Source organism: Diprion similis, chromosome 14 (genome assembly GCF_021155765.1).
Source record: "Diprion similis isolate iyDipSimi1 chromosome 14, iyDipSimi1.1, whole genome shotgun sequence".
Taxonomy (NCBI): domain Eukaryota; kingdom Metazoa; phylum Arthropoda; class Insecta; order Hymenoptera; family Diprionidae; genus Diprion; species Diprion similis.
In genome coordinates, this window is record NC_060118.1 from 12,767,914 (window position 1) to 13,053,312 (window position 285,399).

Here is a 285,399-nt window from a genome sequence, read left to right on the forward strand (position 1 = left end):
CCGAAAAACTGCAGATTTTCATCGTCATTTCTCCGCTGCTGGTCCTAGGCTATTTTTCATGTGTTTTCTGAGTTCCTGGGCGTCGAATTAGTCTAAAAAGCGTCATACGGATCGATTCCCAGACAAAAGATTTTTCGGCCAAAAAAAATCCAAGGCTAACCCCTTTGCATTTTTGGCGAAAATTTCGACGACTTTGAAAAGTGCTGCAATTAATTCTTTGGGGTACTATTCCGACGTGATTTTGCGAGAGGAATCGATTAATCGCAGTCCCGATACGCTGCGAGCAACACCTGCAAAGTTACAGCCGAAAAACTGCAGATTTTCATCGTCATTTCTCCGCTGCTGGTCCTAGGCTATTTTTCATGTGTTTTCTGAGTTCCTGGGCGTCGAATTAGTCTAAAAAGCGTCATACGGATCGATTCCCAGACAAAAGATTTTTCGGCCAAAAAAAATCCAAGGCTAACCCCTTTGCATTTTTGGCGAAAATTTCGACGACTTTGAAAAGTGCTGCAATTAATTCTTTGGGGTACTATTCCGACGTGATTTTGCGAGAGGAATCGATTAATCCTAGTCCCGATACGCTGCGAGCAACACCTGCAAAGTTACAGCCGAAAAACTGCAGATTTTCATCGTCATTTCTCCGCTGCTGGTCCTAGGCTATTTTTCATGTGTTTTCTGAGTTCCTGGGCGTCGAATTAGTCTGAAAAGCGTCATACGGATCGATTCCCAGACAAAAGATTTTTCGGCCAAAAAAAATCCAAGGCGAAAATTTCGACGACTTTGAAAAGTGCTGCAATTAATTCTTTGGGGTACTATTCCGACGTGATTTTGCGAGAGGAATCGATTAATCGCAGTCCCGATACGCTGCGAGCAACACCTGCAAAGTTACAGCCGAAAAACTGCAGATTTTCATCGTCATTTCTCCGCTGCTGGTCCTAGGCTATTTTTCATGTGTTTTCTGAGTTCCTGGGCGTCGAATTAGTCTAAAAAGCGTCATACGGATCGATTCCCAGACAAAAGATTTTTCGGCCAAAAAAAATCCAAGGCTAACCCCTTTGCATTTTTGGCGAAAATTTCGACGACTTTGAAAAGTGCTGCAATTAATTCTTTGGGGTACTATTCCGACGTGATTTTGCGAGAGGAATCGATTAATCGCAGTCCCGATACGCTGCGAGCAACACCTGCAAAGTTACAGCCGAAAAACTGCAGATTTTCATCGTCATTTCTCCGCTGCTGGTCCTAGGCTATTTTTCATGTGTTTTCTGAGTTCCTGGGCGTCGAATTAGTCTAAAAAGCGTCATACGGATCGATTCCCAGACAAAAGATTTTTCGGCCAAAAAAAATCCAAGGCTAACCCCTTTGCATTTTTGGCGAAAATTTCGACGACTTTGAAAAGTGCTGCAATTAATTCTTTAGGGTACTATTCCGACGTGATTTTGCGAGAGGAATCGATTGATCGCAGTCCCGATACGCTGCGAGCAACACCTGCAAAGTTACAGCCGAAAAACTGCAAATTTTGGTCGTCATTTATCTGCTGCTGGTCCTAGGCTATTTTTGATGTGTTTTCTGAGTTCCTGGGCGTCGAATTAGTCTAAAAAGCGTCATACGGATCGATTCCCAGACAAAAGATTTTTCGGCCAAAAAAAATCCAAGGCTAACCCCTTTGCATTTTTGGCGAAAATTTCGACGACTTTGAAAAGTGCTGCAATTAATTCTTTAGGGTACTATTCCGACGTGATTTTGCGAGAGGAATCGAATGATCGCAGTCCCGATACGCTGCGAGCAACACCTGCAAAGTTACAGCCGAAAAACTGCAAATTTTCGTCGTCATTTCTCTGCTGCTGGTCCTAGGCTATTTTTGATGTGTTTTCTGAGTTTCTGGGCGTCGAATTAGTCTAAAAAGCGTCATACAGATCGATTCCCAGACAAAAGATTTTTCGGCCAAAAAAAATCCAAGGCTAACCCCTTTGCATTTTTGGCGAAAATTTCGACGACTTTGAAAAGTGCTGCAATTAATTCTTTGGGGTACTATTCCGACGTGATTTTGCGAGAGGAATCGATTAATCGCAGTCCCGATACGCTGCGAGCAACACCTGCAAAGTTACAGCCGACAAACTGCAGATTTTCATCGTCATTTCTCCGCTGCTGGTCCTAGGCTATTTTTCATGTGTTTTCTGAGTTCCTGGGCGTCGAATTAGTCTGAAAAGCGTCATACGGATCGATTCCCAGACAAAAGATTTTTCGGCCAAAAAAAATCCAAGGCGAAAATTTCGACGACTTTGAAAAGTGCTGCAATTAATTCTTTGGGGTACTATTCCGACGTGATTTTGCGAGAGGAATCGAATGATCGCAGTCCCGATACGCTGCGAGCAACACCTGCAAAGTTACAGCCGAAAAACTGCAAATTTTCGTCGTCATTTCTCTGCTGCTGGTCCTAGGCTATTTTTGATGTGTTTTCTGAGTTCCTGGGCGTCAAATTAGTCTAAAAAGCGTCATACGGATCGATTCCCAGACAAAAGATTTTTCGGCCGAAAAAAAATCCAAGGCTAACCCCTTTGCATTTTTGGCGAAAATTTCGACGACTTTGAAAAGTGCTGCAATTAATTTTTCAGGGTACTATTCCGACGTGATTTTGCGAGAGGAATCGATTGATCGCAGTCTCGATACGCTGCGAGCAACACCTGCAAAGTTACAGCCAAAAAACTGCAAATTTTGGTCGTCGTTTCTCTGCTGCTGGTCCTAGGCTATTTTTGATGTGTTTTCTGAGTTCCTGGGCGTCGAATTAGTCTAAAAAGCGTCATACGGATCGATTCCCAGACAAAAGATTTTTCGGCCAAAAAAAATTCAAGGCTAACCCCTTTGCATTTTTGGCGAAAATTTCGACGACTTTGAAAAGTGCTGCAATTAATTCTTTAGGGTACTATTCCGACGTGATATTGCGAGAGGAATCGATTGATCGCAGTCCCGATACGCTGCGAGCAACACCTGCAAAGTTACAGCCGAAAAACTGCAAATTTTGGTCGTCATTTCTCTGCTGCTGGTCCTAGGCTATTTTTGATGTGTTTTCTGAGTTCCTGGGCGTCGAATTAGTCCAAAAAGCGTCATACGGATCGATTCCCAGACAAAAGATTTTTCGGCCAAAAAAAATCCAAGGCTAACCCCTTTGCATTTTTGGCGAAAATTTCGACGACTTTGAAAAGTGCTGCAATTAATTCTTTAGGGTACTATTCCGACGTGATTTTGCGAGAGGAATCGATTGATCGCAGTCCCGATACGCTGCGAGCAACACCTGCAAAGTTACAGCCGAAAAACTGCAAATTTTCGTCGGCATTTCTCTGCTGCTGGTCCTAGGCTATTTTTGATGTGTTTTCTGAGTTCCTGGGCGTCGAATTAGTCTAAAAAGCGTCATACGGATCGATTCCCAGACAAAAGATTTTTCGGCCAACAAAAATTCAAGGCTAACCCCTTTGCATTTTTGGCGAAAATTTCGACGACTTTGAAAAGTGCCGCAATTAATTCTTTAGGGTCCTATTCCGACGTGATTTTGCGAGAGGAATCGATTGATCGCAGTCCCGATACGCTGCGAGCAACACCTGCAAAGTTACAACCGAAAAACTGCAAATTTTGGTCGTCATTTATCTGCTGCTGGTCCTAGGCTATTTTTGATGTGTTTTCTGAGTTCCTGGGCGTCGAATTAGTCTAAAAAGCGTCATACGGATCGATTCCCAGACAAAAGATTTTTCGGCCAAAAAAAATTCAAGGCTAACCCCCTTGCATTTTTGGCGAAAATTTCGACGACTTTGAAAAGTGCTGCAATTAATTCTTTAGGGTACTATTTCGACGTGATTTTGCGAGAGGAATCGATTGATCGCAGTTCCGATACGCTGCGAGCAACACCTGCAAAGTTACAGCCGAAAAACTGCAAATTTTCGTCGTCATTTCTCTGCTGCTGGTCCTAGGCTATTTTTGATGTGTCTTCTGAGTTCCTGGGCGTCGAATTAGTCTAGAAAGCGTCATACGGATCGATTCCCAGACAAAAGATTTTTCGGCCAAAAAAAATCCTTGGCTAACCCCTTTGCATTTTTGGCGAAAATTTCGACGACTTTGAAAAGTGCTGCAATCAATTTTTTAGGGTACTATCCCGACGTGATTTTGCGAGAGGAATCGATTGATCGCAGTCCCGATACGCTGCGAGCAACACCTGCAAAGTTACAGCCGAAAAACTGCAAATTTTCGTCGTCATTTCTCTGCTGCTGGTCCTAGGCTATTTTTGATGTGTTTTCTGAGTTCCTGGGCGTCGAATTAGTCTAAAAAGCGTCATACGGATCGATTCCCAGACAAAAGATTTTTCGGCCAAAAAAAATTCAAGGCTAACCCCTTTGCATTTTTGGCGAAAATTTCGACGACTTTGAAAAGTGCCGCAATTAATTCTTTAGGGTACTATTCCGACGTGATTTTGCGAGAGGAATCGATTGATCGCAGTCCCGATACGCTGCGAGCAACACCTGCAAAGTTACAGCCGAAAAACTGCAAATTTTCGTCGGCAATTCTCTGCTGCTGGTCCTAGGCTATTTTTGATGTGTTTTCTGAGTTCCTGGGCGTCGAATTAGTCTAAAAAGCGTCATACGGATCGATTCCCAGACAAAAGATTTTTCGGCCAAAAAAAATCCAAGGCTAACCCCTTTGCATTTTTGGCGAAAATTTCGACGACTTTGAAAAGTGCTGCAATTAATTCTTTAGGGTACTATTCCGACGTGATTTTGCGAGAGGAATCGATTGATCGCAGTCCCGATACGCTGCGAGCAACACCTGCAAAGTTACAACCGAAAAACTGCAAATTTTGGTCGTCATTTATCTGCTGCTGGTCCTAGGCTATTTTTGATGTGTTTTCTGAGTTCCTGGGCGTCGAATTAGTCTAAAAAGCGTCATACGGATCGATTCCCAGACAAAAGATTTTTTGGCCAAAAAAAATCCAACGCTAACCCCTTTGCATTTTTGGCGAAAATTTCGACGACTTTGAAAAGTGCTGCAATTAATTTTCTAGGGTACTATTCCGACGTGATTTTGCGAGAGGAATCGAATGATCGCAGTCCCGATACGCTGCGAGCAACACCTGCAAAGTCACAGCCGAAAAACTGCAAATTTTGGTCGTCATTTCTCTGCTGCTGGTCCTAGGCTATTTTTGATGTGTTTTCTGAGTTCCTGGGCGTCGAATTAGTCTAAAAAGCGTCATACGGATCGATTCCCAGACAAAAGATTTTTCGGCCAAAAAAAATCCAAGGCTAACCCCTTTGCATTTTTGGCGAAAATTTCGACGACTTTGAAAAGTGCTGCAATTAATTCTTTGGGGTACTATTCCGACGTGATTTTGCGAGAGGAATCGATTAATCGCAGTCCCGATACGCTGCGAGCAACACCTGCAAAGTTACAGCCGAAAAACTGCAGATTTTCATCGTCATTTCTCCGCTGCTGGTCCTAGGCTATTTTTCATGTGTTTTCTGAGTTCCTGGGCGTCGAATTAGTCTAAAAAGCGTCATACAGATCGATTCCCAGACAAAAGATTTTTCGGCCAAAAAAAATCCAAGGCTAACCCCTTTGCATTTTTGGCGAAAATTTCGACGACTTTGAAAAGTGCTGCAATTAATTCTTTGGGGTACTATTCCGACGTGATTTTGCGAGAGGAATCGATTAATCGCAGTCCCGATACGCTGCGAGCAACACCTGCAAAGTTACAGCCGAAAAACTGCAGATTTTCATCGTCATTTCTCCGCTGCTGGTCCTAGGCTATTTTTCATGTGTTTTCTGAGTTCCTGGGCGTCGAATTAGTCTGAAAAGCGTCATACGGATCGATTCCCAGACAAAAGATTTTTCGGCCAAAAAAAATCCAAGGCGAAAATTTCGACGACTTTGAAAAGTGCTGCAATTAATTCTTTGGGGTACTATTCCGACGTGATTTTGCGAGAGGAATCGAATGATCGCAGTCCCGATACGCTGCGAGCAACACCTGCAAAGTTACAGCCGAAAAACTGCAAATTTTCGTCGTCATTTCTCTGCTGCTGGTCCTAGGCTATTTTTGATGTGTTTTCTGAGTTCCTGGGCGTCAAATTAGTCTAAAAAGCGTCATACGGATCGATTCCCAGACAAAAGATTTTTCGGCCGAAAAAAAATCCAAGGCTAACCCCTTTGCATTTTTGGCGAAAATTTCGACGACTTTGAAAAGTGCTGCAATTAATTTTTCAGGGTACTATTCCGACGTGATTTTGCGAGAGGAATCGATTGATCGCAGTCTCGATACGCTGCGAGCAACACCTGCAAAGTTACAGCCAAAAAACTGCAAATTTTGGTCGTCGTTTCTCTGCTGCTGGTCCTAGGCTATTTTTGATGTGTTTTCTGAGTTCCTGGGCGTCGAATTAGTCTAAAAAGCGTCATACGGATCGATTCCCAGACAAAAGATTTTTCGGCCAAAAAAAATTCAAGGCTAACCCCTTTGCATTTTTGGCGAAAATTTCGACGACTTTGAAAAGTGCTGCAATTAATTCTTTAGGGTACTATTCCGACGTGATATTGCGAGAGGAATCGATTGATCGCAGTCCCGATACGCTGCGAGCAACACCTGCAAAGTTACAGCCGAAAAACTGCAAATTTTCGTCGGCATTTCTCTGCTGCTGGTCCTAGGCTATTTTTGATGTGTTTTCTGAGTTCCTCGGCGTCGAATTAGTCTAAAAAGCGTCATACGGATCGATTCCCAGACAAAAGATTTTTCGGCCAAAAAAAATTCAAGGCTAACCCCTTTGCATTTTTGGCGAAAATTTCGACGACTTTGAAAAGTGCCGCAATTAATTCTTTAGGGTCCTATTCCGACGTGATTTTGCGAGAGGAATCGATTGATCGCAGTCCCGATACGCTGCGAGCAACACCTGCAAAGTTACAACCGAAAAACTGCAAATTTTGGTCGTCATTTATCTGCTGCTGGTCCTAGGCTATTTTTGATGTGTTTTCTGAGTTCCTGGGCGTCGAATTAGTCTAAAAAGCGTCATACGGATCGATTCCCAGACAAAAGATTTTTCGGCCAAAAAAAATTCAAGGCTAACCCCCTTGCATTTTTGGCGAAACTTTCGACGACTTTGAAAAGTGCTGCAATTAATTCTTTAGGGTACTATTTCGACGTGATTTTGCGAGAGGAATCGATTGATCGCAGTTCCGATACGCTGCGAGCAACACCTGCAAAGTTACAGCCGAAAAACTGCAAATTTTCGTCGTCATTTCTCTGCTGCTGGTCCTAGGCTATTTTTGATGTGTTTTCTGAGTTCCTGGGCGTCGAATTAGTCTAGAAAGCGTCATACGGATCGATTCCCAGACAAAAGATTTTTCGGCCAAAAAAAATCCTTGGCTAACCCCTTTGCATTTTTGGCGAAAATTTCGACGACTTTGAAAAGTGCTGCAATTAATTTTTTAGGGTACTATCCCGACGTGATTTTGCGAGAGGAATCGATTGATCGCAGTCCCGATACGCTGCGAGCAACACCTGCAAAGTTACAGCCGAAAAACTGCAAATTTTCGTCGTCATTTCTCTGCTGCTGGTCCTAGGCTATTTTTGATGTGTTTTCTGAGTTCCTGGGCGTCGAATTAGTCTAAAAAGCGTCATACGGATCGATTCCCAGACAAAAGATTTTTCGGCCAAAAAAAATTCAAGGCTAACCCCTTTGCATTTTTGGCGAAAATTTCGACGACTTTGAAAAGTGCCGCAATTAATTCTTTAGGGTACTATTCCGACGTGATTTTGCGAGAGGAATCGATTGATCGCAGTCCCGATACGCTGCGAGCAACACCTGCAAAGTTACAGCCGAAAAACTGCAAATTTTCGTCGGCATTTCTCTGCTGCTGGTCCTAGGCTATTTTTGATGTGTTTTCTGAGTTCCTGGGCGTCGAATTAGTCTAAAAAGCGTCATACGGATCGATTCCCAGACAAAAGATTTTTCGGCCAAAAAAAATCCAAGGCTAACCCCTTTGCATTTTTGGCGAAAATTTCGACGACTTTGAAAAGTGCTGCAATTAATTCTTTAGGGTACTATTCCGACGTGATTTTGCGAGAGGAATCGATTGATCGCAGTCCCGATACGCTGCGAGCAACACCTGCAAAGTTACAACCGAAAAACTGCAAATTTTGGTCGTCATTTATCTGCTGCTGGTCCTAGGCTATTTTTGATGTGTTTTCTGAGTTCCTGGGCGTCGAATTAGTCTAAAAAGCGTCATACGGATCGATTCCCAGACAAAAGATTTTTTGGCCAAAAAAAATCCAACGCTAACCCCTTTGCATTTTTGGCGAAAATTTCGACGACTTTGAAAAGTGCTGCAATTAATTTTCTAGGGTACTATTCCGACGTGATTTTGCGAGAGGAATCGAATGATCGCAGTCCCGATACGCTGCGAGCAACACCTGCAAAGTCACAGCCGAAAAACTGCAAATTTTGGTCGTCATTTCTCTGCTGCTGGTCCTAGGCTATTTTTGATGTGTTTTCTGAGTTCCTGGGCGTCGAATTAGTCTAAAAAGCGTCATACGGATCGATTCCCAGACAAAAGATTTTTCGGCCAAAAAAAATCCTTGGCTAACCCCTTTGCATTTTTGGCGAAAATTTCGACGACTTTGAAAAGTGCTGCAATTAATTCTTTAGGGTACTATTCCGACGTGATTTTGCGAGAGGAATCGAATGATCGCAGTCCCGATACGCTGCGAGCAACACCTGCAACGTTACAGCCGAAAAACTGCAAATTTTGGTCGTCATTTCTCTGCTGCTGGTCCTAGGCTATTTTTGATGTGTTTTCTGAGTTCCTGGGCGTCGAATCAGTCTAAAAAGCGTCATACAAATCGATTCCAAAACGAAAAATTTTAGGCCTCAAAAAGCGATAAAAAAGTAACGCTAACCCCTACGGATTTTTGGCGAAAATTTCGACGACCTCGAAAAGTGCTGCAATTAATTCATTGAGTCACTATTTCGACGTAATTTTGCGAGAGAAATCGATCGAACGCAGTCCTAAATGGCTGCGGGCAAGGCATGAAACGTTTCAGCGGAAAAGCTGAAGATTTTTAGTGCATCTTAGCTGCTGATCACCTTACGCTTTTCTGGTTGCGTTCTTTGCATCTGTCGTGGTAGAATTAGTCGAGAAAGGTTCATACAGATTGATTCTAGAGCAAAAGGTTTGTCGCTCAAAAAAATGAATAATAGTAATAACTTTCATCTATCGTCACAAGTTTGTTTGTACCCAGTTTAATTAGATTCGTTACTCTACTGACGTTAATAACGTACAAACGATCGACCTAATTGATAACACTGGTGCAAATTTATTTGTTATCATTGTGTACTCTAAATTTATTTCTACAAGCTCAATCATTCATTCAAATTACAACAAATCCAAGTCGTCAACTTCAATAGTACATTTGAGGCATTCTTTCGTAATTCAATCTACTAATTTTTATCTCCTTCGTCCAACATCATAAGGTACTCAGATTTTCTTGTGTATTTCTCAAATTAAAATTCATACGTTTTCAATATTTCGAAACTCAATTCTCGTTATCCTCGTTACGTCGAGTATATCGGCCCACGTCCTTTCTATCTTCATCCTCCACCTGTTGCGTCTACTTGCTTACTCTTCCATATTCCTTTGATTAAAGTCGTAGTCTCCATCTTGTCCTCTCATTTCCATCCAGCTCCAGGCCCTGAAAGATCGCGGCACTTTGTAGCACCCTAATTCATCGTCAACTACTCTGTTACTGTACCATCCTGGATTGTCGAATTTTTATTGCATTCACACCCTTCGTATCAGATTCACTTGTATTCCATCTTCCATTAAATACACTTTAAATCAACCTCTGATCAACACTACTTTCAATCCATTTCTAACAAGTCAACCCCCATTCCATCTTTCACATAAAAAACGAGCAACTTGTATTCTAGCATTCAATTCCAAATCTCAAAATATCAACATTTAAATTATTCTCCAAATATTAATTTCATCACTTATAACTAAGAACTACTTAGTCTGCACATTTTCAATAAACGAGGATACAGTGTGGGTTTAATAGTAAAAAATTTTATCAGTGACTAATCTTAATCTTTATTACATTTATGTATAGCATAGTATGTACAATTATATTGGTAAAAGAATGCATGTCCTGGTTCATTCCAGATCATTTACATATTCAATTATACATAATTGATCCTGTCGTATTATTTATTATCATAATACGATTTACGTAAGAGGTTATCAAAAACCGTAAGCTGCACGAATTCAGCTTAATTATAATTCATTCGAACTAATTGCTACGAATACGCTTGTTCAAAATTTATTTACTTTCTTGTGTTTATTGTTTTTTTGTTTCATTTTTTATCTATCTGCTTACTGGAAGACTAGATCATAGCTTTTTCATGTAAAAATTATTATTCATCCAAAAATCTCTCAGACTCGACAGAATAATAATAAAATATATCAATAATATATATTTACTAGCATTATAAGACTTCGTCAATCGTATATGTCGCTATAAGACACGGATGGTTTTACATATTATCATCAATCAAAAGCGTCTCATTTTTCAATAATCATTGTTACACGATGTGTATAATAATACTCTGATTATACACAATTACATAATATTATATACCCATGATTCATCTAATAATGCCCTCGTCATACTTCTCCGGATATTATAATTATTACTATTACTATTATTATTACTGTTATTATTATTATCAACGAATCGTGGCACCACTGGTTACAACGTGTAAAAAATGCGTGTAAATTTAATATGTATATATATATTTCTTCCCCTGTAGGTATATAAATATACCTACATATATACAGTACTCACGATACAATGAAATTTATTGTCGCTGATTTAGACACCGTTAGAAAACTTTTTTTTCCTTCTATGGTTCCTCTCGATAAGTCGCCTGCAGAGGCGGAGGGATTCGACGAAAGCGCGCTTCTTTCCAGAAGTTTAGGGAGAGGTAAAAATCGACCCAATGATCGTGTTTGCGAAAGATCATGATGAAAAAAAATAAAATCTTGATAAATTACTGCAGCCGTCGAGTCGGCTCGGTGTCGCCTCAAACACCGTGGTCGAATTCGTGGTACCCCTCGGCACCCGTGAAAACGACATCCACCCAAACTCGCATCGCCTCTGGACTCGGTGCCATCAAGTGATAAAGTCGGGCCGACGTCTTGACGATGAAGGTGAGCGAGGGCTGCGGCGATCTGACGCTGTTCAAGTGGTCGACGTAGACTTCCTCGATGGACTGCGAATGGGGATGGAATTCGTGAATTACAACACTCGAGAGATATCTTGATTCGTTAGTGGAAAGGTTCAGACTCGAAGTTATGGGGGTGGGGTTGAAATTTGGAATTTCAAAAGTTTCGAAAGCACCGAATTCCGAATTTTTTGCTTGAGAAACTTAAAGTGAAGAAATGACACTTTGACGAAGCATCAAAGTTTCGAATAGTCCGCAACCTGACGCTCAAAGTTCCGAAAGTGCAAAAATTAAGAATCTGAAGCAGGAAATCCCGAATGATGGAAGATTCTTAGTTCTGTGAATTCCTGGCTTGGTGACATTTTACCACTTTTGATCTTTCTTTGTTTTGGATTTTCGATATTTTTGCATTCGGAATTGTGGTGATTCTGATTTTCGCTTTTTCTCATTTTTTACACCCACTTGTTGAGTAAACTACGCTTTGTGAGTATATTTTAATTTTCGGAATTTTATTTTATCGAAACTTCATTTTTCGGAACTTTACCGTAACTTGAATTTTCGTAATCTTGATAAGAATCTTCGAAACAGTTTTCTTATCTCTCGTTCTCGTAACGATTTTCGATTCTGACGAAACCTTCCGGTCAATTTAAATTCTCAATATTCATACCTGGAAGTAGACAAGGCCGCGAGCCTTTTTCGCCGAGCTGTCGCTGTAGTAGGATAGGGTTTTCCGTTTCCGGTCAAAGACGAACCACCGTTTGTTCCAGTGGTGAAATTTCTTGCTCATCTTTGAGAGATAACCACAGCATGTCGTCGTGTCGACGGAGACGTCGTGGATAAGTTGAAGCTGGTGTCCGGCCGTCTCGATATGGTGTCTCAGGTCGAGGGACTCCGATTTTATAGGTAAATATCGAGTCAACGGTCGCTGCTGTAATGGAATTACATGAAAACTCAAATTTAACTCCCGCGTGAATAAAACAAGGCAAATGTCTGTCTGTCTGTCTTCCTGTTTTATCGACAAAGCCAACGAATCGTATTTTTCCGTTCCTTTATCTCTTGTATAAAGAAATTTATTCAAACTTCAGGAGATTATTACGTTTGTATGCGATAATTACGTGTTTGAAAAATTGAAGGACAAATTGTGAATTATCCACTTGAAAGATGATTTTCACTAGCTTTTGAGGTTATAACGCAGGACTCTTTCCACGCGTAGAGCTAAATTCCTTGTTTTCTAGGGTTTTTTTTTATCGGTTTTCGTAACGATTCCAAGTGAGCAGACAATCACTATCATCAACGTTATCATTTCTAAAAATTCGAGGCGATTCCGTCGCTTACATGAGAAAAAAATCTTGAAATACGACTCGGTCGGTAAGACTTGAAGGTTTAGCTTCTTAGGTTATAATGCACGGTTACTTTCTACGTGTAGATCTAAATTCCTTGTTTTCTAGAAATTTTCTTAATCGATTTTGGTAACGTTTCCAAGTGAGAAGACAATCACTATCATCAGTGTTATCATTTCTGAACATTCGAGGTGATTCCCTCGCTTAGAAAAGGAAAAAATCTTGAAATACGACTCGGTCGGTAAGACTTGAAGGTCTGACGTCACGCTGCATACGAGAACTCAAAATCACATTCTTTGTCGATCCAAAGTCACCCTCACCTGCAGTAATTTCGGCTTTTCCCGATGTTTAACCGGTTGCAGCGGCCGCAGCGGTCCGAGAGTGTCGAGTTCGCTGGACGTTTGGGAATGAGGACGACTTCCGGTTCCGTCAGGCATCCCGCCACTGTTGCTGCTGGTCCTTTCGCCCTCGGATGAGATCCGTTTTTCGTCTCTCGTCTGCAAATCGAAGAAGAAAAAAATAAGAAAACATGATTGATTACTGATATTTAGGTCATCTTTTGTTTTTTTACGTAGGTATGCGCAGTGATCTGCAGAAGAGTGACGGCTCGGGAAACTATAAATTATTTTCTTTTCTTTTTCTTTATTCATGTTTACACGTTTATATACGCTGCGTGCTGCTGCCGGGCCGCGAGCTATTTTTATAAAATTCATTTTACAATGGAATAGGACGCTATGTGCATCCATCCACGCCTCGTTCTATGTATACTTAAACATATATGTATACCTAGGTGTTCATCCCGTTGACACGGCTGCAGCTGACGATCTTGACGAGCTAGTTAAAATGTTTTTTCAAGCGCTATATATTTTCCGCCACTTCCGCAATGCTTTCTATAACCACACACAAGTCTTTTAGCTCCGTTATATGGTTTATTTTTCTTAACCGCAAATTAGTATTATTCCAATAAGGAGAATAACAAGATGTAAAAAAAGAATTTTGTATAAAAAAAAATTATAAAAAATAGTCAGAATCTATATAAAAAAAAAGAATGTATCATAAAATCCTGTATGTGTATATATATACACAGACTTTGGATACCTGGATACCCAGGCTCAAAACTCTGCGACGAATATTTTTAGCGAAGAAAATAAGAAAAAATAAAAATATTTTTATCTAAATACATATGTCTACCTACACATTCCTAAATTGATCCTAGACTATGCTGCTGACGAAACCAGTTTAGAATTTTGTACAGGCTTTAGTAGAGAATTATTAAACTAATACAACGAACAGATTACAATGCGTGCAAAGTGCTCACATTAAAGTTGGAGGATTAAGCCGCGGTTGCGAAACTTGAGATGGTTAAGCCCGGTTTTCATTCGTTCATATTTTTTAGTTCACAGAGTCACTATACACCTGATATGAAGAGTTAAATAAAGTTCGTGAAGAAATGTTTCGTATGCATACACATTCTACGAACGTTTTGTACAACTCTGCAATTTCAAGGAATTTATGTACGTATTTTTACTGAGTAAGAACAATCCCTGCTTACTGCTTTCTGCATAGTTTCGTCGAAGCCTTTTCTAAGGCGGAATATTTCCGAAGAAGAAGCTAACGAAGAACGAGAGAAGGGATTGGTTTTATTCGATTGGATAATCGACATTTCAGATTAAAAATTTTTAATTACGAACATGAATAAGGGATGATTTCAGTCAACTTTTCAGTCAAGATAAACGAATTCAATCGAAAAATTAAACTTGAAAAAAATATTCATATCAATCATATATAGATATTTTTTCCTTTGAAATACATGTATGCTTGTTTTTGTAAACTTCTGACGGTAAAAATGAATTTTGAAATTTATAATATAATGTCTTTGCACTTTGTTACTTAACGATATTTATCCGCTGTAGACTACAAACGATTCTCAACTATAATTCGAGAATAATGTTTTTCTATCTGTGTCACAGAGATAAATTAACACGATTAAAATAAAGAAAAAAATAAATAAATAAAAATCAACCCATGCACTCGATTATAAAAAAACTCACGTGCTTTTTCTTCACATGATTTTTCTTCCTTCCATACTTGAGTGAGTTAATCCATATTAGGGACATAACGGTGTCGACGAATCTCGCGGAAATAAAATTTTTCAAAAAAAAACGCTGATTAATTCACCCTCGAAAAAAATATTTGAAAAAAATTTACGATAACAGTGAAAAAATTATATAGTTATATATACACACATGTACGTGTATATATATATATATATACATATATATCAGAGGTGCGACCGGCAAGCACAACAAGGTATTTCACAACGAACAGGTATGCAGTTGTGCAAGAAACTGGCACTTATAATAATCGTGAGGATTGCTCGTTCCTTGGTAAATCAGTGCGAGCGAACGTCAACGCGTTGCTTAAGGCACTGACGATGAGAGGATCGGGGCCGTTTGATTCCCGCGTCGACGTCGATGCGTCGCGACGCCCCTCCACCCCCGAAGACGCCGCCGCCGGGTTACGCATACCCGAGGCATCCGAGTAGGTACCTACCTACCTACCTACCTACCTACGTGTGTAATTATGTATTCACGACAATTCATTCGCGATTCGAACGGCGAAACAATCGCGTCTTATTATTCGGTATAATCGCGTCGTTCGCAGATTCCGAGAGTTGGAATTGTGCTAAAACAATACAGGGGATAAGACAACGAGACGTAGAGAGGGAAAGAATTCAGAGAATTTCAATAAGCGATATCGTAATTATGACGGTATCGATAATCCCAACTTTTTTATATTCTAAAGCCTACAGTAGCGAGAAGAAGTAAATCTGCCGATCAAAATTTGCGAAAGATGCGAAATAACCACGTGACAATAAAGGAATGAGTCATGATGGTCTAAAATTTCATTGAAATCGTGCCATATTTTTTTGATAAACAAAGGAAAGAGAAAAGCCTTCAGGATTCGTCGTTCCACCATCGTGAATCTATATATAAATCTCGTTCAACGAGGTTAATTTGATTGAAAATCAAGTCCTCGCACAACGTGCGTTGTACACCGAAATCTAGGACAGGTTGGATGGATGTTTAGTTAGAATCAGCTGCCAGCGACCTCGACTCGGTATTTTCATTGAAACGCGTAAATGGATTCTTCACGCACGCCTGGCAGTATTTCAAAGTTTTCATCTAAAAAGCGTTGACAACGTGAGGACATGCACGTCCACTTACATAGCTAAACCCCGTTATGCAATGATCTTGAGGACCGACACGTGAAAACTTTCTACACTTCATGCTATAATACACGAAAGATAGATTACAATTTTTTTTCACATCCTCTTACTCTTGCGTTTTTTCTCTTCTTTTTTTTCCCCGGCAATTATAAGTCCGAAAACTACGATTCGAGTTATGCAATAATTTTATTTAACGCTTGTAAATATAATGTTTAAAGTTGAGTAACATTTTTATTCGCGTCTTGTATATCCGTCTACAAGTGTGCATTAAATCTGAAATGTGTCCGAGAGACGATGGATGGAAAAAAAGATGTCGAAAACATAAAAAATAAAAATTTTAAAAGAAACAAGAAATACATACGTAAATGCGAAAATACGTATGTTTTATTCTCTATTTTACATTTTTTCTCCTTTTCATCGTTCATAGACAGCTGCTGACAGTTTATAAACGACCCCACCCACGATGAAACATAAAATTTATACACGGACAATACACCGTCTATTATTACCTCGTTGAAATTCAGTCCAATATAAGTGGTTGGCTATAAATTATGATGCATTATTGAGAGAAAATACGCAAGAGACTGCGAGGATTTCGTTATAATTTTTGCATACCACATAGCTTACCGGTTATTATACCGATGCTGCATGAAAGTGTCGTCGCCACTACGTCGTTTCCGGGTCGTATATGCCTGCAATAATTAACACTGCACGATGCCGAGTTCAAAGAGCCTCGGGTCTTATTTAAGTACCCCGGGAGGTGTTAGACGGGAAAACATGGAATTTGCGACGCGCGATCCTCGAGTCGCAGATTTTATAACGCACCTGACTGATGCAGGATGATTCAGTATTTACTCTGCAAAATTTCTTGGCGATTTTGGCAACGCTTGAAGAAGATTTATATATGTATATAGATATGCAGATGTACGTTTCTTCTTCTTCTTCTTCTTGTTTTTCAAATTTTTTTGATTTATTCAAAAACACGTGTTCTATTTATTCCACGTGATTTATATCGAGAAATCTCGCCGATTGGTTCGAGCAGGTGCTCCGTGCACCGAAACGACGAGTAGATACTCTTCATCCGAGAAAATCTTCCCGATATAACGCACCTATTCCAGAAATAGGCTTTAGACGCCCTCCCATGCTCAAATGCCCTCCCGGAAATCCTCCACTATTATCTCGAGAATAGATCGGTGGGAGAAGACGAGAAGAGGACAAGGAGACAGGAGAATGGCAGAATAAATACCAAGTTCGGCACAGCAACAGGAAGAGACCGAAAGTTATGATTTTTCATTAATTAGTTTATTAGTAGTAGTAATAAAGCCGATTTCGAATTTTCTTTTCTACATTCACCGCTTCTGATAAAATTCACGATATTATAGATATCTAGATACGTTGCCTGCGTCAAAAATGGCACATGTTCTAAATTTCAAAAGTGTAATAAAGAACCGAGCGAAAACAAACAATAATTTTAGTTTTCATCACCGATGCCAAAAATATGTAAGACTATTATCACTGTCCGTGACTTGGAGCGTCATCCGACCAAGAGTAATCCGTTTCGCAATCGAAGCTTGATTTGAAAATTTAGCCAAAATATGAAAGAGAACGGGAGATTCGATTTAGATTTTTCGAAGCCAGGAGTGAAGCGGAATTTTACACGGCGGACAGATTTTCTTTTAAAATAATATTCAAATTGCTTTTGTAATTGTGAATGACTTTGACAAATCCTAGCCGGTATAACATTAAAGGCTTGTCTACGTAGATTTGGGCTAAAATTAAAATTATTCTAGCACAAAATAAAAAATAAAAAAAAAAATCCAGACTCACATTGCCGCGCTGAAGCAGAGCGTAACTTCCGTTGGATGGTCCAGCTCCTCCGTTTCCGGAACCAGGACCAGGACTCGGTCCAGGACTCGATTTCCCGGGTGAAAGTTTCTCGCTGGTTCCTCCATCGGCCCCGTCGCTGCTTCCGCTTCCGCTGAAAAAAAAAAACGAAACAAACCTGCGGTTTTGTATTCAAATTCAGGGCAATGTTCAGATCAAACGAGTCTGCACCTACTGATTAAACTTCAAAGGATAACCCGCTCTTTGAGAAAAGAGAAGAAAAGAAAAGAAGAGAGAGAAAAACGACGTTATACTCAGACTTACGAAATTCGAGAGTAAACGCGGATCGTGAATCCTCGCGCCGGTTTGTAACAGTTCTCTAAAAGCCAGTCTTTCGCACCAAGATACCACCTGTGACTCGTTATGTATGTTACTACGCTGCACCCGGTGGACCTTGCTTCGGTCAGAAGGACGTCGCCTGTTTGACGGAGGTTCATATCGTCCTAGTCGCACATTTTCATCGTCAAGTAGGTATCAATCAGTCCCGTTGAATTCCCAGAATTCTCAATCAAACATGCACGTACGAACATCCAAACTGTCTGTGATCTTTCGAGGGAATATTTTTCTACCACCAAAACTGATCTGCACTCGCGAATTCGCGGTGCTTTGAGTCGTTGGACTTGAGTGTCGGATAAAGAGTAGCATCGCTTTGAAGAGTCACTTAAAACACTAAACTTTAATCATTTTTAGAGACAAAAGTTAACCGGAGCTCTGTGCCTTGGCCTAATTCACCGACTCACCGGTACTTTCCGATTTTCTAACTTTTATCGCGGAGTTACACTGTCGGCTTTGGGGGCAGACGGTCATCATCCGCTACCTCGTAACGCGCTAATACCCATCACAACGACACACTCAGATATAATAGCCTATGGACACGGGACGAAAGCGAGAGGTAGCCGATATCGTATCGCCGCCGATAACACGCCCCACCGTTTCTCTTCGATCACTCCGCATAAGCCACTCTCTAGCCTGAATTCGCTTTCTACATATAATATTCCTCTATGACGTACAGTTATCTGCGTGTTTTTTATTCCTTCTCTCTCTCTCTCTCTCTCTCTCTCTTGCAAAATCATCATCGGCTCTGGCAACGTGAGTCAACACTCCGATAACTTGCGATAATTTCCACAAATGTGGTGCTTGACATGCCACAGAGAAGTGTTACGCTACATCAAACGTTTATGCATTTTGCACTCGCGCCAATTTCTTCATCATCGATCAGATGCTATCTCGCCTCGGGACTCGATCTATTTCCTACGCTAGTATCTATGACTATCTTACAAGTTATGCGCTGATCTACCGATAAAGTTTAACAGTCACAAGCCTCTGATTCAAGCTGAGAAATAGAAGCGGTGTACTTAAAATAATAACTATGTCTTTCAACGGGAATTCAATCCAATTTCCATGTCTCACCAATCTAAGTTCAAAACTTTTCGCTTCAATCGGTAACGAAAACTTTCGGGGCTTCTAAGGATTAGGAGATCCGATAGAGAAGAAAGGTTCATTAGACTTTTCGATCGAACCCATGAGAGGAAGAGTCAATCCATGATCGTTAAACTGGATCGTAAAAATAAGAGAGTGAAGTACAACTTACCTCTCCGTCGGACCGCCAGTAGAGTAGCTTGATGACTCTTCTCCAGATTCGACGCTGTTGAAAGAAGCGCAGTTCATTTTCCGCTCCTCCCACTGCGTCCGGACCTCGTCCTGAACCCGCCTTTTAAGTTCCTCGACCCTCCGCCTCTCCTCGGATATCACTTGACTTCCTGTGAATCAGTCGTAATCTCATTGTCAGTACCTACAGCTCGGATTAACGACATTTTGCGGTATTTACCCTGTTTGGCAAGATGCAGTTGCCTGTTTCGCTCAATCTCCTTGAGCGACTCGATCGTTTTTCTTCCAAGACTGCCTTGGCCGGTTGTTTGGACGATCGGTGAGTCCGTAGTGACTCTAGATATCCTGTCGAAATCCTCTCGGCTCGGCGATCGTTTTTCATCCGAATTCTCAGCCTCGTTACGTGAGAGGCTTTCGAGTTCGTCGTCGATTGCCCGGAGCCTGTTTCGACCCTGAAAGAATTCACCGCGATATAACGCCATGTTGGAAAAATCTCTAGAACGCTTATGGAAGATGTAGAATAATTCGAGATAAGAGAAAAAGCAAAAAACAATCATCAGCAGCAGAGCTTATCTCGGTGCAAAGGAAATAGAACCTCGATTACCTCCTCGAGGCGACGAACGTGTCCCAACTTCTGCCTCTCAAGACTCCTTGTGTCTCTGATGGCAGTATTCTTTGCGGCGGTTCGCTGAGACTCGAGATTGTTGAGTTGAGCCTTTTTGGCTTCTATTCTGGTCGATAAATCACTCAGGTACCTAAAACAGTGGAGGAATTACGGATCGAGATATCGAAAGTGACAAGAACGAAGGCTTTCGAAACGTGCCCACTCGACGAGAAAGGGATTTCAGAAGACAAATGAGGACCAAATATCTAACCTTTGCAGTTCTTCCCTGGTGGCAAGTTTGCTGGCTTCTTCCTCTAGGTGGTGAAATTCAAGATCCTCGAAAGCCTTTCTTTCGGACTCGAGGAGGTCCTGCTGTACGGAGAGTTTCTCATGAAGATCCTGCCGCCTTCTTTCGTCAGCCTCATAATCAGCTTGCCGAATCTCTTCCTCGATTCGGAAGCAGGCCTGCTGAGCACTTTGAACCCTCTGTTTGGCCTCAGTCTGAAGATTAGCCTGAGTGACGGTGTCGTCGGCCATTTCCCTCTCGAGCTCGTTGATCCGCATTTGGGTTCGTATTTTCTCCCCCTCATCCTGCGAGAGCTTTAAAGATTCAGCCTCGTACTCGGCCGACAGAAGCGCCTTCTCAAGTTCCAGCTGAAATTTTACGTGTCTGTGTTAACGACATCGAAAACGCAAAATCCAAAGGCAATTCACTATTCTTCGAATGTATATTGAATTTAACTTCTCGCGCACTTTTCTTTCTCTTAACCCACTGCATCCTGCGTCACTTTTACTACGGCGTAAAAAAAACCTAGAAAATTTTTTCGCGACTCTAGTAGGCATTTTTTCAGTGCTGTACTACAGACTAGCTTGAGTTCAACTAATTGTAAGAAAACTAGAAGTGACGCTCGAAGGAGGTATGACACAAAGCCGTATGCGATCGCATGTGTCACCACACGCGAGATAAGAAGTTGCGTAGATATGGTGGAGGGGAAGCATTCGGACTATCTCGCCATAAATGCAAAAAGTTTAACAAATATTGACCTGGTCGCGTTTGCCGCGCCTCTTCGAATCGCAGATAGCATTTAAGTGACGTAATACGCCAACACTTTGTTCGTAAAACGGGTTTAGCCAAGAGTTTTTGGAACTCGGATTGCGACTCTAGTTATTACCTAACGATGCTAATTATAATAATGATAGTTGGTCGCCTCCGCGATCCGACCACAATTCATTGAGAAAAGAAAGTGTGACAGTTGAAATTGAGGGTTCTCATTCTTAGGTTGGATTGTAGCTTTGCTTCGAATGGCGATAGTTTCGAAGGATTTAAGAGCAGTTCTGAATTTTGCAAATTTTAAAGAGATAAAGTTCACACTAAAGGTGCCCTCCAAAGAATCGTTCTATTGGATGGTGAAATGTTGAGTTTGGAGTTTGTTTCGTAGTAAAAAAAATTACTCAATCATCTCACCTCTCTGCCGATTTCCTCTTCCTGCGTCTCGATGTCAGCGATGCTCCTCTTGAGCACGTCCATGTTACCGTGTATGTGAACCTTTTCGTTCTGTAAGAACTCAACGTACTTCCTTCTGTCCTCAACCTCTAGTTCCTCTCTGGCCTTGTCGGCCTTGGCTTCGTTCGACTTGGCGTTATCCCTTTCGGTGTTGTTTCTCTTCGGAGTGGCGAACGCGTCCTTGGACTTCGATATCATCGACAGTTGTTCAATAGCCTCGAGGAGGTCGTCGTTCGATATGGCAAGTTTGTTCTCGATAACTTCACAGCTGTTTTGAAGCTGTCCGTTCTTTCTGTTACCCTGACACTGCTGCTGCTGCTGTTGTTGGTTATTGCTAAAGCTTCTGAAGCTTCTCGCCTGCTGGTAAGACGGTGCGTTATTGTTCGTCACGACCGGATTATGTTCCTCGACTTGCGAGGGCCGAAGGTTGCCATTCATGGGTGAAAAGTTCTCGTAGTTCTGAGCCGGTAAACTCCTGGAGTTCACCTGGATTTTTCCGTATCCCGAAGAGGCTTCGTTTATTCTAACGTTCTCGTAGTTCACAGCGACGGTCTCGCCGTTCCCCCCTTCGGTTTCACCCCCCAAAACGACTTCAGTCCGGCCGTTCCTGGCTCCCTGGACGAGGTTGACATTCTCGTAGGAAACGCCTGGCCTCGAGGATTCGGAAAATGAAAAATTACTCTGCTGACTCCCACTGGAGGATGGACTCCTGATCGGACTGTCAAACGGGGAATTGTAGCCGGGCCGCTTATCCCGAGGAAGTGAACCGTTCGTCTTTATCCTGAAAAATGGAATACACATAATAAGACAGTGTGAGAAATAACGGGAAGCGAAGAATTCCTTGAAGACATTCTGACACCCTTTAATTCTTACCTGTTCGGCTGCCTGGGTCTCTGATCAACGGTGCTCTGCCTCTCGTACTCGGCGCACATGGCCAGGATCTCTTCGAGTCTGAGTTTCTCTTGTCGTTCGACTTCCTGCTCCCTCATCCTCTCTTCCTGGGCCTGCCTACGCCTGGACTCAGCCTCCTTCCTCTTGTTCTCGGCGTCGATCTGCCTTTCTCTGAGCTCCTCAATCGAGCATCCGCTTCCGCCGCTGGGTGTGGGGCTTTTGACTCTGGCATAGTTCGCGTAGGTTCTCCTCGGCTGGTCGCTGTACTTTGGGTTCCGGTTGAAGGCTGGACTTGGGGGGTGGATCCTCCTGGCATTGGGGTTAGAGCCGCCATTCATGAGGCCCGAACCGCCGTTTTCATGGTCTCGCAGATTCGGATTCGAGCCGAATTGATCGACCTGAAAATACTCGGTGGTTGTCTTGGCCACGATCAGGCTCTGGCTCATGTCGAACTCCCTTCCGAAGTTGTCGTACTCCGAGGATCGCTGACAGACCAGACTCTGCGACATACCAACGCGTAAATTCTCCTCGTTCCTGTTATTCTCGTTGTTGTTCTCATGGTACATCTGCTTGTAGATCGGTTTCCCGAAACCCTCCTGGCTCCCGAAGACCTGGATGTTGTTATAGTTGGGAACTGACGTGCCTGAGACTCCGTTTCCGGCTGGAGATCTGTTCATTTCACGCCGTTGGAGCCGGTTATCGTCGTGTGCGATTATCGTCGGGGTGTTGGACCTGCTCACGTCAAAGTTGGTCAGGTTCTGAAGGGGTGCGATGTTGTTATTGTTGTTGTTCGCCTTTGAGAGAGACGCGAGGCTTGGCGACCTCGAATACCCCAGGATCTGATCCGCCGGAACATTCGCCGTTCCACTTCCGGCGGGGAAAACCTTCGGTGAGACGCAAACTGCGTTCCTACCCTGCCTGGCGAGCATCTCGAACTTGGTAAGCTTGCCGAGGAAACCTTCGTCCTCGGAGTACGAATTCCGGGGCGATTTACGCGGTGCTACAGGCGGCTTGCGTTCCAGATGATTCACCAAGTTGTCACCGAGCGAAAATGAAATCGGCGCCATCGATATCCTCGAGTTTGGTAAAACCGATTTCAACTGCTTCGCTTCGGCTGGGTGGTTGAACCTCATGTAGCTCGATCGGCCGAAGGACAGCATGCACCCTGGTCAAATAAAACAAGACGAAGACGTTAGAAATGTCCGTCGATTAGTCACCTACTTGTATCTGATTCTCATACCTTGAGCAAGTCGAACCGGACTGTTGACAAGAACTCCATCGATGGCCGTTTTCCCACTGATAGGATACAGGGTAACAACATTGTTCTCGTTCTCGATGGCGCAGTGAATCGGTTCAACCCCCGTTCCCGACACCGATATATCGGCCTCCCTGCCTGAGCCGAGAGTCACTCGTCCTGTGTGTGAAACAAGCGAGGTAAAAGGTTCGTCAGAATCATCGTGGTGTGGAGACTGCGTTTCGTAGATATTAAAAACAATAACAGCGAATGAAAGGGGTGTGCGGCGCAGCAACCGAGTAAACGGCGCGGTCGAGCAATTGTCCAATTAATTACCCTCTTGCGATTGGGTTAATTGAACGACGGGGAAAATTAGTCGCTTCTAATCGGAGTCTCTCTGCATTGTGCCATCGCAATGGCGTTGTGCAGAAATGTAATTCATTCGTTAAGGATGAGCTTGGAAAGCAGGATGAAGGGATGTCCGGGTTGAAGGAGCAGGTGTAAGCTGTTCCCACCGTTCATGACGGGGCTGTAAAACAGTCTGGTGTATTTTTGACGCCCCATGAAGTTAAAGAAAGCATGGTGCGTGGTCCTGGTTTACGATTATGGGGTGGGTTGGTGCAGGCAGGCGTTATGCAAGTTCGAAGAGGGCTGCTGTTGCTGGTTAATACTAACGTAGCCGTAGGTCTAGAGGGCTCGATGAGTACAAAGGACGGTGATTTATATATAGTTTTGGCGCAGCCCAGGCAGCACGACGTTGTCGATGGCATTTCAGTCGTTTTGGGAATACTGGCTCCACTGCACCGGCTCCGAACGCTGTTCGTCCGCGTAAGTCGCGGGGAGTTCCAAGTCCCCAAAATACCAAATGACCAGAATAAGCACGCGCAGTCGGTTACAAGAGTAGACACGGAGTGCAGCTAAGTCTCTTTCCAGAATTCTCTGCCGAGTGAGGTAGATTAGGATGGTGGTCAAGTCGAATTAAGACCGATCGGAGTCAACAAGAATTTGGAAAGTAGTGTTTACTCATGGTCTCGACTTAAACATGCCCCGATGACTAGACACACCGGTGTTACGAAATATTCTATGTAACAAATGATGCAATTCAATTGATAGAAATTCATTTCTCTACACTCGGAACTATATTAAAAAAATTAAAAAATTTATCCCTAAGGTTACTTCTTGTCAGTAAAATTTTACAGTAAAACATAATAATTCTGGATGCTCTTCCAGTCAAGAACGATGATGACCAGCTAGACGCAAAGTAGCACTTGGAGCCGGTGCAGCAGGCGTTGGCGGATGATTCCGGGGAATAATTTCCAGCGACTATATTCGTACACGAATCCCGGGTTGTCGCTTTCGGCGTGAACCTTAGTGTCTGAAACCTCCAGCGACCATCTCCACATGCATCGCAGACTATGTTCGATGTCACTAGAAATTAGGAACATTGATAGAAGGAGGCATCCTCACCTTCGGGTAACGGGTGCAAAGTCACGGCGACTGAGAGGCGTCCACTTCCGGTTGAGACCAGGTGAGGCGTCTCCGTCTGAACCCGGAGGACTCGTCCAGTCTCTCGCACCTCGAGTCCAGTGTTCGCCATCTCGCCTGGAAGAGTGAATAAAACGCGTTAGTCTACGGGTAGTTTTTTTTCTGCTGGTATTTTTTTGTTTTTTTGCTCTTGCTCTTGGGCCCAACGGCCGTTGACCGGTTTTGCATATTCCGGGGACGGTATCGTTAATTCCTTCCTTCGCGCGTCTAAATACCTATACTCGTAAGTTTAATCTCGGAGAATCGGGTTACATCGGCTACGAGCTAGCTATATAATGAAATACGAAGCGTAACTCTAGCAGCCAAGGGACGGGGGATAGGCACATCAATGTTCGCACGGTGATATTGATTTCTCGATAAGCACCCACTCGCTTGGATAAGATAGTCTCTTTTGAACGTGGACTTAGATCGGTAGATGCACGAACGTCCCCAAGTTGTACCGCGATGATGAATCACTCGGACTAGAAATAATTTTTCCTTCCTTTTTTTTTCGTCGACGTTGCCATCTAAAGTCGACCCGGGAATTTCTCTTTTGGGGCAGCAGTGGGGAGAACGAGTAAAGGGATGTTTATTACTGTATAAAAAGTCGGAGAGATTCTTTAATACCTAGCAATAAAGTACATGGCAAAGGAGGGGTAAATAGGCTTGCGCTAACAGCTAATGCAGCTCGTAATTAAACTTATTTCAACTCGTTACCGAGTCATTCGCATGGGTTGAACAACCTCGTGGTCAGCATAGTCGACGTTGGAGGCGAAGGAAATTGTTGGAGCTGACGGTGTTTCCTCTTCTGAAAAATATTTTCTGCCATAATTTCTGTTCTCTGTTGGTGTTTAAGTGAAATTGTCGTGACAACTCCGGGGAAGAAAATTCATTGAGTCGATTAATCGATGCATCGCGATGCTCCCTGCAGGCGACGCGACTCTATCAACTGCATCAGGAGGAAATGGGTCAAGTCAACAAACTCTTGGACTGCGATGGTATAGCGACTTGGGAGTGAGAGAAGAGGGGCGTTTGTTAAACTACCAAAGAAAACAATCAATCCTCCTTGAGGGAAGAATAAACCACGACCACTACCAGCAGATGCTTGCCCCCGTACGAAGTGGTTAAGCCCATTGAAACGCGGAGTGAAAAGAAGAATAGAACCGGGAGCACACGAACGAGGAATCCAGAGGAGATGAGAGAAAGGAGGAGGGGCAAGAGTGTTTGCGGGAATTAACATCAGACCACGACAAGTGGAGCTACGGTATTAAATCTAAAATGCTTTTACTATGGGAACGAGGCTCTATGTCTTCTCGCATTAATTGGTTACACCAGCCAACGACACTGTGTGCAGTAAGCACAAGAAGAAGAAGCACTGTTCAAGTGCTTGGAGTCGATGCTCAAGTTGAAATTTTAAGATTGTTTTCTGATTTTCATCATGAGCCATAAGTTAGTAACGTTAACGTAACGAAACATCATGGATGAAACCATTATTGTATAATTTTTAAATAATAACTTTCAAAGAGTTGGTGTTTTGCAAGATGAGAGTATATTTTATTTATCATGGTGTACTAAATTTCTTCTAAACAATCGCAAAAAACAACTAAAAACAGTTGAAATTTGCACTTGTAATGCACTTCACATGACCTCTATCAAAGTCGCGAAGCTACATTTGAAGTGGTTATGAGCTCCCACTAGTGGCAGTTGAAGAGCCTGGGTATGCACTTGGTCTGGGTCATTGAGGAAGAGAATTTGCTCACTCTCCCGAGCAGCGACCAGCCATTTGATAGTATATTGTTGGTACACGCGACGGATGGAGAACTCGTTTAATTAGTCCCTGCACGGGCGTGGGCAGGGAATAGAAAAATAGAGAAAGAGAGCTGGAGAGAGGGAGAGAGAGAGAGGGAGAGAGAGGGACGCTTTTAGATTTCAAAGGCAGTGAAGAAAACGGCGTAGTGCCTCGAAAGGAGCCAGTTGCCGGCCAGATGCCTGCCGGCACTTCTTCTTATACAATTTTCTCACTCTCCCTCTCAGTTCCTGCACGTATAATAAGTATATACCTCAGTTCTCGACTGTCATTCAGCTCATCTTTCAGCGAGTAGAAGCGAAGAAGGCGAGATGAGAGGGCGAACGATAAGAAACGGTGAGAGCCGAGATGAAAGACTGCTGGCCTTGCGCCTTGGGGCTCATCACCTTATTCTCCGTATCATAAACCAATCCGAGCACATTTCGCCTGCCTTCTCAGGCACAGTTCAAGGTACCCCCACGGACGTTACACTGTAGTCAAGATCATGATTATCCACACCTCTGCCTCAGGATGGGGGGACGCCGTGCAGCGGATGCCCCGTCAAAGAAGTCGTCGAGCATGGAGCGGATGTTCTATATGCGGCTACCGGACGTGCGCGAGCGCTAACACGTCTACGTATGTAGGAACTGCGCGCGTCCAGAGTACGAAAGCACTTCGAAAATTGTCATAGAATTTTGGTTGAGGTATTATAGCTACTCGGGATTTTTGAAAAATCGATTTTTTGCGTCTTAAATAAAATCGCTTCTCTTTGGTCTCGTGAAGAGATTAACCCTTTAATTAAGCCAGATTCCAGGTACCGAAGAAACGGATTCGAAGTGGTTCTTATTCAATCGTCCGTTGACGGGTTTGTTTTCCTTTATTTTCGCACAGTGTGGGGCAGCTTATCTGCAAGCGGAGAATGATATCTCCCGAACACAGTCCGTATCGTCGACGGCGCCTCTTCTCCGTTTTATCTAATTTAACTGTGTAAACGTTGCGGTGTTCTTGCAACAGTTTTCGCTCCTCAGGTGAAGATTATACGATGTACACCTTGTATATCGTAAATGCCGTGACGCACTTGGAATACAATATTGTGGCGGTAATTTACAGGTGGATAAATGTTTGAACAAACTCGTAGGTAGGTACATCGCGTTGTGCCAGGGAATAGCTGTAGGTGTAATATCAGGTATAGAAGATCATGCCGGTTGTGAAATAATTTCCGAGGAACAAAACCTCTGGAAAATAATAAAAAGAGTTGGGAAAAACGAGTCGAAAAAAGATAACATAAAGGAATATAAAAAAAAAAAAGAAAGAAAAAAAAAAACCACCCACCAGCTACAATCGCGATTCATGTTTACACAAGCCGATTCAACAACCGTGTTCCCTGGCTGCGGAGGCGCTCCGATGAGCAAGAGTGAAAGAGCAAACGAGGAAAGAGGGAGACGGAGAAACGAATAGTCTAAACAGACTCACGTAGCATTCTCTATGAAGTCACTGACAGTTCTAGCGAGTGCTCGGAATAGCATGTGACAATCTTCGCGTCACGTGCTGCTTGGTGCACTTGGAGCTTTTAATGGTTTGGGTATATGAAGTTCCGTGAATTTTATGAGGAACATGCGGATAAAATAGGCCGAAGACTAGCCAGATGAAAAATGAAACGCAACGAGACATGAGAAGTGGCATCGCAACCCCATAAACGGGATCGAAACCACTTGTGAAACGTGCGGACCTGCTGCAATCGATGTTCATGCACTCTAGTAGCGAGCCTTTAGTAGAGAAATATATATATGCAAATATATATATATATGAAGAGCATGCTGCAGTTAAGTGGTAGGTAAGCTGCTGCAAGAGTAACAGAAAATGAGTTAACGCCTCGGTGTATAAAACCCGCTACTCATGTATGCACATATGCATCAAGCTACCATCTGCAGCAAGCTGCGAGAGTGCTTCGGACGACAGACGATCGAGCCTCTATGAATTCTATAAAAAGTCACGTCAGACGAAACTTGAGAGCGATTTTCTACCCGGTGTAGTAATTGCACCAAAGAACGACGAGGGGATTCGAACACCGGTTACATCCGTCCTCATGACGTCAGAGCCTGGTAGTCGGCGCCATTTTACGACCACATAACCTAAGTTTTTCATTTTAATGGAGGCAAATCGTAATTCTTGGCCTCTTAAATTACTCATGTCACATAAATCAATTAAATGTAATCGATAATACACCTGTTTTATCATCCACAAGCGGACAAACACGGTCAAAGGTCACCTGTCAGCCTGATTGTATTAATTTGATTTTTCCCCACCAGATGACGCGTTGCAAAGTGAAAATCCCGATAATTCAAGCGCCTTAATTTCTCCACATTGGAGATCACTTCGAAAGTTTGCATTTGTTTCAACGATGCATTTTTGGGAAAATCGTTGCTAAAAGAAAGCATGTTTATATTTTGAAAAGTCAACTCCGTGAAAGTCGTTCTAAAATTGTACAACGATTTATTCCATGACGTTTCGATCGTTACGTAAGTGTTACCAGCTTGAACACAACGCGCAGTTTGATTTCCTCCAATCGTCTGAAAATCGAATAGTTTTTCCATCGAGTCGTGCAAGGCGTGCGTTAATTTGGTATATTAGTACATATTTAACAACCGGCTTACGCTTCTTTCTTTTTTGAGGAACAATTAACGACGGCGATGACATCATCGTGGCAAGAGCCGCTGCTGGGTGCGTTGTTGTTCATTTTTATCTTTTTCTACGGCAGTGAACGGGCATCAAAGAAAGCACGAACCTCATTTATTGTTACAATTCTTCACCGACTGACGCCGCATAATCGCGGTTCTAGACCCACGTAATTCCAGAATTAGAAGCTCTAGTGACTACTTTTTTTAATTTCGTTTCTAAAGTAACGTGCATTCGTTCCTACAGTGTCACGATGCCATTAGGGATTAGCCATTACCCATTAGGAATTCGGACCACGGACTTGCGTAGTAGAAGCGACCGTCGGTATTTCGAAAGGTTTTCTAATGGTGGGAGTGCATCGGTAGTCCTAGGTATACCCACGTGGCCTGCCTACTATGGGTTGTTAGCTAATTCTTAGTTTACCGTCCCCGCGAGTCCAATAAACTCGTCGCAGTCTTCGGACAAAAAATTCCACAACCGTAGGTTAGAAATTGAATTTTAAAAAATGCTGGAAAATCCCTGACAGGAATAATATCGTGCAAGAGATCTGAAAAAATGCCAAATATTCCAACAAAATTTCAGTCTTAAATTATAACTTTTTTTTTCTTCTTCTCATATATTTATCAAAAATAAACAAAAGTCGTCAAATTTCTCGCACATTAACTGAACAAATATTCTATTCTGTGTTCATTTGTGTTTAAAGTCTGATTCAAATGCTGGGTCAATCACGTGTCACGGTGATGTATACACATATATACATCCAAAGATCTGTTTTCTCTCTTCTCTCTCTCTCTCTCTCTTTTTCTCTCAGTTCTCTCTACAGGTTCCGTGAATATCCGGAGGCGTCCGCCTGTCTGTTCTACCGTAAACCTGCATGGCGGAAACTAATATATGTATATATATATGTATGTGCATAGGCGAGGGCGATAGCTTGGTACCGTTTTTGTAAATCAGACGAGAATAATAATGATACGTAGGTGGTCCCCGAGGCAGAGCTACACCTTCGTGTCATAGAGGTTCCTGTGTGTGTGTGTGTGCGTGTGTGTCGATTTAACCACATATCCGCTCTTTTATTCTTCTTTTTTTTTTCAATTTTTATTTCTCACTTTGTTTCCTACCATTTATACACACCCACACACACACACACACACGGATGATCTGTGACGAGGTTATTCCTACGCCGGAAAATCATCGGCACCACGCTTATATATTTATTTGAAAATAAAACAATCGTTCGGTTCGCACTCCCCTTTATACAAATGCGATGAGCAGCTCGATGCGTCACTGTGCATGGTAAAATACTTTGTGTACCTACGCAGAGAATGTGTGCTGGGTATACATGTAAATACATGTAAGCCTGCATTCATACGCCCTCCGATTGCTAACGAGGAAATCCCGGGCCCTTACACGTCATCGGATATACACTTGACCTCCCGTTAGACTCTAGCAGCTTTCTATTACGTACCTAAAAGAGTCTTTACTTAAAATTTTCCTCGACGATAACAAAGCGTAAGTAAAACGATATTGAAATCAGAATCTGAACAATATTTTTTTCAGGCTTAGTTTTTACAGGGACAAGTCGTGGTTGGAAAGTGAACTGAAAAATATCGCGATCCTGATACCAAAAGGACGTATAATTTATTTATTTTATTTGATCTTCATTTACAATCGTATTCATATAGACATATTTTCAAGTTGAATATTAAAAAAAAGTTTGAAAAATGCCAATTTGCCATTAACAATGTCATTTTTATTTCGATTCACTATCCGAAACTAAAAATTTCGTTCTGTTTTCAATATCGCGCGCGAACTTCGTGAGGCACAACTCGAATGCCAGTGTTACACGCTGCTGGATATTGTAAACGAACGGTTTACAGAACGGGTACTCGATGCAGATCGCATCACGTAGGTTTAACCATTGGACAGGTTCACCGCAAAGGTGCATATGTGTTAACCTGAGCAGGTGTGCCAGGTGCTGGGTACGAGTATTCTGACCATTTCGACCCTGTCCACGCATCGCAACAGTCGATGGATAGCTTGTACGAGTAAGAATTGCCAACGCGTTTCTGGCTATTGTTTTGCACTTTACGTATGTGCATATAATATTCATTTTTTTTTTTTAGGACTAGAGTAGTTGGTGGATGATTTTCTAAGAGTTGAGATAAGCCGCGTCGATGTGTTGCTGGATAGAGACGAGGGCACTCTGAAGAAGTGTTTTATAACTGATACAGCCACTCAACTACACTGTTACTTAGCTAACCATAAACTATTACAGAAAGTACAAAAAAATAATGAAATAATTCTGCAGGATCCTCGTGTGCCAAAAAATTGATAAAAAAAAACAAAAAAACAACAATATGCCAAGTAATAAATTTCAAAAGAAAACTGAATGAATTCAATGAACTTGAACATATATCCAACACGTGTATCGCATTCTGTAGTACTGTAGGCCGGTAATATAAAATTGCGTCAGTATAATGCTGATACAGCTAAGCTTTGGATGGGGTTTGACTGCAGATAAGCTGGCATGTTTGTTTTAATTCGAGCCATATAGGTACATACATGCATGCATAGGTATATGTATACCCTAAGCGAGATAAAGAGTCGGAGTTGGAAATTAGAGTCGTTCGTGTTTGTCACACAAGCTCCCCGATATTCGTGTGTCTCTTTTTTTCGCGCTGAAAGTTTACATCAAAAGTTACGTCCCTGATGACTGTTTTACACAAGAGACCAGAGCGTGTAATCGTCCTGGTATTTTGCGGAAAATACTTAATACAAAAGGCAGAATTAGGCATACAAGTTGCACATAGTTGGAACTCGAGTTGGCGTGTATAGTAATCGTGTTTGTACAGGTATAATATAAACACGCACGTTGGTGTGTAAAATGTCGTAACCGAGTCATCCGGGAATGGAATGAACGCCGATCACGCGAGTGCGAATAGCTGGAAACTGGAAGCTGGAAGCTGGAAGCTTGAAGGATCGCGAGAGAGTGAAAAGGAAGGCAGGCGGTCGCGTAGCGGCTGCTTGATATGTTTGTGTGCACGTATGTCTGAACAAAAACAAGAAGAACAAATAGGAAAACAAACGTTACGTATACACACGTTGCAGTGCAATGCGTGTAGCAGGGCGGTTCGTTTTTTTTATAACTTTTCTCGTTTTTTGTTAAAGTTATCACTCGAAAAATTTGTGACAAATCCTGGAAAAAAAATTATCGTAAAACGTGTAAAAAGTAGGAAAATATTTAGAGCTCGCTATCAATTATTGTAATATTTTTTATTTATTGTTATGTGTATACCTTATGTTAATGAATATTTTCCTACTTGCTTCAGGTTTTACGAAAAATTTTTTCCCTAGTTTGCAGATCTTCCGTCCGGAATGCGATTAACGTTGTTGTTCCCGTTTAATATATAGTTTTGGAATACTCATTATGAAATCGCTAAATATCTTGACCTACCGCAAAATCCTGTAGGTATAACGTAGTGTAAGTAGTGAAGGTGGATAAGTAAGGTACGCGGGAATAGGCGATGACGAATCGACGTGAATAGATCGATAGACGGATAAGATACGACGAGTAGATTCAGGTGTAAATTACGCAACCCAGTTAAGATCGTCACAACGAGTTGGTCAGGAATGCGGTTCCTCCGCACGTTCGTCATTGTATATTAGGTATTCGGTTAAAGCTGTTCCTTATCTGTTTCTGCATAGACCTAAATTCACCATATTTGTAGGTCTAATGGTTTCGACGACCAACTCCAAAGAAAGCTCCATACTGCTGATTGTAGCATAAATTCTTTACAATTTCCGCCTAGATTACATACATAGTCGAAATGGAAACCGCAAACAGTTATGTATACCATCGAGAGCAATTTGAGCCATTACGCAATGTGAAATCAATCGGATGAACGGTCCCAAAGAGATTAATAGCAAACAATCGTTACGTATATACACATTAGCAAAACGCTCCAAAATATAAATAATCTATCCTTTTATAATAAAATTTTTTGCACGGATGTCCAGTGTTACAATACGTGTCCTCGTCCTCTACCCCATTGCATTTTCCTGGAGTCATTCACCAGCGGTTATCGATCACACGACTACTAAGCAATTCCATGCACATAACGATCAAGATTTATTATTCACGGATGGGAAAAGACAATGTGCCGTAGGTAGGTAGGTATAACAGTTTAAAACGAAAGTAAAGACGCTCTCAGAGGCTGCAGGTTCATCGGCGTGTAAGGAATGCCGCAGTCATTCCACTCTCCTCCTCCTCCTCCTCCTCCTCTTTACCCTTCGGTTCTTGACGGGGCTGCCCCGTCTACTATTGCCCACCGTTTACACCAGCACCAGAGACCAGACCAGAAGTGGTTCCAATATGATCCTCCTGCCTCATTCCCAGGGCTGCAGGTAGTCCCTGGTCTTCTCAGGTCGTTAGCTGGGTAGGTAGGTAGGTAGGTAGGTACCTATAGGTAGGCCAGCAGGTATAACCAGGCTGGACTTATGAGTAATGGAGGTCAGAAAAGACTTGCAGAATGAAATTTTCACTCGAGGGACTTCTTCACGGGGGTTGGATGATTTGCAGCATTCATGGTCTGCTGCATGGCTTGTCAAGTGACTGGTGTAGCTTCCAGAGCTCTTCCAGTAAAGAGGGAACATGGCGGCGATCAGTGAAGACCGAATATCATTGGATAATGGCGGTCTTTCCTACGGCACGACTACACATCAACGGTGTGTTTCTATCTCTCTGTCTTTCTCGCATTCACTCTTACGTAACCATTCGAGACGACCTTGCGGTGATGGCCTTTCGGAACAGCTACGTGCACCGGGTGACAAAAGAACCAGTCGTCGTCGTTCAACGAGTGTTGTTGTATGCCGGCTCGAGAACTACTGATTGTATTTTTTACATTTCATTATTGTATCGTGCACAGGCTGCTTTACAAACTGGCTTTACACGGACCCTTCGTCGTCGTCGTTGCTTATGTGCGGAAGAATTACGAGGCTGAAGTTAGTAAGGTTAACGTAACGAAACCCCTCAGAGGAAAGAATCTTTACCGTGAAATTTCTGAATGACTTTCGAGAAGTTTACTTTTCTCTAGTTTTTTTTTTTATCACGGTTTACTAAATTTCAAACAATCTTAGAGGTAACGATTCTTCCTAAACACGCATCGTTAAAGTAACGTTATACTAAGTTCATACTCGTAAAGAATTGAGATCATGCGATTAGACGTTTCGTACAGGTTTGTGCCGATGTGTTTCGTTGACCTGCGGTTGAATTTCAGAGGGAATTCACTGAACGCGCTGTCAATCGAAACGGTAGTAAAAAACGGTTTGAAAATTTTCATTCAAACTTTGTCGAGTGGTTATCGCCAGCAATAAAAATTCCTCAATATCATTAGAACTCTCCTAATCAAATCACGCTATTTCGCTTTTCCAGTAAAAAGAAATAATAATCAAGCCTAGTGCGGTAATTAAGTTTTTCTAGTTTTTTTCTGACAAATTTATAACACGCATGTAATGATATACAGCCGTTCTTCAGGTGACTATGTTCTAGAGATGCAAAAACGAGCGCATGAGATTGTACAAACAAAGGCTAATATATACGTACGTCTGCCTTGTGGTGTCACTTGTAATTCATGTAACAAGTACTCTCTAGGTGTAAATTTTGCAACGTTTTAAAAATGCGGGCATTCCACGGAACGCGATGCGTATGCACATCGACTATGTTATACCTACGCAAGGTTCTTGTACCACCACTCGAAGAAGCTTGTGTATTTGTGACACGATTACGCGGGCTAGAAGTCTCTTGATTATTTGCCCCGCGATAGGGCGTCGTAGTGTGTATGCGTTATTCTATACCTGTGCAGATAGTGCACGTGTAGACGTCCAGTGAAAACTGGTATGAATGAAAAGTATTCGGCATATTGCTGAATTTCAGAGTTTTGGGGATTTCGACCCTCAGGAACTCGAGTCTGAACCGGCGTATGGAGAAATCAGCAAAATTTGACGTTTTTTGTGTTTTCCTTAAAAACTGCTGTCGATAGGTGAAAAATGATTCGATCATAGTGAAGAACGGAAAATTCTACATCGAATTATGTTCTGATATGTCGGAAACAGAGTTGGATTAACAAATTGAGAAAAAAGAAATTTTACTTATAGACGGTATCTGGGGAATTTTAGTGAAATAATTTCTTCTTTCTTAATTTGTTAATCCGAATCCGTTTCCGACATATGAGGATATAAGTCGATGTAAAATTTTCCAGTTTACACGATGGTAAAGTCATTTTTCATCTGTCGATAGCAGTTTTTGAGGAAAACTCAAAAAACGTTAAATTTCGCGATTTTCCCAAAAGCTCCGGTTATGCAGATCAAAAATGATTTCAAATCTGAGTTCCTGAGGGTCGGAATTCCCGGTACATAAAAAAAAAAAATAAAATACAGCCACATTCCGACAATTTTTCATTCAGATTCTATTCTATTTTGACCAAACGCTGGTACAACTTTACAACAGTGTTTTATATGTATAAATTATTCAACATATTGAAATTAATATTCGCACGATAAAACCAGTCTTACAATTGCAACGTAAGTTATTAAACTACAGTTGGAACGTATTTATCATTGACACTGCAGTATCAGCGTGATTTGCTCGATCCGTCAAATGCTCGCCGATCATTGATTTCGATTGACGCAAATCGCGAACGATCGCATCTACGTCACGTCCATCGCCGGTGCAGCGTTGCGATTTTTCCTAATTTTATCAGACCGTTATTTCTGAGCTCCTGAGGCTGCTGCAGGAGGCGATCGTGGGCGTCATGGTACACATTGGGCAGTTTTTCACACGGTTTATTTCACGCTGTATGATAGTGTGTGGGCCTCTGCAGGCTCGTCACACACTTCGTGTCCATCAGCGTACAATATCAGGAGGAGGAGGGCGGGAGAGATGTTTCAAGATGACGTAACGAATGCCCGTATAAAGACAATGAAAATAAATTATTTTAAATTGCCGTACACACACACACATATCGCATTGCGACACGTCTTGCTTTTTAACAACGCGTCCGTAGGTATATATTCCTTGGTATATGTGCAGACGTCGGCGAGCTCGACGATCTATCAGTCGCCGGGCGATAATTTGCGCGCAAAAAACTTGATCGACCGTCAATCATGTAATTGCGATTTATGCCCTGGATGCGAATGAGTAATACGTGGGACCGTGCAGAGTTCAAGGAAAAATATGAAACATGGAAGACTGCAGTCCCGACCACGTGGTGCGCAACTAGCCGGCTATCAATGAACTGTGCCAAAAGCGATAACGCTCGAAAACGTCGCGGCTTATGGAAGCCAGGCGCGCACTTGTGTTTATTATACATATCTACACGTCTGTTATATGTATACACGTTTAACTACGATCAAGCTTATCATCGCGGTTCGGGTCACGGGGGCCTTTAAAGTACACGATGTACGAATTTAAGATGAAGAAGAGAATTTTTATCTTTCGCGTGTCGTTGCGGAGCCGAAGTTAAGACTCGTAATGCCTGCGTAAACAGAGATTAAGATACGAGGATGAAAAATAAATCGAGCAAAGAGAGAGAGAGAGAGAGAGAGAAAATAAAAAAGTTGAATAATAAAAATTTTCTCATTACTCTCTGTTTGAATTTCGCAAGCAAAAATCATGCGATGGTGATAAAAATCTTTGTATACTATATATACATGTATAATAGTTATATTATACATTTTGGCTATGTTCTGTTAAAAATCACGCCTAGGAACCTATCGCCTAATAATACGTTTGTATATATTACACTCGGGGTTCGAGAGGCACCTTATGCCGTTCAATCGCTATTTATGCCTTAGCTATTTTTACAATAATTTTCACCCGGTGACTAAGACGCGGTGTATATTCTGGTTATAAAGTTTATAGTTTCCCAACTATTTTCAGTCTTAACACAACACAACGTAGCAAAGTTCAGGGTAGCCGTAAGAAACGACATTTGGAATTCCCTGATTTTTTTGTTGCATTGCAGGTTCTTTGCACATTTTTCAATGAAAAAAATCAGTGTCCATCACTAATGAATTATTTCTTGCGAACATGCTTCCATTGGTGCGTGCTGAGAAGCTGTATTTGCAGAATAATTCATTCGACAGACATTTCGAAAATTTTATCACAGTTTCCCCGACTTTCTCTATCTGATTTCCAGCTCTGCAGAAGGTCGGCGTTAGATTTTATCTCTATCCATTGAGACCCTCTCTTCGCGTTTAGTGAATCGTGAATGATTCCGCGTTTCATTTTTCATCGTTAACGATTTCGCCAGTCATGCAGCGATGCAGACTGACCATAGTGTAACAATCCGGGTAAACAAACACAAACGAGCCTGAATGAGTAATGATCGATGATTTCCACGTCTCTAAAACTTAATTTCAATCTCAAACGGAGCAGAACGATTCACCACAATAAATCGTTGTTCGAGCAGAATGGGAAAAGATCATAAAGGTATTAACGATATGCCCAGAAGTTCATCAATCTTTGGATTTCCTCGACTTTATTCTTACTTGTGGAAGTAACGTGCAAAAAATTTGTCTCAAGCTTACCGATACTTGTATAAAAATGTAGATAAACGAACCAAATATCGGGTCAACAGATCTGTTTTTAAATAACCAAATTGCGAAATATTTTTCCTTATAAACTATTTTTCTTCCTCTAAAAATGCGTAGAGTAAAATGACCCTGCGTGAAAATCGGCGCAGAAATCGATCCTCGGACTCGCGAGACACGCAGAGCGAGCAACTCGACTGCCCTTTACTGACCGGTACGCGTGCTGACAATAACGGACAATGTAAGCCGCAGATGCAGGAAGGGCCGTAAGCACGCAGAACGGACAGGAACGTGAGAGGAGTCGACGGTGCATTGTCCTTCCTCTCCCGGCGCCCCTCGCAGCTGTTCCAAAATAGAAAATCCGTCCCCGCTCCACAGGCTCCGAAGGGCAGGAAATTTGAACGAGCGAATAGAACGTGTCTCGCCAGATTTCGCGAGTCGAGAGTAGATTTTGGTCGGTGGGACCAGCGAGGCGCGAGCCTCGAATGACGCCGTTTTTCTTCGCCTTCTTTGCCTCCTTCGCGAATTCTCGTCTCAATTTTCTCCTCCTGCGATTCAAGTAACCAATCTTCAACTCACCAAAAGAGCCGGAGAGAGGCGGCAACGAGTATCCAGAGTCCACAGGCACTCGCGTCGCGGATATTAAAACACGCGAGCTTTCAGGCGGCGGTAAAAAAGCTTGCGGAGTGCTCGGGGCGGCCGTTTACAGCCTTGCGTTCCATGCTACCGTCCGGAGATGCTTTAATCCGCAGCTCGGAACTTTATGCGAACTTAACACTTCCTGCGGCGTGCTCGATGCTCTGAAAGCCTGTCGAGCGATTCTATAGTCTGCGTTTACCCGACGCCGGGCGACGACTGAGTGCTCAACGAAGTGGGGCGGGAGGCGGATCGGCTCGACTTCGTCGATTGACGAGCTTTGCCGAACGGAGCTCGCCGCCAGAGGCGCGCGGTATCGGAACTTTACCGGTCGGTAATGAAGAGATTGACGATTAACGAGAAGCGAGTTTATTGAGGCTCTAACCTGGTGTGAGTGTATGTAGTCCATACATGGTGTGCCTAGGCTCCTACGACACGCCCCTTTTTTCGAGGTTAAAGTATTTAAGTAAGATGTGTACCAACTGCCCAAAAAAATCCCTATATTGTTAGGGAATTATTTTTTCTGGTGAACGCTACTTGGCTCGGTAATGCCATCGTGTACAGTTGTGGTTTGAGTTATTTTTACCCCCACACAGATTCAACCTCACAACAATTGATCACCACCGATCTAGGGTATTTTGGCGCCGTTGGTACACGACTTACTTAAGTTCAGTCCAGCGCTGCAGTCCTAGGCACACCATATCACCACGCTTTCTAACATTATCACAGATCATGTTTCGTCCTTCGATCGGCTAAAAACCCCATTTTCCGAAATTCGTGTCCGTTATCGAGTCCGACGTTATTGGCCACAGCGATGGCGGCAGATTGGGGAAGCTCTGAAGGTCTACGGGGTAGTTCCATCGGGGTACGAAGCTCCTTTGGACCTGGTCTCCAGCCTCCGTTGCGCCCTCGAGAAGATCCTCGATCGCCTCGGAGTCCAGCGGCGGTAAATCCGCGCCCTGCAGGCTCTGCCGTTCCCTTGCGAGTACTGAAAAGAGCGGATGACGTTGAATCTTGGTCGATCGTCGATCGATTTCATCCCTTACCGTGCTGCTCCAGCTCCCACATCATGTGCGGTGTGTAGTGGGAGAATCTGCACCCGCTTCCAAAGGCGCAGTCACCCTGAGTCATGAAGCGTTTGCAGAGTGTTTTCGCCGATTCTTCCTTCAGGATTACGGCTGCGTCTGAAAATCGATGAGTTTGTAATTAGAATGAATGAATTATTGAAGCTTGAAAGAGGATAATTTACGGCTGAAGTCATGATTCGTCGTACCTTTGAACCGGTCGTAATGCTCGGCGCGATTTCTCGAATGCTGGAGACTCGACAAGTGTTTTTTTCTCGCTTCCGGGTCGTCCTTGAAGGATCGATCGCAGTAGTCGCAGTAATATCGTTTACCCATTTCAGTTATTTACCGAGATTTGACGACGAGGATCGTCTCTTTTTTATCCTCTTTTTCCCCTCTGCGGCGTTATGCAAATTCTCGTTTTATTACCCGCCACTGACTATATTACCATGTAAAGTATATCTGCGCCAAACGACCGTGCGTCAACCAACCTCGAACGCGTAACTGTAAATAAACAGTGAAGGAGACAAACACGACGTGGATTAGGGAACCGACACAGAACGCCACTCGCGTTTATCGATCCTCCGCCCCACGTGACCAGCCGCCATCTTGCGGCTCGTTACTCGAAACTCAGAACCGCGCGGGTTTGAATTTAAAATTAAATTATGGAAGGGCTGGGGAACCGAGATTTGCCTAAAAAATTACTCACTCAAATTTCACCCTATATTAAAACTTGTTATTTGAGAATAAGATGAAACATACGAGCTTAATTCTGTGTGGCACATCTTTTTTGCACGAGAAAAAGCAAACATGTATTATACAGCTAAATTAAAATTGAACATATTTAGTTACTGTGGGGGAGAAAACTTTCTTTTTTTTCATCGCTCTTCCTATACCAAAGGGAATTTGTGTGTTCGTATTTTTTTTAAGAAATTCTTTCATTTATACACGTTTTGACGTAGGCATTTATTTTAAATAAATAGGGTACATATGCATATGTAGTACTGCTCAATTAAATCATATATTGTATGTAGAATAGATATAGGCATAATATCTGAATGTACATCACCACGTGTATTGTTGTTGTTTTTGTTTTTGTTGAACGGAGAAAACCGTAATAAATATTCTTCAATTCTTATCAATGCGTTTATTGTAGGTAATAATTAATCGTGTAATATAATATAAATGAAAGCAATTATACTTATGCATGTATGCATATGTATATATATATATATATATATATATATATATATATATATATATATATATATGTATATATATATATGTATTATATATAGGTCACATACATAAAATTATATTACAAGATCGATCCTGAATATCAATTTTCTACTTTAATTGCAATATATAGTTCACCTCGCCGTTTATGTATTCATATATTAATTTGATATATATGTATATATATATATATATATATATATCAAATATATATATATAATATATTTGTTCATGTTTAAGTACAATTCGAAATCACCTATGTATTATCACTTCCGCTACAAGCACATAGTTTATATCATTGTTTTTGAAAATTATTGTGTACTTTTACACACGTTGGTATAATCGTGTAACAAATAAGTAATGGAAAATTTAACGAGAGAGAAAGAGAGAAAGAGAGAAAGAGAGACAGAGAAAGAAAGAAAAAAAATATACACGGGAGAGGTAAATTCGTTTTGGAATTTTTGTCTTTTGCCGTTCTCGCGTCGAATTCAAGAAACCATCGAATGATTCTCTCGCAATATTCTTACACCTACTTACTTTGACTGAAACGTCTGGCTAAATCGATAGATTCGGTGTTACGAAATTTCTCTCCCCAAACAGCGCATAAATTATGCATCATGTAGGCATCTGTCTATGTACCTACGCCGCTTACATAGTCATGGACCCCACACCGTGTATAATACACTTCACTTTCATATCCGCGACGAACGTATAATGTATACCTGTATCTGAATTTTAAATTCGACGTGATCAATCTAGCCTAACGCGAAACGTCCTTCCTCTCGTGACGTGTGTCACTGGAGGGTATAGTGCAAAGCCTTGTTTCAATTTACTCATCTCTAACCTGTAGAAAAAAAAAAAAATGCGATGGGTTGCAGGCTGCAAATGCAATGCAATGTCCTGCTGGGAAGTTAATTTTTATTTTTTATTAAATTAAAGTTAATTTTAATTAACCAAAGATTATTTTTTCGAGGTAAAAATCATTTCTAACGTATTTTCTTTTTCTTCTTCTTCTTCTTCTTCTTCTTCTTCTTCTTCTTCTCCATTCATTTACTGTGTATATATATATATTCGTTTATAATATTGTAATTCTTGATTACTCGTTGAATTAAAACAGAAAATCTTTCTTTTTTTTACTTATCATTTGCATCAGGATGTATTACAGTTTCCACGTAAAATCGATCCTTGTTGTTTCCTTTTTTTTTTCGTTCTCGTTTTATAGAGATATATAAAATTGAAGTGATACGTTGATACATTGATTGTAAAAATTTTCAGAATTAAAGTAAAAAACGATAAAGTCAAAATTCACAGTGATTGAAAAATTATTTTACTCAAGATTTTCCTCGATCACAATAATCGGCGTGTAGAATTACAGATAATTATATTGATCGCGTGTATCAAATAAATGCCATGCTTCATATTTTGACCACCGCTTTTAAATGATTCTCCTAATTCATTTCTCTTTAATCTTTTCTTCCATTCTCACTTTCTTTTCTCATATTTTTAAAAGCATCCCACCTAACGCTCGCGATGTTAAATTTTTACTACCAGTGAGGATCCGAATGAATTTCTTTGACAGTAACTTTCTTCTAATATTACACAATAATTAATAATGAGTGTAATTTAATGACTAAAAAAGCTCAAATTCCAGCAATTCGTTAAACACGTTTATATGTTTTCTTTAAGTGAGTCGTTTCTGCTAGTAAAAATACCAGCTTAATTACAAAACCTTCAACGCGACGGAAAAATTAATTCACGAAATAGATAAAAAAATTTCCTCTCCACGATAATCGGCCAATTTTTCTACGTCAGCGTGACTAATTACACGATATATTTATATATATATATATATAATTTATTTGTTAGTGCAAATAGCGCCTGGAGTTTGTTTTTGAATTTATATAGAAAATCGTTACGCGTTATTAACCGCAACAAGTCATATACGTATATATATATGTATATGTATATATAAATATTTAATACGTAGGCATGCGTGTGTGTGTGTGTGTGTATGTATAATACGTAGAATATTGTGAGTTCTTAGGCCCGCTAAAAACAACATCGACATAACATTGTAAGAATTAATAAGGGTGCGACAGGTGCCGCAGGTATGGCACATAATATATAATAATTTACGTATGTACAATAATTATACATACAACAAAGTTTCAACAAAGCGAACGTGGCAATAATTTAATAATTTAAACAAATACAAACTAAGTTTTACCTAACACGGTGAAGCAGAAAATTTTGCAACTGTATAGAAGATCAATACGACGAGAAATAAATTATTAGTTAAACAATTTTTTTTCCCACTATTTTTTTACCGATTAACTAACCTAGTTAATCACAGAAAAAGTATCGGTTTTATTTCCTCACTTTTTTTTCCCCAATAATTGTTTAACAAATAAAAATGCATGTAAACTAAGGTAGAATTTTTAACAAACGTCACTGATGTTAAGTCGTAATAGCAATGCAACGTTGAGCTAGAAAAATTCTATCCACAAGTCATTAATCGCTAATGAATTATTACGATACTGTTTCTCTCGTTAGCTTATTTTTCACCTAGATAAGATATATCAATTTTAGTTTCTATTATCAGCTGTTTTCTCGCCTTATTAGTGTAAATTGGAAAAAATCGAGGTTACGGTGTACAATAATATAGGTAAAATGTAAATACTTATATAGGCTGCATTTCATACAGGTATATGTATATATATATATAATAATTGGTAGATGTAGGTATAATAGACTAGTTATGTATATCAAGTGTATAGATAATTATACAATATATATATATATAAATATATATATATGTATAAATAAAATTGCGTATAAAGGAAATTAATAATTCACGTATTATAGGAGTATGCATTGTATATATATGTGTGCCTAATTATCTGACGGGTCAAAAACGATTATTAGTACAACTTTCAATCAGTGATTATCAAATGTTAACGGTATCCTGGATCAGGGTTGGATCTCGATTAAAAAAAAAAAATTATTGGATTCATTTTTCATTCCTCGTATTATCAGTAATCTCAGTATTATTTTTCATTCATTTTATATATTTCACATTTTTCCTCAGCTTGCGGATCAAACGAATAAATAATGCTGGCATGAAAACCGTCTTTTTTCTTTAAATTAAAAAATAAAAATAAATAATTAATAATAATAATGATAATAACAACAACAGTAATGATAATAATAACGGACACAGAGTAAGAGAGGCGCGTGGATTATAAAATGTAATATTTTTCAATTTTCTCATCTCGCTAATTTTTCCTCCCTGCATGACGTACCTACCATATTATTATTATTATCGTTGTTGTTATTGTTGTTTTTATTCCCGCTCACGAACTTCTCTTTATTACATATTTTCCGTATTCCTATATCGTCTCGGAAAGAAATAACGAAGCCCCTAATTGATTTGAGTATCGAATTGACGGTAAATTTTTAATTTTTATCACTATTTTTTCCACCTCGTTATAATAATTTTCTTCTTCTTCTTCTTCTTCTTCTTCTTCTCGTTTACAAAACGTTTTATTTATTCGTAAACGAGTTTTCTTTCGTTTTCCAATACGCATGTATAGGCAATGCTCTTTGAAATTTCCTTCCCTGTAGCGTGTAGAATAATATAATTACTGTAATTATAACTTCTACGTATTTATAATATTCTTGCGTATATAATATATCATACCTATAGTATAATGCGTGGGTAACTATATTACAAAATAAATTGTAGGTACGCAAAAGTCATTCTACATCATCCAGTCACTTCTCCTTCGATCCCCGTTTACTATAATGTTGTTACAAATAAATCCTGTACCTTTGTTAGGTAACGATTTTTCATTGTAAACAAACTAAATTCGAAGCAATTTTCAACTCACCAGCAGACTTCAATTAAATACAATTCGAGGAAAATTTTTCTCCAAAATTTTCTTCACCTCAAATTGAAAATTATAATAAATTAATGCATTTTCTATTTTCTATCATGTCACGTGTATAGTATATATATAGTATACCTCCGCATCTAAAATCCACACACATATTTCACGGTTTTTATACCGCGTATAATAATATATAAGTTAGATAGTTATTATGTAAAATATGCACTTCTACATCGTTGTTACGCTCCACGTATATAATTTACGTATTAAAAATAATAATAATAATAATAATAATAAACAACGTAGTGTGGCTTGCAGCTGAATTAGTGATCAGAAGTGAATTGATAAATTGTAACGAGAACCAAATCAAAAAAAGCAAATAAATAAAATATAGAAATAGGAATCGTATATATGTAACTGAATTTTATAATCCATCTGCAGTCTGCAGTGTTCGCATGGCTGTTCCTTTTTCCGTTCCTCCCAACGCCAATCAAATCCCAGTCATATACCGTTGTATTTACATTAGACGCACGAACGCATGTCTTGCAGTTTTTATTTTAAGTTTTTTTTTTTTTTTTTTTTTTTTTTTCTCCTGGGAAGGAGGGCGAGGGCGAAGGGGAGGGGGAGGGGGAACAATGGATCTTTTCTCTCTTTCTTCCACACCGAGTTACCTTCCGGGATTTTTTTTTCGTGGTTTGGAAAAAGGATACATTTTTCTTTTGTCAATGTTGTCTTTTTTTTTTTTTGTTTTAATTTTTTTTTCTTCCTGTTTTTACGGTTTATTCTGCTTTTTGGTTTTTTAAATTCTTTTTGGTTTTTCTTCTAGCCTGTCTACTCCGGCACTTTCGCCTACTTGCTCGGCTCTGTTCCTCCGACTGCTGGCCCATCCTGGCGCACTTTGTGACCCCGGAAACTCGCCTGGATCTTTGTTGCTGCCTTGTGCAAGTCAGGATCTGTCAAGTCGATGCTCTCGAGTTCGTTCAGGGCATCGTTTACCTGAAAAATGGAAAAACGACGTTCCTTGTATTCGATCTGGAGATATAATTCTCTCGGCGAGACAAGTTTTGTGATCGAACGAAAAGCCGATTCAACGAAGGATCGTTAATCTTGAGTAACAAAAAAATGTCTGTACAAAATTTTGATTTTATCTTATTCGCGATTTTACTTTCAAGAAAAGATGCGACCTATATCGAACCGTGTATAAACGTTGCGGGAAAGTTTTACTTGGCAGAGAAAATGGTGCAGGGTTTCCACATTCCGGGAATAATATGGTCCACACACGCCGTCGTACGTATGCCAACATCCAACTTCCGGAAAGTTGGCGAGATAATATTCAAACGAATCGAAACGGGAGGGGGTGAGGAACTTTTCAATTTATATTATTCCATGTTTCGCACCGACGCGACGAAGACATCGCGGTGGGTGATACGATATATGTATACCTACGTAATAACGTAGCGTCGTCTGCTCATTTTGCAAGCGTATAGGCGTGCGATGTGTACGTGCATACATTACTTCCCTTACCAGACCGGGATGCAGGCTGCTTTCCAGCCACGTCTGGGCTTTAAATTAATTAGGCAACCGAATGAAGTGGGCATAATTAGCGGCGTGCACCTGATGCGAAATTGAGTCAAGCGAAGATGAAAGCAGCGACGAATTCGTCGCTGCACATGCGGACCATGTGGAGGTATAATCCCGTCGTCGTGTGAAGATCAGAAATTATTCCGAGGGTCAAAAATGTATTCATGATCCTGCATCGGGGCGTGGTGTGAGTAGGTATATAGGGTGTGCCTAGGAGTGTAATTTCTTTCTACAAAAAAGTTTCTCTCTCGCGTTGGAATAGACTTAAGGTGCTTATAAAGACCCGTTGTACACCTCGAAAACGTGGGGATGCAAAACTCCTATACCGCTCAAGCGACCAGAGTGAAACTTGGGCAATTAATGCCTTTTTTCGGCAAAAAGTGGAGCGACTTTTTACTTTTTTTAAATTTTGAAAAAATTTTTTACAGATTGGTTACCACTCACAGAAATTGGTCAAACTTTCACAGTTGCACGGAATGGATCGAACTATCCGGTATGATGCCACTCGGCGGTGATGAAACGCACATTTTGAGCCCAGTCCCATGAGATTTGATGGTGAAATGACGAAATAGCAGCTGATCTGATTTTCGATTACGAAGTACACCGAAATCTCATTTTGGCGACATTTGTTACCGACATTACGCGCATGCCGGTAATGTATGTGTGTAATGTCGGTAAAAAATTACCGGCAGGCATGAAAGGTCGGTAACAAGTAACTCCCTTTATATAAATATAAGAATATAAAAATAATTCCCTAACAATGTAGGGATTTTTTTGGACAGTTAGTACGAATCTCACTTAAAGGCTTTGACCTCGGAGAAAGGGGCGTGTCGTAGGAGTTCCAGGTATACCGTGTATACTCACACCACGATCAGGGGTTGCTTTTATCCGAGCAAGGTGCGATATCACTCTGATTTGAACCCGAATCATCCCTTATGCAGACGTTCCAGGGGATGATGAAAGTCGTGTGCACGGAAGCGTGAATTTTCACCCTAATTTGCAGAGTCCGCCTGTTTTGCCGTTTCGTTTGCCTTTTTTCTCTCTCTCTCTCTCTCTCTCTTTTTTCATTTTCACGAACCGCGCAAAGATCGAAGCCAGCGAAATTCCTGGGCGCGTCTCGTCGCGTCGCCCGGATTCTGCGAAGAATAATAAGAAATCTGGTCACGTCTCGGACACGTGACTTTCCACAAATCGATCCTACAGCTCGGAATTCGCGAAATCCGTCAACCCTCTCATCCCCTAGCTTCACGGATTGTTACACTGCTGAAACGATCCGACTTAATCACTTTCTCCCCTCGTTACACGTTTGCTGTTTACAGAGTCTAGCGGCGACCAATTGAAGCTGAAAATAATCGACGCATCGATTAATCTAGTCCGAAAAAATAATCGAACACGACTCGATTGAATTAGTAAAAATTAATCGAATCAGTGCATGTGAAACTAAAATTTCGTATATTTCAGTACGTAGTTGTCATATAGCGAAAAAGTTTTTTCAATTTCAAATGAAAGTATTCATTAATCTTTCACTTGTTTTTTTAAATTGATCCTTAATGAGTAAGACGCTGACAATAATTCATTCTGCAATCACATATTTCGATATCGAATCGTGTCCTTCTTGAGAGTAAAAAACGAAAACCAATTTTAAGGATAAATAATCGATTATACTCTATCAACCGTGAAAAACTGATCGATTATTTTTGCTCATTCTTTGTTCGTAAACTGACTGCAATGCTTGACTAATTATCACGATTATCACCCGGGAATTACGAGCTGCGCTAAACAGCGTGTCGTATTTACGAGGGGATATGAATTCTAACCGGGGCACTGGGTCTCATATCATTGAATAAACACGAGACGCACGCCTTGCTGCTTGTCGATCCCGAGGGTACAAGGAGTTTCGGACGAGGGAAACAGGAGCCGCAGAAAATGCCTGCATTATTCGCCAAATATCAAATCATCCTAACCGCGAATCCACATTTTATACCCAAGGTCTGGGTCTAGGTAGCAACATTTCGTAGGAATGTTGAACCAGCGTTGTGGGCATGATTCTTATACCTAATGCAAAATGGCCGTCGAAATTTATTGTTATTATTACAGGTAATTATTATCTACGTGGATTAGAATTCAAGGTATATTCTCTAACTAATTTTTTTTCTTTTGTTTTTCATTAGTTATAGACTCATTAGTTCTCCTGCGACTCCCTTATCTTTCGTTTTTTTCCCTTCTTCTTCGTCTTGTTAACGCGTTTAAATATCAACGAGTCAGGTTTCTTCCGTGAATTTTTTTATCTTCAGCTTATGTATAGCCAGCAACGGTGTAGCAGATTATCGGTAATTAAATAATTTCCCTGCCTTCTAGGCTTTCCTTCCGGCCTCGTCGTATATAACTGCACTGCACTATATATATATATATATATATATATATATATATATATATATATATATATATGTATATATAAGGGAGGATCGCAAGAAAGAAGGTGAATTTCCGTTCTTCGTTCGTAGGAATGGAAATTTCATCGGAGCGTGACTTCCACCTCGGCATTGAATGCAAATTGCGTGAATTCGCGATAGAAAAACGAGCCACAATTGCTGACTGCACTACACTATAAACGAGTTTGCATAGATATAACATATAAGGCACATTAGGCATGCATATATATACACATACATATATATAAATAAATATATACATCCATCACACGTGTGAGCGTAATGTCAAAGTTGCTAATAATAGCCGGCGTTGTGCTGAAATTATCGATCCCACCCCAGCGGAGCGGAGAGAGCGCTCACCTCACCCCTTTTCACCCCCTTTCACCCCGTTTCACCCCTTGAGCGTCCGGCCCGTGCAGCATTAATTAAGCAGGTACACACAGTGTGAGGCGAAAGGCACATCAGCAGGCAGGGCAGGTGTGCATGTGCGAGTCGGCGGGTTTCCGGTTTCGCGTATCGGCCGGGATGATCCCCCAAGAATCGAAACCCGTGTTTTATAATTATCCAAATTTTTTTGACGCTGTTCTACACGCGCCCCTTTTCCTTTTTGCAAGGTGGAAACTGCTGTAGAAAAACGCTCCGCGGAGGGCGGGAAAAAAAGCAAAAAATCAAAATAAAAAAAATCGACGAGTAATCAACCCTTGCGAGCTGCACGAAGGCCGACTCGAAGCAACTGTATATCGAAGGATCGTGACTGATAACGATCGACAAGCTTCTGTTATACCGCGGCAGGTTTTATTCACCATTTGTTATTATTGCCCCGCAAGGCCGCTAAAATAACATCAAAAAATACTAGATTTTTTTCTTATCATTTTGTCATCTCATGTCATTTTTAGGGGTGAGTAATTTTTCGCTAACGATTCGATCGCCAGGGTGGCCGCATACCTGGGGATCCTGAAAAACGTGGAATTGTCTGGGAATTTGTAATTTTCTATCATGGAAACTAGAGACGAGTTTTTAAGGTAACAAGTTTACTTTTTTTCATTGAGAAAACAAAACGGTTCAAACCGATTTTTTGTATATTACATTTTTCCTCAGTTCGAATGAGTTTCAACCGAATACAGAGTTAAAACGCCGAACGATTTAGGGCTTAGTAACTTACTAGAACTGGGAAAATTTCAGGGAAAGTTAGGTTTTAAGCCCTGGAAAACTTGGAAAGTTTTTTTCACAAAAATTTGTGGCCACCCTTGATCGCATCTTCTTATAATTATTGACAAATGAAATTTGAACATCGCGACCCTGAATTATCCCGCTGCGATGATGCCTCAAGACGCGACAAATTTCGCACCCCCCGCTGATTCTGATCCACCCTGCAGAACAAACATCCCGCACCCTCTCGAGCGATTTATAACACTCGGCCCCGACTTGAGCTGCGACGAGGTTGCAGCCAGGGAGAAACCGGAATGTATCGATCAGGCGATACGTTGAGAGGGCTTCTTATAAGTACTGATTCGTTTGCAAAATATTTCTGCACCCCGTGAGGCGCTCGCAATTCCTGTTTCGCACGTTAGTCAGGGGTGTGAATACAATATCCAAAGCCGAGGAAATGGATTTGCCAGGATCTCGGATCCAAATGAATAACGACCGCCGATTTCATAAATTTTAATCACTCATTTCCGCCATCGTCGAATGAGCTTAATTTCGGGGTAGGTGGCGTCTCATCATCCCGCGGTGCTAAATAAATCCTCACACGGTTTGGCTGCTTCTGATTGACGCGCCGCTTGATACGTGTTTAAAACAATGGACGAGGGACTTTGGAGCTTTGTTTGAGTCTCTGGGAACAATGGAGTGACGTTAAAATCAATAAAACCCTTGCAAGCTCTCGGCTCGCGGGACCCCGAGGGCGGATTGATGTTTTACTCATTGTCGCAGTGCTGCACTAGTCAGTCTTATTTGCCACGGTGTGAAGGTTATGCTGAAGAAAATTCCCTGCGGCGTGCAATTCCCGGTGAATTATTAACCCTGCGAATAGAGCTTTTAATTGATTCACGCTTCGAGACCGCGAAGAGGAGAGGAATTTGTTGAGAATAAAAATTGCTTCTCTCTTCTTTCTCCGCTGATTTTTCTTCGAGAAATATTATTAACGTTAACGGAATTTTATTTCACACGGCAAACGATCCTCCCTCTTTTCTCTGGATTTCGTCCTTAGAGCGAGCGGCTCGAGTTCGAGATTTTGAAGAGCTAGAAAGCTGACTCCGCTGATTGGAGTGGCTGGCCGGATTTCGCGCGGCGTACTGCACACGGATGAACGGATATTTTTTTTTCTTTCTCTCTCTCTCTATTTTTCCGAGTGAGCCAAAACCGGGAAGGAGGCAGTGAATTTCGCGAATATATTTTTCCCGACATTGATCTCCGACACCTTATGCCGGCTGCCAAGAGAGTCGTTCAAACGCGCCGCCGGAAGCGGATGCTGGAAAATTATTCCCTTCGCAATCTCTTTGTGAGAATGGCTGCTTGCCATCCCCGGACCTGGAAAACTTTCCTGCGCCGCTTCGCCGGCCTAACAATGGCCACAAAAGGACTCGCAAGCTGAACGCCGAGTGAGAATCTCGAACGTTTCGGTGCAATTTCAAAGACTCGAACTTTGTTGGTATCCACGTGTCGGTGTAATCAATTTTCAACACTTTAGTCAAGACGTGCATAGAATTTTTTACCCTCAAAAAATTTTGCCCTTTTCATCCCTCCGTTGATTCGCATCCGCGTTTTCTTCGACTACCGTAACGTTGCAAGCGACCCGATCGTAGATTGTGTCGATTGTTTGTCGAACTTCGTCAAACACTCCGGTAAGACGACGGCACGAGACTTAACTACCAATTTGCGCTAGAGAAGGAATCTGATCGCGTTGAACAAACAGGGGTAACTCTACACCCGCGACGTTGAAGGAATAACTACCGGACAGTTTGCTCTGTCAACCGCCAGGCGAAGGGGAGGCAAACTCGAAGGGAAGTTGTATTTTTTCGAGCCCGCGCTGCGGGATCGATGAAACCCGGATCCCGCCCAGAAATTCGCGGAAGTTTCGCATCGGCGGTAATTCAGGCGCTAGGCGTGAACGTCGATATGTGAGAGGAAGGAATGGTGATAAAATAAAATAATAATAATAATAAAGAACGAGGGTGAAAATCATTGGAAATGTTCACGCCTACCGGTCCTCAAATAGGGTTTTGTTCGTTCGTATGCAAGGAGGCTAATCGGTACCAATCGATCATCTGATGCTCACTGACTCGGCAATCAAACGCACATGCATAAGGGTTCGTTGAGAAGAGACGGAGCCTCGGTTGGATGCTGTTTGCACGAGGATATGTTCCGCTGAGTTTTACCCTCGCAGAAAATCGCGTACGTCAGTTTTCGGGGTTACGGTTATTCTCTCTAATCTAAGGGATGAAATTTGGTCCATCATTGTTTGTTTTTCTTTACCGTGGAATATTGTTTGTTGAATTTATGTTCGGAGCCTGAAAGCACAAACCTTGTACTTTACTAGGGTGGTTCACACACCGAATGAAAAAGAAAAAAAAATTACGTGGGAAGGAATTCGCGGTAATTTGTGTGTTCTAATCACGCCGCGTTCTTAGGGACGGTATCAAAAGATCCCTGAAATGAGTTATAGGTCGAGTATTCGGTCTGAGAAAAAATCCGTCTGCCCCTGAATCAGCAGCACCCTGAACTCATTCCGACAGCTGGGGAAAACATGCAATATATTTTTCTTATTTTGAGCAAAGAAAAGTGCTTAAGCGCCGAAAATCCTCCCACTTGAAAAGTTTCAATCGATGCCATTTTCAATCGCGACGATGAAAATTTGTGAAAAAATTCAGAAGCTCAGAGACCGATAGCAAGAAAGGGTGTACCGAGTTTGGCAATGATTGACTGATATTTGCTGAATTTATCAGCGTTTCAAATCGTCAAACGGACGCCATATTGGAACCTGGGAAAGAATAATGTCGGCTACACGGTACACGCATGAATATTACAACAGCACCGCGGGAAAGGGATGGCTGTGTAGATCCGAGCACGGCGCGTTGATACCGTCAGACGTATCTCGACTGATCAACTAATCCAGATAATCTATGCATTCCGTGAGCGGAAGCTGGTATCCAAGGAAACTGTAGGGTACAAGGCTAATGGGGGATTATTCCGTGGTTTATACGTCGCCTCCGGCAGTCCTTATCGAAGACGAGGTTGCAGAGCCTGGAATATTTGCAGAGCGATTGTTCTACGTGAACGCCTTGCACTCACCTTCTGGTCGATTTTGTCAGCCGTTTTTTCCACGAACTGTTCGATCGGCTTGATCGCTGCCGAGGCGGCCGTTACGACCTGCTGCTCCTTCCTCGACATGTGGCCTCGGAACGACGCCTGAATCTTGGTAGCAGCGTTGCAGAGTTCTGGAAAAGTAAGCTCATTTCTTACGCCTATGAAAGTACGGGGAGTGAGTACCGCAACGAATAATGGAGAAACAAAAAGGATAACAAGGAACCAAAGATAATCGGGAAACACCGAAAACCCTCTCACCCTTGTCGTCCGCCCTGAACTCCTCGAGTAGCTGCTCCTGCGTTGGTTCCGCGTCGTTCTGGCTCTGCGGCTGCCTCGTTCCGCTCTCCGGTTCCTTCATGCTCTTCCTCGCGTGGTGGCCTCGGAACGCGGCTTGTATCCTGGTGGCCGCCTCGTCCTTGTCCTTCTCACTCTCGTCCTGATTCGCCGCCTCCTTAGTGGCCTCGGCCGATTTGCTGTTCGCTTCTTCTACCGCGGTAGTCTCGTCGGTCCCCGTCTCTGTCGTCGACTGTTTGATATCTGTGGAAGGAGAAAAGCAAGCTTCAGCGTCGTCTTCAAGTCTGACCTTTTTCCCAGAGTTCTAATTCGTATTTATGAACCGGCCCTGGGCTTTTCAACCCAAATTTTTCTCGTCGAGATCCGAGCGCCAGGTAGTGAAGTCCTCTCGGGACTTTCCCATCCTCATCCCCATCCCCACTAGCTGCCGAGCCGAATATACAGCCTCGATGAACATGTTCCAGAGGAATATAGACCCGAGAGGAAGATCGTAAATATATTTATCGCGATCCGCGATTCAATCTTGTTATCTCGATCACGGTACCTGTAATCCGTTGGTCTGTCGAATTACCGCACTGGAGATGGAAGAGGCCTGAACACGGTGCGAAGCCGAGGAATGAAAAATTCAACTCCTCGAAATTAAACTTCTTTATCACCTCGTTCCGACCATTTTTTTCCGACGTGTTTTCCAGGAAAGGAAAAAACCGAGGAGGAAGTGAAAGAAAACCGAGAGATTATCTCACGTCCGTACCGCCGGGAAAACTGGGTCTCAGTATCAGCTGCCGGCGCCCGGAGCTACCGCGAGTGCCGTGGTGTGTGTGTTTTTGTTTGTTAGCATCCGCTCTTTGTGTTGCTATTGTTGTTTTCCTGGTACGGAAAGTCGAATCCCGAGTTTTCCAGGTCACGCACCAACTGCCGCGATCGCGTGTTTTCCGTAAATGAGTTCGTACCGCGTTCACGAGTACAGAGTCAGTGCTCCACAGCCACAACGATCAAGAAACGAATAATTAAATTACTGCATATTTATCACTTGTGTATTTCGGAATCCTTAATCGGTTGATTCTATCGCCAATTGCCCAGTACAAAAAACACGAGCATACGTTGTGAGTTTCTAGATCGTTTTTTTTTCTCTTCTGGATGTTGAACCAGCTGACACGCTACACTTCAGATTTTTAAAGGATCATAATTTTGAATTTCGTGGATAAAAAACTCTGAAAAAATTTCAAACTATGCACTGAGATGGCAAGAGTTCAACCGTAAAGAATCAAGCCAAAATTCACCTACAATTATCAGAATCATCAATATTTCATGATTCCAATAGGGCGCCATTTTGCAACGGAAAATGTCCGCGGGTAAAAAAGTTTCGTAGTTATTATACCTGAGTCTGAGACGCCAAGTCTTGCGATAAAAACGATTACCTGAGATAAGGCAAATCTTCGGAGAGTAATAATAATGAAGTTGAATATCGCCGGGGGTGAAAGTATCTTTCTACCGCGGTTTAGTCTAAGCGTTGCAAAACCGTTCGAGTATCGGTGAATCAGTAGTTATCGTCAGATCGAAGTTCACGAGAAGCGATCGGGAACAGTTTACGTGGAGCGGAGGTGGCAATTAATCCGAGGTCTTTCCGCGGCTTGGTAGGTATAGTCGCATGGTGGTCGTGGAGGTCAGCGAGTTGCGAGGTACCTACGTGTTCTTTGGATCGATCGAGGGACGTGGAAGAAGTCGGAGCTTTCCAAGTCGGAGCTTGAAGTCATCCATGCCCGGAAAGTTGTCGGGTATTAGGGGCAAGGGAGACGAAGAGTTTGTCGTGAATCGAGGATTTGAAAAACGGCTTCCAGTTTTTCGGCCGCTTCTCGTCGAGTTGACGGCTTTTTGATATATATTTTTCGGCTCGATATTAGCGCCCGGGCAGCGCGCGGGGCGAGGTGGGTCGTTAATCTTATCCAGAAAGAGGGGGGCGGTCCCCGAAGAGGCAGAGGAAGGTAAACAGCGATATAGCCTGCTTCCCTCCATAATGCTCCATAGCAGCTGGATGTTTGCTGCCCGCACACATGCCGGTTAAATTCGGCGTATGCCAGTGTTCGCGGACTGAAATACCGCACCGATTCTATAAACCTGAATTTGAATGGTAGCTCAAATTAATGACCTGTTTCTCAGTGTTTTTTCAGGCCTCCCTTTCAGCTTCTACGGGTGAACTCGACGGCACTTAGCGCCATTGATGTTGCTTCTAGGCGAGCAGCTATAATAAGGGGAGCGAACGGTTACAGACTCCGGAAAATAAACTAGATAAGTAACGCTTGAGGGGAGGGGGGGAGCTTGTCACAAATGCGATAACAGAGATTACGAATCAGGAAAAACTGCAAATTCTTTCTCATAATAACGACCAGAATGTGAATCAAGCTCGTTAAACTGCCAGTTTAAAACCGGAAGTAGAGATCATCGTCTCTCCTAAGGAAATCTGGAATAGCAATGAAACCATCTATTTGAACCTCGAACTTCGTCTTTTAGGGGGATTGAAAAATAAACCTACTCCCTGAGATAATCGTTGGCAGATTATAGAGTTCTCGGAGTTCCGAGTTCTCATCGTAGGTAATCCGGAAGGTGGATAACTTGGTTCATTATAATCCCAGCTCGATTCCTCATACCTAGCAAAGGCATATTCATGTCGAGAGTTTCTTACTCAGGAAAGTTCTGATCTCAACGCGATACTACGAATGTACGGGTTCACCTGCACCATCGCTTGGGGACAATTTTGCATACAAATTTGACGAGGTTTCAGACGCGGACGTGTGGATGTGAACAATCAAACACGCCGAGCTTATTGTCCCAGGTTTGTACCTTGCTTCATGACGTCGCTTTGTCTAATCAGGAACCGATATATGCCTCGCATTCGGTGCGTGTAAACAGAGTGAAAACTACCCCTTCTACATCTGAGCTCCCTGTCTCCATCCGGGGCTAAATGGGTCGTTGCAATTTAATCAGATCGAATAAGACACAGTGGGATTCCAATTTTGATACTCCAGGCATGTTTCTCAGGCGCATCCTTACACTTCTCACGTAGCGTTGGATACGTCAAAGCCCTGAGTCTGTACCTGAGAGGACCACCCTTACCCCCTTCGTTTCTTCAAACCCGCAAAAACGTATTAAATTCTGTAACGTTGTTCAATTGCATCGGTTCGATGTTTGAGAGAAGAATGCTTCGAAAAAATAAAAAGGAAAAAAAATTAGGCAAAAGCAATACAAGGGTGGAATATTTCTCGGCGTGTTATAGGTATCAGATCAAGGATCATTCAGGATTACCTGCACCGTTGTGACGCTATTAACGATAAACTGACCAGACGGCAATCCCATTATCTTCAAGGTAGGGCTTGCGAACTCGAATGGTTTTATATATAAGGTACACGAAGATAAAACCTGATATTAGTGCGCATAAAAGCATGGCGAATTTCATGGGAGGCGGTACATAGAATCGCGGCGTGCCAAAACCATGCGATGGGGTCTTTAATTTCGCGAACAATTATATAACCCAACAATTAACAGGTATAATGAGAATTTTTCCCAACAACTATATTCACTCTCCCCCCGTCCTCAAAAATATTTTCCCATTAACTTTTCCGTGTTTGCAGTTTAGCTCCTATAAAGCAAAAGCGGGACGCCTGGCTGCCCGGGCTTGGGAATTCGATAATTACAAGCCTGGAGCGTCGGGAATTCTGTTACAACGTTACGCCGAGGACTGAAATTCTTCAGGGTGAAATAAAGGGACAAAGGGATGTTCGGGCGCGACGTTGGACCTCATCGACTGGGCTACGGACGGACGTTGACGAAAACTCAAGGATGAGATTAGTCACGATCACTCCTCGAGTTCGACGTTAAAAGGGTCTTACCCCCAAGCATCTCGCCCCCATAAGTTACTCGTCAGGTTTTCACGCTCGCGTCGAGGAAAAGAGGGAATGATTGATGCGCCCTGTGATCTATTCGGTCAGAAATATACCCAAAATCAAGTCTCGATCATCCCCGTGGCAACCGGCAACTCCCCTATTTTTACCCGGAAGATCCCACACGAGAAAGATCCTAGATTTAAAACAAGACTCCTTTTCCCTCTTTTTTTACCCCCATCTATAATGAAAGTGCGACAGGAATAAATGAAGAGTTGAATATTTATAATTTCTCTGAAGTGTATTTAAAAAAAAACGAAAAAAAATAGTAGGACGTTACAAATTGGCGAAAATAAAGAGAAATGTCAAAATGGAATTTCTAAGTAAAGAAACATGAGGTAGTAGAAAATTTCCGAGTTTCTTCTACCTCCTTCTGGTTTTCCTTTTTTATTTGCTAACCACGTCATCCCTCCTCGTGAAAAACTCACCTGACGATGCTCGCTGCACCCGGTGTAGGATCCCCTGCACGACTGACTCTCCGGCGTCGCGACGCCCCCTTTTATACGACCCCCCCCTCCTCCTCCCCCGCCCCCCAGGGTCGTCCCGCGGGCCGCGAGGTGCGCGCAACCGAGGACTACACTCCAGCCCCTGCGAACCGAGAAGGGTGTCTCCGGGTGGCCGGTGACGAGCTAGTTTTTTGCCTTTGCCAAGCAAATTTCTAACCTTTTACCGAGGGCGACATGTTCACGTCGATCGCGCAGAAAGAGAAGCGCGACAAGTGTAGGTAGGTATAAGAAAATCAAGATGGTTGTCGGAAAAAAAAGTGTCTTCGAGATGGCTGTATGATATAGAGGACAAAGAAAAATGCCATCACTTTTTCCACGACGCGTGACGTTAAGGTTGGGGAATTTGGTCTCTCATTTATGTTAAGGATTGGTTCTTGTTAACTGCACGGGTATAGTTAAGGGTGGTTCATTCTTTAACTTTCTTTTTTTATAACGTAACCTGGAGGAAGTAGGATAATATGCGGAGGTCGTTACCGATTGATGTAATATTTTTTATTTATTTTTATGTATACATTTAATCATAAAAATCAGTAGTGAAAACGAAATGGGAACATTAAGGTGATGTGATACACCTATTTCGGTAAGAAAAACTGCTATCCAAATTTCTCCGAGACGATTAATCTTTCGAATAAAAGACGCGAGTAGCCAACTGCGGGATTGTTAAGCACAGTTTTCTGTTGATTGGTGAACGATTAATTGGACCATGACACGAAAATATTAAACTAATATAAAAATGACATAAAAAATATTTCAATAATTGATAGCGACCTCTAAATATTTTTTTACTGCTTCCAGGTTTTACGACAGTATTTGTTTATTATTTGTCAGAAATTTTTCGAAATAAAATGTTGAAAAATAGAGCCAGGTACATGAGATACACTGAACTAGATTGTAGATCCAAGTCATTTTGGTTAATCGAGATTCCGCCCGTACTGATTGGTATAATCCACGATTTTTGCGGACGAGTAGCAGCAAAAACACCGACCATCCATGTAACTCGCGCAGCTGTGTAATTGGAAGTTGGAGGAGGCGGACAATACGGGGAAGGCACGTGGCTGACGGATCGAGTCTGCGTTCATTCCTGACAGGCTCGTCGAGGAAGCCGTCCTATCTGCACATTTTCCACTCCGAAACTTCTCGGCCTTCATTTCTTGGCCGGAATGACAGTCCCTCAAGACGTATAGCACGCAAAAAAGTTTGACACTTTTATTTCCCGACTTCCACTTCCACTTCCATGTCACCAGCTAGGAAATACTCGGCCTTTTTCAATCCACCTGTCATCCTACAGAGTTCGCACCGAAATTGCTTGCGAGTAAGTCTCGTAAACTTTTGTAAATTTTTTTTGTACGTAGGATATGCAGTTAATTCGGGGGAATTCGATAGCATGAACTGTCTTCTTCGACGACGAAACAAATTTCGAACCACTGAGACACTTACAACTGAAACAATAATCTTACCGACCAACTTTGTTTTTCTTGGCTTGGTGTAAAACTTCCGCCAGCGTTTCAGCACCGATTAATCGTTGAGGTGGATTTGACCGGCCGTGAGTAAGGCAGAAACACTAGGTGAAGGATGAGCGCGTTTCCTGCATTATCGGCCTGCGATGCGAGCTTTTACCCACGAAAGCTCGCAAGCTCTGCACCGATAAAGCTCCGAGCAAGTACTACTCAGGGGTTGTATCTAAATTGAAAGTTTAACAGCAATTTCCGAGTGATGGGATTGCTCTTATCGTGAGAGCGATTTCGGCAAATTTGATCGACGCTGACCTCCGTCGTCGATAAAACAGGGTTGCACGTCAGTCGGTAAGGCAGATCGAAACGGAAGAGCTTGCGAGAAGGAGGAAGGACGGGAAACGTTGCACGTGTGTTTTATCCTCATCTCGGGAACGACGAACCACCGTGGAGAGTCCGCAGGGGAGATCAATAAATAAGGGAATAACCGGAGAGGTTTCGGCCTCGAGGTCCTGGACGAGGATCTGCGCTCTCCGATTCGAATTGGGCTTTTCTCGGGCGTCGTAAACCGGCCGGGTAATTGTAAGGAAGGACACCACGCCAGCAGGATCCTCGCAACCCTCTGGCGATGGGGACACGCACCCTCTCCCGACTCCCGACAGGAAGCTCGGATTTCGAAGGGATCTACTCTCGAAATTGAAAGAGCGCCGGACGGTATCGGGATGAAAATTATGGGACCTGGGGAAAACATGAGACAATTTTTCGCGAAACTTTTTTCATTTCTCACCACGTCTTTTCCTCCCCCTCAGCACGAAGAGAGGGAGGATCAAGGTTTACAAGCTTTTTGCATCAAATCATCAGAGCGACGTTGATGTAACGAGTTCCAGGTTCTAATCCGGCTTTAATTCCGTTTTATCAGATTCGAGCAGTCAACAGAAAAGGATTGTGGCTAGTGGAGTGAGCTGTTGGGGGGTGACTCGAAGGTCGGCAATAATCTGTCGGATTTTACTGCAGCCTGCAGGTGCATTATGATTACGGTTTGGAGAAGTTTAATTGGATAGCTCGTCTCTCAATTTCCCGACGTCCCTTTATTCCCTGCACGCGAGGCTCGTGTGTGAGTTTCGTTTGAAATTATCCATCGCAATCAGCCGGAATCGGCAAGTGGCTGAGTCGTTAAAGAGGCAGGCAGGGCTTTATCTCACGGCTGCATTACCAACGACCAGTACGAACAAACACAGCGTTGTCCTGTTACTAGACTTGCGTTTCTCGATTTCATACGCGCTCGACACCGACCTACGGAAAATCGATACATCCGTTTCGTCATCCTTGCATGCAATGTGTGGGTGGATACACTCACGTATACCGGTTCGCAGGTTCCATGCACACACTCGCACATTCGCACTTCGGTTAATCGTGTGATTCTGCCTCTGGCCAGTGGCTTACAGGAGCTTCCATGGCTCGTTGACTATCGATTTTTCACCGGCTATCGCCAGCAGCGCCGAACACCCTTGCTTTCCAGTCCCATTGTCAGAGTGATTTCCATGGATCGCGAATCCCTCGTAACACGGGATTGAGGGAATGAATAATTGTCGGCTTGAAGAAAAGGGGACCGAGTCGACTTGCACCCCTTTGTTCGACTATTTTCATCCAAATTCCCTTCCTCTCGTATTTCTTTATCTCGTATTCGATCACCGAGCCCACAATTGCGGATGTAAGGCATGAATATACATCCGCGGAATCGCATTACCGGCAACGAGGATGCCTCGCCATCTTTCTCTTCAACCCTTTTGCTCCAATTGTCACGATTCCCAAGTGGCTCGTGTATGCCATAGACAGAAGTCGCGGCCCGCAGACACCACAATGGTAGCCGTAGCAACGGTACTCGCGAATATATACCTGCGTCAGATACACATATTCGCAAGTTCCTTTTACTAGATACGTACGAATTTAGACCACACCTATAAGTGTGGTTGTACATCCGTGTCCAACACGCGTAATGACATTCCGACTTGGTCTCATACTCGTAAACCTGCACACCTCGCCACTGAGTAACATCTACCTAGTATCGCTATGCAAAATTTATGTATGCAGGAGCTATAACTGGCGCAAAAACGCGGATCAGTCTTATATTGCTGTGAATCGTCGAAGGAGGTCGAGTCGGCACGCGACTCCGCCAATTCGCAGGTCTGTACAGGGTGGTTCACGTTCAGCAGACTGGATGGCTCGTGAAAATCCGGAACGAAAGTTCCTTTGAAGTAACTTCGAGGGATGAACGGCTTACGAGTTACGAAACCTAGAAGTTAGGCCAATCAGAGCGGCGCCTCTGCGTCGTCTGCTCGGCCGTGCAGCTCCGCGATTGGTCAACTTTGAAGCTCTGTATCTCGGAAACTATCGGTAGCTCGAAATTCGCGTAAAGGAACTTTCGCTCTAATTTTAAGAGACGCATCAGATCTGAAGTACCCTGTACCCATCCGATACAAAAGTAATGACGCTAATTTCATATGAACATTAAAGTATAATTTTGATTCGTCGTGTATTTATGTTATACTATCCTACAGGCTGTAGTAAAACGCGATACTATCGGTAACAAACTGGCTGTACATCTATATTCTGTGTTATACACTCTCCTCGCGAATAGAATCGCCCTATCGCGAAATTATCGCGACTCGACGTTAGCCGGTAACTTTTTTTTTTTACGAAGCTTTAACGGCTGTTTTACGACGGAGAAAAGCCACTCGCATACATCGAGGGAAGCTATTGTAGATATTTAGTGTACAAGTTGGACGTCTCGACACGCGTCTACCACTGGATACCTATAGGAAGGCGTTATTCGAGGATGGCGTAGGTTCGCCGACCTGTTCGCGGGGAATCGATCGCGTTATCAGAAGCCTGTCTCCTCTTGAAATCGCGGCCGCTCCCCGCTTCCCATCTCCTGAAATACCGTATCGTTCTTCTTCCGAAACGTGAAGGGGGGGATGATCACCCTCATCTTCCCCTCCGCGAATAATAATCGTACACGCGATCTAATCCAAGGAGGGAAAAATCAGTTTCAAGAATGCTCTCAGCCACCCTCGAGAGTGACGAAGAAAAAAAAAAAAAAAAAAAAATACACACAGACAGAGAACAAAGGCAAAGAAAAACCAGCCGAACGAATCGGTGCGCCGGCAATTACTCCCATTTGAATCGATCGATTCCTCAACAGAGGCGCGCAACAGCTCGCGTTTCGCCTGTAGCGTGGACTAACGGCTCGCATTCACGTAACCCGATCGCTTAAAAACACACCCAGTTTTTTCCCCGTCCGAATGACGCCGAATTACGCTTTTTTCTTTCCCCTCGGTTTTGTCTTTTGTTTGATTATTTAGATTTTTTTTTTCACGCCAGAATGTCGACCTCGCCAACCCCCTTCAATCAAACATCTCGTTTCATTTTTCTTCCGAAAATATTTGCGCTGCTCATCAACCCCGCAATCCCTTCGGGCGTAGGTATAAATTCAGCAACAGGGCTCGAAAGCGAGAGGATTAATTATGACCGATTTGTTTTTCCTCCAGTTTAGATAACATTTTCTGTCTATGTGTAACGTATTAATACTACAGTGCGATTTAGCCTTAGATAAGAGTCAATGTGTGCCCAGGAGAACCAGATATTGCGAAATTGCAATTCTAGTCCTTGCGTGACCTTACACTCAACCTTTGACGTCCCGAACACGCGAGGTAGGCAAGGCTTGGCAGCTTAGAACAACCCTTATTTCATCCCCCCGTCGGAAAGAAGACGGTAATTAACGAATAACAGAAAGAAAATAGGAAAACAATAAGGAATGATGGGGTGAAAAACAACATGCAGACGAAAAAGTAGTAGGGAAGGAAATCAATCGCATCTTGTCGAGGGGTGGATATACGAAGTCGCAATATTTACTCACCCCCGTTCTTCGAGTCCTCTTTAGCCTCCTCGGCTGTTGGCTGAACGCTTTCCTTGCTCGTGTTACATCCCATCTTGCACGTCTCTGATCTTCTGTTTCCTCTTACTCCTCGAGATTACCTACTTGCAATGGTATCGCTGCGCAGACTTTTCACACACTTTTATTTACCTTATTATTACTTTTTCTCTTCTCGCTTTTCTTGATCTGTCTATTTTACAATAAAAATTACGAACTCAGTTTCAAGCCAATGTTATTTCACTGCTCCGTATGTATGTATATATAAGAATCTCGTTTATTATACGGTTCAAATATTCTGCGTCGCTATTATTCTACATCAGTCGAGAATGTGAATTAATTTGTCGCGTCGTCGTGACAATATCGATACCTCGTAAAAATATGTATGTGTACGTATAGGTATCTAGATATATACCTCAATGCATATATTATAATTTATAAAAATATTACAGTGGATAATTAATCCTGTATATAATATTCTGAGGGTTGTAATTAATGGTTATTATTATACCTGAGACGGACGTGTTCTGTGTTTTACCACTTGGTCTATTAACCCGTGCGGTAGGTACGCGTTACTCGAAAATCTATCCGTAGACAGTTTCGTTTGCTGGATTATACTTTCTTGGCCGTGTGTTTGTTTATCGTTCGAGAAACGCGAACTGGTCAAGAATTATCTATAATCACCTGTACCTAATTAATTCCACGATAATAACAGCGACAGTGATGATTCAAACTTTCACAGCTTTCGCTCTATTCAGTATAGATAAAGAAGAAAAAACAAAATTGGTCTCTTCTTCCTCTCTTTATACTTTCCGTTTTTAATTCGTGTCTGTTTAAAAAATATTAATTTCTCTACGAAGGTTATTGCGTTACTTATGGTTATTAATACGACGTTGATTACAATCCATAGATTATTAGTTAGTTACAGGCGAGGGCCGACTCACATTCTTTTTGCGTAATAGGTATAAGCTGCGTCCTTAATTTTTGAGAATTTCTCTTTTTCAATAACTTTTGCGTTATACTATGTAATACGAGGTTTTAATTTTCTAGTATCAAATTCCGTCGCGTCGGTTCGTCTTTTATACTAAGAAATTGGACGATTACTCGATTTCACTCTTGCTGTCTCGGGACTATCGGCTAATCTAAGCTACACCTTCGGGATCGACATTTGAGAGATGGTTCCCGTCGGTGGCACGGGGCGTACTGACGACCCTGCCCTTGCGTCGCGACGCTATACGCCGCTGGTTGGTGGGATCTCCGTTGAGCTGGCACCACGACGACGGAGAATCAAAATATTAACCGTATCCCCTTTTATTCAGGCTCATTTCATCCCGTCTGAATCCCACAATCCGGAAATACGCGTTTCCGAAGAAGCCCGACGAAAAAGTAAACTATCGACGATCCTGGCGTCCTTTTATTTATTCACAAATAAACGTTGACTTGTCTTGAAAAATCCTGGAACAAATTTTTATCAAATTCTTATAATCGAATGGTCTACGACGTTGAAACCTGCAACTTTTAATTGCTTCGGATTTTAGTCGCAAAATAATTGTTCCAGTGAGAAAAAAATTTTTCACTGTCACAAATCGCATTGCTCTTACATTCTGTTTGTGAGGGAAAATTTTTTAAAACTTTTGTTCGAGGTTTGACTCGAATAAACGGATCGAAATCGAAAGCCTCTGTTTTTGGAATCTTTAAACATGAAACGCGGCGACGCCGACGCCCTGCACGCCCACCACCTCTTTTTTATCAACGGATGTCGTACACGTCATTAATGAATAACTAATTTCATCTAAGGTTCGACTTTCCATCAGACGTATAATTTTTACTAGCTTGGGTTTATTTTCCTGAATCGCTATGCGATAGAGTTTTGAATTTTACTTTGCAAATATCTCATCATTCGATTACCTGTTATCTGAAAAATAACATTTTTTCTCTGAAGTTTGTATTATTTTGGATAAAATATTTTAAATTCAATACCATTGCGATATAGGTTTTGCTTATTGGAATATTTTTATTTCCCAACTTCTTTTTTAAAATATTTTAATTTGACCACCTCGATTTATAATAATACCAGATTTTCCCCTTGTGCAATATAATCGTTAATAAAATTTTATGTTATTCGACCAACAGTTCAAGGTTATTATCTAACAAAAAAAGAATTACTCTGTGATTTTACGAGTAAAAATATTTCGGCAGTGAAATGCAGGTAACTTTCTATTTTCAACAGAGAAAGTCTCTACTTCAGTTCCCTGAATTCGTCGACGGTGGGTAAAAGCGATTCGGAAAGTGAGTTTGGTGGAAGGAAGACTGCTGGCGCCATCAGTGTCAGACTTAGGAACCAGCTGACTGGCGTAGTTGCGTAGGTTCGAAAATTGAAAAATATACCAAAAATTTTTGGTCGAACTAAAACACGAAACTTTCACGTTGATTAAAAAGAAATTCGCGATCATTTGTTGTCACGATTGAACAGATTCAAAATGATCGCAAAAATTCCAGGCACAGATGGGAAGAAGATCCGTAACTTTGTTTGGGTAAAAAACCTTTCAGAATCGCGTAACAGACGCCTACGTAACATCGTCAAGCATTCCGGTCCAGGATTGGTCGGCACGTTCAGGTAGCCGTTCGGATTTGGCTACGATTGGTGAACGGTTACGGGAATGCAAGGCGGTGGGAGACGATTGTAAGGAGCGAAAGTGAACCGGGCACCAATAATGGTAAGGAAGAAGCAAGGTCGCGGGTGTGTTGCAGCTGGTTCCGAGCACCAGAATCGCTGCGACGAGATCGAGGTTGAGGCCTGAAGAATCGGAGTGAAGATCGGTGACATCAACGCCGCGATAATCGAGCAAACTACGCGATCATGTGCCAAAGGAGTTCCAAGTTGATTGGAAAAATCGAGGGCTTCAAGGGTCCCTGAGGCTTATTCTCCGTCGAACGTACCTCGATTGACGTAATTTTGAAAAAAGGAAAAGGAAGATATATCTCTGTGTGCGGAGAGACGTGAAAAGACAATTGCGAGTCGCGGTTCTAACGATCAGTGAAATTTTTACTAGTACTGTACGAGAGCCTGTCTCTGACTTTCGAATAATATAAATAAGAACTCGTTTGTGTGTGTTATGTACATATCCATCTATAGTGTATACACGTAATCGCGTTGCAGCGCTGCTGACGTCCGAATGAGGAGGACGTCACACCTGTTGCTGGACACGGCTGAAGACCATTAAAATTCAGGCGTATAAGAAACAAAATTCGGAATTATGACGCGGAAATTGAGCAAATTTCTTATACTCTTTGACAATACTAATCTCCTATATTTTCCTGGGCATTTTTTATCGGGCAGAGTACTCATTGAACTTGATGACGAGGCCTAGTGAGTTTACCGTTTCTCTATTCATCGATCGAAAGTGAGAGCTGATAACACTGGTCAAGAAAAATTCATCGTCGTAAATATTTTGATTCGATCGGATCTAGTTTTTGTGTTACAGCTACTATACCAGTAAAATTGAATGTTTATTGTCTTGATTCAGGGTGTTTTGTCATTTATTGTAACTAACTGTTATTTACAGTAAATAAGAAAACACCCTGAATCAAAAACGGTAAGTCAAAACGACAAACATTCAATTTTACTGGTATAGTAACTGTAACACAAAAGCTAGACCCGATGGAATCAAAATAAAGATGGTTTTACAACGAGGGTGGTATTTGAAAATTAGTAAGCACCTTTCTTGTTACAAAATTTTGTCGAGCAGTGTACTGTAACACTATATACAACCTGATTTTTGGTCATAAGAACTGCATTTTTGAAAAAACTAAAAAAATCATATCACAATAAAATTGTTCGTATCAAAAATATTCTAATATCAATTATATCATACTAAACCTTGTTCCTAACATAATCAGTTAAAATTTTTCATCTTATATACAAAAAGTGAATTTTTGTTGACCAGTGTATCTAATTGGCCACGAACTAAGTTTACGGAGAAAAGAATTTTTCCCGAAAGCAATCGCTTCTCTATTTCCACAGCGTTTCCGGGCTGCATTTTCACGTCGTTGGCGAGGGAGTCGTCAGGGTTCGAAGTCAGCGCGCCGAGCGGGTCTACGACAAGGAAAACTACATCGATTTCCGCATGAGACTTTTGGGGGAGCCAGGCAAGCACCATTCGGGATGTTACGTCCCTCGAATTTCCGTTAGATTCCAAGGATGCATTAATACTGAGTTCATATTCCAGACGAAGGTCCGTCGCTCCTATCCCCGGGGATCCACAGCTTCCCCTTCAAGCTCGGACTTCCCCTTGGACTGCCCTCGACCTTCCTCGGGAAGCACGGATGGGTCCAGTACTACTGCAAGGCGGCCCTACGCGAGCCAGGGGGCCTGACGCACAAGAACCAGCAGGTCTTCATCGTGATGAACCCGATCGATCTGAACCTGGAGCCACCGATACTGGCGGTAATGATAAACATAGATCGAAATTGATCCGCGCGAGAACGACCCTTGACCTTAACCACGACTCATTTGGCCTTTCGATCTCCTCCCCTCCCCGAAGCTTGATCAAAGATCTTCTCCAATGCAGCAGCCCGCCAAGCTCGAGGTCGAGCACCGAGTCGGCGTCTCCTGCCTCTCGGGGGGCCCCGTTTTCTGCAGGGTCAGCCTCGACCGCGGTGGCTACGTCCCTGGGGAGACAATCGGCATTTCCGCCACGGTCAGCAACCGCAGCAAGGTGAGCGGTGATCGGCGTTTGGAAGGGGAACGAGAAGATCATTGGTGTTCACCGAATCGTATCTTCTTTTTCTTCTTATTCTCAGGTCACCATGAAGTCCACAAAGGCCTCGCTGACCGAGACGATCCAGTACTTGTGCAGAGGAAAGGTCCTGGCCAGCGAGACTCGAGAGCTCGCCAGTGTTTCGAGGGGGAAAATCCGACCTGGGGAGGGCGAGGAGTGGCTCAATGAGCAAATGTACGTCCCTCCGCTGCCGCCGACGAACCTGCGAGGGTGTCACCTGATAAACATACTCTACCACGTATACGTGAGAAATTATTTTCCTCTATTTGCGAGGGTCCGTTCTCCGCGCGAGTCTAACGCTTCGTTATTCTCTTCTCCTGCAGTTCGTCATCACTCCGAAGAGCCTTGACAAGGAGATCAAGCTGCAGATACCGATCGTCCTCGCCACTTATCCCCTCAGACCGGAAGGAGCGCCGGCCGGAACCGCGCCCTCGAAAAGGGGGGCCCATTACCCGTCTACTTTGCCGATATTCAGGCCCTGGCTGGACGACAAGGCGTTTGATGTACAGGAGTAGATTATCGTCGATTAGTAATCGATGCACAGCTCTGTGCGATTGGATATTTTTTTAACACCGTCTAAAGCGCCATATTAATTTTATAACAGTATCCTAATTTTTTTTAAGCCACGCGCACTGGAATCTAATAACGAAACTATGAGAGTTATACCATGTTTTAGACGTCAGTTCCGCGCGTATTTACAACGACGGTTAATTATAATGATTGTATTTAATATATGTAATTTAATGTAGTTTATATACATACTGATATAAATATATTTGCGTATGTGTGCATGACTTGTATGCTTTTATGTTTGTGTACCAGTGTGCTTGTTGTTTCATCTCGCCATTTAACAGAGATCGTTGATAATCCTAAAAATTGTATGTTAAAACGAATTTTTACCCGAAATACATACGTACAACTAACCGAAGTCAACCGCTCGTCCGCATTTCCTCTCGAAGCTTTTCTAGAACCTTTTCCACAGTTTGATTAGACACGATTACGGTCTTCTGACGACTTTTCGAACCCTGCGGATTGAGTCGATGTCAAGAAATGGATTTTTTGTCAATTGAGTGTGCATAAACCGATAAGTATTTCCTAATCAGGGTCTCATTTGATTTCAGAAATCTTTCTTGTTAACGTTACTCGAAAAAACTGTATCATTCATTTTTTCTTCTTTTTTCTTTTTAACGAATATTTAAATTGCTCGAATCTTATCATACACACCCTGTCCAAAGACACGTCCGACTTCCTCACTCCCAATACTGATGTCAAATATTTCACCAGCTCTGTATTTGCTTCGCCATCGACTGGAGGTGCGGATATCGCGACTCCGACACTATCTTCAGAAATGTCTGTAGAGAAAACAAACAGAAAAATGAAATTTTAGCAAACCAGAGTGAAGGAAAACGCCGAAAACAGCGATCATACCTGTTACATTGTTGTGCTTGGCTCCCGGCTTGGCTTGAATTTTGATCAACACGTTGCCGCTTTTGTCCAAAGTAACTGGACAGGAAAGGCGAGGCTGAAAGACGTGCAGAAAAACTAAAATTAAACAAATGGTCATCTTAGTATGGAAAATTGGATGTTTGTATTAATTTTTAATCACTAATTCGACATAATCTTCGCATCTGATACATTGTAGGTTAGATGTAACCGATTGTTCGAATTTCTTATCCCTTTTTGTCGGTCCTTTTTTGAACCACGTATTACCATCTTCATCGACTAAATATATCTATACGGTGACTCTGGTATTCCATAGTAAATTTTCGCCCAGCGGTTGCCTAGTCTGTGTTCAGCATTGTTATCGAACGGCTGAAGCGAGCAGCTGAGCAACACCAGAGCCACGCGCTCTGCTCCGAAATGTTGTATTCGTTCGACAGATGATCGTGTAAAGAGAGGAAATCGGTAGAAGACGGAAGGAGGATCTTTCGAGGAAGGGAGAAAATTTTTACCGCTTTTCAAAGATACTCAGGTGAGTAAGGAATACTTGCCTCGATACTTTCGCCCGCTTTCACCTTCCCACTAGCCTTCTTCGACGACCCTTTCTTCGACATTTTTCGCGACGAGATGCTGCTCGTTTTTTTCACTGCGCCTAATTTTACCTCACACAATTTTATCACCACGTGTCTCAACATCGGCGGCTTCTCTCATCTTTTTTTTAATCGCATCTCTGTACCATGGACTGATTTTAGCCCGTTCTGTCAGACTCTCTAGCCCTAGCCTATATGCTCAATTATCGACTGAGCTGCTCTGCACAGTGTGCTACGTTTCGGGCAGAGGGGTGAAGGGAGTGAGCTCAGGAATGCCAACGTAGAAAGTTAGAAATTCCCACAAGCCCAACGATTTGAAATGGAAAAAAGGAGATTTTATGGCAATTTTGAATTTTTATTCAAGTCCTATCAAAATTTTATCGTAGGTCTGTTTGTTCCTGAAACGGTGATCAAGATGCCGAAAAAGTTCGTCGGGGAGAACAGCAAGGCTGTGGCAGCTAGGGCGCGAAAAGCGGCAGTAAAGGAAGCCGAGACCTCGAAGAAGGTCCAGGAGGCCGAAGACAAGGCGTGGCAGGACGACGATAAGCAGTTACAAAAGAAGAAGCAGAAACAGGTTGAGAAATATAATAGATCAAGGAGAATAACTTAATAAGATAAACAAGAAATTGAAGTATGAGGTGGTATCAGAATCGAAATTTATAGCAAACTGAATTATACGTTTTGCAGGAAGAAATGGAAAAGAAGCGACTGCAGCAGTTGGAGAAAAAAGCCGAGGCGAAGGCGCTCCTCGAAAAGGAAATGTCCAGTATTAAGGTGGGCGGAAAACAGCCGGCGGCGAAGTTGACGCGGGCGGAAATTCAGGCGGAAACTGAGAGGCGGAATCAGGTCGCCCAGAAGAAGAAGACGGAAGATGAGGAGAGACCGATAGAGGAAAACATCAACCGAATCGTTCTCGAGGGCGAAACGGCCCACGGAATAGACGAGGCGCTATCGGTTCTCAGGTAAGAATTACGCGACATTAGGATAGGTCATTTTATAAAAAAAATTTTTTAACGTGCCACTCGAAACATTTGTGACAAATATTTCAAAAAATTGTCGTAAAGAAACCTGGAGGAGGAAAAATTTTCCGAGTATCACATTAAAAAAGAAAATAGTTAACAAATAAAACACCCTAAGACGACATATTTATACCTGCAATTTGATCATGTTCATGACTGGTTTACAGCACGAAAGAATCCGAGGTCGATCGGCACCCTGAGAAACGGCTGAAGGCTGCCTACACTGCGTTCGAGGAGCGAATGATGCCGCTGATCAAAGAGCAGAATCCGACGCTACGGCTCAGTCAGCTCAAGCAAATATTGAGAAAGGAATGGATGAAGTCCCCGGACAACCCGCTCAACCAGAGACTCCATAATCGCTGAGTCGAAAGTATTGTAGCTGGTAACATGGATTGGCGAGGTGTCACGTTTGACCTCATATGGCGCGATGTACCTGCACGTCGATATGCACAATTGTCGCTAATAAATGAGAAATGTGTGAAACAAACAACAGAAGCAGAGAGACGTTCTTGTTGTGTGAATCGAGTAATAAATTATGCTTTTTGGAAAAAAAAATATCATCGAATTATACTACAGTTACAAAATACACTTGAATTACATATTATACACGTATATAACATATCGTAGAAATGATCTTTGGTACATGACTCGTTACATAGTGCAGTAGCAGGTATAGCCTCTGATAAAGCAATTTTTATCAACAATATACTATATAACAACGAAAACGACAATAACAATAACGCTTGAAAGACGTTTTTCGACCTTCTACACCGATCGTCAAGTCACTTTTTCTTTACAATTAAATTTACTCAGGTATATATTCGCCTAGCTTTGGTTCGCCAGAGGCTGGACGCAGACTTTACGGTTTCACTATCATACACTTGGTTCTCGTAAAAAAAATAACTCCCAAATACTTGTCTCTACCACTTCTTGTTCTTCCACAAGTCTATGAAACAGTGTATCATGTGGTTCAGCTGTTCAGGACAATCCGTCATCGGGTTGTGACCGGCTGATGGAAGGGCTTCCAAAAACGCTTTCACCATCGTCTGAAACCAAAGAATTTGTTTAAATCATTCTCCAACTCTGAATGAGATTGCTGCCATATTGCACGCTCTTTAGAGTCTTAATTCACAGCCATTATACTTTTAAGGAATTCTGTAGCATAAGGAACCTTGTCCCAAATCCAATGGGATTTGGTCCCCATTTGTACAATATTCTAATACATACTAATGGGTAGTGTATGAAGTGTATATTAATAATATAAGGGTTCCCAACTCTTGCAGTGTACGCATGGAACCTTAATATGAAACTTGTAGTCACACTGCAACATATTATACCTGGCCAGTACCATACATTGCTGTATAAACCATTTGTGTACATAAGGGTCTCATTTTGGGACAAGGTTCTTTCGCATTTCAACTCACCCTTTCCATCTGACACTCCTGAACAAGTGACACCTCGTTGTCCCTAAGTCCATGAACGAGTAGAGTCGGAGTGCAAATCCTTCTGTAGAGCGTGTACTCGCCTTCAGGCCAGACCATGCCGTCGAGGACGTATTTCATGTGGGAAGGTCGCTGTTCCGGGGGTTCGGAACCACAGTAGGGGTGTTGGCGTCCTCTGGGTGAGTACATGACTTCTCGGCGAAGACCGCAGACCAGAAGAGGAGCCACCATTGCTCTTAAGCAGCAGTGAGCAGCTCCCTCAGCACTGGGTCGTGCCAGGGGCGTCGGACCACCGCCGGATATCAGGACCAGCTGATGAATATTGCTTTCAAACTTGCAGGCCAACGCGGCGGCGAAACTACACCTGAAAATTGGAACGATGCAAGAGTTGATAAACTTTTTAAAACTTATTGTTAGATGGAAATACGAGGAGAGAACCACTCACCCGTAGTTGTGTGCCACTATGACGCACTTCTGTCCAGGCCTGAAAGCATAATGATGAAGAAGAACGACGAGGTCCTTCAGGAGCTTTTCGAAGTGGTAATCGCTGGCGCGATCAGGGGCGGAACTGAGTCCATGGCCGAGCATATCGGGGGCGATGCAGGGGTAGCCGAGACTAGAGAAGTACTCGAGTTGGAGTTCGAAGACGTCGGCGCTGGAGCCGAAGCCATGGAGGAAGACGATCGTGGGTTTCCTGTTCTTGCGGAAGAGCACGATGTCGCGGGGGCTCTCCGGGATCACGGAACAGGAGTCGTCCAGCTCAGACCCGTTCGATTCCTTGTCCTCCTGCAGCCTCCCGAACGAGTCAGCGCGTTCTCTGGTCTGGGCGACCAGCGACGACCTGATCGAGTCAGCCCTTCGTCGAAGCTGAACTTCCTCGTTAATTGGTTTCTTGCTGAACTCCAAGCGCAGCTTTTCGAAGCTTGGATCAGTTTGAACCTCGTCGAGAGGCTCGGGGGGATCAGAATCGCTGGTATTCGTATCAGGAGGTGATTCGACTTCCCTTTTAGGCTCCGTTGCTTTCTCGGTTGGCTCGTCGTCACCCGTGCTCTTTGCCTCCGGAACCTGAAAGTCCTCCCAGCTTTTGCGAAGGTGCGTTCGACCGAGTTTTGCGTCTATGATCTCCATCAACGATTCCTCCAGGCTGGGCTCCTGGTCGGGCTGAAACTCGACCGTCTCGACGCTGTTTATTCCGGAGTCGACGCAGTCCAGCTGCTCCAGGGTACAGCGGGCCAAGTTCTTGCCCACTGGTCTGTTGAGGTAAAACTCAAGCGCGTCAGGATCGCTCGAGGAGCCCAAGAACGCGGGATTCTCGTATCCAGTAGGCGTCGTCTCCTCCTTTCCAACGCTCCCGTTTCGTTCCAATAACTTCTCGTCGGCGTGAAAAGCGAAATTTAAATTACCGAACGGCTCGGCACCGTTATCGTCGGATTTGCGTTCATCGGGGCCGACGGACACGCTTTCATCGACGCCTCCTTCCCGGCATCCAAGTTTCTCAACGTCCGCGGCGAACTTGACCGAGTCGGTGAGTATTTCTTGTAGAAGATCGTTTATGTACCTTTCCAGGTCCTGGATGATCTTTGTCTTGACAATCTTCTCCTCCGCAATAGTCGCCCGTTTCGTTGGTTGGCTGGTAACGGGGATCAGCCCGTCAAGGTTGATCGCTACGCTCCTTTCGATCTCCGCGATGTCCTGCCCGGTCTTCTCAGCCTCGCAAAGACTCGTCCGAATCCTATTAATCTCCTTCGAAATGATCTCTTCTTCCGTCGAGCTCAGCCTGGCCGACTGCCGGAAGGAGCACCTGCAGTTCCCGGATGGATGAGGCCGCCTCGACCACCGCGAGAAGAAGTTGTCATTTACGGATTCAGGCCGGTCATTGTTGGCCTCGTAGAACCACCGGCCCTTCAGCGCGGGTCTTAGGACCCTTAGAGTCCGGCGCTGTCCGACGATGAAGAAGTCACAGTGCGGCAGTTCAACCTTGGCTGGATCAACGCGACTGTGATTCCTGACGCAGGCCAGACACCTTCGGTACCAAGCTGGGCCATCGGACCCAGGAGAAGAGGTCGCGGCTTCCTGCATGACGGGATCTCTCTCTACGGTGTGCCTACGACTTTCTGTCCACCGTTGCTGACCGAGGCATGCTCCCAAGGAGCGCGACGCGATCGCGAAACGAGTTGGGCGGAGGCTCGGAGCGAATTGGTGATCGTTTACGTCCCGATCGGCACCACCACGCGGCGAGTAAAGATTGTGAGGAGAGTTGCGTGCAGCCAGCTGGGTACACAGCGATCAGTTATAAGTTTGCCAGCGCGCAGCTGGAGGTGACGCAAACCCGCTGCTTGGCTGCTGGGCGGCGTCGCGGCGTCGTTGCTTGAGCGAGTCGACTTTCTTGGTAGTAGGTGTACCCGAGACAGACAATCGCGGTGTTTTCCTCAATCCTCGCGCGAGGAGTCTAAGCTGGCCGCGGTTGTCCCGGTGGCGATCCTCGCCCGACTGCGTGGCTCGCTGTCTTCACCGCGTTTCGTCAGGGCGGTAACGAGGAAAAATTGGGCACGATTGACACTGGCGTTTAGGTCACGGCGGCCATGGCGTAGTGGCCGTAAGCTCGGGCACGGCACCGCAGACCATAGCGCGGGCTGCGTCTCAATACTGAACGCAGTGCGCCGAGGGCCCCGCTGCCTGGGTCCCGTTACTCGCGGCCATTCGCTATACTCCAACCGTTCTAACACCACCACCACCACCAACACCAACACCACCATCACACAGAGAAATTCTTACACTCCCGCCAACCGGGGCCCCGGCTGTCCTTCCGACCATCCGCGCGGCAGGTTGCTCCAAAAATAATCGCCCGCCTCTCGCACCCCGCCGGGCCAGTGTAAACAGACTGTGAGCTATCTGGAATTCGCTGCTTTATCTCAGTTCACACCGAGCCAGATAGCCGTGGCGACCCCGCAGTCTGCAGATGTTGCGCAACCTGCATGTGTGCTCGCTTTTCAGCTAATTACACTCTGCACCGAGCCTGAATCGCATGTGTCGTATACCTGTTACGCTCGTCGGACCGCCACGTCGTTACACCTCATTGCCTGTATAACCGCCGACGCCACCGAGCTCTCGAAGGCCTAACCCGTTAGCCGCCTAATAAGCGGGCAAGCACATTAATTCGAACGATATTATGCCACGATGCACCGACGAGGGGGACGTGGACGAATTTCCTAATCGCTTCCGAGTCCTCGATAAGCCACGACCGTAATCCATCCTTCTTCTGGGCCCCTTCCTCCTTTTCCGATATACCGAACCTGCACGTATCGCAGTTATAAACGTTACTTGCACCTACCAACGGCACGCGTGACGATTCACGTTGGCTCTCATAACAATGGAGGGGAAATATATGGGCCACTGTTTCTGATACGGTGAATATTAAATTGCCTCACCTTCCCCCTCGCCGACGCCCCAGCTCTGACCTCGATTCAAGAAAAATTAGGCAAAACAATAACGGGCCTTCACCGTGGAAAATTTAGTCCTTAGAGTTCCCGAGTGAGTTTGAATCGTTGTAAAGTCTTCTAAAGAAGTTCCGTAGAGCTCAAGGAGAATTCGAACTCAGACGGTAAGACACGAAGGACAGACTCATCCGTTCGAGAAACTTTCTGGTTTATTCCTTCGTGACTCATAATCAGATTTGCGGAACGATCGCTTCCGCCCACTTTTCAATTCCGAATTCGAGGTAAGGAAGAGAAGCGTAGGTATAGAACCGTTAGCGTTGCTCGTTTAAATAGCGCGCCAACCCCGAGGTGAGAGAACTAATTGTCAGTGAATTCCTCGGGGTTATCATGAGTGATCGCGAGGAAAGTACATATAGACACACATTCGCGAGTTCGCGATGCGCGGAGGACTTTGTTATCAGATTGCCGCATATATCAGTTAAAGCGCCTGAGCAGCGTCGTTATCCCGGGACGAAGTTCAAACATACGCGTCCCGGATTAAACATCCTGCAGGCTAAAAGAATCGTCGTAAAGTTACAAGCAATTATTCACGCGTGTCGAGCCTCGCCGCGTTTATACACGGTGTGGGAGGAGGGAGTGCATCGCCCTATCTTGTCGAGAGACGGTGAAAAAAAGGTGTTGCGCAAACCGACTACTATCTGTTTGCCAACCGTTTCTTTTGTATATAAAAGGGCATCACGAGGCCCGGGATAAGAAACTCGCGGGTCGCTCAACCTCCTACAACCCAACGATGCGCCTCGCGGTTACCAAAGCCTCGATTGCGATCCTCGCAATACTCGCGAGTGTTTCAGCCCTTCAATCGAACTCCACCCTCAACGAACTCCAAGATGACGTCGAGGAGATCAAGCCACCTGGACATGACTATGGCTCATCCACCCTGAAGACCGAGGGATCCTTCTGCCATCACAAAGATTACAGGTCGTACATCAAGTGCCTGCTGAGGCATAGGAGGTACGAGTCACCGCAGGCCACTGGTAAGTATCTGTCTATACCATTATGTATTCCGTACATGTTGAAACGTTGATGTCACAGTCAACTTCGCGTCAGTAAGTGATTTGTATACAGTGTAGTTTCACCATCTTAAATTCTCGGAGGATTCATATCCTCGGTAACAATGGCGAAAACTGAGCGATCTAATGCTTTGGAATAGTTGAAATTTTGTACCCAGGTAGAACGCTGCCGGTCCAAGGTTCTGCTGGCAACGGATGCATGGAGGAGTGTGAACGTGAGCCGTGCCGTCGTCAGGACGTTGGTTCCTGTTCCGAGATCTGCTACGATCGGTGTCTGAGAAAGACGAAAGAGATCCACCACAGGATCACGGAATACGAGAGCACCTGCGAAGAGGGAGACAAATGCGAGGGAGGAAAGTCCGAACACCATCAAGGAGTGAATCCGATCGCCAATCTGACGACCAGCATCGACATTCGCAATTACATCAACAACACGAACATGATAGTCAACAACCCCTCGCTTGATTCGGACGCTACTCATCGTGCGAAAAAACCACAAGACACAAACCAAAACGCCACCTGTGAGCCTGGAAGACCTGGGTGCTCGGACACTGGGAGTGACATCGAGTCAGGTAAGAACAGCCAGATGATCGGTTTCTTTCTCTTGCTGCCTGTCTGCTGATCCGTGGCCTGATATTTCGCCTTTGATTTTCAGGCGAACACCCTCGACACTCTGGAAACCCTGGACACCCTGGACTGGATTCTCCACGCGGAATAGCGCCAGGATTTCAACCTTGGTACCCTGCACCAGGTACTCCAAGCCTTGCTCTCGTTCCCCAGATTCAAATGGTGCCGCAGATCACGTTCGGTCTTGGGATCAGTACTGGTTTCGGTTTGGGTTCCGCCCCTGCTGGATGCCCGTACACGAGTATCTGGATGTGCATGCCGAATCAGCAACTACAGCAGGTATTCGAATTAGTGTTATCCAAACATCATCCTCTCTGGCGTGCATTCTGATTACCGGTTATTTTTGTCATTTCACGGCTTTTACAGACTCCCGATTGCTCTGGCTGCGAGCAGCCTTACCCCTATCAACGTGGAAAATGTGATCCTAACTGTCAACGAGCCTGAGGACAAATTCTTAGCTTGTATTCCAGGGATCGTCGGTGTCTTCAGACATGCTGGATTCAGTTTCAATGTTCCATGATTACCTTAAGTCTAATTTTATCCCATTATGTAGGAATAAATAAATTTGACAAGATAAGAACGTAGTAGATAACACATGATACGTTATTAGAATATGGTTTTTTCAAAATTTCAATCATAACAGTATTACAACACCGCTGGAACGCAATAGCGATTTCATCCTATTCAAGACTGCCTCTAAATTGAAACAGGACAACCAAATAGCTGAACATAATTTTTAAACTGACGGTTGTGAGACCTCTGCCCAACTTGACGCACCCAGCTAGTCTGAGCTCTGGTGAAAGAAGGTAAACAGTGTCCATGAGGCGAAAGAACTCGGTTCGTGAAGCCGAGGAGAACCGTAACCTCATGCCGCTTATCTTTGCAGCGACCTGTTGAAGCATCGATTGGTAACTGGCGTCAGATCTTTACCTTAGACCGTCGATCATTCAGCGTCGGTAAGTAAGGAAGGTGGCGTTTAAAAATGACTCTTACCTCTTCACCTCCGGCCAGGGTGATCCTCCTTCCTGCCTCACAGTAGATCTGATTTATAACCAAACAGTAGATCAGTGGGAAAAAAAGTTGGTAAAGTAGAGATGCGGTCAATTCCTTGCTCGAGAGCCCCACTGCAAAGAAAAAAAAAACGATACAATTTTTCAGCAGAATTTATCGTAGCTTCAAAAACTGATCTTCTATTTCGTCCTCCGATTTTTAAAGCATGATTACCAATAGCCGAGTACGCTCCGATGATTGTGTCAATGTAGAGGATGACGTAGGCAATTGTGGTCATCAAATTCATAGATCTGTTCAGGCTCAACGCCAACGAAGTGATCCTCAGGTAAAGGAGCCTGTACCGCATAATAACGGAGGGGTTGGTACCCCCAGTCGAGTGCAGCGTCTACACGAGTTGAAAGATAAGGATTCAAGATAGGGATTCCCAAAAGATTTTCACGGTGTACCTTAGCTAGATTTTTGCAGTAATTTTGGTACGTCAGGGTGAAAAGTTCCGCTTGGATTTGCCACATCGTTGCGACACAGTTGAACGTCAGTATGGGTTTTGCATTTGTGATTGCCTGGATGACCGAATGACGGCCAATGCTTATGACTATCACAGTGACGGGGATCAGCACGAACAATGTCACAATCGGCAGCAGACGGCTGGCAGTTTTCAGTTCGGGAAAAACCAGCGACTTTCCGGCCAAGGCGAGAAACTCCTGTTCGATGACCTTCCACTCGTTCAGGTACCTCGATACGGGTTTGCTGGAGAATAAGCCGATTATCGGCAGCACAAAGTTCGGCCAAGTAAGGGCGAGAGTGAAGAAGCTGTCGAGCCCAAGCTGGAAGAATGTCGATTGCTGAATATTAAGAAAAGACCGAAATGTAATTATGATGCAGGAAAATTGATCCTCAATACGTCGAATCCGGACTCCACAAGTTCCCTTATCTTCGGCGTGATCGAAACGGCGGCGACGACGTCAGTCGCCAAGTGAAAGAGGATCGCGTAAATCGTCTCGACGGAGAACCAGGAGAAGACGTAGCTGTCGCGTTTGACGGTGATGAAGAAGGTCCCCGATACCCTAAGTGCCAGGATCACGGGACCATTAATGGTCCTGAAGTCCATCCTGGTGACACCGTTGCCGAGTGGCTGCAGGCCTCGAATTCTCGTTATAAACTGCCTAATGGATAGCGACGGTTACAGTTTGATAAATTTCGGTAATGGTCAGAAGTGACAGCGGCGATACAATTGGCAGGCGTATGGATGGTCTAATCGTGCTGTTAGAAGCACGAAAATGGGAATTTAACAATCGCCGCGCTTCGTAAGGCCCTTTATTGGATATTAAACGTCATTAAATACTCGAGCTGGTTTTGAATAAAATAAACACACGGGAAAAAATCGAGCAACGATCATCCTGCGACGAGAAATTGATACACCGAGTTGTAGCATGGAGGAGATCGAAAGTCGTCTTTGATGATGATGAAGCCTGCAACTTGTTCCTGAAGACACGGGGGAAAGAGTGAATTAAACTAAATTGACTTCTCGAATCCAGTACACCTACGTTTATACACGCGCGCATCTACCGGTCGTTCCGGGCTGAGCGACGACGACCAGATGATGTGACGCAAGTAAGTTCATCGATCTCTCTGGCCGGGCAGTTGTGCCCGGTACAGATCACGATCTTCGATCCAAGCTGATTTGAGGGACCGACACACGAGCCAAGGGCGTCATCTCGTCTGGGATGGGAGAAACATCATGATCGCGTGCCTTCGAACAACGACCCAGATTTTTACCGCAGATCTTTCTCCCGTTTCTTTATTCCCCTCTTCTCGCCACATTATTCGCATCAAGCGTATCGAAACTGCACGAGGACAAACCACGCGATCTGGTGAATAAAACCTCTTGGTTTCTGTTCTCGGACTTTCGAGTTCCTTGAAGACAGTTCATACTTTGTACTTCGTTCATGCGACATAAGTGCGCTACCATATACGCACCTTTTCGTGGTTTGGGTCCGTTGCACTTCACTGCACATCTGAGACCTTCAATTCTGGTTTATAATTAGCTCGTTTCCCGTCAAACGGCCGGAAGTGAAATGCCGAATGGTGCTTTGAGAGCGTATACAAGTAAGTCGACAAGTGAATTTCTGTCTCTGGAAGAGGGAAAGAGAAAAAACCATTCTCAGACGCTTTCGACTATTATCAGTAGGTACTTGAGAACGAAATAATTTGCAGCTAATGCGAAGTCGTGAGGATAAAAAGCGTAACGACGACAACGTCTACGGGCAATTTGATGTGTGAAAATCAGCAATTACTGCAATCAGGACGACACGCGGCTCCGTGGCGTGCCCAGGCCTAATTAAACTCGTATCGAAGCTTACAGCCAGACGTGGAATCGGGCCGAGACCGAGGGTTTTCGCTTTCCTGGGGGGTCCAGGGGCGAACAGGTGTCCTGGATAATCGCGTGCCCCAATTCCTCTGGATGTAGCAGCAGCAGCAGCAGCACCCCGATGCAGACGAGAAAGCGAAAGCGGTCGGTTCGAGTCGAGTCGCCGATAATTCTCGTCCTCCTCTTCCTCCTTCTCCTCTTCTCGGCGTGGGAACCCCGTCGACGTATTCGAAGGCTTGTTTAGCCCGCTCCTACATGCAGAGACCCTCTGCCCACAGACTCTGTGTATAACTAATATCGCCCTGCGTTGTGTGTAAATCCTCGCCCACGCGCGGAGAACGAGCGATATCGTAACACGCCGTAATGTCCCGGCTATTAAACTTGAATTCAAATCCATTTGCTTCGAGGTCCTATTTCCGGGAAGGTTTCTATTATATTTACCAAACTTTAAAGTGAAATATAAACTGCCCGGAGTGTTTACCTCGGCTCTTAATTCCAAATGTCACGCTAATCGGCGCCCAATGTATGTATAGGTATAAACTCTTGTACAACCTGTAATTACCACCTCAACGAGCTTATCGTTATCAGAGGTTGTACATCGGGTGACTTTGGTAAACCCGATTGTCGTTATTTTTTCACGCGAATTTGCTTTGGTAAAGAGAAAAATAACACGAGGAACTAGGCAAACGAAAGTTCAAATTATTGGTTCTTTTCGTTTAAGATTTCACCTGCTTGTTAATCATTCCGAAAATAAATTGGTGCATAAAATGAAATTGATTCAAAGAAGCTTTACGATCTAGAGATTCTTGTCGACATAAATTACTCGAAGTGATTAATTGTAATAGGATCGTAAAACCGAATTATCGACATCAACGTCGTTGATGTGATAGCTGTTCGGATTAATTTCTTTACTTTTTTCCAACTAGCACGTTAAATCTCTCTCTAACATCGGGCATGCGTAGCTCTTGACACAAATCTTGAAATTCGGGAACGGCACGTGAAGCAAGAAACCCGATTTCTTCTATAAGGAGAGGGAAAGTGTATTTGACGTGTAGATCGATCGTCAACTGGACACTGAGTGGTCTGAGTCACCAGAATGTTGCTACCGAAACCCGATAAGTTTCTCAATAGCAATTCTTAGCAGCCAGTGTCCTTTTGATTCTCATTAGAACCCGTGAAGCAATAAATCATTGTTTAACGATTAACATAAACGCTGGAGCCCACAGCAATAGCCATTATGCCAAAAAGCGATCGCTGCCGTTGACGGTGGACGGATAGCTAATCGCGAGGCGAGGAGAGACAGGCAATTGAGTCAAGTGCCATACCTACTCGACTGTACGCAAGCGATAATAAACTATCGCGCCCAGATCCGCCGCCCACGTTCGAATCAGGAGCTGCCCGGGAGTCGGGAGGAGAAATGAAATTCCAAAAAAGGCATGGCACTACACTCGTGATCGGCGTCCTTGGGCCCCGAAGAAGCCAGGGATCAGCGTCGCCTCGGGTTGCAACCGTTTCCGTATTAGGCACACATCGCCGGGTCAAAACGAGCCGCAGCTGATATCAGGGTGCAGCCCTAATTCCCCGCCGGATATTAAACTCTCCCGCGTCACCGGGCAAAGTCGACCTCCCGTGGGATCAGAGCAACCCTTACGGCATGTGGCACGCGCCCGATACTCGCCCCCGAAACCCCTGGTGTCGAAAAATGATGAGGGCTTGTCCGTCCGGCGGAAGGCAGTCGGACCCGATCCAACCTTCGATCCTCGTCCTTACCGTGCACCGGGTCTCCTCGCCTGTGAAACACGACGCGGGGTTTCACCTCCTTGAAGATTCCCGGGGGGCATGAAAATCACGGGGGGTGACGTGTAACAATCCTTGAATTCGATTCTTTTCTTCCAGCTGCGCGATGTTATGGTGACGAATCGATGATCACGGACGAAGAAGGCAGCTAACTAAGAAGTTCGAGTGAATAAGGAAGGAAGGAAGGAAGGACTTCGAGGGTTTGGCGATCGTTAGACGATCCAGGAAGATATGGGATCGTTCGTTGAGAGTCTTTAGCGCTTTGACTGGCTATTCATACGGTCTGTAGCGTTGACTGCCCCCCTCCCCTGCAATCAGACGTTGAAAATCTTCCGAAAAAGACCCGCGGCTAACAGATCCTGTCACAGATACATCGGCGACGAGGAGAGAGAGGCGTGAAGTTGAAATACGCACACGTACAAGCTTCTGCATAATAGATTGTTAGCTTGGACACGAGGAGTCGAGGAGCTCGACTCCATGGCCCCGTTGACCGTAAACCGCATGCATCGACCGTTGCACGAAGGAGAGGAAAAAGTGTAATGACAATGCGCGAGTAAATATGGGTAATTCCGACTTGGAACCTGGCTTCTGAGGGCCACCCATATGGCGTTGACGTCTTCAAAGGGCGACGTAACGCTTCGGTGGAGGTTCTTCTGGCGAAAATTTGAATTGGCGACGCAACAGATGCCGGAATTTCGATTTGAGGGGTTTACAAGCAGTCTGGAGGCCGAAGGAAAGCGATTTTTCAAGGACTTTCCATCAACAGATATTTCAATTAGTTTACATAAAAATTTATATACATGTTGGAGTAACATTGAACTTTGTTTTGATAATTTTTTGAGGAAGTTAATAAAAAATCGATTTTTGAAAAATCCAGACTGCGTTTATATGACCTCTTGATTAGAAACAAAAACGAGCCGACGAGCGAACAGCGATAGGTCAAGTTTTTGCGGTCAAGATCGATCGATTCTAATAACACCTCGGGGAATAGATACATTGCGAAGCAATTAGCGAAGGTTGATAGTCTATGATCCGGCTTTAATTACGTCCGAGAGATCGAAGTGGATGTATACACAGTTATACACACGATCCATCTCTGATTGATCGACGCGCCTTGATCTGCAGCAATTCCACAGCCTGTCTGCATGGTTTCCTATTATAGAACCGGTGCAGATACAATTTCCAAGACATAAGGAAATCCCGACTGAGAAAATCGGCACCGCCGATCGGTTTTGAATACCGACGATAAGGAGACCGGTCGACAACCTGCAGTCCGTCGACGACGATCGTTCGCATCTGCCAAACGGTTGAAGCCGTCGTTCCGACGGTATTTTTATAATTGGTATACCACACCTCGTTGGGACCCCGAAATTGCCGTTTCGATGCAGCTGGAACTCGGTCTAATAACTCAAAACAACCGTCCCTCCTGCAGGATGACGAGAGCCACCCCGGTCTGATTAATTGCGCGAAGAGCCCTCGCAGGGGTCACCTGCTTGCCCCCGACCACGTTTTCTTCTTTCCGGTTTCCTTTTTTCTCGCTTTTTCTTCCTTTACTTTTTACCGGCTTCAGCCCCGAGGGTGAACCAGGTAATTGGCTCATAGCCATACACGCGCTCCTGTTTTCTCCGTTATAAACTTTCGGACTCTTGGTAATATCCGCAATTTATTTTCCAACGATAACCAAATCCGGGCTGTAGGCGTCAGTCCTGCGGGATTAAATCCAGCGATTTCCTTCCCTTTGTACAGGGATTATCCCATGCGTACCCGAGTACGTTGAATTTTCATAGAACTGTATAATTTCGCAGGTAGTCTTATACCCTCGACGCTGTTCGACTGTGACGATAGAGACTTTCTGCATGCGTACAAGCCTGTTTCCATATGGAAATTTTGACACGAATATTTATAGGTTTGTGCATTTCCACCGTTTACTCATTTACGACGGCTTTAGAAGAAGCCTTCGACGGAAATCCCTACGGGACTGGGATTCGATGCTTATCGATTTCTACAGTCTAGAGGGTGTAAATTAATTAAGTGGTGTGTGTATTTTTTTTTAAATTCGAAGCCCCCCCCCCCCCCCCCCCTCTTTGGTGAGCTTTACCCTAAAATTTTTAAATAATTAAATTTATTCGATACGTTCATGCATTTACATTTAATATTGTCTGTGTCTGGAATTGATTTTGTAATACAAAATGTTATCTGTTATAATTTTAGTTGCCCCCCCTTTAAATGAGATTTGTTGATATTGTGCCGGACTTCTCCCCCCCATTTTGAGCTCACGTAATTAATGGACGCCTTCTTATCGATTTTTGACCACATGTGCAAATACACCGCCATGGACTGAATAAAGCTCTTGTTCCATTTTGTATTTCGAACGAATATCGATTTCTTCTCTGATTTCATTAAATGCAGGCCAAGTTTCTCCCTAATTGAATCAAGCCTGGCACGGATCGGCGCTCTTCTGAGGTGTAAAATCTCTAAAAATGTCTGACTTATTTTATACCAGAGTATACAATATGTGATCAGATACGCAGTAAATAATTCGTAAAAGTTTGAGTGAGAGGCGTTGTAGTATTAAGGATTTCGAGACGGATTTCCCTATGTAAACACAAAATACGTATATCGACAGTACAAATAAAACTACGAAGACGAGTGTTTGACGATGGCTTTGACGAGCTGCGATAGAATAATAATAATAATAGTATACATCGTTGCGATTCCTCTCTAAAATTATGACCAGATGAGCGGTTCGCGATACGATCTGCGTTCTAAAAATTTAGAAAATACGAATATTGTAAGATACATACATACACCTTATAAGTATGCTCGATTATGTTTATTATAGATGTTGACAGAAGATCTGATTTATGGGTCCTATTTCGCAAACCTATATAATACGACATCGTATTGTGTATGATATTGTGACTGGGTAAAAAATCGCATCGAGACGTACGTGACGAGCAAAAATGGAAACTGGTAAATCGACAGATCGTATTCCGCAATCGTAAGAACATCGAAAGATCCATCGCTAAGATTTCTTCGCGATTGCATGCAGCGTAGAATAGCGAAGCTTAAAAAAACCCAATACAATCATAAAACCATTAAACGGCGAGCTTTGTTTTATTTCATTTTTCTTTTTTTTTTTTTAGCACAGAATGTTATCCGTCCGACGTGGGCAGAAATCCATTATAGATTATGTCGTAGAAATTGGCCAAAGCGCCACGGTGGAATTGAGGCAACCATTTTTAGGTACCCGCGAATTCTCCGTCCAATAAATGTGTTTTTTTTTTTTTTTTTTCATGTGTATATATATTCTCATGTTTTTTGTCTTCAGCACTCCTGTCCCTCGTGCAACAATCATCGTTGTAATTTTTCATTCGCGAAACATTTCACGAATCTATAAAGTAAGCCCTGCTTGAGAAAGAGTGAGAAAGATACAAACCGTACTTTTTACCGTCTGATCTCAAGGCCTTCAGCATCAGCATCAGCAGCAGCAGCAACAGCAACAGCAGCAAGTCTCTCAGCTCGGCGAGTCGTGAATGAATCTAGAACCTGTTCTCCTCGCCCATCGAGATCGCCGAGAGTTTTCGAGCCGCGATTCCAGCCAACTCGCGATCTCTCTCTCTCTCTCTTTCTCTCTCTTTATCTCCTTCTCTGTACAATATCGAGCTGCTCATAAATGCAGAGAAAATTTTACTTCGTACAACGTATACTCGATGCGTGCTTGATTATACCCTCGGGGGTTGCAGACCAGCTCCCCGAATCACGAACTCGCCGTTCTCCATCTTCGGGGTGGAAGTTCCAAACCCCGTCGGACCTCCACCCCCGACCAAAAACTCCCCGATAATCACGACAAGGGCGCCGCCGTCGACGCGACTGGGAAACGGGGAACAGGGTTCGGGGAACGGGGAACGGGAACGCCTTCCGGGCGAGTGAACCGCGGTGCCCCGCACCAGCTCAGTCCTCGAAGAGCTGCGGCGACGCGAGGTTCGTTCGGTACAACATCGTGAAGGAGGCCTTCGCCGGGTAGTTACCACCTGGTGCAACAGGGTGGAAAAGTGTGGATTTTTCAAGTTGTTTTTTACTGGTGTTACAGTTTTTCGTTGTTTTTTTTTTTCGCGCAGTTATAGTACCTCGGTATAATGATATAGCAAATATAAATAGTATAAAAAAAAAAGATTGGAGAACGCGATCGCACTCGGTGAGGAAATAATAAATAAATTGTAATCCTGATCGCCGCATCGAGGAGGCTGCGGAGTCGAGCCGCCGCCGCTTGAATGTTTTAGTCAAGCGTGAGTTGCTTTTTCATTTTTAATTATACAGCAATTTTTTCGTATCTCCGGCTATGCGTGCATCTTCAACTGTACACAGACTGCCGCTGGTCTGCCATGACAGTGATCGCGGCGATTTCGTTCGGAGCACGGAAGGATCGTCTATTCTCGGCCTCGCTTTTGCCTCATGACACCGTTAGAAACTGGTCGAGAGTCGTGCGGCGGGCGTGCAGAATGTGAGTACATACTTACCGAACGGAATCGCCGAATCATTATGGGTATTATGTACCGGGAGCAATTTCTGTGCTCACGCAATCTTTGTCGCGACGTTTTTACGCCGACGATGGTCTAAATCAGGAATTAAAAATCCCCTGACTGGTCGACTATGTTTAGGCAAACTCATCTCGGTGTGTGATCTTCACGGTTGTGTAGCCTACTTTCGTTAGTTGCGAGCAAACTCGATAATGAAAAATTTGATTAACCGAAGAAACCTGTTCACCTTTCGCGAACCGTTCGAGCGATGGCGATCCTTTGTGTTCACCGTCGAAACTATCGGATCGTTTTCTAAATCGGAGATATGAAACTCGGTTGGATAAGCGAAAGAAAAAATCTGACAAATCGGACGATGAGCGGAAATCCAAGTTTCACCAAAACGGAAAATGGAACCGACGAGGAATCGGTGAAAATAAATGACACAACCGGGCAACGACCCCGTGGTCGTAATGGCGTTGCGATCCACCTTGGTTCGAGGTCCTGCAGGATTCAGGGCGTTTAAAAACCGGCGTTGAATCGCCTCGACACGACGGCTGAAATAAGTTTGATAATGTTTACCGGGAGTCGTAAGAGTCACGTGATTCGTGGTGTATGTACCTTTAGGGTGTGTTTGATTCTCGAAATTCTCGGAAAGTCGTAATTCACTCACGACAATCAGTCAGTCACCTATGCACGTTGTTTATACGCGTTATTATGAGGCTGCTTCGGTTCCCTCGTCCTTCGATTAATCCTCTGGCCTCGGCGAGCGGTATTCACGCGGAATCGTTCCGCAGCTATGCGTTTTCGATTATCCCTTAGGTGCCCAAACGCCTCGCACAAACGGTTGAGCCTAACAGTTTTTCCTAATTTTTTATTTACAATTAGTAATTGCACAGTTAGTTCCAAGCCGATGTCAAAGTACGATTCTCGAAGACAATGGAATCGCAATTCAACGATTCGATAATTATACGCGTGGCTTACTTGCAGCAGAAAAGGGCCGAACAATACCGTCGACGAATTCGTCCTACTATTTCGAAAGGGATTTATAATCGTCCGAGCGACTTTATACCTGTACTAGTGAGACCGGAAAAAGGTCGTTCACCGATCGGTCGTTGGGATTAATTCGGGGTTCCCTTCGCCTGCGTCCTTTTTGTTGCCCTTCGGAGCCGCACCTGACCCTTGGGATTCCCGAAGAAAGCAGATTTGGCAAAATAAAGGAGCGGGCTATGCGGCTTCGGGTTTCTACGGCTTCGGATGTATTTTCTCACGGTGCGTTGGCGGCGGGGTAAAAATACGAGAAGCACCTTGCGCGAGTTTCGAGAGGGTCGCTTTATTCCACGTGCATCTATTAGGCATGCGTGTAGCATAATATGGCCAGTTGGACGAGCATCGAGTACGCGAGTTGGGCTATTCGGAGCGTATCCTGATGTGTGCAGACACACAACCTCCTCCTCCAGCAGCTGCGTGTGTAACACACGTGCAAAGCGCACAAGAATGGAAAATACTTTTCCATTTCTGTTCCTCTTTCTTTCTTTCTTTCTTTATCATCTTTATTTATTTTTTCTTCGTTCGCAGCCGGAGCTCGGTAGCTGGCAGACGCAGATAAACTGTGGGTGAATCGTTAAATTCAGAGCAACAACAATACCAAAGTGTAAACTAGATCGGAATACCGAACGTCTCGAGATCGCGTATCCCCTGTACTATACACAGCAATGTATCTGAAACGAAATTTGTGCCGCGTTATTTCGGTCACCGAGCGCAGCAGCAGCAGTTTCTCGTTTTCCTTTATTTTCATCTTAGAAAGTAAAACTATCGTCTCCCCTGCGCGATGTTTTAATGCACTTTCAGTGGCTGGCGCTAAGGCTGGGCGATATATCGCAAGGAATAGGTCATCGCATGTCGTTGCGACGAGTTGAAAAAGAAAGAAAAAATAACAATCCAAGGAGAGCGTGATAGTGACAAACATCGCGACCGAGATAAGGCGCGAAACGATCGTGCAAAAATAGAATAAAATTAAAAAAAAATATAAAAACAAAATCACAAATGTGTAGACGTACGTTCTTTAACTGACCGCATCTCGTTGCGAGTCATCGAGCTGTTGCACGCCAAAGATAAGCACGCGACGACGCGATGAAACTCTGACCGCAAATTTACTCGTGATTTATATCGTGATTCACTGAGGATACGGTGCTTTTGTTAACCTCGTGTTTAATACCCACGTGCCTTTGAATCATGGAAATAAACACCTTCAACAAAGATCGCGAGGGACGATTAACCCGGTTGCACAATAACACTTCCCTGCGATTCACACCGAATCATTAAATTCCGGTCGACGACTTTCGTTTCATATCCGCGTCTCGGAGAGGCTTAGTTATTATTTCCCAGACAGGGAGATTGATTGATTAATCCATTGTTTGATTAGTTGGATGATTATGTGTCACGGAAAGTCTTTGACATCAATAAAAAAATGAATAAATATAGGGGAAAAAATATAAAAATTAACAAATCAACATAACGGTGTGGTAAAGCAGAAAATTGTACCGATGTAATATCTAAATAAAATTTTACAGAACTAGAATCGCGTGAATTATAAACTAATTAGAATCCCAAAAATATTATCGTGGCGAACTTGATTAACATTATATAATTGTAAAGATTAATTCGTATGAAAACATACCTACGTAAAGTGAATTATTAAGTATTAATCGGAGATTAACCGGAATGCGGCTTGAAAGAAATCAGCGTAAAGAGAAGTTTTAAAAATTTGAGAGAGAGAGAGATAAAAAGAACACAAACTCTCCTCGGGCACTGACAGGAGCCGGCCAACTGGCTTACAATTAGTGGTGGAGTATATCCAGTAGTGCGGTCTGCAGGAGTTGGGAATCTGGTGAAACATAATAAACGTTGAGTTAATGGACAAAAGGAACTGAAGAAGAAAAAGACTCCGACAACCGTACGCGTTTTCTTATTTCCGTTTTTTTTTTTTTTTTTTTTTCCGTCTTCGTACAGAAGAACTACTAAAACTCGTCCCGAGAAGAGGAACAGCGGTGTTGCAGCCTTGCCTGCATGCACCTCGCGCAAAAGCGTGAATCTGAGGCTGTAGAACCAACAATCCGATCGAGCGGTGTAGTTTGCAGTTAGAATTTGTTAAAAACAGTCCGCGAAGCAGGTATAACTGTATTTAATTCAACCTTGCTCCTGAGAGAGGCACGGTAGGTGGGCCCGATGCGAAGAGCAGGGCAGGTAGATAGGCGAGGATTCGACTCTGGGCCTTGCCTCGGTGTTACACGCTAGCAGTGGACCGTTACGGAGGATTGCTACATCCAGAGCTCGATCTGGGGGGAAGGGAATGAAAAGAGCATGAGCAACAGGTGAACCAATTTCGTAGAGTCCGAGAGCCGCGAAGCTGACTGAATGACTGAATGACTGAATGACTGAATGAATGAATCACTTTGTCACGTAACGTCCATGGATGCCTTCGACACAATCTATATACCAGAATAAACGCGACCGGATATTCCGACTTCCTGCTGTACGCAGTAAGAACGAGAGATGCGAAGCTCGAGGTCCTCTATCTCGAATAATAGTCGTGGCGCGGCTAGTTTATTCCTGGAGCCCGCGAGCCCAGCGGCTCCCATTCTAGAGACTAAACGAACCTGAAAACCGGTCGTCGAGAAGAGAGCGAGACGCCGGATGAAACCGCTCGGTGGTTATGCCGGAGGAGGTCGGGTTCGGCTCATCGGGACGAGGAAAGATTGTCTCTGTTTTTTCTGCACCTTCGACGGCGATTTCCAGGCTCCTCAAGCCCGTAGGCTGGTTGCTGATGTTGCCGGTGCGTTTGACGGTGGGTGCGGAGGCGTCTGCTCGGGGTAAGCGAGAGCCACTCCTTCGTATTGAACTCCGTAAATTTAGCGCCTACGGTACTGCACCGGGACTCGTATGAACCCGGCTGCCCACCGTGGACATGAAGTCGCGTTTCCACACCGGGAGAACAAGGAGTTATACAGAGAGAAAGAGAGAAAGAGAGAGAAAGAGAGAGAGGGTACTGGGTTGTAGGAAGCGTTGCTAAACCGGTGGAATGCCTGGGTAGAAAGTGATTGCTTTGGATTCGACTAGCCTGCTTGCGCCTGGATTGCCGATCGGCTATTAGCGATCGGATGAACGATGCACCGTTAATCGCATCCCCGTGATTACGTTCTTTGCGTAACCGCGCCCTACTCCATGTAAGAGATAATCGCTAACAATAAACCGAGCAACTTATTTCAGCTGGAAACTGCTGAGGAGCTAGGATGCGGTTGTTCAAGAGACGCTGCTCGGATACGAGCCCGCAACTTGTCTCGGCGACACCGATTTCCCAGGATGCGGTAACGGCGGCTGTCAACGAAGACCCGGAGGAACCCGAGGCGGAAACGGACCAGGAAGTCGAGCCGGAAAATTCTGGGAGACGCAAGTCTGACACCGAGATCGTCCAAGAAGGTGGAAACCAGATGCCCACCAACCTCCAGTCCTCCAATTCGGCTCGGAAAGGTTCGTGAATTTAGCCCTTTGTAGTGAAGATCCGTAGCTCTGGCTTTCGAAATCGATCGTTCCTTTTAACGCTCATCCGATTCTGCCTCAGGAATCTCCACGTGGGGCCGGAAAGTGGGAAGACGATGGGACCAGCTCAAGAGGTCTGATAGCTCCGAGCTTCTTGCTGTATCTGGAAGAAGACGTCGACATTGGAGTCCCAACAGACAGACAGATAATTCTGACACCGTTTCTGACGACAGGCGAAAGGTGAGTGAATTGAACAAGGATCATTATTATTGATGTCTTTGTTATCGATAAGCACAATTTTCTAATCGTCAATTATTTTTTCACCTTTTACGAGATACACTCTTTGGCGATATTCAATTAACTTTTAGATTCGTCGAGCTGCGACAGTAAAAATAAAGAGCGTAAAACGTATTCACCTAATTCCAGAGTACCAAGCCTCCCTAATCAAATTCCAAGAAGCCATTGGCCTATTCCTGTACGGGCGCGTCGAAACCGGGTCAATTTATCACACTTTTAAAGCTTCCCCAGGAATTTATTGTATACATATACCTACAGTCTGAACAAGCCATTCTAATGTTTTTCCATTCCCTGTTTTTTATCATTTTTTCTTCTTCTTTTCTCTGTATTCAGAACTCTCCATCGACGATGGAATTTCTCAAGCCGAAGAGAATCTCTCGTGTGGAATCTTTGAGGAATCTCTTTCGCACTGGAGAACGGAGCACGAGTTCAGTCGCCCTTGACGCTATAGCGCGCAGCGCAACGATCAGCGAAGAAGATCCGAATTTCCTGGCGGATCGATACAGGATGGCCAAGGCATTGAGCGAGGGGAGTGGCTCGATGATGACTCTGAGGAATGTCGAGTCACGTGAGGAGGGTAGCGTCAACGACATCGGGGCGGACTACAGGGATCAGGAAACCCTCCGTGGCAAGAAAAACCACCTGAGCAGGAGCATACAGAACCTTCAGGAGCAGCAACGTGTCCTGGACTTCATACTCACCAATCAGGATATCCTGAAGACCAAAGAGGGCGAAGATCTTGCCAGGTTCACCCTCGAGGCTGCCAAACGGTGCGCTTCAAACTCCAGACCCTCTTCCATGGTCGTTGAGTCACCAAGTCACTCTGCGCCCGCGGAAAATCAAGGCCATCAGCTATCGTTGGTTAAGAGGAATCTTTTCAGTCGGCCATCAGCCTCGCGAGAAAGGTCAGTTGGAGCGAAAAGAAACTTTCCGGTTTTTAGATACTTCCCTTTAGCCGCAGAGAAGCAGAAAAAATGTTCATTAGGTTTTTCTTAAATCAATAAGTATATGAATCAGGTTTTGGGTGAATTGCATGTCGGAAAAAACGATCTTCATTGTGTAAAATTGTAAATATCAAAATGTAAAGTTGATGTCGGCAAAGTGGCTAACTGTTTTCTGCTATTTTTCAACAGTGGTGAAGCTGTCAGATCGTCCGGGTCTTCCTCGTCTTCGGCATCGTCGACAGTCTCGTCGATGACGCCTTTGAACGGATTGGAGGAACTGATGAGCGGATTAAGAGTGGGCTGTGACGAGAGCGGCTACGATTCGGACAGCACGAGAACAGGTGCAGATTCTCCGGATAGTGGAAAGTTGGTTATGCCTCTAGCGTCCTCGGGTTCGAACGCTGGATCCGAGAGGGTGAATCGGATACGAAGCTTCTCCATAACCTCGGACGATTATCACGGCATAGATTTGTCCATGGCGAGTACCCCTAAGAAGAAGAATATCAACAATAACAACAACAACCATCCTGGAAGAATAGCGGAAGCCCCGCCTTCCGAGAATTCAACTTGCGCTCAAGACGATCATCTCAACGATTCCACCACGACGCAAACCACGATACTTATGTATGGGGACCTAGACGACGACGGTGACGAGACTGACAGCTGTGACGAGGACACTTTCATACCAATATCGTCACCATCGAGACAAGATCCGCGGGACGAATTCGCCGACCGGACCCTGACCATGAGCAAAATGTCCTCGAAGAGTTCCGGGATCGGAAGTATGGTTTCGGCGAGTTTCGAGACCCCCTCAATCTCCGTGAAATCGGAGGCTCCGGTACCTTTTCCGAATCACCTAAGGCCCCAAAGTTTGCTGGGAAATCCCGGCACGCCCATTAGACCCGGGGCTAAACTGGTGCCGAGAAACCGCTGCAACTCCAATACCAGTCTTCTTCATCTGCTGGATAATGCCGCGTCCCCCTGCAAGGACAGCCCCCCTGCAACCAAAGGCCGATTGCCAGTCGATCACGTGGCCAACGTGCCCTGCTATTACAGTCCAAAGCGATCGAGATCGGGCCTCGATTCCGAGGAGAATGCGGCTAAGCGTCAGGAGCAAGACTTCTCGTCTGAGGCAACGACGTCGAGTACGAACCCCACTAAGGGGCTGGTGCGCCGGGAGTTGAAGACCATGAAGCTGCTCGTCGAGAGGCCAGGTGGTCTCGGGGTCGCCGTCGAGAAGCGGGAGGCCGCGCGGCCGTTTTACGTCGTCTCGAAGGTCGACGCCGACGGGGAGGCAGCCAAGGGTGGGCAGATAAGAGTCGGCGACGAAATCGTCAGGGTCTGCGGTCGCCGTCTACGCGGAATGTCAGCGGCCGAGGCGCGCACCGCGGTCCGAAGTTGTTCGGGGACCGTGGAACTCCAGATAGCCAGAGAGCCCTCCTTCGCCTTCGGCGAGCTCGGCGACACCTGGGGCGACGTCGTCATGTCCCGTGCTCGCAGCGAGTCAGACGTCTGGAAGCTGAAACGGCCGAAGTCCGAGGCCGATCAGGCCCAATGCGAGGTGGTCGGGGCCTTGACCAAGGACGGGAAGACCGTTTCCGTGAACACGATGGACCAGCTCGAACCACTCGAGAAGCCGGCCTCCCCCACCCCCGCCAAGACACTTACTGGAATGAAGAAGTTCCAGGTGGTTAAGAAGCGGAACCAGAACATGGCCGGCGCTACTTGCGGACGACGTGCCACTAGTCTCTCGGTAAACCTGCTCACTGTCACCCTGAAGAAGGGTGCTACCAAGAAATTGGGCTTCTCGATAGTCGGTGGATCGGACAGCTCCAAGGGATCTATGGGGATCTTCGTCAAGGACGTGATGCAGGGCGGACAGGCTGCCGAGGAGGGCACTCTCAGGGCGGGGGACGAGGTTCTCGCCATCAACGGACTACCCATGAACGGACTTACTCACGCCAAGGCCCTCCAGGCATTCAAGGCCGCCAAGCCTGGTGACTTGATACTCCACGTTGGACGCAGGGATCCGACCCACAATAAACGGTTCTTAAACAATTCCCGACGCACTCTGCTCGCCTGTTGCGATAACGAAGCCATTAGTTGTTGGTCAGTCAGCACGCCTTCCTCCCGTTCTAATCGCTCTTTATACTTAACGTTCTCCGACACTCACACACGCTTTATCTGCTACTGCTTCTGCTTTTTAATTTTACGGTATCTGTAATTAAGTCTGGTTGACGGTTCATTCTTTTATGTTTTTTTTCCCTTCTTATCTCATTTCAGATATATCGTTCAATGCAAGTCCTACGACGCTCTGGACAAACTGTCGGATTGTGACGAGGAATAGACCAAGGAGCAGCCAAGTCAACCGACTACTTCACCGAGATTATTGTTTAGTTTTTGGCGACGAAGATTCGTGGTTTTTTTTTTAACTTAAATTTCAAACAAAAGTTGACTGCTTTTTTTTCAACTGTGACAGAGGAGATGATGATGATGATATTATTTACAACCGTGTCGATACGGTGTCATTCTGATTTTTGTTTCTTCTTGTTTTCTTTTTTATTGCGTCGAGGCTTGAGATTGAAACTGAATTATAATACATGTATAGAGAGACATAGATTATGTTATCGAAGCTACGTTAAATTCACCTTGGGACAAGTAGGTGTCTTTTATTTGTATAGTTTACGTTAATTATATCAAGCCGAGGACTTGACTTGACCATGTGATACTTGACTGTTACTCATGAAGCGAGATTTGTCTCTTGATCTTAGGAGCGTGAAATTGATTCGATTAATTGGAGAATTTGTCAAGGTGACGATGTTACGTCAGAGAATCTCGCGAGATGTTTAAATTGACAAAACATGGTTTGAATTCTTCATTCCTATCGTGTTGATATACCCAATCAGTAATTCGTGCGTATTTCGGTTTCGACCAAAGTGTTATTTTTTCAGTTGGATAACGGCGATGACATTTTTTTTCTCTCTTACTCAAGTCTTTGCATCTTTCGATATGACGATCGATCAACGGATCGGCAATAACTCGTTGAAGGCATGAAGAATTTATTTCGCTGCCATTTCTTGCTAGACGCGTTGAACTAGCTGATTGGGATATGGTCGGCCATAAAGCAGTTTACCTTTATCACGTGTTTCGTAATTCTTGAAATACTATTGTTTCTGTGTTTAGAGTGAAATCTGCGTACATTTTTATTTTCAAAATGCAATCATCGATTATTTCCTGTATCTGTACATATACATACGTACATTATATACTACATACATATATTATAATATATATATATATATATATATATTATATTGCATATTATACATATTATAATATATGTATGCATATATCGATCGATCGATGAAGAGGCAAAACAACTTGCGTAATGAAACCGAAATACATTTTTTCTCATAATAATTACTTAACAAGAGATATACCTATATTAGTTAAATTTACTAAGACTGACATTACAAATGTCTACCTGAATAAAATCTGTGATACAAACAGTAGTCACTAGTTATTATATAATATAATATCGTACAAATGGTGTTCAATATACGTGGTATCCACGGTATAGAAATAATAATGATAATAACAGTAACAATAATTGTGTTGTATTTAACAGTGAAAATAAAGTAAAAACAATGGAATACCGTTTGTCGTTTCGTCTATTTTATTTTCAAGTAAAATTTCTGCAATCGTTTATTTCAAGATCCTCTACTCCTCATCAATCGAAGAAAATACGTAATCGAAGAACCACGCATCAATAATTTGATACAGATTATAATTGCACACACGTCATACTCGGAGTCATGAATTCCCGTTTATCATAGTAAAATTTTCGTGCCTTGACTATCCTCTGGGAGGTAAGTATTTCCTGCTCTGCATCGGCGGAGACGGTAAAGGCGAATAGGTTCTCGGCGGTGGTGACGGGGCTGGGATTCTCGGGGGCGCAGCAGTCGGATAATTATAACTAGGTGTCGATGCTGACGCGGTCGACTGTGAACGAGCGATTGCCACGGATGGTATTCTATTGAATCCAGAATTCACTGATGCACTCGCACTTGCAGAACTGGATGCACTTGCTGGGCCGGATCGAATGGGGGGCAGGTATGTTGGTGCTGGTGTTGATATTGGACGTGGAGTTGGTCTTGGGGTTGGTGGTGGAGGTGGTGGGGGTGGAGGTGGTGGTGGGGGTGGAGGCGGAGGAGGAGGTGGTGGAGGAGGCGAGGGTGAAATAGTTGGAGGTAAATATGTTGGTGGAGGCGGAGGTGGTGGTGGGGGTGGGGGTGGAGGAGGAGGCGGAGGAGGTGGAGGAGGTGGAGGAGGTGGAGGAGGTGGAGGAGGAGGAGGTGGAGGAGGTGGAGGAGGTGGAGGAGGTGGAGGTGGTGGAGGTGGTGGAGGTGGTGGAGGTGGAGGTGGTGGAGGTGGTGGAGGTGGTGGAGGTGGTGGAGGTGGTGGAGGTGGTGGAGGTGGTGGAGGTGGTGGTGGAGGTGGTGGTGGAGGTGGTGGAGGAGGTGAGGGCGGAAGAGCTGGAGGCAAATATGTTGGTGGAGGTGGTGGTGGAGGTGGAGGTGAAGGCGGGGGCGGGGGCGGGGGCGGGGGCGGGGGCGGGGGCGGGGGCGGGGGCGGGGGCGGGGGCGGGGGCGGGGGCGGGGGCGGGGGCGGGGGCGGAGGTGGAGGTGGAGGTGGAGGTGGAGGTGGAGGTGGAGGTGGAGGTGGAGGTGGAGGTGGAGGTGGAGGTGGAGGTGGAGGTGGAGGTGGAGGTGGAGGTGGAGGTGGAGGTGGAGGTGGAGGTGGAGGCGGAGGCGGAGGTGGAGGTGGCGGAGGTGGAGGATAGTTGTAAGCAGGGGGCTGAGGGTAATTATAGCTGGGATAATTCTGCACCGGTGGTGGTCCGTATTCTTGAGGCGAGGGTAGAGAGAATTCGACCTTTGGTCTTTCGTAGGAGTAACCAGCCTGCCTGGAGATCCTCTGGTGGCCAAGGCAGCGCGTGCAGTTGATCAAAAGCAGTATCCCAAACTTCACAGGGAGAGAGAAAATGAAAAAGTAATGACAAAAACAAAAAACGTAACGACAAAAAAAAAAAAATCCACAAAAAACTAGAATGAACAAACTTCGATGTTGAAAAGCAAAATTTGCAAGACACTGCCGGGAGCTACTCACCCATTGCAATGACGGCATAACAATCTCGTATGATATAACGCCAGGTAGACACCATCTCCGGAGCTTTTATACGAAAAGTTCGCGCGTCGACGGGTGCAAATAAATTACACCTCATCTCAGAACTAAACCGCAAAACTGATGACGTTCTATTAATTCTTATCATCAAGCGGCTCCACGTTGCTCAAGGTGGTGTTTCCGATTTCTTTTTCACGTTTTTAACCCCCGACTGTGAACGGCTCCAGGTTTTACATCGCTAGCAGAAAATTGCGACAGAATCGTCCTGTATTCCGGCGACTGTCACGAGCAGAGCTTACCTCACTCCTCGCAATCCTCGTTCCTGCAGCAGGTATTTCAACGCGTGGCGCCGTGGCGTCAGAGACGCTGCCTTCGTAATTGCTATTTAATCGATGTGGGTTTGACAATTGCCCGGAGGACACGGCTGTGGAGATGACTCGAGGAGACCCGAGACCCTGGGGCTACTTAATGCTCGGAGACAGCAGTCCAGAAGAAGGAAGAGAGGAGGAAGAGGAGGCTGCAGGAGGTACATTTACGCGGGGAATCTCATGATGCGGCCTCTCTCGCGGCGAGGAGTAGGTATAATTGGTTTAATTTACTTAATGGTGGTATTAGCCGCTCGTTTCCTTTTCTCGGAATCACACATACCTGCCTACTGTTGCCATTGCAGGGAGTTAGGATTGGCGCGCGGATAAATACCGCGAGAGAGAGAGAGAGAGAGAGAGAAAGAATCGGCTGTGTATCTTCGATGGAAATTTTCCGTCCCGCGTCGACGTTGAGACCTAGACGTCGAGAAACGTGGAAAAGGGCCGTTTGGACGAGGTACGAGGAGCCAGCCGGAAGGGAACTGACTAGCTCTGCGGACAAATAAAGAGAAAGCGAGAAGTGCGGACAAAGAAACGGGACAAAAAGGCCTCGGAATAGAGTTTGAGAGAAAAATGAGGCCTCATAGGAGAGAAGGAGAAAAACAAAGAGACATGCATGCATCGGGCGACGGACGGGTGACTGAACCGTTTGCCCGTGTGTACATACGGCGAGTGGATGAGGTGAGAGGGAAAAAGAAAAGGTGGAGAAAGAGCGGCCTCCTAGGCATCAGGACCGCGTCGGTGTTGGCCGAGGAGTCACAACCTACTCCAGAGTACTCTGCAATCATTGGCACGAGAACTCGGGATGAAGGCAGCAGGCTGTCCGGCGGTCTCTCCCGGTTAGCCAGGATCACGCGAACTGGCTCTATTATCCCTGAGCTATCTCGAGTGTCGGGGGGCGGCAGATGGCCGGCGACGCGACGGTGAAACGCGAGCTTTTGTGCACTCCTGCAAGCGCAGCACCCTCTACCAAATCGGCCGAAAACCGCGAGGCGTCGCTGTCGTCGTTGGACGATGATCGAGGATCGAGGATCGAGAGATCCAGCCACTTATCGCTTCGTCCTGCGGCGTAACGCCGATCGCCCCAGGCTCAGGTAGCATTTCTCGATCCGTCCCGGCGGACCGTCGGATCACGGCGCATTTGAAGTAGAAGTGAAGCCAGCCGCAGGTTACCCGTAAGGCGTAATCATAGGCCAATCAACCTGGATCTAACCATTATATTCTTGTTTTATATTTTTCTTACCAGTCCCGGATCAATTTCGACTACTCTGGGTCCACGGCGGTGCGCCACGAACAACCTGGTTCCTCTCCTTCTTTACTCCGTCGCTTGGAATCGCGGGTCGTCGGATCGACGAGCGAAGCATGCGGTACGAGCCGGCTGGCGTAATGCTTCGCGGTAATACCACGTTATTTTCCTCATAATACCACGCAATGGGGTAAAACGGGTTAATAGAATCGTGGCCGACCGGGTCTCCGCCTCCGGCGGTACCGTGGCACGAGAAGGATACCACCTGTCGCAGGTATTATTGTAACAGGGTGCATCTGTGATCGGCAGCCAGTGAATTTCATCGATGAAAATACGGACGCATGGAATTAACGACGCCTCGGTGCTTGCTTCTTACTTCTCAGTTCTCACCGTTTTCAAATTTTCACCTGCGGCGTCGTCGCGTCGGCTGCTCGGCTTACCCACCCGTGTAATTATTGCACAAATAGGCATATTGCGAGAGAGGAGAGAATGTATGAAACAATAAACCAGGAATTCGCGCATTTCACCCGTGTACCTATTTAAGTATTTATCCGTCGTTAACGCCGGGGGTCCTAGAGCGACGCGGGAATTCTCTTCACAGGTAAAAATTAAAGAAAGCACTCATCCCTCTCCCGGTCCTTCTCCTCCTCCTCATCCTACAATCCTACGCCTCAATTAGATACGCCAGGGCACTCCGCTAGTGAAAACTGATTAGGTTATACCTGCCTGCCTGCCAGTCTACCATACCTTTCCAATTCCTACGCGTACACGCTACGCGGAATTATTAATGATCCTGCATCGCGTGGCCAGGAGAGTTCCATCAGTGCAAAGGAGCCAACGCGGCGAAACACACACCTGGAATCATATAGTATTTTCCACGAAAGGGATGGATCTCATCATTGAACAGCTTCATCCAGCAGATTGCCAAGACTGGATTATTCTTACAGCCTAACCCTGTACTTTCGTATAATCAGGTTGGAGATTCTCGGTGTACTTTTTCAGGCCCAAAATGCGAGAGCGGCCGAAAACGGGTGTCAGAATCCACGAGGCGAAGAAAGCACGAAGACGTTTTGGACGACTGGCCGAGCATTGACGAATAAAAATAAGATGATTCCACCTCCTCATAGACATGTTTAAGAACTGACTCAAGTCGACTAGACTTCGTCATTAGAAGCTATTAGTCAGTCTACTTCCACATAGTCTCCCCGCAGGCTTCGCGGCGTAGAAAACGAGCCTGTAGCTGAAGGGGAAACCTGTAGCAAAAGCAAAGCTCCAAAGTCTCTCCATCCTCTATGAAAACGGTATCCAGGTGTTAATTCTGCAGACATCTTCGTGAGTGACTAGTGCATGAGATTGCAGGATGGAGCGGGGGCGGGAGAAGATCGGCCAGCAATGATCGCGCCTGGGGGGCGGGGGTGGGACCGAGTAAACATGCGGTTTTGGGTTCATGTCGGTCATGTCGTGGCCTAGGGGCGGCAGAGTGGGGTGGGTTGCTCTGGTGGGGGAAAGCACGACACACCACGGTCTCTCTACGTTCCCCGTGCTCTGCCGCGTTGCGTTGCGGACAGTCTGCGCTGGTCTGCGCACGGCATTGATCGAGGTCGCACGGGTTCCCGGCCGCTCGTTTTCTCCTTTACACTCGCCTTTTCCTCCCGCTTGTACCCACGCTAATCGCGATATATACCGTTTGTTGTGTGCCTTTAATCCCGTTAACGAGGAGACCGAGCAACCCCCGCGCTTTGGTCCAAGGGGTCAAAGTTCGCGCCGCGTGTGAGTACAAGTACAAGTACCTACGTCACGCCGATCGAGTGCGGACGACTCTGTTTACACGTGAGATCCGTTAACGATTAGTTGTTATCATCGTAGAGGAGTGTAATATACCAGAGGAAAACAAAGGTACCCGTCGTCATTGGTGATGGTGACGAACTAGGCAAGGATCGGTAAGTAGTACCGCGTTCTTCGCGCATTGTTGTCGTCATTCTCACTGTGTGTGTTTGTTGGACAAACGAATGCCAGAACGTTGACGAGGTTCGAATTCGGATGCGATTATACTGTATGTACCTACTCTCTGCTGCGGGATACGTTCGTAGGTATAATATGTATATAGACGTGTGGGAGAGTTGAGAAGAGATGCAAAAAGGGAGGTGAAAAAAGAAACGTAACGCGAAGAGAGATAAAAGAATTTTTGTTAAAAATAAACACCACCCGCTCGTAAATCATTCGCAAAGTACAATAATATGGAGAGGAAAAGAAGGAGGAGGAGGAGGAGGGGTTCCTGGGTCATAAACCAAATCGCATTGGGTGACCTCAACTGACCCGGGCTTTTGTGCGATACTTTAACGTTCATTTCTCGCACATATCCATCGTTCTGCGGGACTCTCGAAGGCGAACCCCTACAGTGAATTATTCTTATTTTTTTCTTTCCGTTTATTTATTTATTTATTTTTTTATTCATTTTTTCGAGTGTAAGGACTAGACGCGAGTCCGTCGCGTACTTACCCTCAGCCTGCGAGGTGATCTCGAGGCGAGTGAGGTGAGCCCGAGGTTTGAAGAAGCATAGAGGATGGCCTTGCATCGTACAAAATAATCAAGCGGCGTGTCTGACTGCATAGCTGCATATGATAATGCCATCTCTCGCCTCCGCGCGACGCACCGTGTGTGTAGCAGCAGAAGCACTGGCAACGGCAGCTCTCCTCTCCTCTCCTCTCCTTCTTTCATTGGGAAATTAATAGGCAGGTAGCCGGATCGGACGGCTAATGGGCCGAGCATTCGTCGCTACAATTATTATACCCGCTATATACCTACCTTGGCTTATCTCTCTTTCTCTCCCTCCCTCGCGTACTCTTGTAAATTGTTTTCCTGCCACGGTGCTCTTAGGGGACCCTCCGTCCCAGAGCAAGCACGAAATAAACGCCTCTCTCTCTTTATTTTCTCATTTCACATAATTTAAGTTATTTCTTTTTTTTTTTCTTGTCTATTTACTTTTTTGGATTAACTTTTTGTCGTTATGCATATTATGCGTACTCGTCCAACATCCTTATGGACATAATAAATCCATCTAGAGTCGTTCCATTCTCGTTTCACAAGTCCCATTCAAAATTCATCGCCTCACGACGATGATCGTCATGTTCAACGGACCAAAGGAAAGATCGTTTCTTCCCAATCTCCGTGGGCTTGAGAGCTCCACCGATATTTCGCAGACGGCTTGTTGGCACTGACCATATTTTCACGAAGAGTCTCAAACCATGATCGATTAATAGCGATGGGGTACGTTATTGGGGGGGAGAAACGTGCTCTAGCAGCTATAACGAAATAATTTGAGCAATCGTCGTTTAGAGCGTTTCTAATTAGAGTTAATCGAAATGGCAACTGAGACGGAGGCAGGTGCGCGGGTTTCGCTTTAATCGGAATTACCGACGTAAGCGTAAACGCCGACGAAGGCGGATGAGCCACCTTGCGTTCTTTTTCACTCGACCAAAAACATCGCCTCCTCTCTCGGAACTGTCATCGAGGCAAATTCCACGGCGTCGAAAGTATTTCGCGCCGATTCCGTCGCACACGGGAGAGCCGAATGGCACCTTATATCCTCCTCCTCCTCCTCCTCCTCCTCCTCTTCGCGCGGAGGTTGCAAGTATATTGTCGCAATTAAAATTCACTCGGACGTGACCCGACGGGCGCCTCTCGGCGCTTCTCAAGCCTCCCAAGGTAGGAAGGTAGGCGGTGAGCAGTCGTTACCCCGGAGGTAGGTACCGATAGTACCCTGCAGTTTCATACCGATACCGTCTAGTACTACAGGCGATCCGGTCCACCGAAGATTCAGCGCTCCATGGAGCGTGTCTGGAACCTATTAGGATCGTCTATCCGGCCGCTCCGCGATCCTAAAACAATACGTTGTTTCGTTCGAGTCTCTATAACGCCTCCTGCAACAGGTGTATCAATCGCCTGCCTTTGTCTCGTTCCAATCCCATTCTCATTTCCGTTTAAAAGTTGAGATTCTTTGGTCAAGAATCCAAGATCCGAAAGGCATAACTTCGGGACTATACTGGTCAGAGACCTAAGAGATTGAAATTTTCTCTCGTGATTTCGTCCTGCGATACATTGTTGGCTGAACAAGACTCCGGCAGGAGGAAAGGATGTCTGCCAAGCTAAGGTGAGGCGGGGGATTCGGGAAGGAGGTGGAGGTATCGGATGTTGAGCGACAGAAGGGTACCGAGCCTGGTCGACCGGGTCGAAGGACGCTCGCAGGACTGTGCTCAACGTGGGCTGACAGTCGTCGCGGTTCGAAAACTTGACCGTCCTGACACGCAGACGGGGGTATTGCACACGGGCCCCATGAACCGCAAGAGTCGGCCCGCGGGCCCCGCGCCCCCCACTGGACTCATAAAAGTTTATCATGCGACCGAGTCACGCGCGATCTCGAAACGAGTTTTTTTCAACGCTTCAGGATATCGAGGATCGACGTTTCCCCGTTTATTATCGAGGGGGCCTAGCGGGGGCTGAAACAGGACCAAGTCGTCCAGGAAAGGACGCGAAAGTTGGAAAAGGATCAGCGGTTCATCGGTTCCGAAAAGGTTGACGACGGAACGAATTACCTTCGAAACGATGCGAATCGCTTCGGACAGTTGTGATCTCCTTTTCCATCGGGTACAGGGTGAACACGCATTCGCCTTTCATCGTCGCCACGATATCGCGTAATAAAGAAAATAAGATCGCGTCGTGTCGAGGGGACGGGATAGGCAGCAAGAGGGGGGAGGGAGGGAGGGAGTGAGTGAGGATCCTGTGGTCGCCGTAGATGGTTCGATCTCAGCGTTTCTGTATTGCCCCGGTGGATTGACGGGAGTAAGTAGAAGCAGTAGCTGCAGCAGAGCTCGAGGGGACTACCTGAGACTAGTTCGTCGGAGAAGCCAGCCAACGGCTAGACAAAAACTAGGATATGCCTAGATGGTGGCGAGCCACCTCCCCGGAGAACGGGAAAGGGGGGTAAGGAGGAGGAGGAGGAGGAGGAGGAGGAGGAGGAGGATGAGGAGGAGGTGCGGAGGAACTCGGAGTAACGCGGAGTCAGAAGCTGCGGAGGTCGTCGCATGTACGTGTGTGCGGGGACCTGAACACCGTGTCGATGCCGGAGTGCACTGAACTTGGCAAGAAACCCAAGGTTGCGTGGCTTAATGATCTAGTTTCTTCTTCTTCTTCTTCGTCTTCTTCTTCTCTTCTACTTCTCTCAAAAGATATGATTCACCATTATGCATTCACGGGATCCGCGGCCGGCTGACTGATCGCCTCTCTCGCTTACCACGTTCCTCTCTTCGTGACCGAATGCGAGTCCAAATTTAGCGCCTACTTTAAAGGAATTCCTACGTAGAGCTTAAAGATAATAAACTAGGTTCTATCTCAATACGATATCAAATCCCAATTTAACCCTAAAAATGTCCGAAATTTACCGATTTAACCAAGTGTAGACTCAAAGTCTATGTATGTTTAGAACCTCCTTTAACCCTCCGGAGGTTGGGTATGATTACAGTTCGAATTCGGTACTTAATTTTCAAATAATATTCAAACTTATCAATATTATGTCGGAACAGCCCTCGGATTATTCATTGTGAATAATCTATAGAGGAGGAGTTACAGATCCAATGGAGAAGTTGTAGACAGGATAGCGTGAAACTGAGAGAGTCAAAGTAGGACATGTTCTTAAATTTCTCGGACTTGGAGGGTCACGTAGAATTTCTGTGTTCAGTGTCCTTTAAAGTAGGGTCACATGACTTTTGAAATGTAGGCGCTAAATTTCGACCCAGGAATCAGCTAGGGTCTTCGATTTCGGGAGACGCACAAAGAGAGGAAGAGAGGAAGAGAGGAAGACAGGCAGACTCTCCCCTGATCCCGGTTTGTGGCACGACTATGTCCCGGTAATACCCGTAATACCTGCCCGCCTGTATAGGTACGTCTGTTACAACCACAACTGGCTTTCATCGGTACTATTGCCGCTGCATTCTCCTCGTCCTAAGGTGCGACCAAGTGCGTCGCGCGCTCTGCGACATGTCAACGGAATACTAATTCCGTCATGCGGTACTAAGCAGCTTGTAACACGCACTACCTGCTCTCACTGCCTGGCCTGCACCGTTCTGGTCGATTTTTGATATTGAAAAGTGTGAATGTAGGTAGAACCGGAAAGGGTCTCGTTTCCACAGGTCATCGACTGTCTCTCCGTTTCGCGGAAAAACGTCATCGCAGTCCATCGATCGACACCCAGGAACGGTCGAACCAGGACTTGACAGTGCCAATGGAGCACCGTTACAGGGTTCAAATAGTGTTGGGTTGGCTGGCACCGAAGACTCTTCTAGCTTGACACGATTTCCTGAACTTCGAGTCCTAGAAAAAGCGGTCTGAGGTGACACCATGGTGTCAGTAAAAAATCCGTAACAAATTCAAGAACATTAAAAATCGAATATCTCCAGAACACAAGAAAAATTCAAGGATAGTTTCCAGGAGTTTCCAAGGATAAGCAAAATTCAGGGACATTTTCAGGACATTCCGGACACCATGGAGGCGTGCGTTTTTCCTTTGAGTCTTGATGGTTTTCGGCATATTAGTAGTAGACGCGACGTCCGTCCGAAGAGTGCTTGAATCTCGAATGACTCGGCAGCCAGCGCAACGACGTGCGGTGATAATATTCATTCAACGAATGTCCCGCATCGTACAAATGGTAATTAAAATTTTTGATCGTCAGTTTCTCGATGGCGGCGTTGGAGGAGGAGGAGGAGGAGAAGAGCGGGAGTCAGCGGGGGACAAGGCTGCCTGGAGGACGCGTGCAGGAAGCGGCGAACCCTTCGGAATGCAGTTGTGTACTAAAGTCGCGTCGGGTGTAGAGGTGATCGTGGGAGTCGGTGTGAGGGCAAAAGAACGAATTCTAAGGCAAGAGGCGTACAAAGGCCGCCCTGCGAGGCCTCGTCTTCTTCGTCTCGTGGAAGGCTCCCTCGTCTTTTCTCTCCGAACGTGAGAGGCTTTCCGATGCAAATTCAACCGGGCTCTCTCGCTCCTCGGTGTCGTCACTCCCGAATCGACGCGAGGCGATGCGACGCCTTTAGCCTAGCCTCCTCCTTTTCTCCTCTTTCTCCTGCATATTCTCCTCGAATTTCACCCGCCATCGCGGAGCGTCGCGACGCGTGCCGTCTGCCCTCTGACCCCGACTCGACTTATCCACACGTTGACTCCGTGACGCGACGTGCAACAGGTAGTTGATCAACTTCGTCGAGGACTAGGGCTTGTGGGCTTGTGAAAAGCGGAAATGCTACTTCGTGTGCGTGCATGCGGCCTCTCTCTCTCTCTCTCTCTTTCTCTTTCTCTCTCTCTCGCGTATGTGTCGTATACCTAACGCGCTTATAACGTGAGCTCGGAGAGTGGCTTGGCAGACACACGTGGATATTATTAACTCTGAAACGGGTGTTGACAGAGGAACGTTAACCCCGTGACCTTCCCCGGTGAAACACGCCATCGTCCTCGCCATCAATTATATTGTTATAAGGATCAACGATCGATTGACCGGCGCTAATGGAGCCTCGCTGAGGCTATGGACAATGGCTCTTCACTTACGTTCACTTTGCGAATTTCACCGAAATCGTGCTGGCCCACGAATTATTTAAGTGATCCTATATACGAATACAGCGTGCAGATACACTCGAGGGTATAAATTAGCTAAACGGTTCCCTTGTTGACGGAGAAGCTCGGGAAAATCACTGCAAACTGGTCACCGCGGATACTTTGATTGCTCTGACGTATAAGGGCAATAAAACAGTGACCTCCTCCGAATTGCTACTCGCAATTGGCTACAATTACTGCGTTTTATCTGCATACGCTTCTCGGGATGCGCAAGTGCAGGCTGCGGCTACGATTCCAGGACGCATCGTGGAACAAGGTTCACTCTGTTTGTACGACGAGGTCTAATTCTCCTCCTCCTCCTCCTTAATTTTCTTCTTCTTCTTCTACTTCTTCTTCTTCTTCTCCTCCTCCTCCCGTTAGCAAAAAGTTAATCGACTACTTCCGTTGGCACACACTAGGGTCGAGTCGACTCGAAAGTGCGGCTGTGGCGCTGCAAGTTATCATCTCCGGGTATCTCGATACTACCCGCGGTGGAGAGTGAACACACAGTAGTGGCACCCAGAAGCCGGTTGTCTCGTTTCTTGTTTCTCAATTTATTTGGGTTAAGGCGAGCCGCGTCGCGTCGGCCGGTCATCATCGTCGCGGCTCTTCGCGGCAGGCGCAGTTCGAGAGACGCGTCTGGAGGGCCGGGGGTCTTGGGGGCCCGTTTCGCATTCTGCAGAGCGCTAGTCAGCATCGGCCCGCAGAACTCGGCCATACAAGAGAGCGCGAGCTATCTATAACCAGGAGTCTTTACCCCCGGATCGCTATTTGCAGCTAGTCGAGTTCCTCCGGCACGTCCTGAGGCTGCGTGCCTTGTCGCCGTGCCAAATACACCGAGTATCCGAGAGTGATTCTCTCCGCTCTCCGAGGGAGACTCTCTTCGATACCCCACCTCGCCTATCCCCCCCCGATAATTACGCCCTTAGATCGCCTTTAGGACCGACGCCCTGGGCTCTCGCCGATCACCCATGCAGTGAAAGTACGGAATTCTTTGCAGCCAGTCCAACTCCGGCGCGTTGCGCAACCGATTGGCAACAGGTGTATCGCCGCCGCATAATTGCATCGAGTATTGTATGTATGTACATACAACCCAACAACGAGATCGGTCTTGTTTCGTCCTTGCGGCGCACGCGTTCATCGCGCTTTTCAAACCTCTGCTTGCCAGTCGTCGCCTTTGCTTTTTGCACGATTTGAACGGAACCAATCGTCATACCCAAGACGAAATTTAGCGCCTATTTTTGATCCTATCAAGGTTCGTGTGAACCTACTTTGAGGGAAACTGAACCTAGAAATCCTACGTTGACCCTCCAAGTCTGAGAAATTTAAAAACAAATCCTACATCCAACCTCCAACTCCGAAAATTTTAATTTAGGCCTGTTTCGATGTAATTTTGATAAGTTTCAATATTATTTGAAAATTAAGTATCGCATTTCAACTGTATTCATTCAACAATCTTGCAAATAAAAAAAACCTTTTAACCTGTTGAATATACAGAAAATACGATTAAATACATCCGTGAACCGATTCTTATTTATTGACATTTTAATTTCACTTCATACGCTCTAATCGTATTTTTTGTATTTCTATCGTAATTAATCAAAGACGGGTTTCAAGCAAGCAGATTTTAAAGAAGGTTCTAAACATACCCTACTTTGAGCCTAAACTTAGTTAAATCGGTAAATTTCGGAAACTTGTAGCCTCAAATCAGGGTCTGATATTGCATTGAGACAGATCCTACTTTTCTTATCTCAAAGCTCTACATAAGAATTCCTTCAAAGTAGGCGCAAAATTTCGACTTGAGCATCTCAAAGAAATTTCCACCCAAATATCAATTCAACCCCAAAGCTCCTCGAGACCGATGATGATCGAGAGACACCATGAAAGACAGCACGAGTATTAAATAGTCTCAAAACCTCGTTTTCCACTCCATGCAGCCGCAGTAGAGAGATCGATTTCGCGCTGAGATGTGGATTTGCAACCACGCTGCTCGAGAGTTACTCGAGTTTCCGGACGTCGTCAACGGGCAAAAAGAAAAAAAAAAAAAAAAACCAAACCGATCTTTAACATGTCGCGTTCTTTATCGATTACAGGGTGCTGCGATGTTCAAGCGATTGGCCAAGTCTAAGCGGCACAGCGTCGAGGGGGTCGGTGGCGAACCCCGGCCGCCGAGGGAGGCCTCGTCTTCCTTCACGCCACCCCCGTCGCCGACGGCCGGACCTCCGCCGTTCTTGGAGACGCAGAGCGTCGGAGGAGGTGCGAGGGCGCCGAGAGCAAAACAGGCGAGAAGAAGCTGCGGTGACCAGCCTCTGAACCTCAACATCCAACCGCTGAACAACTTTCAGGATGAACAGGACGAGCCTGACCACCAGTCCGGTCGCATCACCCGGGTCAGCTCCGAGACCGACTATCAGATGGTCACCGCGGTCCCGGCCTACATCGTGGAACACGAGCCGGAAAAACAAAAAGGTACCGCAGATCGAGTATCTCTCACGATCAGCCGGGCTCCACGGTTTTACGGCGTGTGTAATACTTGATCGTTGCGTGTGTGTTTTCCGTTCATTTTTATTTTTTTTATCATTCCCATCTTTCCTCTCTTTTTTATCAGCCACAACCGGTGTTTAATCGCCGTTTGACATTACCTTGATTATGGTGATCATGACGACGAACAAGATCTACGGACTGTTATTTCACCTCCGTGTCTTCTTTCTCTTCCTGCTTCACCTAGATCATTTTCCGAAAATATCCTAGAAGTATAACTTTAGTACGAGGGGTTGATCACTCGAGGAAATCCAGCCTACACTTCTTTGGGAATCTTTTAAAATCCTCTGAAATCTCTTGCATTCTTTTGACATCCTCCGAAATCATCTGAAATCTTTTAAAATCCTTTGACAACTGTCGAAAATTTCTGAAATCTTTTGAAATTCTTGTAATCTTGAAATCAGGTGTAGATCAAATGGACGAGTGATTAACTCCTCGCGTGAATATAAGCTGTTGCATAGGTGTTATAATCACTGCCTCGACTCTACAAGCACTCGTCACCCTAATTCTTGGCGTTTCGTAGCCGAGAGACGTTGTTGTGAAAGCAGCGAAGCTGTTGTCCGGGAAGAAAGAATTATACCTCGTATAAGATAAAAGAACTCGTCGTATGTATCTAGTTATTTTTTATTTTTTGTTTTAATCTTTTTATTAGGATTCAAATACCAGTTCAGGTCTGAGGCGGTGCAGGGGATTTGGTCCCTCCGTGTGTGTATTCGGTGCAGTAAAAAAAGATCCGAGAGGTGACAAAATGATTTATATGCCAGAGAAGAGCTCCGAGTCTCTATATGTATAATAATACAGATAAGTCGCGAGGTGTGTAAGACCTCGAGGCGAGATTAGTTGTCGCTGCAGGTTGATTTTATAACCGAGTTTCGCCGCGTTTGATGGTTCCTGCAACTGGTTCCAGGGCTCGGCTGAGACCGAGTTGTTACCGATCGTATTGCGCAACGATCTTGAGTGATCTAGGAAGAATCGAATGATCGAGGAATGTCCAGCCACGCGATGCGCGACGCACCTGTGGGAAATATTTAATTAAAATACGAAATACGTATATCCTCGACTGCATGAGGTAGGCATCTTACACCGCGTATCCCTGTTTTCCTTTTTAATTGAGAAAGGCTAGCCGTAAATATCGGAATCGCCCCATTAGCGTCTAGCCGCATCGGCAGCACTAAATTGACCGAGTGCTCCGCCATCCCATTAGCCGGCCGAACTGTGGATGGAAATTTTGAAAAGAGAGGGGCCAAAAAAGAAAAGGCGAATATAAAAGGAGCGACGAAACAGAAGAAAAAGACCCAATTATAGGCAACTACCTTGTACCTTTGTACAATCTGGCCCGTAACACCTGCCGTTAGGAGCTATACACGAACGGAAGCTATTAACTTTCAAACGTTAGCTCAAGAAGCCCGTTCCAACAACGCGCGTGTCGCTTCCCCCTCCTAAATCGCCTCAACGCGCTACAAGAAAAAACATCCTTGCTGTATAGAATGTGTGCCCCTTTAAATCGTGTACAGTCCAAGCACTTTGCAGAAAAATGTTTAGTTTTGACGGCTTTTTTTTGTTTTGTGTTAATTATTGAGTGAATTCATAAGGTAAAACGTACAACTTGCAAAAACAATATTGTGCAAATTCAACCAAAATTGACAATTTTTTTTTTCCATTGAATTACACGCGAATCTATATATAACTGGGTGGTTTCTTCGGAAAAAAGTTCAGTACCGCAATTAGAATAGCTATTTTCGTACCTCCGTTGGTGATCAAACGCGGAGACCTCTTACCTAGACAAAAAAATACTTTGTGAAAAGTTGAAGAATAATGTAATGAGAGAAAAAAATGAATATAAATGAAAATATGTATTATTGATGGAAAGTAAATTTTATTGAATGCAATTTACATGTTTTTGGCAGCCGCGAGCAATTTCGCAGAGATAAAGTCATCACTTTGATGAAAAAACTGGAAAATAACTAATTCAAGTTTCTGCTTTGACGCGATGAACTGTGAAGACACATCAGCGGTCATTTTATCGTTTATTCGGATTTGAAATCATTTGTTTAAATAATTTATTTCCAGTTAAATCGCGCATTTTTAATTTTTTTTCATTTTATGCCCTAGGGCATAAAGTTCAACTTTCCAACCGCAACTGGTGGATGTATATTCGAGTGTACTTTACGCTTGCTATGATGAAAATATTTTATTATTATTGTAGAGAAAAAAGAGCAGATTTTACTGAAAACTGCAGGGAAAGAGAAACGCGTCAGGTTTTTTCCTGAAACATGCTTTGTTAAAATGTAAAATTTGCTTTTCCTGCAGTTTTTAGTAAAATCTGTTCACATTAAAATAATTTTTTTCAAATTCTAAACCAATAATTCGGTTATTGCAATGAATTTCAACGCGAAACAGAAACAAGAAAAATTGTCGTTGATGATTGTAAACTTGTTCAAAAAAACATAACCGAAAAATGGAGAAATCTTGTTGTATAATTCTTTCAACGACGCTCCGGTCCTCCCGAATACGCAGAGCCCAGAGTCTCCGTGCAGAGTGTTGTAGTTGGAATACAAAATTCGCTGGTGATCGCGAAGCGCGTCGATTCCGCAGACTCCGTGCTGCCGCTGAGCAGGGTCCGTGATGTAGTTAGCCTCTCGCAATCCGAGGTAAGAATTGATAATGTCGCGTGGCGAGTCTAAGTGGACACGGTTGCGCGCTCTGACGACTTCCGTGTCCTCGGATACGGGGTCGAGGCAGCAGCGGTGTTTTGCGCCGGTGCAAAATCTTCTTGGGCATCATCATCGTCGTCATCGTGGCTCCGGCTCCAGCGTTGGGACCGTTTAAAAAAAATATCCCACCCGGACGACGACGCCTCGTTTGAACACCGGCGCTAATTCCCAAAGATCGCACCTTTTCCGTGGCTGATTAGCGTCGGCGGGACCTCGAGACTCGACGAGGTCCTCCTCGTTTGGTCCAAGCCCACATGCTCGAGGCATTTGGCTCCTCACCCCCTCCTTTCCGCCTTCCGCCTTCCGCCCCTCGCCGCACGCACCGGGTGCCGTTAACTGGGCGTAGGTATGCCGGTCGGGTTGACATCTCTAAAAACTAGTCCCAAAATACGCGGAACCAGGTGCCGTCCGGTCATCCGCTTCTTCAACGTCGACTCGGCGTCTTTCCTGGCTGCCATATGTCGCCGGGTTCCGCAACTTTTTTACGTCTTCGTGGTTTTCTGATCAACGAACCTCGCTAATCTCGGATCCTTTTGTTTCAGGACTCGGCGTTTGGGGCCGGAGGATGAGCAAGAAGATAGATTCCTTCCGGAGGGTGAGCTGCCGCGATTCCCCGGAAGTATCCGCGGAAAAAACGCGGCTTTTTAGCCCCCCGCAGCGATCCGCATCCCCGTTCAAGTCCTTCTTCATCAGGATGGGGTCGACGGGGATGCTCAACTCGGCGAAGAGCAACCGCAGGTCGCTGCAGAGCGTCGCCGACGAGCAGCCCCAAAGCAACAACCGGAAGTCGAGCGTCGTTCAGACCCTGCGCTCAGCTCGGTCCCCGGAGAAGGACCCTCAGGCATCGCTCTTCAGAAGCTGTAGCACCAGTCATCTGAACACGACGCTGACCTACGTCAAGGGCGACGACCCTTCGGAGGGAATCGACCTCAGGATCGGCGGGAAGGAGAGCGGGAAGACCGTGTCCTGCGATAACCTGGCTGGTCAGCTACTCGACGATGTTTTCGAACCCGGAGAACGCGCCCCGGAGAGTCTAAGTCCGGGGACCACCTTCTACTCGTGCGACTTTTACGCGGACGGAAACGCGGAGGCTAATCTCGTGCGGAAATCGGTCAGCTGCGAATTCCGCGAACCGACGTTCAGCAGGGATTCGAAGGAGGGAAAGAAGACCAGTTTTCCGTACGCCTTCCTCAGGTCCAAGCTCTCCGTTCTACCCGAAGAACGTCACGCCGTTCCTTCCGCCACGTCTCACCGCCCGGAAGATCGACTCTTCAAAACCGTATCCGAGGAGCATTTCCCGTCGCTGATCAGAACCGACGACGCCGCCGTCGAGACGACGACGCTGGGTCGACGCCGTTCACGACCGGGAGGAACGGCGGCCTCCTACCTCAGGACAGGGGGTCGCAATTCCTACTCCGAGTACCGGAGCCCCAGCTACGATCAGCAAACGGAACACGTCGACCTCGTCGACCCGGAAACGGCACCGACGCTCCGGTCTCAGCGGCGAAATTCGGCGCCGAGCGCCGAGCAGCGTCTCTCCTCGCACTACGTCAGCTCCAACGAGTCCGGGTACGACAGCGACGGGCCCCGAGGCGAATCGGCCGCAGCATCGGAGGCCGAGGCCCTGAGCCTCAACCGCGCCGACAGCTCGGACACAAGCAGCGTCATCGACTCGGAGATGGAAAAGCCAACGCGGAGTTCAACGCCGAGCGAATACCCGGAGCGTCCGGAAAGCGGACTCGACGGGCTGCGCTGGCACCAGACAACTTCCGGCCGAATCCTGCCCAGCATAAACCAGACCCCTGTTGGAGAGACGGAGGGCCTTGTCACCGCGTCACCACACAGGGCGAGACTCCAGCAGGAGAAGACCAGGTTCCTAAGCGACATCATTCAGGGTGCAGGTAACGTCGAGCCAGTCCGTCGTCAGCGTCGATGTCGGATCGTCAACCTGGCCAAGAAGGACCCCAACGAGACTCTCGGCATCAGACTCGCACGGCAAAGGTCCGACCGACTTCGTTACGTCGTCGTGGAACTGGAGGACAAAGGAATTGCCCACAGGTATATATATATATATATATATAGTGAACAGTATGTAGGTACAGTACAACGTCTTAAGTCACGGAACGCATGGAGAGAGAAAGTAAGGGGGGTGGGGGGCTCCGTCAACCCCCTGATTTCCTTACCGGCTCTTCGCATCCATCAGTGACTCTTCAGACTCCCGTCACCGTCACTTTCGTATCTCTTTCAATTCCCTTCGTGCGTAGGACCGTTTGTTAAGGGGCCTTGAGACACCTCTCGGGGTCGTGTCAAGGTCGAGAGCTGGATCTTCTCGAACCTTGTGAAACGGTGTTCCTTGTTAGCTACCGACGAGTGGATTTAGATATTCATCAAGTTTACTCGAACGACAGTCGTTCCAGGTACCGAAGCTACGCGGTTTCCATTCGGAATTATACGTGTATATGTAAGCACGGAGTGTTCAGTTTTCAGATCGCGTACGACACGTATTGAAGAGCGTGATAAAACCGGGGCTTGAACGGTATAAAAGCTTTTCTTGGGAAGAGAACAGAGAGAAAGAAAGAAAGGAGATGGAATGTGCTCGACAATCGCTTGGGTTCTGTGCTCTCTTCGCGGTAAACGCCTTCATTACTCCCAACAGCTTCCGTTAAATGGGTTAGCGGTTTTCGAGCATCGCTATATTAGGTGAAATTTCCACCTCGATATAAACGTCTGACCATAACGACCGCTGTGCCATTTCGAGGAACCAAAAATTCTCCGTAATCTTGGCAATGCTCGTGTGCACTTGTGCACTCGCCCTCTTAAAGCCTTTTCACGATACCTAATTGCCACTTTCGCTCGTTAACATCGCATACGATTTTCTAAGAATAGAAGACACTTACTCAAAAGCGACGATTACATCGTCTTCAGGATTCCACCTGTATCGGTCGTCTAATCCAATTGTCATCAGTCAGGGTTTAGTCATATGAAAACTCGGTCGAACCATCCCGAGTCGAAATTTAACGCCTACTTGAAAAGAGCGCATACGATGGGCCTAAGATAGTGAAGTAGGTTCTGTCTTAAAGCAATATCAGACCCTAATTCGACGCTAAAAATGTCTAAAATTTGTCTCAAAACCCCTACCCGCTGATAAAGGGCCATCGGTTCCAATTGATCACGGTAGAAATACAAAAAACATTCGATGTAAGATTTCTAGGTTCATATTCCCTCAAATTAGGTTCACACGAACCTTGGTAGAATCAAATATTTCGTTGAATTTTGACTCGAAATATTACCCAACAAAGTCTTGACCATGTGCCCCATCTTGTCGTCACAGAGACGGAAGACTGAGACTGGGAGACGAGATCGTGGAGGTGGAAGGGCGGGACCTGGGAACGATGGACTCTCTGCAGGCGGTTCAAGACTTCTTGGCGTCGTTCACCGGGAGCAAAATCCAGCTGCTGACGGCGTACGACGAGAACGTGCCGCAGATTTGTTCCGTTCCAACGCTGCTTCCGGGGGAGACGGAGTACTTCGAAAACGCCAAGACGTTGTCCAACATCTCGCTGTGCGACGATCGACGGTCTTTGGGCTCGGGTTCGGGGGTGGTGGAGCACCGTCGGCGACCGGATTTCCTCCCCCTGGAGTCCTTGGCCCCCGAAACGATCCTGGAAGCGCATCGGTACCTGACTAGACACGCGGCCCGTTTCGAAAAGGGCTTCGGCCGTCCGAGTCTCGGCTTCAGTGTAGTCGGGGGTCGGGACAGCCCCCGAGGTGAAATGGGCATCTTCGTCAGGCGCGTGTTTCCCGGGGGCCAGGCCGACGCTTCGAAGTCTCTTCTTCAAGGTGAGGGGCCGCCATTCCGTATTCAGTCAGCGAGCTCTCGGCGAGGCCTGGAATTCGTAATCAGTTCTCTCGGGTCTGTTCGCCTCGTTTCACACGGACTCATTCTTGGCTTGCCTCTCGTTTCAGGCGACGAGATTCTCACCCTGAACGGCAAGGTTCTCCGCGGCTTCACCCATCGCGAGGTCATCGAACTCTTCAAGGCCGTCAGGGAAGGGCCTGTAGATTTGGAAATCGCGAGGAGGCACAGGTGAAAATTTTTTTTTCCCAAATGTTTGTCAAACTTCCAAACCATCAAACGCCTTCGATGACGTCAATTTTTCTCTTCCAGGTACCCAAAGTCACTCCCGGATTCGGCGACTTACTGATATAACCGTGCGATGACGGGACGTTTTAAGTCGTTTATGATTCGATGCAGCAGCTTGTGTTAATTGTTATCTATATAAGAATTGTTCGCGAACTAGATTCTAATTTTATCTCTACAATGTACATGCGATCTCTAGTCTCGTATAATAACGGATCTTACAATTTAGACTTATCAACTCAGCTTGCGTCTCTTATTTTATTCTGATAGATATGTATATGTATATTTAATTTATTGATTATTATTCATATGATATATATTATATATTTGTATAGATGAATCACGTCGGTCTACATGAAGTCTAAAATAATTAGGAAAGTTCGACTTCCACCTATAATTCACTTTTACATTTTATCCAGATGTTGTAATTTTACATGTATTTTATAACGGATATATTATATATATATATATACATTGAGGAAAAAATGTTGTATATTCTGATATTTACGAAACATTGCAACACAGACACACACACACACGCATGCAATCACACATACTCAAAGGATTCACTGTTAATAAAAGAACATGCATTGTCATCTATTGACTCGTTTACGTGTTTCGACGAACTGATAACGAGCGGGAATTTCAATGACCGCATCGAGGAAAATATTTTTATAGAAAAGTATCGAGCGCTTTATTTTATTTCTTGTCAACTTTTTACAAATATATACAGTATTTCATTATGTACAACGTCGTTTGTACCAATATTCAAAACTTTCTTAAAAAATTCCAAGCTACGCGTCGGCAAGTAAAAGGTCTGCGCACGACTTGGCCTTCTGGGTTCTGAAACAGGAAAAAATTGCATTTATTTTTTAAGCATAAGTCGTGCAGTATTGACCGAAAATAAAAGATCAAGTATAAATTCTAGAGTTCAAAATGCACGGTCTGTGACTTAAACTACGTTTCAACGTGTTCGGAAGGAATTTGAAATACTCACTGCGGTTCCCGGTGCTTCGCACGTCTGCAGAGATGAAGAGCAACCGATCCGCGCTTGATATTACGGAACAGCTGAACCGCCTCCCTGTGCGCCAAATGGTGACAGACCTGACCGTTGACTGCCAAAATTTCGTCCCCAGCTCGCAGTCGGCCATCTTCGGCAGCCTGGCCTCCAGGCAGTACTGACTTGACGAAAATACCTGGGAAAAAAAACGCGTTTTGATAAAAGGACAAGGGTAAGGTAGGTAGATACAACCAGAATAGCGACTTCGAGAACTCACAAGAAGGATATTTCACATTGATCTCTGCGATTTGATTTCTTTTGTAACATGTTATACTAGACTAAAAACTAAGAGACACGTATTGTTTTTTATCTGCCATTAAACACTTTATGGGGGTCAAACCACCCTCGAAAGTTGAAAAGTGACTCAGAGATTGACCAACTCACCGATGCTTCCTTTGGGGCTGTCCTTTCCACCGACGATTGTGAACCCGAGTGATTTCTTCCCGGATCCTTTCTCGAAGACGACGGTGTGAAAGGTAGAAACTGTGCTTCGGGGTCGCCTGGGGAGGGTGCAGAATGTCGATACGCTATGGGAGGACTGGGACGAGTGAGAAGACGACGGGCTCGACTTCTCCGAGCAAATTGATACGCTGGAGTCGCTTCGAGGATCGCGATGAGCCCTGGAGTGGTGTTTGCGAAAATGCGACTTCGGGGAGGAGACGACGACCTCGGGGATGAGGCCGTGCCCGTTCTCGACTAGGACGTTCTCGTAGTCGACGCTGCTCTCCCTGAGCTTCCTGGCCCTCCCGTGGTGCCTGGCTTCGTCCTGCTCTTCGTCGGAGACTCGTCGCATCCTAGAGACCACGATATCGACGACCTCGAGCTGCGTCCCACCCCCGGCCAGTAGTCGCCGAGCTTCCGCCATGGTGCAGCCTCTCAACCGACGTCCGTTAACCACCAGGATCTCGTCCCCTATCCTCAGCGTTCCTTCCCGATCCGCCAGTCCGTTTGGCACGACGTGGGCCACCAGGTATCCTGGCCTGGCCTCGGGTGTCTTGGCGATGAAGATCCCCAGTGACTGGTCCACCTCCTCGCGCGTTAGTCGGACGACGATCGTCTCCGGGGTGTAGGACCTGTCCCTGACGACGGACAAGGGTTGCCCCCTCGGAGGCACCGCGGTTTCGTCGGCCTCCCGCCTCGTGAGAAGCTCGGAGTTTGTGGCCTGATAAACGTTCGCCTTGCCCAAAGGATCACGTTCGATCCCAAGAGCGACGTTGCTGCAAGAGAGTCCCATGACGGAGCAGCCTCTCTTCCCGGGTAGAAGTGTCGGGACGGAAGTCCTGCGGGGTGGAAGTCTCGGAGGAGGATCAGCGCCGTCGTAACGATCGTCGAGTAGGGAGCTGGTGGCGGAGTCATTGTCGAGGATACCAGAGTCGTTGTCGTCCTCGGGTTCGTTGTCGACGTAGAGGGGGTTGGTCCGGAGTTCATCGAGTCCAGGAAGCGTGCCGTAGGAGAAGCTGCGGAGTCGACGTCGTTCGGAGGCCTCAGGATCAGGCTGTGTTTCACGTTTGTAGAACTTGGCGATCAGTCGACTGGTCGAGCTCTTCAGGTACCGATCCTGCATCGCCCTGAACTTAGCCGCGAGACAACTCGACGGCGTGACGCTATCAAATCCAGCCTCACTTCCGTTGTACCACCTCGACCTAGACGCCCGGGAGTTTTCTGGACCGCAGACGTCGTCCGACGAGGATATCGTCGGGCCCAAAAGCGAGCAGCTGGAGAACGGCGTCGCGACGTCCTCTTCGTCCGGCGCGGCGCTCGGCAATCGGCTCTGCGACTTGGATCGACGTTTCCGGCCCCGCAGTGACCGCTCCTGCAGATCCGCCCTCGACGAAAGCTGGACTTCGCTGCAGCAGAGGGATCGTCGGTCCTCGTTAACGCTAGGCGGCCGCCCCCCCCTCAATCGCACCATCTCGTTCAGTCGTTCGTCCGCGTTCAGACTCAGCCCTTGGTGTTCCTGGTCCCCCGGAGGATCCTGCTCCCGGAAGAAGCTCAGCCGTGCGTTTCGCACCCGGTCCAAAAGCGGGTTCCGCTTCTCTCGAGCCCCACGACGACGGTCCTCCTGCGACCGCTTCTGCTTCTCTTTCTTTGAGGACGCCACTCGCTCCGTCGTAACCTCCGATGTCTGCACGTTGTAACAGTTACGCTCCGATTCCGAGCTCGAGGACTTCCGTCTGACCCATCGAAGCGGTGACATGTCTGAAACATCGCGTTCCCTGGTTAATCGACCGTGATAAACTAAACGCGCGGCTACACTCGAAGCGAAACTCGTTTTTCGTCGTTGTTGTTTCGAAAATTTAACCCGGGGGGGAAAGAGTGTTACCTACGTCCTTGAATTCTGTTTTTAATCGATTACGAAATATTGTATCGTGTAAGACGAGTGTATTCTATCGTATATATTCGCGTTAGCTAATCTTCTTTCTCGGTGTGCGTTTTTTTTTATTTTTTTTATTTTATATAATAACATTTTATCGCGGTGCTGTATGTATATGTATACACATATATAAATACAATTCTTCTAGGATGTTGTCGGTATGTAATCGCGTTTAAATCTGACCTCTCGTCACACGTGCCGTCCCCTTTAGCCACGGGCGGTCAAAGTAAAAGTGGTTATTTTCGCAAGGCACGTACGCACCACGAAACCACGACTCGATTCACAAACGAGTGTTCAAATTTCATTCCAATATATATATATATACATACATTTACATCTATCGCAAAGATTTCCGACACAAAATTTTTCACAAACTTTTCGAAATTTCAAGTGAAATTCATCCTCAGACGATTAAAAAAAAAAAAATTAACTTCACGATCACAAAAGTTCGTCAGATGGATTCACGGAGTAAAGAAAAAAAAAAAAGGGGGGGGGCGAACGAAACTACACAAGATGTGAAAAACGCGGTGTTAATAAATAAAAATTGAATCACAGATATTGCATTACACGTATTATTAGCTGGTGAAGCCATGTTCCTAACTAAAGACCCGTCGGTGATCGACTCGAGTCGTAAAAACAAGAGGCTCCGCGTCACCGCTTCACACATACACACACACATGAACACAGACAGAGAGATCGAGACACACGTCACGGATAAACCGCGTTAAAAACCGGTAAATATTTACATCGAAATATCGTGGTCGACCTGCAGACGGAAGATCGGGGGGCGGTGAATTCGGCACATTTGGACCGTGGATCCCCGGCTGGATCGGTGGCTGCGTCGTTGTAGAGAACAGCGACGATCGACATGCTGCCGTAGAGAATGAGTGAAAGAAACTGAATGAGCTCGGGGATATCGCGGCGGGTTTTAATCGGAGAGACAGGATGGGCGGCAGCCGCAGGCATCCTGACTACGGATGAAAAGCCGCGTAGCTCGCTCGAGGATCGTCAGCTTATATGTTCTTTGCATTGTTCGATCCGGTTGTGTCACGGGTTCGCGGAAGATCCGATTCGCGAAAAACTGAGGCTTCGAGGAAAAATAAAATTTGATAAAACATAATTTTCTTTATCAAAATCTTTTTTACTTATAAAGAAATTTAATTTTATCTCATTTATCTGAAAATCATTTTTATACTCTTTGGTTACAATTAAAAAGAAAGAAAAAAAACGATTTAGCATATTTGAGTTCTCGAAAACTAAGTATTTCCTTAAGTAAAGTGTACACACAAAAATAAATAAGAAATATTACAATAATTGGTAGCAAACTCTAAATATTTTCGTATCTTCTTCAGATCTTACACCAATTTTTTTAAAATATTTTTTACAAATTTTTCGAGGGGCACCTTGAGAAAAAAAAAGTTGAAAAAATTTAACCACTTCAAGGGTTAGTGGAGGTCCCACCTCTTAATCGCGTCGAGCCCGTCACGTGCAGCCTCAGCATCGCGGCTTCCGGGTCTTCTTCAGGGCGAAGGGGACTCAGCCTCAGAAGTCTCGGGGGAGCCTCGGCCTGCGAACCGAACCACCGCATAATTCTGAAAGAGACAAGGAATCGAGTTGAAAAGTTGGTTATAACTATAATACTTGGGGATCGAATCCGGCCGCTGGTTATTACAACCTCTTACGCAACCCTCGCTAATGGGCCCGATATCCACGGGCCCAGGGGCCCGGCTGCTTTCTCCCATGCAAATATGTGTGCCATGCGGCCTGCTCTCCCTCTCTGATCGTACGTGGAACCCGTAACGCGATTTTGTAGCGCCCTAAGAACCTGCGCAACGTTGCTTAACTTCTTTTCCCGTATTTGCGGAAATTTCTACGAGTGTGGGAAAAATTTTCTAAGAAAAATTCAAAATGCTGGATCTAATATGGCGGAATAAAAATGGGATAGTTTTTTTGGTCATCAAATAAGACCCCGATAACCCCTGAGTAACAAATTTCAACCGAATCGGATCGATTTTTATATTTTCAGTTCGCCAAATTGGATCCGATATTTTGAATATTGAAATTTTGACATCGGATTCGTTTTTAGCAAGTCTTTTCTAGTCCACATAACCTTCCCACAAGTACATTTATTCTGTGAAAACATGCGCGCGTTTTCAACACTTTGTTTATTTATAACTCTCACTATGTTCTCGGAATCATTATAATACCATCAACATCGACATCTTAGAAGTGCAATTCTGCAAAATACAGAACAACGATATCTCAAAAATAGAATTTAAGTCTTAAATAAACGATTAAAAAATAGTTCCCATAAGGTTTAAGTCTTGCATAGAAACGAGATGATATTTCTGTTCTGAATTATCCCTGGAATGTAACAATAATGATAAAAAGTATTATAATAATAATAACATTATCGTCAAGCTCATCATCGTTTAACAACCTTGAATTTTAAAACATTAAAATATTTATGTAATTTTCCAGTTGAATAACGATTAGCATAAAACTGGTAATATAAATTATACAATAAATTATGATACACGTCAGTCCATACTTTGATCTTTGACGTATTTAGCGGTGAGTGAAACAGTTCTAATGACCAAGATTCCACTTCCGCTTTGTGAGTCACATTGAAAACGTGACTACTTTCTTCCCGAGAACAAATCTATGGTGGAAAGCGTGCAAGAGCTTTGAAATACCGAATAAAACTCGAGGTTGCGATGAAACGAATCGTTCGACTTTTACTCTCGCTGTAGAAAAAAAAAACGAGTCTCAAAGTACATCGCCTAATATATACATATATATATATATATATATATATATATACCTACTTGAAATTTTTATGGTGTGCATAAATCAGTTCCTGTTCAATCGAGCTATATACGTGTCTATATTCAGGGCGAACCTCGATTCTGCCTCGAAGAAATCACTTTCTACAAGCTGCGGTATAGATATATAAGGTAGGTAAAAAAGAAACCGTAATATCAACGGGGAAATTTTTATTAAGAAAAAATAAAAGAAGAAAAACAAGGTTTCTTCGTGCACGGATTCATCAAATGATTACGGAAACGGATGCTGGTTAATTTTTCTTCTTTTTTTTTTTTTGTTAGTTTTTTCATTTTTTATTTTATCCCGATGGATAATAAAATTTAGTGGAATATCCTATAAGTGAAAGAAATTTACGCGAAGCTGCTTTCAGTCGGGGTTCGATGATATTTAATCGCGTCTGTAAATCTTGAGATGAGATTTTTACTCACTCGTTGCAATGTTCGTGATATGTTGAATGAGGCATGCCTGGAATAAATCTCGGTGCGTCTAGTGGCTCTGCTAATTTAATCGTCTCTCAGGTTATGGTTTGGCTTTCCGTATGGGAAAGCTACGTCGGCTTAACACCTGCACGGGATCTTGCGAAGGCCTAGGAACTTAGGAAGGCGAATCGTCGCGGTTGTACACCTTCAAGATTGTGGGTAAAAGACGAAGATGAGACGAGTTAAGGATGATAATAAGGAGAGACTCGGGGAAGGACGATGCGGAGCTCGTTAATAATTGACGCTTACTAAATCAAGCGACGTAGCCTAGCCACGTTACGATCTGAGTTACGATCGCAAGAAGACTCGCGGAGAATAAGAAGGAGAAGAATTAGAAGAGTAGGTAATATACGTCGGGCGTAAAATTATCATCATCATCCGTATCAGCGGGGAAAAAATTGTGGGGGAAACATTTTCACCGCAATTATTTATCGATAATTTATCTCACGATCGGCTTGCTTGATAGGTTATACCTGCCGAATTTTCACTTTTCACAACAATCGGAAAGATCGGAGAGGTAATGGAAAAAGAAATCGCGATCGAATCGTTCGAGATCGTTTAACGCGCTCATCTCACTCGGCAAAGAAATTATTCCGACGGTGAAAAAGGCCTGGTCATCCTTACGTAAACGCCTCACTGGTTCGCGGTCAAAGAATTCGGGATGCAAAGACGCAGGGAAGAATTTTTTTTCCCGTCTTTGTGTGGATGGAAACGGCACGCCGACGATGGTCCAGTCGCGGTTATCAGACCATGCGAAAAACGCTGAGGAGAAAACGATCGAGATCAATGACGTTCATAACTTTCCAGCGGTAATTTCCACGCCCAATCGATCGCCGAGTTTAGAGTAGGTACGATAATTCAATGTAATATAAAGATCGGTTCGCCCCAGTCTCTGGATCATCGATCAATTTTCACTCGGATAGACGTATACTGCGATGATGATCGATGAGGATATCTAGTCTATTCTGTAATCGATCATTTTTCCCTTCTACTCGTCTTTCTCCTTCTCCTCGCTTTGCGATCGCGGCTCTCGATCGTCTGCCAAAAATACGATCACGCGAAACTTCTATAGCAAAGAAATCAAACTTTCACGAAACAACGAAGTAGAGAATGATATTAAACCGGAGATTCAAAGTTCTGAAAGTGACTAAATAAGAAAATTTCAAAATCCGAGATATCGAAATTCCGAAAGATCAAAATCGAAATTTTCTTTCTTTCGATCTTTCTTTATTTCTTATTTCCGATATTTTTACATTCTGAATCCTAGACATTCCGATTTTCGGTTTTTCTTATTTTTTACACCCATTCGTCGAGCAAACTACCCTCTCCAGTATAATTTTACTTTGTACTTTACCGTAACTTGAATTTCCTGAAAGTTTGATTTCCTTACTTCAAGCCCCTCGGCTTCGATCAGCGCGACGACGCGACGTCTGCAGACTACATACTTAGAGTCGTAACTTGGTGGCTTCCGAAGGGCTGAGTTACGCGCGTTCTTCCCGGCAATCTCGGGCCCCGCGGGCCCCGCGGGAGCTGCTGAGACCGCTGCAACCGCAGGCCGCAAAGCGAACTGTATCGTAACCTGGAAGATCGGTAGTGCATGGTGCCTTACACGAAGCCTCCTGCATCTATGCGATACTCGGCAGCTGCCCTCCAGCGCAAGCTGCGGAACTCTCCGGGCAAAGATTGAAGACACACGAGAAACACGTACCGAGCATTGATCCAATCGAAGACAAAGAGGCCCTTTACTGCAGTAGTTGAATGAAATGCCGATTTTCACGGATACTTCAACGTTTTTTCAGACTACAGATTCGAGGGAATAAACCTTAGAACGGTGACGTTATTTCTTTTTTTTTACCTATTTCGGTGACGGGGGTGAAAATAAGTCCCAATCTCGTAAATTCCATCTCTCGAATACATCATGATGTATCGTTAAGGGTGCTGTACTTATAGGGTATCATTTTCTTTGTATTTTAACTCAGAATCACGTGGGTGAAAAAACTTTGTCCGTAAGTCCCAAAAATAAAGTGCAGCGGGAAATTTAAATTCGCGTGGGTTGTTTTTCACCCCCTTCCTTTGGCCGTTATAGGGTTAATTATCATCGGTGACAAATCCAAGCGATCTTCGATACGAATCTCCACGATACTCGTCCTGGTTCAGCGTATTCGTGCGAAAATCACAGAGCGCATAAATCCACAAATCGTTTCAAATGGACTTATAATTCGGTAATTAAAGATGAAACGCGCGATATTGCGGAATAGGTGTAGGCACAAGACGTATAAACGTTGGTGTTTCAGGGGGGTCAGACTATCGGTGGGGATCCGGGGTATACGATGGCGTAGAAGCACGTCAAGGCCGTCGAGGTCCTTTTATTTGGTGCGAGGAGGGTTGAGAGGAAGGGAAAGGAGGGGGCAAAGGGGGGATGGGATGCCAGGAATTCCTCGGAGAGGAATAGCCGAGTGGGCCCCGAGTGGGCCCGGGGCCCAACACCGCGGCGGCCGCTTGCCGAGCGATCCGATCGTCATCGTATGCGAGCCGAGCACAAACACAAACACAAACACGCTCCTGACTACTCAGCGTCGCCCTCCGGGGCCCGGGGACACTCGTGAGGGCGAAGGGGGCCGGGGCCCAAGGTCCCAAGGTCGCTCCCCGCTCGCCATGTCCGACCTCGGAGGTAACTCAGCCTAGATAACGCGCGAAAATCGCCTTCTCCGTTGGCTCGTGAGAAGAGGGGGGATCCTGATCCACCCCCCTCCCGCCCCTCGACGATTCAGCGATTCAAAGTTTGAAAAACCGTGTATACGGGGCGTTCCATGTCAATTTAACCTGAGTTGACTCTTCGCATATCAGATTTGACTAAAGATTTTTTTTACATGATTATTTTGACACTCAAAGATATTAACTTTTTTTCTGGATGTTTCTTTATTTTGTTTCTTTTTGTTTTGAAAACGATCAAATCGATTGATAATCTGTTATGTATCGGATATCGAAGTTTTTCCACCTGAATATATATTTAATCTAATTTCGGAGGATTAGATGTTTTCGAAATGTCTCTCTATTTCTTATGAAAAATCTTTCAGTACCGAGATGAAGAAAAGGAAAGAAAAACAACAAACAGTCGTGTACTTTTGTTCTCTGTTTTGGTTATTTTAGAAACAGAAGATAGAAATTATTTGAGGTAAGAAAAAAAAAAATGTTCTTCCGTGTAACAAAAATGTGAAAAACAAACAAACGAAAATTTGCAAAAAAGAAAAGATACGGGGTCTGTCGCGAAACCGCTGAAACGAGCCTTGCGCAACTCAAGAACGGGCCCGAAACCCTCCGCTCACGTCAGTTTTTCCGAGCTACACGCGTCTTGATACCTCGCGCAGCTACGGCTCGCTGGGTCAGCCGATATCCGGTGGTCTGTGGTCAAGCTACACGCTGCTGGACGGGGCCCGGAGAGGCATCTAGGGCCTCATAGGCGCGAAGTTCAGTGCACCCCGGAGCTTGCGGGAGGCGTTGCATCACCCCGTGTCCGCCGCAAGTTCAGGCACCTCGGTGCATCGCGTGTTCTCTCTCTCTCTCGCTCTCTCTTTACTTCAACTTTGTTATTCTCTTAAGGACTTGAAATTATTTTCTATTTGTTGATACTTTTCTAATTAGTACGTTGCTGTTTATCCTTTGGGGGGGAGGGGGCATTGCATCAGGATCGAATAAATAATCTCTCTCTCTCTCTCTCTCTATTTCTATTTATCGAAAATCTATTTCATTCTATGTTAATCTGATTTATTTACTTATTACTTTTTTATACTCTTCGTTTTATCGATATTTTGTTTTAATGTTTTAATGTAAATGTAACGGGTGGTTTGAAAAATTTTCGACCTTAATGTGTGTAAACTTACAAGGAGACTGTGTGAAAAAATAAAAATAAATTTAACGGAAATGGAAATTTAATCTTGAATCTTTCGTAGGTTGAAAATTTTCCAGACCATCCTTTATATCTTATTTATCCATTTATTTCTCTACTTTGTATTTTGTTATCTTGTTTTATTAATTTTACTTTATTTACGCTTCCATTTATACTTATTTATATTTGTTTCTTTATTTATACATTTTGTATATTTGTTTACTTTTATTCCTCTCCCAGTTCATCTATAATTGTCTTCCCTTTTCTCATACTCATTCTTATTCTTAGTTCACTGCTCCTTTTAATCTCGTACCATATATACTCACTATTTAGCTTATAATTTATTCATCTTTTTCACTATTTTGTCTATTTACTCTTCATATTCCCGTCCAAAAACACTTGACCCAGGACGAGCAAACGCTTCATTCTCTCTCTTCCTTGGTATCTCGATCTGGCTTCTGTTTCTTCGCCAGTTTTCTTCTTCCCCTCTTTCATCGCCGTTTGTCTTCGTTCCGGACTTTTGCCCTGCTAGCTTGATATCCGATGATCGGGGCTTCCCGTTTCTTTGCATTCTTCCGCGCCTGCAATTTGCGCATGTAGAATATTACCATGCGCATATATACACATACACATACACATACACACACTCGTGTATGCATAGGCGTTGCCCAGTTCCAACGACTTGTGTCGTATTCCATCCCATATACATACATACATACATACCTTGTCTAGGCGCAGGTGACCACGCGACTTTACGTGCGACTTTCCAATTTATTCGCGCTTGCGCCGCACGCAATGCACGCACGTGCGCCACGGGTAATGGAATTTAGAAATAAACGGAGGGTCACAATCTGGGCGCTACTTTCATAGTCCTGGTTTCGCTCGAAAATAGCCATATGCATGCCTAATTATACGCCCTCGATACGTGACGGCGCGCATTGTTATACCGCAAACCCATAATGCCCGTGCCGTCCAGCGTCTGCGTGTCGTCACGAATTATTGAATTACTACTGAATTACTAAATTACTGAATTACTGTTTTCTTTTTTCCAGACATCCGCGCAGTGCAGCCAATAAATCTTCTCGTCTTCTCGTGCTTTCGTTTCTCTTCTTATTTTTCTTCTCGCAAACTGCCTGAGGAGTCGTTTAACAAAATTCTTAGAACAAATAAACCCCCCCCCCCCCCCCCCCCCCGCCAACCTCAGCTGTTAAACGGAATATACCGTAAAGTGTAATTCAGGTGACGTGCTCGGCGTTCTTGGCTGCCCCTTTTTCTTCAATTGTTGTTATTGTTTTTTTTTTTTTCTTCTCCGTTTACTACCGCGTCGAGAGATTCCGTTTTATCCTTCTCCGCGTATCGTTATACAGGCATTCCAATAAATCAGTATATTACAGCCATTATCTCTGTGCAGCTCGACTGCAGAAACTGAAGTTCGTTCGTATTATACGTACTGTGACCGACGTGTGTTTAACTGGTCAAAATTGCTTTGAAATAACGGAAATATACTCGAATGTATATATATATATATATATATACATATATGTTACGTACACAATTATTATTTTTATACCCATATACTCGTTTCTGCAGTTATACGTACGTACGTACGTACATTCGTCGCTGCAACCTACAACCTACATCCGTACGTGAAACGTAGGTATTATACACTCGCAGACTTGAAGAAGGAAAATTGCAAACAGCCTCAGGTTACACCATTCCGCAACGTCTTCACCGCGATGTCTATATTATTATAGTAACTTGGACACTAGGATTATGGCAAGGAAACTGAAAAGCGGCTGCTAAACCCTACGGCTATCATATAGTTGTAACTAATCTACTTCATGGAACGCGATGTCATGTCACAAGCAGGCACCTGCCACACTGTTGAAATTTTTTTTAAGGAACTTCCTACTCGGTATTCGAAGTTTATTATTCGGATACGGGACAATGAATTTACATTTAGAACAAACGTTCGTCGTTTTTCAATCTACAAATTATACGATAAATTTACTTGTTTTACACAATTTATGGGGAAATTCAAATTACTTTCTTGTTTTACTTGTCGCATAAATTTTAGTAAGATCGATTCATTTTTACGGTAAATTTCAGACAAATATATAACAACTTACGTCGATTCATGGAGTTTGTATATTTGCTATCTCATTTTGTAAACTGACGACTCTTTTGTTGACTGTAAATTTGTATTGTAAATTCACAATCATTTTTAACTGTGCAGGCTTCCTTCCTCTGACACTTCAGCCTCTTTTTATCATTAGCCAACGATGTTACGATTTTTACTAATCATGGTGTGGAAAATTGACGGAATTAAGAAGGATAAACGATTGTGCAAATCATTGACTGGAACGATGATTTGTAAAGTCGATTTTTATACTCGTGAATTGCACCATTGATAAATTTAATTTAAAAATTGATTGGTTTTTTTGTTCAGAAAAATTTCCCCCAACTTTGTCTCAAGTTTTCTTTTTTTTTTTTCTTTTCTTTGAAGCTGTTCTGCAACTATTATCACACTGATTTGTGGGAGTATTTACCTGTGAGAAAAACTTGCAAATTCTTGTATCAACGATTCGGAAATGTTGATTTCCGAGAAAACGAACGATTCGAAACGGCGTAAATTCGCAGAGATCGAGAGAGAAGGATCTAGAACGATCGCTGCGCCGTATAGATCGCGTTATCTCGAGCGTTATCGGCGGGACGAAGTGCAGTGCGCATAACTCGGTATATTGCGATCTTGCAACGTGGAAAGATTAATTTCGAGTCTGAGTAACGCTGACGACGGTGTGATGCATGCTTGTCCAAAAATACTCGGGACGATCGTCCGGCGAATTGAAAGCACTTGGAAATATGTACTCGAATTGTACTGCATTCTACGGATTACTCACCCAGAGTAGGTATTCAAGTCAAATAACTTGCGAGTAGTCGCGGTTTCTCGAATCGCTAAGTTGACTCGCAGGCAGGCATTAGTCAGGCCGATGACGTCACGCCGAGAGAGTAGCTCGGATCAGCCTCATCGGCATGGACCACGAATTTGTCCGCCTACGCACTCAGGCTGATAGTGACGTTCGATTTATTTCGGTTCTCGTTTCTCACTTTTTATTTTCACACGGATTGTTTTTGCCAAAGAAAAAAAAATGGGCAACGAATTAATTCTTATACGCTTGAATCGGTACTTTTCTAATCATGCATTTTAATAACTAATTATCGCACATTGGGTATCGACAAAATTTTTCTACCCGTGAGGTAAGAGGATTTTTATTTTTTTTTTTACTTTGAATCTACCGAAAAAAGTCTTCAAATTATAAGCAATATAAAGCAATGTAAAGTTTAAAAAAAATCGTCAGATTCGATCGATTCAACTCTTACTTAATTGGCTTGACGATTGATTTTTTTCTCCAACGCTCAGTTGAATGTTGATATTTGTTGATCGAAATTGACGTTCGTGTGATCTTAGAGAATAGAATATTCAACAGTAAAAGATAATAAAAAAAATTGTATCCCGGTGAACTTGTGGAAAATAGTTGATCGAAAAAAACGTGCCAAGGTAGAATAAAATCGATCGAATCCGACGTATTTCTCTCAATTTTCAAAACACTATCTAACCCAACTTTATTATTCATAATAATATTCAATACTCAATTACTGCGTGTGGAATCACTGCGACAAGTGCTGATTTAAAAAATGTGCCTCGTACCAAATCCTTATCGCATCCGAAGGTCTGAAAAAATATCTCTACTCGTGAGCATCCTTGCAGTACGTTGTATAAACGCAGATATAAACGTGCAAGGCTGCAGGTCTAATTACAGGAATAGTAATACAAGAAAGGCGTTGTCATTGCTACCGTTTCAGCTGAGTAAAATTCTTATCGCGACTAGACCCCGAGTGAACTTAAATGCAAGGACTCGTAAAGTAGCGAGGCTCATTCAAATACGATAGGAAGTTGGTATACCAGGTGTACTAGGTATAATAGATAAGGATCGTATTGGTTATTGGACTAGACCGAGGCCTGGTCTATGAGCAAGAGTTATTCTTCTCTTCGGGAATGATTCCGAGAGGATAACATGACGGCTCGCATCGTTAGCACGTCGGAAGGCTGCTCTGTACCATCTAATACAGTGTGTGTGTGTGTTTGTGTTAGTGGCAAGTATACACGAGGTAAATAAGAGCGATAATAACGCGACGGGTGTGTAATGACGAGACTCGTCTGGCGTAAAACTAAAAGTGAGTAGATATAATAATCTCATTATCCGTTGCTTTTATTGTGTAGCTAGATTGTTGTTGTTGTTATTATTGTTATTATTTTGCAGTTTCGGAATCGAAATTAAATACACTCGAGGCATTGTATTATTATAGATAGATAATAAGAATATTAGCAACGAATATGTTATGATATAATTCTGTTACAATCGCAATATTAATATTTCACACATCCCGTGTGTGCATAATTTTAGGTTTAAATGCCTGCACGCGGTGGATGTAACTCATAATTACCAACTATGGTTCCCATGTGCACAATTTTCCCGCGCATTCACAGTTCCTGTGTATATTCGTAACACGCGTTATACACACGTTTATTAAATCGCAATATTCATCGAGTCGCACATTAATTATGAGGCAATCATCCGCAACTTCGTTGTTCGTTGGTAGCTGTTCGCGGGGTTTAATATACATGATGATTATAATAATAATAATAACGCTGTTATTACACACACACACACACACACACGCACAGGGACGAGATATTTCGTTTCACACGTATCTATCCGATTCCGATATAATCGCTTGCTTATACTGTTGCGAAAATATGAAACAAAGAAGAAAGACAGAAGAACAAACAAGCTACAAGAAGAAGAAAGGAATTTGTAAAAATCTGCGAAATCGTTGATCAGGTAACAAAATTTTCGATTTCTCACACCGAACGCGAGCAGCAGCTGCAGGTACCTCCACATCGCCTACCTTTTGTGTAAATCTGATCCTGATTAACCCTCAGCGGATGGATCCTCGGGGATGTAATAAATTCCGTACATCGCGATTCCTCTGCGGCAATCTCTCGTCACACACTCCGACGAGTATGAAGCGAGATGAGATGGAAACAATTATGCACAGAAACCGAAACCTTGCGTAAACTACTTCCTCCAACGGCGAACCGCGCGCACGACTGTCACCACCTCGGAGAATCTGAGGATCCACGATTTTCTTGCACAATCAGGGATTTATCGCGGAGAAACGGTGGTCCACGGTGGCGACCACGGGGCCGGACGTTTGTCGACTGAATAACGCGCCTCCGCAACCTCTCGAATGCGACTGTATGCTCGCGGAGGGTCCGCGGGGGCCACGCAGCTTTCGCTCCCACCACCTTGTGCACCTTCTATAACGTAGGTGAGTGTATACCTGCCTCCGGAGCCAGTGCCCGGTTGTACATATTGTGTCGTGGTGAAACACACGATCCGTCTTTGTGACGGTGTGTGAGTGAGGCTGAGGCTGCAGCCTCACCGTCACCGTCCTCGAAGTCCTCGTCGTCGTCGTCGTCGAATATGTGTGTTATATCCACAAGTAGTATTAACGTACAAGCGACGTTGACATTGAGGCCTACCACAGTTGTTACTTTTACCCACGTCTGCAGGTGTTGGTGTCGCTGCACCGAGAGAGTATCGCGGTGATGCCACCGACCGCGACATGTCGAGTATAAGGTATAAGGTATGCGGTTCCACCTCGATTAGCCCTCCGCTTTGACAACGGGAAACAGACCCGGTCGTTAAACTCCGCCGATTCTAACGCCGTTTGTTCAGCCGTTCCCGAGCCCTGGAGACTCCTTTCAATTTTTCATTTTTATACTGTCAGTCTTATAGATTCTACCCTCGTAAGTCGAGAGCTGCTCGTCGTTGATGCGATTGGGTTTCGATGAAATTAAATCGATTTTTTACAGATTTTGCATTGCTGGGTTCTTGATCGTTATCGGCATCGTACAGGTGTACAACGAAGGTACAGTTTTCTGGAAAGAGGTCGCGATTTGCACTGCACCACGGTTTCGTACAGGTACCTACCTACGTACCTGTAACATGTAAAGCGATAGTTGTTAGAGAACTCAGTGACGCGCGACTAAGCACAGTTAAGCTGCCGTACTGCCATACCAGGGCTATTACCGCATACCTGCACCATCTGCATTCGTTCTCATCCGCATGTGTCGATGGTGGTTCTGCACGCGCTGCACCGTCCGGTGAAAAATCGAAATCGCAAATTGGTCTAACTGTACGTAACGCTCTGCTCGGATTTTATATACAGGTCGTCATTATTTCCTGCAGCGCGGTAGGAATTGTCTTCTGTGCCAGTGTTGTACCTGCTGACCGTTGTTGGGTGGACCTCGTGCAATGAGACCTCGTTGTTATTCCTCACCGTATTCCGTAATGCCCCCGTTACGATTTTCCACCGTGCACTTCGCGGAGACCAGCTGTGGCACATAAGGAAACGATCCAGGATTTATGCTTCTCTGTGGAAACTATACTATCGCGCTAGGCTGCCAAGGACCCTGTTAAACAGATCGCTAAATGAACGGTTATAATTAACTCGGTATATAGTATTGTAATACCTCCGTCTGCCGACGCTGCGGATATCCTGCAGGCAGTCGTTTTATGGTCGCATTACTGAGTGTACGTATAATAAGACCTGACTATTCTCTACGAGGCACTTCCTTCTTACAACGCGATAATAACGCAGAGGAAATTGGAATACCGGGAATTATCACCGCAAAGACTCGACGAACTTCCGATATTCCTATAGCCGTCTGAGATGAGGGACCGGATGAAAAGCGAACTGATGTAGACACGGTTTAAAATAACTCATTCATATATGAGGATCGGTCGAGTCGAAGAAAAAAAAATACGCGTAGATTGCGAATTGACATTCATTCGATATAGAGTCGTTCCCAAAGTACGAAACAATCTTCAATTTGCGCGTAAACGACTGACGATCGATAAACCGAAACGAGGGTCAGAGGCTCGTGAAACCGTCAAAAGCGTCAGTGGATCCGGTGAAAATAAAAGAACTGACGGTATTAAAGCGCGTTATTACGCACGAGTAGAAAGAAGACGTAGTTAGATTCCATCAAGCTATTGATACACGCGGTATATTGATTATCGGTTGCGTGTCTAATCGTTGGCTCGTGCGGCGCGAAGCGTGGTGAAAAAGTGCGGGGGTCGTTCGGTGGATAATCGCTCATTACACGTGCGGGATACGAGACGAAACAGCACGAGAACGCTTTTCTTGTTGTTTGAACAAAAGCTTTTGTTGCCTGTGAATAAGCGTGAACGTTGAATATGGCCGTTTCATCATTTTCTAAAAATAAACTCTCGGTGTCGATCGCCAAGGCGGTTTCAAACTGCAAACAATCGAACAACGCGATCGAATTTCGAGATTCGAGAATTCAGCGTTGCCACTCCTAAAGAAATTAAGAATTCGTTGAAATCAAAAAAGAAAAGTTGTTTTCTTGTGAAGAAATTATTTCGTTTAAGCCAAAATCTGAAGAAAATTTCAAGATCTCAGACGAAATCTCAAGCAAAATAGCGAAGTCTCGAAAAATTGTCTATGAAGTCGAAACAATAAACTGAAACGGTATATACCAATTACCTATATATCGTCTGGAATTTGAAAACGCACTTACTTAACAAATTGGTGGTCTTAAATATTTAAAATAATAACAGATTACACTAGTAAAAGTTTCTAATATTTTTATATTTACAATTCAGACCGTAGGATAATATATATATATATATATATATATCTATCTGTGTAATTTCGTTCGATAATTATCATTATAGGCACATTTCTAGGGAAATTGTCCAAGAGAAATATGAAGAATTATTTCGATGCCAGCTAAATAAGAAATCTAAAGAAATATTTGTCTTAACAGGTTGGCAGCTGTTCGATGCCCGAGGTTCGATATTTGATATTCGAAGTTCCGACGACGGCCGGCAGATGGCGCCAGCGGCTGGCGCATTTCAAGACGGTTTGCCTTCAGAAGGGGGGATGAAAGTGATTGCTGGGAGCGACTGGCACGGTGTTGGCCATCTTGGAAAGATATGTCGTGTAGATGTAAACGTCAACAGGAGATTGTTTATCCGACAACAGACGGTCCGGCTTTTTGCCCTCACTAAAATCGCGCATCGTCGTGAATCGTCGTCGCCAAGGAGGGTCGCGTCAGGCGCGTCATTTCTAGAATAATCCGCCCGCTCGTATCTTCGCAACACACTCAGGATGAATCGGGGTGACGGTCTGGTGCAACGTCGCAGAATTGTAAACAGCGGCAGCGGGGGTAGCGGAGGAAACGGCCAGGATGGCTCCAACGACCTAACCGGGAACTCGGACAAGTCCTCGGGGCATGGCGCCGACTCCGAGAGCTCCTCCCAGAAGGACCTCAACTGTAATCCAGCCGTTGACTCGGACTCCGACAAGGAGACGAGGCTCACCCTCATGGAGGAGGTTCTCTTACTAGGTCTCAAGGACAAGGAGGTAGGTCTGCGCAGTTTTCCTCCTGGAGCGACCTAGGATTTAACTTTGTGCTTCCTTATTTCAGGGATACACGTCCTTCTGGAACGATTGTATTAGCTCCGGTCTGCGTGGTTGCATCCTTGCCGAGCTCGGTCTCAGAGGACGAGTCGAATTGGAGAAGGCTGGTATGCGGAGGCGCGGTTTACTCGCCAGGAAACTCCTTCTCAAGAGCGACTCGCCTACAGGTGACGTCCTCCTAGACGAGGCTCTTAAACATCTTAAGGAGACGGATCCTCCTGAGACTGTTCAGAGCTGGATCGAATACCTCAGCGGTAAGCTGTTTACATATCTATTCTGTTTGGCTTTTGTGTTTGAAGACGAAAGCCGAGGGATTGATCGTGACGTTGTTTCAGGCGAGACTTGGAATCCGCTGAAGCTACGATACCAGCTCAAAAATGTGAGGGAACGATTGGCCAAGAATCTTGTCGAGAAGGGTGTTCTCACCACTGAGAAACAGAACTTTCTTCTGTTCGATATGACCACTCACCCGCTCACGGATAACCTTGCCAAAACTCGGCTGGTCAAAAAGGTTCGGTAAATGTAGGGGGAGATCGGTATAAAATAGTTGGTCCCCCCAATCGTGGGTAGTGGTGATAGCGCTTATCTATCGTAACGGGTATAGCGGAAACTGATTAGATAGAGAAAAATCATTGTTCCTTACGTCAAGAGCTGTTTGCTTACGTCTAGTCATTAAAAAATTCAAAGCTGTCTTAAAACAACTCCTTGTTTAGTACAACTTTTGTTTTAGCATCAAAGTTTCCGCAAGTACAATCAAGTAGAGTGTCTTTTGTTTTATTTCTCCTGTCTTGCCTCTACAGATTCAAGAAGCTGTACTCGGTCGATGGGTAAACGACGCGGGCCGAATGGATCGCAGAACGCTGGCGTTGGTGATTTTGGCACATGCAGCTGATGTCTTGGAAAATGCTTTTGCCCCGCTGTGCGACGATGACTATGAGGTTGCGATGAGGCGAGTACGAACTTTGCTAGACCTTGACTTTGAGGCAGAGGCCGCGAAACCAAACGCGAATCCCGTCCTTTGGGCCGTATTTGCAGCGTTTACAAAGTAGCGACATTTTCCCAACTGCCTCAGAGTATAGGGATCAATGAATTTATTTGATATATATGTGTAAATAGAAGGATCGAGTGTACGCGCGTCGTTCAAAGTCGCGCGTCGGTGTACATATGCACACCCAGGTAAATTATGCCACCCTCACTTTCGTTAATAAATATTTATAGTCTTAAGGGCGTCCGACATTCATTTTCGTTCCGAAATATCTCAACGCTTGATTGATGAAATGTTTGTATTTTATCATTCGTGTAAATGTATCAAAATGAATGACGCGTTTTGGCCCATATTTGTCCGTGATATATGTCGCCCCAACTTGGTTTCTACCCCCCAAATTGTCCAAACGAACCATTTTGGTGCGAGAGGTGATGTTCCCAAAAAATTCTAGACCTTTTCAGCCAGAGACATTCGTTTTTATTTCCTGTATTTTTGAGCTTATTTATATTGGTATTTTGATTTCTTTTTTGGTGACGTTTAACAGTTGCTGCTTGAATTCACTTTTGCGCCAAGCGCAGGGCCAACATTCATTTGACTCTTGATCATTGTAACAACGCCATTTATTAGGTAAATAATTTCTAAGTTTTTTCCTCGTTTGTTTATTTTTCTTTTGTTTTAGTAATTTTTAGAGCGTGTGTCAATAGAATTTATTTGAATTACCGGCGGGGCAGGTAAAAAAAATTTAGGACGGTCGTGTGATTTATGATTAAACAGTACCTACACATGATTTTTAGAAGCGGACGTAAGTATTATTTCATATACGTTGCGACAAATTGAAAGAGTGGTACGATTTATAGAATTCCTGATGGTAAATTATCTTTGTCGTTTACTTAAACTATGAATCGTAAGTTTCTTTGTGTTTTATTTACGATTACGAATATTCCTGTCCCGGTGTAAATGAATTGTTTCCATTACATTTCTCATCGATTATTCCAAATAATAATTGTCGCTCTAATTGTGACTTTCAAACAGGCTTATATAGCTGATCGTTTGCAAAAAGTAAAACTGATAAATGAAATAATCGTAACTGAAGTTAATCGTTTTTTGTAAAAAGGCATGCAGAGAAGAGCGGTCAATTGACGCAAAAGATAATTGTATACTAGAAATATTATAACGAATCGCGTAACTGATGCAATCATTTGAATTGCTACGTCGATTTATATCTTATCAGCTGGAAGGGAAGAGAGAGGATAAAATTTATTTAAGAAATTTTAACGTTATTCCCCAACATTTGATATCTAAGTTATAATATAATGATTGTACAAACGTTTATAGGACAGAAAGGATATTATGTATTTACGAATAATGGTTACTTATTACTCTTTATTATTATAAAACATTGTATTACTACTAAGTGTAATAAAATGAATATTCCAGGTAGTACAAGATGGTTGCCAGAAATATTTCGTAATAACTAAACTGGTGAGGCGGAAAAGACTGCGTTATGTGCACAGGTGCAAAGTTTCGACAGCAGGTCTCATCGAAATTTCTCACTCACTAAAATTAGTTTACTTTAATCACGATTAGAAGCACTCAATAACTAAGCCACTTGCTCCTTCTTATTTTGAACAAATTTTTTCAGCTGCAAGTTCTGCTCTTCATAACCGAGTAATGACGGATTATCCTGCTCTGCTGCAAGTCTGATTATTGACGGCCGCTGTTATGAGACCGTATTTTGCGGTTGTCAACCAGTTCGGATCTGCTCTTGCGACAGACTCAGCTTGGTTAGGCTGCAACCCTACACACGCGTTGGACTTGATTGTCCTCAGACTGACGATATTCGTTGGCAAAAATCCGCGGATCGCTTGAAGAATGCTCGTGGAGTATTCCCAGTTGATATCTCCAATTAATTTCCTATAATTCAAGTCGCCCTTGATTATGGCCAGACTTGCTTCTGAAAGCTTAGCGTACAAGGCGGGATCCTTTTGGGGCATTTCTGAGAAAACAAACGGGCTGGTCCAGAACGGCTCATCCTGTAAATGAAGAGAGAAAAAACTTAGGAATCTTGTTTAAAGTTAGCGCAACTCTCGTCGATTCCTACCAGGATAGAAAATACGCCGGTCTCTAGGTGACCCTCCACCAACTGTCCAAACCGCGATAAATCAGGATTCGAAGAGTTCTTCATGTGCTGAATGATCCATTGAAAATCTCTCGTGGTGACGTCGCTGACTAACCAAGGAATACGTTTTACGTAGAATCGGATCCTATCGGCAAGATTGCGAGAGATCAAAAAGGCTGAGAGGCTGAGGTCGGTGAATAATTCGTAGCCTGCATTGTCGAGCACTACATCGACCGTCATCGTGCCGTTGGGCTTCTTCGTTCTACAATTAGTCAAGGCATCCCAGACCAAATCCGTATTGTTAACGAGAATGTTTTTATCCAGGCTACTCAGTAGCTCCAGCGGATTTCCACTTTGACCTACCGCAGCACCGTGGCTGAATGCCAGATCGACCCTGCACGATAAAATTTGCAAATAAGTATGGAAGATAGTCGATCTGTAAAAACGTTACACTCCAAACTCACTTGTTTCCCCATAAGCATAGTTTCAGGTGCTTGATAAACTCTTGTTTCTTATCCGCTAATGACACTTCCTGTTTTCTGTCGATTTCTTGCAGAGTATGAGCAGCCACTGCTATGGCACTTGCTGTTGAATCGTCGAAAGCCCGTCTTTTCTGTGCAGTGAACGGATCGTAAGACTTCAACGTTTCCCTAAATCACGTCGAGTTTCTGTTAGCTTACAATGAAAATATTTCTCTCATAAATTTGCTTATTGCAATTTCTTACGTCAAATGAAATGCCTCGGCGATCCTTCGGTACGTGTAACATTCCGAGTAAATGTGGGGAGTGCTGTAAAACCTTGGAATCCCTCCCTCTATTTTAGTACGTTCTGCTAGATAATCGTTCCATACCCTGATGTCGTCTGACCAGATGTGATTTTCATTAGGTGAAAGACGCAGAGCTTTGAACTGTGCGTTTGTTAGTATCTCATTCTTTAAATTCCGAATGTAGTTCAACACTTGATCCAAATCTTTGTCAGCGGACTGCGAAATTGAAATAGGAAATTAACAACGAGATCAAGTATTACCGTCTAAGGTATCGTGTTCGAAGTTTCGAAAGAAGTTTACCTGACTGTAATTCTGAACAATTTCTTCCCTGTCATGGACGAGCGAGTCGCTGACTCGAGTCAGGATCCGAGGAAGTCCAATTGTGACTCCTTCAAAGGCACCACTTCTGCAGATTTATTAAAAACACGTTATCAACAATGACCTATGATGTACAGGGTAGCGAAAATTTTCTTCAAATAAAATTCCCTGACATTTCCCGTAAAATATTCAGAATTCTTTGACTTTTTCTTATGAAACTTAGGTAAAGTTGGGCAGCTTTTACGATCAAAAGCTCCAGAATTTGTGCACCTTTAATGTATAAATTTGGATCTAAAGAACACCTAATATTGCTTTGTTTTACACTAATAATTAGGAAGTGGACAAAACCATTTCCGAAAGTTAGTTTAACCGAATTGACGAAGCATCGGTGAAATTTGAAAACGATTTATAAAAAAATTACGTTTTTCCCTATGCTCCATCATAATTCCCTGACTATTCCCAATCTGTCGCCAGACTGGAAACACTTACCTGTATCACATTAGTGTAATATTTTACAGCAAAACCGTATATCGTACAAACATTTTTTTTTACTGTCTGTAAAATTACGCGACTTGATACATCCTATGAAGAGAATTATCCGGCTTCACGAAATACAGAGCACGTCATGTATTAGATAATCTAAGAATTTCATAAAATCACGCGTGTCACGACCCGCGAGTCGTAAAACGCCAGTTGCAAACGGCGAGAAAAAAAAATTGAACGAGATTATGTACGAAGATACATATGAGTCGATTTATTACGCAACGAGTGTAATAGAAGGTCATCTGCATCATGAATTATAATTCGCTATCAGACCTCCGGATCATGGATTGATCCGGATACTTTGTAATTTTTTTCTTTCTTTCTTAATTACCTAAAAATAGCTTATTCGAACCCGAAAATTTCAGCATTTAGCTCGTTGTGGCAGATAACCATTTATCATATTTTTTATGCAATTAAACTACTCTTGAATTTGTCAAAATTTTAATTATTCGCGTCATCATAACTTTGTTATTATGTGAAAAGTGTCTTTTGATAAATTAAACATTCCAAATTACTTTTCAATGAGGTATAGACTGTCGTTTATTTTTTAACATTCTTATTGTTAGTACATATACAGCTAAAAATAAAACCAGGTTGAAGTTAGTAGCATTATCGTAACGAAACATTGTGATGAAAAAATCACCATTTTCTTAATTTTGAAATGATTTTGAAGAAGCTAAGATTTCGAAAGATGAATCTTGTCTGATCTTTTTAAAAATCGCAAAATAACACTTTTTCCCCCCACCATAAACACTGAAATATAATAGAACCATAAATCGTAACGATAACGTTACTAACTCTAGCCGGATAAACAAAAAGCGGCAGCGACGTGAAGTGAGGGTAAAAAAGTTGACGATCACCTTTTGTACTTTGGGGATAACTGAACGCCGAACGGAGGAACGGTGTCCAGCACCTCTGGTTCACGTTCGAATTTCGAATTTGACGACCCCAAAGAAACTTCCTTCGTGACATTTGGTACAGTTGTGATAAAATTCGGTGCCGCGATACACTTATGATTAATCAACAAGCCGTCGAAACACAAGAACAGCAGGAAAGGCAGGCGGCCGACAATTGCCGTTGTAAGACGTGAAGTCATCTTCGAACCGGCCTCAGTAGCAATTGGATTTCGAATGTGTCTTGGCGGGATGTAACGGCTTTGCAATCCCCCCCTCCCCCCCGAACAGTTATCGTAAATGTTTTCAGTTTATCGTTCTGTGTTTTGCGGATGTCGAAGCAGTGCGTGAAGAATGTTCGACTTTGATTTACACAGACGGAGAAGGTGAATATGGTTTGTTTATAATCATGTTGAAATTAGTAACGTAAGGATTTTGAAACTGTTTGAAGTTCAGTAAACCGTGATGAAACAAAACAAACGTAATCTCATATATCTTGCAATATTAGTTCATTTCAAATCGTTGTAAGAGTAATATAATAATGATTATTTCTTTCAATGTAACGTTACTAACTTCAACCTTGTTTCGTATGTTAGAATTTTTCATTGCTCGGAAAAAAAAAACGAGATACGAAACGGTGAACTGTGAACTTTGAATTTTAATGCCGAATGCTTGTTGTGAGTTACAATTACGATGTCGTAATAGCGAAGACCAATAACGGGTAATTATAGCTTTATACGATTATCTTTTTTCTTAACATTTAATGTTTCACTGATATCAAGTGTTATAATAAATTGAATATATAAAAATCGGGAGATGTAATCGTGAGTTTTGGAAATTTGTGCTTTACACGCAAGCAACGTACAACAATAACGAGAAATTTATACAGATATGATTATCATTTACAACCTCATTAATTGAATGCATTACTTGTACAACAACCGTAGGTAAAGCACGTGAGTTTTACAAGTGAATTATGTGCGTCAGGAAAAAGTTTTATCCTTAAACATAGATGGAAGTTTGATCCTATTCTGTGAAGCTAAGAGAGCTTGACAATGCTGATAATGATCTAGAATTGAACTAAGGATGGAGGGGGGGATCAGGAACTTGTTTTACTACAAATGCAGGCGTCGATCGTTCCCTGAATGAGACCGTACTGCCCGCTGAGCATCCAGTTAGGATCTGTTTTGTCGAGATACTGGCCTTGCTCAGATTTCAATCCCGCACACGTATTCGACTTGATGGAACGTAAGCTGACGAAATTTGTCGGTGAAAATCCTTTGGTCGCTTCGAGGAAGTTTGTACTGTATTCCCAGTTAACATCCCCGGTCAATTTTCTGTAGTTCAAATCACCCTTGATTACGAGTAAATTTGCTTCCGATAGTTTGGCGTACAACGCTGGATCCTTCTGGGACATTTCCAGAAAAGGAAATGGGCTCGTCCAGAACGCGTCCTTCTGTAGAGGTAAAACAGACTTTAATATCTCGCGTCTGACATTCGAACATTTGATTCGTACTCCTAGTTTCTCACCTCAACAGACCACGCTCCGCTCTCCAGATAACTCTTGATCAATTTTCCAAGCTGGTTTAGATCCGGATTCGATAGCTCGATCATGCGCTCTATCATCCAGTGAAAATCATTTGTTGTTACATCGCTGATGAACCAAGGCAAGTCTTTCACATATATACGTATTTTCTTTGCGATTTTGTGAGCAGTCAAGAAAGTGGCTAAACAAAGGTCTGTGAACAGTTCGTAGCCTGCGTTGTCTAGCACTATATCGACCAATACCAAGCCGCCGTTCTTTTGAGCCTTGACCAGCACGTCCCAGACGAAGTTCGTGTCGTCAACCAGAACGTCTTTCTCAAGAGCATTTAAAAGCTCGAGAGGGTTTCCAATCTGGCCATTCTCAGCTCCCCCGCTGAGCGACAGGTCACATCTGAAAATAGGATGAACGGAGCTTAGAAGTTTAGCGTTAACTCTGTTGTCGAGGAATGCAGAATCATTTTGTGCTCAACCTGTTGCCCCATAGCGATAATCTCAGGAACTTGGCCAGCTCGTGTTTTAGCTCTGCCGAAGAGGCCTGCTGCGCTCTCTCGACCTGACTCAGAGTGTAATTTGCTACGGCAATGGCGCTAGCTACAGAACCGTCGAATGACTCTTCTTTCTGTTTAGCGAAAGGATCGTAGGAGCGCAACGTTTTCCTAAAAGAAAACTGGAGTTAGCAAAAAATGAATTATTAACGAAGATTACAAATTCCATGCAAAGAAGAGAAACTGATTCTTACGTGAGCTTGAAACCCTCTGTGACTCTGCGGTACGCGTAGCATTCGGCGTAAAGCGCAACTGTATTGTACCAAGCTGGTACTTTACCCTCAATTTTTGTGCGCTCCTCCAGATAGTCGTTCCACATTTTTATGTTTTTCAAATCCTCAGAGCTTCCATCGGGCAAGCAAACCAGTGGGATGAACGGCTTGTTGGTGACGATCTCGTTTTTCAGTTTACTGATGTACCCGATCACCTGCTTGACGTCTTCCCCAGAAAGCTGTGAATATTGAAAAGACATTAGAGGCCGTTTCTCATACCGATCAGCGACCAGTTTCTCCGTACAAATAATCAATTCACCTTTCCGTACTTCTTAACGATTTCATCCTTGTCACGACTCAGCGAGTCTATAACACGTGTCAGAATCACTGGTACTCTATCATTGAATGCTGCGTAGGCGCCAGTCCTGCGGATCGGATACAAAGGTCAATAACTAATCAATCGACGTCGGTATTCCGATGGGGACAAGGTTGCGACCCGGACGTAGTCCAAGGTCAGTCGACGAAGGCAAAATTAATCCAACGACAAATTTTGGGTATGAATTTGTTCCCCAATGACAACGACTAACTCGTAATATAAAAGGGCGAAGAAGTCTTGTAGTAGATTAGATAATTAAAAACGTTTCCTCACCTCTTGTATTTCCCCCTCAACTGCACCCCAAACGGAGTGACAGTGTCCTGTAGGTCCGTTATACCCTCCAATGAATTTTGCCTCTCCGTCATGACTGACGACGTCGCTTCTTCTCCTCCTTCTCTTCCTCTTCCTCTATCACCGGGCAGCGAAACACTGACCGAACGAAATCCTTGAATCGAAATACAGCAGACAGCTCTAGAGCTTTGTGCCACGTGATGCGCGACGATCAAGCGCAGTGTGATCAGTAGTAGTTTGGCAGCGGTGAAGCAGAGAGGATGGCCAATGAATCGCGCGCGAGTTCTGATTAATGGAAAGAGAGAGAAACAAGGAAACCGAATTCCCGGAACTGCCGTGTTACGTCGTCGCGACCTCGTCGTAAAATTATTCCAAACCCACATGCATGGTTTCTGATTAGAAATTATTATGGGCACGTTTCAACGTTCGTGACGCATTTTTTATTCAATTTATTATTTCTTTCTTCTTTTTTTTCTCTCCTCTCTACACGCATCACCTAAGCGTTGCGTGATATTATTTAACGACACTGTAATCAGACAGTTTTATTATCCACAACGGATAGCGCACGATGTGTCATGAATCAGAGACACGAAACGCGTTCGTAAAAGAATTAGGCGGGATTGTAGGAAGTCTATTAAATCTAAAGTCGTTGGAAAGATACTGTACAGTCCTCATTAAATGCAATTGGTTAATTTAGATTGCAGGCTTAGAGTTTTTTTAATCTTATTTCATCACACGACTCACAATTATTATCTTGTTGTAAAGATTATTGTGTATTGCTGCGAGCAACTGGCGTGACTCGATGATTCACTAATATTCATCGCAATTATTTTGTTATCTGTATTATCTCCGATTTCATTGATAGAAAAAAAAATATTCAATTTCAAAATATCGGTCACGTACAAAAATTTCTCTCGACAAGCTACATCGAGCATTGATCATTCGTCGGTAAAGAAACTTTGACAAACGTTATCCTTACTCTGTCAAGAACGGTTCGAAAGTTCCTTAAACGATTTAAGGATGGCGACACGTCCTTATCCAGCAGATGGTGCCACAGCGGTGATACTGTTGATTCAAAAATGACGCGGGATATTTGATACCAACGTGATTCAAATATTTTTAATCATCGCTATCGCGCTAAAATTTTATCAACATTCGAAAATTTCCTTAAAATTTCTCCGACTTAATCGTGTGTTAAAATTTATCGTTAATAAAAATTTTTACTCCATGTGCTTCAGGTGGTGGTGTGAAGTGAGTGAAGTGAAGTGAAGTGAAGTGAAGTGAAATCCATACCAACATTCCTTTCTACGGAAACCTACGTGAAGCATACTTACTTGGAAAGGACTTATTGATTTTCCCACGGGGACTTCGGGCGCATGGAATGGATCACACATTTGTAACGGCTCGAGTACATCAAACGGTGAGTTAGTAAAATTTATTTATCCCACCTCTCTCGTATGAAAAGCCGAGTGGGCGAGTAATATTACTTTCACATGCCCGTACGCCTCGGTTACTGTAACGAGCTCGCCCCCCGAATTATATATGCGCATACATTCGTCAGAGTTCGAAGAGCCGTTTACTCGCCTCTCCTTCGCTTCACGGCCCCCCAAGAGATAAAAACTCGTCTCTCCCTGTGTCGAAAAAAGGGTTGTTAAATAAGGGAAAGGACGAAAAAATTTTCGTTATTCCAAATTATATACGTAATTTTTATTTCACATGAATGTGAATCTTCAAAAAGTTAAGGAGATAATTTGACTGACAAGATGTATGCGTTATAATAACATAAAAGTACTACATCAGAGAAAGAAGATCCTCAAGGATTTAAGGGAGTGTGTGACGCCGCTGTTTGTGCGAAACCGGATCTTATTCGCACCGCGGTGTAACAGCGAGAGTAATAAATAACTTTTTGTGGCTAAGAAGGGCGTAGAATGGCATAAGTAAAATAAGCTAAGTTGAGTGATAATTTAAGTACAGATGTCCGGAGACTTTAATAAACTTTGGCGAGAAAGCCGAAGTTTATCCACCCCTGTGTGTGTTTTGCGCCCTTCGCATCCTCCCCCCCCCCCCCTTCCTCCCCTCCTGTATTTTCCTCCGCTGAATGTTTGCTATAATTAAGGAGGTTTTTACCGTCGAAAAATCAATTCTCGGTTATTTGCATTTTTGTCATTTTTCATCCCCCGCTCTGAATGGGCTCGTATTGATTTTGACCTTTAAAAAAATTTTTTAGCATCGAATTGAACCTTTCATTTGTACGAATCTGCATACTGCAACTTTTTCGAGAATTTAAACTTTAAATACATTTTTTTTTACTTTTGATCGTTCAAACTTTCACGCAAACTTTTTGACCGTTTCACCTGAAAGTTTTACACGTTCTTTCTTACTTTTTTTTTTTTTTTAAGTATTTTTCACACATTGTTGTTGGGTTTTGGCCAAATTGTCACATACTGGATGTGAGATCCTTAAATCTTAATCCAAAAAAACGGTTAATTTTTTTGTCATGATTCTGAAAACTGATTCTGAATTTGCAAGTAGATTATGCCAGAAAAATTCGTTTGCTTTATTATGCTAAAAATATTACGTAATTTTCACCTTTTTTTAAATGAGAATCTAATGAAGCATACCTAAAGGCTATAAATTTTTTCAACTTTTCCCGAATAAAACCCAAAAATTAACCGAAACGGATCGGGTTTGGAATTTCCTAAAATTCCTGTTAATGTTCCTTCAACAATTTGACGTAAACTCATGTATAAACGCGTGCTTTCATTTCGTTCACTTCATTCATTCCTTGCCTTTTACGTGATCTCGGCGAATTACTCTACGGCTACGTCGTCGCGAGGGTTGTGGGGGTTGGAAATCCTCCTCCTACTCCTCCTGTCCACGCGCTGCGAGCAATGCTGCTAATTACTACATACCACCGAATGCGGCATAACTCGCGACCCTCGCATTCCAAATCCCAGCTTACCCGCGTCCGGGTGGTGCAGCAGACAACGAACCCCCGCGTCTATTACAGTACACTTCAGAGGCAGGGTGAGCATCTGATTGCAGAACCCACGTGACGCTCGTCGAATTCAGGGTGTCTATATATCCTTGAAAAACCTAGAAGTCCTGGAAATCTAAGGGAATTTTTTTCTCCTGGATTATGCTGGAATTCTCTGGGAATTTTTATCGATTTTGAAAAATTCGTTTATGCAAAATTAAGCCCAGTATTAATTTGAGAAAAAAAAAATAGTTATTCAAGTATATTTCTCTGAATAGCTGGAAAAAATCATAAAATCACCTGGAATTTTCAGAGAATCTTGTATCCTGACTTGAGTGTAGAAACTCTGGAATCGCTTCGCAAAGTGTTGCGATATTTCTCTCGAGTGGAGAAGATTTTTTTTCTCAAGATCGTATAATAAAAAGGAAACCGACGAATTTCTGAGCCCGTGTTTTTATTTTCTCTTGTTTGTTTCTAGAAGGAATGATAGAATAAACTTTTCTTTCTTTCTTTCTTTCTATTCAATTACCGTCAGACCGACGAAGCGAGAATATAATACGCCGTTGTGCGGAGGCTAGTTTTTATACGCTATGTCTCAAACTCTCGTGCAGGGCTAATTGGTTAATGCAAATGACAAGAGAGGCTGTGCTTTCCTCCTCTCTCTACCTCCACCGCCTCCACCACCGCCGCGAGCAATTCGTTACGGAAAAGTAGCGCGAACTCCGCGGGCAAGTTGCTGCTTGGGGCGGAGGGATGAAGAAGATGGAGGCGGGGGGTAACTTTTCGAATAGTAGCTAATGGTAATTAATTTCATATTGTTAGAGAAATTTATCTCGACTTGCGGACTGCGGTTTTACCCGTGTATAGATATACCAACTGCCTTGTATGTACCTGCGCCCTCCTCTGCAAGCAGCGAGCAGCTTCGAAGACAAGTTTTATTCTCTGTACGTGTATGTGATTCTAGTTAGTTAATGCCGCTGATTTCTACTCGACTATATACGAAGTATAAAGTTTAATATCTTTTAAAGAGGGGAGAAGAAGCAGCGAATCAGGAACGTAGAGTCCTGTAATAATAATAGAACTAATATTTAACACTTTGAATCAGAGATTATTCAGCTGAGTCAACTTTTACAACAAGATAGTATTTTATGGTTTTTGGAATCGTTGATGACAAATCTGAAATCAAATTTCAATAATTCAACAAGGGCTGAATTATTCGCTCAGCCGATCTTTAATCGTTAATCTACTGATAATCTCACTTCGCAATGCGTCATCTGGTGGGAAAAATCAAACTAATACAACCAGGCTTAACAGCATGTAAACAGTCGATCATTTACATCATCGATTACATTCCACGAGTCATTTGAAACCCTAAGAATGACAATTTAAATTGCCTTCATTAAACTAAAAAACTTAGGTTATGTGTTGATAAAAATGGCGCGAAAAACCATGCTCTGACGTCATAAGGACAGTGTCCAATAATCACTCGTCAAGCCGTCGTCGGGGAATTACGAGGAGTAAGTCAGTCAGTCAGTCAGTCAGTCAGTCAGTCGGCTGGTCGCGTTCGGTAGGATGAAGAGGGTTTGGGGTTGAGGTCTCGGGGGCTGGACGAGAAACGAGGCGATGTGTGCGGGCGGTGATAATGGGGTAATTGTTATGCCAGGACACGGTAGGCACAGGTCGACCGGGGATCGGCACGATAAGACACGCCGCGAACGCACGCTTCTCTATATACCTCCGCCTACTTAACGGACTCGACTTACACCGGCGTGCAGATCGGGACTTCACCACCCCCGAAACACCCCCGAAACACCCCCGAAACAGTTTCGCGGAAGGGCTCGTTTCGCACCCCTTCCGGTCGCCCGTGTATGGTACACACCCACGATATTCATACAACAGATCATCTTCGTCCACCACACCACCACTCTTTCACACTCTTCACGTTAAACATTCGGGATTCGTCTAATGGTCTTTAATGCTCACCGGTTTTATTCTCCAAGAGGACTGATGTGCGCGCCGCTCCGGAGGCACTCTTGATTTTTATACGGCTAAACCGTTACCAGTGTAAAGAAATCCCCTCCTTTTTTTTTTACCTACAAAATATTTCATTCCCAGAGAATTCATGCGGTCTCAATGATATACATATATATTAGGGTGGCGCAAAAAAACCGACTATTTTTTTTTTTTTCTGAGTCTCGTGTGACAGAATGTTAGTTTTTGATGTTTTAAGAGGTTTTGATGTTTTGACGATTTCTGATGTTTCAAAAAATGTGGAGCGACCTCTTAAAAATTTTTTTTTCGAACTGTCCTTTGAAGTGGGCTCTTAAAACATCAAAAACTAACATTTTGTCTCATGAGACTCAAAAAAAAAAATAATTGTCGGTTTTTTCGCGCAAGCCTTATATATATATACATATATCTCAATCTTATAATAGGTTTCAAGGATTTTTTTCAATTTTTTCAGATTTTTGAATGTAGGGTATTTTTTTTTGTTTTTTTTTTTTTCTTTGCTTCTTTGTTTTTTCAAATTTTTAAAATTATACTTCAGATATCATGGATGGATCGAAAAATTATGAAACAAATAATTTCATACAAAAAAAGAAATCTTGATCGAGACATCATGGAATGATCCGTACATTTTTTTTTTTTATACAATTATAGAAGACTGGCTAATTATTTCACAGTTTGGATCATCTCGATTTTACTTTTTATACTGTCGGATTATCTCAATCCCTCATTTTATCCCGGTTATTTGTATCTGGTGTAGATCTGTATAGTTATATATATATATATATATATATATATATATATATATATGTATAATGTGACACATTATATGACGTAGGTATTATGTATATATAATGAAAACGATTCAAAAGGGCAGGAATTTTTCATTTATCGCAGGGGAACTGCGTGTGCGCGAAATTTCCAATCTTGGTTACATATCAACGTGTATACTATATACATGTTTTCGATTCGTATCCTTTTACACACATGTAGCTGTACGTACTGATGGATATTAAATTTCCGTTTCACGAGGATCACGGACATGTGTGGTGTATACCTATATTCATTCGCTATGCACACGTTTATACGCAGCCTCCGGGCTTTTTAACGAAATAAATGAAAACTCTCCTACCCACTCAGCTTGTGAAGCACAATTTCTATATACATATACACCTAGTGTATACAATGTATGTATGTATATGTGTACGAGTAGAACGAATGAACGAATTTTTCACACCACGTTGAAGCTTTTCACCTAGATCTATTTTTTTCCAACTCGTTTTTTTTACCCGACTGCAATCAATGCAGGGAAACCACTGCAGGACACGTATCCGTAAAATTGTAGCTCTTGAAGAGTATTCTTGAATTATAGAAAAGTTGGAACAGTTTTTCCGAAATAATAATGTCACTCTGAAAAACTTTACAACGTGAGAAATTTTTTTTTTATTTCTGGTTATGAAAAAGAATATTATAATATGTATCATCCCCCTTGATTTTTTCCGGCACAATTTATACTCTGGTAGCTAATTGACCCGAAATTGCACGAATTTTCTTTAAGGCTCACTATACATTTCGAGTATAAAGCCTGGCCGGCCTCCGATTGTACTCAGGATCCCTGTACGTTTAATAGTCCATGTTACAGCCTACGGCGACGTGAAATCGGGGGTTCCGGTGCGCAGGGAGTTCTGAAAGCCGAAAGGGTCTCAGGGGACGAAACCCCGCGACCAGCCTCCAAGGGCCGGAGGACCGAGTTCCGCAAGACTTTATTATACGTGCCAAGGGAGAGAGAGAGAGAAAAGGGGGGGAGGGGGGGCTGCTCGAAGGATTTAATTCACAACGGACAATGCCACGTGGTGACCCTGCAGGCCACCCTCTGCACTCTCCTCGGATCCACTCGTCAAAAATTTAGACCGTAACTTGCGACTGAGATATACCGGACTTCCGGTTCCTCCCGCGGTGTCTGCAGACCGACAGAAACCGCCGGGAACTCTCGTTGAACGGAAAACTTCCTGGCGCCTTAAGGCCGTGATGCTCGCCTCTGGTGCAGGGGGATGTTTTCTTCCTGACCTCAAAAACGTGCTGATACGTCATCTCCGCTCTGTTTTCTCCGGAAACCACGAATTGTACTAGAATTTTGTACAATTGGATTGCCTAACGACCACTGCGATCGCCTCGATGAACTCGAAACTTTTTCAATTCCAACCTGCACTACAGGGGCGTAAAATATGAACTTGTAAACATAGGTTTTTTCCTGCTGAAGATTCATTCGAGATCATAGACAGGAAACGCTAGATTTGGATCTGAAGATCTTTTTTTCTTTCCTAGATAAAATCCATCTTTCTAGTATTTATTTTTCTTCTTCTAAATTCTCTCCGCGTGGTCCGGACGCCTGAAGCTGGATAGGAATAATTGCACCTACATAAGTTGAGCGGAGAACATCGAAAGCTGCGGGGATTAGCTATCCACTATCTATGTAGCCGCGGTAATCGAAGCCAGCTGGACCATCATCCGTGCACGGGTGAGTTTTAATCCCGGATCCGATCGCAGCCGACGAACGGCTCGCCGCACCCGGACAATGGTGGTGCAAAGTCGATGGACGCTACGATTTCTGGTGGAAAGTATTGCCTGGATATTATGCAGACAGCATCCGCCGACCGAAAATGCCGGCTAAGCGTGCAGGGGATCCCAAATTTATGTGTTGGTATACCGGCCGAGGTGTAGAACGGCGATGGAGAGGCAAACGGTGCGCAGGGCTTACACTTACCCAGATTCCAATCTCTCTTTCACCCTTAAAATAACAGGGTGATCGGATCCCCATCGCCACTCGCGTTTCACCTCAACCTGCATCGCACGGAGTAGATAGGAAAAGAAAATTCTCGATATAGATTCCCTTACCGACACTTTACCGACAATTAGCCAAGACGCAAACCCTTTTCTAGAAAACTATTGATAAAGGTCGGGCAACGAAATGTGGATATCCCTCCTCCCTCGAATATTTTATAAGATAAGGTTTGTTTCTTGAGTAAGGAAGAGCGAAGTATCGGTATAACGAAATCTGTATTCAGTTCTCTGGTTTCTCCTTCAACGAGATTTGTTTTCGCCCGTGAACATCGTGTTTCATGATCGTCAACTGCCGATCAAATTTACCCTTGCAGAGAGGGAGGGACTATTATGTTTCCGTTTTCTAATATCCGGCTAATAGATGCGGCCACGCGGTAGCGGTACGATAGAGAGAGAGAGAGAGAGAGAGCGAGAGGAGAGAAGAGGAGAGAGTTGAGTTGAGTTGAGTTGAGTTGGCTTGGTTTGGCTTGGTTTGGTCTGGTTTGGTTTAGTTTGGGCGACTCGATTTGCTTGGGCTGGGTTAATCCCTGGTTAGTATGCGGCCGGCGGCTCAGCTATTACAACATTAGTGGCAATGCGTCCTGCAAATATGCCATACAGTTGTCTGTTGGTATACAGCTTGCGGTGAACGCAAAGCGGAGACGTGCCGCAGACCGAGCTTATCGCCTTAACGATTTTATTAGGTTATATACACGTTGTCCGTTATCATGGATTGTGACCGTGAGACTTCGAGTTTCGATCGCATCACTTCATCGATAATACACTGCAGACGAAAGTGACGTCAGGTGCGTTATTCACTTCTTTGAATTTCTATTGTTGGTATCTATTTTCTGCCTCGACCAGATTTTTGCCAAATTTTAATCGGGAAACAAAAGAGGCGTATTTTTCAATATACAAGTATATGTCAATTGTTTATTATAATAACATTGTACCTGACCGTGCGGGGGTGTCTAAATTGCATGTTGCGTAAGCGGTATTGTACGTACTTAAAACACTGTAACCAATAATGAACGATACATAAATTAAAACATGGCGGAGTTCTTCTCTCATCATCATTTTATTATACATAGTTGAACGAGTTTTCATTTGTTTTTTACTTTTTTTTTTCTTTTTTTGTCTTTTCATATTCATAAGAGTCTTTTTCCGGTTCTCGCAGTATAGTTAATTAACAACATTCAACTCAACGACGCAAAGCAGTATATATATATATATATTTTTTTTTTGTGTTTTTTTTTTCTCGTTTGTTTGTTTGGTTGTAATTTTTATATAACATACAATATAGTGATATCGTTATTCAATATTCGTTTTTGTTTTGTGGCTTTTTTTTCCAATAGTTAATCCTTTTTTTTTCATTTCCACATCATGGCTTAGTTTTATATTATACTTTTATTCTTCTCGTCAGCTGCCATTTACATCTCATATATACTTCTTCTCGATCTTCCAAACAACGTATTATAATAATAACCAGGTTAATTATCAATACCATTAATATTATATAAATATTATTAATCGTTTAATCTAACAGCTTTTTACCCTCGTGCGTTTCTCTTCATTTTTTCTTTATTCTTTTTTTTTTATTTATTCTTATATTACTTTTATACATATTTTTCGATGCAAAACGTTCGGTCAGATTATACGTACGTATATCATGTATGCATATGCAGATGATGTATAACGTATGCATTTGTGTACAGCTTAGTTATTATGTACATACATCGGGATCCTCATCGGTAAACTGCATATGAATATGCTTCTTCGTTTTTTCGTCATGTCATTTTTCGGGCGGGGTTTGAAGTTCCGAATTTGAAAGGTTTCGAAAACGCCTTATTCGAAAAATTAAAATATACTCAACGAGACGGTGTAAAAAATGAACAAAAAAAAAATCGAAAATCAGAATTACTCGGATTCCGAACGTAAAAAACATCGATAATCCAAAACAAAGAAAGATCAAAGCGGTGAAATTTCATCGAGATATTCACGAAAATTCACGGAACTGAAAATCTTGGAAATAAGTCGAAACTTCGATGTTTCAGATTTTGAAATTTGATTGTCGGGCTTCGAACCGTTCGAAACTTTGATGTTAATTCGTTAAATTTAATTTCTTCACTTTAAATTTCACCGTAAAAAACTCTGGAATTTTGCGCTTTTGCGCTACTTTTCAAATTCGGAATTTCAAACTAACCTCTAATTTGTCAAGGTTCTACAATCCTCGAGATGTTACAACGCTGAAGCAATGCTATGCGATTCAATACTTCAGTAGAAATACACTGTGTTAAATCAGACCCGAAACTTCATCGACGAGTGTACAACGTCGAACTCAAGACAGTCTATTACCACCACCACTACTACTACTACTACTACTACTAGTCCTCCTGATGGGCTTAATGGCTCAATGCTTTCGGTGGGATGACTATCACCACGAACCATTGAAATCCTCTCGAGTGCTCGGCCTTTCGACAGGTCTGATTTCACGCGGAGTGTTTCTACTGGCGTCGCAATTCCTAACATTTGTGTGGCATACCAAACCGAAAATCGAGTCGATAAGTATATTTCTGTGAAAAACGTTATCGAATAATAGAAAGAGTATTGGGATAGCTTTCTTTATATTATTACTAACATTTTTCTGAGATGGTTAAATTTATACGGAATTTATAATTAAATAAATGTCCTCAACGGAACGTTCAAATGGACAGTGAAACGGTGTGAGTGGATAGATTTTACGGTATTATAACCAAAAGAGGCTGAAGTTAGTAACGAACGTTAAGGTGCTTATAAAGACACGTTGTACACCTCGAAAACGCGGCGATGCAAAACTCCTATACCGCTCAAGCGATCAGAGTGAAACTTGGGCAGTTAATGTCTTATTTTGGCAAAAAGTGGAGCGTCTTTTTACTTTTTCAAAATTTTGAAAAAAATTTCACCGATTGGTTACCACCCACAGAAATTGGCCAAATTTTCACAGTTGCACGAAATGGCTCGAACTATCCGGTATGATGCTACTCGGCGGTGATGAAACACACATTTTGAGCCCAGTCTCATGAGATTTGAGAGTGAAGTGACGAAATGGCAGCTGATCTGATTTTCGAGTACGAAGTACACCGAAATCTCATTTTGGCGACATTTGTTACCGACATTACGCGCATGCCGATAATGTATGCGTGTAGTGTCGGTAAAAAATTACCGACAAATGTCACCAAAATGAGATTTCGGTATTCTTCGTAATCGAAAACCAGTTCAGCTGCCATTTCGTCACTTCACTATCAAATCTCATGGGACGGGGCTCAAAATGTGTGTTTTATCACCGCCGAGTGGCATCATACCGGATAGTTCGAACCATTCAGTGCAACTGTGAAAATTTGGCCAGTTTCTGTGGGTGGTAACCAATCTGTAAATTTTTTTTCCAAATATTTTAAAAGTAAAAAGTCGCTCCATTTTTTGCCAAAATAAGGCATTAATTGCCCAAGTTTCACTCTGATCGCTTGAGCGGTATAGGAGTTTTGCATCCCCGCGTTTTCGAGGTGTACAACGGGTCTTTATAAGCACTTGAAACGTCAGGCGAAAAATCTTTACTATGCAATTTCCGCACGAGTTTGAAGAAGTTGGCGTTTCAAAATACACTCGATTACGTTTCCTACATCGTGGTTTACCAAATTCCATAACGTAACGTTGTCTGCGAAACATGGATCGTCAGAGTAACGTTACTTGTAACTTCATCTTCATGCATAACCGTACCTCCGAGCTTGAGAGGGAGAGAGAGAGAGAATTTCTCATCTCTGGTCACTTTTCGAACTTCTACGCGGTCTTCGGATTCATTCTGCGCATATTCACGTTCCCATGGACGACGAAACCACTGCAGACATTTCGCGGTTGGCAAACAGCGGACAGTCCTTGCTTGCCTCTTCGCTGAGTCGAGGGACATCGTGGAATATTCATAAATCAAGTGTGTTCTGCATATGGACTTCGCAGTAGGTATACATATATGTATCGTGTGCCGGTGCTCCAGCCGTCGACCCCATAGAGTGTCTCTAGCTTGAAATAACAAGGATATAGATATACCTTGTAAGATTCATATCGCGTTTGATTTTCTCACCACAAGATGGAAGGAAAGATTGACAAAAAAATACTTCTCTCCTGATTTTTTCGTTTTTCGGAAGGTAGAACCTTGACGAAATAATTCGGTTTGTTTTCTATTTTTTCTTTTTGATTTGCTCACTCGGTTTTTTCTTTCTTTCACGTTTTCATGTACTGGGTATGTAATTTCCATTATATAGTTATGTATGTATAATATAATTGTTTACCTGCAGCGCGTGATAATGGAAATCAAAATAATTGATCCGCCATATTATTATGTATACAATAATACCTATTATGTATAGTACAACGCATCGGAAAATATACAATATCATTCAGCGGAAGTGTGGTATTAAAGGTTATTAGGTATATCTACCTATTGTTTATACTTATGTGTATATATATATATATATATATATATATATGTATATGTGTACCAAGAGATGCGGCTTAAATTTTTATATTTATACACAATCTTGTTTGTTTTTTTTTGTTTTTTTTTTTTATTGCACACTGAAAGCGTTGGCCGTTTTTGCACTGCAGTTGCACAAATTTTGTATCTCGTTTTTTCTTTTTTCTTTTCATATTATTTTATTCATCTACTCGTTGTCCCCGAGTTGTTTATTTATTTATTTATTTTTATTTTTTCCACGTTCAATCAGACCTTGCCCCCATAGCACGGGTAATTGTTATTTCTCTTTCCTCCATTTTTTCGTTTATTCTTTTTTTCATTTATAGGTTTAGTCAATAATTCTTTTTTACTGTTATTACATATAATTTTTGTTTGTCAGATCATGCTTTTCATTTCGCGGTTATCAAGTTTTTTGATTCGCGTCGGAAGTACGGTTTTTGGTGCAATTTTAAGTTCTGTCAAATTTATATTTTTTTTCTTTCTCGTCTTTTGTTTATTTGAATAGTTTTTTTTTTCTTTCCCCCCCTTTTTTTTTAAATTATTTACTTTTGTCTTATAACTTTAAACGGCACTAGCTACTCAGTCAGTCTTTACAATTTTCTTTTTTTTTTTTTTTTTTTGTTTGTTTGTTTGTTTGTTTGGTAAATTTATATTATAACAATTTTGTGTTCTCTTTTATTCTTCTTTTTGAACAAGGTTTCAAATCGAGTTCGTATAATATTACAATATTGCGCAGTAAACATGTTTTATTATTTATATGCATTTTTGTTTTCTGTCAATATATAATATTGCGTATTTTATTACGGATAATTCGTTAATTACGCCCGCGTTTATCGGACCGCTAACCATCCTGCCACACCCAAATACAGCAAAGCCAGGCTGGAAGCGAGCTCCGCTCCGTTGCCACCTGAAAAAATCAAACAACAAATTAAACACCCTGTGACGTTATTCACACATTTGGATTTTTATATTTTATAATATTATTTATGTAATAATTAATTAATAATATATCGTTTTATCGTGAAATCTGACGTCGGGTATAAATTGTTTGTAATGAAAATTAAAAAATTAATTTGTACATCAATTCAAGATCTGTTGGTCTAACAAAACGCTCGGTTGGACTATTTAAATTAACTAAACATTAGTCTAGAGCGTTTTTATTTTTTGTAAATTCGAAGTGCTTCAGATTTTCAAAGTTTTTTTTTTTTTTTTTTTTTGCGGTTTTTGGGATTGTGTTTCTTTTTTTTTTGTTTTTTGATTTCGTCATGGTTGAGGAAAATCCTGGGACATTGTATATGAGTTATGGACTTTCGGAGAGACGAAGAAAAGTGGTGGTTGACTGGTTGTACGTTCCATCAATTCTCTACGCGGGTGGCTGCATGGATAGCTGGAATTATTGTCGGAAGGACTTACCGTTGTCACCCGATGGCCATTTTGAGTTTCTCTTCCTGTCCGAGTCACTTGATTTTTGCTCGGATTTGTCGATCTCGTTCAGATTTGACTGGAACTTGCTTCCTGGAATCATGCGAAACGTGCCCATTATAGGATATTCGACAAAATTTAGGAAAAAAAGTTGAAACCATCGACAGAAATGAAAATATTCGATTACAATGGGATGATAGAAATTGCGGTTTCCTGTTGGTATTCGTAATTCACGTGACCGACGATTAAACAACGATACAAGAATGCGAAAGACCAGAAAGTCGACGGTACCAAATTTCGAAAGTCCAGTTATCGGCAGTTAAAAACATAGAATGATCGTAAATACGAAAAGTTGTTTGGTAGAAGAATAAAAATTGAGGACGCAAAAATGTATGAATAAATTTTGTACCAAATTTTTTTTTTTGATAATGGGAAAAATTACGAAGAGGAAAATATTGGATTGCCAAGATACCGAACTAACGAAAGTCGACTCTTCAAATCTCAGACTCGTGTCGTTTTCGAAAATTTACGAATTCGAATTTATCAATAACGACTCACCAAGGACTCGAGGGGTTAAAATCTCGATAAAAACTTTTTTTTTTTATTTTAATGACATGGACGATTGTCCGATACAATGAGATAATCTTGATAAAACTAGCATAGAGTTGACGAATTTCATAAATTCCAAATTCTCAGGAGATTCGGTATTTCGTCCTTTCTTCATTTTGGTTCTTCTGCATTTTTCGGATCCAAATTTTGCTCCTTTTGAACTCTGATTTTGGTCAAATAATTTTTTATGTGCTCTGTTTATTCAGAATATCGACTGTTCCAAAAATACTTTCTCGGATAAAAAAAGCATTCTATCAAACGAAATTTTGTAAAAACAGTTTTTCCACCGGGTGATTTATCGAAAATAGCAATTTCGGTATACTCCTCATTCAATATTTCAATATCCATATCTCGAAAATCTCAAATTTTGTCAACCAGTCTACAATTCTCAATCTTCCGACATTTTCACCCCCATCCCTATCCGCAGCTGCATCCACGCCATTGTCCAGCAGACACGACAAGTATTAAATTAACGAAATAGTCGAGTAGATACTACAAAGCTACACCTGCATTTAATTACGTAAAAAGGTTCCTGAGTCTAGAGGGTAAACCAACTCCGGTTGAAGTCAAGGCGCGCCTTGTTCGACGGTCGGTCGCTAGTGGCAGCGGTGGCAGCGGCGGCGGTCGCCTCTGCGTAACTCAACGCCTTTGTTGCTCGGTCGCAATTTACCCATAGCAGTCGACGCCAGGGTCCAACCTCCGCGTCAACCTGGCCACACAGTCTTGGTACAATGGGCTATTTTGGTAAGGTAATTGGCGATCAAGTTACTACATGCCGACGCAAGGCGACGGTACAACGCCGCGAGAAGATCCGCGCAGCACGCCCCGCTGGCCCTCGGCTGGACAGACGTATGCAAATCTTGAGCAAACATTAGCACCACCACCGCCGTCGACCGAACGGTACCCTGGGTTTGGACCCTGGTGCTGGTTGCGGGTCGCCGCCCCTCAACGACACGAGCTGAAGGGTGGGATGGACGAGGATGGGGTGGTTTCAGACCTCCCGGAGGTTGCCTCGACGCACGTAGGTACGCTGCGCTTCTGTTCAGTCGCTTCCTGCTGCGTTGCACCGAGCCTTGTTTGATAATCCACCGATTACGGAGACGCTATGTGCGTTAGAGAGGTGCTCATGTAGTCCAGATACTCTGGGACAAGAACCAACACGGCAACACGCCTTTCCATAGTGTGATTTGGACAGGAATCGCTCAGTAAATCAAGAATTTGACCCCAATCTGTCACTGCGGGTGAATTTCATTCTAAAAAATTTTTTCAAACTCCTAGAGTCCTTTCGTCGTGGATTTGGGTCTCTTGGCGCCATTATTGATTTTCGAAATTTTTGGTTCTCAAAGTGTGGGCACCTACACGGTGATATTGTTTCACTATTATAACTACTGAGAAATACGAATTCAAGCATTGGTCTGCGCGAAAATAAGTTACTTTGTGAGAAGAGAAACATTTCCAAGTTGTCACGTGACTCTTGTTGTACGTACGTCAGGATCCCTAGAGAATCCACTCGAGCTTGTTAAACTGAAATAACCATGATACCGAACAATAAGCCAATTTCGATACAACTTCGGTATGGACGGATATTTCAACAATGCTTCTACGTTATAGTCTTGTGTATGTGCTGAAAGCTACCGAGAGCAGAAATGAAATCAACAAAGTATGGAGAGCACATCACGTATAGGTACTATCCTTCTATAAGACAAGATTCAACGTTTTGCTCCGTCGACTCGAATTGCGATCAAACAAAGCTTCTACAGACGCACAAGGCTCGACTTGCTAGGTTTCCACAACAATTTATACATAACCAAAGGGCAGCTGCATTTTCTGACTTAAATTCCAACCCTTTCCAAGTGCCGCAAGACGTCTATGCGAAACGCAACAGACCGTCAAAGCTGAAACTACGTGACGGCTGAACCATGGATCGTTATCAATGCTGCTGCTAATTGTAGAATTCAGTCTTTGTACGCTTTTCGTGCAATTCGCGCACCTGTAATCTCCACAGAAGACAATAAGCTCGGGTACAAACGGTACCCGGAGCAGAGAGAAGAAGCGAACGTTCTTCTCGAGATTCTCAGAATATGACAGCGCACTTCTCGTTGGATCTAATTCGCTCTGGTAGCTCGGCACTTACTCGTGTCTGTGCCTTGTGTGGTTCTCTGTGTGAAGGGAATGGCCCGGCATGATACGAACTGGTGTGGATGCGGCTGGTTAGGTTGGAGACGCAAGAGGCAAACATTAATGCTCCAGCAGACCGCAGATGTTGCGCCAATTACAAACCCTATACCCTGTACCCTCGGCGTCAGGCGGCGAGCTCCGTCGTCAAGGAAGGAAAAGCGGGGTTGGAAGAGAGGAGAGGAGAGGAGAGATTTCGGAAAACACTTGCACTTGGGATTAAATTTAATATAAGGCATAAACTGCGCTCTTTTGGAACCAGGGAGGAGGGCAGCAGCTCGATATTATTTTCCGAGCCTTGTTCTTATTCTTATTCTTATTCTTATTCTTATTCTTCTTCTTCTTCTTCTTCTTCTTCTCCCGGTTTTCTTTTTCTCCCATCGCTCTCGCCGCCGCGAGCCGGAGGAGGCGCATTATTAGTTCTGGCGTGTTAGCATACATGAAATATTGATGTTACATCCTCGTTCCACGAGACGCGCCTGCAGCCTCCCACCCCCTCTCCCTTTCCCCACATCTGGGAAGAAGTGGAGGCGCTAGTCGGCCCCCGATTGCCTTAAAGCCACTCTTAAAGCTGCGTATAATGCCGCAAACCCTCATCCCTGGGAGCGCTACTTAACCCCCGGGGTTAAGGAGCCCCGAACCCAAAGAGGAGGAGGCACCGCCATCCCGCCACGCGCTGCCGAGAGCTTCGACTTACCCACTTTAGCTCCCTTTTCGTTGTGGATTGTCAGAGAGCTCGGATTCCCGTAAACAGAGTTGTTCAGCTCCGCCGTGGAGTCCCAGTCTGGAAAAAGAGTGAAAGCGTTTGCAGTAATTGTTCGGCGAGTGAGCTTGGTTATAAACTTTATCATTACGTTGAATAGCGTGAGAGGGTGAAAAATGTGGGAAAAACAAGCAACGTCGCGAGCACTTGCGATGTTACGGAAGTGCTTCTTCGGAACGACGACGCGTGGCACCCATAGGGTATGAGACGCTTTCCGTTCACTCGAGGCGTGGGAGATAAAGCAGCCTTTGCGACTGATGGTCGCTAGACTGTGGGGTTGATATCTGAAAAAATCCATCTCACCTTTTCTGGACAACTCGGTAGTTGCTGGGCTCGGGCTTGTGCTGGGTGGGTCCGAGACTGGAACAAACGAGACGAGGGGTTGGTGATAAATAATTTATTTTTTTCATCAACGTTTCGCGGCCTCGAGATTAAGGGGGGATGACCAGAGGAAGAAGGCCGCATCGAGAGAGAATATCTCGGGAGAAGAAGAGGAAGAAGAAGAAGGAGGAGAAGGAGGAGGAGGAGGAGGACGTTGGATGGGGAAACACCGGAACAGGAGTTGTTATGGATCGCACCACCTGTTACTAACTTCGCCCTCAAACATATTAGCCGGCACCACCCGGGTGGCCAAACTCCCGGCCATATTTTATCCGCCCGCGCCTCCTTTTCTCTAGGACCACGTGGTTCTTCGCTCACGCCAGTCCTCTTGGATAACGTTTCTTCCTTAACCGTTGGTCTAACGTGTCGTATGTGCGACGTTTGTAACTACCCACCCAGTGTCTCTTGCGAGGTATACCAAGTTCTGTTCATCCCCCTCCGAGATGATGAACGAAATTATGTACGTCGCGATTTTCAGGTCCAGTAGGTATCGAGTTGACCCGAGAAATTTCACCCCAGCTCTCGAGCCTTGGGTTATACTCCATACCAATCCTCATCGGGGAGTAATAAAAAATGGAAATCTCGATCGTTCCAAATCTTGGAACGTCGACGGTCTGTATATACCTATACCTATAGGTATACGTAGGCTACATGATTCGCGTGTGTAATTTAAGCCGGATCCCCGGTGGAATTATTGCGATAAATTTGCCAATTTAAATAATCGAACTAACAGTCGTGGGATGGAGATTGGGGTTCCCGTTTTCACGGGGGGTGGAGGAAATGGAGAAAAAGGAAAGAAAGTAGGAGGGTTGGCTACGGAAAAGTGGAGAATAATCGCGTTGCGCAAAGGACAAGGGTACCCGATACACGGTGAGATTGCACGCGTTAGTATAAGGAACACCCATATATATGTATATATGTATATGTATACTATACAGAGGAGGGCAGAAATTCATTCATCACCTTCTGCAACGTTCGCCTCTCGTTTTGTGGAGGAGAGAAGGAGAGTGGCCGACAGGTTCGTCGTCGTCGAGAGAGTAGATGGAGTCGAGTCGAGTCGAGTAGAGTAGAGTCAAGTCGTGAGTGGAGTGGAGTGGAGTGGAGTGGCTCTGAGCCAAGGTGGCGGTGGGCTGCCCAAGCGTCAGCGTCGTCGTCGAGTTTGGCGGTGACTTTTCACTTTTGATTTATAGCCGTAACTTTTATTTTCTTCGGGTGAGAGAGATATTAAAATCCGTTGTCCCTACCATTTAAGTTCTCGCTACCGTCCCGCCACCCTTTCTGCCCTTGATTGATGATTCCGGGACGGATGCTCTGGACTTTTCATCGTAGGTACGCATCGACTTCCGTCACCCCTTCGTACCAACGCCAACGTGCCAATTTTTATTTCACCCCAAACTCTCGGCCTTCAGCCTTTCCGCATTAGTAAGGTGTCGACTATCCCACCCCCTGACAGACTTTCGTATTGATCGTCGGTTTCAAATCGGTAAATAATATTTTTGCCTCTTCGTATTCGCAGTGAGACAGCTTATCTCGCTATTTTGAAATATTATCTCAAACGACTTTCGACCGATCTCAGTGACTTTCGGAGAGTATGAACAAGTCGGGCTCAACTATCTTCATAAGCGAGGCTTTCGACTTTTAGTCGACTTTCAAACATTTCGCTGCTCTACAGCGTTGCGGTTCTTCTAGTGATCCAGACCTACCTGAACCATTATACTAACAAGGAAGGTACTTCAGGTCTATCCCATCGATTTGGTTCCTTTTGTAATATGTTGTAGCAGCCTAAAAACTAAGCGACACGTATTCTTTTTCACTTTTTTTTCTTGCGAGTGAAACTGCCAAATCGCCGGTTCTTCACTTGCCTTACATTGGAGGGTGGTATCACTCCCTTAAAGTGTTCAATGGCAGATAAAAAAAAACATGTGTCGTTTAATTTTTAGTCAACTATAACATATTACAAAATGAACCAAATCGGAGAGATCGACCTGAAGTACCTTCCTTGTAAGTCAACATGACTCGATCCGTGCAAACCCCAAAAGATCTATATAGAATGATAATGACTTGTTGTAAAACTCTCAAAGGCGAATGAATACGTCAGCTGACGGGGAGGGGGGGAGGAGAAAGACCGTCGGACTCGTGAGCAAATAACAAGCTGCTTATTTACTAGTTTAAGTTTGACATCGCCTTGGGGCATTTACCTCGCCCATTTCGCATTCTGCGCTCTACAATCCAGAATCCACATTGAAGGTAGCTCCGCTCGACGACAATGGCTCGAGGTTTGGCCAGCCAACCAGCAGCCGCGACTGTCGGTACGTGTTTCGTCTCTCTACGTGCACGTCGCACGCCTTTGCGTTTGTGTGTTTCCGTGTTAACGTTACATCACATAGAGAGCCATTTATTTGATCGAAAGTTTCCGCGCTCTCTCTCTCTCTCTCTCTCTCTCTCTCTCTCTCTCTCTCTCTCTCTCTGCACGGTGCAAACATCAGTTTGCCGAAGCAAAGCGGAGTTTGTCCAAGCCGAAAGTCCCGGGCGTGTATAAGGTACCGATCAAAGGGTTACGCTTGCTGAAAACTTCCTGATTTCGGATGTCGCGAGAAATTTTCCCCGACAATTGATCAGTTAGGGTTACTCTCGGGGTGTAGGTGGCGGGGATAAAAGGGCCGAAAGGATTTGCGAGAGCAACTACCTCCTGGACCCGGGACCGTTTGAAGTTTCGAGAAGTATACACAGTGGTGTCGTTCTCTCTTTCTCTCTCATCCGGTTTGCTCGCCCGACATCGTCTTGGGGTTGAGAGGGACGAGGACGGAGAGACTTGTTAAAATCTTAAAGACGCCTTAATTAGCCTAATAGCATCAGCCCTGCCTTGGCGTCTTCGTTTTCTTCATCGCTCCCGTCAGTCTCCGACATCAATCCTCCTCTCCCCCATCTCTCCTTCTTCTTAGTGGCACCGCTATTCGCGTCCATCCATCCAATTTCTTCCTTTTCGTTGTCGAGGGACTCCTTTGAAGGAAGCCTGGGAGGTCCTCTGAAGAAGCTATTCAGACGTTAGCAAGTACCAATTAGAACATTGCCCCCGACCTTAACCTCTCTCTCTCTCTCTCTTTCTCTCGGAGATCTAAGGTCCTGCAAGGTGCAAAGGCATGCATGCCCCCAGGTGTTTTTGGCGAGGGAAGGAAACGCCGACGTAAAGAAAGACGATGTATTATGTATAATATACAATAACACGAAAATCTGAAAGCCCCGAGATGAGAGGCGAGTGAAAGTGCTGGAATTAGATGAAGGAGAGGCTCCGGCTGACGTCCGTTTTCGTTTGCGATGGGATCATGGGCTCGGCAAGAAAGATAAGAGCCAAGGGAGAAGAGGCCCAGCTCTCTACCTTTCTCTCTCTCTATTTCTCCACACCGGGGAAGATCGTTAGTTCCTCGGTCGTTACTCGGGCGTTTGCTGTGCAGATATTTGTAACTTTGGCACGTCTTCGAGAGCGACAATGTGGAGGTGAAGAAGAAGAAGAAGAAGAAGAATAAGAATAGGACGAATAGGAGGAGAAGCCAGAGGAAAAGCGAGTTTCCAGCGGGTCCTACACCTTCGATTCGTCTCTAAACCTCCCGTGCCTCACCGAAGACATATCCCGATCCATCGAATCCACTCACCCCCTTTAGCCACGCAGCCTTCACCCTCTGCCTAATAGCTATCTCACGACGCAATTAACGACGATTAGAGAAGTGTCGTCGGTCTTCTTTCCACGGTTCTACGATCCGGGAAATCCGGTGCTTGCCGATCAAACCACGAGATGAAATCACGATTCTTGTGTTCGTTGCCTTGGTACATAAAAATTCAGCAATTATAGGGAATGCCGAGACGAATGCTCGCCGGAATTTTAAAGAGAATCCAAGAGGCCACACGATGTGTGGTCCTGGATGAGGAAACGTCGTGACGTTCACCGCGCTTTTGGACCTGCTGCAAGTTTACTGTGACAAAGGTTGGTCTTTCGGACACGCGAGGTTCCGGTTTGGTTACAAAGGTGGTCGCCTCTCCTCGTCGTTGGCGTCGGCCTCTGTCTTCCTCGTCGTCCTCGTCGTCCTCGTCGTCCTCGGGCGAACGGGATCCGGGGTTGGTCGTGGGTACGGGGTGGTGAGCGAGGGCTCGGAAGGAATTAGTATGCGGCGGCTGTCACACTTCCGCCCCCCACCTCCCTGCCCCTTCCTTCGCCCCTGCAGCCCCGGACCACCTCGAGCTAGACCGTTAATTTTCCATCCCGTGACTCCAATCAATCTTACGGGGGCCGTCAGCGGCTCTCCTTTCTACCCGAGGTAAAACTCCCTCTGCACTCAGAATTTAGAGTTCAGACGTTCTCCGGTTACAGCATCGCGGTTCGTTGGAAGAATTTGAATTATTACATACGTACAGGGGAAAAAAAAAAAAATATGTTACTGTGATAATCATTTTTTATTATTTTTATTTTCTCTTCGTTCTTCTGTCTCAAGTAATTTTCTCCTCTTATTTTTTTTCACGTTGAAAATTACAGGGTCAAATTATCTGTGCTGATACGTTTTACGACGTTACGTATGTTTTATGTATTATTGTGATCTGATGTAGCAATAAACGATTCCGATCGAATTAGATACCCGGATATGAAAGCACGTGACGCAGATGGCAGATGAGAGTCCCTGGGAGTTTAATGAAAAATCGAAAGTTAATATATGTGGGAGGCCGAGGATCGAGGCGGGTGCCTCTGAAACCCGACTGATGTATATAGATAGACGGGTTCGGCTAATCTGAATTCTGTGAATATTGCAGCCACACGTCAATCTTTCGTTTAATAATTACGTCAGGATCATCGCAACGTGTTTCTGCGCTTATCTTATTTACACATACACATATATACCTATATATCAAAACTAGGTGTTACCATCACGCGGATAATATTGCGTGTAATCCGTGCTCGTGCGAAATGATATCGGAGCGCTGTTATATGCAAATATTCATCGAAAATTTGTATGTGTATCTTATACCTCCTCCACCTCCTCCGCCCTTCGCTACGAGCTGCGAATTCCAAGGAGCCCGAGATCTCAGGATCTTTGCGCTCGTTGGACGGAGAAGAAGGGGGTGGAGGGGGGGGGGAGGGGGGGTTTAGGAGGGAGTGAAAAATTCCGAATCTTTATTATTTCAGAGACCTGCTGTAACCCAGCGTTTTCTTCTTCTTGTTCTTCTTCCTTTTCTTATTCTTCTTCTGCTGCCGGGGTCCCCCTTTCTCATTCCCTTTTTCTTAACGAGTCGAGATGCGTCGCGACGTCGAGCCAACGCGACGCGACGCGACGTGACGACGGAATTACCACTTTACCGGAACCAACTCATTGCCAAATCCCATTCTTGATCGTCTCTGCTCCCGGCTTCAACCACTTTTACCGTATTTTCCTGCGCGCGAATGAGCGAAAGTGAAAAGGAAAACGAACGAAAGAAAAGAAAAAAAAAATATATATATATAATAATGCCAGGCAATAAAATCGCGACAAGGATACGCCTGAGGTTATCCTTCGTACAGACTTGTGCTACTTTTTAAATTGTATACATGTATATATTTTTCACACAGTTTTAACGCCCCACTCGAAAACGATTACGCGTCTTTCTGTTTTTTTTTTTTATTTTCATCGAGGCACTTCTTATTCTGTTACATCGGCAACGTTTCTCTTCAGTACACGAATCTTATTTCCAACTATGAGGAGAAAAATCCCAGAATGATACACTTGGTCGAAAAAATATTTTGTAAATAAATAGAATCAGTTTGAGAATTATTCCCGGCTACCCTCGTCTTCGCTCATTCTTCCCCTAATCAATGTCTTCATCATTCATTTTTCCTTCTCCCATCGTTTTGATCTAATAAATTTTGTCGACAGTCTTGGACAAAAATTTATCCCCTAGTTTCTTTTATTTTATAACCTGGTAATGCCCGAGATTTTGATCAAAGCAGCGAAAGGTGGTTTTTATATTTTCCTATATTCTCTTTTCCATATATTATTCTCATAATTTTCTTCTCGATTATTATTTGTCTCGAGTAGTGAAACGATTTCACAAGAAACGAGACACCCGAGTTACCTTATTATAAATTTTCTGACAGGTCCGATGATTACTTCTCAAAACTTCTCCCTTATATAACACAACGAGCGAAAATACCTACCTATAATATAATTCGTTCGTTCCCCCTGCAGCTGCCGCCTCTTGTATCGTTTAAATACTGTTTTTTCTTTTCTTTTTTAAACAAAAAAAAAAAAAAAAAAAAAAAAAAAAAAAACAGGAAAAAATCAATTTCTCTCCCTTGAGCATAAACCACGACGATATCATTACGACTGATATTCTACCATCAAAACTTATCTCTATATTACTAATCCATACCTAGAAATTAAAATTGATTTTTTAGCGCTGTGCTTGTGTCGATAATTTCAAAACTATTTAGGCGTATATAAAAAAAAAAAAAAAAAAAAGAAGGGGATAGATAAATGAAAAGGAATGAAAACTTTAGCTATAATCCGAACCCTCCTCGGCCCTTTAGTCTCTACCGATATCGGACCTTCTCCGAGAGTCGTTCCTCCCCTCCTCCTGTCGCTCCTGTATAATTCATGGGATCACCGCAGCGGTGTCTACCAGAGACCCCCTTGGCTGCAGAGGGGGTTGCCCCGGAAATACGAGCGGCATCTCAATGCTGACCGACGCCAGATTAGTCTGAGAAAATTGCCAAACTTCTTCTACTTCTTCTTCTTCTTCTTCTTCATCTCTTCTTCTTTTTTTCTCCCTCAATTTTCTTTTCTTTTCTTTTCTTTTTCTCAGTCCTTCTGACGAAAACCGCGCGTAGTATGAAAGTCAATTTCGGAAGCCGTGCGAGCTGACCGAAATCGGACATCGACTACCCCACGGGGGGAAAAAAACTCCTGCTTAAGGGTGTTCATATCCCGTCGCTTGACGCGTAGCCTCATACAGATTCAAGAGTGTTTTTTAATTAATTTTCTTTTCACGCTTTCGTATTTGCCAATTTTTTTAATCAAAAATTTTACCCCCCCTCGCCCCCCCCGAATCCCCCCCACTCACAGAGAATGAGAAGAATATTTTAAGTTAAAATCCACCTCCTCGACAACTTCCGGCGAGAAAAACGCGAGGGTTCACCGGTCGGCGGAAAGGGAAGGAGGGGGTGGGGGTGGGGGTGGGGGAGGATACTATAGAAGGTATCGAAAGCAGGCGCGAAACGTACAAAGAGAGATCGTTATATTAATAACGCTAATTAGTATTTGCCAGACTCTCGTTCGCTGGCTGCGTTCGTTCGTTCGTTCGTTCGTTGAGTGAGTTGGTTGGTTGGTTGGTTGGTTGGTTCGCTACAGCGTTTTCATAACGGTATTTCACCCCGTCGTGCCGGGCGATATGCCCTTAAGGGCTTCTATTTATTAATGTCAAGAGTGAGGTCTCGAAATTAAAATGCTTTTCTTCGTTCAAAAGATTTTAGCGAAATTAAAAAAGCATTTTCTCCCGTGCCTGCCAAGGGGATGAGGATTGGATGGGGCGGGGGATGGGGGGCGGAAACACGGCTGTCGGTATAACCCGGAGACCCGTGACGCGGAGATGGCTTCTTAAGCTTCTTCTCCTCCACCTCCTCAGACTTTACCGCTAGGTACTCGCTCAGTTTTATTTATTATCGTTATGCCACTGCCACGAGCTATGCTCTTCCGCCGAGCACCAACCAACGAACCAACCAACGAACTAACCAACGAACCAACCCTTCTCTTCTCAAACCTCGCTGCACTCGAGTCTAGCCGAGAGATTTTTTTCATTTTGCAAATTTTTACTTTCTTTCTTTCTTTCTTTCTTTCTTCCCTTGTCATTTACTGCTTTTTCCACCTCCACCCTCCTTCTTTCTTTCTTTATTTCTTTCTTTCATCCTTCGTTTCGTTAGTTATTCCGCGTCCCCGTGAAAATATCATCATCAAATATGCATTGTATGAATACGAAGTAGATATCCGCTGATAGGGTGTCGTTGAGCACAGAGCAGAGGTGAATAAACGAAGAAAAAAAGAAAAAGAAAAAAAAAAAAAATCGGGAAAACATAACCGTTGCGCGGTGAATGTGTAACTTAGTCTCGGTTTGTCCGTCCATCCCTTCTATTCCTTTTTCGGATATCTCTCTTCTTCTTCTTCTCCACTTCTCACCTTCTCTTGTCTCTTTCTTTTTCTCTTTCTCAAGGAGAGAAGTACCACGCAGGGTAATGGGGCGTGAATGTCAAACGGGAAGGGGATTGACAAAGCTGGTGTTTGGAACCTCTTTTATTTTTCATCTCTTCACCCCGGCGCGACGTGGCGTGTGTACAACTCGACTCGCATCTAAATGGTAATATCCTCTTCTCTCTGACCGACAGAGGGGGGAAGGGGGAGGTGGTTGGGTATCTAAAAAAAATCACCCTCCCAAACCGCCACCAAAATCAGTCGCGTCCCGTATTGTAACCACCACCTATACCTACGCGTATTTAGTCACGTGGACGACACGAACCAACGAAACAATAAAAAAAATGAAAAAAAAATTTCCCCACCGGCTGCACTAAAATTTTTCTGGTTTATTTAACCATTTTTTTTCAGTGCATTATTAATTGAAAAAACAATAGAAAAAAAAGTAGGAAAAATTACAAATTATACACGTTGATACACGAAAATTGAAACGTTAAAATTAAAAAAAAAACTTTTTTTTATCATATTATGTAAACGTTACGTTTACAATTAGTCAAGTTTTTCCCTGGTTTCGTATGGTACACACGGTACTTTCGCAATCGGCTACCGGTTCGACGCCCGATTTCATCGGTGGTAAATTATACTCTGGACCCTGCTGCCCAGTTTCCACCTGACGTGAACGACCGTCAAACAAACGATTATACACACCCATACTAGCGGCGATACCGCGTTTCCACCATGCGAATATACGTATGTATGTATGTACACATATATGTTTGCCCTCATAAGTTTTATTCGGACATTTCGGTTACGCGTATAAATAAATTTCCCTGTTTGTCAACCCGAATGCAAAACAGCGCCCCCGAAGTTTATTCTCGCTCGATATTTTTTTTTAATATGTTATGTCTTCTTTTACCTTCTCTTACGGTTTGAAAAATTTTACAATTTTTTCGAGTACGATGTTATTGCAGCGCGCAAAGATCACGTGATATTTCTTATATCTAATTTCTAAAGATGAAAATCTATTTCTCGAACGAAGTGAATTTTTTTTTTTTTTTTTTTTCTCCCATATTCAAAACTCTTTGGGTGTATAAAAACGTTGAATCGTTGCCGAAAATGTCAAAGCAGTATGTATACGAGTGAAATTTATTATTTATTCGTCGTTCAAAAGTTGTAAATTTATTATTTTTTCTCTATCCGTTAGTAAGTGTATCATCAAATTGTTATCCTGTTGAATAATCCTGAAAACGCCATTAGCCTCAGTAATAAAATATACCAGGAGATTTGTCCACCCTGAATCAGGGGGATGCGATCGTTGTAAGTTAGTAAGTAAGTAAGTAAGTAAGTAAGTAAGTAAGTAAGTAAGTAAGTAAGTAAGTAAGTAAGTGTTGAAGTTCGCATCCCTTGCCAACGTTAAGTCCGAGGGTAATATCGCAGCTGTCTTATCAGCCAGAGGAATTACGAGGATGAGGATTGGAGGAGGGAGGAAGGGGGGGGGGGATGGGTGAGGCTTAATTGACAAGGTGAAAGCTTGCCCCGTCGTTAATGAGACGTAGCGCTACCTAATTATTAACGTACCCTTCGCACTCGAGATGAGACGAGAGAAGAAAAGAGGGGAGGACGAGGAAAGGAAAGAAGGGAAAGGGGGAGGACTCGATTAAAGGAAACAGTCAGAACGCACGCCACGATAGCGGCGAAACCCTCCGTGCAGAAGAGGGTAGGTGGAAGGTGGAAGGGACCACCTTCAACGCCCAGCGTCAGCACATCCGGGGTCGCTTGATCAGCCGCGGCTCCCCAACTTCCGATGTTCTCTCTAATTCCTCTTCCACCTTCACTTCTTTCTCTCCCTCTTCTTCTTCTTCTTCTTCAGTCAGGGAATCGTGATAGCCGGCGGCTGGATAAAAATCTAGCAATGCAGTAGACAATCCACGAGTGTTCCGGACGGCGGGGCCGGGGGGGGGGGGGGGGGGCGGCGGATATTCGTCGTTGGTATCCGGGATGGAAGCACCTTAGGCATTGCTAGATCCATAATTGATTGGCCTGCAGCTCTACCGCGGTACCAGTTTATACGTAGAGTAAAAGAGAACGAAGAGAAGGGAAGGAAGAGTGAGAAGAACTTTCAGGAATAAAGTTGAGCGCAGGGTAGAGGTTTGGGGCGGGAGGGGGGGAGGCTGAGCTTTTGCCACGGTGAAAAGTTTCCTTCGATGCCCTCAGGGCTTATAAACTGTACAATTTTTACACCTTATACACCGGAAGTGGAAGGTGGAGGGTGGAGGGTGGAGGGTGGAGGTTGGAGGGTGGTGGCACCCACCTAACTCGGATTCTCCGCTTCCTGCAACCACCGTAACGGTGCTCGTGTGTGGTTACCTGAAAGTCTTGTAGGTATAGCTATTCTAACCAACGACGTGTCGGGAAAATCGCTGCGGAATCGATAATATTCATCGGTGCCTGCTGCAATCCCTCCCCGCCTTCCCACCCTCTGCCCGATTTTTTTCACCCTTATTCACCACCCCTTGAGGATATTTTGCCAACTTTTCCACAACTATCGTCAATTCGTTATTAAAAACCTTGATACCAGCAAAGGATGAAACGTGTTATCGCTTCGTGGAAAAGTCTTGAAAGAAATTAAAGGAAATAAAAAGTAAAGAGAAAAAAATAGACACGCAACGCCACTTTGGGCACATATATTTTGGATTTTGGATTAAAAATAAAAAAAAAAAAAATACGAAAATTAATAGTCGTCGTAGTATTATAAGGTGAAACTTGTATGAAAAGTTTTGAGAAATTTTTTTTTTCCAAATTGTCTCAGTTGATTCGCTTGCTGCGGTATTCAGACAATTTATGATAATGGTAAATGTAAAATTCGCGGAGAGTTTGTTCGCGAACAAAGTATTGTTAGGCATACCTTTACAGATGCTTGGGTGGGTTGGCGGGGGGAGGGGGGAGGGAATGAAGATACGACGGTGCGACGTTTCTGGTAAATCAAGGTAACGAGGAAACGAGCTATGGTTATTGTCGGATCTGGTGGGGCGTTGGCGAGTATAGCGAGTTTCTCTTCGTATATATATATATATATATATATAATACAAATGGCATTTTGAAGTATCGCGCATACCTCGACTTTGTCGAATAAATTAGCGCTGCCCTTCCCTTATTTTCCCCACCGTCCTCCTCCCTTTTTCCCGAAAGCTTGAGAAATCCCCGAGGCCAAGGCGAGAGTGGAGGTGGAGGAGGAAGAGAGGGAGAGAGTAAGAGAGGAAGAGAGGAAGGGCAAACCGCGACTGAGTCCGTAGGAAGAAGAAACGCGCGGTCTTTGCTCTTTCGCTTTTCCGCTGCGGCCCTTAGGCGGTCCTTAATAATAAATTCATATCTCTACGGCCTGCCTGCTTCCGCCTTCCCCTAGTCACTCTTTTTTCCCTCTCTTTCTCCCTCTCTTTCTCTTTATCCAACTCCGTTTGTCGAGGAGGCCGCTGCTGCCGCTACCGCCGCCGTCGCCGCCGCCGCTGCGTTCGGTCCGCGACTACAAATCTTCTTTTTATGCCGCTTAATAAAACTCGTCTGACATATCTCTGACTGCTACCACTTAATTTCGGGTGACTCTCCCCTAACTCGGCATTCGGCGCCGCTTATTTTCCTGCTCCTTCTTCTTCCTCTTCTCCCTTCCTACTCCCCCCTCCCCTTACTCGACCGCTTACCTAACCCTCCGTTTGCGGACAAACCGGGGAAATTTCAAAGCGAATGACGTTTGAAAACAAGAAAAAAACAAAGAAAAACCTTTCAATTTTCAAACCGGAAGTAATCGTTCTAATTATCTCGAATCTTCCCGGATATTACCGAACTGTACTATATCCATCCCTCCCTCCGACATCATCGGCACAACGACTCGGCGACAAATTCGTTCGCTTAACTCTGGGCGACAGGTCGCTTATCCTATTCAAATTTAAATTCTTATCTCACGATAATATGGAAAAGAACGAACGGGAAGAGGAGAAAATTTTTCCCTACAATTTCTCGTCTCGTTTACAGTCGGAAATCGGTTATTTTCTCGTTCTCTTTTCTCGCAAAAAAAAAAAAGAAAAAAATTGAGAGGCGTCAATTTTCGCATGTTGATTGTTAGACCGAAAAGACGATTATTTTTCAAAATCCATAGAGAATTTTTCCTCCCATCTGAAACAGGATTCTGAATATATTTTTCTTGAAACCTCGTGATCTTTGCGTTAGAAACGTCCAGCACAACGAGAGCTGATGTTCACCCTCACTATATAGCTATAATCCTCACCTTGCGGTTCGTACGCTCGGTTTCATTTGCTGCTGGCCGCTTCGGACTCGCGAATATTATTATTATTATCATTATTCTTTTTTTTGCGGACCAGGCCTTTTATGCTAAACGGTGGAAATAGGGTGCGGGGGAGGATGTGTGCGGAGGGGGAGGGAGGCTTCATTTGAATGCCGCTAATGCGAAAAACCGATGCATGCTAATGGAGAGGGAGAAAGGCGGAGGAGAGGCTGGAGGGTGAGACGAGGGAATTGTGTGTGTGGGGGGGTTGGTGTGACTGTGTGCGAGATAGTCAGCTCGCCTCGCCAGCACGTATGCCGTACAACCCTTTACGTCATATGCATACGTTACGAGCAACCCATTTACATATACGGCCACCTATGCTAATCTGTTATACGTATACGTCGTCTACCTGCTACAGAAGCAGGTTGGTTAGCTGCCGGAGGGGCGAGGAAGGAGAGAGAAGCGTTGCGCACGATTAGTGCGTGTAGGTACACCCTGTATAAGCTGTGTATACCTATAACGTATAACGTATAACGTATAACGTATAACGTATAACGTATAGAATAGGTGCCCATGTTACGTTTGTTTGTATTACTGGACGCGTTACCTGTCCGAGACTCGATCTACGCAGATACTTACTGTACAAACGAATAGTCCCGTCCGTTTCACCTCTTGGATTTTTCGCCACGCATTTATAGGTGCCGAAATCATCTTTCTGAAAACAATGTGATACAAAGAAGATTTAGACGAGGAGGTGATATAAAATATTTGAAGCTTTTTTTTTTTTTTTTTTTTTTTTTTTTTTGAAATGTGGATGGGAAGCTAAGGGTGTGTAGTAGGGTGGTTTAGGAAAGGAACTAAACAACTTTCGCACGCATCTTCAGGTTTGACAAGAATTTTTGTTTTGTCAATTTATAAGGATACATAAATTTTGACATTCTATAAAATATAAAATTTTTTTAACCCCAGCCCTTTCGCGTGAGTTATTCTTTGGTGAAAAAGTTCGAGAATCTCAGAGAAGAGCGAGATTTAAAAAAAAAATTACCTTTTTTGAACCGTCTTAGTGTGCAGGATTACTTTCAAATTATATGATCTATCTCAAAAATAGTTTTCAAAGCTGATTAACAAGGAACATCATTTTGGTGTCCCACTCTGATTTCGTTGAGACTCATGTATGCAGTAGAACATTGAAAACTAAGAGACACATATTTTTTTTTTAGGGGTGAAAACGAGCCCCAAAAATAAAACCGAATGGAATGATTTCTTGATAAACTTAATGGGTTCGAATGAAACCAACGCTGGAATATTTTATTAACGAATAGAAACATTTCAGTGTTGGGTTCATGCAAACCCATCAAGTTCATAAAAAAATCACCCTGTTCGGTATCCATTTTTGCGAATCATTTTCACCCCTTCTAACCGTTTTTCCGCAAGTAAAAAAAAAAAAAAAAAAAAAACATACTAGTCTTGTAGTTTTTAATGTTCTACAACAACATACATGAGTCTCAACGAAATCAAAGGCGGACACCAAACTGATGTTCCTTTTAAGATGAGTCGGGATAAAAACTGGGCAGAACGACGAGAAGGGGGTGAAGATTTGTGTAAGTACTTACCGTTAAACTGTGAATGGTCAACTGCATGTGGGTTTTATACGACGGTTTGTCGGGGAGAGTAACCGCTCTGTGTTTCTCGCTGTCGTGAATCATGTGTCCGTCCTCGCGGGTCCAGTAGTTTAGGGATGTCGGGTGAGCCTCGGAGTGACACTCGAGGGTCACCGAGTACCCGAGGGGTGCTCCGACTAGCTGATGAGGTATCCACAGCATCGGCGGAACTGCAACAGAATTGCGGAAAGTGCGGATGTAATAACTATGATCGTACTGTCGGACAGGAGTTTCGTTGTTTCTAAATTCGTCTCCTTTTTTTACTCTCTCTCTCTCTCTCTCTCTCTCTCTCTCTCTCTCTCTCTCTCTCTCTCTCTCTCTCTCTCTCTCTCTCTCTCTCTCTCTCTCTCTCTCTCTCTCTCTCTCTCTCTCTAAATTCTCGTTTCAGAGAAAAAAAGAAAGTTATTTTGTGATGACACGGAAAATGAAAATTTGGGTCTTGACTAGATCTTCACGTTTTTTTGTCTCATTCGAAGCGGCTTTTCCAAATTTGGTAAATCGGTATATTTTTAATTATTATTTGAATAAGGAAATTCGAAGAAATCAAATAAAAATTACGATATTTTGAGAATGGATGAATGGATTTGAATAAAGATTAGTACCGTGAGGTTTTTTTTTGCGTTGCTAATCACGAATCTAAGGTCCGATTTGCAAAATTTAAATTTCGAGTATTCAATATGCTGAGAAAAAACTAAAAATATTTTGATTTTGATAAAAATTGGCACTCGTCGGTTTGTTGGACGTCTGATTACGAATCTGAAGTCAGATTGGAAAATCCAAAATGTCGAACCAATATGGTGAAAAAAAATCTTCTCATTTTCATAGAAATTCGTAGGCGTAAGTTTTTTGGGTCACCGATAACGAATCCAAGCTCAGACTTCCAAAATTTTTAATACTGGATCCATTATGGTGGTCAAAAAAAAAAAAAAAACAAAAAAAAAAAAAACCATCACATTTCCATGTAAAATGATATCCTCAGGCTTTAAAATCGTTACTCACGAATCTGAATTCCTATTTCGAAATTCGAATTAGATATAATTTTTTTTTTCTCTATGAATTTGGAACCTGCAGTGTGAGAACGAGAAGTTCGAGGTCTGGTTCACGGCTAGTCTAAAACCGCATGTCATTTCACGTATTCAAGTTATCAATCCTTAGACCTGAATATCAATTCGCGAACAAGCAACGTCGATTGAAAAATCGCGTCAACGTTGCGGGAATTGATTTCCGCAGAATCCAGGTAACTCGTTGGTCTCACAAGAGGCGGCGCCCCTCCTCACCGCTTGTCGTTTCACGCCGCCCCCTGTTTTATCTCGGTTTGGCAATATCGGTTCGATGAAAGCTAATCTAATTTCGTCGAACGGACACGGACAATAAATTTTGGTCCACCGCTTTCATCTCCTCTGCATTAACATCTCGCCTGTCCACGTATTATCCAGGATTCTTGCATTCCTTTTTTCATTCAGTTAGTACGGCACTGCGGTGCGGGCAATTTTCGTTTCACTATTGACGTCCTGCGGGACGGACTGCAGCCGGTTCTTGGCCGGAGGGTGAAAGGTGAGACGGAGGGACGGAGAGAAGAGGAAGAGGAAGAGGAAGAGGATCGCGAAACCGATAGGAAAGCACGTAGATGTAAATGACTCTGTAAATAAAAGCTCTACTCGCTCGGTCTCGCTTTTCGTGTTGGTCTTCCTTTCCTCCTCCACCTCCTCCTCCTCCTCCTCCTCCTCCTCGGCAGACCGAGACTTCCTCCGCACGATGCTTCTAGCCTCCAGGCTCTCCGAGGAATTCCTGTTTAGAAACTCACACGCACACACAGAGAGACTAACTCTACCCAGGAACCCTCAGTCCGTCGGCGTTCATCGCGAGGAGCACCGTTGAGAAGAGCCGGAAAGCTCGGTTCCAGATCCTCTAAACTCTCTCTCTGCCCCTCTTCCTCCTCTTTCTCCTTCTCTCCTTCTCTATCTTTCTTGCTACAGGTTCCTACCATTGTACTCTTAAAGTAGATTCCGTTATCAACTCCGGGGAATCCGAACGAACGAATAAACGAACGAACGAACGACGATACGATAATTCCGATCTAAAACGACCCTCTGCGTCCACGCTGTTGCAGTCGAGAGAACGCGATAACCGACATCCTCCACCCCCTATTCATCCCTCCTTTTCATCCCTCCCGCAGTCACGATATTCATACCGATTACCCGCCCGAGCCGGCAACTGTATAACCATTCTATTTCCCCCATTATCGAACCTTATCTACTCAATTAATCGACGAATGAAAACTGTATATCGCTCTACTTGAAACATACGTTCTCACATCTCAATCTATATGCCTACAACCAACACTTTTTTCACTTTAAAATGGAAATAATAACTCGAAATGCCTTTATTTGAGTAAAGAAAGATTTTTCTGGGACGTTTTTTTTTAGATATTTTAGGTACGTTTCAGAAATTGAATGTTTTCTTTTCTTTCTCAACATCCTTACCGGGGTGAAAGTCTCCTACCAACTATTCACTTATCAACAAGGTTTTCGGCAACCTCGATAACCATTACCAGCAATCAAACGTAATCGTAGAGATAGAAACGAAAAAAGTGAATCAGAAATCAACTTTATTGTCGGTAAGAAAGAATTCTTCATGGTGAAATTCTCCAAAATTCTCAAAGTCCGTCGTAATAAGGATATTACAATTACCTTTCGACCACTTTGACGGAAGCTGAACGAGAGAAGAGAAAAGAAGAAATTTTTGGCACCACAATTCAGTGTCTGCAGACAAGCAGTCGAGAATTATTTCCGATATCTTAAGCTTCGACTATTCGTGCCGGGTTGAGGAAACGAGGTATGGCGAGAGGGGGAGGGAGGAGGAGATCTGAGATGGCTCTGGATGGCGCGTAGGGGATCTGACAGCTTCTTAAAATGCAAAACATTTCGTCCGAGAGTGAGAAAGGGGAATATCCTCCGCGTCCTTATTGCTGGCACGAGTTTCGCGTGTACCGAGAATTCGGAATTCTCTCACCCGCGGTGACGGGCGACATCGTAGCGTGGCGGTGCAGAGTATGGCTCTACGGTGTGGCCGCACCTTGACTGGAAGATGAGAGGAGAGACTCCTGTCCTTAGATTCTGCTTCCCATATCCATACCGCACGCCTTTTCTGATATACGTCGCGATGCAGCGCATCTATGACTCTCGCACCGACTGAATACCAGATCTCAAAATTTAGAATCAGCATTCAACGCGTGACGATCCTCGTGTCCATCAGGTTCCAGGTACCTGCTACCAATGAAACGATCACTCCAACCTTCCGGCAAAATTTATGCCTGTAGGATGGTCCTTATTTAGGGGGTTGATTCCCCAAGTCAATGTTGAATAATTCTAAAACCATTGCCTTGTTTTTTCACATTTTTACAACAACTGTAAAATAATCTGCTTTGTGATCGAACTTTCTTGTGGAAATAACATAAAATAGGAAATAAAAATTTTCTCGCAGTATCTATTTTATTGTAAGACACTAATGCCTATTAAAAACTCGCAGTTACAGTTTTTTTTTTTGTTAACATTATTACGCTTAAAATAAAATATTATGTGTTATTTCCACAAGAAACTTATATCACAAAGCGAACTATCTTAAAAGTTGAGTTAAACATCCGAAAAACTGAGGCAATTGTGTTTGAATTATTTGATAAGTGTGGTGGAAAAAATCTCTCAGTAGCATAAATAAATACCACCCTAACTGATATATATATATATATATATATATATATATACGTATACGTAACACACCCTTTGTCCACGTTGGAAGGAGGAAAAAATTTGCGTATCTACATCGCGTCGAAATGAACGTACATACGTATCTATATACACACATGTATGTCATATATTTTTCCAACGTCACTTTGAATTGTTCGTACAACCCCGCCAGTGCCTCCCCCTCTCCCTCTCCCCGTCCCTTGAGCGATAGTTAAATAATTTACCGTTTCGCGTTTCTCAACTTGCGGAATTGAGTGTAACGGAACAGAGGAAGAGGAACAGGAAGAGGAAGAGGATGTGGAATTATTAACGAAATCCCCATGCTCGTGAGGGTGCGGGTGTATAGGGTGGCGGAATACCATCGCCCTCTCTCTTTCTCTCATCGCGTGAGAGGGAGAAGAGAGAGGAGAGAGTAGAGAAAAGTAGGGGCGAATGCACAGGCGTTGAACAATGCGGTGCGTTGGACGGTGGCTAATTCAGCTGGAAGTTAAACAATGTTAAAATGTAGCAGGATCGGGAGGCTAGCGAATTCACGGCACGACCGCACCTCACCGGAGTTCCGGACGTCGCTGAGGATTGGTTATAGCCATTGGCTAGAAAACCTCGCGTTCCTCTTTATACCTCCTTTCCTCCCTCCCAGGACCCCTTCCAGAGCGACGGCGACGTCGACGTCCTCCGACGCGTTCGTTAACCGGGGGTTGGGGGTTGGGACTTGGCCTGCAGCTCGGCTTCTATATCATCTTCTTTTTCATGCTCCTCATGCTTCTGCACCACCGCTGATTCGGACCGCAAACCAAGGCCGTCACCCTCCACCCACCCTTGTCACTCCAGGTTTCAACATTTTCCGGGTTATTGGACTGACCCGGAATTTTAATCTCATTTAACGCCGAGATATCTAATTCCTTCCTCCACTCCCCTCACGCAGTTCCTTTTTCTCCTACCCTTAACCGACATTTTTGCGCTTATACTCGTCCGACGGGAATTCGATATAGTCGTTGAGGTCGTGTACGGAAGGTCAGAAAAAATGAGAAGGAAACGTGAAATGATGGGTGGAGATCTCTTTTTTTTTTTGTTTTTTTTTTTTCAAACACGGGTGTAATCGGTGATACCAAGAAGATTTTTCAGATATTTATAAGCGAGGGAATTGTGTGTTTCTTGTTGTTTTTTTTTTTTTTTTTTTCGCACTCTTGTCACTCCCTCATTCGATAAAATCGTCACGCTCTGATCTGATGTTGGAGAAAGAGAGAGAGAGACAGAGGGTGAGAGAGAGGGTGAAGAAGGGGGTGGGAGGTGAGAAGGGAGGCGGGGGCGGGTATAACAGATTTAAGCCATTGAGCCGCGTTGAGGAATGCCAAACGGAAATAGCTGACTGAATTTTCGGTACCCATCTATATGTACACAACGGTAAAGGAATCTGGGTGGGTAAATTCATCTCCGGATGATTTTGATTTCTCATAGAGAGTAACGCGCGTGCCTTGGTTTCACCACGATGTCAAATTTTCGTATCTCCCATGGTCTTGGGATTAAAGAAAATAATATGGTGGATTGGAGTACCTTGGAAACGTAAAATTTAACCTTTGCTGTACCTCAGCGAAGCGATCTACCCTAACTATTTTTGAGTAAAAATTTTTGTAGGTAAACTGTTGGAAATGAAAATGATGACGCCATCTATCCATAGTTCCTACCACCAACTACCAACATTAGGGTGGCGCAAAAAAACCGACTATTTTTTTTTTTTTTTTTTTTTTTGAGTCTCGTGTGACAAAATGTTAGTTTTTGATGTTTTAAGAGCCAACTCCAAAGGACAGTTCAAAAAAAAATTTTGAAGAGGTCGGTCCACATTTTTTAAAACGTCAGAAATCGTCAAAAATCGATTTAAAAAAAAAAAAAAATTCTTCTCGTTACAGTTTAATTTTATAGACGAAAAAAAAATTTGGAGCTACCTCTTAAAAATTTTTTTTGAGCTGTCCTTTGGAGTGAACTCTTAAAACATCAAAAACTAACATCTTGTCACACAAGACTCAGGAAAAAAAAATAGTCGGTTTTTTTGCGCCACCTTAACCAACATGTACACACCTCAAAACAATCCAACACGAATGCAGACGGTGTGGATGTCACTTCAGAATTGAAACTGTCTCTACATCAATACCTTTTCACATGCTCTTCCGTAGAAATTGACAATGTTTCCTACCAACCAAAGATTCAAAAAACATTGTTCATTTCTCTGGAGTAGCAGGTGAAAAGGTATTGCGATGTAGAAACAGTTTTAATGCTGGATCGGCATCCACCTTGTATGTACGTATCCTGTTGAATTACCTTGAGGTTTGTAGAGCAAAGGTAAACCAACCAAACGTGAATTCCATCTTCACGCGAATGTCTAACGGACGTCTCGATATCGATATGCGTCAATGGGCATGGAGTGCAAGCATCGGTAGTGCATCTTGCGGTATTATGTGGATGGCTTTTGAGCTCGTCAATTCTGCACAGAGTCTGGAGTAGCAATAGGATGATAGCTGGATGCCAACATGGAAGGAGATTCCTTTGTCGCACTCGACATCCTTGAGACTTGAGGTTAGGCTAGGAGGCTGGAGTCGCAGTTGCAGCCGAGGGACTAGAGGTCCACGACAAACTCCGATTGTACGGGAATACATGTCACACATGCACACCTACACTGCATCCTCTTCATATGTGGCCTGTATATGAATGTGTCATGCTTGTTGTGGTGGTATGTTTCACTTTTGCTCATACGTATATGTGTTTATTGTGGTGCAATTGGCCAACAAGGAGAAGAGACAATTACCAGGAAGAAACCAGGTTCGAGCGAGTCTCTCTCTCTACGTCTGTTTCTGTACATCCATGTCTGTATACGTCCAGTTTCCTTCTCAGAGTAGAACCGCGTGCAACAGCAGTCGTCGAGTTCCAATTTAATTGATGGCGGAGTCTCGAACTCTCGGCAAACATCAGCTGCGTCGAAGACCGACGTTTGTTCTGCCTGATTAAGGGCTGAGTAAACAAACGTTAAGAGTACAAAGCTTCCCATCATGGGATGGGAGGGAGGAGGGAGGAGGGGGATGGCCGGTCTAAGTTTCGCCGTAGAAGGTTTGGAAAAAAGTAGATGAAGAAAACAGAGGACGAAACCAGGAGTAAAAAAGTTAATGGGAGTAAATAAATAAGTAAAATAAATAAGAGAGATGCTAATTAAGGTGTCGAATAACCGTCCGAAGGAACATTATATAGGGAACAACAACGTGGAAAAAAGTAAACAAATATCCTCCACTGATCTTACAATTTTTCTTCAACGTCTCTTGATTTCTTTGATTTTCAGTGTCTCGCCGGACGCGGCAAGGGAAACCATGGTGTCCAGTGACCCTGGAAATGTTCTTGAATTTGACTTGTCTTTCAAGAGTCCTGGAAACTATCCTTGAATTTTTTTTGCATCCAAAAAAAATATTCCGTTTTTCATGTTTTTGAATAACCTGAACATATCCTGGAATGGTGTCTTCGAATTTGTTACGGATTTTTAACCGGACACCATAGATTCCACGAGGAATCGAGTGACTCACGACTTCTTTTTCTCTGGTATCGCTAACGTCTGAAGCGGCATTGATCAGGGATTTCCTCAGTGCGAAAGGATATCCATCCGCACCGCGATATGCGATCAGGGGTAAAATACCTGCCTGCCTTCCTATCTTCCCATCATAGGTATCCTGTATAACCATGTAACGCAGATTCTGAGGTGGTAGGAAAGAAGTGGTGGAAAGACAGCCAGCCGTCTGCCGAAGGTGAGTCAGAACGGAGGTATTGTCGCATTAACATTCCTTTCGTGTGAAGAGGGTGCCGAGCGAAGTGCCGCTCGGAGGGTAGGATTTGATTATGGAGGGTTGAACGGGAACGGGAAAGGGAAAGGGAAGAGGAAAGGGAAAGGGAATCGAGGGGTTTACCGCCGACGTCTACGTTCCTCTCTCTCTCTCCTTCCCTCGTCGCTTCCCCTGCATCTGGAGCAGAGCTTTACTTTCACTATCTGATGCTTCTCCTCTAGGTCCTTTCGAGGGATTCTCGAATTAGACTCATCCTTGCTACCCAGACCGTGACGCGCACATCCTTGAATGCTTACGTTTGTAAAATCCTTACTTTGGTTTTCTTCTTCTTTCGTCTTATGGGTGAAGCCTTCGGTACACAAGGTCTTGGGTTCAATGAATTTGCACAAATTGTGGACAACTAATGAAGGTCCATAGCTGGGATGGGATCGTTAATTGTTATCGATCGATTGACAACATCATAACTTTCGTGAGTGGCTCAACCCTTATATTTATCCATGGAAGAGTTTCTTGGAATAGTCACAAGGTAGTTCGGAAGACGTGTCCGTGGTATTTCAGGAATACTTTCACCCCTGTCACTGCAGCTACGGGAGGGTAATAAGGGAGAAAAGTCATTGTCTCTCCCGATGTATAAGGGATGAAAACGATCCCCCGAGCCAGTATAATTGTAAAATTAGGTTTCATACCGCGCGATAAAATTATTATCGAAGAAGAAATTTTGTCCCCTTCGTTCGTTCGTTACGACGTTGACTTTAAATTGGACAATTATGTCATACCTACCGGGGCGTGTACTCTGAAATAGACATGAAGAAAGACAGTGGCTGGATAATTCGTTGATTAACCTACAAAGTCATTAGCGTTTTGTAATAACCAAAGTGAGAAGAGAAGAAGTAGAAACAATGTTATTATTTCCGACCTCTTTAAGGGTCGGCAACGATCCTGCAGACGATTAATGGCCAATGCTTTCAACGTCTTTATCCTTGTATTTAAATTCCTGGAATGTAACCGAGTAGAAGTTAACAAACCTTCTCCTTTGTCACATACAAATTCGATCACAATGTATAATACATCAAATACCTACACGGATGTAGGTTGACTTTGTTCCACAAATTCGGGTTTCAATTCTCCCTTCCCCTTGTCACGTGATGCGGTTGGTGAAGGGTGCAGAAGGGTTTTGGGAGGAGGTGGTTGGGAGTCGTTTGGACTAGGACAACGTCGCGTTGGTGGTACTTGGCGGTTCTGCGGGCGCTTAAAAGGGGTCTTGGTCTTCCCTCCGGTGTTTCGAACCTTGCGGACTCAACCGCGACTCAACGCGGAATCAACAGGCTGGCAAAAGAGAGAGAGAGAGGCAGAGAAAGAGAGGGGTGGCGAGGGAGAGAGAGGAGGGAAAGTTACACCGTAGTGCGTATAGCATCCCGTCACGAGGAAAACTCTTTTTCTCTTTCTTTGTTTTTATGCCGAGCTTTAGCCACAGTCCCTTTACGTCACTTGAGCGAAAACCGCGGTTTTACCATCCGACTTCCGATCCAGATTATCGCGTGTTTCATGTCGATAAGACAACGCGTGTTTTCGCGTCGGAAAACCGTGGCTAAGTTTGAGAGATAATTTACAATCACACGTCTAGTTTCCAAATGTTTTCTTAGTGCGAGATGTAGTTTAAATAAGGGGGAGAAAGTTCATGATTCATAAGACAAAAAGCGATATTGTGAGATTGTGAAGGAAATTGAAAACACGCTGCGTAGTTAGTCAGATTTTCAACGAACCACCAAATCAGGTTTTCTTCCTTTTTCTCAATCTCGATAACTTCTACACTTCAGATTCGCATAGTTTAATCCTTGATCTGACATTTTGAAGTTCGAAATTATTTAGCGATAAAGAATCGGTGGATCGATTGATAGGAGGACTCTGCAGAGAAATCCGTAAAAAAAAAAAACGAAAAAAAAGAAAAACATGTCATCCACGCGAAGTAGTGAGACTTATTTATTCTTAAATGCGTTGGGTGAGGAGAAATAAAACATAAAACATTGAGAGAGAAAGGAAGAAAGTAAGAAAGAAAGAAAGAAAGAAAGGAGTCTCTACACATCCCATTACGTTGACACTAGCTTTGAATACAAAAGTTAGATTTTATTCTCCGCGACTCCCGAGATTCTCGCTCTTTCTATCGTCTTCTTCAATGAAACGACGACTCACGCAAGCCGCCGAGTAGGTATCACCGTCTATTCGACGTACAACACGTCGCCCTGAATTTCAAGTCGACTCGTCTCGACGCTATTTCGCCATCCCCCCCCTCACCCCCCCCCCCCCTCCCTGGTACAGAGCGAGGGTAAGAAGAAAGAGGCCACGACGAACCGACGCCGAGATTTCTAGAACCATCTATATTGTAATTTGGAAAACACGTCTCGAGTTTTCGGCCATCAACTTGGTCCGATTGTGGTAGAGCCGTTCGCTTCATCCCCCATCCTTGAATTCTCAACGAAGCGTGAATTTTGTCCGTCGGATTACTTGACGTCGAAAAATGAACCGTGTGAATTGAAATTTAATGCGCAAACAAGCTACTATACGTGCCAACGACGTACCGATATGTCGTATACCTATAGTTACATCTACGCCTATGAATCACACATGAGGTCGCAAGCTTTTTGTAACCCTGGATATCAAATCCTTACCGAGGATGATGGTGGAATTAGAGATTTGGGGGAGGAAAGCAGCCATCCGGTATCAGGGATGATTATTTCAGTGGTTAGTAATTACTTCCTCTTCGTTTTACTCGTCCTTCTTTTCATCCTTTATCCTCGTCGTCGCCTTGGCGCTACGTCTGCCAGGAGCAACATCTTGCTCGGATTAGTCCTGCAGTCGAAATCATGAAAGAGACCGAGATGGAGGTGGGAAAGGGGGTGGATGAGGGAAAAGTTGTTACGGGCTGGAGAGACACGCTCTTCTCCTTCCGGTCGAACGGTTCAATGCTGGGTTGGTGGTTGGGGGTTGGGGGTTGGGGGTGGTGAAGGTGCCGAATGAAGAATCGGCGATAATAACAGTAGTAGCGGCGAACGAGGAGCTCGCTAAGTGATCGTAAGCCTCATTGTGGCTTCGGCGCCCATTTCCCGACCATTGTCACACCCGCCCCATGATCTCATACTCTTCCTCGAGGAATCTATTTAGCAATCTTGAATTGCCTCGCGCCGTGACGACGAGACAACTAAAATTAACGAGTCCCTACATAACCTAGGAGTACGAAATTAGGAATGTGACGTTACAGATGAGAAGAAAGAGATGATAAGCTGAGCGGTGAAGAAAGTTGCTGGCGAGTGTGGAGTTTCATGTATAAAGTGTACCAATTATCGACCTTCTTTTGTTATATCCGTTGACTTCTTAGTTCTAAAATTACCAAAAAATAAATTTACAGTGTATAATCTTGCAGTCATCAAAAAATTTACAATTCGGACCGTAAATTAATAATTTTGGATAATAAAATGTTCAATAATCGGGTCAAAACTTGTCAAGAACTGGTAGACTTACTCGAATTGCATTGCAAGTATACAAGCACATGAAAATAGAAATTAATCCACGCGAATGCGAGGGTAAAATTTTTATTTTTTAATTCGGTAAAAGTTGTTGATGTGATCGCGTGAGGAGCAGTTGAGCGGCAGTTTGAAATTGGATAAAAATCGTTAGTTATGTACTTGATCGGGAGTTTCAGTAAAGGGTGGGGGGGAGACCTCAACACACCAGCTGGTGAAAGAAATTGGATATTTAGTCGTTTTTAGGCCGCGGGGAGCGCGAAGAGGCGACACTTGCCAACTCGGCGCGTAAATCTCGCTCGAATCCCCCCCCCCCCCCCCTCATCCCTCTCTCGCCCTCTCTCTCTCTCTCTCTCTCTCCCCCTCGAGATAAAGCTACGTAGTTCACCCCCTCTAACCTCCTCGTTCCATGTCCCGCGAGAGGTTCTTTCGTGCCTTTCCCGAAGCCGGCTAAATTATCCCCCCGTCTTCCGCAGATTATTCTGTCAGTCAAAACGAAATTAACAAAAAGTAAGGAAAAAAAGACGGCCGGAGATGGAGCGAGCAAAAGAGAGTTGAGTGAGTGAGAGAGAGAAAACGAAACGGCAAAGTTTCGAATCTCGATGGCGCATGGAAATTCCGCGTTACAATATCTACTAAACAGACATGCAGATGCGTTTTACAAACGCGTTTACGCAGAAGACTCGCTGACAGTTGTGTGCTAAGTGTGAAAAAAGCAGGAATAACAAAATAAAAACGAAAAAAAAAACAACAGAGAAACGATTGTTATCGTTGTTAATCTTAATCCTCATGTCGTTTCTTACTTAGTTAAAAATGAAAGCATTTTTCGAGTAGATATGGTGAACTGTATGAGAATGCGATGGACGATTTTTAGCGCACCTCTATAGCCGTTTGGTGATAAAATATCAATTCACAGCCAATCGGGAAATATCGTTTGGAAGATCTTTTACTTTATACCGATGGTGGCGGTGGAGTCGCAGCGCTCTATTCTGCGGCAAGAGCGAGAGAGAAAAAAAGAAGGAGGAAGAGAGAAAGAGAGAGAGAGTGAGGGAGGACGTGTTACAGAAAGAGAAGAGGTGTTAAAGGATGCATGGAACGGGAGGTTTACTTGAATTCAATTCGATATAAGAATTCACTTCGTGACTCTCTCTCTCTCTCTCTTTTCTGCCTTCAACCTAACCAGCGCAAATCCGCTGATCGTTGAATTTAAACTCTCCGGGGGATTCTCCGGGAATTCCATGCACCCTCGTACCTATACCAAATTTGCAACAGTCCTCGTTCGTTAGCAGTTTCAAACGGAATTTAAACCCTTGGATTCAACACACTTGAGCTAGTCCACTTCAGACCTCAACTTACTCGATGGGAGTCGAGGTGATCGGGATTGCTGCACGCGGTACACCGGAATTCAACCGAAACTTCGGCAACTTCCTCATTTCTATTCACTTATATTTTAGTTTTTTTTTTTTTTTTTGTTTCAACGGAGAGTCGAGAAATTTTTTCATTGACACGTCGATGAAATTTACAAGTTTTTAAAATTCCATATTTTTACTATGATTGTCTAGGGTTTGCCTGTTTTTAAAACTATATGTTTTAATTCGTTGTACGCGTGAAAGATTTCACGATTTTATGGTCAAAATCAAAGGAACCAAAAATCTTGACTAATTACAAATTTTCATTTTCTATTCTAATACCCTGTATGTGTAGAACAGCTTTCTCCTCGCATCAGAATCATTCATTTCATCTTCTTCCTCTTCTCGACTCAAAAACCAAAACTAATAGGCACTTAAAAAGTTAAAAAAAAAAAGGCCAAGTACAAACTCTACTTTTTAATTTTCTTTCGAAACGGTAAATTGACGCAGAGGAAAAAATATTATCACAAAATATATCAAGATATTCTACAGATAAAAAAAAAACCATGCTGAACAAAAAACTGTATCGAATTTCTCTGACGAATTTAACCCATTCGCTTTTTTTTTTTTTTGTACACCATACTGTATAATCTTGATTTTCGTTTTTACGATTTTTTCGAGATGTACGATTCGATATACGATTCTCGAGAATGAAATAGGGGTGAAATTTTCTGACAAATCGACTGTCGCTATTTATTTCTCCAGAATTATCTTCACATTGGGAAAAAACACAAATTTTGAAGACAAAAAAAAAAGAACCTCAATATCTCAAACACATCCCAAGCATCTAAAAATCGTCAAAAAAAGTCTTAATATTTTTTTTTTGGTTTATTAAATATCATCGACCCTCTTTCAACGATTTATAATAAAACGGTACGCCGATCGGGCTTTGCAGGGATGACAAGACGTCACGACGTTGCGTGTAATAATAATCACTGTGACGCTCGATCGTAGCTCGGTCGGTAAACAAGCGTATTGCGTTACCAACACAGTTATCGTCGACTAGAGGTTGGGGTAGTAAAGGAGGACAAACTCAAGGGTCTCACGCTTCTCGGTTATGCGTCATGCGTCCGTCAGCCGCACGATTTTCCGACGCACCCTGCGTCGTCCTCGGAAACGCGTACCTATGCCAGGAGGGTTGATCCTCCGGGTCTCGTTTCCGGTGAATCGCGGTGCACGTGTTCAGTCGCTCTTCCGCCAATCGGAGCGTTGATGTGAGGACGGCGGTGATTCTCCTGTTTTTCAACCATTTCTTCCCTCTTTTACTTTCATCCACTTCTTCTTCTTCTTCTTCTTCTTTTTGTGTGTAACCGCAAGATTATATTCCTTGTCCTGGAAGTCTGTCGCGTCGAGATAGAAGCGAGGCGAAGGAGGCTTCCATGGGGTTTTATGGGGATATCGCTTGGCCAACTGGAAGATATCGTCCGTTTCACAGGAAACTACTCTCCGGATCCTAACCACCCACCCCCCTGCTTTTCTACGACGCAACTTCCGCCCTCGCATTCCCGGAACCACCCCTCCAGGTTCTTCCATATCCTCTCACCTATCTGCTCGACCAAGCCAATGATCGGCTTCTCGAGACGTCGTGTCGCGATCAGACAGCCTTTTCTCTTTCCCACGGTCTTGCTTTGTTTCTGCTTTCTAACACTTTTCTTCTCTACGTACGGACAAGAAGAAATTACGATTCCTTAACCCTTTTAGTCACAGCGGGATCGCCGTTTACATCTAAAAAATTTCCACGTCCTAACCTTATCGCAGTTTATTTATTAATTCTGACTTCAAATTTGTGATCAGCGATCCAAAAAACCTCCGATTAACAACTTTCGGCTAGAATCATCTAATTTTGATAGTTTTTTCGACTTTAGATCCGCAATCTTGGATCTAGAAATTACGAAACTCTGACTTCAGACGAATCGATTTTCGGACGGGTAAAATGGGATACCCTTAAAATTTTATAAAAAAAATTCTGTTTTTAAAAATGTTTTTTAAACATTAAAAAACGACTTCTATAATATACATTATTGAGCATTATTTTGAATTTTCAAAAAATATCAAAAAAATCTTTTCTCCCCAACATCTGAAGATCATTTTCATTTTCTTTAGATAGAATTTGAAAAAAAAGCAGATTTAGCGTATCTGAGTCCTCGAAAAGTAAGTATTTCCCTAAGTACCCCCGTTTTGCCCCCCCCCCCCCCCCCCCCACTTTATATAGGTATTTCTGTCTTGTTCGCTTTTCTTCATTCTTCAAAAAATTGATCGACACTTCCAGAGTCCTCTGCGTTCTGAGATTCGATTTTTTCCTTGTTTCTCATCCCTCTCAATTTTCACAACCCTTGGGGTTTGTTTTTTTGTCCAATTTTTTTTGCTTTTGCTTTTGGTTTTAACCCACCGTCCAGAACCGGAATTCGACCATCCAAGTACGTCCGTAACGGTACGGGAGGTGTGAAAAAAGGGGTGGCATGAAAAAACCAAGAAAAAAAGCAAAGAAAAAAAAAGAAAAGAAAAAGAAGCGGACAAGTATGGGCGGGTAGGTACCCACGGGAAATAAATCACCGCCTGCTGAACGTCATTGGAATCGACTCTCGATGCCAGCCGGGTTGGAATGAGGGGGATGTGCAGGAGAGGGATGCAGAGAGAAGCGTAGGTGTGAGGGGTAGGTGAAAGGGTTATTTATCGATTTGTTTAGTTATTTTTTGCCGTGAGTCGAGGAGGCTTCCCCCTTATAAATCTCGCGACGACGAAATCGGTTCGCACGATTGAGCATCCGTTTGAAAGCTCTCGCAAGCTCGCCGCCGCCGACGATAAAACCGCCTGCGCACTCGTCGTCGCTGTTACTTCTATCGTTATTCCGTCAACGCTTTCGTTTTTGCAAACGAACAAATTCCGAATTACAACGTTATTACAGCTGGACCAAAAAAACCAAAAAAAAAATAAAATAAAAACAACAACAATCTCGTGAAAAAATTTAAATTTAATTTATATCAAGCAAGTTAACCACGCGTTTCATTTACAAGTTTGCAAATTTTAATTATCGCCAGCGCAGATACGATTTACATTAGTTATTATATTTCCAGGGGTAGGTGAGAATAAAAAATAAATTTTCTCACTCCTCGTGCCGCAGGGCTAGACACGATTCTCTGACCACGCGTATGGGGATTAGAGGGCGAGTAATAAAGCTCCGGTATGGCTGTGGGAATGTTACGTATTATACGGGCGTAGCATGTATACATACATAGGTATGAATATACATACATGGGAAATTCCATGCGAACCCAACCAGCGTATGACCCTCGCCATTTTTGATTTTGTTGAAAATTTTTTCTGCCATTTCCCCAACTCTGAAACAGTACCCTGAACTTTTTCACATTTTTTATTCACCTGGTTGGTTATTTATTAATATTGAGAATAATTTTGAAAAGGATATTTATTTTTAATTCTGAAGAAAATTATCAGATACTATTTTTTTCTATTCCAAATATTTCAAGACCACGTCTATGATGCGCCGATTCATTTGCCTACTTTGTGTTAGCACTTCTCATTTTTTTCAATGAAAAATTTGCCAAAAATAGACAAAAATAGTTCCATAACGGAACCGGTCTAAAGATATTCCAAGTGAAAAATAGAAGTTTTGAGAATTTTTCGGGATCTTTCTTACGGTTCAAACAATCTTTTGGTTGACTAAAAAAAAATTAAAAGTGGTGATAAAAAATGGAAAAAAATCAGTCCATCACGGTCGTGATCTTAAAATGTTTTAAGCAGAAAATAAAGTTGCTGAGAGTTTAAAAAAAGGTCCTTTTCGAAATGATTTTAGATATTTCTAAACAATTGAGGATTTGAATAAAAAGTCTAAAAAAATTCAGGCTACCTTTCCGGAGCTAGGAAAATTGCAGAAATTTTGTCTCAAACAAGATCAGGTTTTTTTTAAACAAAAACGATAAGTTTCAGACGTCGGTCGGGTTCGCATTGACTTCCCCATACGTAGGTATATATGTACGTGTAAATCCGTCGTCCGCAAAGTTGCAAAAAGGTTGCTAAAACTGCTGCTGTGCTGCTGCTACTCGCAGTTTCGTTCACATCGTGCAGGCGGACGCGGCGGCGGAAGCGAAAAGCTGCGCGGGGAAGGGTCGGCTAATTCGTAAATGCGAGAGCTAATGAAATTTAATCGAGTTTAAAAACGAAACTCGCCAGGCTTTCGGCTTCTCCCTCCCTCCCCCCCAACCCCCTCCCTATTTCCACTCTCTCCTCGTCGTTATCACCCTCTGCAATCCCGGGGACATCGCGTTTCTGCGGTTTTAGGTATCCCAGATTCTCGTAATATTAAGCTTTGGCAAAGCTTCGGACAGGTATCACGTAATTATACCTATATATATATATTAGGGTGGCGCAAAAAAACCGACTGTTTTTTTTTTTTTTTCGAGTTTCGTGTGACAAAATGTTATTTTTTGATATTTCAAGAGCTCACTGTAAAGGACAGATCGAAAAAAAATTTTAAGAGGTCTCTCCACATTTTTTAAAACGTCAGAAATCGTCAAAAATCGATTTTTTTTTTCAATTTTTTTTTCTCGTTACGGTATAATTTTATAGATAAAAAAAAAATAAGTTTCCGAAAGTTTCAGTTCAAAATTTGAATTTTGAAAGGTCGCTTATAATTTTTTTTCAATTTTTTGGTGCATTTCTTTAGATCTTTTCGAGCGACGTTTTAATATTCATATTAAAATTTGATAAATTTTTTTTCTTTCATTTAGTAAGAAAGAATCGATAACAATACACCACGACATGAATTGAAAATCAAAGAAAATACTGATAATATAATTTTTTTTATTCAATTTTATATACAATATGCAGCAAAAGTCTAATTTCATCGGCTGAAAGCTTTTTGCTTTGCTTGTGTCGCACGTATACAGCGGCGTGTTTCGAAATGAATTAATTATAAGTTAAGAAACAAATTTAGGTCCCTAGCGCATATAGCGGTTCTGTATCTGTATACCGTTATAACATCTTTTTGCTTCTTCATTCTTAACGGTAGGTATAAGGTAGCGTGGTGACCATGACCACCGCCATATTGCTGCTGCTACCTTACCTCACGCCTCACTTGGTATTAGAAAAACCGAGTCGAGTCGCCGCGACGAGACGCTTCTTTACGCACCCTCGACTCGAGATATTTTTCCTCCGTTGTTTCATTTTGATTAATTTTTTTTCATCCTTCTACTTTTTGTTTTTACTTTTATTCATTTTTATAACCTCGTCATTACTTACGTCTGCGTCTGTGCGAAGCTCCAAGCAGAAGCTCGATTCTGTTGGTAAAAAAATTTTCGTGGAAAAGAGACTCGAGCTACTCAAATATGTCATACAAAGCTTCGCTTCTTATATTCTATACCTGGAATTGTTTATTTTATATTCAATATTTTTTATAGAAATTTATTTAATTATATAAATATATATTCCGAGTATAAAGGACGAGAATGAAAATAATACCGCGCCATAGATACAAGAGAGTAAAAAAAAAAATTTCACCGAAACGAGTTTCAAAGGGTGAAAATAATGTCTCTATGGTACGTACGTACGTACGTTCATAAAAAGTTCTTCTTTGACATTATATAATTTAATTTTTAACCGCCTTACACTCAGAAGTTTGAATAGATTCTTCAATTTTTTCGTCGGATGCGAAATGAATAAGAAAAAGTTCGAATTTCGTCGAAGCAAATTTTTCTCTTTCTCTCTCTCTCACTCGCTCGTTTCGAGGGGAGTTGAAAAGAGTTTTTTCTTTTTTTATTGCTACATATATTCGTGTCGAATGAAAAGGTACGCAGGATTTGGAAAATATTAAACTTCTATTTTCCTCCCGATCCTCTTTCTCTTCCTCTTCCTCTTTTTCTTTCTCTGCTTCCAATCCTCTCGACGTGCTCGCGCGCATGGCGTTAATTCGAAGGTTGGTTGGTTGGTTCGAGGTTGAAGGTCTGGTAGGTAAAAGTTTTCCCGAGGTTTGTATACGCGCGGAATACGCGAGGCGAGTGAGCTTATAGATCCTTGAGTGCAGCGCTGGGGTTAAGGGGGTTGGAGTTGAGTTTGGCGCGAAGGCACATCAGACACGTTAATGAGTTTTTCGGGGACGTGATGAGGAGCCGATCGACGGAGGCGCGGAATTAGAAACCAGAGGCAGACACTCTCCTTGCGTCCGGAGGGTCCAACACCTGGATAAATTGAGGAGAAGACGAAGAGAAAGGTGACGACGACGATGATGATGATGATGGTGATGACGGATGTGGAGGAAAAGGTTTGCGGAACGTGTGAATCCTTCGTTTGTCAGGTTCGCTCAGTAAACTATGAGAAATCGCACATCCGGAAGCGAGTTTACTGATTTATGAAATATTGTATTAGAATGGAAATTAATATTGAAGTTTAGTCGCTTGACGTTTAAATTGAATTTTAGGTATGTTGTGTGGAAAGTAGCGGAGAGACAAATACACGTTAAGTATATCGGTAGGTAGATTACGAACAACGATTTATAATTCCGTGAAAAAGAAAAAAAATGATCGATTTTCAATTAGACGTACTTTCTGCACTGACAGCGTGTTCTAGTGATTTTGATTCAGAGAATTACCGAAAGTTAGAAACGTAGAAAGACCGGAAATACGAAAAATTGTCTTGTGGGGAAATAAAAATTGGGAATGCGAAAATGTGTGAATAAACTCATACCGATATTGTTTGTTACCAATCGGCAAGGTTACGAGGGAAAAATGTTGAACTGCGAATATACCGAAGACTCGATTAGTCGACTTTTCAAATATCAAGCCCGTGTCGTTTTCGAAAATTTACGAATTCGACCTTATCAATAACGTCTCACCAAAGACTCGAGAGGTCAAAATCCTGCGACCCACTGAGACAGAAAGGACTAAATACCAAAAGGTTCCAAAACGTCGGAAACGCATTTTATTCTTTTCAACGTGACCAGTTGCAGCTAATAGATGACGATACGCTTGTCAAGTGACACGAGGGCGCGGACGTGAATGTGGAAGACGATTCGTCGTAATAATGTCTTGAATAAATTGAACCTACGGGGAAAAAGATGCGCCGTTTAAACGTTATTAAAAATATCTTGCCTATTTCTTTGCGTTATTTTTTTCTTCGATGACACGGACGATCGTCCGATACAATGAAATAATCTTGATAAAAGTAGCATCGAGTTAACGAATTTCACAAATTCCGAATTCTCAGGAGCTTCGATATTTCGTCCTTTCCTGACTTTGGTTCTTCAGCATTTTTCGGATCTGAATTCCGCTCTATCTGAACTCTGATGTCGGTCAAATAATTTTTTGGTTTCTTGGCTGTTCAAAGTATCAGCTAGTCTCGATTTTTGATCTCGGAACTTTCATATTTCTATAACTTTACATTCTGTGCTTTGTTCATTCGGAATGCCGACTGTTCTGAAAATTTTTTCTCGGATAAAAAAGCATCCGGTCAAATGAATTTTCGTAAAAATCCTTATTCTACTGGATGATTTATCGAAAATCTCAATATCGGTAGACTGATCATTCCTTATTTTAAAATCCGTGTCTAAAAAATTTCGGCTTTTCGACCAGTCGACTTTTTGGTCTTTCCAGATTTTGACCATCACCCAGAAAATCCTCACAGGCCTGCAAGGTAAAAGCCTACGCCTGGAGATACCCTAAGTGTAATCTATGGCCGTAGATAATTGCGTATAATGGGGTAGTTTCATCCCCATGCGTTTGACTCGCGTTTGCAGCTGTCTTCCTCATTACAACAAAATTGCGGCAGTGTAAGAGAAAAGCGTTATAGAGAAGAAACGAGGGTAGAAGAGAGGCTTCGGTGTACAAAAAGATACGGAAGCAAAACACAGGATAATAAGCACGACAAAATGAAGAAAAAGAAAAAGTAACCGCATATAATACCGAATGAAAACACCGAGCAAACAAACTGTATCAAAAACGATATCGAAAAGAAGACAAAAAAAAAACAAAAAAAAAAAATTCTCCACAAAAAACCCATACAATATACAAGGAAGGTAAAAATCGAGATACACAAAGGATAAACAAAGGAAACAAACAAACAAACCAGGGTATAGATCTACGGCACGTATACAGGAAAAGAAGACGAGTACAAGGAGAGAGAGAATTATTGTGTATACGAGAGAATCGCGCCCACCCGACGTTAACTTCAGGGCCGTATCTACAAACATGCAGAGGGGGAAACGATTCTCTGCACAAGGATGCAAGGAGGGTGGGAAAAACGAAAGGAAAGTAGGTGGGACCCTTTATAAAGCCGCACGGTAGTCGGAGTCACGTATAAGCAGTGACTCAAAACCTCCCCCCCCCCCCCCCCCTTCCGCCGCCCTTCATGTATTCTCGACCCCCGTTGTTCCTCCACCCCCTGAAACCCCGTCCGAGAATCCACCTCGAGTAGCAATCTGTTATTAAAATCAGCAACGAGAAAAATCCGTGCCGTATCTCCCCGCCTCCCCCCCCCCTTCTACTACCCTGGCCTCGACTCCGTCTCCATTCCCGTATACGTCTGCATATATACATACATATCTATAACGCATTCGTGGATATTGTGTTTTACGTAGGTATGGAGTTGTGTGTGTGTGTGTGTGTTTGTTAGGCGCGTGTACATAACCTGCAAATCGGTGAACACGTGGCGTGTTGTAGTAAAAATTAACCCTCACTCAAAACGCAAGCACGGGAATATTCCTTTTTAGTGCAGTTGTAGTTACAATGGTTTAAATTACAGTTTTGTATGAAAAAAATTCGAAACTAGTATAAAAATAGTATCCTGTGCTGGCCTATTTTCAGGACTAACAATTTGAGGTTTTATTTTTAGATATTTATTTATGATAATGAATTTTGGACGTAATGTTTGAAAATACAATTAATTAACGAGTTTTCTTTTGAAATAAATAACAATTAGATCGTTTGAGATCGATTTAATGTCGTTATACGGGACGGGGTTTTGGTTTTGAATTTAGAAAATTTTGAAAGAGCCAAATTCGGAATTTTTTGAGGGTGAAAGTTAAAGTGAAGAAATGAAACTTAGACGAAACACCAAAGTTCCGAAAGTGCGAATATTAGAAAATTTTGAAGTCCTGAAGAATCCAAATTCCGAATGATCGAAGATTTTCAGTTCCGTGGATTTCTGGATCGATGATATTCTCACAAATTTGATCCTTGGATCCAGGATCTGAATCCTGGTCATTCTGATTTTTGGTTCATCCGATTCGCTACACCCTTTCGTTGAGTAAACTACCCTGCTCGAATATATTTTAATTATCGGAATTTCACTCCATCGAACATTTATTTATCGGAATTAGAATTTTTGGAATCTTAAATTTCGGAACCTTGAGCCATCGGCCTTGCGACGATTCTGCACCTCATTTTTTACAAATTCTCACCCACAAAATAATTCGTAACTAGGCACTTTCGAAACTTTTCAAATCCCAAACTTCAACCCCGCTTGAAATATCGAAAAAACTCTACACACATATATATATATTCAAGTATAAAAATGTAAGAATATACGAAAAAAGTCGAAATTACACACGGCCAGCCTGGAGACCACCCACTACCGCCCCTTTATAATATACGCCCTCCTTTTTTCCCGCTCTCTCTCTCTCTCTCTCCCTCCCTCTCTCTTTTCGTTTTCTCTTCTGCACAATTTTTTCCCCCTTCTTCTTTCTTTTTTTGCTAATCCACGTCGCGACTCGACATTCTTTACGTGAACGCGGGAAAGCCGCGCTCCTTTCCTATCTTCGGGCTTCATCTGCAGTCTCATCTTCCCCAGCTCCTCTCCACCCCCACCCCCACCCTCACCCCCAGCCCAACACCCCTGTGGCACTTATGCCACCGTGCCACCTGACTCTGCCATGCCACCCCCGAAACAGCCCGCTCTGTCAGCCCGTAAAACCACCACCACCACCACCACCACCACCACCACCACCACCCCCATCCTACCACCGGAATATAACACGCGTTCACCCTCGCGTTAAACTGTTCAACTGTAAAACTGTGCAAAAAGTGTAAAATAAAATAAACGTTTATTCCAACGCGGGATATTGTTATTATTATTAAAACCACCTAAACGCCAGCGCCGCAAGCTTGTTGCTGCTGTGTAATCTTGATGCACGAATATGGGTATAATGTATGTATAAAAAATAATGAATGCGCATGCGAGAGAGAAAAAAAAAACCTCGACACGAATTGGAGATCGGCAAAAATTTCGCTCAAGTAATCACGATGCCTGAAAAACGAAGCTTCGGTAGGAAACGAAAATTAATAAAATCGCATTTGCAGTTTATATTTATTATATACCTACCTGCGAAAATATCGTGATTGACTTTGTTAATTTTCATTATACCGTAAATATGATTTATAATTCAAGCAGTTGAAAGTGAAAAAGAAGGAAGCAACGCAAAAAAAGTTTTTTGAAAAAACAAGAAAAATGAAGAAAAAAAAAAAAAAAAAAAAACACCAGGCACGTATTATTTTTGCGTCGAAACTTTTCGCTCCGCCAAACTGCTCGTGCTTGCATTATACATATACATAGGTATGTTATTCATGTGTGATGAGAGAGAGAAACAAAACAGAAAAGAAAAGAAAAAAAAAATTATAATAAAACAGAAAATCAACTTTAACAATGTAACACTCACACACGTGCAAAGGAAAAACAAACACGGTTTCATGCGAGGTAAATGAGAAGAAAAAAAAAAAAAAAAAAAAGAAATCTGAAAAACAACGAAAAGAGGGAGAGAAAAAAAAACAAAACCAAAAAAAAAAAAAAAAAAAAAAACCATGCGCTTCGCGCGGTGATTCGCCGGAGTTATTATAACACGAAGCGCGTTTTCGTGCAGCAGGCCGCAACGGCGGAGACTTTGACGAGGGATTTGTAATAATTGGTGGGACAATACGCGGCGTTGAGAAGGCGAGGGGGTGGGGGTGGGAATATTCGAGGCAGCTCAAGATTTTTTTCCCTCCAATCTCTTTTTTTCTTCCCTTTTCCTCTAATTTTTTTTCCCTCTGATCTCTCTTCTCTTCTCTTCTTTCAAGCCCCGGCGTAAAGTTGTATCGTCATCGAGGCGGCGTCGCGAGGGGACTCGAGGGTTGGGGGTAAACCCCTCGCAGCAAAAGCGGGGCTGCTGGGAGTAATCTGTCGTCGCGTTTAACTAATCTACGTCAACCTTGCACGTAAAGGCATAAAACACGGGTCGGGGGCTGAGACGCGCTGCTGCGTTTGGTCCTGTAGAGACGCGTGAAGATGAGTAATTTTCATCATCTCTCCCTCCCTCCCTCTCTCTCTCTCTCTCCTTCTTCTCTTGCTCTTTATCTCTCTCTTTCACTCACTTTCTCGTTCAGACTACCCAGCCCGAAACCTGCAGCCCTCCCCCCTCCCTCGACGTTTATAATAATTCGACTTAATTGCCTGCTGCAGACGCGTTCGCACCCCAACGCGACGTCGACGATTATAATTGCCCGGATGATCAACCAAATTTATTATCATATTTATCCCTGACTGCGAAGCGGAGGGTGAAAAAAAAAAAAAAAAAGAAATTTACCTACGTTAAGAAGATACGAATTTTTGTTACTGATATCGATTTATACAACCTTGAAGGGCTTTTTCAAAAACTTTTTATTTTGATTTTTAACACTGCTACTGAAGGATCTTTTACTTCCGGTTCTTGTGTTTGCTACTAGTAAGCAATGAACACCCTCACACACATTAACACGTAAACGAGTAACATAAACACAGCAGTGTACTTAGGCCGCAGGGTCAGTATTAACCGGTTGACTGGTAGGTACGAGGTTTTCCAGTTTTCGTGCCGAAACTGGTAGCCATATACGACTGACCAAATTACACCAAAAATGGTACCCCGAGTTTTTATGGCTATGATTTCAGAACTTATTTTCTCAACTTGCCACCCCCTGCGAGTAAAAATACGCGTGAGTCGGGGTAAATTTTCAGTTTTAGAATGAATTTTTTTGTTGAACTCAAATTTGAAATTTAGTCTACCTGTAGTGTGATCCTTTATTTTGTGATTCTTTTATTCTCATAACGGATTCATCATAAGCCACCCCGAAAACCCCTGAGAAACAAGTTTCAAAAGACTTATTTCATGTATTTTTAAGCCGCCTTTTTTAATCCCTGATACTGATTTTTTTATTCTGCTTTCAAATTTGAATTCAACGACTCCCAAAACGGTAGTGTGCCAATTTTGTTTCAAATTCGTCCAGAAATATCACAGCTATTTCAAAATGTATATTTTTCTTTCAGCCTATCAAGACGAACATCGAGGATAAAGGTTGACAGATTCATCATTCGCCAATTTCAACCCTTGAGTCATGGTGGTAAGTAGTCTCAAAACCTATTTCATGTCTATTTTTTGTATATTTAAAGGTCTTTTAAATATATTACTTTGCGGTTTTTTGCTATTTATTACGATATAATGTAAATTAGTATTGTTAGAAACGAAGTTTATTAAAAAAAATCTGAAATCAGATTTTGGAAATTCAGTCCTGCGAGCTAATCCCAAAAACCCGTGCATAACATTTTCTTACCGCATTCCTTAAAATTTGAAATTTTCGTTTTCAATTTTTGAAATCTGATTTCAGACTCGTAATCAGTGATCCCAAATACCATCAAACGCCATCTTGTTATAAAATTTGACTGAGCACAATAGTGGGAGACCCAAAGGGTTCATAACAAGACTCTTTAATAAGACTAGAACAAGTTAAGACATCGGTCATGGGGATATTTAGGGCGGTTCGAGGAAATCTAAGGGGGCGAAGGCCAGCGTTTCATCTTCGAGATCACGTATACGTCGCGGTCGTGACAGGACCACCAGAGTGGTTTCGGTTTTCTCGCAACGTCAGCGGAGATACCCAACCCCGTTAGGTATATCCACGTCGAATAGAAGGAAAATATCGACGATGTAGGTACGCCGGACTTGTTCCGGTACGTTTCTACTGCGACAGCAAAAGAAAGAAGAAACGGAAACGTAAACGTAAGAAAATGAACGAGACGGACTGACATTGTTCACACAGTGACATATCAGCTGAACGTGCGTGACCAGAAGCACAAAAATCTCTCCAAATCAGTCTGCGTAATCAGTATTTTTGAAAATCCTTACGTGGGCAGAAGTCGGTGTCCTTAATGTAACAAACCATTGAAGAAAAAATCACTATTTTCAAAATTTGGACTGATTTTGGATATTATGAGTACCTTCGGCTCTAGTGTAACGTACGTAGCATAGTTTATTGAATTTCAGTCAAACTTAGAGCTGCGAAATGACCATATTTTTTCCGGTAAATGCATTATTGCATCAACGTCAAAAACTTCAATATTATAAGTTGATCGATTCTCTGGAATTCGATTTTTGAAAGATACTATTTAGAGTATAAGAATGAATTTCAATTGACACTTCTGTTTAACCCTGCGCCATTCAACATGGCCGATATCGTCCACCCTGATTTTCTCACTTATCGGTGTCTCGGGAATTTTCACCGTTTAACAATATTTACCAATTAACTAATCGAAAATTTGGTAATGCAAACAATTGGAATACCAAGTAGGCACTTAAAACTGAATTTTCTTATAAATTTTGTAAATTTTTTCAAAAATCCAAGTAGAGGAAACAGAGCCCATGAGAAAATCATCCCTGATGAAAAAACCAGCACGTATAGGTGACAAAGGGTTAAGTAAAAATCGAATCGAGTCAACAACAATAAGGGAGGAAAAGATTCCTCTTCATCAGCAATTTTGCGCCGTAAATTCAATCGGCGTATGGCTTTAGGAAACCTAGCATGAGAAATGACGGGGAAAACACTTGTCCAAAGTAGGTTGGTGGGACGGTATTTAGGAGAGTTTCACCGCGTGTAACAATGACAATAACAATGGCAACAATAACAGCAAGAACTGGGCTCAGTGCACCGCGGTGGCACAGTGAAAACGGTAATGGTGTGTTGCGGCTATCCCGAGCTCACTTTTACGCTCCGCTTTGCCCCGACCGACCCGGACTCTCCTCTCTTCTCTCTTCACTCTTTTTCCTCTGTTTTACCGAGCGAGAGAGCGAGAGAACGAGCTGAGGAAGAGGAAGGAGGAGGGAAAGCAACAGAGCAGCATGAAAAAAGGTAAATAAAAGAAAACGAAAAGGACGGAAAAGCGAGCAGAAACTCGGAGACCCGACTCACAAAGCCAGCTTTGCTGCCGGCCGCCGCCTTTCTCCATTATTAAATTGTGTGTGTATTCTCGGTGGTGGTTCCTCGCTGTGTAGATACCGACTTTACCCACCTGCAGGACTAGTCAAATCTTATTTGTTATATTTAGGATGCAATGCACTCGGTACCTATTTCATTGGCATCAGGGGCTTTATCATCGCTGCTGGGAATACGCGTTCGAGATGAAAGAGGAAAAAAATTTGTGAAGAAAAAAGGACGACGGGAATTCAAAAATCAGATGACGACCTAGGCGAACACACAGGATCTTGGTTTTCTCAAAACTTTATACTCAAAATGCGTTAGCAGGTTCAATGATTTTGAACTTGAGTGCTTCTTTTATGTCAAGCTAGAAGTATTACACCATTGCTTTCCAATTGTTTATTTTGTTTTCAACGCCTCTTTTTGTTCTTCTCAAATTGAGTATGCATAATCTAAGTTATGGTCAATAATTGCTAAACTTCTGAGAACTGCCTCCAACGAAAGTGCTGAAACGCCAACATCAATGGATGTTCTTTCTCATTGGCATTCGAGATCAAAAAAATCATCTATAACATTAAAAAATCCTTTATCACTTTGCCACTCACAGTCTACTGATACTTTGATCCTCTTGCTCACTGTTGGGGGAACTCCGTTGCTCGCTATGCAGAGGTAGGCGCCCATGTCTAGCCTCGAGATTCTGGCCATTTCCAAAGTGTCTCCTTCCCATTCGGGCACTGGAATCAAATTCCGAAAACGGAATTAGCCGATGCATCGATTATCTCGTGAAATGAAGGTTCGGAGTCCCGCATGGCTACCGCTAATTTTCGAACAAGCTGCAAATTATATTTCGCGCGAAACAGTGTAGAGGGAACACGCTACCTGGAGGTACTTTACAATTGGCTGGGTACGATAAATGCTCGTCAAAGGAGGCGAGTTTGAAGTTCCGAATTTGAAAAGTCCGAAAGCGCGCAAGTCAAAGTGGTTGAATTTTACGGAACTCAAAATTTTTGATTATTTGGAATTTTGATGCTTGCATTCGGATTTCGGACCATTCGAAACCTTGATGTTTCGTCAAAGTTTGAGCTCTTTACTCCAAGTGTCACCACCAAGAATTTGGAATTTTTTAATTTCCGAACTTTTTAAATTCGGACTTTCAACCCCTGCCTCAGTGAAAGAAATCGACAAATCGTACGACATTTTGAATTTGAGAAGCACACTTCTTACCGACGAGGTTTTTGTTTATCGATATCTTCGAGCCGTCGTCTCGTTTCCAGCGTATGTTTGGCGGCGGACTTCCGGTCGCCTTGCAGGTCAGACTGACGTTGGCACCTTCTCTGACTATGGCGTCCGACGAACTCAGGGAGTCGTCGATGTTCGGCGGTACTGGAAAACACAATACGCGGTGATTAATCATTTCAGTAAACAATTATAAGATGCGTGCGAAAAAGAGAGAAAGAGAGAGAGTGGAGGAAAAGCAGAGCAGCAATTCCGCTAAGGAGAAAGCTCGCTGATTCGCTGTTCCTCGTGCAAATCGATGTCGCACGGAGGAAGAAAGTCAGAGTCAACCAAGACCCCGAGAGAGAGTGAGAGAGAGAGATAGAAAGGTGAAAAAGACAAGAAGTAGGAAAGGGAAATTTCCGTGAGAATCGAATAAAATTACAGAGGTAGAAAACGGAGCACGAGGGTTGGGGGAATCACCGATAAGGCGGTGGAAATCCCCGTTAAAAACTCGTAATCACTCGTGATAAGAGCGCCAGGTGTCCGGAAAAAATGTCTTCGATTCCTCCGCGCTCTCCGCGCCCTCGATTCTTCCCCGGTTTCACCGGAGGGTGAGAATGGTCGGGTAAAAATTGCCTTCACGGATGCAGCCGCGCCGGTTAGGTCGCTGACAAGAATTCACCCTCCGAGGGGAAATGTAACCGCTGTTCCTTAACAGCCCCCCAGCTCCTGTTCCTCCTCCCTTAAGCCTGCAGGGTCCACTTCGTTATGACAATTACAACCGGGGGTTGCGGATAGTCTGCACTGAAATTGCCCGCTCGTCTTCCACCTTTGCAAAACTAATGCACGAGTCGCCAAAGTATGACTGAGCTTTTCATCCCCCGACAACATCACGCGTGTTCAATCGGTCATTCGTTTTTAACTTCCCGTTTTTCTGTCTTCGGAGAAAAAAGAAAGTTGTTGTAATTACCACGAAAATTAAGAGGCGAGTTTTCACCAGTTTTTTAAGTTTAGAGTATCACCCCCGACTGTTTTCGTACGTGTATGATCAGTTTTTTTATCTGATGATATTTTGAGAACGAGTTACCAGATTTAAATGATTTTTGTCGCAATCGACGTGGCTTTTCCAAATTCAGAACTGATTAGATTTTTACTGTTATCGGGTCAGTACTTTTCCAATTATTTAAATAACAAAATTCTAGGAGATTTAATAAAAATTATGGTGTTTTGAAAATGGATTAATGAATTTGAATGAAAATTGGTAGCGTGAGGTTTTTATGACAGTTAATCACGAATTTTAGGTCAGATTTGAAAAATTTTAATTTAGTGTATTCAATAAGCTGCAAAAAAATAAAACTAATAACATTTGTATTTCGATGAAACTTTTGCATTTATCGATTTTTTCAATGGCTGATCACGAATCTGAAGTCAAATTGCAAAATTCAAAATAGCGATCCAATATGGTAGAAAAAAATCTAAAAATATTCCGATTTTGGTAGAAATTGGTAGGCGGAAGTTTTTTCGGTTACTGATAACGATTCCAAGGTCAGACTTCCAAAATTTGTAACAGTGGATCCATTAAAGAGATTGAAAATGAAAAAAATCGTCACATTTTCATGTCTGCAGTCTGAAAATAGGAAGTTCGAGGTCTAGCACATTGTTGATCTATCCAGTATTGTTGATCCAGCATTTCGACTGCTTCGTCGTTGATCGTGACGTTTTCATCCCACGGTTTCATCGCTCCCTGTATAATGCAGGGTGTGCATGTCCACGCAGCGTGCAGGGATCGAATATATCGACGCTGAGTACGTACTGCACAGCTGGCTCGAAATTGCACTGACGAGTAAAAACCTTTTTCGAGGGTCGTCGATGCGGCTGTGCCGTGAACAAGTCTTTCATTTCCATAAACGGGGAAAATCGCGAAGAGCATTTGTTTGTTCGTCCGTTATTCCTGCATTCAACCTCCATTCTGCCTCGACGCTATTGTGGCCATATAACGTTATATCGATGCCCATGCGAACACTCAGTGTACTAACACTCTCTATTTTTTCGTTCTTTAGCAATTTTTTTCGCTAGTTGTATACTTGCTTTTTTTTTTTTTTTTTTTTTTTTTTTTGAGGATATAACGCGGACCAATGCCGTATCTCCTACCGTTTTTTTCGTGTATTTTCGTCAATTATTTTCATCCGATTTGATAGATATACCGTTTGTGCTATACTTGTGTGTTTCTGTGTCAAGCGGGTCTGCATATCGTCTACATCGCATATATGTATAGGGCATCTCACGAGGTATCGATTATTATCGGAAATTGAGATTTCAAACTTGCTTCAGAATTTTTCATATCAAAGTACTGGTCGAAAAAATAATTTACCTTGATAAAGATTTTTTTATTTGTTGAATTACAATCATCACTGTCACAAATATTATTTAAAATACTATTTTCGGGGCAATAAATAATCCAATAAAATAAAATCTAATTTTTGAACCCTTATCGAAAATGGGGTTTTCAATACAAGAGAAAATATAGCAACTCTGGGAATAGCTTTTGAGCAGAACTTGAAACTGAGAAAAAAAACCGGGCTGTTTATTGAATTTAAAAAGAAAAATTATTTCGAGGTGCTTTTCGTCCCATGGGAGTATAAACAAAATTCGATAATGACCCTGTACCAAGGACCAGCCTAATGTATACGTAATTTATACATGTATTTACATGCGTAGGCATAACGCCTGCTACCGCAATGCTCACGGACCTCGTTGAGTCGGTGGTGCCAAAGGGCACCTTTGCCTTATCCGCATAGTCGCGACACGGAAGGATATGCGAGTCCTGTACGATCCGCACACGCAACTTTATACATGTATTATTATACCCGGATAGCGTTCCACGCTCTCTACATATTCATACGTGTTGGCCCTCTTTAAAATTCAACCACCGACAGCGAAGCTGCCTGCGATACGTGGAACTGGGAGTGAACGAGTCGACCTCCTCCAACCCATCCCATTCCACCCCATCCCATTCCATCTCATTCCCCCACTTGTTGTGTTTGCTCTCTAACTGAACGGTGCTTCCGTGTGTAATGTGTCTCTACTCTACACCGTGCGTGTAGGCGTTACCCACGTGTGTCTGTGAGTGGATTATTATAGGTGTGTGGATTGTAACCCGTTTAATAATGTCGAACAAGCGAATATAGTGGAATGAGATGAGAAAGACTGGCGTCGGAGGTTTGTTATTTATGAAAGTTTTTTTTTTTCTTTTTTTCTTCTCCCCTCTCATCCCCCGAAGCATCTATAGAATGTAAAAAAAAAAAAATAGAATATTTTTCAACTTTCTCACGAATGTATTATACCTATAAAAGTTTTGATTCGAGGGTAAAATATTGTATACATACGTAATATCGCGCAGGGATCTAAGTCAGTGAATCTCAACACCCTGCATGCAGCTGATCTGAGACAGTGATATATGATCTCTTGAAACGTGAACCGTGTGTCGTGGTTGAAATAAAAATCGTTTCAACAACCAAATCGCCGAGGGATTTACGTGAATTTAGTAAAACCGATTTAGACGGGAAACGGATCTATCACTCGGATAAAACTTGCCGATCCATCCCTCCAACAAAACCGGAAAAGGATTGCCACTTATTCGTTAAATACGCATCTAGGGATATCTAGTGTACCCATCCACACGATATACACGGTGTATAAATACATATTTACAACTGTTTCTATGTGCTGAGTACATACACCTCTATGTATACATGGATCGTTATGCTGCAGGCTGGTGCGGATGATGCATTATTCAGACACGGACGGTCACCGCGTGTTGTGGCGCGTTAACTTGTCCTAAACTCTGGTATACAAGCGAAAGGTGCCCTCTGGGTTTGGGATAGACGACGCGGGGGAGGATCGAGGATCGAGGGTGTCGCGGATGAGATTTCGGACCGAAAGCTGAGTCGAATCTCACCCCCCGCCGTCGAGCTGGAGACAGACGAGTTATTGCATCGCATACCATTTTTTTTTTCTTTTTATCACTCTCTTGCTCTCGTTTTTTCCTTCTTCACTTTTCATCTACTTTATCCTATCCTATCCTTGGTTCGTTCGGTCGTTCCTGATCTCCCCCCTCCCCCCCTCCACTCCCCTCGCTTCTTATTCCGAATCACTCGTTGAATAGCATCTCTGAATCGTAATTGGCCACTTGACGTCGTGAATAGGGAAAAGAGGGTGAAAAGAAGGAAGGAAGAAGGAGGGCGGGTGGAACTGCGATGGAAGACGGGACGCGCCGTCGGAGGGACGGGACAGAAGCCAGATCCACTTTTCGGCACAACTAAGTTCCCTCTGCTCCATCCACTCTCGTCTTTCTCTTCTCCCTCTTCATCCCCTGAAACGACGCTTCTCGGTTTCGGTGCAGTGCATCAGGATGGGTGTGATTCTGTCGGTGAAGTTGGAAACCATGACGTAAGTAAGTATGTGTGAGCGTTATTGCGGAAGAACGCGGGGAAAAAGACTTGTATAATTTTATTCTCGGAGGGGAGGAAATGTGTGTACCGGTACACGCGGGGTGTCTCGGGTGCAGTGATTTAGAGAAGGTGGTTTTGGTACAATCTCATATGGTTATTGTAACAAATGGTGTTGTAAATTTTAAAAGAAGCGATTTCACCCGCGCTCTCGTTTTATGGCGACACTTTACTTATACATCCTCCCTCCTCCGGGGTAAATCTGCTTCTACTGGGTATAGAGGAGAAGAGGAGGTGGAAACTCGCCTCGCGAGTATATCTTCAAGATCGTCTTCATTCGAGTTATTTTTATTTCCCCTCCCCCCAACCTCACAGACTACCTTAACTCACGCCAACCACCCTCACACGAATACCCTAACAAAAAGTGTTGCTGTAATCATTCTTTGATTCCTTTTTTGCTTTATGCTTTGTTTGCCTTTTTGAATAATTCATACTGGCATCAGAGTAAAAAGTGTTCATTTCTTCGGTGTTTTAGTACACCAGTATACCTTGTATTGTACCACACTGATACACACACGATGTACCGCTGACATTTTTCTCACAGTTTCTACATTATAGACTGCAGTTTCACTTTAGATCAACAACAATTGGAGCCCAATTGTGCAGGAAAGCATGAACTATGAAAATTCCCAATAGCTGAAACCATTGGGACCGTTGAAATAGAGAAGCGTTCGTTGCTATAAAGAGTTTTCGTTTTCCATAATACTTTTCTGCCGTGGTTTTCTAACTTTTGTCCCTTACGAAGAGGTGACCGTTAAGGAACTTTCACCGAGCCACGAATTGCTAATTTCAACGTCAGTGAATGCCTCGACCATCCGATAATGACACGTGCGTCATGGTTCCCACGGCGTACCTTGAATCAAACCATCACCTTTTCCCGAGTTCTCTCACCTACGACTAGCCGTGAGTTATGACGGTTCGGTATTATGTGTCGAGTCCCGGTGGATATCCTCTACGTCTGCGTTATCGTCGCGTCGTCATCGTGTTGTACAAGGGTGTTTCCGTCTGTACGAGGTGTCTTCCCACGTATTTGTGCCTCTCGCGTGAGGGGAGTGGTGGTGGTGGTGGTGGTGGTGGAGGGAAACAGTCCCGCGGAAACAATTAATCTAGACCTCTGATTACTCCTCCTCCCCTCCTCCCTCCTGCCCGGCTTCCCAACCCTGCAAACCACCCCCGCCACCGTCGAGATGTCAAAACTCGAGATATTAATATGTTCTCCCGACTGGCAGGGGCACGTACCCTCTTCTGATTAAATTATTGTTGTCTCGTCTTTTGGCCGGCAGATGAGACGCCCGCGTCTTTTGTTCTCCCTCCTCTCCTTCCTCCTCCTCCTTTCTACTCTGTGAGTTCCTTCTTCCCCCTCCCCCGTGCCGATGCCACCCTGTCTTTCTCATTCTCTCACTCTCACTTTCTCGTCACGTGGCTGTTTCGCTTTGTTTATTTAACGTTCCATCTTTCTTTTCTCCTTTGTTTTCTTCACCTTCTTTCAGATACATCCGCTACTTTGCCGCTGTCTTTATTATTCTCATTAAAATTTCAACGATTGTGAGCTTTTTTCCCCATCACGCGAACGAAACCCTGCGATACCCTCGATCTTTATCGGAATTGTGACAACGAAGGATATTAGATCAAATGCATTCTTCAACTTACCTACGACGTGGAGGTAGCCAAACTGCGTCTTCGCCGTTACCGTGTTTATCTGGCACATGTACCTTCCCATGTCCTCCTGGTGGACGTCGCTTATGTGCAGAAACCAGGTACGGTGTTTGTCGTGCGTTACCGAAATACGCGGGTTCCTGGTTATCACGTGATTGTGGACCGTCAGTATCGCGCTCTGCTCAAAGTGCATCCAAGCAACCTGGAATCATAAGAAGAGAATTCGTTGTAACGGGAACAATTTTCGCCGACCATGTTTGTTTGGTGTTAAAAAAATTCGGCCCCGAGTGCAGCTCGCAATATCTGGGCTCCTGTGTTTTGTTTATTTCTATTTGTTTTTGTCCCGTGTCTGCATCATGAGCACACTTTATATGATCCGTGTGATGGAGACATGGGATTACAACGTCCCTTTTTCTGATACGGGGGAAAAGAAATGGTTGAAAAACCCCTTGAATTACAGCGAGCTAAAAATTTCTCCTTCTCTCCAGAGACAAAAATCTTTTCCTCCAAGAAAAAATAATGCCACCGAGAGTTGACTTGGGTTTGAAGAGATCTCACGGATTCGAGATCACAGGTACGTGTAGCTTACCGCTGATATCCTATAAGACGGTATGATTGAGGTGCAAGTGAAAAAAGGAACGTGTTCGATAGAAGAAAAGAAGGAGAAAGCGAGGGTGGTAACGGGGGTGGGAAGATGGTCGTTCGAAGTGATTTCTCTATACCCTAAGTAAGATTAAGAGATTGGCTGCCCGGATGAGGCGTTGCGTTGCTTCGCGGAAGCGGAAGGGGGGGGGGGGGAGGGAGGGGGTTAAACTTTTCGGACTCAGCAGGGCCGTCGGGATCACGGCGGAGGGATGGGAAAGACTGCGGAGTATATATCGTGGCCAAAAAGTGTTTGGTAGAAGTTTGAGAATTCAGGACGACTGCAGGATACGGAATACTCGAGCTATGAAATATTTATGTTTTCCTGTTTCAAAGGAGAGTTCCTGATCTCGTTCGCCGAGCAACGCCAGCGGCGGCGGCGGCGGCGGCAAAAGTCCCCGGAGAAATACGGTTGGAAAGGGCAAAGGGGGGGGGGGGGGGCTGCAAGAGAAACGGAGATATTGAGAACTAGATAGAGAGAAGAAGAAGAAGAGGCAAAAGAAGGGATGGAGAACCTCCAGCTCTTCGTTCGCGGTCACGACTGACTTCTGCGCCTTGTATGAAAACTGGGTGCAAAACGTACACCTATACCTATACAAACTATATAAGGGGATGAAGTTAGGTGCGGGAAAAGTGGCGTTGCAGGGTCGATGCACCCTGCAGTTCGACGAGGGCATCAGGTTAAATTATCGGACAAGATCCGTAGGGTGGTAGGGGGTGTAGCTGCGTCGCGGTGGCTAAGAGGTTGTTTTTTTTTGGGGGGTGGTGGTGGTATATCTCCGCACATGCATTGCGGTAAGGTTACCAAGAGGGATAACGCTCTCCTTCGTAATTCGGGTGCAGCATTGCCGTGATATCGGGGGTTGCAAGGGGCGGCTAAACTGGGCTCCGAACCACCCCCCCGCGCATTGATTCTTCCGCCCCGCGGAGAGTTACAGTTTTGTTTACTACGAAAACCGGGCGGCCGACCGAGAGAAGGATTCGGGGAAACTCGGGGGTGGAGGAGAACCGTCGCCGGCCAGTCTAGCTCCGGGATGCGGAAGGTTGCGGCTCGGTATCGCGTCGCCACGCGTCCCACCCCCACATATGGCTGACGGGTTAGGCGGGCGTTCTCCTTCACTCACACACGAATCCCCTCGGAGAGGAAACCGGGGGTGGGATTGCCGGGTTAAACGCGTTACACCACTTAGTCCTGTCGGGCTGTCGCGTTTCGCCCCCGTTGCTTGTTCCTCCCTCTCTCCCTACCGGTGCTTCCATCTTTCTCTATCTATTTTCATCTCCCTCTCTCGCTCTCTCTCTCCCTCTCTCTTCTGGCAGTCGTTCGATTTTCTCGGTTAAGTTCCTGCTGCGCTACTGTCTTTCTTATTTTCCTTTTTGTTTTTCTCTTCTTTTGCTGGCCCCTTTTTCGGAAGATGTTTTCACGAAATGTACAGCCCTTATATACGGTGTGACGAATAGATGATCGTTCCGAATCCGATCCTATGTACAACGTTTCAAAATTCTGTCATTCGAGTGACTGATGTATTTTTCATTTCTAAATATATCTGAGATTGAAAAACAAAAATCAAAAACAAATCAACTAAACCTCTGAAATTTTGAAAACACTGTACCACTCATAATCAACCGATATTCAAAGCTCGTCTCCCTGATCGTAACGCATGTGTAATTAGGGGTAGTTTTGATCGCGACAAGACAGGATTAATCGACGAGGGGAGTGTTGGGGTTGTGTTATCGTTGTTCTTGCCCTTGTAGGCAGACCGTTTTCTTCGGCTTTTGCCATCATCGGGATCCTGAATCCAGGTCCTCTGTAACACTGTCCTCGACTCCTCTTCCACTTGTCAACATGTTTTTACTCCCCTAGTGCCTAGCGACGGGAGATGGGGGATGGGGGGAGGGGGAGACCTGCAAACAAGCTGATTTAATTTAAAAATCATTCGCTAAGTGCTTCGTCCTCCCTGAAGTCTCAACCCCTCCTCATTCCCCCTCCCCCTTACCCTCTGGTCGCTTTCTCCCTGGGGAAAATCCACGAATACATCCTCAGGGTAGAGTACGCTGACACATATGCGTGTCTATACGTATACGGAGCTGAATTTATCTCTTTATCTTTCTCCCTGACGAGAACAAACATCGCCTAACTACCCTCCCGACTTTTTATACGACCGAAATACCTACGCGACAAACTTGTTACCGGGATTAATTATTTTTTATACCACTGTATGTGTCTATATTGTGTATATTGTATACACAGATACATATAGGTATACACACACACTACTACGTAATACTACATATCGTTTTTTGTCGCGAATTGCGATGCAACGGATTTCATACAATTTATGCATGCGTTGGTAGCTACGTAGGTACGTACGATTTCTGTGTACGTTTTTTTTTCTTTTTTCTTTTCTTTTTTTTCTTCTTATTCCTCTTGTTTTATTTAACTTTTGCTTCCACTCGTCCCTCACATTTTTCATTTACTTTTTTTCTAAGTATATCTATAATTGCGATTTTCACGATTCTTGTATTCAACCCGATCCTCTGTGCTCCGAAGGATTCTACCGATGAGAACAATCCCGCCGTTAAATCCTGGTTCTCTATTATATTTGTGAGCATCAATTCACGCTGTAGAGGCGTTGAGCTCTCGCTGCCGCCAAAGGACCGATTCGTTAACCAATTTACCGGATACCCTCTTTTTGACTTCCTTGAAGGAAAGATCCCAGCATGGCTTATAACGGTCTCAAAGGCAAAGGCGAGGTCCAATCGCTCTACGAATTCAACGTCGTGTCCGAACTCGATCGCTAATTCTTACAAAAAATAATTATATACAACCTGTAGAATCTGGTATTGATTGTTAGATCGATTTATTATTCCCGTCTGTAGTCCTTGTGGGAAAATATTTATTATACTCCAGTATAAATTTCTTTTTATCTCTCTCTCTCTCTTTCTCTGGTAAACCTAAAACGATGTACGAAAATTCGGGAAAGATTCATTCCTTTTTCGGTCGTTGTATTTATTATCGCAATGTATATTTACCAAAATAGTCTGATAATTACAAATATTCATACATTTTCTCAGTAGTCTGTAAGTTGCTTTTCTATTTTCGTTTCTTTGTTACGCCAATCCTACAAACAGGTAACTTATTTACCTCTGCTAGAGTTTACTAGTATTCATGTTACTTAAGTAAACTTTTAAAATTCAATAAATAAATAAATGAATAAATAAATACGTACCTACGTACCTACAAAGCACATTTGTCTCTAAGATGAGGTAAAGAAAGGTTGACAATTAGAGAGCTTTCGCCATTCTTCCGGTTTTCCTTCTTCTTTTCCGTTATTATTTTCGACAATGGCACGAGTTTGAAAAGGGTTTCTCCCAGTGCGCACCTGATAAAGTCAATGAATTTAAATCGACAGTATATATACATCGAGGGTTAACCCGATGACCAAACCAAGCTTCGGTTAACCCGACAGAGAAACGGGGACATCCCTGAACAGCTGTCGTCCTTCGGCTTGAGTCAGGTCTTGGGTTTGCGCAGGGCTGAGTGGTGGGAAGTGGTTGATGAAAACCGGCTTGAAATTTTTGAGGGTGTAATTTTGCGGGAATTTTCGCGACGCGACTTGAGGTGATTTGAAAATTGAGTCAAAGGCCGCCGGCAACGAATTTGAATATGCATAGATGGGTTGTTTTTTTTTTTTTTTTTTGGTTTTTTTTTTTTCTTTTGTTGTACGTAATTTTCGTTTCACACCCTGCGTACGTGGTATACGCTTTTGCATTTTAATACAAATATTATAACACCAGCGGCCAGCTTTGGAAATATCTCTGAAAACCATCGCGTGTATAAAACCTTGGTATATAAACCGAGTACGCGCATTTGTAACATAAAGCGAACCATGAATCCGGACGAATCTGTCCGCGGATTACGACGAGAGCAGTCCACGAGCCTCGGCTTTGGATCCGGCAATAAAACATCGGCCGATATCTCCTTCTCTCTCTCACTCGCTCTCGCTTCCTCCGGCTCCTCTCTACCCTCTTTGCCAATCGGTCAGCGGCAGGGGTTGACTTTATCTCCCTTTTTGGAAGCCGGCATCTGCTCTTGGTTCCACTCTCCTGGTCCTCGTCCTCGTTCTCGTCCTCCGAAGACGCGGCGGAACTTTGCTTTCCCAGTCGCGGCACGCGCTACGTAATTGCGAGGGTGGCGGGGCAGGGACGGGGTTGAGGCGCTCATTAAACCTCCCCGACTACCCACACGGCATACGGGATCGGCCAATAAAATCATCCCTTGATCGTCCGGGCCTTAGGTGATGGAACAAATAATGGTTGGATATATTGTGTCGGGGGTGCTGCGGGAGGCTCGATTGAAACAAAACGCCATTGAACATGGGAACGGGGAATGGGAAAAACAATAGATGGCTGACGGACGACACGCCCGAGTTTTTTTTTCTTTCCCTACCCCTCTCTCTCTCTCTTCATCCCCCGATGTTTCCCCTCTTCGCTAAACACCCGAATCCCAGTGACGTCCCTTGAGTAGAAAGTTGCTTTTATTAGTTCGACGCGTCGCGACTCGCGGCGTGTTGCGTCGCGTTCAAGAGAATAAGGGGATGAGGGTGAGTTGGTCCAAGAAAGAGCGGGGAGGAAGTAGAACGCTGCTTGGCGGAAAGCTTCGAGCGCTTGGAACAAGGGGTAAAATTCCCAGTAGATCACTGTCACCCTGCGAGAAGCCAATATAAATACCTCGACGCCTCGTAGATATACTATATTTGGTACACCAATAGTGCACTGTTCTTCCTCTTTCTATCCTTCTCTTTCCACTTGGATTTTATTGCCCCATCTCATGCAGTCTTCAACATCGTTCGTATATTGAGAATCGGACTACAGTAGTTGAGAGCTTTCATTCAGCCTCAATTAAAAGTGAACTTTCGAGCTCCAGTCGCGGGCTCACAGTTTTTTACATCCCTCGGCACAGAACAATCGCGGACGTTTCTGCAGCGAATGCTGCACTACCGGCGTGCCTATACACCCTGGAATTCTCTTCTTCATTCTTTATCTCCGAGACACTCCGAGCCTTATATTCTGCAGATTGGTGCCTCTATTTTCACAGCCGGAGTCGGAATAAAGGGAATAAGCTTGGCAGAAATATTTATAGACTCTCCAGATGCCTTCGTCGGTGGGTATTCCAAAGTGTAATGTATGTATGTATACATGTTTCCATGCGTGTGCGCTTTGCGAAAAGCTCAGCTTACAACTGCAACGATTCTCTCTCTCTCTCTCGTTTATTTCGATTTTATTCCTCCTTCGCATTCTACTGCCCGACCATAAAGAATCGTCTGCTTGAAATTCAGATTCGGTGACTTTCGCGAGATAAAAATAAGAGACAGAAAATGTCTCGCCCTGATTCTTTATGTTTTTAATTCGTCTTCTTTACTTATAAATAGATGCTACACGCATGTAGAGAGAAAGGGTGATGGAGAGATAGAGAGAAATAGAGAGTTTCTTGTAACTCCCTGTGACCGTTCAGCGGTCCAGACGGGCCACGAGGTCGAGTCCCGAAGTAGCCAGCGCCAGCTGGTTGGCAGGGTTAGCGGTGCAGGCTGTCGCTTACAACTTTACCAATATCCAGGAGTAACGGACACAGGGATGATGGCCAGAAGGACAGTGGCTGCTGAAGGCGAGGAACCAACAAGCCTCATCGAAAATAAAACGCGGATATGATACTTACACGTGGTGCACGCGTCAACTTTGCAACTTTGACGCTCCAAGTTCCTTACTAAATATCGACTTTAACATCCCCGAATTCAGTTCTAGAAATACAACGGGATTCGGCCTGCCCGTAAACGGTGACAAATCTTGGTTCAATACCACGATTTCATGAACGAGATTCAAAAGTTTTCTAACCATGTTCCTGTAGCCGATGTATAGACGCGTACGACGAATCCAAGATCGTCGATTTCGGATGAACCAATCCCGAGATATCACGGTTTCAACGACAGGAATAGCGCGAGCTTGCAAGAGCTTGCGCGACTAGCCTGCTCGCTAAAATTGCAACATCTTGGGAACGGCTCGAGCAAAATCGAAGAGACAGGACTCGTTGGATTCGTCTCAACATCGACGATCACGTGGTAATTGCTGAAATACTGCATTGTTTCCGTTGCATATCGGGAAACTCTGGTCTGGTTCGATTCGAAGAATAGCATGAGCTTGCGAGAACTCGCGCGACTAGCCTGCTCGCTAAAATTCCAACATCTTGGGAACGGTGCAGGCAAAATTGACGAGATAGGACTCGTTGGATTCGTCTCGACGTCGAGGATCACATGGCCATTGATAAAATTCTGCATTGTGCCCGTTGCATACCGGGAAACTCTGGTTCTGATTCGATTGAACTTTTCACGCCATTTCACCCGGATGCGCGTGACGTCGTTGCGGAATCATAATACCTCGAGACAAGCAAGTATGTGCAGCGTGTGAATTACGTTTCATAACCTGCAAAAACAGCAGAGTGTCGCTAGATATAGGAGAGAGAAAACGGCGTTGGGAGTTCGCGTCGCGACGCGACGCGTCGTCGCGTCGCCAGCAGGATGGTGTATTTTTATATCCCGAGGTGGGGAATAAATTTCGTCCGGAATACCGCGCTCGACGAGAGAGCCGCTGGCTGGTGGCGGCGTTGGCTATGGTTCTGGTGCAGAACAGGAGAGAGCGCGGTGGGCAAAGTGAAAGCTAAAAGCGTTCGTAGGTATTTAGGATTGATAGCGGGTTGGTCACAGTAATTTATCGCCCCTCTTCCTCCCCTCACTCGCGCCGCTGCCCACCGTCGTCCTTTCGCCTCCCAGGATTTCGATTACTTTGGAGTGCCTCGCGCGAATCGCCCGCTTCCTCATACTACCCCCGATCATTCGCCCACCAAAACGAGATCCCGTCCAAAACACACACTCCAAGCACCGGAGACGAGCCGCCGCTCCCCCTCCTTCCTCGTCTCATCCACGTGTCGTTCACGACTCGATCAACACCGGCCAGCAACAATCACGAACTCTGATTGATTCTGGTTCGCCGCTTTTTTCCGAGTGGGTACCGAGTTGTGCACCCTGATGCAGCAGCGGTGGTGGTCACGGTGCCTTGATCCAAGCAAAATCGATCAGGGAAGGAAATTCAATCGGCTTTGAGTTCGAGGTGAAGGACGACGAGACGTCGTTTTGACGAATCGAGCTTTCGGTAGGACAGGGTGATTTTTTTTTTTCTCTCGGATATTGGAGTATCTCGATGGAGGGGAATCTTTGAGGAATTGGAATTTTTTTTACAGCAGTTTTATTGTCACTCGTGTCCTTGGTATACGATTTAGGGTGATCTTTAAAAAAGTCATTTTTGAATTTTTACTGACTCAACCCCCAAATAATTCAAAAATAGTTTTCTCATTTTTTTAGTTCTTTATCTCAACTCTAACCCGTGCCCGCAAGGGGGTGGATTTCCCCATTTAACCCTTTCAGAGGCACATCAAGTTTTGTCCAATAGGTGGATCCGATATTGTGGACCATAATTCAAAAAGTTATTCGATTTTGATAAAACTCGGTACTCGGGGGTTTTTGAGGTCGCTGATTACGAATATGAACTTGAAATTACAAAATTAAAAATGGTAGATCCAAAATGGCAACATCAAGTGACTTTTGGAATTTTGGACCGCTATATTGGATCCACCATCCCAAATTTTGAAAGTTAGAGTTCAGATTCGTGATCAGCGAATTCTATCGAAATCTGCTCGGCTGATTCAATGCACCCCTAAATGGTTTAAATATGAAAATCCACCCTTTTACGAGAACGGGTTACAGTTGAGATAAAAATCTAAAAAACGAACGATTAATTTCTGAATTATTTTGCGCCGATTTAGGGGGTGAGCTGTTAAAAATTAAAGAATGACCTTTTCAAAAACCATCCTAGTGTACATAAATATTATAAAATATGGTAAAATCACGCAATATATAATTTGTGTCAAAATTTCAACAAGACATCGTAAACGAGTCCCCGTGTTTCGCGACAAATATTTTCATATCGATGTACGATGAATAATTGTGTCGTACGTCGTTTCAGGGGTGGAATGAGGGTTATATAGCGAACTCACGCGGGTGAGTGAAAAGATTTAATTAAAAAGTTAACCCCTAATTAAGAGGCGGGTTCTCCACCCAGTTGCGATGGGTTATCGACGAGAGAGAGAGGGAGAGAGAGAGAAAAAGAGGAAGGGAGGGAGATCGGCCGTATTTCGATTAGAGACGACCTAGGGAACTGGTCCGTCGAGCTCTTCGGGGGTAAATGCCGGGCATTTAATGCTAGGCATCGGGCGGGGCGGCAGTGTCGCGGGAAGTGGCGGGGTTAACGCAATCAGCATTCCCGGTTTAATGAGCCCCTGTATCTGCAGCCGGCGTTCCTCCTCGCACTCTCGGCTTTCATCTTCCTCCTCCAACCCTTGGCCTATTGCTCTCCTCGCTTTCTCGTCGCCCCGTGGCCACCGCGAGAGGGACATCAGCCTCGGGCCTGACAGCCCGGACGAAGGGGTAATTGCTACCCTTTCAAAACAGACACCCTTCGCAACGCTCCGGCTGCACTCGCTCTCTGTAGCCATGGATGCAGGTATAGCTATCCCTGTATCTACAGGAATGCACTTTGCTCCTCCCGTATTCCCACGGTGCACTTTATACGTCGTTTATTTGACGAACCTGGATACGTACGTCGCTTGTTATTCATTTTCGAGACGAGAGATATGCGAAAAGACTATACTGAAGGTGCAGATTTCAGAACATTAGACTGGAAGATAATAACGTTATTTTTTATTCATGAGTTAAAGTGAATTCATACAAGAAAATCAACGGGATAATGTTTTAAAAACAAACGATTGATTTCTTTGGTCAACTTTGATTAGATGTATGTAACTTACCTAAAAACGGAGAGATGATTACCCCGATAGAGAGACGATAACGCGGGAAAATGTCGAGTAGAAAAAGAAGAAAAGAGGAGAAGAATTACGAACTAACGTTTGCTCGATTCGATAGTGCAGGACATACATTTATATATATGTATATAAAGTTAACAACTCTGATAACGGTTGTTTTCGTCAGTCGGAGCTTTCGACGTTTACGTGCATCGCGGTGAGTGATGATAAAAGTTGGAAAACGAGCAGAGCCGACAGCCGACTCGATTCGGAGGAGATTCGAGCGTTTTATTTAGCCAAATACGCAAGCTCCAAGGTCTTTTTTAATTAAATTCGAATCGTCTCGCTTGATCAAAAGCTCGCAACTTCTTGCCGAGAAGGAGGCTAGCCGGCTGTGGCTTCGTGCTTGGCGTATCTGCTGTGGTTGCAACTTATTCGAAATAACGAAGCGATATTTCTCTCGCGATATTCCTCCTCACCTATCGGGTTAATAACACAAAATTACTCGTGCATACATACAACTGTATCCACCAATCTACGGGCTGGAGTGTAGATCAAAGAAAGACGACTGGAAGCAGATTCTGAACTACGAACTAGACGGCAATACTCGACTCACTACGCAAGAACGTACCTACAGTGGATAGACAGCATAACGTGCTCTCGACGTGCACGGCTCGACTATCCGGTAAATAACACAAGATTATACTCGTTACACGTACCAAGAAGTGTACTTCAAAGGAAGACTGACGTCTCCGAAGACACTGCACACTGCAGGTGAACTTAAGGAATAGTGTGCGGTGTGCACGAAGGGAAAGGAAATCTTGAAACAACGAAATGGATTCTGTTGGAGTCCATTAGCTTCGATTTAATATCATTTGTTTGTTCCAAATACGATGACTTCAATTCAGCTAGTTTGTCAAAATGATTTAGTCGAGGGAATTCCTAGATCCAACAAAAGCTTATAAAATTTAGTTGAATCAAATGAATGTCACTTCACTAGAACAATCATTCTAGGTTAGGTTCACGTATGATCTATAGTGTCGTGTAACAAACGCTCAGCTCCTCTTGTGCAAGGCAGCTGATCCTTGTGGATATTGTGTCCATGCAGGCCAAGAATGGAAGGACGATGTTACATTCAGCGATCTGGGAGATCTGGGTAGCTGAAAGCCGGGGAAAAACGGCAGAAAAGGAACAACAAACAAGGTGCGAAAGCGTTGATCACAATTTCCGCTCGAACATGTCTGCCAGGAGGAATCCGATTCCCGATGAAAGTGCCGAAAAGTGTTTCGACGTGTCGCATGTCGGGTGGATATAATCTACTGGCTAAGCTTCCGCGGGACGAACCCAGCTGTCCGAAATCGGAACAAGCGAAAAGATTTAGTGCAGGCTCGAAGGATCATGACCGGAAAGTGCCAAGTTGCGTCCTGTTTCTTTTTTCGTGAAAATTCTATCCAGTGTGGTGCGAGAGGAGAACGACAGGCGTCAAACCCTTCCTCAGGATCTCCGTAGCGACCACGGAAGGGAGAGCAGATGACGTTCATTTTCCCGTCCATTGAACTTGGATGGCTGCTGGGAAAGAGGGCGAGAAGAGAAGCGTTCTTCTCTGCACCGGCGAATGACCTCCGTAGTATGAGGTCTTGAGGTATTTTCGACTCTAAGTCACACACTGCGGCTGGTCCTCGTGATCTCGCGGTGAAATTTCATCCCTGCATCGGGTACGTGACATCGGAGAAAACACTCGTGTGGCCCTGATGAATATCGAAAGGAAAAGAAAGGAGAGGAGAGGAGAGGAGAGGAGAGGAGAGGAGAGGAGAGGAGAGGAGAGGCTTGACACCTGACACCTGTCGGTCTCACTCGCGGAACTTGCGTGTGAGAATCGGCTGGGTGAACGAAGTTTACTTGGAAATTCTTGAGTAGCTGAGACGCCATCGATCAGAGGACAAATCTCGGGGGGTGGAGGGAGGTCTGGAGGACTCGTGAGAAATCAGAGAGGCGTGCGTAATCATAGGGTGAAATATTAAACACGGACGGTGAACTTTTATTAAAAATCCCTTGCAGCTACGGTGGAGGAAAGAAGAAAGAGGCGAGAACGAGAGTGAGAGAGAGAGAGAGAGAAAGGAGAGGAAAGAGAAAATGATGGATATGTCTCTTTCGCGAGCTTCTCCCGAGAGGAGAGAAAGAGAGAGAGAAAGAGCGAACGCCATCAGGGGATAGACGACGAGAACGAAAAAGCAAAGAATCCAGGAGACAGAGGTCCGATTAATCCACTTCTTCTTTCTCTCTCTCTCTTTCTGCCTAACGAAATCGAATTACCAGGTACGATAATTCGAGCCACTCTCTCTCGAGCTACAATTTCAGGATCAGAATGTCATGGTGGAAGAACTGGATCGTCGACGATGTACAATTTTGCAAAATTTCAGGTATAGGCACTCGTTACGAGGGAGGTGGTGCAGTGCTAGAAGCGATTTTTCATCCATCCACTTGCTTGATTAAACAATAACTTGCGATACTTGGAAAATATCTATAAGGAATTGTTACAAAGGTAGGAAAACACGAGGTGGAAGAATTGAAGACAGCTCGTTGGACTTTGGCCCTGATATTCGAGTTGGTGGTTAAATTCGGATCAGGGAGGAACCGCCCTCCACCCCGCCATTAAAATGATAAAACAATGTTTGCGGTGGTAAGTGGCACTAAAGCTGGTGCTTGCCTAACCCCCAAACCGCAGGACGACGTCTCGCCGCCACTTCCAAGGAAGGAAGGAAGGAAGGAAGGAGAAGGCAACGCAGAGAATTTAGTCCTGCAGGTTAACCTCTTGGCTTAGGCACCAAGCTCTCGGCACTCATTCGACTCTGTACTTGGAAACTCCACGTGTCCTAGCGGTGCTGGGATGCGATCCTGAAGGAAGCCCAAACGATCCAGAGCGTGGATCAGAAATCGTTGATTGCTGATGGCGGATCACAGATCCAGGATACCGTCGAAGAGATACTCTTCGAGTGGCTTCCTTCCAGTCTCGGCTGGGAAAAGTTCAACGCCGGAAGTCCCGTCGTCCTCTCTTTATCCCGTTTCCTCTCATTCTACGCTCCTCGAGTCCCTCTTTCACCTCGAGGAGGGAGCCGTTCGAGGGGCTGCACGCCCTTCTATAACAACGTTTGTAAAACGGGAATCCCGCGGGACCGCGGCGACGGCGGAGGCGAGGGGGAGGCTGGAAAGACTCCCGGGGAATCACCTCTCAAAGGAAATGGAAATGGAAATACTTAAGACTTCCTCCCCCTCCTCCTCCTCCTCTTTGCTACCCTCTTCTTTTAGATCCTCGATGAGGTCTCATCGAACTAAGCAAAGTCTTGTACCTTGGCTGTTTGGAGAACCCGTCGCGTTTCCTCCGGGGTTTTGGCCGTGTCAAACCGCGCGTTTGCGGCTTTGGCAAACACTTTCTCCTCGAGTTACTCCGGGGGAAGACGGACAGAGAGAGAGTCGAGTTACCCAGCGATTCTTCGGACACAAACGTCGCTCGCTATAATTTCGAGCTTCAGATATGGACCGAGCTTTTATTCCATTTTGGAGTTGGATTTCCCACCCCTTGACATACTGCACTTCGCGATCGAAACGACGAAACGGGATTCGATACTCGCCGGAAATGGGTGGGACGGTTACTTGCTCAGGGTGGTTGTTTCGACCCCTCGCTAGTTTACGAAGAGAGGAAAGGAGAAGAGACGAGAGGGAGGGATGTGCGTCTGCCGCCGACGACTAGCATCTTAATAATACAACCTGCTACAAACACCCTCTACTTCATTACCCATTCCTGTCTACGCGAAAGCGAATTCAAGGGTTAATGAACCTCCCGGCGTTGGGAGCGTCTTCCATACTCTTTCACCCTCTCAAACAACTTCAATAGACGGATTTTACATTCTAAGCACAATATGTAGACAGGTCCGCTGTTTGTTATTTAAATTCGCATATGCAAAATGACGCTTCGCTATCAGGGATATGATGATGATATACTTGTCGGTATGTCGAGTTTGCGAACTTGATCAAGCAGATATTTTACACGCTGATCAGCGTTTCAAGTTTCCTGCAGATTTGATACCACGTCTTTCGCACACCTCCTTGCTTTCATCACCCTCCCTGTATCTTCTTATTTTTATTTTCTTCATTTTCCTTCTGTCGCCGTGTGCTTAAAAGTATAACCAGAAACTTCATTAACTCACTGATCCGTACCAATCACTATATCCCATACGCTGAACTGCAGATTGGTTTCAACTTCTTCTTCTTCTGTAGAAAGATGTACGCAAAAAGAAGAAAAAAACGGAAAGAATATTTTTTTTTCTTAGGTAAGAAACTGTAATACTTGTTACAAAATAAAGACTAACTAAAAATGTCGTAGGGATGGGGGAGTAGAAGAAAAACTTGAGAACTGTTAAAAAAATTATTCAAGCCTCGAACACCTTGCCTTTGGCCTTTTTTCTTTCGTACTTCGTACCGAGAGAGAGAGAGAGAGAGAGGGGCAGCAAATTAAAAATAATACGAGCATTAAAACGTCTCGTCGTCGTCGTCGTCGTTTTCTTTCAGCACCACCCCACAGAAATTAATAAAAATAAAAATTATGACAAGTTTTTATAGAAAATACACGTAACGAGGAGAAGGTGAACTGCTGCCCTTTGCCTCCGCGTTATACATACATATATACACATTTCTATAATGCGGTCATTATACATTTCGCTCTCCTTTGATCCTGCCGACTACTTGCTGGTCCAACGGTACGAGGCCGTCGTTGACTTTTATGAACCGAACGATTACACTCGCTTAATACATACGCCCAAGTATACATTTCTCTGTGTATTATATATAATATATATCTACATAATTATGTTACGTATTGTATATATTCTGTGTATATATACATATGTGTGTGTGTGTGTGTGTGTGTGTGTGTGTGTACCATGATGTGTGTTGCGGGTGAAGTAAGCCGTCGAGACGGTAGCGTGGCCGCAGCTGGAGAGTGTTGAGGGTAATAAAGCTGATCGCTGAGAAGACGAGGGCGAGGAAACTGAGGGTCTAAGTATGTGTTTAGCGGTATAGCGGTCCCGAGGGAGACCCGGGGTGTATACTAGACGGCGGAGAGAGCGAGAGAGAGAGAGAGAGAGAGAGAGAGAGAGAGAGAGATGGAGTCAAGGGTGACCGCAAAATCAGTTTCCCTTCCTCTCTCTCTCTTTCTCTCTTTCTTTCTCTCCCCCCTGCTGGATGGTCGTTTGTATTTTTTCCCTCTGCTTATTCTCCTCGAGAAAAATCTCCAGCATCATCTCAGCTTTCGTTCAGCAACGCGCGCGGTCCACCGCGTAAAAATATAACGTAGAAAAAGCACAATATGAACGTAGCATGTATATGTATGTATATATGCATGTGTGTAGAATAACATACGTATAACAAGAGTCTAAGTAAGAGCTCGAGTTTTCGCGAGTGCAAGCTGCAATGCATTCCACGCTTTCTCTCAACCCCCTCGTCTTTTAATGAGGCCCTTCACCGCTTTTAATCCCACCAAACAACGTTACCGTCTGCTAAAATAGGTGCTTCAATGCCTTCGTCTATTCTCTAAACGTGGCTTCTGCGGTACAATATCATATACATACGGTGTATCGTCGAATGACGTTGAAACACTTTTAACTCCAACAAATCGCCGGCGATCATGTTAGCCACAGTTTTACCCTTTGCTCATTCGGTTTCACCCCCTCTATACAGCATGGATCATTAAACTGTTTCAGAAGAAAATAGTTTGTCATTTTTTACTGAAAAGATTCCTTTATTTAGATTGAAAGAAAGTTTTTGTCAAAAGATTTCGATTTTTTAATTTCATACTTTTTTTTTTAATCTATGAAGAATTGTGAATAACGTTTTTTTTAACGTAACGTTTAACGTCGTATGAATTTAGAATCTATAGATCATTTATTGCACTTCCATAGTCGATTTTGCCTTTTTTTTTTATTCAAGTCTTTCCGAACCTCACGCGGTTTTTTTCCTTTTTATTTTCAACCTACCTTGTACGAGCCTAAATTCTTCACGCTGCAGGCCAGCTTCACGTTTCTACCAGCCGGAACTGTTATGTTCTCGATGGAATCTGTGAATTCTGGATCGGAAGTCGGTGCTGGAACATAGAAAAAAATCGGCGATTTTAATTCGGTGGGAATTGTGTAAAATTGGTGAATTATTATGTGATTTGGAGAATAATTGTTATCCTTCGTCCTGTGTATCGCCGATCTATTTCATTTCATTTTTCCATGATTTTTCATCCTTCTTTCTCATTTCACCCCGTATATATCCGTAACGTGGAAATATGTTGCCATTTTTCCAACATGTGTTACACGAATTGTGGGTAAATTTTGAATCGAACGGATGCCTGACTTATGGAAAGGCATAAGTTAGACTGACAGGCTGGTTATTGAGGGCGAATTGCAATTCCTCAAATCTCACTTGATGTTTTATTTTCCGATTGATTTACGCTGACAGACAGTCGCCTACGTTTGACGTGTTGTGATTTTTTCTCTTTCTCTCTCTCTCTCCTCTTTCCACTTTCCTATTTACGCATCCTCTACTCTGCTGAGATTTTTCATTTTTTCATTCCTTATTTAATTTCGTTCTAAATATTCCCCATTTTCACCCAAGTTATTCCTTTCGTCTGCTAACTTTATCAATTCAGTATCAACCCGCGTAATTTTTCGTGTTGAAAATTGTTTAAGAAGAGAAATTCACTCGTCGAGAGAAAGTGAGACGTTTAAATTCAACGCAATATTTTCTTATCAAAAAATTTAATTGCCACTTTATTTATTCTCTCTTTAATCTCTTTATACGTAGTGTATATACAACCATACGTAAATACAACCTAAATTGGCTCTGAGGTTTGACCTAAAAACACTGAATGGGAAAAGAAATAAATAAGAAATAATGCAAAGAGATAAAAATCCGGCAAAATATTTGCACAATTTTAATATATCAAATAACTTGCCAATTTAATTCTTCACTCTTTACCATTGAATTTTTTTTCTGTTTTTTTTTTTTTTTACCTTCTCTTTCACCTTTTAGGTATGATTATAATGTCTGTATTAAAATTATTAACGCTAAAATAAAATTTGAAATAAAAATCTAAATTTGCGATGCGGTAGATATTTTTCACTCTCATTTTCTCTCTCTCTCTCTCTCTCGATGTATATATATATATATATATATATATGTATATCTGGCACTTTCCTTTCATCACTTTTTGTTATTATATATGAATTCACCTGGCTATTTTCAATTTTGGTACTTACGGCCTTTCAGCCGCGTCCGAGCTTCAATTTTCCGGATGATTCAATTCCCCCGCGAATAACCCGGCGTGCAAATTTCCATTGCACACCATGTAGTAAGTAAAATATCAGTAGAAGTGTATGAAAAAAGGTTTTCAGACTTAGGGCAAAAAATGAAACTATAAAATAGAACTAACGAAACTAGTCAAACTGGAGGAGGGGGGGGGGGGGGGGGGGGGGGGGGGATTTAGTATTAAAAATGTGTAAATAATTATCAGTAAATAAGAAAATTAAAAAAAAAAAGGATCATGCAACGCTACCGTTAAAATAATTGCCACAATAATAAATATGCAAGATTCAAATGCTAGGAAATTCAATAATCCTTATTCCCCGAACAACAAAAACTTATAAACACTTTTCCAGAGTCTCATTTCCGGGCCGGAAGTCTGAGGGTGACGTTTGGCGTAGGTACATACGTGACGTGACACAAAGACGTATCAATTCGGTTTCTGCGAGCTGCTCTAACGTATCGAGCGAAATTAGTTCCGAAACTAACTAACCAAACACCGACCTCACCCTTCATCCCTTCAACCCCCGCGAGGAACGGCGAGACAGAAACGCACAACTTGCCTCCACCTCCACCTGCATGCCTCCTGTCCAAACCCTCTGCTTAGGGTAAACCGCAATCTTCGCTCTCAACTATACAGGGACAAATTTTCGTGGTTAGCTAGCGGAATTTCGATTACGCAAACCGATCATCCAAACCAGAGCTAAATTACTTGACTGATTATTAACAAATTCCGAGCATATCGCCCCCCGTCGATGAAAATATGCGTGTACTTCTGTGTATTTTGAAGGTCCAAGCATGAATTCTACACTGAGGGTGCACGCAGGCTTCGTTCAAGCTCAAAAGCTCGGCTTTTACAATTTTTTAACGATTACAAATCTGACTGACAACTTCCAGAGCATTAAAAATTAAAAGACACTTTTTTTTTATCTGCTGAAAAACGGTTTAAAGGGGTGAAAACAACCCCCAACGGGGTGATTTCTTGATGAGTGTAATGAGTTTGCATGAACTCAACGCTGAAATTTTTCTATTCATTAATAAAATATTCCAACGATGGTTTCATTCAAATCCATCAAGCTCATCAAGAAATCACCCTATTCGGTTCCATTTTTGGGGCTCGTTTTCACCCCTAAAAAAAAAAAAATACGCGTCTCTTAGTTTTCAATGTTCTACTAGATACATGAGTCTCTACGAAATCAGAAGTGGACATCAAACTGATCCTGATAACGTTGAAAAAATTCACGTTTTCTGATGAGGCAATTTAACGACGATATAAATTTTGTAAAAGGGACGAAGGAATCCTCTTCAAAGGACGAGTTTACCCGCAGGAAGAGGATCCTTAAACTACTACACTATGCACAACGAACGCGAGGCTGCGAAGCATGAAGTTTAAAGTTGCGTCCGGTTTAGCGTCGTGTTGCCGCTGCAGCCTCCGGAAGTAGAACGTGGAATTATCTAAGTGTGCTTGTTCTTTGGCTGCTGCAGTCACTGCTGCAAAAGCTCGTCGACGCGACGCGACGCGACGCGAGGATCGGAGGACGGGGGATGCGCCGCAGCTACTAGTCGATTCTCTTTGGCATTTCCGTTACGAAGTGACAGAGAGAGAGAGAAGAAGGAGTCTGACGTACATCCCTGAGGTGCTGCTCCTGCTGCTCCTGCTGCTGTTGCTGCTGGTGGTGGTGCTCCTTTTACACCGGAGGAAACAGACTTCTCTCGGAAAAGTTCACGGATCCTTCCGTGGGGCGGCACAAAAATGCGACGGTTGGAAACGTAGAAAGACCGGAAATACGATAAATTGTCTTGTGGGGAAATAAAAATTGGGAATTCAAAAATGTGTAAATAAACTCATACCGATATTGTTTTTTACCAATCGGTAAGGTTGCGAGGGGGAAAATGTTGAACTGCGAATATACCGAAGACTCGATTAGTCGACTTTTCAAATGTCAAGCTCGTGTCGTTTTCGAAAATTTACGAATCCGACCTTATCAATAACGACTCACCAAAGACTCGAGAGGTCAAAATCCCGCGACCCACTGAGACAGAAGGGACTAAATACCGAAAGCTTGCAAAACGTCGGAAACGCATTTTATTCTTTTCAACGTGACCAGTTGCAGCTAATAGATGACGATACGCTTGTCAAGTGACATGAGGGCGCGGACGTGAATGTGGAAGACGATTCGTCGTAATAATGTCTTGAATAAATTGAACCTACGGGGAAAAAGATGCGCCGTTTAAACGTTATTAAAAATATCTTGCCTATTTCTTTGCGTTATTTTTTACTTCGATGACACGGACGATCGTCCGATACAATGATATAATCTTGATAAAAGTAGCATCGAGTTAACGAATTTCACAAATTCCGAATTCTCAGGAGCTTCGATATTTCGTCCTTTCCTGACTTTGGTTCTTCAGCATTTTTCGGATCTAAATTCCGCTCCATCTGAACTCTGATTTTGGTCAAATAATTTTTTCGGTTTCTTGGCTGTTCAAAGTATCAGCCAGTATCGATTTTTAATCTCGAAACTTTCGTATTTCTATATTTTTACATTCTGTGCTCTGTTGATTCGGAATGTCGACTACTTTCTCGGATAAAAAAGTATTTGAATCAATGAACTTTTCTAAAAACAGTTATTCCACCGAGTGATTTATCCAAAATCCCAATTTCTCGACAATTTCGGCTTTTCGACCAGTCAACTTTTTGGTCTTTCGAGATTTTGACCTCTCTATCTTCGTTTACCGTATCCGAATTCCTTTTTCTCGACGCAGATTCAGAGAGAGAGAGAGAGAGAGAGAGAGAGAGAGAGAGAGAAAGAGAGAAAGTCCACCAGACGAACGTCTGCGCCAGCCACACGGATATTAGAATCCAGGCCGGGCCGCAAGGGATGATCATTCGGGCCGAGTGGCTGTTGGAATTGACCGCCGCGAACGAACAATGGGAAAGCGGGGGAAACGCCACCGCGGTATAACTTCCCGTTTCGCTCCGTTTCGCTAATAATTGTCCAGCCACGCTGCCGTCCCTCCCGCACACTCGAGCCTCCTTGTTCACCTTTCGCTCGTCGGTGTGCCGGCTTTAATTAATATCCCCGACTCATCCACGCCCGCCCGCTCGTTTCCTACCGATGCGATGCATGGACGTTTTTATCATCACCGGTATGAAATATCGTTGTAGGCATTATTGACGGACAGGAGAGGAAGCGGTGTTACTTCTCTCGAGGATGTTACCTGCGGAGGAAAATCAACCTCCGAAACGTTAAACTGCCTGCAAAATACAGATTTATTAAGTCTAACCGAAGCTATGAAGCTATATATATATATATATAAATATTAGGGTGGCGCGAAAAAATCGACTATTTTTTTTTTTTTTTTTAAGCAAATCTTTCGTAGAATTTTATTACGTAGATTTATGTTTTGGAAGTTGAATATTTTTGCGCCTATCTTTGAAGATCGAATTTTGATTTTGAAATACAGATCCAACCCGATTGGCTTCAGTCGTGAATCACGTTCGTCAAATTGTCTTGACTGCCACGTCATACTATTTTCCCCTTCTTTTTCCGTCGGCGTTGTTTTCCTCCCTTCGGAAATGAGGGATGTAAGCCCACGTTGTGTATAAAACACAGCTAAGGGTGGTCCGTAGGAATGCATATGGGATGAGTTGCTTTATGTCACCGCACTTCATTTTCTCACCTTGAATATGCATTAAAATTCGGCAGGTTATAGTCTGAAGTGCTCGCGTTATTACACCACGATGGCTTCCTTTTGACGACTCTATTATTATACATATATATTAGACTGTATCAAAAAAATTGACTAATTTTTTTTTTTTTTTTTTTGAAAAATATACTGAAAATATTGTTCAGGATACCGAAAAAAGTCGCCTGTTAAAATGGGAGCTCTTAATTTTAATACTAAGAAGTGCCTCATCGCGATTTTCTACTTTCCATAAGAATAACATGGCAAAAATGGTTCTTGCTCCTTGCGATTTTTATAACTAGATAACGACGCGTCGTAAAGAAAATTCATAAACATGTTTTTGTAGGAAATTGAACGTTCTACAAAAAAGGTCTCTTGTCATTTTAAGATAAGTCTACTCCTTCAAAAGTTATTTGAGGTCCTTTGCTGATGTTTGACCTCAAATAACTTTTGAAGGAGTAGACTTATCGTAAAATGACAAGAGACCTTTTTTGTAGATCGTTCAATTTCCAACAAAATTATTCATTTTTCTTTATGATACGCCGATCCGTTGTTGTGCAATAAATTTCTAAAATAAAACAAAAATATATCTTCAAACACACACAAGGAAGAAAGAAAAAAATGTCATCAAAGTTTAAACTTTTCTCCACCCATCGTGCAATATACGACCCATGGATGAAATTATTCGTTCGACGGAGCGTTTTTCCTGCAGCATGCATGGGGTTATTATACTTATGAACCTCCTTGGGAGAAATCCTTAATCTTGAAAATCGGCCATCTCCTGTTACGTAGGCAAGCTCAAGTACCGCGTCTCCTCTTCTTCTTCGTTATGTCCTGGCATTACATGGGGTGATGTATGTACTACTCACACACACCCATACATGCACACTCTCAAATGCATAAGCGATAGGCAGGTTTTTTCCTACGGGATCGGGGGTGATGAGGGTAAAAATTGCTGACTAGGCTGACTGAGCCTCTCAGAAGGAGATTTATTATTTACGCTTAAGGGATGTTACCAGCCACCCCCGTACCAAAATTATAAAATCGGGCCGATTTGCTTAAATACATACATATATATATATATATGTGTGTGTGTGTTTATTAGGGTGTTTCGAGAAAAAATAATTTGCGATTTCTTACCAAGGCAAAACGCCAAAAAGTTTATTTAGGTCAAAAGAAAGTTTCTTCGCGCTCAGTTGATTTTTCATTTGTTTTTTTTTTTTTTTTTTTTTCTTCTCTTTTTACAGTTTTTGAATTTAGGAAGTATCGCGAATAGAATTTTCTTTCTATTGATAACATCGGTCGTAAATCAAACGATCGCGATATTTCGCGTGACGTCTTATTTCACAGAATCAATCCTTTATACGGAAAATCGTAAATTATTTTTTTTCTAAACACCCTGACATAAATATATATATATATGCATAATATTGCGCGATATTGTGCGGGTAATCATGAAAATAGCCGGGCAGCTTCACCCGCATCGAAGCAGAAAGATGAAAACAGATTTGTCAAGTTACGATTCGAGCCCTTCTTCGCCATGTTCGCTCGCTCTTTCTTCTACGTCAAACCGGAAACGGCTGCTGCAGGATGAAGAAAGTTTTACGTCGTTGTTGTACACTTTTTGTGCTATTTCCTCTGTGTTTACCACGCTGCTAAAAGTATTGCTTTATCCGCCTCTCCCCCCCCCCCCCCCCCAAATATACTCTATGTAAACTTACCATATAGCAGAGGTATAAAAAAAAAAGAAATAAATAACTGACTTAGATAGGGAACAAGAGAGACGCACAATTTTCCTTTTTTTTTTTTACACACACACAATGTGGAAAAATGCCTGGCGTTGATCTGATCGCGCTGCTCGCGAAAAAACGAAATCTTTTACCGTCTCGATATAAATCGAGGAACGTTCTTTATCTATCGAATCCGCGCGGTGCGAAAACGTTTTACCCGAGCATAAGATTCCCTTTCCTCCTCACACCTTCCTCTCTCTCTCTCTCTCTCTCTCTCTTTCTCTCTATTTCTCACACTCTTGAAAGAAAAAAAAAATCAGATTCGCGTCACGAGGGGGTGGTGAGGGGATGTTTTTTCAAAAAATTTTCACACGCAACCACGTTCTGGATAAACAATAAACGTATCTTTCTTCCATCGACGAGACAAATGACACCCGTCTATCCCCGGCCAATAAGTCCCGGATAACTCTTATCGTCGTTCAACCCTTACCCTTCTACCCCTTTCTTTTTGCCGCGTTCTGTCAACGCTTCCTTGCACGTTTTTCTCGCATAGGAGAAAGAAGAATGAGGAAAAAACTCCTCGCTGATTCACAGGTACGGGCCACCCTTAGTTTTTTCGCCCTCTTTCCGGAGGTCGTACACCTTGTCCAAGATAACGTTTATCGTCAGGCTGGCTGCAGATGTGGCTGAAAGAAACCGTAGCGAGAAAAATCACCGCGAGACTCGCGATAAAAAAGCGTAAAACGTCTTTACTCTTTTGGAATAATTGCAAGAATTATTCAGAGGGTAGGTTGATTCGATTTTCCTTTCTTTCTTTCTTTCTTTTTTTTCTTTTCCTTTCACACGTTACATTTTCTTCTCCTTCTTTTCTGATATTTAACGATTTTCACCGTTTGAAGAATAAATTTACATCAATTTTCAACACCTCGATCAAAATACACGACTGTGATGTAATTATTGGAATCGAGGATGGCTTGTTTTTTATACTTCGAATTTTTTGATATGTTTTGCTTTTCCTGTATTTTTAGAAATTGAATATAGTCACCGCAACGGAACGACGGATGATACGTTAATTATTATTTCTGTTTTTATACGTACGTGTAAAAGTAACCTCGCCTCGATTAAATTTTGGTAAACATTATGCTGTATAGAAAAATTATCCTCATTTTTGCAAATTTAAGCAAAGCTTAGATTAGATTAGAAAAAAAAAAATAATGCACAAACGTAATAATATATACTCTGCAGTTGATTACGCATATCGAGAGTGAGAAGAAATTAAAAATGAGAGTGAAAATATCAAAGAAAGAGAGAGAGAGAGAGAGAGAGAGACATGGGAAGTATAACAGATTTTATTTGTTTTTTTTTTTTAAGCCTACATATGTATAATACATACCAAATATCGTAGGATAATAATTCTATTGATTGAAAGAATTTGAAAAATCTGTGCCCAATCTCGATTGTATTAAGCCAAGAAATAATTTTTCGATCCTGCAGTGCATGCAGTATTATTGTAATATTTTCGGACCTCATTTTTTTTTCCCCCCAGTTTTTTTTATTTTTATTTTTTTTCTAGTTGAACCAACGTCAATTGTGAAAAGATTTAGAAAAAAAAAAATTATTTAGATTTACAAAGTACTCAGGTAAAGATCCACCTTAAATAAATTCACAACAGGATACGTAAAATCTAGATAAAAAAAAAATTTTTTTCTCTTTCTTTTTACCCTGGAGAAAAGTCCGACAGGTGAGAAGAGAATAGAACAAATAAAACGGAAACAAGCAAAAGAAAAGAAAAAAAAAAAAAAGAAAAGAAATAAGAAAGAAAGAGAGAAAAAAAATCGTATATCAAGGAGCACTTCCGGCGGAAAGAGGGACGCAGCAGTCATGTATTAGGTTCCTGTGCAGTATGTGCAGAGGTTGCGGTATAAGGAAGAAGGAAGGATGCTCTCCCTCGGCGGCGTGTGGGTCGGTGGGTACAAAGAAGAGGGTTACGGAAGCGCTTTTTTACCCACTACACCTAGCCCCCAAACCTCCCTCCTTTTTCCACCCCGCACGAAGACTCTCGCCCTCTAGCTCTTATTTCCAACCTTATCGGCTAGGATCTCATAAATTTCTGGGAGAAAACGCGATTAAGCGGCCCCCGTCCTGTCCAATCTAAGTATTCAAATGAGTCCCCCCCCCCCCCCCCCCCACCCTTTCCACCCTCCGTCAGCCTATACCTTTTTACAATCACCTCGCCGTTGTTATACCTATTTTATATCTGGCTGGAGTCCGCGAAGCCGCGAGTCTCTTCTTCCTTTTTTCTCCCCTTATCCGCGCCTCACACCCCCTTCTTCCTTCTTTTCCTTTTAACCACGGGGGCGTCGGCGAAGGAAGTGCCAATGGCGATCTTGAGGTACCGGAAGTGACCGCAAGCCGTCCCTCTTCTGCCTATCTATTTGGTCTATGAAACTACGTTCGAGCGCTAAACTTCTGGACAGTAGAGTGGAGGGGTTTGAGGGTGGCTGAGGGGGATATACGACTCTGACTTTTGTTTGCCGAGTGGGATGGAATTGAGATCCTGCTGCTAGAGCTCGGAATCTTTGTCTGGACCCGCAAGCTTCTAGGATCGCGCGTCGATAGACGCTCGCAGATTTTATCTAAATGAACTCCGTAGACTTAGCAGTTTCCCTAGACTGCTTTTATACTCACACAAGTAGCGAACGAGGAAACGAAGAAACGACGCTTTATACGCATATATATATATATATATATATATACATATATATATATATGTATGTAGGTATGTAGCCTGCATGCCCAGCAAACATCAGACACACATACACACACATAGCGGTTATATAATGTGATTTTCAGAGGTACGTAAGCTGTTTGCTTTGCCAGCACATATATATACGTCATATATATATATATATGTTGGCATGTAACTGACGTACAAAGTGTATTTATAGAGTTATGCAATACGTAGGGGAGGGTGGGGCAAAGTGGACCCCATAAGAGAATAACGCCTGAAATCAGAATAAAATGTTTAGTTTTCATATGAATAATTATGTTTGATTATTATCTAGCTTTCCCGAGAAAAATTGATCATAAATTCAAGTTGAGAAAGTTATTTTACTTTGACGAGTTTTGAGAGTAAAGCACAACTTGAAACGTTTCGCGTTATAAACTGTGCCATTACTCGAGTAAATGATTTTCGAATAATTCATATTTGATAAAAAGTTCTGGTGGTTAATTTTATCCCTTGTTATTTAAAAAATTTTAGCGAGTCCACTTTGCCCACAAATTTTTTGAGGTTTCAAAACTTTTATGGTAACCACTTTGTAACAACTTCTCCTAATATACCGTCGAATCGATCTCATCAATTTCATTTCCTCGATACGAATTATTTACGTTGTCATCTAATAAATTATTATGAATTATTATCGAAGAGAAATAATTTTATATATATATATGTAATTAGAAAATAATTTTTACCCTAGAATTATGTAAACGTACAGTATAATGTTATCGCATAAATATGTGCAAATTGGTATTAGAATTGTTCGTTAGATTCCGGAGTATAGACTCTCTCTCTCTCTCTCTCTCTCTTATGATTCGAAAAGAAAAGAAATTATCTCTGATTGCTGAGAGGCTTAATGTGGGAAAGAAAATTAAGGAAGGAAAAATAACACCGAAATCAGTTTCAAGCTAATAAAAGCGAGAACGAAAGAAATTGTTTATAGGGTTGAAAATCATGTTTCCGACAAACGAGGACATAATTCGATGTAGAATTATCCGCTCTACTCTATGTGCGAGTATTTTTTCATCTATCGATAACAGTTTTTGTGAAAAACGTCAAACAGTAAAAATCTTATTGTTTTCTCTAAACGCCGGTTACGCAGCTGAAAAACGACTTCCTCGTCACAAAAAAATGCAGCCGTATCCCGGAAAGGACTTTAATTGAGACCTATTTTTAACTGGGCTAAAAAGGGACGTCTAAAAAATAAAACGTCAAATGAAAGGGAGAGATAAAAAGGAACAGGAACGGGAATTGTGGAAACTAAGAGATCCAATCGGTCACAAGCGTGCTCGTCGTACAGGTCACCCATCCTGCGGGAGTAAATCCGGGGTAATTCCTTCTCCGAATGTGAAGAGGAGGAGGAGGAGGAGGAGGAGGAGGAGGTGGAGGTGATAAATTAGGGTGAAAAAATGGGGGAATTTTGATCCCTCGGAAATCTGTCATCGTGCAGGCTGCCCTGACCGAAAGTCGAAAAACGAGGTAAAACGAGGGAAGAAGGGGGGAAGGGTAGGTGGGTGGCCGGTTTGTTTTCTGGTCACATATTTGTAAAGTACCCTAGTCCCTCGGTCTATTCATTTCTGTCCGTCCGTTCGCGTCGGACACGCGGGAGCCGCAAGGACGAGATCCTATTGGCCGAGTCCCGTGGCTCTTCGCGAATATATTCGCATAAATTGGACCCGTAGAGCTTATGAAAAAAATCCGAGAGGAAGGGAGGACGTCGCTGCCTGCCGATGGGGGCGGGCTAAAAATTGCGCATAAGCTATTTTAAAAGATTCCCTGATCCTGAAGATCTCGTCCTCTCGGACAAGAGTTATCAGCCTGACGTCCTTCCCCCATACGTGTCGGGAATTATTTTTTCCACCATTTTATTCACCCCTCCTTTTATATATATATATATCACCTTTCAGACTCTCTCCTATCCTTGAAATTTAATTTGCCTCTTGTCCCATAAACAAACTGCCTGAAGGAGGTCGCCAGTGTTCCCGTAGGACTCGCGCGTGACTGGGATGAATGTTTCACGGGATTCGCCATGGAGATATTTTCTTCCCGTTTTCTGGAAACCCGCGTCGCGTCGATCGTCCCACTTTAATGACAGCTGGCTTCTACATGCGAGGGGTGAAAACCGGGAATACGGATTTCACTCCACCACCTCGCTAACAATAAATGGCCTCGCGGTTCGACTGCACAGCTAGCTGGGTACGAACTACGGTGTAATAATTGATATAAGTTGTTAGCCGCTCAATTAACGAGATGGAGGGAGAGAGGGAGGGAGGGGATCACTCCCGTTTAATAATCCCCGAGGAATAAATCAGCGCTGTATTATACGTGTACGTATGCATGTAGATATATACGTATATATATATATATATAAGCTCCACCTACGGTACCGCTTATGTATTATATGTACTTGTGCCGGCAATTGCCTGCGGGAATTACGGTTAATTTTAAATACCTGTGAGGTACGTCCTTTTTTTCCGCGCCTTCTAGAGCTCGGCACTCACCATCAGCCACGGACATTTTTTCAATTATACAGCTCTGCACGAGTCGACATCAAACGTAGGTATGCATTTGAATCAGCGAACGATCAATTTTTGATAACCGGTTCGTTACTCTCGTCCTCAATTTTATATCCAATTTGACGTCACAGATTTATTAACGGTTAGTATTTTGCAAAGAAAAATATTTTCTTTTTATTTGTATTTGGCTTTTTTTGTCACGTAGATTACAGGGTTTTTATACGCCCAAGGAAAACCTGAAAAACTAAGAAAACTCGGGGAATTTCTTGCAGTAGGGAAAAGTCAGGGAATTTTGTGAATAAGACAGGAATTTTTAGTCTGTCGAAGAAATAAATTCGTTCTATTAATCAAAAAAAATTGTCATTAATCAGCGATACATTTCTCGAAAGGTTTCTTACTAGAAAAATTTTATCTTCAGGCAAACCATACGAACCCTGAAAATGTACCGATAATAAAAAGAAAGAAAACACATGTAAGAACGGAAATAATTCTTCGGTGATACGAAAGATAAGTTATTTCGAGATGATGAACAAATAGAGGAAAAAAATAGAGCAAAATTTGAATCAGTTAACATATGAAATATAATATGGTGTCGATCAAATTTGGCGATCTCGGTGTTCTGAGGACGTGTTTAAAATCTGCCCACCCTTCTTTCGGGATGATTAAGAGCTGGTGGTAACGAGAGGGTGGACAAAGGCGATTACTTATCCGCCTGTAACGCGATTGGAGAACGATCCCAGCACACATGTAGGTATAAAGAGCAACGTCCGGTTTGTCGCTTTGGCCAGTATGTGGCGATCGTCGATGCCAATTTGCAGCAACTAATCTAAATTCAAATTGCTTCCAACAAAACTAATCTCGTAGTGGCTGCACCACCGCCGCTATATACGACGAGCTGCAGAGGCAGACTGATTCTGTTGACACTGTGACCAACTAACGAATCGAATCGTTACTCTCCGATCGGTCAACCCCAAGTTTCGTTTCGCTGCTTGCAGCTTTCAGCGCAGCCGGTAAAATAGCTCGGACCAAAAAGAAAGAAAGAAAAAAGAAAACGAAAACAATTAAGCGGTACAATCGATTGGATTGCGATGTCAGAGTTTTCCGATATTTCACGTTCGTTGTGTTTTTTAGAAATTATCAGAAGTGATTCTCGAGACTTTGAAACGTGGAGATCGGGTGAAAACTGAACATATCATCTTCGGGGTGGTTATAGTTTCTAAATCGTTACTCCGAAGATAGAAAAATATAAGGTTTAAAAACTGCGAAGGACGATATAGAGAAGCTATTTTTTCTAACTGAGCCACAACGAATTGATTTGGTTTTACTGAAATATTATTCCATTTCGCAGAGCTTTCGGAGAGTGTAAAAATATACAGAAAGAAAGAAAGAGAAAGATACAGAATTCGCATGACCGTAACATGTCATAGTTATTCATTTATTTATTTATTCGTTTCATTCCAGCGGAGAAAAGTGGAGAGAGAGAGAAAGAGAGAGAGAGAGAGAGAGAGAGAGAGAGAGAGAGAGAAAATACAGTGCGGGTTTCCCGCGATTTAGACTCGAGAAGCGATGCGTCAAATCCGGAGCCTTCGCTTGGGAATTTGGAAAATATGCGGAATATGCCAGCGATGATAAGATTATAAAATGTGTCTGTTCGGGGCGGAAGGGAACGAAGGACCCTTTCCTTCTCTCCTTCGTCCTTCCCTCCACTTTCCCTCGGAAGTTTGAATCTTCGGTTAAAGAACCCCTGCAAAAAATAGGAGGGGGATGGGGGAGGAAATACCGGTACACCCCACATGCTTGTCTGTCACTTTTTCCCCACTTTTCGACTCTTCGTTTCTCCCTTTATGATCTCGATCATATCTTCGACGGTACTGTTGTTACTATATGTATTATATAACTGATGCTACAGAGGAAGAAAAAGAGGATTACGACAATATTTAGACTCACTTGTCAGCAAGATATCGGATACACTGTTGTCTCCTACCCTCGCTTTTTGAACTTCAAAAAAAAAAAAAAAAAAATAGTCCGGGGGTGAGATGTAACGGGATCGAATGGGGTGGGGCTCGCATTCGACGACACCGTAAAAATATCATCGGATCTCAATTGACAACTACGCCACGCCTGGTACCGCATTTGCATATTTATTGGCTATTAACTTTTCGGTGACGAGATCAAAACCTTTTTCTCGGTTCTTCAGTCGATCCTCTATTCTCCGACCCTCTCTTTATTTTCGCTTTATACTCTTTCCCCTTGACGTGCTAACCTCAAACCGAGGCTGATAATGTTTGAAAATCAAGCAAAACCACCGCTCGATGCTCTTTTTATATATTTCAGAATTTTTCATTTTCCCGAAAGTAGAGGATGTTTAACATACGTACCAATATTCGAACGGAAGTGGGGCAAGTAAGTGAATCGATACACCGGACGTCACGTTGTAATCCGTTAAAAATTGGCTTCGAGTCGTCGGATGTCTCGATTGTACCTCATCTTTCCATCTACATTCAGTATTTTCCTGATATCCGTTTCGATCCATTTCTTCCGAGCTTCATACTCGAACCGTTATTCAAATTTCAAATGAGGAATGCGGGAATGTTTAACAATAACATCAGGAACCGTTTCCGGCGTTTACAGTCCAACGATGGCATTTGCAGCTCACACATCCGTTTCGTCAGGTACAACTGCATACGCAACGGGTGGTAGTTTGATTCAAACAGTCATATAAATAAATCGAAGTGTTTATATTTCGCGCGCTCCACGTATGTGGTGTATACCCGCGTTTCCGTTTCCGGTGCGAGTGATTCGAGGATCGCGTCGAAGCGTTACCATCACCCCTTTTAACACCGACCATAAACTTCCAGTACCACAAGCTTTCGTCCGCTTTCCGCACCGTCACTGCAGTCATGGGCTTCTGCTAAGGGGTTCGAATCCAACAGTTCGACCCATAATTGTTTCTGGCTTTCCTGGCTTTTATTGGGATCTGATTTTCCTCGGACACCCTGTGCATGCTGGTCTAAAGGATGACGTGTATCGCCTGCTGCCAGGAGGGAACTTGTAAACCTGAAGAAGCAATATTGCTTCCTTGGAACCGAGGCGTTGTATACCTCTACATACCATGCAGGGTTTCGGACGGCGCGGCGTGGCGTGGCGACTTGGGGAGAGAAGCACAATTCATTACGGAAATCGATTGGTCGCGGCAATAGAGGCTGATTGGAGCTGGTCATTCGGTCTCCGCGCTGCCCAACCTTCGTTTCCCAATAACTGCCTATAACCTACCCTGTGGCTTGACAACCTTAGCAAAAATTTCAAAATCACCATTTTTCTCTCTCTCTTTCGACGTGTTTCGGTCACTAATTTACCCTAATCACGTTCCTTTACAACCTCGAGGTCGAACTTATAGCGAGAATCGACTGTCACAATCAATTCACAAAACCCATCCAACACACAGTGACGTGAAGGTCGTTTAATCCCGAGCGGTAAAGGAATACGATGAGGATCGAATAACATCAGGTATGTTTGGAACATCAACGACCTTGTTTACTAGTCCATTGTATACATGAATGTAAGAAATTTGACAGAACAGTAGAAACCAAGTGTTCGGTTCGGATGGTAGGTGACTAGTGTCTTGGGAACAGTGGAATGAAGCGTTAGTGAGTGCAGAGAGCAGAGTGCAGGGTCAGGGTTCCGGTAATGGAAGTTGACAGTGAGATGAACTTGAGAGTCTATTAGAAATTAGAGATAGGAGTGACAACGCACTAATGAAAAAATCCATGATCGAAGATCAGTGACGAATAAACAAGGCACATTTATTACTACTAGAGAAGAAACACTTGTGAAGAGGACTTGGATATACATGATCATACAGATCATAGTGAGGTGAAGAGAAGTTAGTGGTGGTCATCGAGTGAAGTGAACCCACAACTGGACTCGGATGGTCAACGATGCAGTCGCAGTGCAGGGTAGAAGAACAACAACAGCAACAACCTCGTGGTGGATTTGTGGCCCAGGTATTTGTGATATTAAACAGTTTAATCACCTGACTCTGCAGCGTTATACATGCGCGTGTGTAAAAAGTATAACACCGTATGTCGCTGGCTCTGGGAATAGACGCTACCACACACATTGACCTGCCGTTTTCCACCCCCTGCACCGCACTTGCAGTATGTAGCCGGTGTATTCGGCGAGCGTTTGTGCAATCTCGATGCGCTCGTGAACCGACGCGTGGCTCCCGGCGTCCTCTACCCTCCACCCACCCAGCGCATAGCTCGTAAATCTCAACCCCTGCCCTCCACCAACCTCCCCGAACCTCAGGCTGCTCCCTTGACTCACCCCTCGCAGCCAACACTCGCCGCGTGTATGTGTATGCAAACGTTTATACACCGATACAACAACGTCGCGTGGTACTGCAGGGAATACAAACTCGGTAACATCGTACAACAATCCGGTGAAAGGGGGTGGGGAACAAAGGGGAAAGGGAGGCGTGCCGCGCGGGCAACCGGATACACAATACGATTGTTTACAAAATCATACACACCGCGTTAAAGCTGATCGCGCCTTTTCAACCCCCCTCGATATCATATCACACACCGTATACTATAGGCTGTATCATTTCTATTGTTGCCCAGGTCAGGATTCGCACGCCACGCGTCCCTGGATACACGTTTGCCGTGCGCGATGAAATTGGGATTTTTTAGGGGATTATCGGGATAAACAGATTTTGTGCTGAATTTATATATTCGATAACTTTGTCGTCAGTTTAAATTTTTCTTCAATGTAGAAGGTATGAAACAATCAACCAATTAGCAAATGATCTGTATGAGTAAAATTTACATGGCTATTAATTTCGAAAGAAAAAAAATTGCATAAACTAAGAATCTTTGACACGGAATTAAGTGTATGTCTGTGTATTGTCCGGTAATTATATTGAAATTTTCTATCGTCAATCTGCAAAGGGTCGAAAGTTTGCGAGCCTTGAAAATTTATACTTAATTTAAAATCGTGTATCCGACAGTCGGATGTCAAAGTGTCAGTCACGTTGATCGAGTGAAAAGCGAATGAAAGAGAAGAAACAGCAATAAAAAAAGAACAAAAGAGGACTACTCAATCGAATTGTCAATCTTGACATCACAACGCAATTTCTTTCAGGAAAAACGAAAATAAATCTCACCGTTCACGTCGCGGAAACGTGTAGAGAAATTATAAAACGATGAGGCTAATATCACGAAGCCAGCTACGAAGAGACGGGTGAATAAGCCCCTCGAGCCGTGCAGAGGGTGTTAAATGTAAAATATACGCTATCGTTTGACGAAAACAACCCTTGAATTTAGTCGGCGGGGGCTTAGGCGCGTCTTAGCGTAACGTAGTTTTTGCAAATTGACGTTAACTCTGAGCCGCGTACCGCCGACGAGTGTTAAGCGGCGAGGGTGGGAGAGGGGATGAAGAGGAATAAAAATGAGGGCCGCTCCGTGTCGGGGGATGAAATCCTACGAGCAACAGCTACTTTGCACCGATTTCTTGATCATCCCTTTCATTCCTAGCATAATTCCATCGGCTCCTCATCGTTACGATGCTGTTTTTTTCCTAGCGTCAAACAACTCGTTTTGTAGAATCTGATGAGAAAGGTGTCCCAGATCGATCCGTCCGATTTGATTTCTTTTGTAATATGTTATAATGGATCGAAAAGTAAGCGACACGTATTTTTTTTTATCTGACATTAAACATTTTAACGGGGTGAAACCAGCCCCCAAAGTAAAGCATCTCAAGAGGCGTTTTGGCAGTTTTGTTTTGTACATTTTGATCGAGAAAATTACATTTTTCATTTCCAGTTGGATTGGTTAAAAAATGTTGTGTTTTTGTGGGTGGAATTGCCAAATCGCCCCTTGACATGCCTTACTTTGGAGGGTGGTTTCACCTCCTTAAAGTGTTTAATGGCAGATGAAAAACGAACAGATGTCTCTTGGTTTTCAGTCTACTATGACACTTTACCAAAGAAATCAAATCCGAGAGATCGACTTGGAATGCCTTTATTGTGAGTTCGGAATGGAGATGATAAAAATACGGATGATCGTCCGGGGGTGTCAGAGTGACGCGCGAGGACGAGGCGGAGGTCGGGGCTCTGGGGTTGAGGTCCGACGCGCTCCGGGGGTGGCGGCCCTTCCGCCACACCACCAGACATGAATATTCACGGCTAATTTGTAAGAAGCTCTTCAAACATCGCGGGTTCCCCCGCGGCCCTTCCGGATACCAACCAACAATATATCAACTACAGGAGTTTACCTTTAATTATCGCTACAATGAATAAAAGATTGTAGGTCGGTCCCTCGTCCGCCGCGCCGCCGGGGCGTGGAATAAAACTGTACACCTATAACCTTACATGGTCGGAAGCTTCCAGGGTAGTGAGGAGGGAAGGGGTGTATCACCCCGTTCGTGAATTTTGCCCCATTGTTACCGGCGTCAGTGTTGCGACAGGGTAATTTATTCTACGCGTTCGGAGTCTAAAGGGCGGAAGGGGTGGGTTAAAAATAAAGGGATTCCTCAGCGGTCTGCAGTTATAATTGCACAAGCTATCCCCAGACACCTCGAGGGAATCCGGCTTTCGACTGGGGGGCGCTTCGCGGTCGTACATCCGGAATTACGAAGGGTCGATCACTGCAACACCGGAGGGTGGGGGTTTGGTCGGTACGTATTTTCTCCACCGCACACGGTTTACGAGATAACGCGAAACGGCCGTTGTAAAGGGTATAAAGAATAAGGAAAGCTTCGTTTTTATTAAATTTTTTAGCCACGCTAAGACCGACCGGCGCCAGCCTCCCCATCTCTCTCTCTCTCTCTCCTCGATCTTTCACCACTCGTCCCTCTGCTCCCAGTTTCAACCCCTACCGACCCCAGTCAAGTCGTCGTCACTTTGCTTCCGTCGGTTCTGACTTCCTGACATTGCATTGGTGGCCCCAAGGTGCCTTAATAGTGCGTTGAAGTCTTACAGTAGAATTAATATTTCGATGTCATATGCAATTTCACGCTCGATGCTTAGTCAACCAAGATATAGGTACGTTGATAAAATGAATTTGATCAATGGTACAGTGAAAATAACGTTAGTCCAGCATCTACAACAAGACAAACTACTAACTTTCTCGCTGTCGCATCAAACGCTTGGGAACCACATTAGTTGGTTGGTTTTAAATTCAGTTTTACTAAATTCCTTTAGTGCGGTTAGTACGTGACTTTCCGAGTCTCTACCGTCTGTTGCTAAAACACGTGGAACCGGACATCGTAACTTTAACCCCCGAAACTCCTACTCTCCGCCTTAGAGAAATCTCTCCTTAAACAATTTCCACCAATCAACGGAAAGTAGCGAATTCTCACCCTTAGAAATTTGCAACCGTCACACAGAGGCTTCTAAAGAGTTAGTTAAAAATTGACTTACTTTAAATCGAACAGACATAGCAACACCATAAAACCTTACGTACAATTTCAACAAAGTAATATATAAAGAAAATTATACGTCACAGTTACGACGTACAATTGCTGTCGTAATTGCTTCAACTGGTGTGACGCCACCATGTCACCCTCACATGTCCCTAAACAATGCACAGGGTGTTCTCTCTCCTTCCAACTGCTCTCGCCCTTTCGCCTTACAGTTTCACGGCACCTTTAAAGACGCAACAATCTGACGCCCTGCACAACCCAACCCTCCATCCCCCTCCAGCCTCACCTTGAGGATTACAATCTTCCAACGCTGCAACGATGTGCCTTGGATCTCGTTGCTTGCCTTCAGCTTCCTGCTGCAGCCTCTCCTCTCCCTCTGACCTCCTGTCGTCCTTTTCGACTAACCTCGTGTAAGTCTTGTAAAGGAAAAGCCAACTGCACGGGACCAACCAAGGACCGACGGAATTTCATTCGTTTCGGTCCGTCATGCGATGCAAAAATTGTTTCTCTCATCTCCCTTTTTTTTTTTTTAAGCTTTCGCTGGTGCAGCAAACGCGTAGAAAGTTGAATGTGGGTTATTCCGTTTTTTCAATTTTCTCAATTCGTTTAGAAAGAATATTCAATCGCTTCGAATACCAGGTACCTAAAAACCATTTTAACCTATTACAAAATCCATCGTCTCTACATCGCAGCAGATCAACGATTTTCGGATTGTATAAATATTTCTTCTGGGATATCGAGGGTTGGAAATTCCAATGTTCCCAAACCTCAGCCGAGGATGTATAAGCATGTCCTCGATTATAATATGTACACACCCCATGCACCCTCACCGGCTGTTTGCGGAGAGAGAGAGAGAGAGTGAGTGAGAGAAGCACAGAAGCGGAAGTGGGCCACATTATAGTTGCTAGTTGCGCGTCTAGGGGTTGGGGGGTGGGTGACCGCGATCGCCGCGATATTGCCTGCACCAGCACCCTCATCGTCACCCCATCGCTGCTCGGCATGCATTGCGGCATCCCATCGCCTAAGACCGTCCAGGTAATAAGGTTACGTGTTGGCCCACCTTGCGAGTGTACACCCATGCAATACCCATGCAAGTGTGCCGTCGCGTCGCGTCGTGTTGCTTCGTGATTATACGAGGGTATTATCCCTCCCTTTCGAACACCCGAAGGATATTGTGCTATACCAATCAGGCAGCTAATTATAAAAGGGTCTCGGAGCAAAACAAGAGGACCTACCGGTTAAGCAGGAGATACTCGATAATCCGATTACCCTTTGCCAAACGAAATCCCAACCCGAACCTACGAGGATCCATTCTGATGTCATTCACACCTCTAGGACCCGTTTATTATCCGTACGGATTACACATTTATAATTGAAGGGCTGTTTCCGAAAGAGTTGAAATAAACGAAAAACAAGACAAGAAAATCGATTACAACTTGGTGGGGATTCGTTTTTCTATCTCTCTGTTTTTTTTTTTTGTTTTCGCCATTGATGATTATTATTTTTTTTTTTTTTCTAATTCCATTCGTTCCTCTGCTGGAATCCAATTTTTTTTTTCATCAATCTTCTTTTTTCGGTTCTAATATCGAGTATGAGAAATTTTTGGAACGTACCGTAATCGACTCATCACATTTTTTCCTTTACTTTATTCATTTTTAAATTACCGTTTCTCTGTTCCCAGAGAAAAAAATAATGTTATTGGAATTATTCTGAGAACGAAAAGTTGAATTTTCACCATATCTCCACGCTTTGAAGATTAGGAAGAATTGGACGAGTGGATTTTAATGAAAATTGAACGCGTGAGGTTTTTTTGGATCGGTAATCACGAATCTACAATCAAATTTGCAAAATTTCAATTTGACGTATTCAATAAGCTGAAGAATAATATAAGAAAGTTGGTACACATCGGTTTGTTGAGTGACTGATCACGAATCTGGTCAGATTGCGAAATCCAAAATGTCGATCCAATATGGCGGAAAAAAAATTTTCCGATTTCCATCAAAATTGGTAGGTGGATGTTTTTTTGGTCACAAAAATTTTTAATACTGGATCGATTATGGTGGTCCAAGAAAAAAAAAAAAAAAAAAACCGTCTCATTTCCATGTAATATGATATCCTCAGGCTTTAAAATCGTTACTCACGAATCTGAATTCGTAGTTCGAAATTCGAATTCGATATTATTCTTTTTTTTCTCTATGAACTTAGAATATACAGTGTGAGAACGGGAAGTTTCAGGGTTGGCTCCCTTGGCACTCTTTTTTCTAATCCCTTATCTGAACACAAATACCATTGAAATTTTTTTTAATACATTTCTGATATCTCATATCTACCGAAGCAGCTTCGTGCCGTCTAGTTATCACAGCGTCTCCATAAATTTCGGTTCAAGGGTTGTCACGGCGAAGGATCGAGATCCATGCACACGTCCATATACCAATCTGGGTGTAACGCACAGGGCGTTAAATTCGATTTAATCCATTAATACGGTATTGTCTGCGTAATGACCGAGCGCGGCGGAAGAGGAATGGATGGTGATGGGGGGGGGGGGGGGGGGGGGGGCGGGGGGGAGGCTGGACAATCGACCCTCGTGCTGACGCCCTCTTAATTTCAATCGCGCGACCTGACGGAGGTTTTTCCCTCCCTCTTCCTTCGTCTCTCGCTGCCACAGCAGCCCCCGAATGAAATTCGCGAATTCCCTCACAAATTAGATTAACAGCGTTACAGGCTCTCTGCAGATGGAACGTCTTTCACGTGACGGTACCGGGATGAGAGTTTGAAAAAAACTGGACTGCTCTTGAGGGTGAATTAAAATCCCGATACTTGTACTCTAAGGGATTTCTTCAAAGTCGTGAGGGATGTAAAAAGAAAATTGGAATTCATGATGTACGTGATCAGGTTGCAGAAAATCAAACGCCACCGCCATTCATCCCCCTTAGTTTCACGCGGTTTTGACTCGCGTTACGTATTTTATTAGAGATACCCCCATTTTACGGTATAAACGACGCGCGACGAAGGTATGATTAATTAATACAATAGAGGGTAAAAAATGACGCGTAGGAGGGAGAAACGGCTTTGGTACCCGGTAATCGCTCACTTTGTTGCTACACCCCGTTGACGAGCTTCCGATGCGACGTTTGGTACATGGTAAAATAAAATTCTCTATGTTTAATAACGTCGGGATGATTCGTGCACCTTTGTGTCGGCTCGCGAAGTGCGTGCATGATAACGTGCAGGGTGTCCTCGCGTTCAAGGGACCACCACCACCACTACCACCCGCCACGCGACGCGTTGTGTCAAAGTGCTGTGTCACGATCAATCATCCCCCGTGCACCCCATAGTCCTGAACGAAGACTACCCCTCCCTTCTTCCGCCTTTCATTCTCATCTCATCCCCCCACCCCCTTCTGCAGGGTGTAATAATAAGGTTATACCAATTAGTTTCAGTATTTCGTGAACGGAATTCCGCCCCCACATCATCCCTCTGCACTGCACATGTCTTCATCTCTTTGTAGTACCTGGGTCTGAGTTTAAAGCGAGAACTGAAGCCGGAAATACGGGAAATCAGCTGCGGGGGATGGGATAGTCGGGAAAAGGAAGAATCATATAGAAATGTTTAGAAATAAGTATTATAGGTATGCGTGAATTGTTTATATACAATAATCAGTTTTTTTTCTTTCTCCTCTCTTCTCTCACATTCTGTCAGATTCGAAGAGATTTAAAAGACAATCATCATGTCAATTGTTTCAAGTGAATTAAATATATATATATATATACCTATATATATATCATAGAGAACCGAACGAATTAAAACAAATTGAAATATTAATAACGATATAACATGTATGTATATGAGGGGAAAATTGAATGGAACGAGGAAATTGAAACGGAATAGAATTTTGACTCGTTTCAATACGTACGATTCCAATTTTCGCTACACATGCACACATCGATACAACATAAACTCCACACTATGAAAACAAGCGTTTCGTAATTTTCTATGATCGTAGAATAAATTTGTACAAATTTTTTTTTTTTTTTGCAATTCTTTTTAATAAATTCATCAATCGACACAGGGCGACCGCATCGATGCTTATAACACTGCACTGAGCTTAGGTTGGCGGTGTTATCTTCTCGGTAGACTGGTTTTAAGCAGCAGCAGCAGCAACAGCGCTGGTCACGAGAATGGAAACTGCCCGAAAACGAGCCGAGAGATGCACTATATGCACTATGCGCTGTTCCTGCGCTACTGCATGCACAGGGAACGAGATGCGCTCTCTGCTCTCGACCTCCTCCTGGAATCGACCAGAGCGATGGTATCGCCGACCTTCGGGATAATTATTAATTGTCCCTCGTGGATGGTCAGCCTATCGGCGTAATCGAACCCGTCTGGCCAGCCACCAATTTTACACCCTCTCGACGCCTATCGGTAATGATCAAACCCCCAATCAGACATTCTGGGATATACGCAGGTAATAGCTATCCGATTTTCTAACGCCTGATTTAAATCCTGTTTAAGAAACGAAACTGTGAATTAATTTTTATTACGAATCTGAAATCAGATTTCGAAAGTTTAAAATAGCTGATTCAATATGGCGGACGAAAACTTCATCGAATACCGTCTAGAAACTCTATGCAGGGGTTTTTGGCACCGCTGATTGGATTTGCGATATTGAATTTGCAAAATGTGATTTCAGATTCGTAATCAGCGATCCGAAAATCACGTGGGCAGAGTTTTTTCTCCTTATTCGATGAAATTTAAAATATTCATCTACCATATTAGATCCGCTATTTTGAATTTTTCGAAATCCGATTTCAGATTCGTAATGCATAACCTTCTTGGAAATGAATTATTCCCTCAATTGTCACGATTTTTTTCAATACATTTGTTTATAGCAATAATAATTTACATTATAACGTAATAATTACTCTCCAGTATTGAAAACTATCCAAACCAGCAAAGACACATGTTTTCAAAGTTGTCTAAATATCCTATAAATGGGTATAAAAATACTAATTATTACCACCATGACTCAAAGGGTTACAAGTTGATCCGAGAAAATTTAAAGGACTGTAATAAACAGTCCAGTGGTCATTGAGTCTAATTCAATTTACGACTCGCGAGACCTGTTTTCGAGAAGAAGCATAATTAATCACGTCTGAAATCAGCGAATACACCGCGTGTAGGTATACCTAGTCGTCCTATCGGGGGTGTTAATTTGAAAAAAGAGTCACGTAGGTTGTACCCTGACAATGAGACCTGGGAGGTGATTCGTCCTGGACCCTCGTCGACCTCTTTGTATTAGAGACGAGGCGCAGGGCGCGTGATTATTAACGCGGGTGTTGCCCGGTCATCTCACGGCGAACTTCCGCCCCGGCATACATGTATCCACACACCGGCTACCTGCCAACCCGTATGGCTTTCCAGAGGTGATTTCGTTACCTCATACCCAGCGCCCGAAACTCGACTTCCTTTCCAACACCCATGGTCAGCCATCCATACGCGTGTAATATCGCGAAAACCCCCGAGACCAGGATTGAGTCGGTTGATTCACGTGCTTTTCCTCGATCCATGCTCGACTTATGAGAATGGCGTAGTCACATTGAGGTGCTTATAAAGACCCGTTGTACACCTCGAAAACGCGGGGATGCAAAACTCCTATACCGCTTAAGCGATCAGAGTGAAACTTGGGCAGTTAATGCCTTATTTTGGCAAAAAGCGGAGCGTCTTTTTACTTTTTCAAAATTTTGAAAAAAATTTTACAGATTGCTTACCACTCACAGAAATTGGCCAAATTTTCACAGTTGCACTGAATGGATCGAACTATCCGGTATGATGGCACTCGGCGGTGATGAAACACACATTTTGAGTCTAGACCCATGAGATTTGATGGTGAAATGACGGAATGGCAGCTGATCTGGTTTACGATTACGAAGTACACCGAAATCTCATTTTGGCGACATTTGTTACCGACCTTTCATGCCTGCCGGTAATTTTTTACCGACATTACACGCATACAATAAAGCTCTATAAAACAAGTGGTTTTCACTCGGTGGATATCAGTTACCTTCCACATGTGTATCCTTTTCGAAAAACACCATTTTTTAACGTTATTTTAAACAATAACTGGACACATGTGGAACGTAACTGATATCCACCGAGTGAAAACCATTTATTTTATAGAGCTTTATTAGGAGTTCAAGTTTCAAGCAAATCCAAAGAGTTTAAAGTTTTTCACTCACGTGTCCCCTTAACCCAATAATTTCATCATTTTTCTTCACCACATTTAACCGCACAATATTATGAGAATGAAAGTTGATTCCTGGCGTTTCAATTGACTCACCCTGTACACGTACTTTTCTCGTCATAAACTCTTCTTGTCCTGTGCTAAAATCCTCCTCGTATAATAACCTACACATCCTGACAAGCGATCGCCGCTACGCAGCAGCGACGTCGTTGGATAAGCTATACGTATAAGTTGCACTAAAACCGGATGTTCAACGCGGTGCTGGCGCAACGTGAGGGCAGCAAAATTCCGTCCTTCGACACCCTGCCGCACACCCTTTTCAAACCCCTCGTTTCTACCGGGCTTGAAGAGATCTCGACGTTAACGTAACGATGTATGAATTTGAAGACGAAAAATAAGAAAAAAAATAAATACACAATCATCATTTTATTGAAAATTCAGAGAAAAAATCCGGGCAATAAAAAAGAAAAAAAATTATTTCTTCTGTTGAGTTGTGTAGTATTTTTTTTTTTTAGATATCTTTGAAACAAAAAAAATCGAATTTTTCATTAAAATATCGATGAAATAAATAACTAGAGTAAATTTCGAAAAACTACGTATACTCGACTCCTCGGGTAATTGGCATTAAATCACCGGCAGTAGCCTGTTGACCAGTGTTATTCGACAAGTAGAGAGAAACGCACAGTGATTATATCCGAAACTGCGATGGTGTGGCGATCGACTATGGTAACCAGCAGTATCAGCAAGAGCGGCATCGTCGGCACGGCGTCAAGGGAACCAAAATCGATTGAACCCCTTTCTTTGGTGTGTGAGTCGTGTATCTATAATGTCCGGGTGCACTGGGTATTAATTTTGATTTTATACCATGTTCAGTGCTTCGGTGTGTGCGTGTGTGTGCGTTGTGTGACCGCGTTTGTGTTTGCTCGGTGGTAGGATATGCGGAAATTATATCCGAACGGCAAAGAGAGAGAGAGAGAGAGAGAGAGCGAGAGAGGGGGTGGGGATGCGTATGCAGGCAGCGAGGGTGAAAGGGAAGAGGGATGAAACCCTGTGGTGTAACAAAGGCGGTGGCGGTAGCATATTATCGCCGGATTTGGAAGGGCTGAACGCAGAAGTTCGACAATAGGTAGCTGCATGCAGGGCGACTGACGGTGATGCTGATGCCGTTGCAGATCCTGCAGGATCGAAATCCGCCGACTGCTCCAGCAGGTACGTAATGCCGTAGTTATATATATATATATATATGTATATTATACCCTGCCGCCTAAGGGTGAGTAGCCTGATTATTGTAGTAATTACGAAACGCGAAATCGTTTCAAGGAAGTGTGAAAATCTCGCCGGTCGGTTTAGCTTGAAAATCAAGGATTCTTGTATCGAAGGAAGTTTTTTTTTTCTTTTTCTTCTTCTTTTTCTTTTTTTTTCTCCCCTCAATTTTTCACGCCGAGAAGAAGAGAGGAAAATAATGTGTACATAAATCCGTTTCTTCCACTCTCGAATTTCCCTAAAGAAAGTCAAATATAATTGCGAGGTCCTTAAAGAGTACGCGAATTCGATGCTTGCGTGGCAAGTCGAGTCAGTCGAGAGGATATTTTCTCTCTCTCTCTCTCTCGCTGACTCCCTCTAATTTACTTCGACCAGGTCGAGTGAAAAGATTTTATACTCCAAATTCCGATTCGTGTTATACGCAAGAATAACGACTGACTTTTCTTTCTTTCTCTCTCTCTCTCTCTCTCTCTCTCTACATTTGTTAAATTGATTAGTTTCATGAATTGTATCAATAATTATGCGCACACGTTGGAAATGAAAAATATGTACACATCGAGTCGTTGCAAACAGTTCGATTGAATTTGTAGAGTTGGGTAGGTATATCAACACCGGTGCACTGCAAGTTTGCACATATCGTGTGTGTGCTTTCCTCTGTGGCCGCAGGAACTGTGTCAACTGTTTTCGAAAATCCTATATAATATGGGTTGGTAACGCGTATGATAATGATTGTGACATCATAAATGCAGACGCTTGTTTATAAATATCATCGTAGGTACTCCTTTTCAGTTGATTTTGTAATGCAGATACAAAAATTGGCGTTTCTTTCACTAAATTACAGTGCATTATGTAACAAGGGAATAAAGTCGAAGATTTTTTCTATGTAGGAATTTCCGTACAAAATTTTTTGATAAAGTAATTACATCGGAGAAGCCGGCATGAGAAGACGAAGAAAAATCGTGCTCAACATCAGAAGGACGAATCGGTACCTAATTTGAATTATACTACACGTGCTCGTGGGTGCGTATTCATATACGATTGAAAATTTCTTGTCACCTTTGTATTTGATGGTCCTTAGGGAGCTACGGCTTTAGGATAAAGTAAAACTTCTTATCTATCTATTTGCACGTCGTTAAATCCCTACGTTGCACATTGGAGTGGCTGGCAGAGTAAGGGAATAAAGTCGCAGATTATTCCTCCGGGAGAGTTCATTTCCCGCAAATCTCATATTTCCCGCAAACGCGGGAGAAAAGTGCTACTTTTTTCCCCAAAAATGAGGGAACAAAGCCAAAAGGGTTTAATATCTATACCACTTTCTTCCCGCTTTTGAGGTACAAAAAAGTTGACGTTACGGTTGAATCGGGAATAAATATGTTCGCCTGCGGATGTAGGGGGACGTTTATTTTTCGAACAACTTGACATTCTTTTCCGCGCGTCTAGCTGTCCCGAAACAAATGGTTATTGGGTTTAAACCGTTTGACGATTAATTTATGCAACGAAAACAAATAGCGTTTACTGCCACTTAATTGAATAACCGATCCTGCGCAGCACCGCGTCGGTGTAACCACGTTAACTACCAACGTCATATACACGATGAGTTAGTCACATGTATTATACATTACATCTACGTATACAGTGCGTTAAATAATGCCAATTTGAAACATTACCTCGATGTCTCCCTTACTGTAATTGTACAGACATACGTCCACATGTTTTAAAAGAAATAATTTGAAACTCCATTTTCCTCTTTGAATATGTGACGAAGCAAAAATGTACGTGTAATATAATATAAATCAATAAGCTTCGTCGGATAATCATTGGAATTTGTTTTACCTTATTTTTTATCCTGAAGATATGAAGCAACGTTTGGATTTTTTATTTTCTTACTCTCCGTGCTAGGATATCCAGTTTTCAAAGGAAGGAATTTATCATTTTCATTTTTTCTTCTCACAAAATCCACGTACATACCTGCAAACGCGTCGCGCCACGGTTTTACACACCAGAGTTGATTAATTTGTAAATATAATAAAGCTTCCCTGTGTTTGGTATGCAAATTACACGACCATTTCATCCCTGAAGCCAATATGCCGCGTATTAAGTGAGAATTTATTAGGTTAGACTTTTCATCCGTCCATTCGTGACTCTGTATTTCTCACGTGCCTTTGATACGCTCTTTTTTTCACTCTCTCTCTCTCTCTCGATACAATACCTGTGTAGATAATATTCTAGGATTTGCGAGTATCGAAATTGTCAGAAAACGTAAAAAAAAAAAACATTAACAAAAAAAAAAAAAAAAAAATCTGAGCAAGTAAAAATAAAATGAAACAAATTATCAACCGAACCAAAGAATAATTGAAAAAAAACGTCGAAGCGAAGGGACGAAAGAGAAAGGAAAATTAACGCTAGCGAAGAAATTCCGTTATTTTGAATATATTTTTTTTTCATCACTTTTAAATGCTTTCTAGATGTTTTATTTTTTTGTATCATTTTCCTTCACTCTGGCGCTAAACGCTCGACGGTGGGTATTTATTGTTTTAATTTACCATGTTACTACGTACAGACGTATACGTTTAATTATAGAAAGTTAATTTTAGGCGACAGTGGCTATCACTATAAATATATATGCATACTGTACTGATTTATTGTACGTATACGTATGCACATGTATAATATATATATAGAATATTCTTACTCGGCCTAAGCGAATACGCACCCCGATCGTATAAACTGCTGATTTTTTTTCATTCAAAAACCTGTCACCCCCTATCGCGCAGATAGAAAAAATCCTCCTCTCGATATCGCTAAAAATAAAATTAACGAAACGTATTTGAATAGATAGAATCAGCATAGAAAATACATGTAGCAATATGCAGATCGTGCTGCTTGTGAAATGGAAATTGAATGAAAATATCCTGTAAAAAGATGGAGAATCCGCAAGCAATAACAAGCAAAGCAAAAGCTCTGTTATTACATTAACGTAGTAACTCGTAAAGAAAATAGAAAAAAGATTTTCTCTGCGTATGGCTGGCGTTGGGGGTAGTAATTAATGAAAGCAAATCTCCCTCCCTTCATGCCTATATATATAATCTATATGTATATCATATGTACACAAGTGTAAACTATAATAAAAATAGCTACGCGACTTCGTCGGGGAGGTCGATGTTCGGCCGGCAAATTTTACCGAATGAAAATAGTCGCTGCAGCTGCTGCTTCGTTTATACTTAACGCCATCGCGGGACATTGACGAAGAATCCACGCCCCGAGGGAATAATTAACCAAAAATAAACCGTCTCTCCACGTACAAACGACAGGCGAGAGCCGCTTTTCCTTCCTTCTGAAAATTAACAACCTAATTAACACGACGGCCGGATGACGGGTGAAAGAGAAATTTTAATCGATTGATTCGGTCGCTCCAAACGGGAAGAAAAAAAAAAATTGTGGAGGATTCTTCAAGTTTCGCGAAGTCCCACAAAAAAAAAAAAAAAAAAGGTAAAGGATTTACGTAAGAAAAGTGTTTTGCCCTCTTTTTGTTTTTGATAAGAGAAAGAAATTCTAAAAAAAAAAAAAAAAAAAAAAAAAAAACTGTAGAGAATGAGTATGAATAAGTCGTTGCTCGTTTTGTTTGTCAATTGATCATCCATAAGTTGTCGTGAGATTTGAATTTTCATTGATCTTTTCAATGGACCGAAGCATCAATTAACGATAAGTGAAAATAAGTAAGGGATGGGGGGGGGGGGGGAGTTTTTTTCGATCTTGTACTGATCGATGCCAGTTTTCTGATGTTTTTCACTATCCTGAATTAATTTTTCATCCAAGAATTTGTTAACTCTCTAGCAGGAAAAGAATTTTCTTCAAAATAATTTAATTTTCAAAATTTCGTTCGCAAGTAAGAATAGTTCGTTATCCAATCTAAAAAAAAAAAATACGAAAAAATTTCCCCAATATTCAAACCTCAGGCAACAGTTTTTCATAATAAAAAAAAAAAGAACCAGAAGTGCCAGAAATTTTGGGTTAGCCAAAGTTGTGTGAACTTGATTCGGCTACTGGTTCTAAGCCTTTCAAAGTTTATTTTCCCGTTTCGACACTTTCTCGAATCGACAGTACGCCTGGCACACCCTTAAATAGTCGTCTCTCGTTTCCCAATCCTGTTTCAAGCTTTCGTGCGGGGGAATAAGAATGTGAATTTATTTAATTCCGCTCGCTAACGACACCCCACGATTCTCAGTACAGAAAGAGAGAGAGAAAGAGAGAGAGAAAGAGAGAGGGAGGGAGAGAGAGAGAGGAATGGGTGGGTGGAGATGCGTGGCGACGTCCTCTCGCCGACTCCCAACAACAATGCCGAGCATCCCTGCGCCCTGGACGTTTCCGTTCCGCGAGTACTTCCGGTCAATTGTAAATTACTCCCGTGGTGAACAAATACAACGGTTTACATACATCTCGGTTAACGAGCGGCAGCAGCAGCAGCAGCAGCGTCAGGACCAAAGTACACGCGCCCCCTACGAGGGGTGAGAAAAAAGGACCGATGGACCGAATCGTGGCTGGTTGTCCTCGTTATTTTGAAAGCAGGATCGCAAGTTACACTTTGCATGCCTGCGGGATATTATATTCTCTAAAATTCGTTGATGGGGGATCGTTTCGGAATAATGTCTACCCGACTGGGTCTCAATGGCTCAAAGAGCCACGGCGCAAAGGGTGAACGGGTGAACATGTGCATCCCGGAAATACATCCACGTAACGAAAACGTGGTCGCCGCAGGGATAATTAAAACGCAATCCAGCGAGCGGAGAAACTGATACAATGGTTAATCCACCCTCCAAGGTAGCCTCAGGGTCTTCAGGAAACCACGTATAAGCCCGGCACTCGAATTCGACTTTATTCATACTCTGCTTTCCTATACTTAAGGGTGTACAAACAGATCGCAGGGTTAATCATCCTAATGGTGGTTGATACGATTCGCACCTTGGTTAACGCCGGAAACCCGTAGGGGAGGGTGGGGCAAAGTGGGCACCTTAAGAGAATAACGCCTAATATCAGAATAAAATTTTTAGTTTTCATATGAATAATTATGTTTCATTATTATCTAACTTTCTCGAAAAAAATTGATCGTAAATTCAAGTTCAGAAAATTATTTTACGAATAATTCATATTTGATAAAAAGTTCTGGTGGTTCGTTTTATCCCTTGTTATTTAAAAAATTTCTTTGAGATATCAAAAATTTCAAAGGTGCCCACTTTGCCCCACCCTCTCGTATTACAATCGAGATATTGTCGAGCATGGCGGACATGGATTCGAGTGGTATGATTTTATGGAAAGAGGCGTTGAGGAAGTTCCGAATTCGAAAAGTTGCGTTTAATTTTTTTGCTGGCGAAACTTAATGTAAGGAAATCAAAATTCGACGGAATGACAAAGTTCCGAACAGCTGAAAAGCGGTGAAACGTAAGAATTAAAAATCTTGGATCATTCAGAGTTTCGATGTGTCCTCAAAGTTTAATTTCATCCCTTCGCGTTTCGCTATCAAAAAATTGTGAAAACGGCGTTTTGAAACTTTTGAAAGAACCGAAATTTCAACTCCACCCCGAAACGCATCAAGTTGAGTAAAAAAAAAAAGAGAGAAGGTTCCTCGCCGAATAGTTCCGGCCGCTGTGAAAGGAAACGGGGTTCGGATTTAACCCCCTTTCGATTTCCTGAACGACGACGAAAAGCGTCGCGAGCCAAGGAGCATGGAACGAATCTCCAGAAGCAGCAGCGCGTTATTCGGGAATCCATCCCAAGTCTCGCCCGTATAGCACCCTGCTTACATGGATTTTTCCACCCCGCTATTTCCCGCAATGGGGGTACCGAGGCTCGTTCCTCGTCCCCGCCACTTTAATTCGCATTCTCGGATTTCCAATATCAAGTTGAACGTGGCGCCGCCCCTTTACCGCCCCCGCATTATCATATTTATAAGTCAGTCGTATCGTCCATCGCGAGGGTCGTCGACCCCCTTCCGTCACTGCCCCGTTAACTCTGCGGTCCAGAATGCAAGTTAATAACTTGTAACGTAGGGCATGACAAACCGCCCTAATGCGTCCGTCCAACGTCGACGTTTCGCTTTCCTCATCCCCCAAAAAAATCCCCTCCCCTCCCCCACCCCTCCCTCTCCCACCCTCGTTTATACCTACGTACGGCGTTATTCTTCCGGCGTCTCAACATATTTCTGCTTATACGCCGGTCCGCCGCCTCTTGCTTCCGGGGCACCGAGATTAATCAAAAGATAATTTTTGCTAATAATAAAGGGGCGGACGTGACGTCACGTGCGAGTTATTATTACCCCTCGCCCCTTGCGTTTCTACTGTTACTCCACAATCTGACGACGACGACGACGCTTCAACGTATACGCAGATTAATTGCGTCTCTGTTATACCTGACCCCCCTCCCCCCCCCCCCCGCCCTTCCATCTCCCTGTTTTCACCCTCTTTTCTCCCCTTACATCCCTTACGCTGTTGCGAGGAGTTGGGGGTACTGGGACGTGACGACACCCTTGCCTTCGTTTCTGTTGCTGCTCCTGCGGCCGCCGGGCGGCTGGTATATTATAAGCGTTGGCCGAACGTCGACGACGAGAAAAACGTCGGATATGAAAGAAATATTAGCGAGAACGTCGACACGGAGTCACCTAACCCGTATTATTCTTCTTTTTATTTATCTTATATCTTTCGGCGTCGGCAGAGGCAAGATTTCGTTTCATTTTCCTCACTTTCTAATAACTATATGTCAGTGCTGCGATGTTTGGATACAGTATGAATGTCATGCATAGTTTCTACTTATACTTATGGCTAAACTTATTGTAAAAAGTTGACGTCACGGTTGAATCGGGAATAAATATGTTCACCTGCGGACATAGGGGGACGTTTATTTTTCGAACAACTTGACGTTCTTTTTCGCGAGTCTAGCTGTCCCTAAACAAATGGTTGTTGAGTTTAAACCGTTTGACGATTAAGTTATGCAACGAAAACAAATAGCGGTTACTACCACTTAATCGAATCGCCGATCCTGCGCAACACCGCGTCGGTATAAGGCACGTTTAAGTGGCTGGCATAGTTTATGGAATCTTACAGCAGTCCGTCCGGTAGTTGATCGCCGCGATAAGTGTCTCCAGATGGGTCGTACCTTACTTTTTCCATGCGTGTATACGTCTACCTACATTCAGAGCCCCATACCGTGCCGCTTTGCCGAAGTAAGGAGGGTAAAAGAGCTACGGAGGTTGCAGATAGCCGGGGATGAGGCAGGTAACTTCCTAACCGAATTGTCAAGTTGTTGAGAGGAGAGGTTGCAGGGGTGTACATCAGGGCCGGGGAAATACCGGGGCAAAGACGAAGAGACGAAGACGATGACGACTTGCAGAGGCCGTCAAGTTCCACGCGCGGAACGCGAGGGGGTGAAGAGGAAATGAGAGAGACGGAGGGAAATAAAAATAAATCAAGAAGTCTCCTGCTTCGGTAAACATCATCTGAATATCTGATTGCCCTCTTTAAATTCCGCGAACTGGCCCCTCGGCTGGATTATATACGATTGTATATACCTATATGTATACAGTATAAGGTGCGATCGTTAGGCGGTATTTTTTTGGTTTTTGATTTTTTTTCCGTGTTTATCTTTTAAATTTTCCTCTTCTTTTTTGCCCGACGCGCGAGGTAGAGAAGTTGAAATTATTTAGATTCTCTAACACAATAGCCAAGTTTACGAGGTCGGTCGACTCCCGGCAGGCTGGTCGGAGGTTCGCGCGCGCATTTCCATAAGAATTTAATAACACCGCAACACAGGGCGCAATTAATATACTTTTTTGCCCTTTTACCTCTCCCGGAAAAAGTAGGAGGAGAAGAAGAAGCGACCGAAGACGCGGCCCTTCGTGTTGAACTCTCGGCAAACCTGAAAGGAAGAAAGAGCGAAAAGATCTACTTCTCTCTCGTCACCTCATGCAGCGGAAGAAGTATAAGAAAAAATGACGTAACGTCCGTTACGATCTATCGTTTATAGTATTTCCTCACGGGGAAAAACCCCCCAAATCATAGATAATGCTAAATTGCTACGAGAAAAAAGTTGAGGGATATACAGTAAATGGAATAAGGATGATTGACTTTTTGCAGTCATTCGATGCGTTGATTTCGAGTTTGGAGATTTCATCAGGATCGCCGCTTTCATATAACTCAGCTATAACCTCGGTACCAGCTACTTTCGACGGTTTTCCCCACGGACGTGAAACTTGGCAAATTGTTAAACAACGTTAGCTGGCGGGAACGTCAAACTGTCTTGGCACGCCGGCTACCGGGAAAGCCGGCGATTGAAAATGACGTGGAGAGAGAGAGAGAGAGAGAGAGAGAGATTTGAGAGAGTCGAAGAGAAGGACAGATGGGGAGAAAGAGAAAATAAGAGGGAATAAGATCGACGGAAGATTGAGAGGAGAGACTTATACGGAGCAAAAGTGCCGGCTGGGTACGAATGTATGCTCAACACACGCATGAACAGCAGGGTGGAGGGCTAAGGAGATTTTGTGACTGCGGAGAGAAAGAGAGAGAGAAGGAGGGAGAAAGAGAGAGGAGGAAGAGGAGCTGAGGGTGTGTAGAGCCAACAAAATTCCGTCCGTCCTTTGAAAGCCAAATTTGTAATCCTTTCGCGAGGGGCTAAACCCAACCTCCCCCTTTCACATCCTCATCCTTCTTTGTCGGCTCACCTTCTTCTTCCCTTGCCGCGGTCGCGGGGCGGATCTAGCCGTTGGGATCTGCACCTACAGCCTCGATCCTCGTGTCGTCTTCTCCGCACTGCTTGGGTATACGGTGGAAATCCCAGGGTTGAGAGATAAAATATTAATGCTTCACGTAGAACCGACTCACCGCCATCAACCCCCACGGCTAACACGTACTCAACTAACTCGAAACCTCGGGCAGTTGGGTGGCGCGAAGAGAGGAAAGAGAGAGAGAGAGAGAGGTGGAAGAAAATAAGAACTGGAAGCAGAAGAAGTAGACGGGGAATCGCGGTGCGTGGTCGAGAGACGTGCAGATCGAGAGAAAGAGAGTTGCTGGTATACCTAAGGTATTTCCTCGCCAAGTTGGTAAGCCAACTTCCGAAATCGCGGGGATTTTACCGAATAAGACTTTTCCACGCTGAGGGGCGCGAAACCGCGCGACGCTGAATCTTTTTCTTCTTCTTCTTCTTCTTCTTCTTCTTCTTCTTGGCGAACAGATTAGGTGCCGTTCTGGAGGTCCGATATCATCCTGGCCACCGTCGTCGTTTCGCGGCTGCAAGCCGCGTGGTAGTCTCAAAAACTAATCCTGGGCGTCTCGGGCTTTTCCAACCCCAATAAAAGGCGGAAACTCTCTTTAATTTCGCGACTACGTATCGCCGAACCCCCCCTCCTCCCTCCTATCGTATATCTTGTGCATCATAAGTCGTGCCAATATTACGACGCGGATAGGCATGGTGGTGAAAGGTATGCCCAATGTAACAGCCAGCGACGATGATCAAAGATAATTCCTCGGCAAAAGATTAAAGATTGATGCCTCGGGAGAAGACGAAGTAGCTCTCGTGGTGACGAGGAGGTTGAGGGTGGATCCGCAGAGCTGCTTCTGCCCCTGCATGGGGCGAGGAGGGGACGGCTAAGAATCAAAGTCTGTCGAAATATAAAATGCATGAAGCGTGAATCTCCAGGGGGTTTGCCGCGGGCACGAAACGAACTAAAGAGAGAGAAATAGAAAGAGAGAGAGAGAGAGAGGAAAGGGAGGGGACCACTGAAACATATGTACCCTGGAGGCATTTACTTATACAGAAGCAAGGAGTGTGGTTTCGGCTGATACCGGAACACGTAACCCATGTCCATATTATCCAGGGCAAGAAAAAAAAAAAAAATGGGTGACATGAAGAAATGCTCATTTTTTTCTGAAACAGGATTACAGTATTCTCCGCAAGCTTATTTTTGGTCAGAGACAAGGAGAGGCGGATGAAAAGTGGAGAAAGTTGCCGTGAAAATTTGGACGTTTCGTCGTGTAGTTTGGGGGTGGAAAAGACGCGCACGTATTGCCGGGTGTCCCGTTTCCGCAACACCAATCCGTGTTCTCCATCCAGTTTCTCCTTCCTTGGTCCTTGCGTCTGATATTAAGGGACTTCTATGACTGAAACAGATGGCACCCCTCAGGCTACGAGATAATTCCCCTCTACGTTGCTACCAGGGGGGGGTGAAACAGGCGGCGGTTTTCCCCTCCGGCCGGTTATCGTACCGCCTTTAATAACTCATCCGTCGATTAGATAACCGCGCACGTATAGGTAGGCTCGATTATATCGAAATGAAGGGGGTTGGATTAGAAGTTATAATGTTAATGCCTATGCCGTATAGCTTCTAGTCGTTTCTCCTCCTTCCCCTCCACCTCTGAGTTCGGCTTATTCTTCTTCATCTTTTCTGGGAGGGTGAAAGATACGGGGGAAACGTGAGGGTGCATGGAAACCATATTATCAGCCACGTTTCCAGGTACTCGGACCTTGTGGGGGTGTGTATTAAAAAAAAAAATAACACATGGTCCAGCAGCTTTTCGTATTGTCAATAATATTGGATTAATATTTGATAATTTTTGTTCGACGTTGCTCTACAAAAATTAAAAAAAAAAAAAACTCACATACAGACACACAAATTTTAGCTGGTAACGTAAGTTTTTTATTCCGACAGTTCTCTCTCTTTCTTTATCTTTGCACAAAACATTCTGTCATTCTTGCTGGATGATTTTCTCGCATTCAAGGCAATTATTAATAATCATCTTCACCAACTATACCATAAGAATTTGATACCAATTTATTCCAGGGGTGTAAAAATATTGCGACTAGAATATCGTGGTGATAAAATGTCTTTAACGTTTTATTGAAAGTCACAGTTCTTTCCGTCAACGTATAATTCTGTGTTTTTTTTTTGGGGGGGTGTTTTAGAGGTACGGAAATACAAAAAAAAAAATATGATTGTCATTCTTAGAATTTAATTGCACTCAATTCTTGATACATCAAAATACTTTAGCATGGTTGACGTCACATTATTGTAGTTTTTAATCTGTTGTAATTGTTTCAATATTTCTTCAATCGGAGATGAAAGAACATGATCTAATTATTTTTTATTTCTCTTAACGAAGATACCCAATTTTTTTCTTCTTTCTATCCCTAATAATTAACTTTGTTTCAATTTAACTGACACACCAATAATCGGTTTTTAATCTTTCACCGTGTTCGGATGATTGATGTAATCGAATGTCATTTTCTCCAAGAGTGAAAATCAATCGATTTCGATTCTTGTCTCTCCGATGCGACTTAAATCTAAATTCTATAATTATTAACAGTATACAGTTTTGGTAAATATATTTGCATAAAGATCAAAAAAAGAAATGAAAAGAAATAAACATATTCTGACAGATGCTTAGCGTGACTCACAGTAATCGCGTCCGTAAAATGAAACTCCGCGAAGCGAAATGAAAAAAAATTTTCTAATCAAACGGCGAGATGATTTAAATTACCAGTGGTAGCTGCAGCGGCCAATTGTCCGATCCTCAGGATCTGCAGGATGAGACTAACGACGAAACAGAGTTGCGCCATCTTCGGTACCCTGATAACAAGTCCCAGACGAAGTTCGGGACGCCGGTTCCCATCGGATCGGCTACGACACTCCTTGAATCCTGACTCCGTCATCGCGTCAGTTGGAATTCGGCGTTGCACTCGGATCAAGAAGAACCGGCACCCTCGACGCTGTCTCCTCCCTCCGAGCGTTGAGCATCGATGATGTGAAGAACACCACCGAGCGTTTAACTTTCTTTTACAGTGTCGATCTAGCAGTTTTTCAAACAACAAATCCCGGTGCGTTGCGTCTTCTCGCTGCAGTTCAAGTCTCACTTTTTTTCCTTACATTTTACAGGGTCAAAATTTTGTAAAAAATCAAGTCCGTCCTGAACATACTTCGCGGCTATCAACGGGCCGGAAACGCGGTTGACTCCAGGAGCGTGTCCTTCTTAACACCCTGGGAATCGATAAAGTATATCGTCCGTTGCGGCCGTAGAAATCTCTCCGGAGAGGCTCGGGACACGCGGTGAAGACGCGAGGACGCGGTTCGCTAAGACTCGCTCCGGCCGCTCTGTCGGGACGCCCGGCGTCGACTGGCGTCGAGCCGCGTCGTCCCCCGGAGCGTCGGCCGCGACGCCGCGCATCTCGGCCACCCCCGGTGCTGTTTCACCCTGCTTCACCCCTCCCGAAACCCGTCGCGAGAGCCAATCGCTTGATAGGAGAGGCCGCACCCGCGACCGCGGAGGCGGGACTCTCAAATTAAGATTTTCGACTTTCTTAGCGTCCGCGCGGGACCAGCCGTCGGCACGTGACCTACCTCGCCCTCCCCCCACCCCCGTACTACGCACCTGACATTGTTTAACTTTCGATGATTTTTAAATCCTTGCCGCGGGGGTATGAATCACATATTTCGTGCCTCTTATCCGGAGCGAGGATCTTCCAACGAGATTTTCTTCTCGTTTCGTAGTTTGGCCAGTTTTTCAACCCCTTTTTTCCCCGCGCGTTCACCCTCGTCATCAATTTTCGAAACCACGAAGAACTGCAATGCATTCGGTGAACGCAAAGCAAGAGCTTCGAGAAATCTCGTCAGGCTTACCAAAAAAAAACCTGTATCAGCCTAGTTGAGACAACTTCATCTTGACCGCGCAAAATCTCACATTTTCAGTAATTTTTCTCTGCTGATTTGTTTCAGATTTTTTCAACCCGTGTCACCTTGAGCCGTCAGAAATTTGCGACAGCCCTTCGTGCAGGGTGGAGTCCGAAACACTGGCCTGAGTTGGCAGAAGATGGTGCTTGAATTATTCAAGATTTCCACTCACCGAACCTGACGATACCATCTCCTTGGAGAACATCTTGCTGACCAGTCCGGTAACTTCTATAAAGGTAATAATTATCGGTCAATATTAATTATAACTCTTTAAAAACCTGAGTCAATGCTTTATTATCGATACAACAATGTGCAGAAAAGTTGAAGAGAGAAACTTCCAACAAGATTCTGATCTTCGTCTGCAGGTTGTAACACCTACCTTCAGACCTTTAAATAGGACCGAAATATCCATCACGCGATGTCTCGTCCTGCAGGATGTGGACCGTCGATGTCACGCGTCCCTACCCGGTAATCGAATCCTGGGTAGAAAGACACGTACATACATATAATACCTATAATACCATCGAGTCGGTCGCGTCTGTCTCATCTCGAGACCAGTGCCATGATTTCTTTTTAGACGACTATGCGCCCGGAGTATCAGGAGGTTTGACAGCCGTCACATCTCGACTCGTCCGCGAACGCCTTCAGGCAGAAGGTTACCGAGCAGGTTCCCTCCTCTCCTCTCCTCTTCTCTCCTCTCCTCTCCTCTCCTTCCTCTCTTTCGCACCGGTCTATCTATACTCAGAGGTATTAGTTCCCGGGGATAAACTTATCCACCACCTGGAGGCAAGATTGACATCTGCTTATCGTTCGAGGAATTTTCCCTCCGAACAATTAAGTCTCTATCAGAGGGTGGATGGGGGCCAAGAGAGACTCTCAACTTTGGTACTCCGCTCGTTAACTAAAACTTGAGCTATTACAAGAATTAGATGGTTGATTGATATCTCCGCGGCCTTCCTTGATCATCCCCCTCCACTCCGCTCCCGGCAATCAGCCTTTCGGCTACGATTACACCCTGCACCCCCGAACGGTCGGATACACCGCGGGGACAGTTTTCAACGGATAAGAAAGTCACCGAACATTTAAGGGGAGCGGTCTTTAAAAATTGAGAAAAGACCTCGAAGTAATCTTTCGGTATTCCATCCCCCGATACACCCTTATACACCCTAACCTGCGGCACAATACAGCTGCATGCATGCGTTATACGGACAGACGGGCGCGGTGTAAGAGATTAGAAGGGCTGGGGGGGAGGGGGGGGGGGGCAGTGTTGCCAAATGGTGAAAATGATGGATGTGGACGGGGGATAGAGTGTGTTTAATAATTTCCGGTGCGGCAGCAGCACCAGCAGCACGAACAGCTCTGGCAGCACCCCGTGAAGCTGGAGTGAGAGATAGAGGTCGGGGTTCACCGGGTTCGAGAAACGACGATGTGACAATCGGAAGGAGAAGAGTTTTTGCCCGGTCGCAGCTGGACTCTTATATTCATTTTCGCCGCTGAATCATTTCTCGTAGCAGAGCCTCCCTTCCTCCCTCGCGATTCTGAGGGTTAGGTACCTACAGATCGAGTATGATAACGGTCGCCATCTTGTTTCTTTCTATTCCCGCGCAGTTTGCGCTATATACGTACGACAAGTATTGCGTCTGGGGTGGAGGAATTCGTTCGCTTCAAGCTCTTTCAGATATTCTCACCTCCCACCCCCACCCTCACCCCTGCTAGTCGAAGGACGTACGGCATCGGTCAATTACCGGGCGGTCGTTTCTTTCAGCGACGCGATTTCGCCTCGGGAAGAGTTTCTTCTTTCGGATCTCTGCAGAAGCTTCGAGAAGACGGGGATGCAAAGAAACTCTCTGACGCGGAGCTCGGGGCTGGAGACAAAGAAATTGTATCGCGCGTGCAGGCGCCTCGCTTTCTTCGCTCGCTCGCTCGCTCGCTCGCGGCCTTTTTCAATCGCTAATAGGATTATCTACACTTCGACAGGCGGGTGAGCCAGGTTCGAAACCCGCCAATCCCTCCCTCCCTCCCTCCCTCCCTCCCGCCCCGATACAAAACTCTTTTGAGACAATCGAACGAACGGAAGACTCGAAACTTGCGGAGTCTCTCGAGCCAATTAACCAGCCAATACATACGAGTCAATGAGAAACTCACTATATTCAAATCGCCCTCCCTTTCTCTCTCTTTATCTCTTATTCTCGAAGAGGGAGAATCGGATTGTAATTATTGAGAGCCGTGCCTCGTTGTCTCTCGATTTCATTCTACACGTTTTACCGAGCTTAGAGGTATATCCGTTCATCCTGATTTCACCAAACCCCTCCCCTCCCCTCTTCGCCACTCCTCTTTCTCTTCCTCTTCCTCTCATCGCTTGTGAATAAATCTTCGCAGAACCGTCAACGCTAACGCGAGCAACGTCTCGCTAAAGTCTCGTCTTTTATTCGTTTTCCGTTTCCGTTTTCTTCTTTTTTTTTTATTATAATTCTTTTTCTACTTCTTCTACACTTTTTTTCTCTCCTTTTCGCTCTCGAGAGTCTTTCGTTTGGTAGTGCAGAAGCAGCAGCAGCAGCAGCAGCCGGGTATTCCTTGCGGAGTAGGTAATTACGGATTTTTATTTCAGTAATACTTCTCGCGTATGATTAACGAGCGAGCGTTTTAACTGTCCCCGATTTTTCCCTCCCTCGGGATCGGGAAGAACCGGAGAAGATAAAATGAAAGGGAAAAAAAGGGGAAGAAAAAACTGGGATACAGTTTAAAAAATGTATAAAGAAGTACCAGAGCGACGGATAAATTACCAAACTACACCCGGGGCGTCTTCTATTCCCATTTCGTTCCCGGATTTTTCTTCAATGTAGAATATTCTGCGCCCGTCATCCTAATTGTCACCTTCGGAGGAACTTTCAATTACCCCTTATCCATTATTTTCACCTAGATTACTCACGTTCCTATTTCGGAGCTCCCCCACCGGCGGTGGATAATCGAAACGGAATAACGAATGACGCTTGCAATTTCACCGAAACCCGCTATTCTCTGCAACGAAACGGGCCAACGTGCGTTACTCATCGTGTTTCCTAACTCCAGGTTTTACAGTTTTCCCACAATAACAGCGCACAATAGCGCAATTTCCTGGAATAACTGTCCGTTCTATGATGCTTTCAATTTTCGTGGCAAGTAAACCTGTGGAAAACTACTTGGAACTCGTTCATATAATTTATTTCTTACTATAAAGTTTTAAGTATGCCAAAGCAACTCGAGTCAAAGGATCAAGCTTATTTCTTGAACGAAGTAAAAATGCTTATGTGGAAGAAAGAGTGAAAATACTGTTGAAACGAAAAAACAGATTAAAGAAAATATGAAGAAAGAAGAAAACACGAAACGTCCACGTCTCTTTAGAAACGAGATTAACTCTTTGGCACCACTACGTGTAATTGGCTTATTGGTAAAGTGGATTGAGTCCTGCGGGCTGGACGAGACATGGGGGGGGGGGGGGGGGGGGCCTTCGGAACGCGCGTACTCGGATTGATACATAATGTCGGATTTCTATGCCCATAATATCGGCGGCTAATATCGGTCGACCGTTCTCTGGCAGACTGTATTGGTTAAAAAGATTTTGCGTCACGGAACGAAAGGTAAGGGATGGCCGCGAAGGAACAGCGGCATGCCGAGGAGGAGGGGTGGAACGGTGTGGCAGGAGTCCTGCCGTTGACAGTCCTGTCTTCGAAAGCAAATTTCACTTTTTGTCAACGGGCGGTCGTTTGAAAGGAACGAATATTGGATTCGGTTATTACTTCTTCAACCTTCAACCTCATGCCCGTCCACCTCCCTCTTTCCCTCCTTTCTCCCTTCTCCTCACCCCTTCGCCCTTCTCACCAATGACAGGTGTAATCTGTCCTGTGCGGAGAGAGCCTATAAGGTGCAACGACGACGTGACTTGTTCCCCAATCTTCCTTTCTTCTCGGCCTTTGAAGGCAGGTCCTTCGACGTCTCAAGTAGGATACCTATACCAACCTAATTTTTATGTAATTGTATCGTTTATTTCCTTCCCTTTATTCCTCGCCTCGATCCCCCAAGGCAGTTTAATGCTGTCAGATCCAGACGACGCTGAAACACGAAGAAGAAGAAGAAGAAAAAGAAGAAGAAGAAGAAGTCGAATCCTTCCTCAGGGGGATGGAGTCAAAATTTGGCAAAATCTTTGTGCATCTGAAGAAAGCCCGCGAGGTGATCGTCTGATGGAGTTTGCTACTTTAATATAAGGTCGTCGCTGATCGCCCAGGTTCCACGCGTTGGCGCATCGAAGTCGTCGTCGTCGACGCCGAGGTGCAGGGTTGAGGGATGGTGTTAGTTTCCTGCCCGGATATTAGCTGTCACGTGGCTCAGTGGACAGAACCGACGCGTGTACGAGCTTCTTCTCCAATGTGTGCCGCGACGGCCTCGCCCGTCTCCTTACCGCGGTTATCCGAGTCACTCTCGTTCCCCGTCGCGGCATGCCGGACGGCTTTCGGGGTCTCCTAACCCTCCTTTTTTCCGCTAGACGAAAAACTCACCCCCTAACCCCGCGACGCCTGGCGTCGTACGTGACGTCATGCCGCCCGAGTCGCCAGCTGAATACGAAAACGTCGAAGGGACGACGCCGCCACCCACTCCTGCCGACTCTCTCCTCTCTCTCATGGTCTGTACGGGGTCCCATTCACCGTACATATGGGACTAGGGAGTAGCTGAAAATGAATAAACAGCAAACGAGCAGCGGAGAAACACGCACACCACTACCAATACGGGGAAATCTCCGCGGAGGGAAAGGCTGCCTGATCCAGGAGATCCAGGGGGATTCTCTCAGCTCCCGGTGTGAATAATTAGCGGCCTATCCGTACCCGGCCTAAGTCTACATATCAACCTCACTTGATACAATGCTATACACAAAGGCGCGTTCTCGGGCCTCGAGAGGAAGAGAGAGGACCGAGAGAAGAACCCGGATCGAGTCGTGATATGAATTTATCCACGAGTCAACTACCCAAAATAAGGGATATGGAAAGGCACGGACGTGCCTCTGCGGTTCTTATTGGCGAATGATTATATTACACGGACTGTGATACATCGATCAGAGATATTACACTTCGTTTTTTAACCTCCCATAGCATCCCTGCAGGTGTCCCAGATGTTTACCGGGAAATTTGGTTAGATGATTTTTCACTTAAGGGTATAACGGTAATATGAGTTGAATTTGACAAACGACTGGCATACCGGTTGGCACTTTTCTAACCCTAACGTTGATGGTACCTAATCGTCTCCATACCGAAAACACGATATTCTGAACCGGGACAAAACCTTGTACTTTCTAAAGCCGGCCTTAACATCCCGCTGGTATTAAGCACTCGCTGATGGGAATAAGAGAGTCGATGTTGCGTCGCAAAACCCTCGCTAGGTTTAAAAGATAATTTGCAACCACACATCTGCTTCCCAAATGTCTCCAACTTTCACTGGGTCCTTCAGTTTCCTATCCGTACTGCTATATTCCACCTTTCAAATACCTAGCTGCACTTGTTCAGTCTGTTTTCTGCCTTCTACCACAATTTTGTCTCTCCAAAACCTTCTCTCAATCATTTTTCTATTCTTCATAATTTTTAGTAAATCCAGACACAACCATATTATCCTCTTGACAGTTGAAACCAAGGTTCAAAACGCAGCAGAGTCGTGCTTCCAATTCGTTTGAATTTCCGACTGTAAGAGGGTGACACGTCCTACACGAATCCCGTCTCTCTTATGCGATTACAGTTGTAAAAGCTTGCGTGGGAAAACGGTGTGAAAAAAGCGAGTTGTCGCTTATACACATACCTCTTGAGACGTACTCGAAATACGTTCCCGGCTGCATGGCGAGAAGTAGGCGACCTTTTACGATCCCGTCTTCTTGTTTTTATTTCATTTCTCACACAATCTTGTCAGACAGGGTATCGAACACCGTTTGGAGAGATGTCTTTAAACGAATATCGTAGCCACGTCGTCATGCGGAAAAGGGGACATTTCCGGCCGGACACCGCGAACACTTCGACGAAGTATTCATCACCTGAGCCCAAAATCGGAAATATTAGTCCATTACTTCAGCCTGCACTAGTATCGTCGTCTAGGCTTTCGATACCGGATAAAAGTCCAACCATCCTAATCCCCGCATGTCACGTACCTAAGTTTCGCCTTCCAATTGCCCTCGGAGAGATAATATTGAAAAAAAGGTTTCCTTTCCCCTTTTCCCCTGCACTTTAACAGGGTTTTCTCTACCTCCCCCCCATCTCTCCTCGTTTGGTGTAAACAGATCGAGTAGGTATAAGAAGGCTGATGGTGGCGGTTATTTCAACGGCGACGAAAAGGGGGCTCGATGGGGGCGGGGGCGGTGGCTTGAGAGCTCGGCAACCACCAGAGGCCTGCCAGATATTAGCATAAGATTTTCGTTGGGGCTTAAAGCGCAGCCGAGAACAGCGACGGAGTTTAGTGGTCGTGTCACCGTGCGAATTGGTAGGCCTAGAAGGGCCTAGCGGCGGCCTTAGCGAGACCTTGGAAACGGTCTAATGCGTTAACACCACCTAACCCTGCATTTGGCGTTACAATTTCGGGGCCGCGACGTCTGGGAGAAAGTCAGGAGTCGTCTGAGGCAAACACCATCCAGTCACGCCTTTGCGTCTCCGCAGCTTGACGGGAAAGAGCTAAAAACCTCGTTCAATTTTTGTTTTTTTCTTGTTTTTTCTTTTTCCTTTTTCAAGGCAAGAATCACTCGGCTCAACTTGCGGCTGGCTTCGTTTCGTTCGTTATACTTTTGCGGCGGCTCGATACAGCCCAGGTATTTCTTCCCAGTTTGTGTGTTCCACACAACTTCCATCGCCCGCCCCCGATCTTGATTTCATCAACGGTGCTTCCTTTTATTGTTGCCAGTTTAGCCGGGGCCTTAAATATTTTGTCCCACACGACAGGCTGCTCCCGACCCCTCGTGTTGACAATATATTCTCACCCTACCTCTGGCCAATCAAGCAGCGATGAAAGATCACGTCCACCCCCGACCAGTCAGCCCCTCTCCTCCGACGAGAGGGTGGCTTCAGCTTCTGCTCTTGCTTCTGCTTCTGCTTCTGCTTCTGCTTCTGCTCTCGGCTTCGGCTTCGGCTTCTGCCGGCCGTTATCTATATCTGCAGTTCCTGCAGCTCTCCGCACCCTGGAAATGTACTCCACCACCACACACAGCTACCCTCGCCTCGCCTCGCCTCGTCGCTCCGTCTTCTTATTCGGTAGTTTCTTGGGGGAGGAAAGCGTGGCCAAAATCTATCTCGACATAAAATCATACGCGAGCTTGCGACCTTACGTGCGGGGAGCTTTTTCTTTTTCCTTCTTCTACTTCTTGTTCGTTTTCACCTTTTTTCCTCGTTTCTCTATTTACCACCGGGGTGGCAGCGTCACGTTGTAGGTACAAGATCGCCAAACGAGAAAGACGATTTTCAACTTGTGTCGCTAGGCGGGTAGACACGAACGGGGGGGAGGGGGGGGGGGGGGAATATATCGGATCCTGAAATGAGGGAGTACGTGACTTTGGCCCGAGCTTACAATTACCCGTTAAGACATCCACGCGGATGACCGCGTGTGTGTTGGATTAATACGAGCTGCTACCTTCGGCAACTCATGTCTTGATAAAATTTTTGGAAGGATCTCTATGTCCCCCTCCCCCTCAGCCTTTAAGTCTTTCGGAAAAATTATAACCTTTGATGATCATCCTGAACGCCGATTCCGGACGAATCTATAAGATGGCGGAATACGCTGCCATGCGATGCGCGTCTCTCAAACATTTGTTGTCGCTAATTAGTAGTTAGTATTCGGCTAGCGATATCTCAAAGCCCCCGCAATTCCCTGGATGCAGACCAACGGCGGAGTTAGACGTTCCCGGAGTTCGTGTAGGTACGAGAGAGTAGCTGGTGTACGAGCGGATTCGAAGAATGAGGTGGAACGAGGGGAGAAAGTGAGAAGCAGAGAGAGAGAGGAAAATATTGGGATGAAAATAAAAACAAAAATAAGTATCGCAAGAACGAGATATAGGAGAAAAATAAAAAGACGACAACGACGACTCTCTGAGAAATGGCTAGAGTCGTGGCTTTGCTCGTAAATACTCGCATCCCGTTGATTGGGGTGTGAATCTTCGCAAGAGGACGAGGGGGGCGGGTCCTGGAACGGAACTGTAGGGACGTCGGTGACTCCGGCGAGACCCCGCCGCGCCCCGCTCAACCAACGAGACGATGTGCAGGGCTGATACGTCGATTACAGAACCCGGCTCGCTTAATTGATCTTCGAGCAATTCAGACCCAAAATCTCGGAGCACCGACTAGACGCTGTTCGACCCCGAAATATTCCTGATCGTAGCGAAATCAACCCCGAACCAAATAAATCATGGATGACAAGCGTAAGTACATGTCCATCGACTGGCGACTGGCAAGGAAGGTATCCCAAGTCGATCTCTCCGATTTCGTTTCTCTTGTAACATGTTATAGGAGACTTAAAACTAAGCGACACGTATTTTTTTTATCCGCCATTAAACACTTTAAGGGGTTGAAACCATCCTTACCCGGAGTAAGGGACATTAAGAGGCGATTTGGCAGTTTCACTCGCAAGAACATAATATATTTTAACCAATCCATCTGGAAAAGTTTTCTCATAACGAGAAATGAAAAATGTAATTTTCTCAATAAAAAACAAAACAAAAAAACAAACTGCCAAATCGTCCCTTGACATGTCTTACTTTGGAAGGTGGTTTCAGCCTCTTAAAACGTAGTTTTTCGTCTACTATACCATATTACGAAAGAAATTAAATCGGAGCGATCGACCTGGGATACCTTCTTCGTGAGATCAATCCTCTTCAAGTTCAGGGTGCACTTCTTCACGCACCCTTAGAGGATTTCTAGTCATTGTTCAAGCGAACTTATCCGAAAGCTCAAAGATGGCATTGTGTTTCTCGCGAAACAGGGGCGCACACCTGTTCGCCGTGTTGAACCATGCTCCGAACAGAGGAACAAGCAGACCCGTGGGTGGGTGGATGTATACATATGTATGTACTCCAGGAACCCTCCTCGGTGGTCGTAACATCTGTTACCCAGCCCTCCACCGGCTGAGCGCTCTAAAGATCGGGCGCAGATTTCAGGGAAGAAAGTAATTATATGGAATACATCAAATCCTCGGGGTGTAGCTAGTGTGTGGCAGACTCAGCCAACGAATTCGACTACTTCTTGATATAAAGCTCGCCGGGTAGAACCCACCCCGGTAAAACTTTATGATTTATTATGTTCAGCCCCCTCTTTGTCTGTTACTCCCCACCGCGAATCACAGCCCTCCACGCTTTGTGCCGCGGGTGCCTTTGTCGATTTGTAATTCAAGCCATATTATCGAACTATCAGGTATTGGTAAGGTACCCGGTTTCAGATGAAAGTCACACCTCGAGTTCCACAAGGTTGGCAAGTTGGCACGGATAGAGCTTCGGCACAATTGGACAAAGATGATTAGCCCTCGTTCTATGTTTAATTTACAACCTAAGTGTAATAACGGAGGGAAAGAAGAGGGAGAAGACGAAGAAAAAAGAAGTGAGCTGAGGGGGGAATCGCCTCGCGCTAGAGGAGATACAAAACAGATAAATTAGGACACGGCAATCTGGAAGATTGGGGCCGAACGAGCCAGCCAGCGTGGTCCGGACTCTGGCTCTGGCTCTGGCTCTCGCCCCTTGCAGAGCGGTATAGCCCTCCTCTCCTCTCCTCTCTTCGCCCCGAATTCTTTATTACGATAGTTCGAACAGGATCAGAATTCAGACTACTTTTGCCACTCCGTTTAACTTCTCTTATCGGGCAATCGAGGAAAAAAGTTTACTCGTCTGCTCAACGGCCCGGGACGCCACGCTTCTGCCTATCGAAGTCAGGGGGGTGAAAACGCGTTCTGCGTTCGTCATTCGAATCCTAATCGCGCGTCTGTGTGTCCGTCGGCTGGTTTCATTAGCCGTGAATACGTCCGTCGTCGAGTGCTTCAAGTTCTCCGTCCCCGAAACGGAAAGGAGGCGTCCATCAATCCGTTGAAAATTTTGGAAACGTTTCCGTTCCTGCAACCCCGAGCAGTGACAGGTATACACTCGTTCCCGCTGCGAAGGAATTCCTACGGGAGAATTAAAACTCCCTTTCCGTGCGCAAGTACCGAGAGTTTCGCGAGTTCGTTAGCGAATCTTTGAGCGAGGCGGTCGCGGGGATGAAATCTAGCCGAGTACCTACCCACCTACCCTGCAGCCACGTACCTAGTCGTTACTCTGTCTTTGCATAATTGCATTGCTGGTGAGTCGAGATGGAGATGCGGTCCCCGTCAATCGACCCGGAGAATAAGGGCTGAGCCGGATATTCGAAAGTTGCGGAAAGCTCCCCGCACAGCATCCTTGACCGGCGTCGCGAATTCCGGTGGAAACGTGTGGCGGATCGTCAAGTACCTAATCGGTTAGCCGGAGGGTGCGGGCTGGTTTTGTGCTTGCTCGGCAAAACGCTAACTGCCATATCGTACACACGTAAGCACGCGTGTCACGGGACATGTAACACGTGCCTCCGTGTCCTGCTAGTATAATTGTAACGCCTGCCTCTAGATTCAGGAGCGTGGCTTGGTTATGCAATATTCATGGACGTCCTGGCTGGATATCGAATCTAGAAGTGAAAGCAGGGAGGAAGGGAGAGAATTTTCACATCGACAGGTTGGAATGCAGCATTGAATGAGACAAGTTTCTTATCGGTGGACAATAATTACTCTCAAACAATGCTAAGTTCAATATCTGCAAACTTTGCGGTGAAGAGAAGAAAGTTAGTTACAAAGTTTGACAAAAATATTCCCGGCAAGAATTATTTTCCTCGCTGATTTGCGGTTCTCCTTTGTATTGAAGGAATAAATGAATTCGAGGCGAGAGAGCTGGAGGAAAAATACTGCAAGTACGCTCAGGTTTTTTTCAAGTAAAACCGTTCCTATAACATCTAAGCGTATACATATATATACATACATACATATATATGTATATAAGAGGGAAATGTTTGTCCGAGTAATATAATTGATTGTATTAGGCGAGTTTGGTATTCCGTTCGCGGAATTAGGAATTGCGGCTGCGGAACTCTGCGGCGAAACTCCTGCGGGGAAAGCGGCGAATGTTTGCTCGCGAATTACCGGAAAGCATGGCGTCCTGGAAACGGTCCGTGATGTTGGTTCATCCCAATTTCCACCTGCACGTCTTTACCCCATCCGACAATTACAAGGGAAGGTCCGGGTCCAGGATTTTCCCCATAAATCTGTCGTATCGAAAGGATAATACCTTTTAGGAAGTTCATATTTCGGAAGTGACGCCGACGTATCGCCGGACACAAGTTCTATGCCGGTCCCCATCGCGCAGCTTAACCACCCGGCTACATCGAGCCGAAGTAAGTTATAAGCCCGCGAACCCAAGGCACTGAGTGGCATGTTTCTTCATCGGAGGAGTCACCGGAAATGATGCCACGTCGCCGACGGTAAAGTTATTGGCGTGCCTCGCGAGCCAGACTGCGATCCACGACGGAGGCAGAATCGGCCTTACTTTTAACGCAACGAAAATATACTTTAAATATGAAACAGTCAGATGCAGAGAGGTGATCCCCATCGAGACGAGTCGAGACAGCGACAAGCCAGAAAAGACCCTTTTCTAGTTACTCTTCGGCCTTGTCCCCCTGCTGCAAATTCACTTAGAAAACGAGGGAGGGGGGATGCATTATTTTTTTTGTTGTTATCGTTCGTCATCTGTTTTCATTCTACGAGAAGAGCGGAATCGCCAACATTGGGCAACGAGTGCCAATTATAATGCGATAGACGTTTATTTTTCGTAAAATTTTCTCGTCGCAGAACTTGCTGCGGGACAAGAGGAGAAGGACCTGGGCGATGCAGCTGAGCCGAGTCCAATTTGCGGTGAAACTTTCGAGGAGTTTCGAGTTCCCTGGATCGGGAACCACGACTACAAGCCCCGATTCGCAGGCGGGGAGAAACGTGCTGTAGTGGCAAACCGCTGCTGCGTCTCGGCCGCATCTAACGAGGATCCTCGAATGCATCGAGTCTTTGGTTCCTGTGCAGAAATCAAGACACTGCTTGATGCGAGAGAGGAATGCATGTATCTGCAAGGATTCTTGACCATTGTGTGCGGATACATAATGCGGTCTTGAACTGTAGTGCTGGTCTGAATCGGAAGAGGGTGATAGAAACTGATGAAGCAAACCAGCTTCGGAAATGCTGTCGTAGAATTTTATGTTTATTCTGGTGTAAACGAAATCGGTGGAAATAAGGATTCTTGGTACTTCGGATAGTAGGCATGTAACGCTGTTTCTGCGTACAGATCCCGTTACCGACATCTTACTGACATTTTCAGCTCAGACGCAAACCCGTTTTTTCGGGATAGGGATAACCTCAAGCCCCAGGGTTTGTGTCTGAGCTGCGAAGCGGCTGAAAGTGTCGGTAAGATGTCGGTAACGGGATCTATACGCAGAAACGGCCTCATATGGTTCGGAATAAAAAATAGATAAAGTCGGAGGCAGATCTGATTCCAGTTAGTTTTGATCGCGCATCGCCGATGTGTGAGTTTGACGCCGAGCGTGTGAACAAAGGAATGATTATTATTTATACCGTCGATGTCGGCGTTTTAAAACCGCTTGTTCGTTCGACGTGTTTTACTCTCTTTCGTCGATCGTTTTCGATAACGTGCAATTTCACCAGCCGCGGTTCATTCATTTGTTTCATTTCGGCTCGTTTTACCTCACTCGTAGTTTCGAACATTCGTTCGTTCGTCCGCTCGTTACAAATCCAATAGAACAGGGCTCGTCAACGGTATCCAGCGTGACTCGCGTGTCGCGCTGAGCTTTTGAAATGACTGAAAAATAGAAAGAACAAAAACGCCCAGGAAAGAGAGAAAAAACGAATATCGTTCATACAGTGTAAAAATTTGTTCAACTATTTGAAATCCTGCGTCATTTTCAAACTCATTTTCATGTCAGCCGGTTGTCAAAACGTTGCAAAATAGTAGTGTTTTATTTATTTTTTCTCTCCATTTTTGCCATTATGAAGCAAAATCAGACCACATCAATTTCCGAATATAATGTACCGTCGCAGATTACGGTTATCATTTTCTACTTTACTCCTGTGATGTTTGGAATGAAAAAATTTTCCTATAATATCTAAATTTCGATCTCACAAGTTTCGAGGTGCACTTACAGCGCTGCGTGAAAGTTGTAATAATATCGTCGAAAGTTTTGGGCTCAGGACTGGTAACTTGCGTGCTATTAAAGTTCGAAATATATAAGTAGAAGGCTGCAAGTCGCTCAGGGAACGCCAGAAGTGGTAAAGCTACTTTGCCGTCAGCTTCTTTGGATCTTCATGAACGTCTTTGAAAGTATAGGTGCCTACAAGCAAGCGATATATACGGAAAACCCAGCAAATAATTGCGTTAGTGTAGGTGTGTGTGTACGTATACACACATTCTTTGTATCCGGAAAATCTTGGAAAAGCTTTTTTGCGCCAAAGTTATTAACGACGTTTTGCGTCGGCACAAGGTATCGGATAGGTATACACCTGAAAGAGTCGCGTAATTACGTCGATAATTATTATCGCCTTATACAGAGGACCTGATTTAGGTGAAAAGACGAAAAGGTGTAAGGCTGTATCCGGGTAGAACGAGTGAAAGAAGATTTTCGAACGTCAGAAAAGCTTTTCGGTGAAACATTTTGAACGGAAACGGAGTTTGATGTTCATTTTCAATAAGACGACAAAAAAAGGATAGAAAGTGAAAAAGTCAAATCCGTCTCTTCGGCTTGACGGGAAAATCGTCTTAAAACCTGGGCGGCATACATGACGTACGTTCTTCGAAACTTCTTCTTGGAAAACTATTGCAATTTCCGGTTCCGAAATTGACTTACCTGCACGTGAAGGTAGACGTCTTCTACCGGACGTCTTCCTCTCTAGAATTTTTTAATGATTAAAATTCATATTTATTCCAATGTACAAGAGCAAAGATTATTAATACATTCAGCAAAATCGACGAACGATTGATGAAATAATTAACGAACCGCGAAATTCCATGTACATTGAAAGAGTTGGAAACGAATCTACAACGTTTCTAAAATTTGCACACCAAATATGTTAGTGAAAAAAAAAACTTGCGAATTCACAAGATCAAGAAGGGGGAGGGGGTTCTTTATTTTAAGATTTCATTGAGGTATTCGAGTCCTCTTTGCATATACGTGATGTATATATCGTATGAACGTAAAAAAGCCGAACATGCCGTCGCCATGCACAAAGCCTCGACTCGCTTTCATTGTAACTTCAAGCACGTCCCTCCGATCGTCGCTTTGATACGAATACATCCAACAATTGGATCCTCCCGTACGTCCATCCGCAAGTTCACAGCACTTCGAAGCGCATTTCGTGGCGTTAACACGTCATGATAATTTGGTGACTTTACTTGTGAGTGAATTATACCGTAACGACCGTTAAAAATTTGAATCGTTGGGAAGAGGTTGGTTGGTGCAGGAAGTGATGAAATCTCTCTAGAATTCGTCTGACGTCTGCCATTTTTGTTCCATATTCCGCGAGCCTTGCAGGTACACGTTCCGTATGTTCGAGCTGGATTGGGTGAAAATGGATTTTCGAAACGCAATTTCCCCGCGAGGAAATGAAGCGCGTGCACACGGACGTGCAGGACGCGATGCATTACGCCAGCGATTAACGCCACGCCGTGAATAATCTAATCCCCGTAACCGTGCACCTGCGGTTTTAAAAGCCGAGAAGGAGATTCAAGGATCGTTGAAAGCGCGTTAGACCCATGGCCGGCATCGCGAGGCTTTGAAAAGTTTTGCAAGAACCATCCGCGAGATTTGAAAGTCTTGTAAAAAGCCCCGAGGCTTTACATCACCGATACAATTTTCAATCCAGCTTCTCCGGAGGCGAGAATCGAATCCCGTCGAATCAACGCATCACGAAATTCGATCCGCACGCGCGGCGGCAGAATCTCGAAATGAAATTTCCCCGAATTCCGAACTCGAGGCCTTGCTTGTTTCCCCCTCTTTTTATTCCAAGTCCTTCGTCCTTCCGAAACGAAAAGTAAGAGGATCACTTCGATAGCGAGAAGACTCTGCTCGCCGCGCCGCCTGGCGGCGGCCACGCGAGTTAAATGCCGCAAGTTTTCACCTCGCGCGCGCTACCCGATTACCATTCGTATTTCGTCGATCGCTGGGTAAGGTAACGAGTTTCAAAGCGTAAATAAATTAATTCACTGTCCATCAGCCGCAGTCGCAGTCCTTCTATTTCGCGAACGGAACGACGCGGTCTGCATCAGTCAGACCATCAGCGAGTTTGGCGTCGCTGTTTAATTGACGAGGGTAATTGATAAATTGAAACAAAACCCAATTTACCCTTGAACGTAGGTGGGTGGATGGGTGGATGGAGGATGAGAGGAGAAGAAGGAGGAGGAGGATGAGGCTGGGGATGAGGATGAAAAATAAAACCTTGTCTATATCCGGGAAGATTGCGGGTTGATCGACGATGAGATGAGTTTTAGCCAATTATCCTCGCGGTCGTTCCGATCCCGTACCACCCCCAATACTTATCTCGATTGATCCAGAACCGGAGGGATTTACCTACATAGCTTGGTATAAGGAAGTACCTACATACGTATGGTTATGGATTCGGAAATCGCGTGCCCACCGAAGAATCGGACGAAAATCAATTCCAATGGCCCTCTGTAAGCAGTTTCATTTCGTGATACACACACAAACACACACGCACACACGTGTGGCAAATTAAAGGCTGAATCAAGAGCCAAATATCCAATTCCATGACCGACGGTCATCGATTTAACCAAGATGGCTTCTTGTTCCTGCAGCACACATATAGACTTGCAATTAGTTATAACTGAGGAAACGTAAAGGTCAGCGCTGAACTAGACTCTTGATAAATTATTGAGAGATGAATTTATTTCGAAAGCATTTCGTCGACTTGAGTTTTCGCGATATCACCCGTTCCACGCATAAAACATATAACGTAGTTTGCACGTCGTGGGAATTCGGAAACACGTTCACAGCGCCGGGACTTCATGGCGTGTGTCAATTTTTTCCGCAATTCGAAAATTCCCTTATAACTTTTTATTATTTTTAACTTGCAGACCTGACCGCAGGCAGCTTAAAGTTCATTTTTATTTTACCATTTTTTCCTTTTTATTCGCCCCTTGCGTGACATCTCCTTCCCGTAGAAGTTGCCGACCACGTTGAACCCTCGGGACTGACTCAACGACGGGGGAATCAGGGATTCGCTAATCGAATAGACGAATAGGCGAATTCTTACTCCTGAAACCCTGAGAAATACCAAACAGGGGATAACGGCTTGACCCACGCTATACGGGTTTTAACTTTCTTTTTGTTTTCAGGCCCGCCTCTTCGTCTACATGGTAAGAGCATCTTTCCAGTTGAACAAAAAATAATCCCCGGAACAGATCACTGAAATCATTCATTCAACAAATCTAATGACGATTAGCGAATCGATTTACCGAAAACAATATGTTTATTAAATTAATATTTAAAAATCAAATTTCAATACAGGTGAAAATAAATGCTTTTGTGGTATTATGCAAACGCATACGACAATAAAAATTTTACATTAAACGTTGCGTCTATACCGAAACGCGTACCCGCAGGGCACATTGCGAAATATTTGCACAAGCGTTGTATTCATAATAACCGCGTACGCAGCTACATATATATATATATATATGTGCGGAATAATTATAAAATCATGCAACGACAGGAGTAAATAAGAAAAAAAGAAACGAACAAATTTGCAAAGCTCAATGAAACCGGGTTAAAAGAAAATTAATTATCAATTTCGTGATAGCAATAATCATACATGCAACTACAACGTCGATAATCATTACATTATTGATCGAGCTGCGAAGAATAATTTGCAATTGCATTCAAAGAGAGGAAAATTGAATTAAACGTACTGCGCAGGTCTATATCATGACGTGTTGCATACACACCTATATGACGTATGATATGAAGTATAATGAATAATAATAATACATGCTAATATATATGTATATTTTTTTTCTTGAGTTTCCCGTGTTTTATTTCCTTCTTGTTTTCCCCTCTTTAATTTTTTATTTCTCTTGTTACACGGCTCCCCATAATTATATTTCATCCCCGGCGCCAAACGGTGAACTCATTATTTTCTCAAAGAATTAGTCAGTCGCGTATAGCTGCAGTATGTATGTAGGTACATACCTCGTAGCTATACAACTACAACGTATAAAAGAAGGTAGCGAGAAAGAGAAAGAGAGAATCGAGGGATGACGAGCCACCCCTGCAGGTCTCTTTCTCTCCTCGTTTTATATTTCCCCTCGCTGTCTCTCCGCCGTTCTCGAAACTCCCCGCCGCCGCGGGTAACGAACCAAATTTGTTCGAATTTAGAAAAAAAAGTTTATCATTTTTTGCTCCTCCCTCTCTCCCTCTCCAGCAGGTTTTCTTTTCACGTTAAAACCCTCGACTCTCCCACCGCGTCTTTCAAACTCTGCCGGCTGCACACAGCAGACAGACTTTGTACCACACTGAACAAAAATATCTGTGATCAATTATGCGTACACATATTATACAAGTACAGGCATGGTAGAAAGTGTATTGCGCAGATGTAGTAGGTAAGTGAGTTTAACGTGCAACAAAGAAACTGATTTTTTCATCTACGTAGGCGGCCGTGAATTCGCTATACGAAACTCCCGAAGGCCGTGAAACTTTCCCTCCCCCTCCCCGCCCCGCCCTGTGCACGTTTTACCAACGAGAAATATAACGATAATCGTATTATCATTACCCTCGTTATGCCAGGGGCGATTAGATTTGCGTAATATAAGGTACCTACCCACCCTTAATTTTGAAAATTCAAATATCACAAAAAAAAAAACACCCGACCATCGATTTCACCTCGAGGCGATAAAGTCCAGTAAAGTGCAAAGCAAGCACGAGGCGTGCTTTTGTTGACTGCAGCAAGCTGTGGAGGTAAGTGTAGTTATATTGTCACCATATTTTTATCCCTCCACGAGAAGAGCGAGGGGGAGTAGAGTTTCGGAGACAATTCGAGAGGCGGTGGTTAGCCAGCGACAGGGTGGCCGGCGCCGTGGATGAATCGGGGTTCGAAGGGGGTGGAGGGGGTGGGACGAAAGTGGTCCAGGGCTCCCGAGAAGCCGCCGCGCCGCTCTCGTCGAGGGTAGGAGATATTAAAAGTAAGGCATGATGGGCCAAGTTATCTCATTAGAACAGCTTGTACAACCAGTCCTCCACCACCGCCACCCCTCGCCCCCATCGTCCTCCCCCTCCAGCGTCCCGGGTGCGGGAATCGAGCGCTAGCCTTGACTCGAACGGCGCCCGGCGTCGCCCGGAGGGCCGCCCTTAACCCGACCGTCGCGTCACCGCTCGACCTAAGTGGTTCACCGTTTTCCTCGAGCGGTAACGGCGCTGAATAAAACGAGGGTGGGAGGGTGCAGGAATGTAGCGCAAATCGCCGAGTTCCTCAAAGTCAGAATTATCCTCCCCATCGGCATCGCTCCGCCATTCTAAGGCCCGAAACATTACGTTTCCTGTCGATCTCTCTGTATTGTAATCGAAAAAACGATTAATCGAAATCGCTGCATCGTGCGATGTAACATATTCTACATATCTATCGATGAACGATGCAAAATCAGTATCCAGATTTGAACGTGAGTCGAAAAATTGAACGACATCTTAGACACGTCAGGCGTGTGCTGCAGACGAGAATGTCGGTGTCTCTACTTTCCGGACTACTGAACGCGGAAATATACGGCACGGTTCGGCGCTAAATCAAAAACCTAGAAAATTTGAAAATATGCTAAGAGAATCTGCATCGGCACCGTGGCTTTCCTAATGTGACTGAAGACGCGCGCGCGCGTGTGTGTGTGCGTGTGTGTGGAAGAGAATAGGGGGGGGGGGGGTTATTCCAATATCAGTTCCGATTCATAATACATTAGGGATGCCTGCATCGCTTACCGGTCGTGATCGAGAAGCGAAACTCGAAGGAACTCTCCACCCTTTTTTGGTTGAGTCGAAATTAACCACACAGAAATATTTCTGCATTTTGAAGTATTATAACTGAATTAGTATCGTTATACATTAACGTTCATGTATCGACTGTTGACTATGGTATTGAAAAAAAATAGTGACCGCTGTCCCAGATTTTCTATCCGCAGTAACTAGACTCATTTTCATTTTCTACCTAGAAGAATATTTTTTTATCTATGGTTAAAAGTTAAACTAGTTAAGGACCGTGACAAGCAAGTGACAAATGAAGATTCTCTTCGGTGCGGGGTTGGATTAGTAGCAAAAAATTTACTACTGACGATT

General features: G+C 43.7%; 16 protein-coding genes, 1 long non-coding RNA gene and 1 pseudogene across 25 annotated transcripts in view; 7 read left to right on the plus strand and 11 right to left on the minus strand.

Annotated features, from left to right (window-relative positions):
- Nucleotides 1-10,088: 10,088 nt before the first annotated feature.
- LOC124414521 (pleckstrin homology-like domain family B member 1) lies at nt 10,089-38,979 on the minus strand. The gene is made up of 13 exons (XM_046895478.1): nt 38,695-38,979; nt 25,008-25,142; nt 23,547-23,720; nt 22,289-23,471; nt 21,377-22,196; nt 20,183-20,565; nt 19,912-20,062; nt 19,528-19,759; nt 19,291-19,459; nt 17,643-17,793; nt 12,907-13,083; nt 11,914-12,174; nt 10,089-11,294 (listed from the first exon to the last, which is right to left on the minus strand). The coding sequence occupies exons 2-13, from the start codon at nt 25,135-25,137 to the stop codon at nt 11,106-11,108; spliced, it is 4,020 nt and encodes a 1,339-aa protein (XP_046751434.1). The 5' UTR covers nt 25,138-25,142; nt 38,695-38,979; the 3' UTR covers nt 10,089-11,105.
- LOC124414522 (zinc finger matrin-type protein 5) lies at nt 11,673-40,320 on the minus strand. Of its 2 annotated transcripts, XR_006930040.1 has the most exons (5): nt 40,025-40,320; nt 39,798-39,935; nt 39,474-39,739; nt 39,116-39,136; nt 11,673-11,709 (listed from the first exon to the last, which is right to left on the minus strand). XR_006930040.1 is itself a non-coding variant. In XM_046895479.1 (3 exons), the coding sequence occupies exons 1-3, from the start codon at nt 40,149-40,151 to the stop codon at nt 39,504-39,506; spliced, it is 501 nt and encodes a 166-aa protein (XP_046751435.1). In that variant the 5' UTR covers nt 40,152-40,320; the 3' UTR covers nt 39,233-39,503. The 2 variants fall into 2 exon arrangements, 1 of the variants encoding a protein (XP_046751435.1); XM_046895479.1 differs by lacking the exons at nt 11,673-11,709; nt 39,116-39,136 and having other exon boundaries at nt 39,233-39,739.
- A 5,390-nt stretch (nt 40,321-45,710) lies between these two features.
- Nucleotides 45,711-63,539, minus strand: LOC124415016 (cilia- and flagella-associated protein 91). Of its 2 annotated transcripts, none has more exons than XM_046896245.1 (4): nt 63,362-63,539; nt 53,518-53,796; nt 53,245-53,417; nt 45,711-45,937 (listed from the first exon to the last, which is right to left on the minus strand). In XM_046896245.1, the coding sequence occupies exons 1-4, from the start codon at nt 63,432-63,434 to the stop codon at nt 45,791-45,793; spliced, it is 672 nt and encodes a 223-aa protein (XP_046752201.1). In that variant the 5' UTR covers nt 63,435-63,539; the 3' UTR covers nt 45,711-45,790. The 2 variants fall into 2 exon arrangements, with proteins under 2 accessions (XP_046752201.1, XP_046752202.1); XM_046896246.1 differs by having other exon boundaries at nt 53,245-53,390; nt 63,362-63,536.
- Nucleotides 63,540-66,074: 2,535 nt separating this feature from the next.
- On the plus strand, nt 66,075-69,085 carry LOC124415014 (arrestin domain-containing protein 2). Of its 3 annotated transcripts, none has more exons than XM_046896243.1 (7): nt 66,075-66,093; nt 66,537-66,746; nt 67,401-67,525; nt 67,606-67,823; nt 67,921-68,094; nt 68,180-68,401; nt 68,481-69,085. In XM_046896243.1, the coding sequence occupies exons 2-7, from the start codon at nt 66,634-66,636 to the stop codon at nt 68,670-68,672; spliced, it is 1,044 nt and encodes a 347-aa protein (XP_046752199.1). In that variant the 5' UTR covers nt 66,075-66,093; nt 66,537-66,633; the 3' UTR covers nt 68,673-69,085. The 3 variants fall into 3 exon arrangements, with proteins under 3 accessions (XP_046752199.1, XP_046752198.1, XP_046752200.1); XM_046896242.1 differs by lacking the exon at nt 66,075-66,093 and adding an exon at nt 66,388-66,413; XM_046896244.1 differs by lacking the exon at nt 66,075-66,093 and having other exon boundaries at nt 66,442-66,746; nt 67,948-68,094.
- Nucleotides 68,779-90,472, minus strand: LOC124415018 (UPF0235 protein C15orf40 homolog). 2 transcript variants are annotated; one of them, XM_046896250.1, is made up of 5 exons: nt 90,456-90,472; nt 70,149-70,317; nt 69,586-69,679; nt 69,382-69,509; nt 68,779-69,182 (listed from the first exon to the last, which is right to left on the minus strand). In XM_046896250.1, exons 2-5 carry the CDS (start codon nt 70,290-70,292, stop codon nt 69,087-69,089), a joined length of 462 nt encoding a protein of 153 aa, XP_046752206.1. In that variant the 5' UTR covers nt 70,293-70,317; nt 90,456-90,472; the 3' UTR covers nt 68,779-69,086. The 2 variants fall into 2 exon arrangements, with proteins under 2 accessions (XP_046752206.1, XP_046752205.1); XM_046896249.1 differs by lacking the exon at nt 90,456-90,472 and having other exon boundaries at nt 70,149-70,401.
- LOC124415017 (coiled-coil domain-containing protein 124) lies at nt 69,954-71,750 on the plus strand. Its single transcript, XM_046896247.1, has 4 exons — nt 69,954-70,129; nt 70,574-70,761; nt 70,875-71,149; nt 71,374-71,750. Exons 2-4 carry the CDS (start codon nt 70,603-70,605, stop codon nt 71,567-71,569), a joined length of 630 nt encoding a protein of 209 aa, XP_046752203.1. The 5' UTR covers nt 69,954-70,129; nt 70,574-70,602; the 3' UTR covers nt 71,570-71,750.
- On the minus strand, nt 71,765-74,993 carry LOC124415012. Its single transcript, XM_046896240.1, has 3 exons — nt 73,094-74,993; nt 72,631-73,012; nt 71,765-72,252 (listed from the first exon to the last, which is right to left on the minus strand). Exons 1-3 carry the CDS (start codon nt 74,725-74,727, stop codon nt 72,127-72,129), a joined length of 2,142 nt encoding a protein of 713 aa, XP_046752196.1. The 5' UTR covers nt 74,728-74,993; the 3' UTR covers nt 71,765-72,126.
- On the plus strand, nt 76,473-78,366 carry LOC124414503 (annotated as a pseudogene).
- Nucleotides 78,427-79,901, minus strand: LOC124415013 (gustatory and odorant receptor 21a-like). Its single transcript, XM_046896241.1, has 5 exons — nt 79,695-79,901; nt 79,240-79,617; nt 79,007-79,178; nt 78,776-78,906; nt 78,427-78,672 (listed from the first exon to the last, which is right to left on the minus strand). The coding sequence occupies exons 1-5, from the start codon at nt 79,899-79,901 to the stop codon at nt 78,463-78,465; spliced, it is 1,098 nt and encodes a 365-aa protein (XP_046752197.1). The 3' UTR covers nt 78,427-78,462.
- On the plus strand, nt 87,041-96,662 carry LOC124415010. The gene is made up of 6 exons (XM_046896236.1): nt 87,041-87,247; nt 91,745-92,005; nt 92,097-92,254; nt 92,645-93,216; nt 93,445-95,301; nt 95,539-96,662. Exons 2-6 carry the CDS (start codon nt 91,768-91,770, stop codon nt 95,600-95,602), a joined length of 2,889 nt encoding a protein of 962 aa, XP_046752192.1. The 5' UTR covers nt 87,041-87,247; nt 91,745-91,767; the 3' UTR covers nt 95,603-96,662.
- Nucleotides 95,352-117,726, plus strand: LOC124415011. Of its 3 annotated transcripts, XM_046896238.1 has the most exons (8): nt 95,352-95,364; nt 99,536-99,541; nt 101,919-101,990; nt 109,776-110,151; nt 113,480-114,995; nt 116,269-116,777; nt 116,904-117,024; nt 117,106-117,726. In XM_046896238.1, the coding sequence occupies exons 4-8, from the start codon at nt 109,785-109,787 to the stop codon at nt 117,140-117,142; spliced, it is 2,550 nt and encodes an 849-aa protein (XP_046752194.1). In that variant the 5' UTR covers nt 95,352-95,364; nt 99,536-99,541; nt 101,919-101,990; nt 109,776-109,784; the 3' UTR covers nt 117,143-117,726. The 3 variants fall into 3 exon arrangements, with proteins under 3 accessions (XP_046752194.1, XP_046752193.1, XP_046752195.1); XM_046896237.1 differs by lacking the exons at nt 95,352-95,364; nt 99,536-99,541 and having other exon boundaries at nt 101,622-101,990; XM_046896239.1 differs by lacking the exons at nt 95,352-95,364; nt 99,536-99,541 and having other exon boundaries at nt 101,622-101,980.
- LOC124414504 (ras and Rab interactor 2-like) lies at nt 97,111-99,592 on the minus strand. The gene is made up of 6 exons (XM_046895450.1): nt 99,472-99,592; nt 99,088-99,296; nt 98,739-98,900; nt 98,425-98,487; nt 98,063-98,280; nt 97,111-97,288 (listed from the first exon to the last, which is right to left on the minus strand). The coding sequence occupies exons 1-6, from the start codon at nt 99,590-99,592 to the stop codon at nt 97,111-97,113; spliced, it is 951 nt and encodes a 316-aa protein (XP_046751406.1).
- Nucleotides 117,727-117,771: 45 nt separating the features above from the next.
- Nucleotides 117,772-132,806, minus strand: LOC124415047 (E3 ubiquitin-protein ligase LNX-like). Of its 2 annotated transcripts, XM_046896312.1 has the most exons (5): nt 132,675-132,806; nt 121,974-122,104; nt 118,523-120,337; nt 118,076-118,274; nt 117,772-117,921 (listed from the first exon to the last, which is right to left on the minus strand). In XM_046896312.1, the coding sequence occupies exons 2-5, from the start codon at nt 122,098-122,100 to the stop codon at nt 117,873-117,875; spliced, it is 2,190 nt and encodes a 729-aa protein (XP_046752268.1). In that variant the 5' UTR covers nt 122,101-122,104; nt 132,675-132,806; the 3' UTR covers nt 117,772-117,872. The 2 variants fall into 2 exon arrangements, with proteins under 2 accessions (XP_046752268.1, XP_046752267.1); XM_046896311.1 differs by lacking the exons at nt 121,974-122,104; nt 132,675-132,806 and adding an exon at nt 121,259-121,508.
- Nucleotides 132,807-135,732: 2,926 nt separating this feature from the next.
- LOC124415050 (Golgi phosphoprotein 3 homolog sauron) lies at nt 135,733-138,364 on the plus strand. Its single transcript, XM_046896316.1, has 4 exons — nt 135,733-136,223; nt 136,288-136,534; nt 136,616-136,791; nt 137,081-138,364. The coding sequence occupies exons 1-4, from the start codon at nt 135,969-135,971 to the stop codon at nt 137,327-137,329; spliced, it is 927 nt and encodes a 308-aa protein (XP_046752272.1). The 5' UTR covers nt 135,733-135,968; the 3' UTR covers nt 137,330-138,364.
- LOC124414505 (damage-control phosphatase ARMT1-like) lies at nt 137,786-142,315 on the minus strand. The gene is made up of 7 exons (XM_046895452.1): nt 142,278-142,315; nt 141,872-142,180; nt 140,451-140,556; nt 140,110-140,366; nt 139,849-140,034; nt 139,367-139,778; nt 137,786-139,298 (listed from the first exon to the last, which is right to left on the minus strand). Exons 1-7 carry the CDS (start codon nt 142,313-142,315, stop codon nt 138,945-138,947), a joined length of 1,662 nt encoding a protein of 553 aa, XP_046751408.1. The 3' UTR covers nt 137,786-138,944.
- Nucleotides 142,316-142,978: 663 nt separating this feature from the next.
- Nucleotides 142,979-144,997, minus strand: LOC124415048 (damage-control phosphatase ARMT1-like). The gene is made up of 6 exons (XM_046896313.1): nt 144,856-144,997; nt 144,526-144,631; nt 144,189-144,445; nt 143,920-144,105; nt 143,435-143,840; nt 142,979-143,360 (listed from the first exon to the last, which is right to left on the minus strand). The coding sequence occupies exons 1-6, from the start codon at nt 144,945-144,947 to the stop codon at nt 143,004-143,006; spliced, it is 1,404 nt and encodes a 467-aa protein (XP_046752269.1). The 5' UTR covers nt 144,948-144,997; the 3' UTR covers nt 142,979-143,003.
- A 12,857-nt stretch (nt 144,998-157,854) lies between these two features.
- On the minus strand, nt 157,855-265,136 carry LOC124415049 (neurotrimin-like). The gene is made up of 11 exons (XM_046896315.1): nt 264,792-265,136; nt 226,320-226,426; nt 210,738-210,945; nt 204,586-204,744; nt 203,967-204,095; nt 176,625-176,842; nt 175,651-175,726; nt 162,454-162,510; nt 162,085-162,171; nt 158,595-158,696; nt 157,855-158,088 (listed from the first exon to the last, which is right to left on the minus strand). The coding sequence occupies exons 1-11, from the start codon at nt 264,961-264,963 to the stop codon at nt 158,012-158,014; spliced, it is 1,392 nt and encodes a 463-aa protein (XP_046752271.1). The 5' UTR covers nt 264,964-265,136; the 3' UTR covers nt 157,855-158,011.
- Nucleotides 265,137-275,059: 9,923 nt separating this feature from the next.
- LOC124414636 overlaps nt 275,060-285,399 on the plus strand; it is a 17,543-nt gene continuing 7,203 nt past the window's right edge. Inside the window, exons 1-2 of the long non-coding RNA XR_006930048.1 lie at nt 275,060-275,070; nt 283,307-283,309. This is a non-coding gene — a long non-coding RNA (uncharacterized LOC124414636). The remainder of the gene's footprint in view (nt 275,071-283,306; nt 283,310-285,399) is intronic.

Bases quoted from the DNA above. Each gene is read 5' to 3' on its own strand.
- LOC124414521 (XM_046895478.1), bottom strand. From the start codon at position 25,137: ATGGCGAACACTGGACTCGAGGTGCGAGAGACTGGACGAGTCCTCCGG. The intron at 23,472-23,546 runs GTATGAGAATCA...TTATTTGACCAG, and splicing joins TCCGGTTCGACTTGCTCAAG to GGTGCATGCTGTCCTTCGGC. The intron at 20,566-21,376 runs GTGAGATGATTG...GTAAAATTTCAG, and splicing joins AAGAGGAAATCGGCAGAGAG to CTGGAACTTGAGAAGGCGCT.
- LOC124414522 (XM_046895479.1), bottom strand. From the start codon at position 40,151: ATGGGTAAACGATATTACTGCGACTACTGCGATCGATCCTTCAAGGAC. The intron at 39,936-40,024 runs GTACGACGAATC...ATCGATTTTCAG, and splicing joins GCATTACGACCGGTTCAAAG to ACGCAGCCGTAATCCTGAAG. The intron at 39,740-39,797 runs GTAAGGGATGAA...CGCTCTTTTCAG, and splicing joins GTGGGAGCTGGAGCAGCACG to TACTCGCAAGGGAACGGCAG.
- LOC124415016 (XM_046896245.1), bottom strand. From the start codon at position 63,434: ATGGGATGTAACACGAGCAAGGAAAGCGTTCAGCCAACAGCCGAGGAG. The intron at 53,418-53,517 runs GTGAGAGGGTTT...GTACTTTCATAG, and splicing joins GTTCAGGGCGGACGACAAGG to GCGTAAGAAATGAGCTTACT. The intron at 45,938-53,244 runs GTGAGTGCAAGG...TCCATTTTTCAG, and splicing joins CTGACAAAATCGACCAGAAG to GTAAACGATGCCCTGAACGA.
- LOC124415014 (XM_046896243.1), top strand. From the start codon at position 66,634: ATGACGCGGAAATTGAGCAAATTTCTTATACTCTTTGACAATACTAAT. The intron at 67,526-67,605 runs GCAAGCACCATT...TTCATATTCCAG, and splicing joins GAGACTTTTGGGGGAGCCAG to ACGAAGGTCCGTCGCTCCTA. The intron at 68,402-68,480 runs GTGAGAAATTAT...CTTCTCCTGCAG, and splicing joins ACATACTCTACCACGTATAC to TTCGTCATCACTCCGAAGAG.
- LOC124415018 (XM_046896250.1), bottom strand. From the start codon at position 70,292: ATGTTGAGACACGTGGTGATAAAATTGTGTGAGGTAAAATTAGGCGCA. The intron at 69,680-70,148 runs GCAAGTATTCCT...CACGTCTTTCAG, and splicing joins AAGCGGGCGAAAGTATCGAG to CCTCGCCTTTCCTGTCCAGT. The intron at 69,183-69,381 runs GTGTGTATGATA...CTCAATCCGCAG, and splicing joins CGGACGTGTCTTTGGACAGG to GGTTCGAAAAGTCGTCAGAA.
- LOC124415017 (XM_046896247.1), top strand. From the start codon at position 70,603: ATGCCGAAAAAGTTCGTCGGGGAGAACAGCAAGGCTGTGGCAGCTAGG. The intron at 70,762-70,874 runs GTTGAGAAATAT...TACGTTTTGCAG, and splicing joins AAAAGAAGAAGCAGAAACAG to GAAGAAATGGAAAAGAAGCG. The intron at 71,150-71,373 runs GTAAGAATTACG...ACTGGTTTACAG, and splicing joins GAGGCGCTATCGGTTCTCAG to CACGAAAGAATCCGAGGTCG.
- LOC124415012 (XM_046896240.1), bottom strand. From the start codon at position 74,727: ATGCAGGAAGCCGCGACCTCTTCTCCTGGGTCCGATGGCCCAGCTTGG. The intron at 73,013-73,093 runs GTGAGTGGTTCT...TCCAATTTTCAG, and splicing joins ATAGTGGCACACAACTACGG to GTGTAGTTTCGCCGCCGCGT. The intron at 72,253-72,630 runs GTGAGTTGAAAT...CTTTGGTTTCAG, and splicing joins AGGAGTGTCAGATGGAAAGG to ACGATGGTGAAAGCGTTTTT.
- LOC124415013 (XM_046896241.1), bottom strand. From the start codon at position 79,901: ATGGACTTCAGGACCATTAATGGTCCCGTGATCCTGGCACTTAGGGTA. The intron at 79,179-79,239 runs GTACACCGTGAA...CAACTCGTGTAG, and splicing joins ACTGCAAAAATCTAGCTAAG to ACGCTGCACTCGACTGGGGG. The intron at 78,673-78,775 runs GTAAGAGTCATT...ATGCTTCAACAG, and splicing joins CCCTGGCCGGAGGTGAAGAG to GTCGCTGCAAAGATAAGCGG.
- LOC124415010 (XM_046896236.1), top strand. From the start codon at position 91,768: ATGCGGTTGTTCAAGAGACGCTGCTCGGATACGAGCCCGCAACTTGTC. The intron at 92,006-92,096 runs GTTCGTGAATTT...ATTCTGCCTCAG, and splicing joins CTCCAATTCGGCTCGGAAAG to GAATCTCCACGTGGGGCCGG. The intron at 92,255-92,644 runs GTGAGTGAATTG...CTCTGTATTCAG, and splicing joins TTTCTGACGACAGGCGAAAG to AACTCTCCATCGACGATGGA.
- LOC124414504 (XM_046895450.1), bottom strand. From the start codon at position 99,592: ATGATTGCAGAGTACTCTGGAGTAGGTTGTGACTCCTCGGCCAACACC. The intron at 98,901-99,087 runs GTATGTGTGATT...AGCATTAAGTAG, and splicing joins GCAATGGCAACAGTAGGCAG to CCCCAGGGTCTCGGGTCTCC. The intron at 98,488-98,738 runs GTAAGCTCTGCT...TTCGTATAAAAG, and splicing joins CGAGGATTGCGAGGAGTGAG to CTCCGGAGATGGTGTCTACC.
- LOC124415011 (XM_046896238.1), top strand. From the start codon at position 109,785: ATGTTCAAGCGATTGGCCAAGTCTAAGCGGCACAGCGTCGAGGGGGTC. The intron at 116,778-116,903 runs GTGAGGGGCCGC...CTCTCGTTTCAG, and splicing joins TTCGAAGTCTCTTCTTCAAG to GCGACGAGATTCTCACCCTG. The intron at 117,025-117,105 runs GTGAAAATTTTT...TTTCTCTTCCAG, and splicing joins GAAATCGCGAGGAGGCACAG to GTACCCAAAGTCACTCCCGG.
- LOC124415047 (XM_046896311.1), bottom strand. From the start codon at position 121,478: ATGCCTGCGGCTGCCGCCCATCCTGTCTCTCCGATTAAAACCCGCCGC. The intron at 120,338-121,258 runs GTAAATATTTAC...GCGATGTTTCAG, and splicing joins GTCGACCACGATATTTCGAT to ACATGTCACCGCTTCGATGG. The intron at 117,922-118,075 runs GTGAGTATTTCA...TTCCTGTTTCAG, and splicing joins GCGAAGCACCGGGAACCGCA to AACCCAGAAGGCCAAGTCGT.
- LOC124415050 (XM_046896316.1), top strand. From the start codon at position 135,969: ATGAATCGGGGTGACGGTCTGGTGCAACGTCGCAGAATTGTAAACAGC. The intron at 136,224-136,287 runs GTAGGTCTGCGC...TCCTTATTTCAG, and splicing joins TAGGTCTCAAGGACAAGGAG to GGATACACGTCCTTCTGGAA. The intron at 136,535-136,615 runs GTAAGCTGTTTA...ACGTTGTTTCAG, and splicing joins CTGGATCGAATACCTCAGCG to GCGAGACTTGGAATCCGCTG.
- LOC124414505 (XM_046895452.1), bottom strand. From the start codon at position 142,315: ATGATTATAAACAAACCATATTCACCTTCTCCGTCTGT. The intron at 142,181-142,277 runs GTAAATCAAAGT...TTCGGGGGGGAG, and splicing joins TATTCACCTTCTCCGTCTGT to GGGGGGATTGCAAAGCCGTT. The intron at 139,299-139,366 runs GTAGGAATCGAC...CTTCATTTACAG, and splicing joins CCGGCGTATTTTCTATCCTG to GATGAGCCGTTCTGGACCAG.
- LOC124415048 (XM_046896313.1), bottom strand. From the start codon at position 144,947: ATGACGGAGAGGCAAAATTCATTGGAGGGTATAACGGACCTACAGGAC. The intron at 144,632-144,855 runs GTGAGGAAACGT...TCCGATCCGCAG, and splicing joins TTGAGGGGGAAATACAAGAG to GACTGGCGCCTACGCAGCAT. The intron at 143,361-143,434 runs GTGAGAAACTAG...TTACCTCTACAG, and splicing joins GCGGAGCGTGGTCTGTTGAG to AAGGACGCGTTCTGGACGAG.
- LOC124415049 (XM_046896315.1), bottom strand. From the start codon at position 264,963: ATGACGGAGTCAGGATTCAAGGAGTGTCGTAGCCGATCCGATGGGAAC. The intron at 226,427-264,791 runs GTAATTTAAATC...TCTATGTTCCAG, and splicing joins GGCCGCTGCAGCTACCACTG to CACCGACTTCCGATCCAGAA. The intron at 204,745-210,737 runs GTAAGTTGAAGA...TGTGTTTTCCAG, and splicing joins TGGCTACCTCCACGTCGTAG to TACCGCCGAACATCGACGAC.